Source organism: Rhinolophus hipposideros, assembly GCF_964194185.1.
Source record: "Rhinolophus hipposideros genome assembly, chromosome: X".
NCBI lineage: Eukaryota > Metazoa > Chordata > Mammalia > Chiroptera > Rhinolophidae > Rhinolophus > Rhinolophus hipposideros.
In genome coordinates, this window is record NC_138046.1 from 9,392,028 (window position 1) to 9,680,385 (window position 288,358).

Here is a 288,358-nt window from a genome sequence, read left to right on the forward strand (position 1 = left end):
CAGTTGTCGGGGGTCACATCTGCACTACGGGAGGGAGCCACGGATTGCTGTCATACTCCACTCTCCCACTGGACCCTAAGTCCACTCTAGCATTGCCCTTGCTTGCTCTCCCTTTTTCATAGCTCAGCCCCCATGGGAGGCAGACAGGCAGCCAGTGTCTTCCGTCTTCTCATGTGGGGGCAAATGACACATTTCACAGTCTCTGGGGGCTCTCAGGGCATGTTGCCTGGTGTGGAGGTTGGGACCCTTTTAGAAATCTTCTCCAGCTAGAAAAGCCTCTAGCTCTGATGCCTTTATTCCCTGGGTGGGGCTCGTCCTACCTCCTCTATTCTTCCCCTCCGGTGCCGGAGGCTGCTACTCCTTTATCACACGGGTTTGAGGGAAGAACAACAGGCTATACACCAATCGTCACTCAATCCAGAGCTCCAAGACATTGGGGAGACACTTTCATCTGAGGGGGCACCAGCCTGAGGACTCTAGTCAATAGGGCTCCCCTCTTCCCAGACCAGGTCCCTTTGGGCCACTCCCACATCTCACTCCCCAAAGTTCCCAGATTTAGAAGGTGAAAATACAGGTCACCCAGTTACACTTGAGTCTCGTGTAAACAATGATTATTTTAGTATAAGTATGCCCCACACAACATTTGGGATACACTTATATCAAAAATTATTTTCCCCCGTTTGTTTGTTTGCTTATCTGTACTTCAAACGTGAAGGGGCCATCCTGAATTTAATCCGACACCCCCACCCGGCAGGCAGCCGAGTGATTCACATACCCACTGGTATTGGCATGAAGCAGCAAGTCAGGCTCCCAGCCTGCAATGGAGAATAAAAGGACTGCGGTGTTTGTAAACAGTTTGAGCCTTCCCACCCTTCTCAGTAAATGGCTCTGCTGTCGCTCTCCACAGAAAGCTTGGGCCTGTTCATCGTGTTCTGTGCCCAGAGTCATGCCTTGAGCACAGCACTTACTGGTTTCCAGTATAATTATGGGTTTTCACATTTGATTCTCCATTGGGCTTTGAGCTTCTTGAGGGCTGGAGCTGGGGCTGATTCATCTAGGCTCTTATCTCCCACTCTCTCCCCCTGCACCAGGTGCCCAGCAGAATTCGGGACCCAGGATGGGGAGAGCTTAAAGGAAGGTATGCACGGATAAAAATGCCAATACCTCTGACGGTACCTAAAGACCAAAGGGCGGACTTGTGAAAGGTAAAGCCTGGCCTGGCCTGCTTTATCCACTAGAATGGCGGGTCCCTAACTGCTGGAATCTTATCTCTTTCACTCCCTACTCTATCCCCAGCACCTCGCTCAGTAAACACACTGGTAGCAGTGTTCCTCTTGTTTCCTGCCCACTTCCGTTAACATTTCAGAGGTGCCCGGCCCCATCTCCCATGCAGGAACGAGTTGACAATGACTGCCTGTAAGGCAGGCAGTGAGAGACAGAGCAGTCACAAGGGCTAGAGGACATCTGGAGGGAGTTTCGCTCCTGGAGGAGGCCACACACCCAGCTGAGGGAAAGGAGACCCGGCTCACTGAGGCGGGACGCCAGCAGTGACCCGTCCTGATGCAGCGGGATTAAGTGCTAAAAGACCGGCCAGGGGCGGCTGGAGACAGCGAGGAAGGCAGTGGTGCTGGGGCGGCGGCAGGCTGGCTTTTCCGGCCGCTCCGGGAGGCTACACGCCAGCGCTGCCTGCCGGAGGTCGGTTGGGCTTTGGGAGCACCGGGTTCGGCGGCTGCTCTGTCGCCAGCTGGGATCGGCAGCGAGGATGTGAGCCGCGTGGCCAATGGGGAGGCAGCGAGGTCTGTGGTCAAGGGCATAGGGGGCCGCGGAGCCTGGAGCACCGCAGGAACTGGGGAGGCCATGGGGGTGCCCAGCCCTCGGGTCCTGGGATGGGGCGTGGGGCGCTGGAGAAGCACCCTGGCCTGTCCTGCCGCCTGGACCCCTGGGCACCCACCCCAGCTGGGAGGGCCGAGCTTTCCGTTGGTCGCTGCGTGGGTGGGAGAGGGACGCGAGTGACTGCCAGGAACCCGGGTGGGACTTCCCCTCGAGCCAAGCCCGGAGAGAACAGGACACTCCCTGTGCAGCCCCGGAGGGGGAGGCGGAGGCGGGCCTGCCCGGGGAGCTCTAGGTTGCAGGCCTGCCTGCCCTCGCCCTGGGGACGGCCCCTGAAAGTCACAGCTCCAAAGCCCACCGTCATGCTGTGCCAGGGGCAGCTTCTGAGAACCCTCCTGCCCTGTTCCACATACCTGGAACCTGAAACATTGGCAGGAGAGGTACCCAAACCCTAGAGCCCCACTGTCTTTTACTATCAACACAGCAAAGGCAGGAGCAGTCCCCCACCCCAAAAATGGGATCTCATACCTAGTAGGGGCTGCAGGAATGTTTGTTGCTGAAAGAAATGACAGAATGAGGGAAGCCTGGCAATTGTTGCTGAGTCTGAGGACTGGCCCCTTGGGGTGAGTGTCTTTATGGGGGTGGGGGGCTGTGATAATTCTCCAGTGCAGTGTGCCTTTTAAAACACGGCCATTGAAAAGGAACCTGTTGTTCTCTCAGGTCAAAGAAGGATGAGCTCAAGCCAAATAATTACAGTGCCCACTTTGGGCAGACATCATAAGTCTGAACAACGTGATGAAATAAATGTCCTTTTTGTCCCAATGTCCACTCTTCCCAGCATCACTGTCCTCTAGCAGGGCTGCGGGACTCTCCACTCAGGGAGCATGCCTTGGGTCCCTAACTCCACACTTCCAGTTCTGCCAAGCCAGCTGCACGTGTGCCGTCCTTTAGGAAGCCTCCTGCCTCCTTCCACCAAAAGCAACAGACCTCTCCCCGACCCTCGATGTTCCCTGAACAATGTGTTGTGATTCCACCCCGGGCACGTCCTGTCTCCTAGAGTCTGAGAAACCTAGTTTGAAATCCTGGCACCCTCACTTCCCAGCTTATGCCTTGAGCCACTTCACCTGCATCTCTAAAATGGGATGATCTTATACTGTGGAGGCCTGATCATGGCATTGTACACCAGAAGCTAAACATTAATGAATGCCAACTATAATTTTATATATATAATGTGATGGTTCAGTGTGAGGTCGGAGGGATAGTGGATGGGGGGAGGGGGGTTCACAGTGTGAGGGATATAAATGATGAACGTCTAAGTATTACCTTGTCTTGTACACCTGAAACTAATACATTTAAAAAAAAATAAACATTGTGAATTCCCAAAAATAAATAAATAAATAAATAAAAATAAAATGGGATGATCTTAATAGCACTAACATTATTACGAACACAGTGACTCCTATAAAGAGTCTGGCACAGAAATGGTTCTCGGCAAATGGCAGTCCGGGCTTCAGCAGGGTAGGGATGTATCTTCTTCATTCTGATGCCTCATAGACAGCCCAGTGTGAATACGCATTCCAGGAAAATGTGTTGAGTGAACTGTCGCTGCACTGTCTTGCTTGGCAAGGAGTGGTTCTAAAACTGGGCAGGTCTGTGCTTGCAGGCTCCTCTTGGGGCTGGGGAAGGGAGGCAGGGGCTAGGCAGTCTGGGGGTAGTAGTTCGAAAACGACCTGCCACCAAAACCAACTGCTTTTAGAATTGGGTGCCCAGAGGGATCAACTCCCTTCAGCTGAGGGAAAGGAGACAGGGCGCACCTCTGCAGCCCAGCACCGACAGAAATCAGCGTGCTTGGCCATCAGTGCTATCCACAAGATGGCTGCTTCTGGAGGTCTGGGCCACAGAGCTGGAGCTCAGGCAGGCTTTATTCCCTGCTGCAATTTGCCTAGTGACCCAGATTTGTGCCCAGGCGCCGGTCTAACTCCCGCCTGGTTTGGCTGGAGATAGAGTTTCCAGTTTTAGCAAATAAAAACACAGGATGCCCAGTTAAATTTAAATGTCAGACAAACAACGAATAGTTCTGTAGTATAAGTATGTTCCATGCAATCTTTGGGACATACTTACACTATGCAATTATTTGTTGTTTATCTGAAAATCCCATGTAAGTGGACTCCCTGCATTTTCCCTGGCAAATCTAGCTGGAGCTTGTCCAGTTGCTGGGGATTGGAAGGGAATCAACCTTGGGGGGTGGAGTGGGAGGGAACTGCTCCCACCGAAGGCACTTTGAATCGATGTCAGAACAATGGCATGGGTTGTTCTGTTTTTCTTTGCATAGAAAAAAAGCATTCCATGTCACTCAAAAGAAAACAGAACGGTGAATTTCAGCTCTCTGCCTTGCTCTATTGATGTTGACCCGGAACATGCCTAGATTCTGAAAGGGACATTGACTGTTAGACAAGTGGCTCTTTCATTTTTCTCTGCAACACTCCTTCTAATGGTTGGTGCCCACTACCCTGGGTCCCAGTTGGAATATACTCAGGATGGGATGCGCAGCGGCCATTTGTCTCTCCAGAGGTCCCTGTTCTCCTGGGCTATTCAGATGCTCCAAGAACAAGGCTACCAAGTGGCCTGAGTCACAGACTAAGGTACAGCTATTATCATTATTTTTTAAAAAGGATAATTCAATTTTCTAAGCACCTCTGAAGTATTGGACCCTTTATGTTACACGATCTCTAATCCTCACAACTCTGAGAGGCCATGTTATTATTCCCATTTTACAGATGAGGAAATTGAGGCCCACATAGGGAAAACATTTTGCATGTGATCATACCACAAGTGAGTGGTGAGGCTGTAGACCAGACTCTATTCTCTCCAAATCCAGTACCTAAACTCTTCCCCATTATCCTCTCTGTGAAATCTTGTGCCCACCAGCTTGATCCATCCCTGTCCCAGGCCTCAGTTTCCCCATTCTAATTAAATTAGAGGGAGATAGACAGGTGATCCCTGAGATCTCTCTAGTGATTCTCTTTTCACGGAGATCACCAAAAACACGAGTTCACTCACCATTATCATGCATGTGCTTGTTGTAGACACAGAGACATCTGAGGATATTATTCTTTGCTCCAGAGTGAAAACACCGGTGAACATTCATATTGCAAAGCTTGGCCAGCAAGTAGTGGGCTGTCTGTCCCCTGTAGCATGGGCCTAGTGGCTGTATATTCACACCGAAGGTCAAGGGCTGCCAGTATTTCCTCTGCAGGCTGCTGGCCGCTGCATGGAATCCTTGGTGCCCAAGTCTGAATAGGAATGGGGCAGTAGGGTTAACTAAGTGCCAAAAAATACACATAACCTACTTGTAACTTATGAAGCATGGACCTCTGCACCTGGACTCCACACTCCCTCAGCCATCATGAGAACAAAGGACAGCACAAGTTTGAAAGACTTGCTCTGCCCTCCCCTCCGAGACCTGCTTCCGTGCACCAAGTGGCCAAGACTCTTCACAGATGCCACCAGGTACCTGCCCATCAGCAACACAGCAGTGCTGCAACTGGAAGTGGCCTGGGCAAGCTGGGGACCAGGACGTGGTGCTTTTTCTGAGTGGGGCAGCATTGTGGTTTCAGGAGCTCATAGCTTTCCCCTCTCCTTCTTTCCCTGGCTAACTCTTACCGTTATTTAAGGCCCAGCTCAGGAATCATCTCAGGTGTCCTTCACTGCCCTACATGCTCACCCAGGCAGTCGGCGCCCTCCTGTGGGTGCCCATGATACTCTGTGCCTATTACTCTCAGAGGAGTGCTGATTTTGCTGTCTCAGCATATCTCTCCCTCACTGGGCTGTGAAGATGGAGTCTTTAAGTCTTTTTCACCTTGTCATCCTGAAGTGGTCTTCTCCCAGCTCTTTACATGACAGGCTCATGACATTCAAGTCTTAACTTAAATATCACCTCAGAGAGGCCTTTATTGACTTTCCTGGCTAAACCCCATACTGGTTATTCTTTTTCAGTGTCTACGTAGCACGCATCACTGCTGAAATCAAGTCATATATTTGTTTTTCTTTTAGGTGAAATTTACATAATACAAAAGTAGCCATTTCAAAGTATACAATTCATTAACATTTAGGATATTTACAATGTTGTACAACAATCACCTCTATCTAGTTCCAAGAGATTTTCATCACCCCAAAAGGAAACGCCATACCAATTAGTAATCATTCCTAAATCTTCCCTCCCCGACCCATGGAAACCACTAATCTGCTTTCTGTCTGTATGGATTTATCTATTCTGGACATTACATATCAATGTAATCACATACTCTGTGGTCATTTGTGGCTGGCTTAATTCACTTTGCATAAGGTGTTCAAGGTTCAGCCAAGTTTTAGTATGGATCAGTACTTCATTCCTTTGTATGGCCAAATAATATTCCATTGCATGGATAGAGCACATTTTGTTTGTCTGTTCAGCAGTTGATGGGCATTTGGGTTGTTTTCACCTTTTAGCTACTGCGAAGAGTGCACCTATGGACATTGGTGCACGAGTTATTGAATGAACCTCTGTTTTCAATTATTTTAGGTCGATACTTAGGAGTGCAATTGCTGGTTGAAATGATGGCTAAGTGTTTAACTTTTGAACAAGTGCCAAACTGTTTTCCAAAGTGGTTGCACCCTTTCCCATTCCCGCCATGAGTATACAGAGGTTCCACTTTTTCCACATCCTTACCAACACTTGTTATTATTGATTATTTTGATTATAGCCATCCTTGTGGGTGTCAAGTACAAGCTGGTTGTGGTATTTGTTTTTATTTCTTCTTGTCGTTCCTTCCCGCGTGTTGGCTCCATGAGGCCAAGGGGTCATGTCTGGCCTGTTCTTTGTTATATCCAGCACCTACCTCTGGCACATGGTGGGTTCTCAACCCATGGAGGTTCAGCCAATACATGAGTGAATTTGTTCTCACTGAAACCTGGACTCAAAGCTGAGGGCCTAGCATAGAGAAGGCCCACAGTGGCTGTGCATTGCATATCCTGACCCAATGACCCTGGGAAGTGATCTGGCCTCCAGAGGAAGAGGCTCTCAGGACCACCCAAAGGGAGGGATCCTAGCCATGTGGGTTGGGGCTCAGAGTAGGTCCTGCTTCCATGGGACCTGGAGTAATGAAGCAGGAACAAGAGTGGGGCTCAGCCCATGACAAGGACACCTGCTCCAACTGGGGGATTAGAGGGAGGTGAGCAAGCAAGGCAAAGGCACCCCAGAAGCACTGGCTCACAAGCCAGGGGCTCCTCTCCTTTTAACTCCTTCTGTAGTAGCCTCTTGGGAATTTCCTTCTGGCCTGGCCTCCCCATATCATGAATGTTCCTTTGGGATTTGGAGACCAGACTCTGGGCTAATGGCCTAGGGGACTGAACCTCTTCAGGTGTAGCTCCTGGTCATTGTCCCTCAGTTGCAAAGACTCAGGTGGGGGCTCCTCCCACTGCCTGGTGGGGGAGGGAGATGGCTTGGTGGAGCTGGTGATGCTGGGGCTTCTTCTAGCCTGCCTGGCTTAACTGTCCCATGCTCTAGGATGGGGCGTGATGGAGCTTGTAGGCTGCAGATCCTGGGTACCTCAGGTCCCATACAGCCCACAGATGTCAAGCCTCTGCTTCCTGGCACAGCAACAAACACAGGCATTCCATGAGCATTTCCAAAGGCAGCCCTCCGGAAACACTTTGGTGGTTTCTCTAACAGTTAAGCATGAAAAGTTACCATGTAACCCAGCAATTTCACTCCTAGGTCTATACTCCAAAGAACTGAAAACAGATGTTCAAACAAAAACTTGTACTCAAATGTTCATAGCACCATTATCCATAATAGCCAAAAGGTGGAAACAACCCAAATGTCCATGAATGAATGGATGCATAAAATGAGATAATGTCATGCAGCAGAATATTATTCAAGTTTAAAAAGGAATAAAGTATCAAATCATTAGGTTGTACATCTGAAACTAATATAATGTTATATGTCAATTATATCAAACTTTTAAAAAGGAATAAAGTACTGATATATACTACCACATGGATGAACCTTGAAAGCATTATGCTAAGTGAAAGAAATCGGATACAAAAGTTGACATAGTGTATGATTCCATTTATAAGAAATATTTAGCATAGGCAAATACACAAAGACAGAAAGCTGGCTGCCAGGGACTGGGGGTGAGATGGGAACTAATGGCTTAATGGGCACAGGATTTCCTTTTGGGGTGATGGAAATATTTTGGAAATAGGTAGAGATGTTGGTTGCACAGCATTGTGGATAGAGCAAATGCTACTGAATTGTTCACTTTAAATTGCTAATTTTTATCTTATGTGAATGTCACCTCTTTTTTTTTTTTTTTTTTTTAGCAGCCTTCTCTACTTCATTCCCCTTTAGGCCTTAGGATTGCAAATCCTCATCAAGGTTCAGTTTCAGGCAAAGGCAAGAAAATGGTAGGCAGCTTCTAGGCAGGAATCATTGGGCATTGGCATAAGTGCCCACAGAGTACAAGGGAGGGCCCACCCACTGTCCTGTTCTGGTAACTTCCCTTGGAATTTGCACTCTTGAGAGAGGTAACCAAATCAATACCTATTGCATGTACCCTTGTGAGCCAGTGTCCAGAAAATACATGATTGGAGACACCTATGGCTTTTCACATCTGGGTAACCCCTAGGAGATTTCTGGGGCTGGCACATAGCCAAAGTGTGGAAAGGCTCACACTCGATTTGGCCATGGAAAATAGTGAAAGACAACTTCTGTTGGGAGGTGGACACAGTCACTTCAGAGAGCAATCTCTGCTCCAGATTCATAGCATGAAGAATAGTTGAGAAGCATGGTCTTGACTAGTGGGCAACTATTCAGATGAGTGGTGCTATTAAGCTAGGCTCTGTTTCTCCCTAAGGCTTTCTGAAGTGCAAAAAGAGCAATTAGGCTTTCAGGGGCCACCCTCCCTTCACAGGGAAGTTCCCAGGGCATTCAGGCAGCTGCAGACCTCAAAAGGCCACCTTCAGGCATGCCAAAGATTATCTAGGAACCAGCATCAGCTAGGAAGCGGCAAGGAAGTGTTCTCCTGTACAGATTTCAGAGGAAACATAGCCCTGCTGATACCTTGGTTTTGTATGTCTTGCTTCCAGAACTGTCAAATAGTACTTTCTCTTGTTTTAAGCCATCCCGTTTGTGGTACTTAGTTACAACAGCCATTGAAAACTAATAGACCATTGATGGATCTTGTTTAATAGGATGGAATTGGTATATTAAAACAGAAGTGGTGTTTCATCCTCCTCTAGTGTTTGTTTGTTTGTTTGTTTGTTTTGTTTTGTTTTCCCCCCACCATTTATTGAGCTAAAGAGACAAAAACTGCTTCTTAGAATTGGAGACTATGAGTCCCTCCAGACTGATTTTTTTTTTCTTCACATGAGTTTTTTAACAGATGCCAAGCTTTGAGAAACAGTGTGTGTGTGTGTGTGTGTGTGTGTGTGTGTGTGTGTGTCCCTTGGGATCATTGTCTATCACTGGTCTTACCTGGGACTGCCTGATACTGACTCAGTACTACTTACTTTCCCAGGTGCCGAATAACTGAAAAAGTTGGTTAAATGCCCATCAATCTAAAATGCTCTGAATTCCTAAGAGATTGGTGGAATGATATATTGTAATATATAGTGTCAGTTATTTCCAGACCGGTTTTTGTTTAATCTATTTGCTTGATACATTACAGCAAAGTATAAAATAAAAATAAAAATAAATCTTTCCTAATCCCCTCTCAAAAAAAAAGGGGGGGGGGGCACCTTCGTTAGAAGCCAGAGCCTAGCCAAGTCCTCAGGTCAACCCTGAACTGGAATCTCCCAATGCTGGGCTAAGCCTTCCCACCTGCTCAGGCCAACAGGGGCCCCTTCAACCCAGGTCTGCTCTGAATCTGGAACTCCACCTTGAATCCAGTTTAAAAGCACATAGGGACTAATTCAGACATGAGTTAACATAGCTTTCAATCATACCTTCTGATGCTAGAGATCTTTCTAAAGTATCTTTATTAAGTATAGGTCTCAACATGTCTAGCTAGCCCTAGCTTAAAACTCTCCTAGGCCTTCCCATTGCCTTCAGGGTCAAATGGAAGCTCCCCAGCCTGCATTTCAGAATATTCATACATCCTGGGTTCATCCCGCTGGCTCTAGCCTCATCTCCCATTACTTGCCTGACTCCCTCCCCCAACTCCTTCCTTCTACCACCTCCCCAAAGAGGAGCTTGGTAGAGCTCCAGCTAGAGCTTGCAGATCTGGAGTGGAAGAGCAGAGAGTGGGCCTTGGTGAGCCAGGCAGGCGTGAGGCTTCTGGCAGAGGCTGCCAGCCATGCAGAGATATGGCCTGGACCCTAAGACAATAGGCTTGGTGATTGAAGCCAGTGCAGGTATGCTCAAGGTCTGCCCTGAGCTGCCCTTGCTGGGCTGGGTAGAGGGCTTCTGGGTTTTACTTTGCCTCATCTTAAAGTTGGCACAGAGGCCCTGTCACACTGTTAATAATGTGACAACCTTCTGGAGCCTTCCTGACCACGGCTTCCTGGCCTTTGTCCATGGTCTCAGATTGTAATGTCCCTATACACACTTTTTACAACATAAACAATAAGGAAAGCTATTAACTCATAACAGGAAGTCCAAAGATAGGGCAGGCCCCACAATATCATCAAGCACTCAGATTTGTTTCTGCCTCTTTTTGCTGTCATCCATAGCACTCATCCAAAGGCTGCTTCCCCTGGTGGCCTTAATATGGCTGCTAATAGCAGTTCTAGCTGCTGATTTCGTGTTGGCATCCATTGGGCAAGAGAGCCTAGAGAGAAGTCTTCACGGGCTCGCTTAGTTCACAGGTTTACCACTGGGTCAGGGACTGTCATGGAAGGAAGTACCACATGAATTTTGGTTTAAACCTAGTTTCCTACTTTCACCCTGAACTGTGGAACTGTGTATCACCAGGCCCTGCCCAGTCCCTGTCCCACACCCCCAGACCGAGTCAGGCAGCCCCTTCTCAGGGCTCCCCTGGCCCCTGTGCCTTCTTTGTCATAGCACTGCTGCCACTGTGTGGTCATTGAGGTTGTTTTGACTGTCAGCTCCTGGAAAATGGGGGCATGGGGCTGTCTTGGGTGCTCTGTGGCCCTGGGGGCTGTCCTAAAAGAGCTGCTTTGTATTATTTGATGAGTCAATGAGAAAATGAGTGAATGAATGGTCGGATGGGGGCAAAACTTGAGCAGTGTGAGTGTGGGATGCAATAGGATGGAGTGGAGGTATGGGAAGGTCATTACTACAGGCAGGTTCCAGTGTGTAGAGGTTAGAGTCACGTAGGATGTGCCTATGTGTGAGCAGCTCAAAGTCTCCAGCACACTCTTCCCATCTGCAAGTCTTGAGCTGCAGCAACAGGCACCCCTGGGTGACCAGAGGCTGGCCTGCTGTGGTTCCTTTAAGCAGCTGGACCCACACCAGCTCTGACCCATCCTCCCTCCCTCCCTTTGGCCTTTCCTGGCCACTGACTTCACCCTTCCTTCATTTGCCTGTCCTTGTGTCACCCCGTGGATTTCATACACACTGGTGCCCTCTATCTCGTTACTAATAATATTCAAGGGTCATGCTAACAGTGCCTGTTCCCAGAGTGCGTTCTCAGTGCTAGGCCCTGTACTAGGGGCTTCATCAGGCTCTGGATCTCCTCCTAACCGTGTGGTGACAGAGGAATCATCGCCCCAATTCCCAGAGGTTGTGGGGGCAGACAGAGAGGGGCTGCCTGAGAGGTTGCGATTCTGCTGTGGCTGTGCCTGGAGAGAAAGAACATTAGCTGAGGCCAAGATCAGGGCTCGGGACAGTGTAAAAACAGCAGATTCCCTTCAGAACGCAAGCCCACTTTTTCTGTTGTAGCTCTTCCTACCATGTCCCAACCTGCCCTTTATCACTCCAGTCACCTCCCCATCCATGCATCCACCCATCCATTTATTCATGTGACAAATATCTATTGGGCACCTACTATGTGCAGACAACAAGCTGGACCCTGAAGAGCCCCCCCCCCCAGGTCTCTGCCCTCATGGTGCAGCTGTGACCATTCCGTGTCAGGAGAGCTGGACCAGAGAAGCATCACCCCTCACCCCTACAAAGTACCACAGGACAAATCCATTCACATCTCCCCAGGCTGTTCAACGGATGATGGAGACCCAGCCCCCACTCCCCAGCTCCCACACTTTCTGCTGGGGAGGTTTTGGAATGCGCCCTCATGCTGCTGGGAGAAGGCAAATGATGCCAGTCTCCTAACCCTTCCCTTTGCCAGGCTTTTCCCAGGGTTCTTCTGGTGCCCTCAACCATTCAGTTACAGAATGCCCACACATGCTGGGCAGTCCTGAGTCCAGGGGCCCCTCTTGGGGCCACTCTGGGTAAGCCGTTTGGGGCTCAATTCAGGCAGCCGGAGAGCCCTCCCTCCACTGTGAATCTGAAACCTGTTGGACTCAGGTACTCTGGCTGAGGGGAAGAGAACATTTGCTCTACAAAACTGCCAATGTATATGTGTCCGGCTTTCTGGGCTTTCTGTGGTTTGTCACTGTTTCAGTCCGTTTGGGGTGCTATAAAAAAGTACCACAAACTGAGGGGGGTGGGGCTCATCAACAACAGAAACGTATTTCTCACAGTTCTGGAGGCTGGAAGTCCAAGGTCAGGGTGCCATGATGATGACGTTCTGGGGAGAATCCTCTTCCGGGTTGTAACCGGCCACCTTCACATTATATGCTCACATAGCTAAGAGCAGAGAGGGGAGGCAAGCTCTCTCGTCACTCTTACAAGGGCACTAATCCCATTCATGCGGCTTCACCCTCATGTCCTTATCTAATTCTAATTACCCCACTTTCTAACACCACCACATTGGAGCCTAGGACCTCAATATATGAACTGGGGGGAGGGCACAAACGTTCAGTACATAACAACCACTTTCCCTTGCCATGGACATGGGCATCTGGAGTTGGGGGGGGGATGCCCCACCAGTGACACAGCCACACCCTCTCTTCTTCCCACAGATCGCTGAACCTGGGTGAGTTGTGCAAGACCTTGAGACCTCAGAGGGACAGGGAACACACGCAGCTCTTGCCAAGGACAGCATGGGGCCTGCTGGAAGAACTGGTGCCAGCTCTGGGAGGGGGAGTGAGCAAGGCCAGGACGGCTGGGGAAGCGGTGACCCTCTTGGCCTGCGTCCTAAGGACAGTGTGCAAGGAGGCACCTCCTGTTCCCTGGGAAAGGGAAAGCGGTGAGCACTTGTTAGTATCGAATGGCAGCCTGGTAGAACTCCAGGCCTCTCCAGCTGGGATTCCCTACAGCCTATGACCTGTCTTCCTGGAAGGTCAATTTTACTGGGGTGGGGGGGTAATAGTTACTCTAACTGGTAAGTAACATAAAGATTATTTTATTATATTTCAACACACGTGGATGTAGTATGCCTTTGAATGCAAGGTTCGTGTGACTTTTTGAGCTATAATATAAAGTATCAAAAGGGCGACAGACCATCCTCGGGGTCTGCATTTCATTCTCTTCAGCTGTTAGGGAGACCCAGTGGACAAACTTGGGAAGCAAGGGCATGTTGATGGGGAATAAAGGAGGTCTTTGGCATCAGATGGACTTGAATTTCCATCCCACTTCCTTCCATAGCTTGACCTCCCCGTTGATGAGATCGCTGGGACCTTGAGCAGGTGATTCTAACACTAGGGGAAGGTGATGCCTGCCTTAGAGACTGGTGTGAAGACAAGGGACAAAGGAAGGAAAGCAGCCCCTATCAGACCCTTGCCTGGTCCATGAACCTGACAATGACCTCCTCACATGGGCACAGATTGGAAGTGCCTACTGTTCTGGGCAGCACTGCTCTGAGAGCCTTGCCCTGGCTTCTTCTTCTGTCGCCTGGTGGGGCCATGGGCATTCCTGAACCTATGTTGTGTCTACCGTGCCAGGCACTCAGATGAGTAATTGACCCCCACAATTTTTCCCATCTTCCCACCAGCTACAGGAGACACCGGGTGCCTCTGGGGCATTGGGGAGGCGAGTAGGCAGGGCCCCGACAGCCCAGGAAGGCTCTAGCTTGGACGCTGAGTGCCAATTCACTGCTCCCAGCCTTGGAGAGGCTCCCCTCCATGGCCAACTCAGCTTGTGGTGAAGCCTTTTCTGGTCTGGCTTCTCTGTGCCCCCAAGATATCAGCCTGATACCCCACTCCACATACTTGGCCATGCTGACTCTCGGGTCTCCATGTGGGGTGGTCATCAGGTTCAGGAACCCAGGCCGCGGTCTGAACAGGGCCTGCTTTTATTCCTTTGTAACTTGTTCTCACAGCAATCTCTAAGGCAGGTGTCATCATTCCTAACTATTAGCATTACCTGCTCAAGGCCCCGACGATCTTCTCAATGGTGAGGTCCAGCTATGGAAGAGAGGGTGTGGCTGTGTCACTGTAAACAGCAAAAATGTGTTGTCTCACAGTGCTGGAGACTAGAAGTCTGAGATCAAGCTGTCAGCAGGGTTGGCTCCTTCTGAGGCCGAGAGAGAATCTGTTCCATACCTCTCCCCTCGCTTCTGGTGCTTTACTGGCCATCCTTGGTATTCGCCGTCTTATAGAAACATCCCCCTCCCTGATAGAGATCTCCAGGGATCTTCAGAGATCTTCAGACCTTCATCTTCACAGGGCCGTCTTTCCCCTCTGTGCGCGTCTCTGTCCAAATTTCCCCTGCTGATAAGGACGCCAGTAATATTGGATTTGGGACCTACCCTACTTCACTGTGACCTTGTCCTAATTTATCTAATTCCATGTACAACAACCCGATGTCCAAATAAGGTCACATTCTGAGGTATTAGGGGTTAGGACTTCAACATATGAAAATACAGGGGAGGGATACAATTCAATCCATAACAGAAGTAAAATGGAAAATGGAAATTCAAGTTCATCTGATGCCTTTTATCCCAGCATGCTGCTGTGTTCCAAATTTTGCCACCGAGTCTCCCTAACAACAGAAAAGAATGAGATGCAGCGCCTCACGTGGTGTCCAGTGCTGCAAACGGGGGCAGGGATTTCGAGTGATCACCCAGTACAGCCCTCCTGTGATGACTTTGCTCAAGGCCGCCTACTGCTGCTTCACATGCCTTGGTCTCCTGCTTCCTGTAAGCTTCCCACCCCAACCCCAGCCAAATACTGTTTTAGACAGTGGCATCAGTCCTAATCTTGGTATTCCAGCCTTTCTTCCAAAAGGGAGGCCTGAGAGCCCCCATGCAGAAAAGATTGCTGTTGGTCTACTACCCAGAGCCCCAGAGCGTCCCGAGTGGCACCCAGGTTAGGTTGCCATGGGCACCCTTACTGCACTTCATTCTCACACCCATTTCTGGCATTCTCTAGACTGGGAGAGATGTCATTCTGGCCCAGGTTTCTGGGTTTGTTGGAAGCCTCCAGAGTGCATCCTGAAGAGCAATTGCTTGGGGGACCAGGTGGAGTCCTTCCCTGGAAACATGCCTCCTTGTTTGCTGTGATCTGTGTCAGTCAGAGACTGAGGTTTCTATTACTGCCATTTCTGCACACTAACCATGCGTTTATTTTAGACTCATCCCAAGAAAGCAAGGTCCGATTTAATTCCTTTCAGCCACACTCTCACACTGCTCTAACCTACTTATATTTAACAGTTTGAACACTGAAGTATCTTAATTAGAATAATCAATTCTGTATCAAGAAACAGCCTCCCCAGGAAAACAGAATCCAGCCAAGTGCCCAGATGCTGAGCAAACAGTCCTCTCTTTCCAGCCACATTACCCTACACCTCAGGAGACCCGTGCCTGGTGGGCTTTCCAATCCCCAGGTCCTGCCACTGTGAAAAATGAAATAAGTTTTGATTGGATCCTTCTCAAAGGATTTCTGAAGGGAGGCTGCCTCTCCTGCACAGCAACTTTGGATTTTAAGTTGGTCGGTGTTTTTAGTGATCCTGTTAGTGTTAGGTGCATTTAAGGATAATCAAGAGTGTGTGAAAATAAGATGCTAATAGGCAACCCTCACTGAGCACTGACCACGCGTCAGGCACCGGGCCAGCTGCTTCCTCTGCTATGGGGTATCTCACTTGATTCTTGCAGTCACCCTCCAAAGCAGGTCTTATAATTATTATGCCCATTTTCCTGATGAGTAGACAAAGGCTCAGAGGCAGGTAAGTAGACAGAGGAGGTAAGTAGCTTTGAGATAATGTAGTTAGGAAGTGGCAGTGGCCACATTCAGACACAGGCAGTCTAGCTCCAGAGCTCCAGAATAGAATCACTCAGCTAAATTGAGTGTTGGCACTAGAAAGTACTTGACGATATGATCCAACCCCTTCATCTCTAGGTGGAGAAACTGATGCCCAGGGAGGGAAAGAAATCTGCCCGAGCTCATAGAGTAGTTGGAGACACAGGCCAGTGTGATTTCACAAGTTACCATAGTGGACGATGAGATGAGCCCCTCAGATTTAAAGGAGAGGCCATTTGCTCTCAGAGTTGTCTCTGAGTTGTTTCTAGTCTAACCATTCCTGAGACTTTTAAATCATTTCTCAAATATCCTGCTTTCTTTGAAAGGGACAGAAACCCAGAAAATTAATCCTGAAGGCCTTGCTCCATCTTCATACCTGTTCATTTATTCATTCGACCCTCCCAATATTTATTGTGCACCTAATATGTGCCAGGCACTGTTCTACATACCAGGGAAACATCAATGAACAAGATAGACACAAGCCCCCACCCTCATGGGGTGTATGGGCTAGTGTGGAGACAAGAATAAGCTGGGAAACAAAGGAAAGGCCCAAGTGAAGACCAAACGTGGTATGAAGTGGCAGAGGATAAGTAGACTGGGTGATCCGGAACGTCTTCAACAAGCTGCCCTGCAAACTGAGAAGAGTCCAGCACTGCAAGGACATCCGAGAGCGTTCCAGGCAGAGGGACCAATAGGTGCAAAGGTCCCATGTGGAGAGGAGCGTGCTGTGTTGAGGAACAGAGAGAAGGCCCATGTGGCTGGAGCATAACAAACATGGGCGGGTGGTAGATGTGAGAGAACTGAACAAGAAATGGGCCTGTGGGGCTTTGTAAGCCAGGGGAAGGGTCACTCTGACTGCTGTGGGGAAGAGACTGGTGGAGGAGGCCAGAGTAGAAGCAGAGAGACCAGTTTGGATGCTGTAGGGGGTTAAATGGTGCCTCCCCCAAATATGTCCACCTGGAACCTGTGAATGTGGCCTTATTTGGTAAAAAGATCTTTGCAGATATAATTAAGTCAAGGATCTCAAAATGACCATCCTGGATTACCTGGGTGGGCTTAAATCCAAAGACAAGGATCTTTACAAAGCAAAGAGAACAAAAGGTCATGTGAGATTGAAGTGATGGTACCACAAGTCAAAGAATACTTGGAGCCACCAGACACTGGAAGAGGCAAAGAAGGATTGTCCCCTAGAGTCTTCAGAGGGAGTGTGGCCCTGCAGATACCTTGATTTTGGACTTCTAGCCTCCAAACTGTGAAAGAATAAATTTCTGTTGCTTTAAACCACCCAGTTTGTGGGAATTTCTTATGGCAGTCCTAGGACACTCATACAGATGCTATTGCAGTAACCCAGGTAGAGATGATTGTGGTTTGGAGCAAGATGGTAGTCGTGGAGTTGGAAAGGTATGGACAAGCTTGGGATGTGTTTTGAAGGCAGAATTGATAGGACTTGCTAACTGGATTGGATATAGGGATGAGGGAAAGGGAGGAAATTCCTAGTTACAAATCTCGAATGGGCAGTCTACATGAACTGGTCATCCTAGAAGACTCCCAACAATTTTTGCTTGAGTAATTGGAGGAATAACAGTGCCATGCACCGAGATGAGGAAGATTGGGAAGGGAAGGCTTGGGAGAAGCCAGTCGACAGTGTGTTTGGCCAGGTCAGCTTTGGGATACCTGTTGGACATCCAGGCAAGGTTGAGGGGGCAGCCAGATATTTGAGTATGGAATTAGGAGAAGACCTTGACGGGGGTGTGCAGATTTAGGTAGTTGTCACTGTAAGATGATATACTTTTTTCAGTATTTTTTTATTGTGGTAAAATATACATAAAATTTACCATCTTAACCTCTTTTAAGTGCACAGTTCAGTGGCATTAAATACATTCATAATGTTGTGCTACCATTGCCAATGTCCACCTCTATAGCTCTTTCATCTTGTAAAACTGGAATTTCATCCCCATTAAACAGCAACTCCCCATCATCTCTTCCCCCAGCCCTAGACAACCATCAGTCTACTTTCTGTCTCTATGAATTTGACTACTCTAAGTACCTCATATAAGTGGAATCATGTAGTATTTGTCTTCCTGTGTCTGGCTTATTTCACTTAGCATAACATCCTCAAGATTCAAGCATGTTATATATAGCATGTGTCAGAATTTCCTTTCTTTTTAAGGCTGAATAACATTGCATCGTATGGATATACCACATTTTGCTTGTCCATTCATCTATCTGTGGACCCTTGGTTTCTTCTATATTTTGCTAATATGAATAATGCTGCTTTAAACATGTGTGTACAAACATCTCATTCCAACTTTGTTTTCAATTCTTTGGGGTATATACCCAGAAGTGGAATTGCTGGATCATAAGGTAGTTCTATGTTTAGTTTTTTTAGAAACCTCCATACTGTTTCCCACAGTGGCTGCACCCTTTTATATTCCCATCAACAATGCAGAAGGGTTCCAATTTTCCACATCATTGACAACTCTTCTTATTTTCTGCCTCTTTTTTCAAAATAGCAGCCATACTAATAAGCGTGAGGTGATATCTCATTGTAGTTTTAATTTTCATTTCCCTAGTGATCAGTGATGTTGAGCATCTTTTCACGCACCTATTGGCCATTTGAATACCTCCTTTGGAGAAATGTCTAGTAGAGTCCTTTGCCCATTTTTGAATAAGGTTGTTTGGGATTTTTTGTTGTTGCTGAGTTTTGAGAGTTGAGAAATGATACATTTTGATAGTCACAAGACTGCATGTGATTATCTAAAGGGGTGAGTGTAGATAGAAAATTGGAGAAGTCCAAGAACTGGGCCCTGGTGCATTCCAATATTTAAAGACTGAGTTGGTGAACAGCAGCCAGCAAATGGACAAATGCTGTTGACAGAACAAGGAAGATGCAGACTGAGAATTAGCCAGTAGCTTTCTGTTTTTGTTTTTCTTCAGAGATGGGTACATTTTATTATATTTACTTATTTAAGACTGCTTTTTAAACAAACAAACAAACAAACAAACAAAAACACTAGCCAGTAGTTTTGACAAGATGTAGGTCATTGGTGGCTTTTGTGAGCACTCTTGTAGTGGCATGATGGGGATGGAAACTCAACTGGAGTGAATTGTGGAGACAATGGGAATGAAGAAATGGCAGTAGCCTGTATAAATAACTCTTTCAAAAATTTTTGCTGTGAAGGGAAGTTGAAGAACTGAGGCAGTTAGCTCGAAGGAGATACGGAGGGGGTGGGGTAATAGAACGAGAATGATCCAGAGAAGGGAGAAATTCATGATGTAACAGTGAAAGGGGATAGGAGAAAAGGCCTTGCAAAGGGAAGGTGCCTTGGATGCCAGGAGGCACATGGAGAGGCACAGGGACATGTCTTCTGTGGTCACATCAGGGAAGGCAGGTAAGTGGGTAAAGATGCGAGTCCTTGGTAGGTATGGTCGCCAGAAGATGAGACAGTTTTGGTCCGATTGTTTCTACTTTCAGGTGGCAGGATGGTGAAAATGTGAAATTATTGATTAGGGAAGTAGAAAAGCACTTGTACTCGAGGAGTGCAAGACATTGCAAGACTCGAGGAGATACTGGACATTGTTGAGGGCGCACATGGTGTATATGGTTATGGTTATAAGACTGAAATAGCACCATTTCTAGGCAATGTGGTATCATGGTTAAGAGCACTGACTTTGAATGGTTGCTTCTTGGGTTGGCCTTTCCCAGCTAGGGAACCCTGACTGAATTACTTAAGTCACCCAGGATCACACAAGCAGAAAGCAACTGAGCTGTCATCAGAGCCTTGAGCCTTCCTCCTGTGCCATGTGGCCTCTGTTCACCAGAGAAAATGTAAAATATCAAGAAATAGTCAAAACACTTCTGCCATTAAGATATTGCTTGGGAAAATGTGACTTTGGGGACCCTGTAGTTTGCTGCATGCTCATTTCTGGTTATTCCAGCCTGGGTTTGAGAGACTATGGGATCCTCCCTGGGCTGCCCCTGCCAGGTTCCCAGGCTCTGCTTTTCTCCTCTCCCCAACCCTTGAGCAACTTGTCCTTGGCACCTACAAGCCCCTCTCTTGGGGCCTGGAACCCATCCCAGTCTAGCTCAGCTCTGTGCATCAAGAGTTTTGAAGAGAGGCAGGCTTTGTCAGGCTCTGTGGGATCCTTCCCTCACTTTCCCAGAACTAAGAGGGGCCAGGCCTGGGACTCTCTGATGATCAAAAACAAATTGCTCTGAGGATCTCGAAGAGACTGGCAGAGGGGCAAGGTTTTCTAGTTCCACTCCACCAGGTACCCATTAACAATGCTGGGCCTGGTGCTGGGTGCTCACTTAGAAAACATAACAAGCACTATAATTGGTGTTAAAAAGAACTTTAGAGGCAAAGATATTTTAGGCCAAAGACAAAATCTCTCTCAGAATTTTTGGGTGAAATCTTCCACTTTTAAAAAAAAAAAATGTTGGCAAAGAACTCAAGTCAGAAACACCATATCAAGTGTTCCAGGCCCTTGTCATAGTTTCCTGCCAGCAAAGCATGAGTCCCTTTGGAGAATTGGAGACGATGGCCACCATGTCTTTAAGACATTTATAGAACCCAGAAGAATCCCAGAAGGGTCCAGTTGACTTGATGGGTGAATTGAAGATCTGCTTCATTGGGGAGGATTTTTAGAGACTGCCTGGAGTCCTTTTGATGTTCTAGTGTTGCCTGTCTTCCTTTTAGTTTGTAGGAGGCCATTTTGATGGTGACAGAATTCTATTCTGCTGACATTTATGAACATGTCCCCCACACTGCAAAGTGATTGTGTGGGTACATGCTAAGGACTGTCAGATTTGCCTGCTAGGGTTAGAATAAGAGTGAAAAAACCATCAAGTCTGGCCACACCGATGGGCTTTGTTTCTGTCCCAACGGGACACCTTGGGCAAGGGCATTTACAGAATGGAGTACGTTGGCCTGCTGGGACTTGGCAAAGCCCTTGTGTTTTGTGTTCTACATGGGAAAGCCTTCAACAGGAACACTGACAACCTGGGACTATCACAATGACAGGTAGATGTTCCGTTGTAGACTGAATATTTGTGTCCCCTAAATTCACACATTGAAGGCCTAACCCTCCAATGTGACTGTGTATGGAGGTAGGGCCTCTGAAGAGGTGATGAAGGTGAAATGAGGTCATAAAGGTGGGGCCCTAATCCTATGGGGTTGGTGCTCTTATATATAAGGAGAGGGTGAGACATCAGAGTTCTCTCTCTCCACCATGTAAAGATGCAGCAAGATGGCAGCCATCCACAAGCCAAGAAAAGGACCCTCACCAGGAACAGAATCTTTTGGTACCTTGGTCTTGGACTCCCAGCTCCCAGACTGTGAGAAATAAATTCTTGTTCAAGCTACCCGTCTATGGTATTTTGTTATGGCAGCCCGAGCTAAGACGAGGGTCTTCCTCATAGCTCTCCTTTGGCTGAGCTGGTGGCCCCATCCCAATTATTCCAGTAATCCTGTCACAACAGCAGGCCTAGTGGGCTGTGGTGAAATGCCCACTGGACTTTGAAATTCCTGGCCTAGTGAAGCTATCCATTCATTTCAGGGTGTGGCAAGGCAGAGACTGTCCCCATATCAGGCTGGCAGAACTATGGTGCCCTGGACAGACAACTTGGCAGGGTATCTGCCCACTCCCTATCCAGGTACCAAGCATGTCCTGGCACGGAGGTAGCGCACCCTTGCACACTCATCCTCCATTGTGCCAGTGGATTGTGAAAAGGGAGAATGACTTCTCTGGACCCAGCTGAAGCACCACATTTTTGTTCTACAGCTTCTTTATTGATAAAGGAGGGAGTGGTGGTCACCATTCTGACTGTAACTCTTCTGCGTCTGGAACAACGCCCAAAGGTGAACATTCTGAGCAGGAGTGGACAGGTGGTGGCTCTATATGCCTGTGCCTGGGTGGAGCAGTGCATCAAAATGGTCTTTGGCTGTTCCACAGCTGTGGTGCCTAATGGCTAAGAGTGAGGGGACGGAGCGCACCCGAGGGCTCTGCCCGACTCTACTTTTATCAACTACGTGACCTTGGGCAAGCCACTCTACATCTCTGAGTGCCAGCTACCTCCTGTGTGAAAAAGACATTATAGCACCTGCTCCTGAGTGTTAGTAAGAGAAGTGAGAAAGACCACATACTTTTAAGGCTCTGAGCTCAGGGTCTGGGATATTCTAAGTGCCTAAGTGGGATTGTAAATTTACACCCATGCAACTCTTCAAAGTACATGCATATATGAAGAAAAAGGGCACTTCATCAGGTGACATATCAGCTCTACTCTTGCTCATGAGCTTCTACTCCAAGGGAGGAAGCAAGCCTTATCCTTGCTAAGCGATGGTACCACAGCCTTGGCAGGTTATACACCCCCAGCCACACCTGGAGGTGAATGCGCCCTTCCTTGCACCGTCTCTAAGATGGCATCTGAGGCAGGCCCAGATCTCCTAACCTAGCCTCCAGCTATCTCTGGGCTTCTCCTAGGCTCTCAGACAGCAGAGAGTCGTACAGCATTCTTAGCTTTCATCTTTCCTGAGCCGCCTTCTGATGTGCCTTTAGTCAGCACACAGCCCTCGCTGGACTCTAGACCCATATGTCTACTTCTCCTTTTTCTTTCCTTTCCCCACCATCCTTTTGGCCTGAAGTGGAGTGGGGTGGGGAAAGGACTGCTTTCCACGTCTTTTTCATCATATCCTAGTTTCTGCTACTCCTAGCATATAAGATAATGTGCTTGGCTCTTGATACGATAATAATGAAAATTGTATTAGACAGGGTTCTACCAGAAAAACACAACCAGTAAGGTGTGTGTGTGTGTGTGTGTGTGTGTGTGTGTGTTTATTATAAGGAATTGATTTATGCAATTATAGGGGCTGTCTAGGGAAGGCCAAAATTTTCAGGACAGGCCAGCAGGCTAGAAACTTAGCAAGAGTTAATGATTCAGCCTTGAGGGAGAATTTCGTCTTCCCCAGAGAAATCTTACTCTTTGCTCTTAAAGCCTTTCAACTGATCGAAGCCCATCCAGATGTGGAGATGTTAACCACAGCTACAAAAATACCTTCATAGCAACACCTAAATTAATGTTTGATTAAATAACTGGAGACTACAGCCTAGCCAAGGTAACACATAAAATAGACCATCATAAGAGCCAAAGGAATTTAGAAGAAAAATCTTTTCTCTGTAGATAAAACCTGGCTTTCAAGATTATTATCTGGTCTTGGACACAAAAGTCTTATTTTGGGTATCAAAAGCTGACTCTATCTTTCTTGTTATATTTCTTGTTATAGTCTTCCTGTGATTGGAATACTGTGGGTGGAATATCACCCACAAGGAAATGAGAATGAGAAAAACACGTTAATAAATTTTTAGTGTGACAATGCCCAAGGAAGGACATTTTGTCTTTACAATTACAAATCATCTCATTAGAGAATAAAAAGAAACAACTAATGAAACCAGCGAGCTCCCATTTGAAAAGAGCACATACGAGGGTGGGAGGTGGAGCTTGTCCCCAGGCATGGTAGGCACAGACCGTTGGAAAGGCGCCAGAAGTGACAAAGCTGAGAAAGAGATGAGGGGCATGGAAGACGTCAAGGACAGAGCAAGGGGCATGTTTTCAGCCCTGCTTTGCACTTGGTGACTCCAGAAGGGATGAGCCTGTTGTTTAAGGAGGCACGTCTAATAGTACCAGCTGCTAGATGTAGCAAAAACATCTCAATTCCTGATTTACTTCTCATGCAAGACCCAAGCCCATGCTGCAAAGGCCATGGCTCAAGTCACCAGGGAGAAATGGCCACCTGAAAAAAAGAATGGTGGGGCAGAGGGGGTGGGCGGCAATCCCCAACTTCCCTCAGGGATGTCTGTCTCTAGGCTCAAAGTGACCCTGGCTCATGACCTTGGGCTCCTGGAAGACTTGAGGAGGAAGTGATGTGGTTTGCCTGTGCATGGTAAAACTTGTTTGTTTTTTTTTTAAAGATTTTTTATTGGGAAAGGGGAACAGGACTTTATTGGGGAACAGTGTGTACTTTCAGGACTTTTCCAAGTCATGTTGTTATCCTTTCAATCTTAGTTGTGGAGGGCGCAGCTCAGCTCCAGGTCCAGTTGCCCTTTGCTAGTTGCAGGGGGTGCAGCCCACCATCACTTGCGGGACTTGAGAAATTGAACCGGCAACCTTGTGGTTGAGAGCCCACTGGCCCATGTGGGAATCAAACCGGCAGCCTTTGCAGTTAGGAGCATGGAGTTCTAACCGCCTGAGTCACCGGGCCGGCCCCAGAACTTGTTTTTGATCTCTGCAAATATCAAGAAGGATTTCCAAACCAAATGCTCGCTCGAGCCTCCCTGAACCCACATCACCGTCTCTTCTCTTGCAGGCCTCTGTCCCTCCAACCAGAGGCCCCCTCTGGGGCTAGGCCCTGGTCGGATGCCTTGATCCTCACAGTCCAGCCAGTACAGACTCTGCCTAGAGTCAGGGAACCACGTGCTGGGGCTCTACATTCGAATCCTCTCAAGGGGACAGGGTTAGGAGAGGAGAGCAGCCAGGTATTGGGCACTGTTCTCCAGGCTTTACATGTATCAATTTTTTTTAAATGTATTGTTGAAATATAATTTACATGGCATACACTTACACATTTAAAGTATACAATTCAGTGGTTTCTAGTGTATTCACATATATGGGCCACTATCACCACAGTCGATTTTAGAATGTATTTATCACCGTAAAAGAGAAACCCTATGCCCTTTACCTGTCACTCTTCTATCCCTCCGTGTTTTCTAGCCCCCGGCAACCACTACTTTATTCTCTGTCTCTATGAATTTGCCTATTCTGGACTTGCAAATGAATGAAATCATATAATATGCGACCTTCTGTGTCTGGTTTCTTTCACTTACATACTCTTTTCAAGGTCCGTCCAAGTTGATGCATGGATCGGAATTGAATTCCTTTTCATGGATGAATAATATTCCATTGTATGGAATGACCACGTTTTGCTCAGCTATTAATGTCGATGGACATTTGGGTTGTTTCCATCATTTGGCTGCTATGAATACTGCTGCTATGAACATCTGTGTACAAGTTTTTGTATGGGCATTTGTTTTACTTTCTCTTGGCTCTTGCCCGGGAGTGTCATGTAGTATGTAGCTCTAGGTTTAATCTTTGAGGAAGATTAGTTCTTTCCCCCCTCACGACAGCTCTGTGAGGGGGAGACACCATTATAATCTTCATTTGACAGATGTAGAAACTGGGGCACAGAGAGGCTAAGTGGTTTGCTGACCTGCCCAAGACCACACAGCCAACAAGTGGAGGAATCATGTTTTGAACCCAGGGATTCTGGCGCCGGATTTGGGCTTAACGCCTGTCCTGTGCTGCCCCTTGGCTCACAGACTGTGTCCAAGTCCCATAAGGCCCTGGGGCAGCTGGGTCTTTGCCTTTGGTCTGAGTCCACAGTTGAGAGTCCTCCCACAGCTGCCTGCAGGCCAGAGTGATCAACATGCCAAGCTTGTTCCCTTTGTCCTCAGAGGAGCTTTGCAGCCACAGCCACTCAGAAGGAGGCAGGACTCTAGGTGGGCAGGCAGACACAGTGGCCAGGGCTCTGGGAGACTCTTTGAAAGGCCCCCAAGTCTCCTCATTTGTTGCTGACTGTGGGCCACGTTACTGAGTGCGAGGAGACTTATTTATCAAATTCAAAGGCAAAACGACCCAGAGAGCAGGCCTGACGAGGTTCCATGTTCTGTGCATTGCATCATCAATGACCAGAGGATTTCAATGTACAGCGAACCAGCAGATGCTTCGGCAGCCATGGTGAGCCTCCAGATCTTCTAATGGACAAGCCCCCTCCTGTGGCCACATGGAGGCGGGGTTGAAAAGAGAAGGAGAAAAATTTGCTTTAAAAAAAATGGAGCTGACCGTGCCCATGAAGGTAGCCTGGGGGCCGGAGCCAAAGCCAGGCAGATGGGGCTGGTAAGAGTTTTGTGACACAGTCTGGGATTTGGAAAGTTGTGCGTCTAAATCAACAGCTCCGCTGTCATCTCAGCCTCGGGAAAGCCCAGCCTGAACCCCTTTCAGATGTGGGCGAGGTGACTCTGGGATAAATGAAACCTGTTGGGGGCAGAGTTCCTCCACTTTAGAAATCACAACGACATAAGCAGGAGCACACCCCTCCTTGTCCCCACTTCCGGGACAACCTCTGGTAACAGCCTTGGGTGCCTTCTTCCTGATGGGCAGACTAGGTTACTACAGGGGGGAAGAACGTCATGAAAATATAATTGTGTGTGTGTGTGTGTGTGTGTGTGTGTGCTTGTTTTCCTTACAGCACCCAATTTGAAGTAGGGGGCCTGGCATAGCTTCTTCAGGCATTCCTGCCTCAAGGGAAGTTAGAAAACAAGCAATAGGGCCTTGAAGCCCACTTTCCTTCCTACCATCTGAAAAGAGAATTGAAGCAAAGGTGCAGGGTGCTGGGCTGGGCAGAGAAGAAGGGCTTGTACTGCGATGGGTATCAGGTATATGGGGTTGGGGGTGGGACTCTTGCCGTACACTTTTTTTTTTTAAAGCAAAACTGATTATTTTCAGTAGGTTCCTTTAAACACATTTATTTAGTACTGAAAATTGAGATAATTGGTATGGAGCAGAAAAATATTTACCTTATTGCAATCATGTTTTACCTAAACAGTAGCATGTAAAACCACCAATGTCTATGTCTACATCTCTTTGCTGCAACGTGCTTTTGCTTCACACCCTTACTACTGGGTTTCGTGTTATCATCGTCTTTAGAATCTGAAGACAAACATGCGATGTACCAAAAGAATGGCCAATGACTTTAATGAACCCAATTTTGGGGCATAATTCTGCATCTTGTTGCTACCTTCCCATTCTTCCCTGTTTTCAATTCCCAGGAAGCGTCTTTGCAAGGTGCCATGGACATCCACACTTGTATTCAATTGCATCCCCACCTTATGTGCAAGAGAAGCCTTTCAATGCAAATCTCAGGCACCTCGGAGTTTCTTTTCCATGGAGAAATGCCAAGTCCTACATTCGCTGCCCTTTTGGTTGGATATTTTCCTCTTTGTCCTGCTGTTGGGAGAACTCTTCTATAGGCAGTAGAAGAACTGACAGTCAAGTCACTGAGGCCCTTAACTGGTATTCATGTGGCGGACAGGTGAGAGGGTGCTTTCCTTACTCTAAGGCTTGAAGAACGCTTTGGGAAATGATGATATTCAAATTAAAATCTCAGTTGACTCTGATAATAGAAATGCTTCGTGAGGGTTAGGCGCCAAGCAAGGGCTTTCTGTTTTATTAGTCTTTCAATCTCCAAAGTAAAGACTCAGGATCCAAGATTGGGTTGGTGGCTCCATGGAAGTCCAGTCCAAATTTGAATCATCGGGTCTGATTTGGAAGGTGATGCTCAAGGTCTTAAATTGGTATAAGCTGGTATGGAAAGGATTCCAGTTTGGGCAGTGGAACCCGGACTTCCAACAAATGGGAATTCCCACGTGCTTTTTAACAGCTTCACTGTCTTCCATTGAGGGGGTTTCACCACTCCCTATTTTGGACACTTGGGTTATTCCCAACGTTTGGTTAGGTCAAACAAATCTGTACCCAATGATTTTGTGCACACATTTCTGAAGACCCATGTGAGTTTCCTATAACAGATTCTTATCATGTCAAAATCCATGCCAGTTATCCTCAGTCTTGGAATCTGGGCCCTAGCTCCTCGAAGTGACATGCTTTGAGGTTAGGGTCCAAACAGGGATATTTTTCAAAAGTGCCACAGGTGGTTCTGATGAACAGCCAAAGCTGAAACTCTACTGGGAATTGCCAAACTGCCCCCCACACAGTTGCATGTGTTTGCTCTCCAACCAGCCTTGAAGGAGAGAAAGGGCCTGTGTGCCCATACTCCAGCTACAGCACCTGTTGTCAGTTGTTACATTTGGGGCCAATCTTGTCAAGATGACATGACAGAATGTCACTGGTGTTATTGGTATTACTTTCATTATGAGGGATGCCTTGCATTTCTTCTATTAACTGACTATTCATGTCCTTTCCTCACTTGTTCTTTATTGGGTAATTCATATTTTTCTTACTGACTTAAAAGAGCTCCATTTTTATTTTTTCACATAGTACATACAAAAGAATACATGTTTATCAAGGTAAGTAATTTAACTAAAAAGATGAAAATGGAAAAATTTACAAAGAATAATTTCAAAAATATTGAGAATACAGAGACAATTCAGTTGAGCAAAACAGGTGAACAATGGTTTGAGCAATCAGTTTCTGCAAATTGTTGCTAGAATAGGTGAGATAAGACCTATCTGTCTAGTCTTCTCACATAGCAAGTGGCTGTTGCGCTCCCTATGGTTTTGTGTTAAGCTAAACTGGCTCCTGGAAAAGAGGCTGTAGGAAAACTGAACACTATTCTTCCTCCTCCCAAATATAAATTTGGTCACTGTGACCTTTCCCTCCACCTCAAATTGCTAGATTTGTACTTTAAAAGTACTTCTGTACTTCTAAAAATTATTTTCCCCCAACATTTTATTATGAACAATTTTCAAGTAATCAGAAAAGTTTAAAGAAATATACATTGAATCATCACATATCCACCTCCTGGATTCTACCACTAACATGTTACTCTACTTCCTTTATCACATCCCTCTCTCTCTCCTCATCCCTCTATCCATCCATTAATCATTTTTTATTTTATGGTTTCAAAGTAAGTTGCAGACATGGGTACACTTCACCTCTAACTCCAGCAGATTATTAACTAGAGCTCAATATTGGTTTAAGATTTTTCTGTTTCAGATTAAATTAAGTTGCAATGAAATGTCTGGATCTTACGTGAAATATACTCTGAGTTTGGGCAATACGTACACCTGTGTAACTGTCATGCAGGGTCTCAGGTCCTGCTCCCAGCACCAGAACGCAGGACATGGCGAGGCCAAAAAGGAACACGCACGGAGCCATAGATAGGGGAGTCATACCACTATAGTCTCGCTGGCAGCTGGGTTGGAGACACAGGAAGCTAGAGTCACACAATCCACCATCCGCCGTCCACTTCTCTGCCAACCAACCCCACTTGCTAACTGCAATCTGCACTTGCTAGCTCAGCCACCATCTTCTTGCTAGCCCCCATTTTTCTGCTAGCGTAGCCACGGCAGTTATATCAGTGGCTAATGGCTAACCGGTAACAGCTGATGGCCAACTAGTCACAGTTGATGGCCATCTACTACCTGAGCCAGCACCTTTCCACATGAGGCCGAGAGCCTGGAAACTGTTCTCTGGGACTGTCCCCACAGCCAGGCAGACACCAAGGGCCAGGCAGGCACCAGGGCCAGTGTCATGCAAGGACTCAGCTCCCGCTCCCCACACAAGAACGCAGGATAGGGTGAGGCCAAAAAGGAACACGCACGGAGCCATAGATAGGGGAGTCATACCACTGTAGTCTCACTGGCGGCTGGGGTGGAGACACAGGAAGCAGGAGCCACACGATCCGCAATCCGCCGTCTGCTTCTCTGCCAACCAACCCACCCCCAACCTATCCATGGCAGTTATATTAGTGGCTAATGGCTAACTGGTAACCGCTGATGGCAATCTACTACCTGAGCCAGCACCTTTCCATGTTAGGCCGAGAGCCTGGAAACTGCTCTCTGGGACTCTGTCTCCACAGTAACCCACATTCCTATCAAGATAGAGAATTCACCATCACCACAGAAGGTTCTCTTGTGCCCCTTTTGTTTAATCTTTTCACAAATTATTTTATCAAAGATTTAGCTTTTTACCATATTTGAAAGCTTTTTTATGTTCAAAAGTTTTTATTGTGCTGCTTTATTTATTTTATTTTTCAATTACAGTTGACATTCAATATTATTTTATATTAGTTTCAGGTGAACAGCATAGTGCTCAGCTATGTATATGATTTACGAAGTGATCTCCCTGATTAGTCTAGTACCCACCTGGCACTATACATAGCTATTCCCTATGCTGCACTTTACATCCCTGTGACTATTTTGTAACTACCAGTTTGTATGTACTTCTTAATCCCTTCACCTTTTTCACACAGTCCCCCTAAACCCCCTCTCACCTGGCAACCATCAGTTTGTTCTCTGTATCTATGAGTCTGTTTCCGTTTTTTTTTTGTTCGTTCATTCTGTTCTTTAGATTCCACATGTAAGTGAGATCATATGGTATTTGTCTTTCTCAGTCTGACTTATTTCACTTAGCATAATACCTTCTAGGTCTACCTATGTTGCAAGGTTTCATTCTTTTTTTATGGCTGAATAATATTCATGTACCTCTTCTTTGTCCAGTCATCTATGGAAGGACACTTAGGTTGCACCCATATTTTGGCTACTGTAAATAATGCTGCAATGAACATATGGATGCGTATGTATTTTCAAGCTTGTGTTTGCGGTTTCTTCAGATAAACACCCAGAAGTGGAATTACTGGGTCCTTCTTTGTCTCTTGTTATAGCCTTTCTTTTAAAGTCTATTTTATCAAGTATGAATATTGCTACCCCAGCTTTTTTGGGTTTCCATTTTCATGAAATATCTTTTTCCATCCCTTTACTTTCAGTCTGTGTGTGTCTTTTGATCTAAAGTGAGTCTCTTGCAGGCAGCATATGTAAGGGTCTTCTTTTCTTATCCTTTCAGCCCTCCTGTCTTTTGATTGGAGCATTTAATCCATTTACATTGAAAGTGATTATTGATAGACGCATAGTGATTGCCATTTTGTTATTCATCCTTATGTATTTCTGCCCCTCCCATTCTTCTTCTTAGAGAAGTCCCTTTAACTTTTCTTGTAATGCTTGTTTGGTGGTGATGAATTCCTTTAGCTTTTTCTTGTCTGGAATCCTTATCTGTTCTTCGGTTCTATTATAAATGATAGACTTTATGGGTAATCTTGTTTGTAGGTCCTTGCTTTTCATCACGTTGAATATTTTGTGCCAATTCCTTCTGGCCTGCAAAGTTTCTGTTGAGAAATCAGCTGACAATCTTAGGGGAGGCTCCCTTATAATTTACTAGTTGCCTTCCTCTTGCTGCTTTTAGGATTCTCTCTTTGTCTTTAACCTTTGCCATTTTAATTATAATGTGTCTTAGTGTGGGTCTGCTTGGGTTCATCTTGTTTGGGACTCTCTGCACTTCCTGGACTTGTGTGTCTATTTCCTTTGCCAGATTAAGAAAGTGCTCCAAGAGTGTCCCTTGTGACGGTTGTGTGTGTCCTTCTGTCATAGTTGAGCCATGATTGCTATTGGCACGTCAGTGGGTGATTTTGACCCTTAGGATAACTGGCTATGAGGATTGGCCATGACAACAGCATATGAGCTGCTGTACGGGGGCTGACCCCATGAAGCAGGAATTGCCCCAATGGGCTCTGGTGCCTGCCAAGACCACCCTTCGTGTGTGCCGCTTGTGGGGCTAATAGGGTGGTGCTCTGTTGTGGTCTAAAGCCAGCCTCTGGGTGTGTTGTTTCTGGGGCCTCTTGGCAGGGGCTCCTGTGCAGGCCAAGGTCAGCCACTGCCTGTGACCAGCCCCAGGCTACTCTATGGGAGGTACAAAGTGATCTGCAGTTGGTCACTGGACCTGAAGGCATGTGGGAGAGGCCATGCTGCAAACAGAGGCTGGCTGCCACTAGTACCGGGACTGAGGCAGCTCAGCAAAAGGGCCAGGGCACCTTGGAACCTAACACCACCTGCTGACTACTCATAAGTCTCATCCACTGAAAGAGCCTTGTTGTGATTTTTCTCCCATAGGTTACTTATGTCTATTTTAGCACTTTATATAAATGTGGTCATACAGTACATATGCTTTTGTGTCTGGCTTTTTTTCAGGATAACGCATTTGAAATTTATGCACGTCGTAGCCTATATCATTAGTCCATTCCTTTTCATTGCTGAGAAGTATCACTTTGTACTGATGAATATTATTGCATTGCATGAAAATACCAGAATTGCTTTACCCATTTTCCTGTGGACAGACACCTAGGCTATGCGTAGGTTTTGGTTACTGTGAATAAAATTGCTATGAAAGTCTTGTACTTATCTTTTTGTGGACAATTAACTACTTTTATTTGTTAGCATTAGGAATATCAGCCTTTGTCTGTCATGTGCTCCAAATGTCTTTTTCTAAATTTGTCATTTATTTTTTGACTTTCTGGGTGCGTTTTCTTTATGCAAGTTTTGTGGGCAATTTCATCAGTTTTTTTTTTTTATGGCTTCTAGGTTTCATGTCATGATTGGACAAGCTTGATCTACCCTGATATTACAAAAATATCCACCCTCGTTTTCTTATAGTGCTTTCTTGTTTTTTTGTGTTTTTTTTCATATTTTGGTCTTTCAATCATTTGAATTTATCTAAGATGACACATTTATTGTTCAAATGGCAAGTTAGGTCTTTTTCAACACCATGTATTGAGTCTCCCTCACTGATTTGAAATGCCACCTTTCTCAGTGCAATTCCCATGCGTGCTTCTATTTCCTTTCCACTGATTCATCTGTCTTTTTCTGTGTCAGGGCCATGTTGTTTTAAATACAGTAGCGTCATGACACGTTTTAATATCTGGCAGTGCTAAGAACTCTGTCTTCATTTTTTTTCTCTTTTTTCCCCCCTTTCTTCAGCCTCCCCACCCCCACTCTGGTTCAAGCCGTTGTTTCTCAGTCTAGTTGTGGAGGACACAGCTCCCTGGCCCATGCTGGTGTTATGAGCCTTGTGCTACCTCCGCTGAGGCCGTAGTCGCCAGTCCAGCAGCTCATTCGGTCCAGCTGCTCACAGCAGCCCAGCTGCAGGGAGAGCTGTTGTTCATAATCTTAGCTGTAGAGGGCGCAGCTCACTGGCAGCTCACTGGCCAATGTGGGAATCGAACTGGCGACCTCGGCGTTTAGGAGCTCGGCGCTCCAACCACCTGAGCCACCGGGCTGGCCTTCTATTTTTTTAAATTAGTTTATTGGGGTGACAATTATTAGTCAAGTTACATAGGTTTCAGGTGTACGATTCTGTAATACATGATCTATATATCACATTGTGTGTTCCCAGAGTCAATTCTCCTTCATTTTTCTTTTTTAGAAATTTCCTGGCTATTTTTGTTTTGTTGTCCCACAAGATGAATCACTTTGTCATGTTCCAGAAAATCGTCTTGCTGCGATTTTTACTGTGATCACAGAGATTTTGCAGTTTAATTTGGGGTACAAATCCCATCTTTCCAGGACACAGAAGGGATGAGAAAAAGACAAACATCCAGGATGACTCCCAGGTTCTGAACTTGGAGACCAAGTGAATTTGGGGCTTTTAGGAGTGGGCAGTCGGGTGTGATGGCTGCCTGACACTGGGCAGGAGGACACGCAGGCTTGGAGGAATGATGAGGAGTTCAGTTTGGACCTTCTGAATTGGAGATGTCCGTGGGAAGTCTACAGAGAGAAATCTGGAGATAGAGGCCTTCCTTACTGGCCTCCCTCATTCATTCTGGAGTCTATCTTCCACACGAGTAGTGGAGTGACCCAAGGCAAAGACCACCTCCAGGGCCCGGCGTGCTTTGGTCCTGCCCAACTCTGCCCTCCCAATCCTGCCTCCACTCCTTTGGACCACTGGGCCCCACCCACCCACCTCTTTTCTATTTCTCCCAGCATTTGCACTCTTTGTTCCCTCTGCCTGGCACATCCTTGGCCACACACTAGAGAAGGCCATAGTAGGTGCTTCTTCAGAACCCCATGTCCACTGTGGTATCCTCTGACTTTCTAGGTTGAAGAGCAAGTGAGAGGTAGTACTTTACCCACACACCTTGGCCCTGGGGCCTCCAGCGACCTGAGCCTGCTCTAATGAAGGAGAGAAGTCCTAGGGTCTTACTTCCCTCCTTTGGGACTTCTGGCATTTCTCCTGGTGTTGGACTCAGGGTTAGGGAGGAGGTAATGGAATAAGGTGCGGAGAGAGCATCTCCCCCCTAATGATTGTGGTTCTTCTGCAACCCCCATGGAGAGGCCTTCAGGACGCTCCCTGCAAACTCCTGAGGAGGCACGGGCAAATGAATGTCTTCTACTTCACAGCCCTCTCAGGGAAGCACTTGTACAGGCTGGGGGCCTATAAGGACCTCCCATCAAGGGTGCTGTCTAAAGAAGAACGAGGGGCAATCCAACAGCCTCCAAGCTTTTGCATTCTTTTTTCAAGGAGCCTAAAGGGCTTCAAGCCAGTGTGCAACCCAGTCCAGCAGCATTCCCCTGGAGACTGAAACTTAGGGCTCTGCCCAGATGCACCGTGCTCTTCTTGATCAGGTCAAGATGCTCACATGCAGGCTCATGACCGTGTTTGTCTGCCCAGGCGAAGAAACTGGAAGATAGGGAGAGGGTGAAGGCCTAGTCAAGAGAGAGGAAGTAATGGAAAGAGCAGGAGAGGATGGCTTTCAGAGCAGGAAAGAGGGCCAGGCCACATGCCAGAGGGTAAGGAGGGTGTGAGGGGACTGTGGCATCCAGGAGCCAAGGGGCAGCGCTTTTCTGGAAGGAGGGAGAGTCCAGTGCTGCTGAAGGTGTAAGTCCACTGAGGACTGAAGAGCTTCCATGGGTTTTATGGCCAGGAGGATGTTGGTATTTTGACCAGCCTCCTTGGGGGAAGGAGAGGGGGTAGAGCCAAATCGCTTTAGGTTGAGGAATGAGTGGGAGGGGAAGGCTACAAGGAGCTAGCCTGAAGCTGGATGGGCTGTGGTGTTGAGAGGCTTTTTAACACAGCTCAGCTGAAAGCCCTGGGGAAAACCCAGCAGAGGAGAGACTCATGGTACAATGGCAGAATGGTGGGTGTTATCTCCGGGAAGGAGCAGCCTGGGACAACACAGTGGGAACAGGGGTGAGAAAGGATTGTTGGGGGGGGGCAGTGAGGCCAGGCTGGAGTCAAGTGGCAGGAAGTGCTCAGGGACCTGTCTATACTGCTGTCCACACTGGCTTAGCCTTGAGGTCACCGCATGGTTGGGGTGGGAAGTGAATACTCTGGGAATGAAAGATGAAAGCAGCTCAGTGAGCCAGGTTCAGCTTTTATTTTGGGGCTCTGAGAACCAGCATCGCTGAGTGAGGATAGCTGTCACCCCTGAATCCCTCTGGCAAGCTGAGGAAGCCCCACTGGGAGGGCTGGGCTGGGGGTCTACAGGGCACAGCTTCAGTACCCCAACTGGCTGGCTGTGAGCAACAGTCACTGGGCAGTTGGGTTCAACACAGAGCCAAGGAAGAGCACCTGGCCCAACCCCTGCTACCTTTGTGCCCACTGGAGAGAGGGGACAGGAGAGGTGGGCCCAAGTGCCTCAGTGTGGCCCTGAGGGGAATCCAGGACCTACCCATGGTCAGGAACCACTGGGTTATTGGAAGCAACACCTAGAGCCATAGTGAGGATGGCTCCTGGAAGGCTTCCTGAGGAGGCGCTGCCTGTGAGGGGCAGAGGGAACGGAGGCAAAGACCATGCTAGGGAGTGATGACTGCAGCTGAGGGCCACCCGTGGGACACATCTATTACCCAGACCTATAAGGAACGCTCTGCAGGAAGGGCTTCGGAAGGGCCCATGTGAACAGCGGGGCTGAGAGCCAGGGCGTCTGGGTAATGACTGTTTCCATGACCTTTCTGGCCCATGCGCTAGAGACCTGCTTCCACCCTTGTTAATCTTTGTCCTCAGTCACAGCCATTGAGCGGTGGGCGCAGGCATCTTCCTAGAGTGTTTTAGGCTCTGCTGGACAGGACAGGCCTGTCTCAGTACATGGGCTTCCCTTAGTGACTCAAGCGTGCCATGGTGTTGGAACATTTTGTACCTTGAGGATGAGGATCTAAACTGCCCCAGCCAGTTAGGGGAACAAATATGATGTACTCCATTGTGACCACATCTGATCCCAATGGTGCTTCAGCTGTGCTTTTACAGCACATGGCAAAGTCGTGTGTCCCAACTAGCTTCCTTGCTACCTTTGGGGATATGCGGTTCTACCTGCAGCCTGTCACCTGTGTGTCACGTCCTGACCACCTTGTAGGACAGACACAGGTCCCAGCCATCTTACTAGGGTCCCCTTGGAAATGAGGCCCAACTATAAGCCCAATTCGGATGAAGTTCTGGAAGCCATGTTCATTCTGTCAGGGGGTTGCCCTTAATGTGGGGTGATAGGAGTCCCTGTTGTTTTTGTGCAGTTTCACTTGGAAATAACCAGCAGCCAAACCGCATGCTGCAAATGCTGGGAGGAGGGGAGAGGTGAGGCAGGGCTCCAGAGGGCAGTGTGGAGCTCAGCAAGGGTGCGACAGCTTGACAAACTGGAGCAATGACCTTTCCACTGTGGTCCTGGACATGAAGCCAAGCCATGGGGACTCTTACTCACCCCCTGCACCCTTGTGGCCCCTGCACCCTGGGCCTACTAAGCTCTTCTGACTCCAGCACTCAGGATGAATTGGGTTTTGAGGGAGGAGGTGGACATCCCACCTGTCCTGGGACTACGCACCATGGGTGCCCTGTGGCTTCCCCAGGGCCTTGTTGGCTGTCTTTTGTGAAGTGAGAGTACCTCTCTCTGGCATGTAGCAAGCCTGCCACCTGCCTCAGGGTCCCCGCCCACCCTCCAGCTGCCCTATATTGGTGTCCCTTACATTGGAGGAGTTGGCGCTTTACTGAGGTCTGCTGCCCTCAGCTGAAAGAGAATGGTGGTACAGAGCGTGCCCCCAGCACAGAGTTAACCTTCGTGACCCCCCCATCCCTTCTGTTTCCTCCTCTATAAAATGAGGGGCTGGTGTCCAAATGACATGCTTCTAAGCGGTGATGTGAAAGGATTGCAGGACGCCTACACAAACTATTCACCCCTCACTGCTCAGTGTAGCCTCTTTCTAATGCACACGATGGACATCAGTAGCTGCTGAAAGAACCAAAGGCACTGGCTGCCTTAGCTGACATGGGTTTGTAGGTACTGAATACTCCCTTGAAAAATAAAAACATAGAGGCACTTTTCTTCTGGCTGTTTATTACAGAACGAAGAAAAAAAATGCACTGGCTTGAAACAGACGCCAGATTTCAAAAGTATAGGCAAAATACGAGGTGGCAATTAAAATGTGATTACACAGAGTCTGGACACTGAGAAAAGTTTACAAGACAGTGGGCGTGGGTTTTCTCTAACAGACACTGAAATATACATGATGATAATTGCAGATAGAAACCATCAAAAACAAATCAAAAATCAAGTATTAATGTGTACAGACCTTTCCCCCCCAAACCACCAGAGCCTTACATCGAAATAAATCCTGAAAGGCTTTCAACCAGGAACATCTCACCTTCACCCTGCAAGGGTGCTTGGAGAGCTACAAAGCTTGGTTTTCTGAGTTTTTCTCCTGTCTGACTGCGAGGACACTCTAGGTCCTCAAGGTGGACAGCTCAGACAGTGTTCAGGTCACACATTCCTTCTTCACCTCTCCGAAATCTACAGAACACTCAGCCTCATCGCAAATGTCCTAGACGGGGCACACGATAGCAACAGCGTCTGCTGTAATATGCTCATCAGGAAAGAGCTAGCGGGAGACTGAAAGTTTACAAAAGTGACTAAGAATCACACAAGGCGATCGGATGTTCAGTGAAAATGGAAATAAATGGCTAAGTGGTTTTCTATTTGGCATTTATCAGCTTGCACGACACCTCTTGGTCACATCCACATCTCCCATTGCATCAAAACCATAAGCGACTCAACAACACAGTCTGCGTTTTTGCAACAATGTATAATAAACAAACAATGCATAATAAACACAACTGTACTGAAACGAAAGCTGTCACTTTATTTACAAAGTCACAAAACGAAGTATAAATACTTCTGTCATTCATGTTTAGGAAAACCATTTACAAAATTTTTAAATATGTACAGGTAGCTTGAAAAATCACCAGCTTTCCATTTTGTCACAGAGAGAGACGGATGGGGGGCATGGACGGTTGCTACTCAAGGAAACAACTGTGTGGCTGTCTGGGGCCGGTTGTGAATTTGCTATGGGTTCACGCCACTCCCTAGAGTGATGTCGACGTGTGGGGTGTTACTCTGGCTATTCTGGGTGACTTGGCCAGCATTCTTGGCTGCGGCATTTTGGGCAGCAGCGTGCTGCTGTTGCAAAATGTCATCGATCAGCCTCAGGTTGCACACCCAGTCTTCATCTGAGCTCACGCCAGGGCCTTTCAAGAGCGCTTCAATGAAATCCACCTCACTGCAGTCAGGTGGTGAAATCAGATCGTTTAGTGGGGGTTGGGGCTGGGGCAAAAAGTAATAGGGTGGCAGCTCACGGGAGGTATCCATTTTGTTGAATGGATCTGGGGACTGGCTGGCAGCAATGGAAGAGGCAGTGGCGGAGGCGGCAGTAGCAGCCACATAGCTTGGCGGCGGCTCGATACCCTGTATGGGACTCATGTGGCCAAAGCTAGCTATGCCCTGCTGGAGGGACTTGGTGACATTCAGCTCAGGCACGGGACCCCGCACTGGGCTCTGTCTGAGGCTGAACCTGGGGTTGGCCAGGGCAGCACTCACCTTATGGCCAGGCCTGCCTCCTGGGGTCCCCAGATTGGGGGGCATGACTGCTTGCTGTGATGGACAGGCTGGAGCTACCAGGGGGAGTCTCATGGGCGCCTTGGCGAAGATCGAGTTGCTATCAAAATGCTGCTGGATGCTATTATTTACTTGGCTTGGGGGTGCTTCCCTCGAGACCACTGGGGTTGCAGCTACTGCTGCTGCTGCCGCCGCCCATGCAGCACCACTGACCATCGTGGGCATTCTTGGCATACAAGGCTGTCTGAGCTGGTGGGGACTCAGGGACTGGCTGCCCAGGGGGCTGGGACCGAACCCGGGCAGGCGCACTCCCGAGGGGGCGGCCTTGGGCATCTGTGTATGCCGGCAGACAGAGCCGAGGCTGCCCAGGAGATTCTGGCCAGAGCACAAGGGTATGGGAAACAGGGGACTAGAGTTGAAAATTCCTTGCCGTTTGCCTGGGGTTGGTGAGTTCATGCCCTCATGGCTTTGGTGCCTTCTAGGTGGGATCATTCCTGGACTCAGATTGTTCTGAAGGAACCCAGCTCTGGGTGGCATCATGTGCTGGTTGGATGGGGGGCTCGCCTTGGTCCGGCTACAATTGGAGGTGATTTGTTCTTGGACGGCTACAGAAAGAGAGAAGGTGGGTCAGTTCCAAAGGCATCCTCAACGCAGACTGCAGCGGCTAGCAAGGAGCTACCAGCCCAGCACCGACCTCTCACTTTTCGCCCTTAGCTCCTACCGAGCATCATCTGCTCCCCAAATCTTCTCAACTTCCCTTGTTCCTCCATCCTCAGCCTGGACCACAGTTGCTCTGGGGAGCCTTCCTAGACTCTTGGGTCTGTGCTCACAGGCCCCACCCACCAAGTGCAAATCACGTTGGTCTGAAAAAGCCAGCTCCATCTGTCTTTTCAAGTAGATTGTAAGCTCCATGAGGCCACAGTCAAGGTCTGCTTTTATATTCAGTTCTCTGTACGGAGGCCTGGCACTGCCCACCCCTTCACAGATGGAATGGTTTTCCTGGACCTTGTCTGCTTTGTTCCGACTACAGTTGAAGCATGCCTGATCTGGGCAGGTGGGACATTCAGTTGGTATTAGGCCCAAAGGAACAGGGGTTTTGCACGAGAATAGAGACGCAATGGCATGATGGTGGCATTGGCTAAAATGAAGGTGCTGACCTCCTGTTGGAAGGCAAGCAGCCTTTGCTGAACCCCAGGTGAGAGTAACCCTGGCCTAGCACAACATCATGACTGGCTGATAAGGGTTACTTAGCACACCTTTTATTTATTTATTTATTTATTTTGCTTTGTACACTTCTACCTGACTAGTCCGGAAGCTCTGTGGAGTAGGGACCATGCCTGATTTCTTGCAAACCCAGGCCAATACATGGTGATTACATTCATAGCTGCCATGGTAGGGTGGGGCCCCTCGCTGTCTATGGAGGCTCTGGGAACGCTCCACTACAGACTCATTGAGGCAGAACTTCTCCAACCCCTTTTCCATGGCCCACACCTGAGAGATGGCCCAGGAGCCCATTAGAATGGGAGGTCCCTGTGGGGAGGGCAGGATCAGAACCCTGGGGTTGTGGCAGCCCTCAGTTGATTCTGATAAAACTCCAGGGTGTGTGCCCTTCACTTATTGAGAATAACTGCTTTAAAGTGCTTGACTCAGTTTAGTCAATGTCTTGAATTAAACACTGACGTCAGTCATTAATACCTGGCCTTCAATTGGGATCCACAGTAATGGCTTATTCTGGGGTGAATTCTCACCTTACCCTCACATACATACACCCTGGTCTATCCCTTTGGGAATATTGACCTTAACTGCTTACCTTGAAATTCACTCATCTGTTGGGTGACATATGCACTCCGCTTTTCAGGGGTCACTGCCATAAGACCTGATCTCTGTTTCTCTTGCTAAACAGAAGATGAAAAAGACGTGTTAGATTACAACTACCAAGAAATAATTGCTTTGGGATCACTGTGTGGGGACCCAGGACTTGGCTTTGGTGTAGCAGAAAGCATGAGTGAACACACCAACACACACTTGCATGCATGCCTCACCCTCCCGAGCAAAACTCCACAGATATAAATAAAAGTAGGATTCAACCTGGGTTAAAAAACCAACTGCAACAGCATAGGATGGGGTGGGAGACACAGAGCTTAAACAGCGAGAGCACGTAGAAAAAGATTTAGGCATTTTGGATGTCCTTCTGCTCAGGATGGGTCAGCAGTGAGATGTGGTCACCAAAAGAGCAAATGTAACATTAGGCTGCATTAATAGAAGCAGAGTATGTAGTAGGAGGGAGGTGACAGTCCTATACTACTCTGCCTTGGCTAAATCATGTTTATAGTATTGACAAGAGTCTGGGCATGCCAGCCTCAGGGAGACCAGATGAACTGGCTGCATTCAGAGGACACTAAGTGATGGGGGGTAGGGCTCAGACTCCAAACCACACAGACAAGAATGGCTGAGCAAACAAGGGGGGCTGGGGCAGAGCCGACTCTGGGCTATGTGGTGGTAGGTGCCCAGCTTCTGTGGGCCTGTCACGGGGAAAGGGCTGACGCTTGTTCTGGGTGGTCCTGGCATGGACAGCAGGATGACCACCTGGTCACACAGATGTACTGTCCAACACCCAGAGTAACCACTCATTGCCAACTTCACTTCGTTCTTTTGACTGGCTGCAGCATGAGCAACTGGGACGAGCTTTCTGTCTCTGTCTCCAAGCTGGGTGGGCAGGAGGAGGAGCCAAACTTCAGGGCTGCCGTCCCAGCACTGAGTGTGGGAGCAGCTCAAGGGGACAGCCTGGAAAGAACTAGATGAGGGCATGTAGAAGGTGCAACTTGCCCTTCACCTGGAGACCCTCAGCCATTCAGTGCCAGGTTGTGACTGGGACCCAGGTCTGACTCCCAGTCCAGTGCTTACCTACTGCCATCTCTACCCGCTTCTCAAGAAGCCTGCTCGCTAGTGTGCCAACCACCAAGGTAGCTGCACCAGGGAACACACCCCCGAGTCCACTTTCTGAGCTGTGTCCCCCCAGACGCCAGAAGACCCTACAACATGGGCTGGCCTGCTTTTCTGCACTCAGAAGGGCTGGTGTGGGATGGCGGTGGGCGGAGCCAGCACTTGGGAGAGTGCCCAGCTCTCAGGCCCGGCGGCAGTTCCTGGCCTCAGTTCCTGCCAAGGCAGAGAGGACAAACACATGGCACTGGGCAGTTTACACTAGAAGCAATTTCACCATCCTGCCCTTAGCCTGCTTCCTGTCCGAGCGTTTGCCCCCACCCCGGGGCTGCTGGGATGTGGGCAGCGGGGGTGCTGTTTCTCAGCCAGCCCACAGAGGTGCCCTCTTCCTGCTAAAGCATCGTGTGGAGGCAACAGGACCTCCTTCATGCGTGCTCACTGTACAGAGCGCTCTGTACCCATTACCGCACATCACCTCACAACAACCTTTGAAGTAGGCAGGTTATTATCCAAGGGATACTGATTTGGACACTGAGGAGCACAGAGGCCCTATGACCTCCCCAGGCCACACCCTCAGGAAGTGGGGGAGCGCTGGATCTGCCTGAGATGCTCAGGGTGGGCAGGCATTTCTGAGGCAGCCCTTTCACTTCTGTTCTCCCCTTCCATACTTACACCAGCTCTAGGAGATCTGGGCAGAAAATCTACAGATCCCAGTTTAATGACATGACAGCTGAGGCTCAGACAGAGAGGTTACATGACTTGCCCAAGGCAACATGGCTGGGAAGTGCCGCGTCTCCTAACTGCAGGCCGACCCAGTGGCTTTTGCCTGTCCAGCCTGCTGCTTCAGGGAACCTGCTCCTGTGGCCAGGTAGGTGTACACCGACCCTAAGTCCGTCCTCACCCACTGCCCCGTTACTTTCATCAAATAATAGTTGTACAGGGCTGGGGGCAGGGGGACAGGTGGAGGCCATAGAGTACGAGCAAAGGAAATGCATCGGAAGAGCAGAAGAGCCCAACAGGAAAGAGGCAGAAAGGAAAGACATCCAAGGGCATGGGAGACAAAAGTCAGAGGGCGGAGGAATCGGCTAGTGCCTGCCAGAGAAAAGAGAGTGCTTCTCACACAGCCCAGGGTTACAGGATAAGGGGGATGTTGGCTAGTGTTCATCCAAGGAGACACCAAACCCAGTGCATCCAGAGTTGGAGGGAAAACCTGTCCAGCAGCATGGTTACACCAACTCCCAAGTCCAAAGGGCGTACGTGACGTTCAGCTTGCAGGCCCGGCCCTCCGGTGTCTGGGGGCACTGCAGTCAAGCGGGGGCTCTTCATACCGCTGAGGTAGTCCGGGGCACCACTAGCCCTCTGCTCCCAGCCTGGTCCTGTTGTCCCTGGCCCAGTGAGCCAGAACCTTCTCTCCAGGCCTCCCTAGGGGGCTGCTTCCTTTGTTTTCCATCACTGTGCTCCACAGATAAGCCCCAAGAAAACAGTGGGTGCCTTTGAAACTGACAATGATAATCATTGGAAAATGGAGACATCAGGAAATGACAAATGTTTTCAGTAACCAGGAGGAAGTTGTGGCTGAAAATTGTGGCTTAGTGAGCGACATTCATGAATGATGGCCCAGGCAACCTGTGGCTTTTCACAAGCATGTTTAGGGCTGAAGTTATATTGTGCCAGGAGACAGTGACAGGGCAACATCAGTGTGCCCTTTTCAAGCCTAGGTGTGCTTCTCTCATGTTGCTCACCATGCTGAGCCTAGGTTGGTGCCAGCAGAAAGTCTCTCAGAGAACTCGGGCAGTGGCTCTTCCCTGTCATACTTCCTCCTGGTCCCACTGGGCCAAGGGGCCACATTCATAGACAAGTCCCAGCCAGGACGGCGACCTGGGAAGTCATGGAGTTCCTTTTCTAGAAGCTTCTTGCTGATGTTCAGGAAGCTGTAAAGCCCTGGTCCATGTATGGGGGCCCATAGCAGAGCTAGTGCTTCATCCATGTGCTAGTCAGGAGAAAGAGGCAAACGGCTGGCCCAAGCTCCACTGCTGCCCACGGCAAGCTGAGGGCAGGGCCTCCCAGCAGGCCAAGCCAGGTGCTGTGTCAGCTTCGACCTTCATCCACCATAGGTGGAGGGCTCATTTAAGTCCCGTGGAATCACCTAGATGCTTCCTCTCACCACAGCAGGGGAAGAATGGTCTCAGGACTGATGCAACCATTTAATCTGGCAAAGGGGGGTGGGGATGGGGCCGAGGCCTAAGGACAGAGGATCAGCAGGACTCACACGCAGGTGCCCGCAAAGGGTTCCTGGATTCCAGCCGGATTCAGACTGAAGTTACCGGCGCCGTTATCCTCAGGAGGAGAGCACTCTGATTGGGAAGGGGACTCCCATGGACTGTCTTCTGGGGGACGCCACGGGATGAAGCCGTATGGAGTACAGCACATTGAGGCAGGGAAGGAGACGGGAGGGAAGGAGAAAAGAGAGTAGGGAGGGAAGGAGAGAGGGAGGTAGGGAGGGAAAAGACAGGGAAGGGGGAAGGAAAGGGAGGCACAGAGGAAGGAAGGGGGAGACAATAAGGAGGAGGGGGAGGAGGATGGAGAGGAGGAAGGAGAGATTTTTTTTCCATCACTAGGGAACCCACGTCCTTTCCCAGCAGATGCAGCCTGTGAGCACCCCCACACAGAGCCAGCCTGCCAAGCAGAGGAAGGCACTTAGCTCCGTATTAAGAGGTTCAAAGGTTAATGAGCTCTAGTGTCTGGGTTCGTTTATTACTCCACTAGGGAAAGCACCTTCTTTTGTAGTTTTTGGAAGCCAGATTTGGAAACACCTCACCCACCCTTCTGACTTTTCCTTTGAAATGCCAGGAAGACGGTGCTCTGAGTGGAGATCAAGAAATCCAGACCTGAATTCTGGGGCTCCCACACCCATATGGGTGGGGACACCTCAGACTTGCCACAGTCCATGGATGGAGGCAACATAGACACTACATCGGAAGCCGTTTGAGGGGGTGTGGATGCTGTTAAGTGAAAATTTTCCTCAGGTGTTCTTCAGAAACTGCAAGAACTTCGTACAGTGAAGGCAGGCGAGGTTCTTTTCCTAGTCCCTGCTGACTCTCAGAGCCTGTGACTCAGTTTCTTCAGAATGCCTCCAGAGGAGGCAGTAGCATTGGGAGTGATGAGGTGCCATCACTTCTCCTTCCTCCAAATCCCTGAGGCCAAGATCTGGCGGCTGGTGAGGGGAGGCTACTGAACACTTGCCCTATGCGTTACCTTTGCTCAACACCTTTCAGGGCCCTAGTGCAGCCAGTGAGGTTTGGGCCTCACACTCTGGGGCCCTCAAGGAACCTGTCCAAATACCCGATGGGAAGAGAGGGTTTACTTGTTAGTCAGCTGACAGACATTTCTCGTGCGTCTACCTGAGGACAGCACCGTGCATCTCTACTCTTACGGAGTTTGCAATGGAGGGGAGACTGACAAGACACAATAAGTCAATCAAAGATCATTTCAGATGGTTACACATCTTCTAAAGAAATGATGACGAGTGAAGGGATCGGGAGTGGGCAGGGTGGGGAGCACGGCAGAAACCTCGGGTCAGGACGTGGGGTCCTGAAGGTAAATCAGAACCCACCACACTGTTCTCTAAGTTGGGCAAGACCGGGAGCAGCACTGGCCTGCTAGGGTCTTTCTTTGCCCCTCTGGGCTGCTGGCACAGGAACTGGGGACCTCCCCCACCATCATGGTGCTGCCCTGGGGTCTGAACCGGTCTGAAGCTGTCAGTGGGGGCTTCATAAAATCAATGACATCGAGAGTAAATAGCAGAGAGCTCTAGGTCAGCTTTTTTACTCTCCATTTTCTGTCTTTCCACTTGACCTCTGACTGCATGAACTCTATTCTGACTCTTCCCCAGTCTCCTTGGTGGTTTCAGGGCTGCCCGCTCCAGGAAGGGCTTGGTCTCAATGCTGGAAATATCCCAGGGCGGAGGAAACAAGTATCCTTGTAGCTCCCCTTTCTTTTCCCCCTGTGGTGCCTGCATCCTCTGTTTGGCCTTCCTGAGTCACTGGCTGAACTTGCAAGATCCTGTACCCCAAAGAGCCCCCAGGTGGGCCTCACTTCCAAAGCTTAGTAGGGAAGATTTGGGGGCTGAGCACCTGCTCCACCCACCCTTCACTGCTGGGTGGAAGGCCTTGGCTTGGGTAGAGACATACAAGAAAGAGATAGGAATTTGCGAGGCAAGTTAGCTGGGATCTCGTTTTTTGACTTCCGAGGATAGGGAAGGGCTGGGTGGGACACAGAGACATCCTGAGGGGATGATGTCCCCATCTGTTTTGGCAAATTCTGTTTCCCTGGCACTGTTGTGCTCGACAAGATTTCTCAGGTTTCAGCTGAAGATCACTGTGATTCCGAGAGTACACGGAAAACGGGAAAAAGACAAAAAAAATCAATAGCCCTTAAACGGAAAGCACTGCTTGTTCTTCCAGGCCAGGGCAGGCAGATAAAGAGAACAAGGCAGTACGTACCAAAGCAGAATTTCCATTAAAGGCCTGAATCCCGGAGGCCCTTTCAGCCTGATGACCATCTTCTGATCACTATCATTTAGCAATGTTCATTTCTCCAGTCTTCTCTGCAGACAGGGCAGATGTACTGTGCGCACTGATATTTCATGTGCCAGAAAAACAACTCCACGATCAAAATGAAATTCTCCGCAAAGGCCCACTCTGGCTAGTACACACCATCTTGCTCTTGCAACCAGTTATGTGGCTCTTTAGGGCAAGTCAAGCCATTCTTTCTAGATTATGCAGGATGATCCGAACTCACAGCCATGTTGAACAGGCTTGGCTTGGATTCCTTCTGCCTGCCTTTCTCAGGCTGCCAGTCCTCCAGTGGGGAAATCCAACTGCCCACTTGTAGGGTACACGAGTCCTGGGTGGGGTGAAGGACCACCTTGGAGTGCAGAGTCCACAATGGGTTGCTGTCAGGAGAGGCAGTTCCTCAGCATCCGCGAGGTATGGAGCAGGCAGGCACTGGGGGGATTCGTGGTGCAGAAGCGCAGCCCCTGTCCCCCTCGGGCTCACAGTCTGGCCACAGGGACAGACAGGCAGGGAAGGAACTGGGTACCGAGAGGTGAACAGCAGGGAGGGAGCAACTGCACTCGGGGCAATCCACACTCATTTCCCTGGAGGTGAGGCTGAGGCACCTGGAGCACTCTGCTTGCCTGGCTGTTCTCTGTGCCAAAGACTGGTGGGGACACAGTAGAGAAATCTCTCCTAGGTATACAGAGCTTTATGGGCTGTCACCTCCTGTGTTCCACCCAACAACCCTGTGAGGCAGGCGGGAAGGCTGAGCAGGGGGCTGTGCTCCAGTTGACAGATGAGGAAAGCGAGGCTCAGGGGAAGTGACTTACCTACAGCGTCGCAGCTAGGCAGTAGTGGAGCGGGCACCTGCCTCCAGGCCTTCGGATCCCAGCCGCCCCAGGGCGCTGCCTCTGAGGTGCCGTACGAGGAGGTGACTCGGGCCAGCTCATGAGCAAAGGAGCTGCCGGGCAGGAAGGACTCACTCCCCAGGGCCTGGCAGGATGGGGGCTGCCGCCCGAGGCTGACCTGGGGGGGGCTGGCTTCCCAAAGCTTGCAGGCTTTGTCTACATGAGTCTACAACAACCGATTGAACAATCCATCAGCTGCTTGGCCACAAAATGGTTCTGAATGATATTGTCACTTCCCTGACTGCCTAGCTGGGTCGTTTGGGTGTCGTGGTTATACACACCAACTGGTCTGGGCAACAAAACCAAACAGCTTTGCAGTCTTAATCGTCTTGGGTCACAGACTCCTTTGAGAATCAGTTAAAAGCTATGGTCTCTCTCCACAGAAAAAGCATTTACAATGGTGTCTCCCCCTTCTCAGCCCACCAACATTTTACATATAATTTCAGGGGTTTTCTGGACCACTTAATACCCATCCGTGGATCTCAGTTAAGGATCCTCTGCCTTGACCGGTCACTGTCGTGTTGGAAACGGGAGTAAAGCTAGGTCAGATAGCTGGTTCATCGGCAATGACCTTGACCAAGCCCGATCCCTCCCCACTCCCCACCCCCACCCCCCACAGCAGAGCACACTGCTTTGTAGGTATGTGTGTAGACATGCTGAGGAATCTGCAAAACCAAATGGTGAGTGCAAAACCAAACAGTCAAGTGGAAATCTCACAACAGCCATGTCCTGAACTGCAGCCCTCACTACACTTCTTGCTAGGGCCCCAAGTTTTTGGGATTTGTGTGTGTGCGGGACCTCCTCTTTCCATCATGTTTCAGAAGACAGGAATTTCATCAGAACTGATCTTTGACCCAATTCTTTCAGCCAAAACAATTAAAAAACCCACACTTGATGTCCATGCCAGAGAAAGCTTCAAGACTCAAATGAGCTCCTGACATCCTCGTGAACACACCAAGTGCTTGGCAACAGTGGTGTCCAAAAGGACCAGGGGGATGTCTGCTTGACAAGAAGTTCTTTCTACTTGAGTCAGCTTCTTCACTCTCATGCTTTTAACACCTGAGCTGCAAGTGATCAGCTGTGTCTCCTACCAAACACTCCGGTAGAAAGGGAAATACTGATCCCCCAAATCTAAACTAAACAGTTGGAGTCAGTTCGATTCATTGCAATAAGCACTTACTAAGCACCTACTGTGGGCAAGTCTCTTTAGTGGATGACAGGCTGGTAAATAGTTGGATGCATTATTTGAGCAACAATAAAAAATTGCCAGCACTAATTTTTTTTATTCCTTGCTATGCACCAGGCACGAACCCAAGTGCTTTCAAGATTCAATCTCACTCAATCCTTTAAAAAGCCGTGCATGAGGCAAGAACTGTTACTGTCCTTATTTTACAGATAAGGACACTGAAGCCCGGAGAGGTTAACTGAGTTGCCCAAAGTCACACAGCTAGTTAGTAGCAGAGAGAATGCAAATGCAGGTTTACCTGGTTCCCAGGCCCATGTGTAGTTTGCCTTGGTGTGTGTGTGTGTGTGTGTGTGTGTGTCCTTACTCATTAACTTGCCATATGGAAAACAAGTTTTGAAATGTAGACTGTTAAAATATGCCATTGAGAAAAGTACAGTCTAAGTTTTACAAGAGGGCTCCAGACACATTTTTAAGAGTGAATTGTAACTACTTAAAGATGGGTCTAGGAAGAGGTTTACAGATTACACCCTCCTCAAAACAAAACAAAACGAAAAAACAACAGGAAACATTCTTAGCAAGTAAAAAAAAAAAATGCACTTGGGAAAGAAAACTTCCCTGCCATTTGACTGTGTACCAATTGTGGAGGGCCCAGTGCCCCTCCCCTTGGGATAATTCAGCACAGAGCTGAGCTCACTGGCTCCCTCCAGCTTCACTGCACCAAGTTTCAACTTGTCCTTGGGTAAAAGTCATCTTGGACATGAAAAGAAATGACACTTTCTACAATTGACAACTCTTTGTACCAGCATACCTAGCTCCTTGATTACCTTAAAAACAACTTTACAGCCACATTGGAGTTTTTAACAATCCCAATTTGCAAACATTGCTAGAGTTCTGATTCCTGGCCCATTCCATGACGACACATTCTAAAAGAGATGAATGGGGCTTATTCGTAAGCTCTTGCGCAAGAATCCTGGCTAGCTTCATGTGATTGTAGGATATCAATGATGGGTCAAGAAACAGATCCCCCCCCCCATCGGCGTTAACATACGCGTGCAGTGCTCAGTAGTTCCTCAGGCAGAAACAACTGCAGATGGCACATGGGAATTACCAGCAGCAGAAGATGCCCCCACAGTGTGGGCAGTTCTATTCACTAGCAATTGGGAATGGGCCTGGAGCCATTCATTCAAGTGGAAGAGAATGGGAGCAGGCAGTTCACAGACCAGTCCAATCCCAGTTAAAAAACAAAAGAAATAAAATAGATGAGATTCGATCTCGACTCTGATTGACTAGGAGCTTTATAGTTGATGCTTGTGCACCTCCTCCATTTTATATAATTTGGAAAAGACACTGCATATCACCCACCCTTTAAGTGTGAGGCCCAAGTTCCAAAGAAAAGGTTGTTAGGAACATTTCTACTCCTAGAGGTTTCCAAAAATAAGGTACATCTATCTCTCTCCTTGAAATCACTGAGAATCTCAGTAAAGCATGTCCGTCAGTAACTGGTGGCCATGACTAATAGCTCTTGGACTGGCTGATTCCATTCGATTCCAAATTTCATAGAATTTAGACCATGGGATGGGTAGTGTCTAACAGCGGTATCTGATTTCAGAAAGCTCACACCTACTCAGCACCCGGGACTGGGGGCTACCCATAATTAGTAGAGGGCTTGCTGGAATGAAATTGGCCCAGGGTCCCTCTGTCCCTTGACTTCCCACCTGCTTGGAAGCCAGGTTTCAATTTCCATAGTGTCATGTACTCTACCCTTCAGTCACACTGATCTTCGTAGAGCTTTCCAAACAGGCTGCCACATGTTTTCAGCCCTCTCATCTTGTGCTCCTTGGTTCACCCATCCTGCAATGCCCTTTCTCCAAGTTTGCAGTCTGGTAATCCTGCATGTCCTTCAAGATTCAGTTCCTCCACCATGGGAATTGTGTTCTCCTTCAGTCCTACTCCCGTGGCTGAACCTCTGGGTGACTGAATAGTCTTCCTGGGCCAAGTCTTCATTACCTCTGAATCCTTCTGGAGCCCAGACAGTGCCTGAGTCAGGTGAGGGGTCCAGCAAATACTTGGAAAAGTCAATCAACTTTACCCTATTATGAATTTAGCATGATGTCCCAGGCACCTGGGAGATAACAATCTGGTGATCAGTGCACTGGCCTCTTTTGGGGATGAATGTTCATGATAAACCGAACCTTGAACCTCATTTAAGTACATCTACTCATCCCTTTTCAATGCCGTTGTATTAATAAAACCCATCAATAGAACAGAGAAGGATCATAATGACATCATGAAAGTAACATTGGTTAACACATTTATTGAGCACATACTGTGTGCTGGGCACTGAACTCCGTGCACACATGCATTTGAGACTGTCTTTAATTTACAAGACAAGAAAGTGGAGATAGGCTTACCCAGGACATACAGTGGCAGGGTGGGGTAAAACCCGGATTTGATTTACAGAGTGACTAAAACCCAAGTAACTCCTGGGTTTGGAAGCTCAAAGGCTCCTTCTCTGCACATGGGGAGGAACAGTCAGCTGTCCTCATTCACACGGAAGTGGCACCACCCATATTCAAATGGGCTCTGGTGAAAGAAGCTAAGATTATGACTGACCCCCATAGATATTCAGCTGCTCTGCAAGAAATGGACACAAACTGCTCAGATTTTCTAAATTATTGACTGGATGAGAGATTGGTCCAATCTTCTCCACCATGGAGATTCAGAAGGAGGTATACATGCGTTGGCAAGGCTATAGTTACACAGTATAATTCTACTGGCTTCTGGGAGCTTAAAGATTTCTAGACGTAATCACCAAGGGGTTCCGGAAACAAATCCGGAATGCCTCTCTTTCCTTTCTCTGGTCTTTAATAACCACATAATGGAGGTGAGCAGAGAAAGCCCAGAAGAGGGAACTGGAGACTTGGTACATATGTCGGAGACTCTCAAGGCTCAAGGTCCTTCAGGGCTGACCTGACTTCAGAAGCCAGCTCCAGCTGTTCAGGTCACTAGTGAGATGAACATTTTAAGATACCAAATGTTTTCTAGATAGCCCAAAGAGGTCAAGGCAGAGCTGTGGAAGAAGCTGGATCTTTGGGCGAATTGGTGAATGTTCCTATCTGTCGAACAGAGGTGACAGGAAACGATTTTGTAAATCTGAAGTCATGCATTGGAAAAGCAGGAAAATTTAATGTGAGCCAGACTTCTTGGTCTCTTGCTTGCTATTACCCTACCTGGCCAAGTGCAAATGGGATTTCACTATATCACAACCATGTGCCTATTAATAACAAGAAAACTATACAACTCAAGTCTGAGATTTTATAGGGAATAGAATCCCAGAAGTGCTATAAGCAGCACTCTCCAACGGAACTTTCTGAGATGATGTTGAATCATCATCCTAGAAAGAACAGAATGTTCTATACCTGCACTGTCCAATGTGGTAGTCACTGGCCACCTGTGGCAATTGAGCACTTGAAATGTGCAATGCAGAAGTAAATTCTTACTTTTATTTACTTTAAATTTAAAAAGCTACATATGGCTGCTGGCTACAATACTGGAGAACACAGCTCTTTGGCACAATGGCAGGCTTTGGAGAAAGAAAGTCTGGGCTTGAATCATGGATTTGCCATTTCTTAGCTATGTAATTGTGGGGATGTAACTTAACCTTTCTGTGCCTTAACTCCCTCATCTATGAAAGGGAGGTAATGCTTGTACCTTACTCATAGAATGGTAGGGGTTATAAAGAATAATTGAATTAACACATATGCTCTCTCGGAAGGCTAATGAGTGGTAGTCTTAATTAATAATAACACCTCTGCCATATATCGAGCACTTTTACAATGCCCCAGGCACTGTCCTGTGAATTTTACATGGGTGAGCCTGGAATCGGACAGGTTGCTCTAAGGTGTGGTCTGGCCAACACAGTTCAGCAAGGCCATCATATCTCTTATCTTTTGGCAAAATAGACTAATAATGATGATAAATGATCATTTTGATAAAATTAGAAACCTTTATTGAGAATTCCTCAACGTAAGGCACTAGGCTCAGCCCTTTCTTGAGGTCATTTCAATTCTCAAAACAATCCTATGGGGAAGGTACTATTATGCTCCCATTGTAAAGATGAAGAAACTGAGGCACAAAGAGGTTAAGCAACTTGCCCAAGGTCACTACTAATGAGTGACCTTGCCAGACCCTGGACTAGAACCAAGATATTGTCTGACTTCAAAGTCCATGCCCTGAGTTTTGCTTGAACACACTGCCCAAATGAAACTTTTGCAATAGGTATAAGCAGACCAGCAGCAAGAAGATTCTGGAGGGCCGCTAGGTTCCACAGCTGTGCAATGGCTTCTGGGCTGGCTACTGTGTGACCCAGTGTTCTTTTATTTTTACAACTGTATCGTAAAATGAGGGCAACTCCAAACTGGGGGAGTTCTGTTATGATACATGTGGTATCGAGGATGGGAAGGAGACAGGGCTCACTAAAGAGATTCTGCAAAGAACTCTAGGATAGCACCAATCCTACCCATTTCCTGCATATCTTCTGTACATTTGCATTTTGTTATAGTTTCCTTGGAGCAGAGAATTCTCTATGCAAGAGCTGGAAGAGTTTGCGCTTTTCTGGATTTTTCCTCTATAAATGCATGTAATTTAACCTTAATATTTCAAAGTTTAAATGTCTAAGGCTGACTGCAATTGATGGGGACCAAAATCAAGTTCACTTATTCAATCAAGTTCTCAGACTTGGAATTTAATCACAGGGTTACACTGAATTGGGAAATTGCTACTTTGCCTAGAGAAAAAAAAAATAACCCAAGAACACAAAAAGGTAAAATCAATAATGTATAAATCAATTAAGGAAGAAATACACATCTTTTTCTGCACCATAATTCCAATGAATAAGCAAGTAGCCGATTAACTCCCTGGGGTAGAGACTGTGGCAGACCCTCCCGTAGTGCTGGGCACAGAGCAGGTCTGCAGTATACTCGGCTGTTTTCTGTGGGGCAGGTGTGCACAGTGGCCAGTGCTGAGCCTGTCGTCAGTAAAGCTGGGTTATGAGGTAGGAAGACTATGTAGTTGGTCAGGCTAGTTGGGCCACTGGGAATCATCTCAGGAGCAAGTTCAGGTCAAGAGCACTATTGTGGGGACCACCAGGGGCTAGGTCAAAGGGCAAGGACATCAAGGATCTCCAGAATCTGGAGTCTCAGTAGCTAGGAGAGACTGTGGCTCTGACAGCTTCTGGAAGGTTGCTCTTGTCTCATGATGATGATGGTGATGATGATAACAGCTACCATGTACTGAATTTGTACAACGTGCCAGGCACTGAATGAAACACTGTGTAGTTTTTATCTCCCTTAATCCCCGCAGCAACCCTGAAAGATAGGTACCATTATTATCCCCATTTTATAGGTGAGGAAAATAAGGTTCACAGAAGCAAAGAAACTTGCTCAAAGTCACATGGTAAGTAAGTGGAACCTGTGTCTGATGTACTCCAAAATCCAGGCTATTAATCACAAATACTAAAAATGCAATGTCCAAAGTCTAACCCTTATGCTTATGCATATCCTCTCCCCCTATTTCCCCCAGTGTCTCCCTGCTGGGTACAGTAAGCACTGCTGACAGGTCCTGGGGTTCCAAAGGAGCCATCCAACTAACTATCACATTCAGGCAACCAAGGAAGGGAGTGGCAGGATTTCCTCTGGAGACTTCCGGATTTAGACAACAGATTTAATGCATGCATCTAAATCAAATCCCTCCCAAGTTCCCACTAAATGTACAGTAAGGGTCTGGTTTTGTTTGTGAAGATATGATCCCGCAATGATAAGGGGACCACTCCAGGAGATAACAGCATCATAACTCGTCAAGCTCAAAAGTAGCTAGATCAGAGTCAACTGACTACCCAGCTCCAGGGAAACTGAATCATAAGGTGGCAGAGGGGAAAGTGGAAAAGCAGGTTGGTCTACATGACAGAATCTTCATCAGGCTGTCCCTGCCACTGGGAGGTGAAGTGGATAGGGGTGGCCAATATAACGGGGTAGATCCCTGGATCGCCTCCCTGACTCCACGACCTTGGGGTTCTGTCTCTCCCTCACCCTGGAAAAAATCTGGGCTGATCTTTGCTGCTGCGTTTCCTGCTCTGCATTCTACATCCTGCTGTCTGGATCAGGTGGGGAGCTCACTTCACCCCACAGAGGTGTTCTGCCTTGACCTACACAACTGGAGGCTGGAGTTCCTGAAGGCAGATTGGGAACTTGACAGCAAACACAGAGCAGCCCAATTCCTCTGGCCATACGTGTGGTGTCCAGTGCCACGGCCGTGATTCTGCCTGGCGTCTGATGGTGGTGAGCTCCATACATTCCCTTTATGGGAGGGAACATGCTTGTAGCCACCGAGTCCCCAAGAGGGGAGCCGGGGCAGCTCTTCTTTTTGAAGCCTTCATCTAATAGTGGCACTGTGACACTTTGCTGCTTATAGATACACCTAGATTGTGCTTGCCACTCAGTTCTTCAAAATGAAGCAATTGTTTCAGTTCATGAATAAGTGGTGAACCTACATACACACACACACACACACACACACACACAGAGAGAGAGAGAGAGAGAAACGCAGGAGAATGACTGTCGGAATCAAGACAGTGGTCACTTCTGGGGCGAGGGAAAGGTCTTCTTGGGGGTTGACAATGTTCTACTTCTCAACCTAATTGGTGGTGACAGTACGCTTCTCTAAACTGTGCATATAGACCTTGCACACTACTTTGTATTTGTTATATTTCACAATAAAAAGCAAATATATATATGTATGTATGTAACTGATGTCAGTAATGTGAAATATACATTGCTGCATAGAAAAATAATGAAATATTGTACCTCAACACATTAACAGTGGTTACCCCTGACTTACAGTATATACTTATGTTTTCTGTATTTTCCAAGTTTACTACAAAGAGCACATATTATTCTTATAATCAGAAAATCATTTAAAAAGACAAAGTCCCCATCTAAGATTGAAACTAATGAAGATCAACACAAGACAGATGGAATGAGCCATCTGGAAATCCACGCGGAAGATACCTGTCTAAAGAGATTGGCGGTGTGCCCGATCTAACGAGGACGAGCTCACCACTCCCGAAGAGCCTAGGGTGTACTCCTGGAGTCGGCTCCCTCCCAGAAATCAGGATGATTGTTATCTCTGGGAAGAGGAAGGACTTCAAAGATATTTCGAAAGTTCTATTTCTTCACCTGCTTCATGGGTACCTATGTGTCAGTTTTATTATATGTTTTATACACTCTTCTGTATGTATCATATGGATTTTAAAAAACAGGAATTATGTAAGCAGAAAATACTGTGCTATGTCAAAGCAACAATTCAAGTTCATATAAAATCATCATCATGTAGAGGTTAAGAAAGTCACTTTGGATAGGAAATTAGTGTGGGGTCAAGGCTGCAAGGACCTAGCCCAGCATACTCTGCATGGAATTTAGGGCTGAATTGGTGTTGGCTCTCTGAGTCTTATCAGGTATGCCACCACTTCCAAGGCTCAGGATTTGGGGCCTGCCTTCTTCCCTCAGATGTTTGTCCACAGAGACACACAAGTAGGTATTCTGGAATTCCAACTATAAATGAACCCATGCTTTCCCACTACTCCTCTCTCTCATGGCTACCTATCTGGTCATCTTCCTTCCCTACCTGTATGGGATGGGGAGGGGCATCATTCTCTAATTTCCTTTCACTGAAGGCCTCATCTTCTGCCTTCTTCTGACCCACTCTATCTCCCTGGAGCTACTCATCTCCCTACTACCCTAGCACTTTTTACAACTTGGGAAAGGTAAAATCACCTACTCAAGCCATCATTCTCAGTACATGAGGGAGAGGTCCATGGCTTGCTCAAGATTGCCAAGCAATAAATAAGCCTTGCCTTGGGAAAACCACTTTCATGATCATACTATCTCCCCTGCCAGGTAAGTGGGGAATTATTGTTTAGCGGGGACATAGTTTCAGTCTTGCAAAATAAAAAGAGTTACAGAGATGCATGGTGGTGATGGTTGTACAACAATGGGAATGTAGTTAATACCATTAAACTGCTCATTTAAGAATGCTCATGATAATAAATTTTGTGTTATGTGTATTTTACCACAATAAAAATAATTGAGGAGAAACACTATCAAGCAAGACAGAGTCTGAGAGTCAGAGTAACCTACAGAGAACATCTATCGCCATTGTCTCCTAGGGATCAGTCCCTGGGACTGGAACCCTGCAATACCATCCTCTGAGAAACACTGGTTGCTACCAACTCCCTACTTGGTAGGTGAGGACACTGAGGCTTGCAATAAGGAAGGGCCTTGGCCAACTCAGAGCAGACTAGAACTCAGCACTCCTAGTTCCCAGCCCAGGATGCCTTCTTGCAACCCCTTTATCCCAAAGGAAGCCACTTTCCCTGGTCTGAATGGCAGGAATGGAGGAGAGGAGGGTGGAAGCTAGAGTACACAGCTTTAATGAACAGCCTTTTCACATCTATATGAAAAGCCCATGGCATGAGGAAGAAAAGGAGAGAAGAGGGTGTCCCACACAGAGCTGACCTCTATCAACCTCTCCCTGAGAGTAAGTAAAAAGGATACTCCATACTTCTGAGTTGAACAGGCAGCCCAGTGCTGGAAAAGCCCTGTTCTGCGCACTGCTGAAAGCTACTACACCCCCACCATAACCCCCAGGGTTATGCCCCTGGAAATGGCCTGCAGCCTCGGTGCCTGGCTCTGGGGTGGACCTTTACAGAACGCATTTTGAAGAGATGAAAGAGGTTTTGGAGGCCCATTATGGGGGTGAAGGGGTAAAATGGGTGAAGTGGAGGGCCCCTTGATGGTGAACCAGATAGAGGAACAATAGCCAAATGTCAGGCCTCCTTCTTCTTGGCTCCAATCCAAAGACTCCTGGAGCCCTTCCAGGGAAGAGTCTCAGGCATGCCATCCCTCCAGTGCCTCAACAGCAACAGCAGTGCAATTTCAGGCAGCTGGCCATTTGGAATGCAACCTCCCTAATCTCAGCTGGGAGGACTCCTCAGAGGCCCAGCAAGGCCCTTATGAAGCACATCTGGAAGAATCTAGACTAACTGGACCCTCAGCACAGCTCCAGCTGGGATGCCCAGGTATGAGGCCAAAAAGAAAATTCTCTTTACTAAGCACTGGCCCAGATGCATCTCTCTCTCCTTGACTCTCTGAAATGTCTGCCTTCTTTCTCTTGCCCCATTAGGAAGCAAGAGTTCTCGCCGGGTTAGCCTCTCCCTGAGGTGAGGCCAGCCGGGCCCCCAGGAGCCAAGAGCTTCTCCAGGAGCCAAGAGCATCATCATTCCTCTCTTCTCCCCACTGCCCTCCAGATCCCAGCCATTCAGCTTCTGGTTTCCCCAGAGCTGCTTGCTTACTTAGGGTCCTCCAGTTTTTGCACAGATGTCCTAGTTATTAGCATATGTAAATGGCCAGACTACACTGAAGTAGGTCAACAGCCTGGGCTGGGAGAGTTGTCACACACTGGCACAGGAGAGGGGGCTCTTCTCCCAGAGAATCTGGAGGACATTTTCATCCATTTATGGGGAGAAAAAGCCCATCAACTTGGCTGGGCAGAAGATCATCTGAGAATTAATAGAACCAGGTTAACCTAGTGGCACCAATCAATGAGAGGTAAGAGAAAGTGCCAAAGGGGTGAAGACCTAGGGTCTAGGTTTAAGTCCTTCATTTGCTTGGCAGGTGGGTGGCCTCAGGCAACTCGAGTTATCTCTCTAAGCCTCAATTTCCCTATGCAGAAAGTAGGGATAACAACAGTGCCTACTGCCAAGGGCTGTTGTGAGGACAATATGAAAGGACAAGGGGAAAGTCCTCAATACAGGGCTCAGTGCAGTGCACGCATGTGTGCAAGGGATACTCCCACCTTCCATACCCACGCCTATGACTATTAAGAGCTCTGGCCTGGAAGTCAAGTGATCCAAGTTTAGCCCGGGCTTTACCATTAGCTTTATGAGCTTGAGAAAGTCCCTTGGACTTTTGTGTCTATTAAGATGATCATGCATTTTTTGGTCTTTTTTTCTGTTAATATTGTTTATGACATTGATTGATTGTCCTACACGAACCAGCCTTGCATTCCTGGGAGAAATCCCACTTGGTCATGGTGTATAATCCTTTTTATGTTACTGGATTCAGTTTGCTTGGGTCTCGTTGAGAATTTCTGCATCTCTGTTCCTAAGTGATAGTGGTCTACCTTCTCCCTTTAGGGTCTCATGGCTCCATCTGTAAAATCATGTAGTTGAACTAGACAATCTCCAAGGTCTCTTTCAGTATTCATGCTCTTTAATTTTATGACACTAAGACAACTAAAAAATAGTGATTCTTAGGCACCGGATGGACAAAACTTAGATTCTTCTTAACACAATTAAAAGGCAGAATATCCATTTTGCTTATTTCTCAAGTAACTTTAGTCTCTTCAATCTGCCCCATTTCCAAGGCCTGGTCATCTTTAGATGCTTAGCATGGAAATGAAATAAAGCCTGTCAGCGAATTCATTTTAAACTTCTTCCAAATGCACATGGTTATATTTTCCTAGACCTGGGGTCAGAGGGGAAATTGAACAAACAAGGGGAAAGGGGGAAAAACCAAGAACCCAAACATTGAGTGAATAAGCAATAAAGAAGCCCAGTCCAGCTACAAACCAATCAAACCAGCCTTGGCCTTGTCCTTCAAAGTAATCAAGCAGTTCCTTCTGATGCTTCTGTTACTGTAGCTACCTACTGTCCACCAGGGACCCGGGAAATGGCCTCCCCAGGCACAGGTACTGAAGGAAGGCTGTCCTAGCCATACTAATAGCTGCTCTGATCTCCTGCCACCGGGAGCATAATTGACTGATAGCCTCCCAGAAACCGTTCCCTTAAATCTGTTACTGCATTTGGCCCAGACCCCACTCCCAACCAATGACTGAAGATGTAAGGTGGTAACTCTTTCAATGGTAACTTTGGCTCAAGGACTCTCCATTGACTTGACTGAATCTTTCCTGGAGCTGCACTGTGATTTGAGACTCCTCGTCTTACCCAATCCTCCTGCATTGTGGCAGAGGCCAGACCACCTGCATTGTGGTTGGTCTGAGGCTCCCCCACCTTCTCTTCTTCCCTCCCCCTTTACCTTCACAGGCTTTTCCCCAATATATTTCTTACGCGTCTAACCTCGTACTGGTGGTTCTGCCTTTTGGCAGACCCAAACAGACACAAAGGAACGCTTGGCTATGTAGCTCTTCTTTCTGCCAAAAAAAAAAAAAAAGAGAAAATATACCTCTTTTCTTCACCCCTCTGCCACTCCTCACAGTGCCCCAGTGAACGACCATGGTCAATGGTGAGTAACATGTGAAGTACCCTCCTGCCTCTTCCCTTAAGCACTTGGCTCACAGCTCAGAGAGTTCATTTTGGACTGTGCTTTATTGCAGTTTCTGTAGATTTCTTGGGCTAGCTATCTTTTTCTGTTATTTTCCTTCCTCACCCCAGTCGTGAATTGGTTGTGTTAAGAAAGACAATGCAAGTCATGGGGAAACCCTGGACAAGTCTACTCTCCCAGGATACCTGGCTAACTTGGACTTTTGTCGGGGCCTCGGACTGTCTCCATCTGCCCACATCCAGCAGCCCTCAGTCAACACGGTACACTGTGCCCTACGGAGAAGGTTCTGATCTCCACCATATTGCTCTCTCCTTCATCAGGGCCTTGCAACCTAGTACATGGCTAGATTATGGGTCTGTTTTGAAGGGAGAAGAAACAGCTTTGGGAACTAAAAAGGCAAGCATAGTCTCGTCTACCACTGTACTTGGTAAAATAGACATCCTTTTGAATATGTGACCATCCAATGAGATCAGGATTGATCAGTTACATTAAACTTAAGCACAATCTTCAAAGTCAACATATGCAGGATATACTTCTAGTCAGTTGGTGGACTTTGTCTATCATAAATAATCTGCCTTCTCTAAGTAAATTATTTTCATGTTTAGTTTGGTTTGATTTAATTATAATTTTTGGTCAGAGCAGAGAGTTACAGCAATGATGATAAACTATAGAGTGTGGAAAGCTTATATCGCATTCCCAGAACTGAAGCTGCCTGCCTGCTTCATGATGCAGAATGCACGAGTCTGAAGTCAGGAGACTCAAGCTGTTGCTCAGGGCCAGTCATTTCATGACCTTGCTGAACTTCCACCACCCCAGTGAGAAAATGGGGGGGGGGCACGGTTCACCCAGATCTAGGCCCTGTCGGCTGGGGTATGCTGTGCATTGGAGAAGCCTCAGTTGCATTCACCCAAGTACCTATTTACAAACTGTATGGGTGTGGTAGAGAAGGTTGCTGGGTGCTAAACGGACGGCTGTCTGGAGAGGAGGCTCAGCTTGCCTGGTAGGTAGGGAGATACCCTGGCCCCTGAGGTACAAGGTTCCCAGAGAGAATGGCTGTGAGGCTATGAAAGAGTTGGCTGAAGTTGCCAGGAGCACTGGGGTTCTCCATCTGTGTGTTTGTTTGTTTTCTGAGGACTTCTCTGTTTTGTTCTTTTGAAGCACCCAACATCATACATTGTGGAACATTTATACCGTGTTTCCCCCAAAATAAGACCTACTCGGACCATCAGCTCTAATGTATCTTTGGGAGCAAAAATTAATATAAGACCTGGTATTATTTTAATATAAGACTGGGTCCTATATACTATCATACAAGACTGGGTCTTACATTATTTTTTGCTCCCAAAGACGCATTAGAGCTGATTGTGCAGCTAGGTCTTATTTGGGGGGAAACACGGTAGTGTAGATTATTCAGTCATTCTCCACTGTAACAAACTACTGTGGCTAGAATCTGCTCACAGTCTGCCTTTGCTGATAGTTGTGCAACACATATTTACTGAGCACCTATCATGATCCAGGCCCTGTGCTGTGATAACATTGGTGGCCAAGGGGGACATGGTCCTCACCCTTTTAGGGCTGGCACACTCATATATGGAGAAGCATTTCAACAAGAATTTGTAATACAGATTGATAAACACTATATGAGAACTCTGCAGAGTACTAGAGAACAAATAACAGGAGAGCCCAACCTAGGCTGGGAAGGGTGGTTGGTTAGAGGAGGTTTTTTTGGCCGGGGGTGGGGGCAGGAACTAAGCTTCAGGCTGTACCCTAAAGGATGAATAGATATTGGCCCGGTGTTGGGCTCTGGGCAGAAAATTGGCAAAGTTCTCCAATCAGTGTTATCTACATCACAGTCTCACCCAGTGCCACTCCCTTTCCAAGACCTGATGGGTACCCGGGTTATGGAGAGAGGATGCTTGCAAAACGAGGCCCAAGGATCAGGGTTCTCCCTGGAGAAAGGCTGTTTTCTGGAGCCACATAGTCATCTCAAAGGGTGCTATGCTACCACATGGATGCGGGCAGGGAGGATGGATGAACAATCTTCCTATTTCTGTTCCTAACTTATTAAAGCCAAGAAAGTTGTCAACTTTCCTGAAGCCCTAAGGTGTCCTTCACTTTCAGCCCTGCTTGTTGAAAATTAGATTCCAAACCAAAGCTGGAGCTCCAAGATATTTCTAGCTGTTCACATGGTAGCATTGGGTGTGTCCCATTCATGAAAACAATCTGTTGTAAGTCCATGTAGAGCAGAAGAGAGTGCTGACAAAAATCTGCATCGTAAATATCAGAATCAGAAGGGCTCTTAGGAGCCATCTACAATAGAGGGTCTCAAAGTGGGGGTCCTTGGAGCAGCAACATTCTCTTGAAATCTGTTAGAAATGCAAATTTCTGGGCCTCACCCAGGCCTATGAATCAGAAACTCTGGGGTTGGAACCCAGTAATCTGCATTTTAACAAGCCCTCCAGGGCATACTCAAGCCAAGAACCACTGGCTTAATCCAACCCTCTCATCATACAGAATAGGAGACTGAGTCCCAGAGAAGGAAGGAGCACTTGACCCCTGTCCAGCAGGATATAATCTGGATGTTGGGTCAGTGACCACTGTGAGTTGCTTTCCAGCTCCCTCTTTGCCAAATGGGAGTTGTTTTTCTCTTTCCTGTATTCCTGCTCTTTCTCTGCCAAGGTGAGCATGGTGGCCAGGGATCCCTGGAACACAACGAGCTACGCGGTGACCAAACTGAGAGGATGGCACATTATCCAGAGTTTCTAGATTGGAGCTGAACCACTTTGGGGAGGGAATGAATGGCTTTTCTGTGGGCTGAGCATTTTGGGAGGCATAAGCATGGGAAGGAGAGGGAATATGGATGTGGATGGCCAAAGAGGTTGATTATAGCAAATATAGTTGCTTAGCCAACATCTAGTCTTCCTTCTCTTGGTGCCTTCCCCAGTTTTCATTCAGGCAGCCTCGCTTGACTCATACTTCCTGTATGCTTTGGGGAAACCTGGCTCGACCTAGGGTTCTAGAGGTCGGGCACTTAGCTCAGCTAACATGAAGCAACATAGTAGGCACGTGATTAATTCAAGGTTACTACGCCCAAAGTTCCGGGGGGGATTCTGGGAAAGAAGTTGCCTTGCTCTATTGACAGCTTCTAGAATGCAACTCTCTCTCCTACTCCCCTGGCTGAGGGCAGGAGGAAGCTTGTAGCCCCTGGAGTTGCTGGCAGCTATCGTGTGCCCAGCAGGGGGAGCCAACCTTAGGATGAAACTGATGCTACCAAGGGCAGACTAGACAGCTGGAAAGAAATAGCATCTTTGGTGACTCTGTTGAGCGTTTGATTCAAACCACCCCTGAAGTCTGCCTAACCACTGGACTTCCACTTACAGGAACCAGTAAGTTCCTTTTATTGTGTAAGCCAGTGTGAATTGGTTTTTCTGCTACTTGCTACTCAATATATCTTAACTGATAAAGAATCCAACCTGGCTCCTCAGACCTCTGAGTTCATGAGAACTGCATTACACCTCTAGCCTCACTTTGGAGAACATCCTATCTCTGATGATGAAGCATGGGGCCTGCTGAACCCTGCTCAGCTTTGAGGCATGCTCCTTTATTCACAGACCAGGTCATTTAAAGAGATATCCAATACAACTGACCTGTCTATAAAGCATACTCCAGCAAACACATCTAGTGTGGATCAAATATCACCATCTTGGGCTCCTCCTTCAGATCTCAAGTGTGGTACTCAAGCTCTTAAATACTCTATTTTGCATTAGTTGAATGTGATACACATTTTAGAAGCAATAGCCCAGCTTAACAACATTAAGGATTTCTAGATCATATTCAATTCCAAAGCAAACGCGAATATGTACTTTGTGGGTTTCTGTGAAGAAAATAATTGATGATCCAAACTGCAATTCATCTATAGAAAACAGGCAGTGCTAGCTCCTAAAAGCAATTATTGGCACCAAGCTCCTGAATTTTTAAATCCCTTAAATAGTCCAAGAACATACCAGAAAGTTGAGATTTGATCTCAGAGATAATAACTGTAAACAAAAAAATTAAAATCTTGTAAGAGGTATTGCTGAGTAGGACACTGATGGCTCTAGAAACAATCATGAGGATTCATTCTCTTTCACAATCCTTAGTCCAATATTATATCAAAAACTCCACCTACCAGGAAATAGTTGGAAATAGACATCGATCAAGTGCAGGGTGACAGAGAAATACTTAGCCTTCAAGAACCTCCTCTGTGAGGGGGTAGTTCTAAACTGGAGTTTGCCTGGACAACGAGTTCAGGCAGGCAGATGAGGGATGTGGCTATCACCATTGCCAGTGAGATGGGGGGGGGGCAGGAACAAAGCAGTACTGCTGGGAACACGGGAGTGAAACTCCTGCTCTCCTCTGTGCAGAGTTGGTGCACCTGCAGCACTTTGGTTAGTCTAGTAGAGCCTTACCCACCCAGATAGGCTCACTCCAATACCCTGTGCTCAGTTCAGAAGTAAGCAACCGGGACTGAGGCAAAGAATTGGGCAGGGGAGGGAAGACTCGCTGGGAACATCACAGCTGTCTTCCAATCTCTGCAGGGCTCTGAAGTCTTGTGGAGCATATTGGACTAGAATGTTGATCAACATCAAGGTTTTGTAACTTGTCTCGAAAATGGGGCACGGTGAATAATCCTAAACCCTAAACTGGATGTCACTGTAGCTCTGACAAGTCACAAGCTGATTTCTTGCTTACAGGAGAGACTTAAGTGGAGTCCAGTAAGTGCCTGAGGCTACGCTATCATTTGGAAAGTCTTTTGCTCAAGGGATGGGTCCTCCTTTACAAGCCTGCCTTTTGCAGTGTGGGGTAAAGACTTAATGACAGAGCTCAGAAGTGTGGTCCTGCCCACCAGCTGCTGAGGGAACAGCCAGGCAGAACAGATAGCGGATGATTCTAGATCTATACGAGTTCAGCGGGAGTCAACATAGTCAAGACCATTGCCATTCTGCTTCTTTGATCTTCATCAATCTTCACCTATAGCAGTTAATAGAGCCATGAAGAAAGGCGGGAGACCTTTCTGGGGGGTGGGGGTGGGAAGGAATCGCCTTATGATGTAATTATTCATTTTCCACATGAAAAGTTAATAAAGCAAATAGGAGACCGCCAATACAGCTGTCAAAATGACAAAAACAAACAAATCAAACCCAAACCCCTGAAAGATCATTTCCACAAAGGATGTAAAAATCTGTGCTCATGAACTAGTAAAATACACATTTCAATGTTTGGTTTTTTTAAATTTTTAAACCAATGGTGGCAGCTTATTCAACTACAACCGTGTCCTTTTTAAGTTACATTTTAAGCTTGACAGGAGAAGAACATATGCTTAACAGCCTTCAAAACATGTTCACTTAATATTGTGTTAGTTTTTTTTTAAAAAGAGAAAAACTAAAAAGAAAGAACTGTGTAAGTGAATACCACTCACTGTTCTCAGGATTGACTGAAATCGATTGGTTTGTCAGGAATATTGGTGCTGTCACAGAGTGACATGAACAAATCTTAACTGGGGAAAAAAGCAATGGAATGAGTGTCCTGAATTTCTAAGCCATTTTTGCTTTTCTTATATCACGTGCTACTGTCACTGTGGTATGTAAAATGGCAGGGTGTCCTGTTTTGTCCTTCTAAAATGCATGACACCACCACAACAGAAAAACCAGTGCAAATTATCACTGGAGGTCTATAATTGGGTATTTGTCGGAGGTTCAAGAAATCACATGTAGTCAGATACCACACTTGTAGAATGGTAGCCAAGTGTTTCCTAAGTGCTGTAGAAGGATAAGAGCACCACTGGAGCAGAAAACTGTGTCACAGTCAGGGGCTGGGGGCCCTATGCACAGATGCAGAGTCTTCCCTTCAGCCCAATGTGGAAATATGAGTTCCTCGGCCTTCCAGGTCTTGATGAGTGGGAGTTTCTATCAATAATTACTCTAAAACACTCAAAAGAGTCTCAAGAACTTAATTCTGTAAAGGTTAGCAGATGCAATTCGTTTATCAGTTCATTCCTTCTTTCATTCATTCATTCATTCAGGTGTGTCAGCTTTCCAAAAGGTATTTGGGCATTGGTCAGAGGTTCTTGCTTTCCACTTTGAGGGCCAGTGTCAAGACCTTAGGAGCTGGTTCTCATTGTAGTTCAGGTCCTTCACCTTTTCTAGAATTCTACCCCAGAGCCTAGCACTTGCTCCTCAGGGACAATTTGCACAGAAAGCTAATCACAGACCGCAAGTCTTTAACATCATTGTGTTGGCTCTTGTATTAATCAGCAAACTGTGAGTCATCCTAGTATTTCCAGACTTGCAGATGTACCAGAGAACCACTGAAGCAAGTGGGGTTTCTTATCCCATTCAGAAGCAGAAATCATGTCCCTTCCTGTGTACAGTCATTTCTTTGTTCCCCCACCCACATGTTGTCATTTCTCCAAAATGTCCAGAAAAGGACAGAAATTGCATTCAATTTACCAGGAAAGTTATTTCTAAGCACTGGCTGTGCCCAGGAACCCTATCCCGAGTGTTTAACATGCACTTCACTAAGACGTCCAGAAAATCCAGCTGGGCCACACAAATGATGAGTGTACATGCAGTCAGTACGACTCCTCTCTCCAACAGAAAACAGGCAGCTCAGCTTGTTGCCGCCTTTACGTCATGCATTAATGTTATTTGAAAATAAAATACTGCTTTTGATTAGGAGAGGATGAGCAACTGTTTGAAAACTTCAGTTTTTCTTTTATGGACTGTGGTAAAATCTGCCATTGTAACCATTTTAAGCGCACAGTTCCATTACAGTGTTGTGTGGCCATCACCCCTGCTCCATCTCCAGGACTTTTCCATCTTCCCAAACTGAAACTCTGTCCCCATGAAACACTAACTCCTCATTCTCCCTCCTTCCAACCCCAGGCAGCCACCATTCTGCTTTCTGTTCCTATGAATTTGACTACTCTAGGGACCTCATGTAAGTGAAACTGTACAGTATTTCCCTTTTGTATCTGACTTATTTTACTTAGAAGAAGGAATGTCCTAAGCATAAAGGTTAAGTTCCATCCAGGTTATAGCATGTGTCAGAATGTCCTTCCTTTTTAAGGCTGCATAATATTCCGTAACATGAACACACTACATTTGGTCTGTCCATTCATCATTTGATGGGCTTTTGGGTTGTTTCCACCTTTTGGTTATTGTGAGTAATGCTGCTTTGAACATGGGTGAACAGGTATCTGTTCAAGACCCTACTTTTAATTCTCTTGGGTATATACCTAGGAGTGGAATCGCTGGATCATAAGGCAGTCCTATGTTTAATTTTTTTGAGGAACCACCATACTGTTTTCCACAGTGGCTGTACCATTTTACATTCTCACTAACAGTGCACATGGTTTTCAATTTCTTCACATCCTTGCCAACACTGGTTTATTTGTGGTTTTTTTTTGTTGTTGTTGTTGCTGTTTTTTTTTTTTTAAGTAATAGCCATCCTAATGGGTGTCAATTTTTGTTGTTGTTGAGAAAGTAGAAAGCCATATTTGAGTGCTTTGCTTGTTCCTATTTTCCAGAGCTCATTTTTGAAAATGTTGCCTAATAGAAGGAAAGGATGATGGAATTGTTCCCACTTATTCCCACTCAGGGTGGGTGGGGCCTCCCACACCTTCCAAAGCTTTGCCACATGGAACTAAACGATCATTACTCAAAGCTGCAAATGAGGAATCTACCTTCATTGATTGGCCTACTGAGTCAGCTGCTTTGAAAAATTCTCATGTGCCCCCCAGACATGGGCCTGTAAAAGAGTCTGGATCCCCACAATTACGCTCGTCATCTCTGTTCCAAAATGAAGGATGGACAAACGTGGTAGCAGGTGACAGAGAGGGAAGCCTGGTAGAACCCATGTGTTCAGCCTCAAATCCAAAGCTCCACAAAGCAAAGCACGAGTTGGAATAATTTCTGATGAAGTAGGGGTATGTATCTTTCAGGTTTCAGGGCTATACGATAATTTAGGCCAGGACTATATGATAATTTCCTGAAGTGCCCACTTCTCTTCTTCCTGTGCACCTAGCTCCAATAACAGAATCAAGGTCTGAGGGCTCTGTGTGATTCCAAGCTGCTCACGTTCTAATCTAACATGAAACTTGGTTAACATGGGGAGAAGAACCAATATATGGAAGAAATGGATCAACGTTATGCCTTTATTCCACTCTCTGTCTTAAAAGCTGCTATTCCATTGGGAGTAAGGCGGCAAGACAGGCTCTGCTAGGGCCGTTCCTGGACTGTTAGTTAGCATGGCCACAGATGAGAGCCTGGGGAAGGGATGTGATCCTTGTGGATCCTTACGTTGAGCTTTCAATAACCTCACTGCTTTTGATGGAGGAACTAACATGATATGCCCTCATCTAACAACAATAAAACAGAGAAAGTAGCATTTGTTACTATGGGCAAATGATCAAGATCAAATAAAAATCCAAACTTTTTCCATTTCTCAGGAAAAAGCAGAATGTTTTTCTTTGGGGAGTATAGGTGGGGTGATTTAACTGTAAGCAGTGTTCTACCCTCTATTGCCCCCTTCAAGCTCAGAAGTAGCCAAGCAACACACACATGGTTGCTTTATGCAGCAGGCCCAGGTCGTGGGATGTTTTTCAACCCCCCAGGGACAGAGGAGGCTAAGAGTACAAATGGACTCAGGAGAGGTTTCCATAAATCTGTGATATGGGGCCATTAATGGATTTGAGAGAGGAAATCTGGAGGTGCAGAAAGGAGGGGAGGGATGCCATCGAGCCCTCTTCACACCCATCGTTTGCCTGCCTGGATGGGTCACATCTCTGACTCACATGGCCACTTCTGCCGCCATCCACTCCTGCACTCAGTGACAATACTACCTATAGGCGTTAGGGCCACAGCTGAACGGAGCAAGTCCACTGTGACTTTCCATCCATCCTAGACAGTTTTTTCATAGTTTTCCCACTTTTCACTCGGGGTTATAATCTGGAACAGGATTACCTCTTCATGTGCTGTTCTTCATTTTGGGTTTGTACACATTCATGCAGAGTTACAGTTTAAAGGAGCACAACATAATGATTAATTTCTGCCCTCTTCTACTCTTTGAAAAAGGAAATGAGATTCCTTTCCTTGCTTTACAGTGACAAATAAGCAAGTTGTTTCAATGAACTCAGTATAAAATTAATCATACACTTTGCTTTTAAAATGTCTCATTTTGGGCACCCCAACTTCAGAAAAGTTCATTGTTTCCCTTCAGGTATGTTAAGACAAAGTGAAAAAAAACGAAACAAAAAGCTTGACAGGAAGCTTCTGAAAATGGTTACCTTTTCAGCTTTCGTAAGTCAATTATTAAGCAATTACAAAATTATATTGATTGATCTGCATTATTCAGGCATCTGTATTGGGGGGATTCTTGCATCCCCATAAATTTTGATGTCGACCTCACTGAGTGATGGATGGCGACTCCAGGGCCAAAATGTAATGCTGCCTCATCACAACACGTCATCTCAATCCTTCTTCAACTTCTGACAGAAAAAAAGGTTGACGTTTAAAAGGCTAGCATTTGATCAGCCGCTCATTTTAAATTTCTGCTTTTTGAAAAAACAACACATAGCACTGAGGTAGAGGATCATTAATGGATCTCAGAAACCAAAAGAAACTGAAAAAAAAATCTGATTCTTGGTAACATTAGTATTAAGTGCTGAGCCTGCATTTCCCCAACAGCCTATGGAGTTTCATTTCCTGACAGTTCAGAGTGGTTCACACAAAACTTGCTCTACACAGAGACACCAGTGCCTAAATTTTCAAAATGTATGTTACACTGCATCTAATTATATTTCCTCTAAAACCAGCTAAAAAAAAGTTTCCCCAAACTAAATAGCTCTTTGAGGCCCAATTCAGAAAGAAAGGAAAAACCAAGCTTGTACGTAAAATCGTGCTTAAATACAAACTAAAGATGCTTATTCAGGAAAATATTGTCATGTCTGGTAGAGAAGATCCGAGCAGGACAGGACCCATGGGCTCTTTGAAACCTGACTCGTCTGTACCCCCATCCTTCCTTAGTGCAGCCCAGAGCTTCCCCCAGAGGCCTCTGCTCTTGCATTTCAGCAGGACTAACCACTGAAATGAAATCTGTGATGCCCCTTGCCAGAATTAGTAAAAGACAAATGCACAGAAACTGTTCTCACAACATGAGGAGCAGTGTTGCTTTCCCCAAACCACTATCCTCAAAATGAGAGACGCATTAAGAGAAGGCAGAGAAGGGACTTGCAAGTCCAAGGTCCCAGGCCCGTCCTTGACAATATGTGGTGCATCTGATTCTGGAGCAGGAGGGGAGGGGTCAAGTATTTCCGCCAGACCGAGGTCACTTATTTTTAAATGTCCATGAACAATTCTGAGAATAGGAGAAGGCTCCCTGGCCACCGTAGCTCCTTACTCTCCAGTGGAAAATGGAGCTGATGTAACTCCGACAAGAAAAGGGGATTGTCTTGCTCTAACTAACCTGGTTTTAGCATTTTTGTTTTCAGTGGGAGGTCATGGTTCAAATATAAAGACTTTAATTTGTAGTGCTAATTGAGACAGCAGTAATTAAAGGTTCTGCTCTACTGAGCAGGTGAGTCCAGCCTTGGAAATCCAAACCAAAAAGAATCTTGAGTTTCTGCAAAGGTTCTTTTTGGAGGTGGGAGTGAGTAGTGAAGAGGAAGGAGAGGAGAGGTGGGAAGGCCTCCCTGGAGGTTCAGCATGGGTGTTCTGCATGCTATGGCATCCATCCAGGGCCGGGTTTGAGCAAGGCTCCAAAAAAAGTGTAGGTGAGAAACACCAACCCCTCAGTGCCAGTGACCAAGCAGAACTCATGTTTTTGGTGGCACTGGTGCCAGGCAGCTGACAAGGCTGGTCCTCACGCTCCTTCCCATTTGCTCTCTTTGCCTCTCAGTAGCAGGCCCTCTCTCCGGATCTAGAAACGGTGGTGGGCAGCCATCAGCCTGCAGCAGGAAGCAGGGTTGGGACCTAGGCGGCTGCAGGCGGAATTGGGCTGCTCCTTACCCTCCTCTCTGCCTACCTAAAGTTGTCCTAGGGTCCATTTGTTACTCAGCATCCATGCAGGATGTGCAGCCCCACATGGCTCCTGGCAACTCGCCTGCTGTCTGGGCTCATCAACCTATGTCTGCCCCTTGGCTTCTCCTCAGCCACCTAGCAAATGTTCTCCCTGACATCCGTAGGAGGGCAAGCCTCTGCCCCTACTCTCCAAGTCACCACTCACCCCGGCAGCTGAGGAAGAACTTCGGACACTGAGGCAGTCTAAACCCATTCCACTGAGTTACCGGTGTTCGGAGTTTCAGGAACTTTCTTGATATAGTAGCAGCCAACACCGATGGAGCATTATTGTGTGCCAGGCCCCATGCCAAGCACTTTTACCTCATCTCATTTAATCCTCCCAGCAACCCCATTAGATAGGCATACTGGTATCTCCATTTTACACCTGGGGAAACTGAAGCCTGAAGATGGTAAACAGCTTGCCAAATGAAAATGAGGCAGAGCCGGATTTGGAACCAAGTGATTCAAAGCCTGGACTCTCCTCTCAAGGCCGATCTTAAGTCCAGCCCCCAGGACCCATGCCCTGCCAAGGGCTAAAATCTCGGTGTCCCTTGCCCTGTGTTGGCTCCCTTCGGCCCTGGGAGTGCTGCACTTCAGAGGGCTCAGTTTGCCAGGGACAAGAAGGACCCATGGGTAGCGAGAGGGCTTCTTTAAGGCGTCTCCTCAAATGCCCATCACAGACAGGTCCAATCCCTCAAGGAGGGAAGATGTCAAGGTCTCTCGACACACCCACCATCTCCACAACTGCTGGGTGTTCACGGCTGCCTATGCTAAGGATATGGGGGTGCTTATGTTAAAGGTAGAAAGTACAGCAAACTCAGGAGGGGCCAAGTCCAGCCTTCCCCAAGGCAGGCTTGTTTCCCGTCTCCTGCCCCTCTCAAAATCTGTCCAAACAGTATCATGTGCCTCTGGTTTGTTTCTCTGCAGCTGCCCCTTTCCCTCTGTGCCTCAGCCTGCCTCAAGGATCAGATTTCAGGCTTTTTTGTTCTTATTCCAACTGGCCACCCTCCCCATCCCTCCTCCCCCCGAGGGCACTCTGGCTGCTGCTTGCTATCCCCACGCTCCCATCTCCTCGATGGACCTGTTTCTCTCTTTGAGTTCCATTCGCCAGTGGTTGATGGTAAAATTGAAATCCCAACCCCAATGTTTTGATTTTTTCCAATACTTTAAGGTATCTCCAAGTCTTCAGGGTGAAGGGGCATTAAGTTATGGAAACACAATTCATTTTGCCTCACTTTGATTAAAAACAGAGAGATGTAACCCAGCCTTAGGAGCAGCATGGGGGATCCAGTAAGGAAATTTGGGGTCACTAAAATCCAACACACCGGGACTGGGGGGGGGGGTCACAACTCCAAAAAGAGTCCCCCCTTAGTAATGCCAGGTCCACATCCCTTATCTGTAATTTCAAGTCTAAAAAGCTCTGAAAGCTTATTTTATTTTTGTAAATTCGATGCCAAAATTTATTTGGGGATGTAATTTGACCTGGACTTAGTTAAATATTCATATTTCTTTGCAAAAATAATACAAGGCTGCCCAGATACCACTGGAGGGCTGTGTGATATTTGGTATATGCACCATGTTACCTTTCTATAGTCCCAGATGCCCTGAATTTGGAAATGTATCTGAGCCCAGGGGTCTCAGACCCAAGACTGGGAGCCTGCAGCAGCCCTGACTGAGCATGTGGTGTGTGCCGGGCAGGGGTCAAAGCAATTTCAATGAGAGTCTCCTTTGTCTTCCAATACCCTAAGACATGGGGATAATTCTTTTCTCCATGTGTAACTGAGGCTCGAGGCAGTAAGTGACATTGCTTCCGGCATATGGCCCAGTCAGTGTTGGTGCCTGGACTTGAACCCCAATTCTATCTGTTTCCAGTGCCCTTGCTGAAACCACCACGCTGAACTGCTGTCCTGAGGTCAGAGGGCATTTGTCTTTTACCTGCAGTTCAAGCAAAGGATCCACTGAAACTGGATTGGTCACTTAACAGGTAAAGTAAAATTCCCCAAGATGAGAAATACAAGTCTGCAAATAAGAATGGGCTCCTACAGACGGCTGGATTTGGCACTTTTGCTTGCGAATGAGTTGGTGTCTCATCTTACATTTAGAAACTACACCTTTAAAAAACTATATCTGGGGGCGGCCGGTTAGCTCAGTTGGTCAGAGCGCGGTGCTCTTAACAACAAGGTTACTGGTTCGATCCCCACATGGGCCACTGTGAGCTGTGCCCTCCACAACTAGATTGAAACAACTAAAGTTGGAGCTGATGGGTTCGGGAAAAACACACTTAAATAAATAAATAAAAGGTGTTTTTTTGTTTTTTTTTTAAAAAAAACTAACTAGAACACAATTAAACACAAACTAGATCTGGATCAAAATGAATGCCTAGTCCTTTCACGATGACCACCATCATCCACAGAAATACAATGAGCTAGTCAATGCCACGTCGTCAGTAAGGAGTGTCAGCTGAGGCTCAGTTTGGCCATCGTACAATGTGACAAGTTCACCCGGCTGGAAGCAAGAAGCACGTCCAGCCCCCAGCACTGGGGCTGTTGCCTGTCCTTCCATGCATGACCTAGCTCTTTCCTCAAACACTCAACTCTTCTTTCTTCTTTTCTCACCCCTGGAAGACTGATCAGGGATGAGTTCTTAGGCCTTGAAGTGAGTAGGGAAAGGCTACAAGAAGGAACATCAGAGCTGTTGATGAGCCCAGCACGGAGGTCTGCTCAGTGTGTTTTGGCTAGAAGAATGCCATGGACAGAACAGGGTGCTAGGGAGAAGGGTGGAGTGAGAGTGTGAGAGAGCTCCAGAAAGAACGAAGGCACAATCCCAGCCACCCGGGTCAAGATGGCTCTGTTTCCTTTCCCATCAAGCCTGGAGTTGTCTAAGTGGTGCAGGGCGTAGAACAGGAAGGGCCCACAAGGCTAGTAGGCCCCACAGCTCCTATCAGTCTCATGGCGGGCATGGGGTCTAAAGAGAGAGCACTGTGCATATTCTGTCTTGACACAGCACCGGTTTTGAGAGCCACATCTTAGCCCCCAGAAAACACATCAGGAGGCTCAGGGCCAGGAGTTAAGAGCGACAGTGACAGCCAAACTTTGTTGGCAGGTACTTTGTTCCAGGCCCTGTTCAAAGCGCTTTAGATGTATTAATGCATTTTATCCTCAATCTATCATCATGCCCATTTTGTAGAAGAGGCAATAATGAGGAGGTTAACACAGGAACAGAAGGCTCTGGAGGCAGTGCTCCGTGCATAGGGTTACAAGTGTGGGCTCTGTAGCTAGGCTTCCTGCTCTGTCCCTGACTTACTGTGTGCCTGTGGGCAACTCCAGTGACTTCTCTGTGTCTCAATCTTCTCAGCTTTAAAGGGAATGGTAACAGCCTCTACCTCTGTGGATTAAAATGAGAAAAGGCGGCTGAAGTACTGGGTTGCATGCCTGGCCTGTGGCTCCCAGCCAGCGCTGGCTGGGAAGGCAGCTCTTGGCAGCAGTACCATTCCATTTGGGGAGTCCAGCCTCGCACCTCTGCTGGTGGAGGCAGCCTGGGCCCTTCGTAGCTGCTTGGTCTTTCTCCTGAACACTTTCTCCAACCCCACTTAGCTAATTGCTTAGGTTTGATTTTGACAACCCCAATCATTAAGAATTCTCCCTGTGAGGCAGCTGATCCAGGGCTGAGGCAACATACTCAGGCTACAAATATACCCCATTGAAGACATAAAAAACCAAAAAGGCTCATAATATTAGATGGTGACATGATTCCAGGCTGAGAATCTTGCCTGTTAGGGTAAGAGTTCCAGTGCTGATGCTGGTGCCACGAATCCATGAAAACCGATGGCAACGGGCCTATAGCAACAAAACCAAACCAAAGTACTCCTGAACTGTGGATAAGGGCCTGCCACTCATCCTAGCCACCCCCATGGGAGCTCTGCTTGCTGTATTCATCCATGAAAGGAGCAGTTCCCTGGTGGTGGATCATTCTGCTTGGTTATGCTTCATGAGACCCGGATGAACAGGACATGATCTGTACCCTCTGGGGCCTGCCATGACCATGCTCACCCAGGGCCCTCAAAAAAGAGGGCAGGCCAACAGGTGCTTCGCTTGGGCCAGGTCCCCAGCCAAGCACTTTACGGCCATCTCCTCCTTGGCTTCTTTACAGAAGAGGGAAGCAGATTGGGAGACAGAAGTAGTAAGGACAGCCAGGGAAAAGCTTCTTAGAGGGGAGGGAGCCTGAGGAGCTATAAGAGTGGGATAGGAAAGAAAAGGTGTGAAGGGAAGGGGAGGCACATGGAACAGCAGGAGTAAAGGCTGGGAATGCAGAGTAGGTCAGGAGCTGCAAGCACTTCCGGGTTATAGAAATGAAGTGTCAGGCAGGGCCCAATGGAGTCTGAGTCTAAGGAAGTAGACGGAGCCAGGTTATGTATGGACCTCTGGAAACTTCTGAGCAAGTATGAACCATGATCAGGTCTCTGTTATAGCAAAGTAATACTTTATTGGGAGACACTAGTCTAAGAGTCAACTATACGACTTCAGACAAAGAATCAAGACGGCCTGAATATGGGCAGGGATGAGAGCAATGGAAAAGAGGGACCAAGATAGACAGTATTCTGGCCGACATCAGTGATTCCTGCCTCTTGGTATTCACACCTTCAAGTAATCCCTTCCTGGTATTCACACCTTCGCGCTTGCATCTAATGAACAGAATACAGAAAAAGTAATGGGATGTCACTTTCAAGACTCGGTTATAAATAATGTGACTTCTGACTTGCTGGCACTCCCCCTGCCTCTCTTGCTGGCATATTTCTCTCTTGTTCACGCCGATAAAGCCAGCTACCATATTGTGAGATGCTCTATGAAGAGGCCCCCATGGCAACAATCTGCAAGGAACTGCTCCCTGCCAACAGCCATGGGAGTGAGCTTGGAAGCAGATCCTACTCAGCTGAGCCTTGAAATGACTGCAGCCATACGAGAGACTTGGGACCAGAAGACCCAGCTAAGCCATGCCAGGATTCTCACCCACAGAAACCATGAGGATACGAGTAGGGATCAGAACAATGAAACGTGAGAACTGTGATTGACACCACCTAGCCAGAATCAGCTGAATTTAGTGACCGATAAGACCGTAAAAAGTGTGGAAGAGAGAGAAGTCACAGTGATCTGGAGAAGAGCACAGGCTCTGGAGTGACATGGCCTGGCTCCAAGTTCCTGCTCTGGCCCTTGCTAACTGTGTGACCCTGGGCAAGTCATTTTAGCTCTCTGAGCCTCTGTTTCTTCGTGTGTAAAATGGAGATGGTAAGAGTAACTGCCTTACATGCATCTGTCCTTTCCCTTTAGGACCCGCTTCAGCATGCAGCGAGCTGTGCCAGCAAAGACAAAATTTCAGTCCTTTAGTGCAATTCCCTTCTTGCATCCTACAAAGCCTCACTGGTCCTGTGTGAGGGAACGTGTTCCATGGCCGAGTGCAGGGGAACGTAGTTCTGTGTGACTGTGACTTGTCTCCCCTGATTCCTTCCCCTGGCAGCACCTGTGGGTGCAGTTTCCCTCCTGCACAGGAACTGAAAGCATAACCTTGGCCTGTGCTTTAACCACACAGAATGAGCTGGCTGAAATACTTTTCCAGAGTGAAGCCCCGTCTCAGAGAGGGCTAGTCTGGATTTGCCTCCAAAGCCAGGTATCAATAGCACGAGACACAGTTCTTATTTCCAAAAGCAAGGAACCCAGTCAGATATAAGACTGTCTTACCTGTCTGGGCAGAGGTGGCATGGCCTCCGAGGCGACTCTTCGCTGAAAGCGCTGGGGCTGCTGCATCATCTGGTGCAGAAGGAACGAAGAACGGTCAGGCTGCTGCTGCTGCTGCAGCTGCAAGGTGGCCGTGGCAGTGGAGGACGCAGTGGCAGAAGAAGCCTGCTTGGGCATCGGCTGCTGCAGGTAGTAGAGCAGGGAAGGCTGCCTGGAGGTGGCAGGCATGGAGGGCAACTTCTGGGGGCCCGGCTCAGAAACGAAATGTGATAAGGGCTTCGTGTTGCCAAAAGTATACGGCTCTGGGGCTCCTGGGCTGGGGCTGGCTAGCCCCTGCTGCATGATAATGTTCAGGGTCTTGGGTGAGTTGGTGGCCCTGGGTTTAAAGATGACATTTGTTTGCTGCTGCTGCTGCTGCTGCTGCTGCTGCTGCTGCTGTTGTTGCTGTTGTTGCTGTTGTTGCTGTTGCTGCTGCTGCTGCTGCTGGCTTAGGGCATTACTGCTGGGTGTGAGGCTGCAGATCAGGGAGCACTGTGGCGTGAAAGACTGCTGCGGCAAGCCTGGGCTGGAGAGCTTCTCTGGGCGGTAGGGTGGGGAGGGCCCCAGGCTGCTGGTGGGCAGAGCAGACATCAGGTGGCCTTGAGGGCTTTTGATGGTCGAGGACACCAGGTTGGCAAGAATGGAGCTCTGGGGGCTGAACTGCGGCTGATGATTGAGAGATGGGCTGGGGAGCTTCTCGGGAGCATAGGACATGCTGGGCCCAAGGCCAGCATTGCTGCTGGACGCCATGCTTGAGAGTAAGGCATTGGGAGAGCCTTGGAGAGCGGTCCCCTGCAGGTTGCTGGACGACATGCAGGACACCATGAGACTCTGCGGGCTGAACGGCGGCGGCGGGTGTGGTGATGGCACTGGGCAGTAAGGTGGGGAGAGGCCTGGAGGAGGCAGGGCAGACCAACTGGGGGGAGGGCCTGGCTGCTTCGTAGCACATCCCTGCTTGCTGGCCGCCAACACCTTCAGCTGGTGGGCATGATGCCACTGAGGGCCCGGAAGTGGGGGCAAAGCCACGGGGTGCATTACCGGGACCTGGCTCTTGGACTGTGTCGTTGCAGAACTGTGTGAGACCATCTGCTTACTGGTGGAGGGAATCGAATAGCTGATCCCTGCAGAGGAGGGCGGGATTTGAAGTGACATGCCAGTGACCTGGCTGCAACCAGAAGCAAACTCCTTGCTGGAAGCAATGCTCTCCAAGTGTGGCATCTGAGCTGCAGGCTTGCGACTTGTGCCCAGGGTTGCCTGGGGGTGATCTAAGACCAGTGGTTCAACTGGCTTGCTCCCCAGTATCTTCTCAAGGTCTAGCTCATTCTGAGAAGGGTCTTGAATTTTTGTTAGCTCCTCCAGCAGATCTTGAAGTTCCTGGTCCACAGCCGGCGTGCTGTTGGTTTTGTCGTAATAAGGAGCCACGGACCCTTTCAGTCCCATTTCTGCAGTCGGTGGTACAACAAATGGTGAGCCCATTACGTTGTTGTTCATGGGATTATTTTCGAGCAGTAACGAATGGCCCGCTACACCCATAGCTGTAGGGCTAGGGTTCATTGTCAGTGGAGGAACCTGCAGCTCTGCACAGGGCATGCTGGGGTGGGCACCTGGCCCCACAGAAAGGGTGACATCTTCAAGGCAAGGTCTCTTGATTTTATTAGGGTAACCCCCATCAGCCATGTCTGGAAACTGGAAGTTGTCTCCTTCCTGTTTCCTCTTAATGGCTCCCTGTGACTGAGAGAGAGAGAGAGAGAAAGAGAGAGAGAGAGAGATTTTTTTCAAATAAAGGCTTGGCACATTAAAGCTAATGAACAGGAAACTTGCAAGATAAAACAGATATCTGTTTCAGGAGTTATAATTGTCAAAACTATACCACACAGCCTATTTTTGGAACCATAATGCTTGTTTCCTTGTTGTCATGCTTCATGTAAACTGTCTTGTTATATTTCAAATAAGGCTTTATGCCAGGCGTGTCCAAACTTTTTTCAACGTGTTTCACCAAGGGCCATATGCGGTAAAATACACAGACAGCCGGGCCACTCACTCGAGGTGAAGTACGTATTGCCTCACCTGCTTTATTTAAGTAAACTAAATATATTTTTGGAATTTGCTGCAGGCCAATTAACAATGGATCGCGGGCCGTAGTTTGGACACCCCTGTTTCGGGCCGTAGTTTGGACACCCCTGTTTTGTGCTCTCTGTCTACTAAATATAACAGAAAGTCACTCAGGATATTCTTTGCCCACTTAAAGGAGAGTTCAATAAAATTATGCAGAAGTCACCAAATCAACTGTGGTGCCAAAGAAAGGCATTTGAGAGCAAAGGTATTTTCAATTCCTACCTACCTACAGATACTTCGATTTTTTAAAAGGAAAAGTGTTAACATAGACATTGAACTTTTAGGTTGCCTCCCTGTCTTGGTTGAATGCATTAGGCTGCACTGATAAAATGGAATATAACAGAGCCTTTAGAGGAATGAAGGAGATTTGGGTGTGTTCTTTTGGGCAGCTGTCTAAAATACACTGTTTAGAGGAAACACAAGTTGCAGAACAGTCATTGGGGCATGATTCCATTTATTTTTACACACACATTGCTATGAGCATACAAAAATAACTTGGGAGAACAAGTTATATGCAACTGTTTGGAGATGTGACCTCTTGGGGAGGACTGTCAATTCCCTTTCTATTCTCTACATTTTTGTATTGCTTGTTTGTTTTCATGGGAGTGACTTATAATGCAAAAAAATACATAGAGAGAGCTACCTAAATAAGAGATTCCTCTCTACAGATGCGTCCTCAGGTTGGGGAGATATGAAACAACAGGAAAAGGCCCCAGTCTTCGTTCTGCACCCTGAGGGAACTGCCCACCATTTATAAATGCATACCTTTGGGCGCAAAGCAGTTAGTAATGCAGTATTTCCTACTCTTTCAAGCTTCAATCACCTGTGGCTGCCATGTTAGTAACTATGACCTGGAAGTAAAGGGGCAGAGTAGAGTGGAGTAGAGGAATATGGGTGGGTAAAGAGGGGCTTAGAAATTCCCTAAATGCCAATAGCCTAACAGATACTGGGGATGCCAAAAAACGTATACAAGTGGACACTTTGGTCAGCGTTGCTCAAGCAGTAGTTTGCTGTAATCAGAAGTGTCTGGACGCTGATGGGAACCACTTTGAGCACCTCTTGTCATTGCAGAAGTCAAACGTGACGTGTAGTCATCTTTTGTTATCAGTATATATTGAGCATTACAATTTTAAGTTTTCCTTTCTTAAAATGTGTCTACATTTTTTGGCACCGTCTGTGTATTTCTCCTGAAGCAGTTTTTCATGTAAGAATCCCCATTTCAGCTTTGGACGTCTTACTAGGACATCCTGTGCTGGTCCTCTGATGTCCCCTCATGTTTGGCACTCTGGCAGGGGGTGGGCGGTTACCACATGCCTAGGGAACACCTGCTAGAACAATAGTGGTCGTGACTCTCATGGCAGGTGGAATGTCAAAAGAGATCCCCCAGGGCTACACCTCTCAGGCCTTGCTGCACAATAGAATCACTTAGAAACACTCAGATTCCCAGGCTATCTCAACACAAATGAACTGCTTCAATTTCATCTGGAGTGGGGCCCAGGCATCTGAGCGTTTTCAAAGCTCTCTGGCTGACTCGAAGTGGATAGACAGATTGAGAACCACTGGCCCAGAGTATGGACGGTGGCAGTGTGGCAAAGGGCCCAGGTGCTGAGGCAGACACAATTCGGTCTTGGCCTTGCCACTGAACCTCTCTGAGTCCCAGTTTCTTCGTTGGCAAAAAGTGCATAATTTTGGTTCTCTTGTGATGTTGCTGTGACTCTTAAAGTGGAATGGGGCAGATTCTGTGGTACATAGTAGGTCCTCACAACTGGTAGCTGACATTACAAAGGGCAGATTTGGAAAGGTCTTGGATGTCCAATCTTGTCCTATTAAAGACAGGGACCCTTAAACCTAGGAAGGGGGCAGGGCTTGCCCAGAGGTGCTCAACTGGAGGGCAGATGCAGGGCTCCTCCATGACCACTCAGCTGCCTCCTGACCCACTGCCTTAATCCACCACAGTGGCAGGACACCAACTGCCTCGTCCCCATAGAAGGGGCTCCACCAGTTGGAGTGAGGGCACTTGCCTACTTGTTTGCCTTTTCTTTCGAAATGATCAGGCCACATGTTTTCCTGGCCATTCATTCAATCAATTACAGGGCAGCCCACAAACAAGCCACTGGGTCCCAAACTGAAATTTAGTCTCTTCCACATTGTCCCAAAGAGTTCAAAGAATCCAATATATTGAAAATAGCAGGCTGGCCAGTGGCTCAAGCAGTTGGAGCTCTGTGCTCCTAACGCCAAAGGCTGCTGGTTTGATTCCTACATGGGCCAGTGGGCTCTCAACCACAAGGTTGCCAGTTCAATTCCTCGAGTCCCGCAAGGGATGGTGGGCAGTGCCCCCTGCAACTAAGATTGAACACGGCACCTTGAGCTGAGCTGCCGCTGAGCTCCCGGATGGCTCAGTTGGTTGGAGCGCGTCCTCTCAACCACAAGGTTGCTGGTTCGACTCCCGCAGGGGATGGTGGGCTACGTGCCCCCTGCAACTAGCAACGGCAACTGGACCTGGAGCTGAGCTGCGCCCTCCACAACTAAGACTGAAAGGACAACAACTTGAAGCTGAATGGCACCCTCCACAACTAAGATTGAAAGGACAACAACTTGACTTGGAAAAAGTCCTGGAAGTACACACTGTTCCCCAATAAAGTCCTGTTTCCCTTCCCCAGTAAAATCTTTAAGGAAAAAAAAAAGAAATGTGTGAAATAGATCAATAAGGAATGAATGGGTGTGGATTTTACATACGATACCCTGCAGGGAGTCCATGTAGAACCAGGCAGGAGAAGGATGGGATTGGAGGATGGGAAGGGAGGGAGGGCAGGGGCTGTGAGTTGCAGCGGCCTGCAATCCCTGGCAGATTCTGTGGCCTACGGGAGTTCTCATTTTAATTGTTGGTCTGCCATTAACCTGTTGGGACTAAGGTGGCAGGAGGTGAGGGAAGCAGGGCATGACCCCTGTATGCTAAAGGTAATATTAGGAACCACTGGCAAAAGACAGGGGTTTCCAGCTCTCTGAAATGGGAGAGTGTATGTACACAACTTTTCAGGCAAAGTCAAGTGCAACGAAGCCAATGTGCCCTACTCAATTCCAATGCTGGACCCCAACCAGCTCCTCAATGACAAAGTAGAACCACAGGATGTCCGTGTGGGGTGTTCAGGGCAGTCCTACTGCTGCTGGAGCCCATTTGCTGGAGTGGGTACCACTCTGGCTGTGGCAAGTCTGCAGCTGAACTGCCGCTGATGGTCACGTCACTGAATGCTTTGGGAGCACACCTAATCAGGGGACAGGCTGGCCTTGCTGTCCCGGGGATCCAAGGGGGTGCAGGCTGAAGTGACGGTTTTAGCAGAGGGGCAAACGGGAGCCTCTTCTGAACTTCCTCTTTTCAATGGACCTAAAGGAGACTCCACTTTGTTCGAGGCCGTGCAGCTCTGCAGTTCGGAGTGGATGGGGAGAGCTGTCAACAGTTAGCCTGCAGTACCCTGGCTGATGGGCCAGAACCCCAGCCAAGCCTAAACAAGAATGGGGAAGGTGGCTGTGTTTACACAGAACTGCTCAGCCTTGCTCTAAATGCATCTGCTTTCACCAGGCACTGGTGAGGCCTGGAGATCTATTATCCAGTTAATTTTGTCCCTAGACACAGGCTCACCTCAGTGCCCCTTCTTGTGCAGTTCCATGATTTGTTACTCATCTCAATGGTGAGAAGCCAGCTGGGCTTTCCCCCATGCCCAGTGCACACTGACACCTTCGCCGGGTCACCTAGGCCAGTAGGTACTGGATTGAGTTCTGCCTGCCTGGGCTGGGTGTTGAATGACTCCCATGGCCAATCTTTTTAGATGAAATGCAGCAGATAGCTTGCTACTCCGGAAAAACCTCCCTTCTCAACTTGGCATTGGGGCAGCAGGTCCCCAATCAAGTTTCCAGACCCTTCTAAACAAAACTTCCAGCTTCACGCATGTGCCGTTTTCTACTCTCTGTGGACCCTGTGACAGCAAGTTATGGGTCCCAGCTACCAGCCAGCCCCTACTTCCTTCAGGCCACCATCCTGCACATTCATAGTGAGATGTTTTTTCTTTTTTAATTTTACAATAAGTGAATCAGTAGACGCTGGCAAGATTTCTAGACAGTACATCTCAACCTCCTCTTTTTATACAAAACAGAATGGGACACAATTTGCTTGTGGTCCCACAGCTAGTTAGGATATAATGACAACACTAGAGCCCAGCTGTACCAACCGCCAGCCTGAGTCCTCACAGGTCTTGCCTAAAGGCTTCCATTTCATAATCAGGCAGACAAAGCCACCAATGTGATCCCCACAACCTGATAAACATTCAGTAAAATGCATTTAAAAGCATGTGATGGCTTCTCAACCCCTAAATGATGAGAAAACAAAGGTAATCCTTCTGATAGGGATCAAGTTCAGCTCTGAAGTCACTATTATTTCTGGTTCTCTCTGAACAGTAACATATGGCAATTCTTCCCTTTTCTACTCTTTTAGTCCAGAATGGCAAAAAGGGCAAAACAATTTTGGAAAAGGTCTATAAGAGTACAGTCCAGACTCATACAATGGTCATAAGGAGAATAAAGAAATATATATATATATATATATATATATATATATATATATATATATATATATATATATATATATATATATTACTCTTCCCAAACACTTAAATACTTAATTTTGGACACTCTAGCTGGAGGTTTAACATGGACACCAATGAAAGGCCAGCAAAAATATGCACAGTTCTTAGTAGATAAGAATGTAGGAGACTGAAGGTATCCAGGAAAAATCAGATCATGGAGACTCATTTTCCCTCCAGAGGGCCCTGGACAAAATTGTCAAAAAGGGGGAAATCACCTATGGCTTATTAGTCTCCCCTTTCTCCCTCACTAATGCCTTCTCTAGTTGAGCTCAGGACAGTCTACTTGGCTGGTTCTTAGTCTCTCTCTCACAAGTACATCTGTACTCCATCGACAACTCTCTTCCATACTGTTTCATGTTCCCCTTATGACTTTCCAATACACTGATGTTGGCCAACTAGATTAGATTTCAAGCCCTCTGAGACAAGGGTGGTCCCCAGTAGACTTGCTCAGAAGAAATAAAGACATCATGGCGCACGGTAGAGGTAGCCCCAGAAGAGATAAGACCCAAGAGATAAGAGATAAAACCCAATTCATCAGGATTGGGTTTGCAGGAAGAGAGAAGGGATAGGAAGAAGGGGGTGGGGGGGAGAGAGAGAAAAAAAATATGCCTGGATATATGGATATATATATATTATATGAGATCAGATGAGTATCCGTGTGTATAGTAGAAATGCCTATATTTGGGCATATGTGTTATTTGCATGTTTGTTTTTCAGAAGAATATCCCCACAAACTGAAACTGACCTTTCTATAGAATAAACAGGATTTTCAGTGTTTCTAGAATTGCAAGATATGAGGCTCTGGAGAATCCAGGGTAGCTGGGAATGGCAGGAAATCCTGAATGCTGATTGGCTTTAAGAAGAGTCAGTTTGTCTCAGGAACAAATCTCTGCTAACAGGTGGTTTGGAGCAAGAATCTCGACCTACAAATAGGGGATTTCTTGGTGTCTCTGGCTTGCCTTGAGCCAGAAGACTGAATGTTCAGCACCCAATGCAGGCAGAGGGAGCACTGGAGCAGACACCAGAAAACTTGTATTTAAGTCCTAGCTCCTCCATCTGCTGTGTGGCCATGGGCAAGTCACTCCCTCTCTCCGAGCCTCAATTTATCCTTCTGTAAAATGGGTGTCAGCCTGTCCCGCGTGCTTCACATCGTCATTGAAGCATGCACATTGGGAGCAGTCATTGTTACTGATGTCTTCCTCTAGGCTCTGGGTCCCCAAGCTGCCCTATTTCCCTCCGCATGGGCCTCGGCTTGCTCTTTGACAACTAAGGACACATCCATTAGGATGGGGCATCAGGGTGGGGATGGTGGGAGGCGAATGGCCTAGTCCTGAGGGCACTGACCTGACAGCCAGCAGTGTTGCCTTTAAAATTCCACCTCCTTCTGCCCACCACCACCCACCACTCTCGGTTCCCCCACACTGTCTACAGCACTCAGCCACCCCAACGACTTGATGCTTCAACCAGCTTCAAGCAGAGCTATCTGAGTGGTAGCCCCAACAAATGCAGAAATGAGCTGCCCTGGGTGGGGGGTTTTCTAGAACTGTGTTCTCCCTTTCTGTAATGTAGACACACCATTAGAAGAATCGGCAACTCTAGATGCACATGGATTTAACGAGCTCATGATTCGTACTGTATCACCCCCTGAGAAGATGTGAAGCGTTCTGTCATTGAACAGCCTTTCTTGAGCACTAAGCTACACTCCTGGGCTGTCAGAATGCCATGCCTTTAGAGGTCTCCCACTCTTGTTAGGGCTGGTGAGGCCCAGAGCCAGGAAGAGATGTCTCCATGTATCAGCATCTCTGATACCCTGGCTGACCTCTTTTCACAGGAAGAAACCCTGAGCCAGTCACCTCCAAACATATTCACATGGAGCGTGGGAAGATGATTGTTTGGGGGAAAAGAGAAAGATAGAGTTTGTTTCAAATGGCTGAAGGGATTTGGTAAGGCTGGCCTATAGATGAAGTAGGTTCTGCCTGGGGGCTGGAATAGAGGCTGAAGGTCAAAGGCAAGGGCACTCTCCCAGTCCAGAGGACCCCGTCTGTGCAGGACACAAGTTAACAAGCACCTGTATTTCACCTGAATTGATGAGTCCAAAATCATGCAGAGAAAAAGAAAGTGGAGGCAGAGCGAAGGTTTAATGCCACAGACCAGAGGTTGGAGGTTGCCAGAGCCACTGAGCAGACCTGGATTTCTACATGTGAAGAGGGCAGAAGAGGTAGTTTGACCGGTGTAGGAATCATGCACCATATGGGGTAGCCACAGCTTTCCATCCAGAAAAATCTTTAAGACTTCTTCTTGTGACTGGGTGAACACAGCAGCAATCTCTCTCCTCGTGGCAAGGCCCCATTGGATTGCAATGGCAAGATCAGGACCAAGATGATAATCCTGACTTCCTGGGAGGCACTCCTCCCCATCCCTAAGACATCAACTTGAGTAGTTTACATGGGGCGAAGAGAAAAACAGTTGCTGATTACTCAGTAATTTCTCCGTTGTAACCAGGTACAGATTTCTGATTTATGGGAACTGAAGTTTATACAATCTGGTTTTTTTTGGGGGGAGGGGTTCATCTTTATGAAAGAGAATAAAAGGTTAAAAGGACAAAATGAGGTACCAAGCCTCGGAAGTTCTGAAGGATGAGTCTTAAAGTTTTGTAACTTTACATCTATCTGCCTATGCCCCGACAATGGGCTCAACAAAATGGCAAAAGGCTTTAGACCATGGCAGGAATTTGCTTGCATGAGAAGCCCGACAACTGTGTAGGTGGGAGAAGAATCCAGACACCTGGGCAGCCTAGTGCATTCTGGAGGTCATGCTTACAGAATAAGCACATTTTAGCTGCTGAGTGACAACTTCTGGCTATAAAATCTATTAACTGTCTGCAGAGAGACACACCCCAGTTAGGAGGTTGTAGAGCCAAGCTGTTTCAGCTCTGGTACCATAGAAGTAGAGGCTGGGAGGGGACATGGCATAAGGAGCATCAGGTCAGCTCAGAAACCCTCCCCATGGTCCAGGTCCTCTTTTTTCCCACCTTAATTGAGGTATGATTGACAAAAATGGCATATATTTAGGTTGTACAATGTGATTTTCAAAAAGTATACAATGTGATGATTTAATATTTGCACACACGTGAAACGATTTAGTTCTTTTCGTAAATTGAGGCAAAATTCACAGAGCATGAAATTAACCTCTTTTTAAGTGTACAGTTCAGTGGCATTTAGTACATTCACAATGCTGTGCAACCAAAATGAGGAGAGTGAGGCCCATTTCACAAATTTGTTATAAAGATCACATGAGCTTAGAAATGTAAAGTGAGCATACTGCCTGGCATGATATACATACCAAATAAATATTCTCTCTTTCTACTCTTGAAAACGCAAACACATTCTTGGTGGTCCTAAAATAGCCTTTAACATGGTTTACTCAGCAGCATTTGCCATTCAAGGCAGATCTGCCTTTATTCATTGGCTGCACTCCTGAACAGCTGTGTGCAAGGCTAACTTTTGTAAACCAAATCGTAATAATATGCAACAAGAATTTACCATTGAAAGAAAATCCTCAGTAAATCCTTTTATGAAGTGAAAATTCTCTCATCCAACTTATCTTTTTTTTTTTTTTAAGGTGTGCTTTGCACTTGGGAATGTTGGCCTTTCTTGTAATTAATCCTAATTTAATTTTGGCCACAAACACATGCTGATGTCCCATAGCCCCCAAAACACTTAGCAACAGGAGTAGATTACATACTGAAAATAACGACAACCTAAAAATATTTCTTTCTTTAACTGTATGTGGAAAGTGTCTGTGATTGCTTCATGGAATGTGTTACACCATCTGACAAATTTCCCCTGCATGCACGTGTGTGCATGCGTGCGTGCGTGCGTGTGTGTGGTGGTGGTGGTGGTGGTGGTGGCGATGGTGGAGGTGATGGAGGTGGTGTTGGAGAAGGTGGTGGTGATGGTGGAGGTGGTGGCAGTGGAAGAGGTGATGGTGGTAGTCATGGAGAAGACAGTGCGGTGGAGATGACAGTTGTAGTAGTGATAGTAAAGGTCTGGACGTGTGATGATGGTGATGGTGGCGGTGGTGGTAGTGCTGCTGACGATCAGGGAGTGTTCCTATAGGACATTTCCTTCTTTCTATATTTCTCTGTAAGAAGCTCCAGTGACTGGGCCAGACGAAAAAGACTCGCTCTGAATGTGTTATTAACAGAAACCTCAAAACTGTCTCCTTGCAATCACTCATAATTATCTTTTTCTCACCTGGAAATTGAAGCTGAATTGCTGGTGAAAACAGGAGATTTTTGTTTGTTAAAATGATGCCAATAAAGTAATTTCATGTCAGATTTAACTACAGGAAAGGGCAAGGCATTTATAAGTTCCTTAGCTGTCATGTGGCTTAAAAAAATAGGATGCAATTAGCTACTGTACACTTAGCTCTTTGAAGCCATATATTCAGAATGCAGATGTCGGGTGTTGGTGTTTGGGGGCTGGCTTCCTGGAGGTATATTATATTGGTTAATTCCATTGTTCTAAACTCCAAAAGCTTGACTTAGAGGAGGAAAAGACACAAGAAAATGTTCAGATTTTATAACAGTGCCACACAGGCAGCCCTAACACTAGACAACTTCAGCTCCTGCAGCTTATTCTAGAAAAAGAGGCAGCTAAAGAATGGCACTGGGCTTCTGTCTACTACAAAGATGAAGGCTTCTAACTGTACAAAGCAGGGCTGTCTAGGAGGCCCAGAACAGAAATCCCCCTAGAATGAGTATGCACCAGGGATGGAAGTGGTGAACCAGACTGAGAAGGAGTTGGAATTCTAGTGGGACAAACAATAAGAGAATAACACTAATACTAATAAAGTGCAAGCAGTATTCTTCAGAGGACTCAAGAAACAGTGATGTGACAGAGTGTCCAGGTGGCTCTTCTGAAAAAGAGACATTTAAGTGGACATCTAAATTCAGGCCAGGAGACAGACTAGGGACAGAACGCTCCAGGCAAGAGGGCAGAAGTAAGAAGGCCCTGGGGGAAAGCTCTTGGCATATTCCAGGGAAGGGAGGTGGCCAGTGGGCTTGGTGCACAGCAAGCCTGGGAAGCAACTGTGAGCTCGAAGAGGGCTTTGCTGGCCACAGGGAGGGGGTGGATTGTAGATTGTTGGCAGTAGGAAGCCACTGGGTGGAGGGTTAAGCAGAGAAATGATTGGCTCGATCTGTTCGTAAAAAGGTCTCTCTAGATGCTGATGGAAGAGGGAGAAATGGATGTTGTAGGAAAGACAAGGGTAGTTACCAAGGCAAGGACTCTGGAGAAGTGACAGGATCCAGAGCAGGGGTCAGGCCAGCTTTGGCAGAAGAAAGGAAGCAGAATCCTTGGGGAGGTATGAAGATCTGTGATTTTCCCTCAAGCATCACAAAGGGGAGTAGCCATTTATTAGGGGAAACCATGGCCTTGGAAAAAATAAACCAAAGCCCAGGGACCTAGATTAGGAGATGGCAAACTTTTTCTGTGAAGGCCCCAATAGTACATATCTTAGGCTTTGCAAGCCATGTGGCCTCTGTTGCAACTCTGTAGTGTACAATATGTTAACAACTGAATGTGGCTGTGTGCTAATAAAACTTTATTTACAAAAACAGGCAGCGAACTGGATTTAGCTCATGGGGTGGAGTTTGCCAACCCCTGATCTAGAGCACGAGCTGAGCATGTTCCCCGAGGGAAACAGTGATTTCCAAATTGCCCTCTTCACACTGTAGGGGGCCACACAGGCCGACTGTTCACAAGAGAATTGTAGGTAACATTTTTGGAATTGAAAAGCTTCAAGGTTCTGACCATCATACAAGTTAGGTGACCATTTCTAAACTGGACAAAGTATGTAATATCGCCAAGTTTCACCTTCACTCATGACAATTGTTATTATTGAGCATCTGTTGCGGTGCTCCGCAGGTTCCAGTGAAAGGTGAAACCACCACCTCCTCCAGAACGCCCACCTGCCTTGCTCGTACAGCCTTTCTATACTCTTGAACGATTCTCATGTTGTCCAGCAGATCAAAGCACACCCTCCTCCCTCAGGCCTTCAAAGATCTCTATGATAATACAGTCTCACCTTCTATCCTTTCCATTCCCAGCCCAGGTGCTCTGCTGGTCAACCGCAAGGCCAACATGTTAGGGCTATGCATTTCCCATCTTCACAGCATAGCTCTCTGAAGGCCAGGGCTGTTTCCTCCTCATCTCTATACCCCCAGAGCACCTAGCCTCATGACAGGGCTCAGCTGGCATCTGCAGATTTGAATTAACCATTGGAGCAAAAGGTTTCCTGCAAATTATCTTGTTCTTTTCCTATTTCTAGCACAAGGCCAAGAGACAACCACTTTTCTGAAACTATAATGAATTTACTAACTGGCCCAATGACCTTGGACATACCCCTTCTCCTTTGTGTGTTCTTGGCCTCTTGGGTTCAATAAGAAAGGTGGCTGGGATGATTTCTGGCCAAGAGGAACAATAGCCACTGCTTATTGAGTATTTACTATGTGCCAGGTATCGAGCTATGGGTGGAGGGGCATAAGAGCGGGAGAGATCAGGGTCATAGGAGCAGCTGTGCCAGCTGACGGCCTTAGGAAGCAACCGAATCGAGAAGCAGCTCTGGGTAGGGTGTTAGGAAAGTGACTGAACCCCACAGCATTAGAGGGAGGCAGACAAAGGCAAGTTTGTGTGGAGGGGCGGGGGGGGTGGGTAGAAGGTAGCAGGAACTGCAGCCACGCCTGGGCCTTGGGTCTGGGGCTCCAGTAGTCAGGTCCAGCAGCCTGTGGCTCCCGCTTGTCTTTCTAACTTTGGTACTTTGGAGGTTGGAGATTTGGTGAGAGGCAAGGCAGGAAATGAAGAGGAGAAGGGAAGGCAGGAAGGAAAGGGAGGAGAAGGAAAGGCAAAAGGGGAGGAGGGAGCGTTTGGACAAATTATTCTACGTTGACTGCAGAAATCAAATTCTTAGCCCAAAACTTAGAAGCACATGCTTTCCCCCACGTCAAGATCGTGGAACTCGGTACCTCAGGGGCAGCTTACAGCCCAAATATCTGTCTGCAAGCAGTCACACTGAGCTTTCCTACCGGGGATTTTCAGCAAAAGCAAGAGTCCTCAGCTGTCACAGACCAGCCCAGAGTTCTGTGAGTCTCAAGCCTGCATACCCAGGGATGCCCCCCGAGTTTGCACGCACCCTGGGGGGGGGGTGCCTGTGCCTTAGCTCAGTTGGTCTCTCCTTCAGCCCCAACCTGGAGTCCAACAGTGCCCACTCTCCTCCCTGGGGAGCTCACGCTCCAGACACCTGTCACCTTGGGCCTAATGTCAAGGAAGTTGGGGGTAGGAGCCAGGCAGGAATGCAGACAAGGCCAGCGTGGGCTCCTGGAAGTCCAGAAATAGGCAGTGCCAAGCTCCCAGAAGCCAGCACAAGCCAGCTGCCACATGAAACTCCCCCTCCCGGCATTCTCTCCTTCAAACAGACTGCAATTTTCAGGTCACCAGTTTGCTGAACTGGACTATACAGGCAGGACCCAGACGCAGAGCCCAGCGGTGTGGTGAAAGCCAAGCACTGCTCAGCCCTGGCGGAAGAGAACCGTCTGAAGGCAAGGCTTCTGCCTGGCGGCCTGCCCGGCTGGGTGTCTGGAGCAGGAAAGGACCCTTACTGCAGGAGGACAAGGAGAGAGCAAAGGGAGTGAACAGCTGCGTGCTCCATGGGGAGGATCCCCAAAATAGAAAGGCGCATACGCAGTGCAGGCCTTGACCCAGAATGCTCAGAGCTACACCATAAATCCAGCTCTCTTCAGTGCAGAGGGCCTGTTGATGAGAGTGAGATATCCTCAGGGGTCCTGTGTGTTTCTACCTGAGTTCCAAGGACACACGTTTCCCACAGCCCTTCTGAGCCAGTGCCAATCTCTCATCATTAAAACAATACAAGTAAGTGCTAACAGAAGTAACACCCTGTGTGGTTTATACCATGTTCATCTCCACATCTTGTTCATCGTTTCCAGAAACGCTGACGTGGGCCGAGAGCAGATCATTAACCCTATTTTACAGCGTGGGGACTGAAACCGAGACTCATGTAAGATCTCAGTGTCAGGGACAGCTGCCTCCCTGATGAGCTGGTTCCTGGACCACCCGGTTCCTGGAAATGCGGCCACACACATAGCTCCCCTTTCCTGGGGCCAGACCTGCACCTGCAACATGCCCACAGCCTGCATGGAGCAGGAGATACTGGGCTTCTTCCCCAGGCTTCCAAGAAGGCTGTTTAAACAACACAGCCCAGGTCCCAGCTGGCTCTCCTGACCTCCCTGTGAGGATTTTAATCAGCACGGCTTGCTGCTCACAGGCTGGACAGTGGCTGATCCTGACCAGAAGGTTCCAGGGAGCCACCAGGATGAAGAAGACCTTTCCACTCTTTCTCTGTGGTCTGTCTCTGGGACTGTGTTTTGTCCCCAAGGGTAGTGCTGGCCTTCAGAAGGCCTAACTATCTGAGCTCCTAAGCAGAGAATGGGAAGCAGCAGAAAGGGAAGAGCTTCGGAGTCAGGGAGCCTAGGTTTGCAGTCTGAATTTCCCACCTACTGACTGTGTAACACCGAGAAAGCCCAGCTCCTCTCCGAGCCTCAGTCTCCTCACTGGTGAAGTGGGAATATTAATCCCCACGTCACAGGAGTAGATGAGCTAATACATACAAACTAGCTTACACGAGCGAGCCATCGATCATCCTCTCCTCCCAGTTCTAGGGTGGGACAAGTAGAACTACAGAACAGGACAGAGTTGTTCCCAGTGGAGGAAACCTGGAAGCCATTTGCTCCTTGACTGTGAACTCTTGTAACCCAGGGTCTAGACCAGGGCTGGGCACACAGGAGAGACCCCAGAGATGGGGCCTCAAGAGGAAAGGGACTTGCTACATGTCTCAAAAAGCGCCAATTACCACCCTGGGATCAAATTTGAGGTCCCCTTATTGACTGCCATGCTCGGTGTACAAGGAAAAGCATGGGCCTCCAAACATGGTGGAAACAGACCTTATACCTAATCACATATCCAGCAGGAGGTGAACAGACCTCCTCCTGCTGCGTATTTCTAAGGTCACCAGTCTACAGAAGAGGGCCAGCTAGAAGGAGGCCAGTATTTTCATCGCCATCCAAGCTTCCACATTCCCTGTTACACTCAGGCCTCCTCTCTCCCTCTTCCGTGGCCCACTTGCATTTAGAGGTGAGAAGAAGAAGGCATGAGGAATTGGTTTTGACTATATTGTGGGTACCAAGCAGGCTGCACCCAAATGGGGACCCTTGATGTAGTTTCCCATCTTTCTGCAGGTCATTGGATTTCTCAGACCTCAGTGCCCTCATCCATCTAGAGGGAGAATGGTTAGGAAGCTCAGAAGAAATACCAGGTATGCAGACTCACTGTAACCTATAGAGTGAGCCACTTATTGTCATTCCATGATGAGACACAGAAGTGAGCAATGAGCACAGTGTCTCCTCCCTTCTCCAACTGTCTGTCTAATGCCCTCAGCACCCCCCATTTTGTCTGGCACAGTCTCGTGAACAGAATAGGTAACTGCTCAGAGCTGGGGAATCTTTACAACTGGCAATGGGGTGTCAACCGAGACAGAGACGACACGTGATGGACACACTGAATTCCAATTCCATGCAGGCTCCAGAGCACTCCCATCTGGAGAGCTAGTGCTTTAGATATTCTCGCACTAGTAATCAATAGACCCACCGATCTGGGGGAGGAATGGAGATCTTAACTTCAAAGGGAAGGACCGAACGTTCTGCCTTTTGCCTCCTGTTATAAAACTCCATACACTAACTGCAGACACTGGATGCCTTATTAACCTTGGGTGGATGCCCGAATGTTCAAAAGGTAAAATGCCTCTTTTCTCCTGATCACAAGAGTCATTAAGCAACCATGCTGCTGAATGAATAAAAATAGGCTGGAAAGTTTACTTGCATTGCTGAGATTTCTTGTGTTGACTACTCCTGCCTGATACGTGTTCAGTGCTTTGCGATTTTCAACGTACTTTAGATCTAAGAGGCAGCAGAGTGCAGTGGCGACAACAGCAGGCTCTGACCTCTGCTAATTCTTAGCTCGGTTAGTTTGGCCAAATTGCTTCATCTCTCCGAGCCTCAGTTTCCTGGAGATAGCCTCTTCATCTCAAGGTTATTCTAAGGATTACAAGAGCTAACGTCCCTCATACGCTTAGCATGCGCCTGGAGCTAGTCAATGTTCAACTAAAGGTGGCTATTCTTATTCCTGGTTCATTTGACCTTTGTCCTTGGGGAGGGCAAAGGATGGACAAAGCCCCACAGGTAGTTAGGAGCAGAATCAAGACTAGAATCTAGGTGTCCTGAACCCTGGTCTTAGGCCAAGAACAGTCGTCGCATCAGATGGACATTTTCCTGCAAGGGGCGTGCCAATTATTCACATGGAAATCCCAGGGCTGGCTACAAAAACTCTCCTTTGGGACTGACAGAATTTTATTACCAGATCTTGACTTGAAACATGTTTTTGTTGTTGTTGTTAGTTACTTAGTTAGTCTGTTTTTTGGGGAAAGGACAAGAGAAGCAGGTAAGCTGAGTGTCTGAATCAGATCTCCTTGTTGAGGATGCTTGCAGGATGGGGGAGAGTGGTGCATGGGATGTGCTTTCAAGTGTATACAATTCCCTGGGACTGGGCTGCAGGTTGTCATCCCTGGATGACAGGAAGCATCAGAGGGCGAGCAAGCAACAGAAACAGCTGAGATCAAGTTCAGGCCACACCCTGAAAGGACAAGCCCATGTCCTCTAAAGGATCTCCTGCTGCTGCTCACCTCCTGGGCCTGAAATAACTTGTTTAGACAGCACATTTCATGGTGGACTCATGGGACAATCTGCTTTTAATCTGCCCGTCTCTGTCCCTCAGTTGGCAAACACCAGGGCTGCCGAGATCCCCAGTGAGTACAGCACAGGTCCCGGTTAGCACAGGGTATCTTCCTGAGGCTGCAGGGATTGATCAGCCATGAACATTCACGGTGCTCAAACCAACAGCTGCCCTGGCTGCTGGCTGATGACAGCAGCAGCATCTGCCTTACCCAGGCTCCACGCATACGTACTATAGGGCCCAGACAAAGGAGTGGGCACCCTCACTGTCGTCCTCTTCAGAGACCATACGAGTCTTTCAAGAAGACAAATTGTGGTTTTTACTGTGAAGAGGGCTCATCTGAGTGAGTTGCTTTTGGAGCCTGAGACATATTTTTGGATCCCGTCAATGGGGGCAAACTCTGGATCTTCTAGAACAGCTTGGAGTTTCAGAAACAGGTCACTCAGAGCCAAAGACGGAGAACAAGGTGTGCACACGGAGGAGGGAGAAGGGCTGATTTTGATCAAGTCCAAGGTACAACTCTAAAGCTATGAAGGTGAATTTTTGGCAAGGCTTAAAAGGGTGTCTAAAGGCCATCTGCAAAGAAAAGCCAACCCTGGAATTGGTGGAGCGATGGCAACTGCTTCAGAGTGCGGGCACAAATGGCTACTACAAGAACCCATCGAAGTAAAACCCTTCTAGCACTGAGATCTATGCTGATCAAAACCAAAGCAGTTCTTTACTAGTCACACTTTTTTAAAGGGTATTGATGGGGCCCATGAGGAGAAGGGAAAGAGGACCCGTGCAACTATAACTCACCCACTGTTTTCTCCTAGGAATGGAAACAACTATGACATAAAGGAGAAACTGAAAGTCATGCTGAATCTGATCATGGGCTCCGGATGCATTACCACGAGGGTTTGCTTCACTGACTGAGTTGCTGACCATAAAAGAAAAGCAAGACATAAAATGGTAATTGGGATGGAGGCTAGAGACTGCCTTCTAGACGATGCCTGACGGAAGGGCTCACAATGTGCAGAACAGGCTGCTGGCCAAGTAACTGCTCCATCTCTGCCATCCCACCTGACGCCCATCCCTTTGAGAGCTGGAACTCCAGGAAACAAAGTTTTGTCAGTGTCCATATACTCAATCTGATACCACATTCTCAATACATTATTGGTGGAAGACATGAGGGAAAAAAAAAGGAAGCAAGGCTTCAACAACCTGCCACCACCCCTGTGCACGTAAGAGAATCCTAGACTAAATAGAAAGCTGACTTACTGAAAGTACATTCCCCTTGGGATTGGAGAAGCAAGCCCTCTAGTTATGTAAAATGACATTACCTCAGAGCCCTGAGCTCCCAGTTGTTTGAACAGGAAGGAAACAGACCCACAGCTCTATAAGAGCCATTTCCTCTCCGCTCTATTAATTTGGAGATTAGGTCTGTGGACCTAGTACACTGAGATAACAGCCATTGTGTTTTCTGCAACTCCTACCAACTGAACTAATCTTGGTAGACTGGTGCTGTTGCAGGCTTTTATTGTCAAATTAAACTAACCAACGGCTCTCATGGCCCCTTTGGTAATCCTGGCTCCTCGAACTACTACTGGAATCCCTAACCCTGAGTTTCAGACACATGGATAATGTCTGAGTTCCAAGGGAGGGAAGTAGAAATTTGTCACATGAGTTTTTAAAAGGACTCAAGGGCCAGGGAGTTGAATGGGAATCTCTTTCTGTGCCCTCCTCACTTGGCTTCATGTTCTCAGTGGTACTACAAAGCTGATGCAATACATCTAATGCCTGTCATTCCCAAATTCCTGGCTTCTATTAAGAGAAGAAGCAGGCTTTTCTTCCCTCTCACCCTTCCTCTCTTTCCAGTTGAAGGGGTGCAGTGCAGACATCGCTGGACTGGGAATCCAGATGAAGCCTTGCATTGTGTATACTACTCTTTCAGAAACTCCCAAAGGACAAAAATCAGCACATCTTCTATAGCTTTTCTAGGTCAGATTCCAGTTCCTTTTGGGTGGGTTCCCTGCCATCAAGTTTGCACACAGAATTTCAATAATACATCTTACATTCAGGTTTAAGATTAGAAGCATTCAACACCCCCCTCCCTCCAATAGCCCATTGTCTGACCGATTCCTGGAGCTTTCTGGGCTCCTGACGATTTCCCACCATGGCGAAATGGGGAAGCATGCTCTTGATTACAAGCCGATTTTTCCAGTCATCCATTGTTTGACCTGCAATTTTATTCTTGACTCTCCAAGGCGCCTCCCAAACGACCTAGACAAAAGGGCTTAGGGAGACAAAAAGTACACTGTCTTTCAGATTCGAAGATGAGACCATTGACCGCGTGAATCACAAACTTTACTCTGAGGACAGATTTGGGCAGAGTGGGCCACATTCCTTTTCCTGTCTCTCTCCCCACCCTACCACCCTCATTAAGCTCCTCCCTCCCCCAGTGATGAGGGGCACTTCTGTGAGGCAGTTGGAAGGGATGAGATGGCAGTCTCTAGCCACGGGGCTGAGCAAAGTTCACTGGTGAGCTGAGGGATGGGTGGAAAAAGAGCCTGATGTAACTAAAATCACATTGGGCTTAAAGACAGGGTTCTAGGTCTGGCTTTGCTTTGTGTGGTATGTAGTGAGACCTGGGTAAAGGCTCTTCTATTTCTGACACAGCTTTCTTATATGAAAACCATGGTGGTTGGGTCAGGTGATGGCTTACGGCCAGCTCCTTCAGCTCTACTAGAGTAAGCTTTATGGCCCACAGAAGGAGCAGCTCTCACTCCTGCCTGTTAGCACCTAGCCAAGTGAGCTAACAGTTCAAAACCTGACAGTCAGTGGAAGGAAGCAATGAATGTTGGAAGGGGCTCATGCAACCCCCGTGCACTCACTGGTTTATAAAAACCTAACCGAGAAGGATGTGATCACGGCTACCCCAATGTGTGCCCTCCATGACAGATGAGCAGACATGTGCAAACTCAGGTAAACCTGAGTTTTGCTTTCTTTCATTTCATTGTATTTCATGACGCAGACATGAAATAAGAACTCTACTGAGGCATTCATATATGAGGAAAACTATCCTTCCCACAACTCTCCTTGGCAGTATAGAATCAGGCTCTAACATTTCAATGTCCAGACTTCTGCCTCTGGAATAATGGAGAATTACTTTTTCCATTTTCCTACTGAGTACAACTAAAACCTCTAGACATTATATATAAAACAAACATAAGAACACCCTGGGCTTCTACTCGAGGTGATGGAGTAGATAAATGCTCCCAGATCACATCAAAATTACAACTAAACTACAGAACCACCACCATGGAGAATTGCCTGAAGTCTAGCTGAAGAGAAGTCCTATAACTAAGGATATACAGAAGTCACCTCGAGATTGGCAGAAGGGAGGGAGATGCGAAACAGGCTGGTCCCAGATCCACGTGTGGTGGTTTAAAATCTGGAAGGATATTTCAGCTGTAGAGGTAGCCCCTAAAGGGTCCCAGCCGCACATCAGACTCTCCAGCCCAGGATTCCAGTGCTGAGAAGACACGTCCCCATAAATTCTGGCTATTAAAACCAGTATAGACTGTGGCTGAGTGAGACAGAGGGCGGCTGGAATCCCAGCTATTCCTCTGAAAAGGCCTACACATGTGTGTACTAGCTGACAGACTCATTTGCTCTGAGCTCCAGTGCTGGGGCAGTAGCTTGAAAGGGACATAGGGGGAAGAACTGAATTGTCTGGCTTCAGAGTGAGGGCTGGAAGGGCAGCTTTCTCCCAGACAGAAGCATTGGCAGAAGCTACTGTTCCTCTGTTGTGCCCTCCCCCCAGGTCTGCACACACAGACAGCCACCATATCTGAGTCTCCATCAATCTACCTACACCATACTTTGCTCTGTTCTGGTGATTCCCTGAGACTTCTGCCACACCCAACTTTTGGAACCATCCAAGCCACTTCCAGTGGCTTTTCCATACAAACAGCCTGTCTTGACTCATGCTGTGGACATTCCTAAAATCTCTCAAAGGTTCACAAACCCCAAACAAGCAGCATCTGGCCTCAGTGTGCCCCATACCTCTTGCTTTTCTTTGCCAAGCCCCATGTGCAGCACTAGTGGCAGCTGACATCTGTTCAAGCTTAGCCTCTCCCAGGGACCTCCAACCCAGTACAAACGGCAACCATCTACAGATAACATTGTAGCTCATACAATATTGCTGGGCAGGACACAGGCAGCAACTGATGTTGGCCTGCACCAGAGGCCCTCCCAAGAGGCCTCAGAACCAAAACACCCAATGGCCAGCTTCACACCAAACCAGAGCACCACCTAACCACCTCCACAAATGACTCACCCAAAGGGCAAGCTTGGCAGGCACCAGAGCCCTGCTAAAGTGAATCCTGCTCCACAGGGTCAGCCCCTGCACAAAAACTTGTCCACTGTAGTCACGGCCAATCCTCACAAACAATCAGCCTGAGGGCCAATACCTCCTATTGCCATACAAACAGCCACCAAGGCTCAACTACAACAGGAGAGCAAACACAACCCACAAAAGGGACACTCCTGGAGCACTGAGCAAAGGTGACCAGGGAGAGTGTGCCCCTGGGCTCCACAAGACTCCTACTACATAAAGCCACTCTACCAAGCCCAAGAGATGTAGATGCTCTACCTAAAACATAGAAACAAACACAGGGAGGCAGCCAAAATGAGGAGACAAACATGTCCCAAATGAAAGAACAGAACAAAACTCCAGAAAAAGAACTAAACAAAATGGAGGCAAGCAATCTACCAGATGCAGAGTTCAAAACACTGGTTATAAGGATGCTCAGTGATGTCAGGGAGAACTTCAAGAAAGTGATAGGAAACATAAAAATAGAGATAGAAAACATGAAAAAGAACCAATCAGAAATGAAGAATACAATAACTGAATGAAGAGTACATTAGAGAGAATCAACCGTAGATTAGATGAAGCAGAGGCCTGAATCAAAGATTTGGAACACGGGGTAGCAGAAAATACCCAATCAGAATAGCAAAAAGAAAACAGAATCCAAAAAAACAAATGAGGATAGCTGAAGGGGCCTCTTGTAAAACATCAAGCATACAAACATTCACATCACTGGGGTACCAGAGGAGAGAGACCAAGGAATTGAAAATCTATTTGAAGAAATAATGTTGGATAACTTCCCTAACCTGGCAAAGGAAACAGACATACAAGCCCAGGAAGCACAGAGAGTCCCAAACAAGGTGAACTCAAAGTGGCCCACACCAAGACAACATCATAATTAAAATGCCAAAGGTTAAGGACAAAGAAAGAATCTTAAAAGCAGCAAGAGAAAAGCAGTTACCTACAAGGGAGCCCCCATAAGACTGGCAGCTGATTTCTCAACAGAAACTTTGCAGATCAGAAGGGATTGGCACAAAATATTCAAAGTGATGAAAAGCAAGGATTTACAACCAAGATTACTCTACCTAGCAAGGCTATCATTTAGAATTGAAGGACAGATAGGAGCTTCCCAGAAAAGAAAATGGTGAAAGAGTTCATCACCAACAAACCAGTATTATAAGAAATGTGAAAGGCACTTCTAGAAGAAGAAAAAGGAGGAGAAGAAGAAAAATACCAAAAATATGAATAATAAATTGGCAATAACTATATGTTTATCAACAATTAAATTAAATGTAAATGGTTTAAAGCTCCAATCAAAAGACATAGGGTGGCTGAATGGATAAGAAAACAAGATCCTTACAGTTGCTTCCTACAAGAGACTCATTTCAGATAGAAACACACACACACACACACACACACACACAAAGTAAAGGGATGGAAAAAGACATTTCATGAAAATAGAAACAAAAAAAGGTAGGGTAGCAATATTTATACTTGACAAAACAAAACAGACTTTAAAACAAAGCCTATAACAAGAGATAAAGAAGGACCCAGAACTTCCACTTCTAGGTATTTATGTGAAGAAACCCAAAACACTAACTTGAAAATACATATATATCCATAAGTTCATTGCAGCATTATTTACAATAGCCAAGATACGGAAGGAACATAAGTGTCCATCAATAGGTGAATGGATAACAAAGAAGTGGTACATACGTACAATAGAATATTATTCAGCCACAAAAAAGAATAAAACCTTGCCATCTGAAACAACATGGATGGACCTAGAGGGTATTGTGCTGAGTGGAGTAAGTCAGACAAAGACAAATGCCATATGATTTCACTTATATGTGGAATCTAAACAATAAAATAAATGAACAAATAAAAGAGAAACAAACTCATAGATACAGAGAACATTCTGATGGTTGCTCAATGGGAAGGGGGCTGGGGAGATGGGTGAAAAGGGAGAAGGGATTAAGAAGTACAAACTGGTAGTTACAAAATAGTCATGGGGATGTAAAGTACAGCATGCAGAATATAATGCATAATATTGTAATAACTGTGCATGGTGCAGATAGATCCTGATAGATTTATCAGGGTGATCACTTTGTAAGTTATATAAATGTGTAATCACTATGTTGTACACCTGAAGCTAATATAATATTGTATGTCATCTGTAATTTAAAAAATAAAATAATCATTTTAAAAAAGAGAAGACCCTCAAAGGCGGGGAGAAAAGAGTAGACTGCATAGGGTCCTTAGGATCTGAAGAATGACCTAGTGGTGAGTTCCCTGAGTTTTCTTTTTGCCTCATACATCCCAGATGTGAACCTGAAGAAGGCTGCAACCCCAAATGCCAATGGACTCGGACAAAAAGTCCCCAATAAAAGCCTGCTCTCTTTAGACCCAGAACCAGGAAAGTGGCAGCCTACCAAGACAGAAGACTTTTTTTTTTTTACAAGAAGTGCTCTAATTCAGCTAAGCACCACAGAAGAAAGTGTGGTTACCCCCCTCCAGTCCCAGCAGCAAAGGCTGAGGGGCCTAGACTCCACCCCCATCTGACAGTAATGATTCATCTCTCCCTCTCCCCACTAGGGTGGTGTCAGAGTAGGCCTAACAAAGAGTCAGGTCATGAGTCCACATCCCATCCCTGCCAATGTTAGTGAGATCACATGGGAGGAATTAGGCACTCCTACCTATCCCAGCCAGGGTGACATCAGTGGAAGACTAGTGAGGAGCTGTAACTATCAGTACTGTTCAGCAGTAATGAGGAGCTCAAACCTCCCTGGTGTCAATGAAGGCTAAGTAGGGAGCCTGGACTTCTAGATACACATGGCAGAAATGAGATGGTGCCCCCATTCCGGGCTGGACCATTGGTCATAGGAAGTCAGCTAAAACAGAAGATCTAATTAAGTGCTGAAGTACCAGAACTGTCAACCCAGAATCCTATACTCAGTGAAAATAGGCTTCAGGTATGGAAGGGGAATCAAGATATGCTCAGATGAAGGAAAACTAAGAGAATTGTTCAACAACAGACCTCTCCTAAAAGAATGGCTAAAAGAAGTTCTCTAAACAGAAAGCAAATTATAAAAGAATTTTAGGCATCACAAAGGAAGAAAGAATAATGGAAAGAAATATATACATATGTGTGTGTGTGTGTAAATATAATAGACTTTCCTTCTTTTTTCATGATTTCTAAATTATCTCTGATACTTGAAGTACCAATTGTAACATTGCATGCTGTTGTTCTAAATGTATATGGAAAATATGTGACATAATTACATTATAAACAGAGGAGGGTAAAGGGGTGGAAAGATAGGAAAGGTTTCTATATTTCACTGGAAATGGTATCATATTAACACCAGTAGACTGTTATAAGCTATGTATATATGATGTAATACCTAGAGAAACCACTAAGAATGCTATACTAAAAGATACACACAAAAAAAGCTATACAAGAATCATCAAATAGAATTCTGAAAAATATTCATGTAATCCACAGGAGGGCAGGAAAAAGAAAAACAAAAACAGAGAACAAACAGAAAATAAAAATAAATTGGCGGAATTAAGTACTAACTTATCAGTAAATACATTAAGTGGAAATCATCTAAATACACCAATAAAAACACAGAGACTGGCAAAGTGGATAATAAAACATGATCCAACTATATACTGTCTTCAAAATGCTCATCTCAAATATAATGATATGGGCAGGTTGAAAGTAAAAGGATGGAAAAAGATTTATCATGCAAATGTTAATTAAAAAAACAACACGTAGCAGCAGTGGTTCTAGTAATAGCAGATAAAATAAACTTCAGAACAAAGAAAGTTACTAGGGACAGAGAAGGGCATTACATAATGACAAAAGGATCAATACACCAAGAAGACATAGGAATCCTAAATGCGTATGCACCACACAACAGAGCCAGATGATATATGAAGCAAAAAAAAAAAAAAAAGAACTGAAAGGATAAATAGAAAACTTCCGTTCCCTTTTTTGGGAACATCCTCTCTCACCAATTGATAGAACAATTAAACAAAAACTTAGCAGGATATAAAAGAACTCAACAATACCATCACCTAACAAAGTCTGATTGAGATTTATAGAACACACCACCAAATAAACAGTAACAAAATACATTATTTTCAAGCACCCAAGGAATATATACCAAGACAGACATTCTAGACTACAAGTACAAAACAACCCACATTTTAAAAGAATTGAAATGATACATGGTGTTTTCTCTGACTATAATGGAATCAAATTAAGAAAGAATAACAGGAAAATCTCCAAACACTTGAAAACTAAACACACTTAAAAAAAAAAAAATCATGAGCCAGTGAGGAATTCTCAAGAGAAATTTTTAAAAAATACAAGAATAGACCTATTGGGATGATCACTTTGTAAAGTATACAAATGTGTAATCATTACATTGTACACCTGAAATTAATAAAATGTATGTCAACGATAATTGAAAAAATAAAAAAAACACTGAACTAAATGAAAATGCAATATATCAAAACTTGTGGAACATACCTAAAAGGTATGCTGAGAGGGAAATTTATAGCACTGACTGCTTCCAATGGAAATGAGGAAAAGTCGAAAATTAATACTATAAGTTTACACCTAGGAAATTCAAGAAAAAGAAGAGCAAAAGAAATTGAAAGCTAACAGAAGGAAGAGAATGTGAAAAACGGATATTTATTAAAATTATATTGAAAACAGAAAAAAAAATAGTGAAACCCAATTGGAAAAAGGAAGATCTCTGACAAAATAATAAAACTGACAAGCCTCTAGAAAGACTGACAAAGAAAAAAAAAAGACACAAATTACCAATATTGGAATGAAAACGGGCATATATTACTATTGAATATGTAGACATATAAAGGATGATAAGGGAATACTACAAACAACTCTCCACATAAATTTGCAAATTAGATGAAATGGACCAATTATTCTTAAAGTTCAAACTACCAAAATTCACCCAATATGAAATAATCTGACTACCCTTGTAATTATTAAAGAAATTAAATTCATAACTAAAAAAAGTTGCAGAAAAGGAAAACACCAAGGTCAGATGATTTCATTAGAGAATTATATCGATTGTTTAAAGAAGAATTAGCACCAATCCTACATAATCTTTTTAGAAAACAGAAGAGGAAGGAACACTTCCCAACTCACTGTATTATTCTGACAGCAAAAACAAAGGCTGTACAAAATAAGAAAACTATAGACTAATATTTCTCATGTATATAGACACAAAAATCCTTAACAAAGTTTTAGCAATGTATGAGAAGAATTATACATAATGATCAAGTTGGGTATATTCTAGGGATGTAAGGCTAGTTCAATATTTAAAAGTCAACCCACATTATCCATCATATTGACAAGCAAAAGAATAAACATGATTACCTCCAAAAACATTGAAAAAGAACAAAGTTGGAAGATTCACAATTTCCAATTGAAAAGCTTAGTACAAAGCTACAGCAATCAAAACAAGGTTGTACTGGCATAAAGACAGACATATAAGCCAATGGAATGGACTTGAAAATCCAAAAGTAAACTCATTAAGTCTACAAACAATTGATATTCAAAAAGGGTGTCAAGATGATTCAGTGGAGGAAAGAGTAATTTCTTTAAATATGGCGCTGGGACAGAAGGATAGTCACATGCAGAAGAATGAAGTTGGACGCTTACTACCTACCATTTACAAAAATCAACTGAAAATGGGTCAATGATCTGAACATAGGAGCTAAAACTAAAACATGTAGAAGAAAAACATAAGGGAAAGTCTTTAAGGCATTAGATTTGGCAATGGATTTTTAGATATGACACCAAAAGCATAAGCAACAGAAAATAGATAAAATGGACTTCATCAAAACTGAAAACTTTCATGTATCAAAGGACATTATCAAGAAAGTGAAAAGACAACCTAGAGAATGGGAGAAAACATTTGCAAATCACATGTCTGATAAGGATCTAGGATCCAAAATGTATTAAAAACTCTTACAGCTCAACAATAAGAAGATAAACAAAACAAAAAATGGGCAAAGGACTTGAAGACATTTCTCCAAAGAAGATATACTTATGGCCAACAAGCATGTGTAAAGAGGCTCAATATCATTACGCGTTAGGGAAAGGTAAATCAAAACCAGGACATACCACTTCTCACACACTGGGATGGCATAATAAAAACAAGGAAAATACCAAGTGCTGTCAAGAATGTAGAGACATTGGAACGCTTGTACATTGCTGGAGGTACATGATTACCTCCAGGAAGGTCTCAAATGAGGGAGGGAACGTTAAATGTTACAGCTGCTGTGGAAAACAGTTTGGTGATTCCTCAAAAACTTAAGTGTAGAATTACCACCTGATCTCATAATTCCACTCCTAGGTATATATCCAAAAGAATTGAAAATAGGTACTCAAATACTTCTACACAAATGTTTGTAGCAGCATTATTCATGATAACCAAAAGGTGGAAACAACCTAAATGTCCAACAATGTATAAATGGATAAACAAACTTTGGTATACCCATACTATGGGCAGTTTTAGCCATACAAAGGGGTGAAGTATAATATATGACCGAGTACAATGAACCTTGACAACATTGTGCTAAGTGAAAGAAATCAGTCGCAAAAGGTCACATATTCTGTGATAATTCCATTTATGTGAAATATCCAGTATAGGTAAATCCAGAGACACAAAGCAAATTGGTGGTTGCCAGGAATGAGGGGGTGAGGAGAATGGGGAATAGCTGCTTAATGAGTATGGAATTTTATTTGGGGGTGATCTAAATGTTTAGTAACTAGATAGAGGTGAAGGTTTAATACACTGCAAATGTAATAAATGCCACTGGATTATTATGCAAATTTCCCCTTTATAAAAAAACAGTGACTTCTTTTAAAGATATTTTCACTGCATATAGAATGCTAGGATGATAGGTTTGGCTTTTTTTCTTTCAGTACTTTAAAAATGTTGCTACAGTCATCACTTAGTTTGTTTCCAAGGAAAAATCTCCTCTCTGTAATTAATGTGTCTTGTTTCAAACATGTAGATACAGAGAATAAACTGATGGTTTCCAGAGGGGAGGGAGTGGGGGATGGACAGAAAAGGATTCAGAAGCACAACCTTCCAGTTATAAAATAAGTACAGAGATATAATGTACAGCACAGGGAATATAGTCAATAATATCATAACTATGTATGGTGATAGTTACTAGACTTATGGTGATCGCTTTGGAAGGTATGTAAATGTTGAATCACTACATGATTATAATATTGTATGTCAACCACAATTAGAAATCATTAAAAAAACAATAGGGACAATACCAAATACTGGCTACAGTGAGAGAAACTGGATCACTCATACATTGCTCATGAGGATAAAAAATAGTTCAGCCACTCTGAAAAACAGTTTGGCAGTTTCTTAAAAAAAAAAAAAAAAAAACTAAACTAAAGTAAACTAAACACATGACTAATATATGACCCAGCAATTGCACTCCTGGGTATGTATCCCAGAGGAATGAAGACTTGTGTTCATACCAACATTTGCAAATGAATGTTTATAGTAGCTTTATTCATAATAGCCCCAAACTGGAAACAACCCAGATGTCCTTCGATGAATGCATGGTTAAACAAACTGGTACATGTATATCGTGTTATACTACTCAGCAATAAAAAGATATAGCTATTGAGATATACAATGATCTGAATGAATCAATCTGCAGAAAATCATGCTGAGTGAGAAAAGCCAATCCCCAAAACTTACATACTGTGTGATTCCATTTATGTAACATTCTCGGAATGACAAAACTATAGAAATAGGCTAATTAGTGGTTAACAAGGATTAAGGAAGGGGGTGTCTGTGGAAAGGAAGTGGTTGTGCCCATAAATGGGCAACATGAGGGACACATGTGACGATGGAAATGCTCTGTACCTTGACTGTAGCCATGGTAGCTTCCTGGTTGTGATATTGTACTATATATTTGCAAGATGTTATCATTAAGGGAAGCTGGCTAAAGGGTACATGGGATCTATTTGCATTATTTCTTACAATTGCATATGAAACTACAATTATCTCAAAACAAACAGTTAATTAAAATCATGATCATATCATTTGATACAGAAAAAGCACTTCACAAAATTCAACACCCATTCATGATAAAAACTTGGAGAAAATCAGGAATAGAGGGGCCTTTTCTCAACTTGATAAAGAATATCTAAAATAAATCTACAGCTAACACCACATTTAATGATAAAAACAGAATAGTTCCCACAAAGATTGGAAACAAAGCAAGGAAGTCTGCTCGTATCAAATCAATATGCTGTACACCTTCAATTTACACAGTGTCATATGTCAAATATATCTCAATTAAAAAACCAACAAAAACAAAAACAGTACTGGATGATCTAGTTAGTCCAGTAAGGCAAGAAAATGAAATAAGAAGCATGCATATTAGAGAAAAAAATAAGTAAAACTATTTCTATTTGCAGTTGACACAACTGTCTTCATGAAAAGTCTTAATACATTTACAGAACAACTCCTAGAACTAATGAGTTCATGAAGGTCTCAAATACAAGATCAACACATAAAAATCAATTCCATTTATACCAGCAATGAACACATCGACCCTGGAATGAAAAATACAATACCATTTAACTATTGCTCAAAAAATTCTTAGGTGCACATATATCTTTATGGATAAATGTTTTCAGATTTTGGGGGTAGATACACCCAGGGGTGGGATTGTTGGGTCATATGATAATTCTATTTTTTTTAAGGAGGGTGCAGCCCACAGTGGCCCATGTGGGGATCGAACTGGCAACCCTGGTGCTATCAGCATGACACTCTCACCAATTGAGCTAACCAGCCACCTGGTAATTCTATTCGTAATTTTTTGAGGAATCTCCACACTGCCTTCCATAGTGGCTGCACCAATCTGCATTCCTACCAACAAATGTCATCCCAATAAACTTTAATACAAAAAATTCTTAGGTGAAAATCAAGCAAAACATGTACAGAACTTGTATGCTGAAAACTATACAACACTGATAAAAGAAATTAAAGCAGATCTAAATGAATGAAGGGATACTCCGTGTTCGTAGATTGGAAGACTCAACATAGTAAAATGTCAATTTTCCCCAAATTGACATATTGCTTTAACCAATTCCTATCAAAATCCCAGCAAGACTTTCTGTAGCTCTAGTCAACATTACTCTAAAATTTATATGGAAAGGCAAAGGAAGTAGAAGAGCTGAAACAATTTTGAAAAAAAAAAAAGAATGTGGAAGGAATCCATCTTCCTGGTTTCAAGAATTAGTATAGTATGACTACATTTATCAAGATTGTGTGACACTGGCAGAAAGGCAGACACATAAATAACTGGCATGGAACAGAGAATCCAGAAATAGACGCACACAAAAATGCCCAACTGATTAAAAAAAATTAATTTTCAATTACAGTTGACATTCAATATTATATTAGTTCCAGGTGTACAGCATAGAGCTTAGACATTTATGTAACTTACAAAGTGATCCGTAAGTCTAGTACCCATCTGATATTATACAGTTACTATATTATTGACTATATTCCCTAGGCTGTACTTTACATCCTGTGACTGTTTTGTAACTACCAATTTGTAGTTCTTAATCCCTTCAACTTTTTCATTCATTCCCTCAATCCCCTCCCATCTGGCAACCATCAGTTTATTCTCTGTATCTATGAGTTTGTTTCTGTTTTGGTTGTTCATTTATTTTGCTTTTTTAGATTCCACATATAAGTGAGATCATATGGTATTTGTCTTTCTCGTCTGACTTAATTTCGCGTAACATAATACCCTCTAGGTCCATCCATGTTGTTGCAAATGGTAAGGTTTTGTTCTTGTTTACGTACGAGTAATATTCCATTGTATTTGTGTACCACCTCTTCTTTATCCAATTGTCTTTTGATTGGAGCATTCAATCCATTTACATTTAAAGTAATCATTGACAGGTATGGAATTATTACCATTTTATTGTTTTCTGATTATTTTTGAAGTTCTCTGTTCCTTTCTTATTCTCTTGCTCTCTTCTCTTATCTGTTGATAACTTTCTGTAGTGGTGTGCTTAGACTCCTTTCATTTTATTTCTTGTGTATCTCTTGCAGATTTTCGGTTTGTAGTTACCATGTGCTTCATATGTACCAAGCTATGTTTATAGCAGTCTATTTTAAGTTGATGGCAACTTAAGTTCGAACTCATTCTAAAATCTACCATATTTACTCACCCTCTCCATGTTTGTTTTGTCATTATTTTCAACTTCTTTTGTATATGAGTGTTTGTGTGTATCCCTAAATTTACTGCTGTAATTACACATGGTCTTCCTACTTTTGCCTTTTAATCTTTGTACTCGCTTTAGTATTGGTTGGTCCACTGCTTTTATTCTGTGTTTGCCTTTGCCAATGAAAATTTTTTTCTTTCTGATATTTTCTTATTCATATTTTTGAATCTTCTTCTTCTTAAAGAAGTCCCTTTAACGTTTCCTGTAATACTGGATTGATGGTGATGAACTCCTTCAGCTTTTTATTTTATCTCTCCTGTTCTAAATCATAGCATTGCTGGGTAGACTAACCTTGGTTGTAGGTCCTTGCTTTTCATCCCTTTGAATATTTCATGCCAATCCCTTCTGGCCTGCAAAGTTTCTGTTGAGAAATCAGCTGACAGTCTTATGGGGGCTTCTTTGTGGGTAACTAACTGCTTTTCTCTTGCTGCTTTTAGGATTCTTTGTCTTTAACCCTTGCCATTTTAATTATAATGTATCTTGGTGTGGGCCTGTTTGGGTTCATCTTGTTTGGGACGCTCTCTGCTTCCAGGACTTATACGTCTATCTCCTTCACCAGATTAGAAAAGTTTTTAGTCATTATTTCTTTAAATAGCTTCTCAGTTCCTTGCTCTCTCTCTTCTCCTCTGGTACCTCTATGATGTAAATGTTGGTACACTTGGCGTTGTTCTACAGGCCCCTTAACCTATCCTCATTTTGGGGGATTCTTTTTTCTTTTTTGTATTCTGATTGGGTGTTTTCTGCTACCTAATCTTCCAAATCGCTGATTTGATCTTCTGCTTCATTTAATCTGCTGTTGATTACATCTAATGTATTCTTAATTTCATATTCTTCATTTCTGACTGGTTCTTTTTTATGTTTTCTATCTCCATTTTTATGTTTCCTACCTCTTTGATGAGATAGTCTATTCTTTTATAAGTTCATTGAGCATCCTTATAACCAGTGTTTGGAACTCTGCATCTGGTATATGGCTTGCCTCCACTTTTTGTTTTAGAGTTTCGTCCTGTTCTTTCATTTGGGACAATTTTTTTTTGTCTCTTCATTTTGGCTGCCTGCCTTCCTGTGTTTGTTTCCATGTATTAGGTAGGGCTGTTATGTCTCCCAGTCTTGGCAGAGAGACCTTGTATAGTAGGTGTCTTGTGGGGCTCAGTGGCAGTCTCCCTGGTCACCTGCACTGGGTGCTCCAGAAGTGTCCCTTGTGTGGGTTGTGTGTTCTCTCCTGTTGTAGTTGAACCTTGACTGATGTTGGCACATTCAGTGGGTGAGGTTGACCCTTAACCTAACTAGCTGTGAGGACTGGCTGAGACTATAGCAGACAAACTGTTGTGTGGGGTCTGACCCCACAGAGCAGGATTTGCTTTTGTGGGGATCTGGTACGTGCTGAGTCCACCCTTTGGGCGTGTTGTTTGTGGCGCTAATTGGATGGTGTTCTGGTGTAGCCTGAAGCCGGCTACCAGGTGTTGGTTCTGGGGCCTCTTGGGTTGGACTCTGGTGCAGGTCAAGGTCAGCCATTGCCTGTGTCTGGCCCAGGGCCACCTGGTAGGAGCTACAAAGTGATCTGAAGTTGGTAACTGCCTGTGCTGTCCTTGGAGGCACCTGAGAGTGGTTATGCTGTGAACTGAGGCTGGATGCCACTAGTGTAGGGCTTGGGGCCACTTAGCAATAGGTATAGGACATGCCAAGGCCAGCCACTGCTTGTTTGGGGTTTGTGGATCTTTGAGAGATTTTAGGAAAAGTATGTAGTATGGGTGGAGGATGGAATATGCCTAACTGATTTTTGACAATAGTGCAAAAGCAATTCAGTGCAGGAATGACAGCACTTCTAACACATGGTTCTGGCACAATTGAATATCTATAGGCAAAAAAATTAAACCTCAAGCTCATGCCTTACACAAAAATTAACTCAAAATAGACCATACAGTTAAATGTAAGATGCAAAAGTATACAAGTTTTAGAAAATAGTAAGAGAAATTCTTTGGGATGTAGAGTAGGGCCAAACGTTCATTCTTAGACTTGACACCAAAAGCATGACCAGTAAAAATGAAATTTTGATAAATTAGACCTTATCAAAAGTAAGATCTGTTTTGTAAATGACCCTGTGAATAGAATGAAAAATAAGCTACAGTCTGGAGAAAATATCTGCAAACCTTATATCTAATAAAGGACTAGTATTTAGAATACACAAAGAATCTCAAAACTCAAAAGTAGGAAAACAAGCTATCCAATTAGAAAATGGGCAAAAGACATGAAAGAACATTCCCTTGAAGAATTTCTATGGATGGCAAACAAGCACATACAAAGATGTTCAATATCATTAACCATTAGAGGATTGCAAACTAAAACCAGAATGAGATACAAGTACATACCTACAAGAATGGGGAAAAAAATAAAAATATTGACAACACCATAAGCTGGTGAGAATGTGGAAAAACTATATCACTCATACATTGTTGGTGAGAATGGAAAATGATATAGTCGCTCTGCAAAACGGCTTGGTAGTTTCTTCTAAAACTAAACATGCAACTATTGTATGACCCAGCAATTGCACTCTAGGACATTTATCCCAGAGAAATGAAAATTTATATTCACACAAAAACCTGTAGCAATATCAATTTCCCGGTTTGGATATTTGTACAACTCTTATATAAGTTGTAACCATCAAGGGCCTCTCTGTACCATGTTTGCAAGTTCCTGTTAATCTATAATTATTTCAAAATGAGAAGCTAACTGCCATTCAAAAAAGATTCCAATGTCCAGATCCACGGGGACACTGCTTCTTTTTCGTTGCTTCTGGGACTTGTCCCAAGTAGCACTCTTTTTTTCCAGCAATTTACAGAAGTTTGTACAGACCTTTTTATTCTTTAAAAAACAATTCTCACCCAAATCTTCCTTGAGTATTTCAAGGGTCAATTCCGAGGCCTCAGCTGTGACCTCGCTCAAATATTAGGGGCTAGAGACACCCCAATGAGGAAAAAGTGGCACATAACATACAATGCACCCAAATAAAAATGGAGAAAAGAAGACCTCATTTACCGCTGAGGCCATCAGTAATGGCCCAACATCTCTAGCCTGTATGGGGGATGGAGGCCCAGATCTCATTTCAGAGCTGGCAACACAAAACCTATCAACATCAAACAAGCTACCTATTCAGCCCTAAAGAAAAAAGGCCAAAAAAAAAATGCCACTTTGGCTTTTAAAGACTCCACTCCACTGATTTCATGCCCTGCCCCTTTGTGGCTCCCAGCAGCCAACGTAAAGGGGACAGGAGGGGGCAGTGGCCAAAACTTCCTGAACAAAGACCTGATTCTCTGGTGTGCAGTAGCAGCCTACTGGCCCACTACCACATCACGGTGCTCCTGTACCAAGTGGGCCGACGGCCTGGGAGCCCAGTCAACGTAGGGGATGGCAGTAAGTGATTCCCACCTGGAAACTGCCTTTTTTGGTCTAAGCCGGAAGGGGTCTCCCACCCTCAGTACATTAGCCTCTGGCCATGAATCTGGGCCTGGGAAACAACCCTTGGGCGGACCTTTCTGTCCATAGCAGGGGCACACAACCTTTCTACTCCAGGGCCTGCTTAGGCTCCTCTTCCCCTGGCATATCCATGAGCATATCCTGTCCAGGAAGCCTATGTCCCCCATAAAAATAAACCACTGCCTGGAAGTTTTTGTCAGCCAAGCACAATTCAAGGATGTAGGTGAAGTCCATAGCCATTTGCCACACACTTTGAATTTCAGCCTCCTAAATCCATGCAAATTCAACTTTCTATTTCCTCCTACATCTACGTTGGCTTTAGTACAGAGAGAAAATGGCCCCATCCTCAAGTAACTCAATGCCCTAGGGAGACGTGCTGCTGTGTGGCTGTGTGGCCTGTACACATGGGAAGGTGGGGGGAGCGAGGGGCATACTCATCCCTCCGGATCAGAACAGAGGCCTGTGGGCAGGCTCTCTTTCTTCCTCGGGCTCTAAGCATACACCTGAGAGCCCCTACCATCTACACCAGAAGAGGACACCTGGGTGATACCTTCTCGGCACTATCAGCGTGGGCTCTGGAGGCATCTCGTACCGCTGGGATCTTCACTGGCTCACCCCTCCCGTGCTAGTCAAGGCATCTAGGAGCTGATCTCTTGCTTCCCAGATCCATGGACTCTCAGATCTCCAATGTCCATCGCAAAAGTGCCAGCTGGGGCCAGCTCTACCTCGTTGCTACCTGACTCCGAGCATAAGAGAGGAAGGAGTAGCCAAATCAAAGGCACTTGGCAAGGAAGGAAGACGGGCATGAGGATATTGATGGAACACCCCTGAAGCCTTCAGTCCCCCGTCCCCCGGCTCTTGCCAAATTCGTCAGAGGACAAATCAGTAAGGTGCAGAGACAGCCTGGGCTTCGGCTGGAAGGCTTAAAAGGTGAGCTGCATGGAGAAGTCAAGTTGGGTGCCTACTTCTGAGCTGTACCCGACATATCTGAGTGTGTTCGTCACCCTAACTGCTTCTTCCTCTGTGTTCCCTAGATGGAGTGAGGATGAGGAGACAGGTGCCATGATGTCCCAGCCAAGTCTCTGGGTTATTGGACAGATTTCCGGTCAGGATAGAAGATATTCAATGTTAGAGCCCTCATTTTCAAGCTCGAAATTTAGCCCCCAAAGCAAAGAAAAAGCTAAAATACCTCTGGGTTTCACATGGACTTAAAGAGGAATGGGACCCATCTAGTTGGGTGGACGTCAAGTTGATGGCAAAATCATTCAAATCTATCTTCAAATATGTACACTGGTGTTATGGGTTGAATTGCAGCTCCCCCCTCCAACTCATATATTCAAGTCCTGACTTCCAGTATTTCAGAATGTGACTGTATTTGGAACTTGGGTCATTGAAGATGTAATTAGTTAAGATGAGATCATACTGGAGTAGCATGGGCCCCTAATTTAGTATGACCGATGTCCTTATAAAAAGGGTAAACTTGGCCACAGAGGCAAGCACCCAGGGGGGATGCCATTTGAAGACTGGAGTTGTGCTGCCAAAGACAAGGAACTACGAAGCACTAGAAGAAAGACCCGCAACACATCCTTCCATGCTGCCTTCAGAGGGACTGTAGCCCTACTGACGCCTTGATCTCAGACTTCTACCTTCCAGGACTGTGAGGAAATAAGTGTCTGTTGTTCAAGCCACCCAGTCTGTGCTACTTTGTTACACAGCCCTAGCAGACTGATACACTGGGGATAAAAATATTTCTACAGGGAAGGCGCCAATGCCAGTAAGGACTAGCCTGTGTGAGCTTCAGAGCTTAGTTACTCTCCTATGGTAAAGGTTCATCTCTCATTACGATGACTAAGAGCTGGACTGTTCCAAGCCCATGGTAGTCTTTGGCTCTCGGCATTTAGAGAACACCCAGTTCTGGGCTCTTAGTACTCTGCCTGCCCCACCAACCTGAAGCCAGAGTTACCTATTCCAGGTAACTCAGAACTGGAGCACCTGACACAGTGCTTTTCTCACGGCAAATTCTTTACAAATTTTGTAAATAAAACTGGTTGTGGGGTTCATATGGGAATGGAGAGGAACCAATGGGAAGGAAGCACCTCCAATGAAGATTCACATGGCTTGATGGCTGGCTGCATACAGACCAGGAGGCTAAAACCACTTCCTCCTCCAGACTTCCAGCCTGGACAGTGGGAAGAAGTGTGGGGCTGCTCACAGGCAAGAGAACATCACATGAGGAATAGAAACATCAACTTACTGTCATCAACCATGGCCACTTTGGGCTCTAATCACAGCATATCGCCCTGCTCTAAAAGGGACTGGCTGACGGTTACTAATTACTATCTGCCACCAACACTCTTAGGGCTAAACTGGGCATGAGTCAAGTAGGATGCCCTGAGGCAGCAGGAGCCAGACCTGGGAAAGGCAGGTAAGAGCCCAGGCTGGAGACAGGCAGGTCAAGGGTTAAGAAGGCCAGGCGTCTAGATGTCAGTGGAGTCAGGGCTTTGGAGCCCAACAAAGGCCAGCTTCTCAGTCCTGAGGTATAGGGCTCTGGGAAAACTCTTTAACCTTAAAGACTCAGTTTCCTCATGCATAAAATGCAAAGTTCTATACAGAAATATAACAGCTACCGTTGGGTGGCCACTATGAACCAGGCATCTACTTTAGTGATTGACATAGAGCCTTTCACTGGCTCTCTGCAGCATTCCTACAAGATACATGTAAATAACTCCCTTTGTGTTCCCATTGCCCTTGGCAGGAGGTATGTGTACTTGTCTAGCATGTGGTTCCCCCTCTAGACTATGAGCTCTCTGAGGGAAGGAAGCATGCCTTGTGTGTGTGTGCAGCTCCCTAGTGTTCAGGGCATGCAGTAGGGGAATCGCGAACCATGTACTGAGAGGATCTGCAGAGTGGCGTCAAGCTTGGGTGGAGGGCTGGACTACAAGCCTCTGAAGGAGTCCGTCAGCCTAGAGCCCTGATGACTTGGTATGTTGGAGAATATGTGTCCTTAGGAATGCATAATACATTGCTCAATATTTCTGTGCATTTCAAAGGGCTGTTCTGGCAGTACACAAGAGCTGCAAAGCACACAATTATAGCCTTGTGCTCATAAATATAGCAATACCCTAAAACACCACTTTCACTTCTTAAAAGTTGACTTGAAAAAGCCCGCAGTGATCTGGAGAAATTGGAACGCTCATGTCTTGCTGATGGGAGCGTAAAATGGTGTAGCCACTCTGGAAAAGAGTTTGGTAGTTCCTAAACAAGTTAAAAGTAGAGTAGCTATGTGATCCAGCAATTCCACTCCTGAATATATAGACAAAAGAATTGGAAACATGTCTACAAAAAAACGTGTACATGTATGTTCATAGCAGCACTATTCATAATAGCCAAGAGGTGGAAAGAACCTAAATGTCCCTCAACTGGTGAATGGATAAACAAAACATGATATATCCACACAATGGAATAGTATTCAGCCATAAAAAGGCCTGAAGTGCTGATCCATGCTACAACATGGATGAATCTTGAAATCCTTGTGCTAAGTGGAAAATGCCGGACTAAAAAGGTCACATATTGCATGATTCCATTTATAAGAAATGTCCATAACAGACAAGTCCATAGAGACGAAAGTAGATTTGTGGTTGCCTAGGGACAGAAGGGGGTGGGGGAAGAATGTGGAGTGACTACTAATAGATACAGGATTTCTTTTGAGGGTGATGGAAATGTTCTGGAATTTGTGGTGATGGTTCCATATCTTTGTGAGTACATTAAAACACAGTGAATTGTACACTTTCAAAGAATGAATTGTATGGTATGTGAATTATATACTAATTAAGCTTTTTTTTTTTATAAAGCCCAAGTTGTTATCACTTCTTAATCTAACTTGTGGTTTTAGAAAGATGTTCCTTTTACATGAAGCAACATCTTTTAAGATTTCAGAGGAAAAGAAAGTTCACCTCCTCCTTCCTGGACCCTGCCCACCACTTGGCTTTGGCCCTGAAGTCACACACACAAGCAAGGCTCTTTTCTCCTTGAAATGATTGTAAAAACAATGCTGTCCCTAGACTTATCATACAAGAATAACTGGAAATGCTGGGCAAGGGAGAAGGAAAACATTGGAAATGGTTTGATTTTGTAGCAATTTCAGCAGTTAATAGCTACAGAGTATAGAAATAGCTTGTAAACATGTGCCACTTGGGCCCAGGTGCCAGCCATAACAGCAGGCCGAAGCAAGCCAAATAAAGGTTTGCAAAGTGCTTTTAGCTGGTGGTCTACGTGAAACAGTGGACAGACCACTTCCATTTTAAACAACTCACTTAACCTCTTTGAGTCTCAGGTTCCGCCTCACCTGCAAAATGGGGCTGACCCCTTTGCTCTTTTCCCCTCACATGTACTGTGTGAGGGTCAGATGAGAACTTGAATCTGAAAGCCCCTGGGATAGAGGTGCGGGACCGGGCCACCCCTGTCTGCAATGCAAGAAATGGAGCCAGCACTCCCCTTTTTGTTCTCCCTCTCCTTTATGATCAAGCTTGCTTAGAATACTGGAATGTTAACAGGGGGAAGGAAAGTTAGAGATTATAAGGTAATCCCCTTCTTGTACAGATAGGGAAATCGAGGCAGAGACTTGTCCAAAATCACAAGGAACGATGGACAGGGAAAGCTGACGCTAGAAGTCAGGTTCACTGAACCCCAAGTCACGGCATGATTGCAGTGGGCTGGACTGAAGACAGACACTCGGTCAAGTAGTCACTCGGAAAGGCATTGGGCAGAAGAAGCCTAATAAATCCCCGAGGCAACCTCCTAGGCTGTCCGGTTCCGGTGGCACTGCCTCTCTTTAAATAAGGGTCAGCAAGTTTAAGATTGCAGCCTTCTCCCCGCCCAGGCTGACGAGCCAGTCGCTTCACCTCTCTGGGTTTCACTTTCTTTCAATATACTAAAGAGTTTGGCTTAGAAGACCCTACGTGGTTTGCCAGCTGGTGCCATTCTCCATCGGCTTTCGTCTATGGCCGTCCATTTATTATGACTCCTCAGCCAGAGTAGACAAACAGACTTCTTTTCAGGGGCTGCTGGACAGAACCTAGATCGGCTCCAGATTCCCAGTGGGGCTAGATAGAGTTTGGGGTGCTCTCTTTCCACATTATACCAAAGGCTCATGACCCCCTCCCCCGATTCTAAACAAAGCAATCTGGGGGATCAGAGCCCTGGACTATTAATTTGGACAATGCTCAAGAAGTCTTCATCATCCTCAGAGCCCAAAGTTCCATTAAAAGGAAGTGGGAGGGAACAAGGCCACGGCTGGGGGAGAAACGTGGGCACTTGTCACCAGGCATTGCAAGGAGGTGTCCCTGTAGGTCTGCACCCACTGTCCAGCCTGTGTCTCCAATTATACTGTGGTGGGTCCAACTGAGAAAACTACCTAAGAAGGTGGACTGGGGAAGGGAAGGATACTTAACAAGCAACCAAAAGGAGCAGTGAGTTAAAAGAAGAAACACAACAGCCAGTTTTCTAAAAAAATAAAGACTATTACTAATCAAGGAAAGATTTGTGAACAGTTCATGTTCTGCTTGTCTTCCTTAATGCATTCCACTCTTTAGATGGATTTCAAATAATAGGAAAAAACTCTAGTGTTGCACTTAGAGACTTCACGTGGAATTTCATTTGCTGGCAGGAAAATGTGCTTTCAGTACTTATTATGACGAAATTCTCTCCATTTTTGGAAATGCTTTGCAAATACTTTAGCTATTATTTCACAAATGAAAGAAAACAGTCAAAGCTACTACCATCAGCTTTGGAGGAAACAATCTAATTTTCAAGATACGTATGACGAGCTGACAACGATGGCTGTGGTTTCCAAAAAAACAGTGGGAAAATTGCTGGGCATTTCGGAAATGGTTCCCAGACACTTCCCTTTGAGAACACAGTCAACAAAATGCATACAAGTGGGCAGGAAAGACGAATGCAATTTACTAGGCAGCCATTCAGCTGCATGGCACGAAAAACAGGCAAGACCAATGTTGTGCAAACAGCCAGCTTTTGGTTTCTAAAAGAGCTGCAGAGGAAAACTGACACGAATACTTTTGGTAGGCTACTCTGGTTGATAGCAAGAGCAGATTTCCACAAGTCGAACTCTATGAGTCCATTTCTATTGCCGGCCCTATGCCCGATTCACCTCTTTAGCAAACACAAAGCTCCATTGCTGGATCTACCGCGAGCAACGGAAAACCTGCCGGGTCCCAAGCCGATCTTAGATGTGAGTCATTTGACCCACCGCTGCTACTACTCCATCCCATAAGCCCAAATGTTAATAACTGGAGCGAATATGACATCTTTTCTTTGTCAAATCTGTCTCCCGAGTCATAAAAAACCAAAAACATGCCATTGGCTGGAGTTTAAAAATGTGGAGGTCACATGTGCGGTGTGCTAGATTACCGGGAGAAGGAAGTTTCAGGAAAACAACCGGAGTCCTCCTTCAGGCTTATTCCATCCTACTCAGGGGCTCCAGCCAGCTCTGTTCACCTGAGCTTGACTTTATCCACTGTGTGTATTTCTTCTGGACTGGTTAATGGAAATCCAAATCAGTACCACCTCCACGACTTCAATAGTCTTTCTTGCTCCAATTCCTTCAAGGATAAATATTTACCTCCATCTTGGGATCAAACACAAACGTATATTTCTGGAGTTTAAGGATTCAAACAGCTAGAGCTTGACAGGCATATTACTACAGCACACCACAAATCCCCAGAGCTCCAGACTCTTCAATGGAGTACCATCCATTACCACTCCTCAACTGTGCACAGAGGTGATTAGGAACTCAGAAACACTCCAAGTAAACACTTCTGTGCCAAGACTTTGCAGTTCATTCATCAAATCAGCCATCCATTTATTCATCCAATCGAGCTGCCTGTCATACTGAGTCATCCTTCCTCTTTTTCCTTACACAAAGCAAGTTTGAGAGAGTTGTAGAGAAGGTATAGGAAAAGAGACAATATGTTCATTTTGTATTGCAGTGAAGTTCAGGTCCAGTCAAGTCCTCTAAGCCATATAACCTTTGTGTTTCCAAAGGTATTGTTTTAATAATGCTCACCTTTCAAAATAGTTAAGAAGCCTCTGGTAGTTTATGAAATTCATCTCATATTCATTTAAGAAATTGCTTTTCATGAGAAAGTATGTCTGCTCATTTCTCCTGGGCACTAGAAGTTAGAGGGGGTAGCCCACACATCTATAACAGCCAATAAGTTCTCTGTGTGCCATAAAAACGTCTTCCCGCTCTCAAAGTATTTGTCACTAGCCCCAGAAGCAGCAGAAGGAAACAAATTCAAGGCTTGGTATTCAGTATGCTGCTTACAGGGTTCTGCACAGGCCTTCACTAAAAAGCTCTGAAGTTGGGATCAGGAGCCCTGGGTTCAAGTTCCAGCATGGGGAGGTCACTGGCTGCACGCATGGAGTTCTGAACATCCTCATCACACTGACTTTCACAGCCTGGCCACCTCGGCTTATCTATATCGCTTGATGCCAACGGAGAAGCAGGCTCCAGCGGGCAGTCAGAGCAGCACCACACAGGTCATGGCTGGCACTGCGGCCTGAGACTGTGGTAACATTGCCAGCAGGCCACTTCACTGCTGAATCACACTGAGAGCACGGTCAATTAGGGGCCCCTAGTTTGTTTCTGAAGCCATGGTTCTCCCATTCTACACGCGGGCAAACGAGGTCCAGGACCCAAATGTAGGACCTGCCATCTGTCCCTATTCATTTCCCATGACGATCTTAAGCTTGTCCCATTCCACGCTACAGAGAATTCTCACCCTCTGGCACTCTGTCAGGGGCAAATCTGGTTGAGAGTGATTTCTCTATCTCATTCAGGTCATTGAGAAAAAGTGAAGCAGGCCAGGAGGGAGCCCTGGGATGTGCCTCTAGACTTCCCTCTCCAAGAGAAGACATTAATCCATTATCCATGGTCTTTGGATACAGTCCTTTAATTGGTTACACAATCACATAACTGGGCTGTAAATGAGGGTTTCACAACACACGCTGCCAAATGCTTTGCTGAGGTCCAAAAGCACTTGCCTGCTTTTCTTTGACCTACCTGCCCAGTGAGCTCTTCCAAGAGAAAAGGAAGCTATTCTCCTACCACTAGCTGCTCCTGATGAACCCATGACAGCTCAGAGGGGTCCCTGCTCCTTCTGCTTCTGTTTTAGACCCTTTTTTTTTTTACTGGCTTTCTTTTCTGAGCACTCACACACTTACTAGTTCTCTCACATTATGTTCTACAATTTTTCCAGGGAGCCACATCAAAAAGTATAGCTACCTAAGATAACCAGTTTAAGGAATTTTGTGGTCTGGATACTTGGAAGTATGTGCCTATCTGGGGTTTATGGTTCTTTTTTTGCAGTTCTGCATGATTCTTTAATGCTCCATGATAAAGGTTCACAGTCTTGTTAGCAAGCGCGTTCTCTCTCTCTCTCTCTCTCTCTCTCTCTCTCTCTCTCTCTCTCTCTTTCTCTCTCTCTCTGGTTGTCAATCAGGCAGCCCTCTCAATCCCTTCATCCATCAGTCTTCAAGTCTAGCAGAGCAGCAACATGACCCGATCTATTACCCACAGGTTAAAGATCAATCTCTTCTACAAAGAAGCCTGAAGCTTTTCTCCAAAGAGCCTCCTTCTGTGGGACGAGTCTCTTCACTAACCGGGGACTCCAGGGGTGTAGTGTCTCTTCTTCTCTCTTTTGGAGGCACATCCCCAGCTCTCCACCCCTGACTGATGCCTCTCAAATGCTGCCGCCTCTCCAGAAGGTATAGAGTCTTCCTCTTGGTGTGATGAGCCTTAAACTGATTGTTTCTTGGTAATGGAACAGGTTTTCTTCCCATCTGCCCTGTCTTCCGCCTCTCTTCATGTTCCTGACTGAATCTTCAGAAGAGTGTTTCTGGGTAACATGGGAAGGGAGAAGCCACACCTCCATAACAAACTCATAAATGGCCAGGTTGGGGTTATTATGAATTGCCTTGGGCTCACAGCCTTCCAGTGATAGCTGAGTGTCCATCACTGCATTTCCAAAACAGGAAACATAGGACGCTTACACAGAAGGGAAAGATCTGAGAAATACTGCGCAAGAAGTCAAGTGGGGACAACCAAGTGGTCAGTGAAAAAAACAACAACAAACATCTCAGATGATTTCTCAAGATCCCTCAGTAGGTAGGACAGATGATCTGATCACCTACAGTAACTCGAAATATAGGGACCAGCAAGTGAACATTTCAAAAATTCCAAAGGTGGGTTTGTAACACCTCACGTAGCTAAAAGAGTACTGCAATGGGAATAAAATCAACAGTATTCACTTTAATTAAAAACAAACTCACAAGGCTATTTCTGAGAGAGGGAGAGAGAATGAAAAGCAGCTGTGAAATCAAATTAGTGGGGGAAGTTGTCACAACTCCATATAGACTTGAGGCAAAGCCCGTCAGTCCGTGTGGTGACCAGTGGGTTGGGCTAAAGTAGCCAACAAGATGGACGGCTGAACCAGGGGAAGGGCTGGCCAGGGGAACACAACAAAAAGTTGCAGACTGGCAGGGAGCTGGCCAAGAAGGGGAGTCCACCCGGAGGGATGTAAGAAGGAAAAAGCCTGAGGACAGCAGGAGGCTCTGCGGGAGAGGTGGGCGGTCCTCTATCTGTGTGGAAGGCTGAGTTAGCAGGAGCCTGGAAGGGGTGTGCTGGGGTAGGGTACGATGCAAGGATGACTGGGGAGAGCTTCACATGTTGTTGCTCAGATAATGATGGAACCCTGGGGAGCCCTGGAAGCTTTCCCTCTTACACTCATGATTGTTTTGATGTGTTCTGATGTCGGGTCCAGCGTCTCAGGGTCCCCACATTATCGTCCGCAGCTAAAATTACCAAATAGACTCTGAGTACTGTTGATTTGCTGACACATGGACTTTTCTCTTGCTAATGAGAGATTGCTTCCTTCTATGAAAATCCGTATCACCACACTAAAACCATTTTTAGCTTTGAGAATATTGTGTTGGGAACGTTTAAATCCTTGATTTTTAATGGTCCTGGATGATATGGTTTTAATTACTGCACTTTGATTCCCCAAATTTGACTAAAAAGAATGTGATTTGTAAAGCAAATGGGCCAGTTAAATCAAGTGGATTCAATTCACTGGCAGCCTGCTTGCTTCTCCCATCAGTAAGTCTAGTTTCTGCTCCTGGGGCTCTGAGAGCTCCCAACAGCTGGCTTGCTGGGGACCCAAGAAAGAAGGAAATAGGCCAGAGAAAGATGTCTTGGCAGCAAAGGGTCCTGTTGGGTTGGCTTATCGGGCAATCTTGAGATCAGGGCAGTGTGGGATGTGGTGACAGCATCCCAGACACATTGGCAGACAGCCTGTGGGCAGCCTGTGGTACAACTTGTACATTTCTCCTCTTCTCATCACCGTGGCCTTGGCTACAGCTTGTCAGTCCAGCTGTGTTGAAGGCCAAATGTAACATGCATGCCAAAGGCCGAAATGTCCTTGCAGCTGGTAAGACTGCTCTAAAGCACAAGTAGTGGTGGCCACCAGCTCCCCCAGCAAGAGAACAATGCACCGTTCTTTGAAAAACCCAGTGCCCCAGCTTGGCACTTAAAGGGAGTGTGGGGGTCGGTCAGTGCTGATAATCTTGGAGGGGGGAGGGAACTGGTGTGATCAGAGCCTCACAATCATTCTGTGAAGCAAATGGGACTGGGGTTCCTATCCTAGCTTTGGCTAGGAAGGGGAATGGGGCACTGGCCAGGTCTGGCGGTATCCAGCTAACACATAGCTGCCTCGGAGTTCCTTCCAGGCTGATGGTGGTCACCCTTAGTAGGGAGAACCCAGGGCTGGATCCTGGCCTGGCTTTTGGGCCTTCCTTGAACTTGGTAGGGTCTAGACTTCAGATTCTGTGCCATCCTGAGAGGCAGTGTAGTAGCCGAGCAATTAAAGCATGGACTATGGCACACAATGGTCTGATTTTGAATCCAACTCTGCTACTGATTGGCTGTGTGGCTTTGGGGGAGTTACTCAACCTCTCTGTGCATCTGATTCCTGATGTATAAAAGAGAGATAATAGCATCTGCTCCATGTGGTTATGGTGAAGATCAAAGGCATGGTATCTGTAATGCACTCAGAACATTCGCTGATTCATAGTAAACCCCACCAAATGTTGGCTAGTTGTACTGTCTTTCTCTAGGCCCCCATTGGGTCCTGGCAAAACAGCACTTGGCCGCTGTGGCCATAGCTGCTGGGTGGAATGAAACACTGTCACGGAGCACAAAACCATTAGGTTGGTGCAAAAGTAATTGCGATTTGAAAGGTTAAAAATAATTGCAAAAACCGCAATTACTTATGCACCAACCTGATACATTGATTTTCTGTCTAGTCTCTCTGTACTAGAATATGAGCCCCATGCTGAATGCCAGTCTCTAGAAGAAAGCCTGCCACCGGGCAGGTCCATCAGCAATGAGTGAAGGGGCGGGTGCAGGAACCTCCGCCCCCTCCCCCACCACGGCGGCAGATGCCTCTGGAAAGTTCCCAACACTCAAAAATTACTAACAAGAGTGCAAACACAGTTGGGTGGCAGAGAGGAAAAGAGACCAAAGCAGGCTTCAGCCCTTCTACTGGGATAGAGTGAAGAGCTGGCACAAGAGCCTGGGGGCTGGACTTTGAGAGGCTCTGCTGCTCCCTGCCTGTTTCTGGGCTTCAGTGTCCCATCTGGATGACAAACAATGTAAGGTGGGACCCTGTTCTGTGCCCTCCAGGAAGTCCCTTTCCCATCAGGGCCAAGCACACATAGCTGCACTAGCAAAACAAGAAGGGAAGGGACACACCCAGTCCCAAGGCCTGGGCTCACTATCAAGTTCAAGGTCAGGTTCAATTTTGGAGAGCAATATCCACATACCATTTCTATATCAATTATAGGAGCCAATTTCTCTGGCTCGCTTTATAGCATGTTCACTTCCCCTTCCCCCATTCCTAACTGTGAAACATATTTTAAAAATACACTTTAGAAAACAGGTTCATTTTGACGAGAACGATTTCAAATTGCCACAGACCTAAACACACAAATAGAGACCGCTGTTTCATGTGCTTCTGAGAGGATGTATTCCGTGGAGAGGCAGCTCAGCTGGCCACTTTATCTGAAGTGCACAGATTGTGCCATAGCAGAGAAAAGGATGAGCCCAGATTAGTCAAGTGGCTCGTGTTATTTTAGATTGTTAATTTTACCACTTTTGCTTCCAGAAACCAGATCCCACCTTGGCAGCCATGGTCCCCATCCGTAACTTGTCATCTTTGGTTATTCACAATATTAATGACCAGTCTGGATGGCGAGGCTGGCTCATCTACCTGCTGCCGAGCAGGCAGCCAGAGGTATTCTCCCATCGAATGGGGTTTTAACAAGAGGCAAAGTGAGAGACGTGACTGGTGTATAGACCACAATAGTGCTGATGACCCAGCAAGAGAAGCACCAAACTGATTATACGCACATTTCATAAAAAAACGATACAATCCAAGAGAAACTGCACTGGGTGGGGAAAGTGTCAGAACAATAGCTGAGCAGGCCATCCAACATCTCAGTGGAACTCCTCAAGGCCAGAGGGACTTTTGCAGCACACCTGCCTTTTTGGAGCACCCCACAGCATCCCCACGAAAGAGCTCATCTAGTCCCTGACAGGACCGATGGGAACGCCCTTCTCTGCCACATTCCACTTCTCCATAGTTATACGTTCTCTTGTTTGCCACCCCCATTGTATCTTCTTTTTCCATCATGTGTCAGCACAGTTAACAGGTGGACAGCAGCATACAGAAGTGGCTGATACAGTTGTGGCAATCTAGCAGAGAAGCATATGAAAACAGCTCATGTAACCAAATGCCAGTGTGAGTAAACTACCACCCAGGACTGACTCCCCAGCACAGGCCCTGCAGAGTCTAGCTACTCAGCGCTTCCATTTGCAGACATAAACATCCACTTAGGAGTTCTCCCTGAAAACACCATCAAAGCCGATATTTCGACTCAATTAATGCTAACCGGGCTGCATAATCGGTCAACTCACTTTTCCGCCACGTGTCTTTGCAATACTCTCCGGGAAGAATGTACTAGAATCCTACAGATAAAACTTGACATGGAAATAAGTTACCAGTACATAGAAATATTGGATTTTAAGAAAAAAAATATTGTATTCTACAGATAAAGAGAACAGAAATTGCTTTTTCCTTATCTGAAAACAGATCCTTTTGCAGAATGGCTGAAATGGAAGTAATTATCAAGAACTGAGAAGATTAATCAAGAAAAACCTGTTCTCTTCTTGACGCAAAACTGTGTAGATGGAAGAACCAATAGACTACAAATGAAATTCACTTGCACCACAAGGAACATTTCATTTTCTCCCCCAAAACCCATCTGATGTTTCACAGTTTCCCCAGATACAGGATACAGAAAGGTTGGCCTACCACCACTGTGGGAACAGCAGCCCCCTAACCCTCTTCCAGTGCTGCGGTCATAAATGTTTAACAAGCAGCTCTCCAGGGAAAAAAGCTCTGCTTCAAAGCTCTGTTGCAGCAACTGATGATTTCTGTTGTAAATACTCTCACTGCGGCCAATTCTAAGCTACCAACATGATGTCAGAAAGTGAAAAACAATTGCTGAAAATGTAACAGTTGGCTTTCGGGGGCCAGATTCAGCACACCACTGCCCCCTCCCCTGCCTGTGTGTACCCTCTAATAATTATTAGAGCTAATCATTATGAAGGGCTAACACAGTGCCAGGATGTTTCATAAGCACTATCTCATTTAATCCTCTTGTCAACACTAGGAGGTAGATGCTATTAGTATCCAGTATCCCCGTTTGACAGAGCACAAAACTGATATTCAGAGAGGGTCAGCAACTCACCTAGTCACACAGCTCATAAGTGGGGGAGCTAGGACTGGAACCTAAGTTCTCTGGCTGGCAGTAAGAAGAAAGTAGAGTGTAAGCAAATGTTCTAAGGCCAACAGTTTGACTTAGCTGAGAAATCAGGGGGAAAAAAAACATCCCACCCAATTACATAAGTTTCAGTGTTGCCTTAGCTTGGGGTTCTTAACCTAAGGTTCATGGATAGAAATCTGCAAACTCAAATGGGGAAAAGATTACATCTCTATTTTCACTAACCTGTAACTGAAATTTAGCATTTCCTTCAATTATGGAGGCTGGCAATAAGCCACAGTAATATTTACAGAACCTGTGACTTTGTTGCCAAGAGAAATCACAGATATTTTTATGTCACATTAGTCAGAGCCGGAATCTCTAAATATCAGTACCTTGAAATTGCACTAGTTGTAAGACCTACTGCTAGATCTATATAATGTGTTAAGAAGCACTTAAATAAACATCACAAATTTGTTAATATAAGTATTTTGATAACTATTTTGATCTACCTGGTATCCTTTGTGATCCCATTGTTTTGTTGTGTGCATTTAAAAACTTTTTTTTTTTTGAGAAAGTCCCTACATTTCACCAGAAAGCTAAGGGCATCCATGGCACAGCAAGGGTTAGGAATCCTGACCTTTGAGTCATTCTCCTGCACCCAATACTGATCCTCTTCGTTTCCAGAAAGTCTGAGAACCAGCTTGGCCTCAGAGAGCTCAGAAAGTACCTGTCACAAGTGCTATAAGGACCCTCCCCTACCCGTGTCCAGGTATAATGAGCCTTCTGATGGCTGGTGGAAGAGGGTCTCCTGAGAGCCCCATGTCTGGTTTCCAGACACAGGCGTGCTGGTGTATTTGGGATGGCTGGGCCCATTCAAATGGAGGCCGTGTCCATGGCCTGTAATTGTCGCCGGGCACTCCAACATTTTTCCCCGGTGAGACAGCTTGGGATCATGAGTCAGACCCTCTTGGGAAACGGCTGAGAAGCAGCTTTCAGAGATGAAAACGAAGTGGAGACGGAGACTGAGGGAGGGGCAGGGAGAAGCTGAGTCAGACCTCGGACCCCTGTTCTAGGCTATTCTAGAAGCCCCGCTCCATGGAAAAGGGGCACTGTCCTCCCCTCTTGGCCTAAATGACTCCAGGGAGGCTCTACTTCTCTGCATGTGTCTCCCTCAGTGCAGCCCCAAACCCAGCCAATGTCTGCCACAGAGAAATTCTAGAACAAGTGTGTTACTATATTGATGGAAAAATACTAATAGGGTGGATCTTTCAGGGAACATGGGACCCACCTCCTCTTGGCTTGAGCCTCAAGGTTTCCTGTAGGCACCCAGATGAGCCCAGGGACACGAGGGAAATAAAACTGCACTTTGAGAGTCAGAGTAGTTCAGTTTGGGTGGCCCTTATTTGGGTTCATTTCTAGCCAGGCTTTGCGAGGTGATGCAGGGACGAGGGCAGTGTGCCTTCCCTTTCTGACTTGCCTGAGTGGGTTGCATCTTGCTGGGAAAGGAGGTCCTTGCATGAATCCGTTTTCTGCTTAACAGCGCTGCCATGCCCCAGCTATGTGACAGGGAGCAAGGACGTGACCCTTTCTGTGCCTAAGCGTCCTCCTTTGTAAAATGGAGGCAATAATAATAGCATCTACCCACCAGGTTCTGTGAGGGTTCAAAAGAGCCACTGAGTGTAAAGTTCTGAGGACCATGTCCAATCCAGACTTGGTGAGGACGAGATACTGTCACGGACCTTCTTAGCATATGAAGAAAGTTCGCACACATGTGTGGCTGAGAGGACAAGCCCAGTTAAGTGTTTAGACCTTTCTCTTACTCCTCATCCCATCACTTTAAACCCAAGGATAGCCCGAGGAGACTGAACTTCACTTCACCAGGGCACAAAAGACTCCATTAGGTGCAGTTAGAGTAAATTTCTAAGAAGAGAGGTATGATAAAAAATGTCTGCAACAGCCTCCCTATGGCAACTCAAAGACCAGGATGAGGCCCTGAAGCTGGGCTCAAGTTATCATCTGGAGTCAAGTACTGGAAGAACCCTCAGATACCACCTAGTCTGAGCCATATCCTGCACATGGGGAAACTGAGGCCCAGGGAGGGGAGCAGCCCGACAGCTCCGGAAGAGCCAGCGGTAGAACAGAAGTTTGCTGCCTCCAGGTCTGGCAGTCTCCCAAGAGCGACAGAGGCACAAAGGCCTCTGTCTGACAGGGGGACCTGTGGTATCACTCAACCCCCTCCCCACCTCGCCTCTCTCCAATCAGCCTTTAAAGAGATAACAGGAAAGAGAAGAAGGGCTGTACAAAACAGCAAGCACTGGAAGGGTGGAAAACAGGTAATGCCACAACTGCCCTCTCTTTCTGGCTTATTCCAAGGTGTAGGCCAAGTACATGCTGCCCCATTGCAATGGTTCCTAGACCCAGGCAATAACATGGTCACACAGGTGGGCTCCAGAGCCTAGGAGTGGGTGCCCGGAAAAACTGCCCACTCATTTTCCAGAGAGTTTCAGTTCTCCAGCAGGCAGCCAGGAGAAAGGTTCTGAATACTTGGCTGTCCCCTCCCTTCCCTCAGCCACCCGCAGTTCTCAATCTTCCTTTCAAAAGGGCCAGTTTGACTCCTGCGGATGTTCCCTTATTCCCAAACCTCTGTCCCCCACATCTAGTTTTCCCTTCACCACTTGCCACTCCTTCCAATCTTGTTTCATAACATAGAACAAAGGTTATTTCTGGACCCAGCCCAACGTCTAATTTGCTGCAGAACATGTGTGAAAAACCACGAACCTCTTCCAACCCCATAGAAAGCCATGGATTTTAAAACATCACACCAGCATGGGATGGAATATTGTACAACCACCGTGTTTTCCTGAAAATAAGACCTAAGCAGAAAATAAGCCCTAGCATGATTTTTCAGGATGACATCCCCTGAACATAAGCCCTAATGTGTCTTTTGGAGCAAACCTTAATATAAGACCCGGTCTTATTTTCGGGGAAACATGGTACTTTGAAAAACATCATTTTAGGAATGTCTTCAAAAGTTAAACAAACTCTTATAACCCAACTATTTACCCATGAGAAAGAAAGAGTATGTCTACATAAACATTTGTACACTTATGTGGACAGCAGCTGTATTTATATTCACCAAAAACTGGAGACAGCCCAAATGCCCATCAACAGGTGAATGGATAAATGAATTGCAGCACAATCCATAGAACAGAATAATTCTCAGCAATAAAAATGACACACTGATACACACAACATGACTGAATCTATCATTACGCCACATGAAAGAAGCCAGACCAAAAAAACAGAAGAGTTCCTATTCTATGATTCCATTTATACACAATTCTAGAAAACGCGAAGTACTCAGGATTGCCAGAAGACACATTAGTGGTTGCTTGGGGACAGTGGAGAGGGGCAAGAGGGAGGGATTACCAAGGGGCACAAGAAAACTTCGGGGCTTGATGGGCATATTCATTACCTTGACTATGGTGATGGCATACACGTGTCAGAACGAACCAAATTGTACTTTAAATACGTGCAATTTATTCTATGACCATTTTATCTGGACAAAGCAGCAAAATAACCCCCAGCTTCTCAGTTTCCTATTTTCGGTGATATCCTTGAGCCTCAGAGGATGGGAATATGGGCAATTCTCGACGTCTCATCCATGCTCATCACTCTGATGGGCCTGTGCTTGCTCAGCTTTCTGGATGAGGGTCTCCCATACATTTTCCTTGACATTTTCTGGAGGGCTCCCAGGAAGCCACAGCCTAGGGAGAAGCTGATTGTGAAGGAAATTGTTCTTTAAAATCACAACCATGGGGAGCGATCCTTTAACAACAATGGAGGCCTTGCCTCCTCACACTTCCCTCTTATCCTTTTTCCACCACAGGGTACAGTTGATTCACTCAGAAGTCAGATGGAAGCATGTAATGTCCTACCATATGGGCAGCCTGAGGTGGCTCTCAGGAGGGCGGGGCTCCCCGCACTTCATTCCACGTGGACAAATGGGAGCGAATGTTTGCTCACCGGGCCCTCTATGCCGCCTTCTACTTACGTAGCTAAAGGTGGAGAGACCATCCCTGCCCCCCTCAGGGCCACAGATGGGGTTACTAGTCTCCAAATTTTCAGAAATTAAATCGTAAAACATGTTTTCAAGCCTGCAATGACTTTGTTTATTGAGGTAAAAGTCTCATAACATAAAGTTAGCCATTTTAAAGCGTGAAGTTCAGTGTCATTTAGTATATTCACAATGCTGTGCCACCATAGGCTCTGTCTAGTCCCCAAACATTTTCATCACCCCAAAGAGAAACTTTGGACCTATTAGCAGTCACTCCCCATCTCCCATTCCTCATTTCCCAGCCTGGCGACCATAAATCTGCTGTATACTATACACAATAGCTAAGACATGGAAACAACCGAAATGCCCATTGGTAGATGACTGGATTAAGAAGCTGTGGTACATTTATACAATGGAGTATTACGCAGCCATAAAGAAGAAAGAAATCTTATCATTTGCAACAACATGGATGGATCTAGAGAACATTATGTTAAGTGAAATAAGTCAGAAAGAGAAAGACAAGTACCATATGATCTCACTTATATGTGGAATCTAAAGAAAAGAGTATGTGAATGAACTGATCAGAGACAGTTTTGAGGACACAAAGAAAAAACCGAGAGTTGTTAGATGGGCGGGGGTGGGGGGGGTGTTGGGGATAAGGGGAAAGGTGAAGGGATTAGGAAGCAGCTGGTAACCACAAGATGGCCTCAGGGTTTTCTGAAAATTAATTTGGGGAACTTATCCAATAATGTTGTAAAGATTTTGTTGGGTATCCGATGGACATGCGTCCTATTTGGGAGACCACCTCAGAGATAATGTGGATGCCTGACCATGGCATTGTACACCAGAAGGTAAACATTAATAAATGCCAACTATAATTTTATATATATAATGTGATGGCTCGGTGTGAGGTCGGAGGGATAATGGATGGGGGTAGGGGGGTTCACAGTGTGAGGAATATAAATGATGAACGTCTAAGTATTACCTTGTCTTGTACACCTGAAACTAATAAAATAAAAAATAAATAAATAAATAAATCTGCTGTCTGTCTCTAGGGATTTTCCTATTTGGGGCATTTCATATAAATAGGGTCATACAATATGTGATCATTTGTGGCTGGCTTCTTTTCCTTAGAAGTGTGTCTTGGAGGTTTATCCATGTTGTAGCATATATCAAGACTTCGCTCCTTTTCAAGGCTGAATAACATTCCAGGGTATGAACTACAATGACTTAATATTTTCGCCTTTTCTCTGCTTTCTAAATCAAAATCCTCTGCTAGAACACATATGAGTTGAAGTCTGTAACTGTCACAAATAAGGGATGAGGAGGGGGCTAGAGCAAAAGGAACACCCCCCCCCCCGGGAGGGCGGGGTTCTAACCTCCCCAAGGAACTTCCAGTCTGTGACCAGGAGAGAACCAACCACTTAAGCCACGGGGCACAATGAATTTGGAGCTGTCTTAGGAAACCATCTTATTTCTCTGACAAAAGCTTGTGAGAACTTCGGAGCAACGCCCAATATTTTTTTTTTTCTAATGAGGCTCCCTTCAAAAGAGCCATGGGACAAGCTGGGTCCAAAATACAAGACGAGCTCTTCCCAAGCCACCAATACAGCTACTGCCAGAGTTTATACCATGAATATCCCCTTATCATCCTCGCAACAGTCCCTGAGAGCCTGTGTAATTGTTCTTTCATACTATTTGTGTTCATTTTCTGTGGCTGCCATAACAAATTACCACAAACTGGCTGGCTTAAAACAACAGAAATTAATTGTCTCCCAGTTTTGGAAGCCGGAAGTCCCAAATCCAGGTGTTGGCAGCGTTGGTTCCTGCTGTAGACTCTGAGGGAAACTCTGTTCCATGCCTCTCTCCTAGCTTCTTATGCTATTGGCCATCCTTGGTGTTCCTTGGCTTGTAGGTACATCACTCCATCTGTCTCTGCCTTCACATGGCCTTCTCCTCCTTGTGTGTCTCTATGCCAACTTTCCCTCTTTTATAAGGACACCAGTCATATTGGATTAGAGGCCCACTTAATAACCTTATTTTAACTTGATTGCATTTGCCAAGACTATTTCCCAGTGCAGTCACATTCATAGGTTGTGCAGGGTAGGACTTCGACATATCTTTTGGGGGACACAATTCAACCCACAATACCATTCAAGTCTCCGAGCTGAGACCCTGCACAGTTGTTAATAAAGTATTTCTATCACAGATTCTAGCCCACGTCTCTGTATGGATGAAACATCAGTCAAGCCTGTCTTTAGAGTAATAGCCATCTGTTGATTCTGCCTCTCAACCATCTGTCAGGTCTATCTCCTTCCCCTGCCCTGGTTTATCCCCATCATCTTTCCCCTGGACTCCTGCCACAGCCTCCTCCCAGGAGACCACCTCTGTCTGCAGTCTCTGCTTTCCAATTTATCCTCTATCTGCAGCCAGAGCAATCTTTCCAAAACACTGATCTGACCATCTTCCCTGCTCAAAAATCTGAGTGGTGCCACACTCCCTACAGAGAAAGTTCCAGAGCATGGCCTCTGGAGTCCTGCACATTTTCCAGCCCCTCTCTGTCTTGTATTTAACCATCTGGACCCCCTACTGCTCGCAGACTCACCACCGTGAGGCCTAGGCACAGGTCCAGCTGCTTGAGTAATGGCTTCTGCTCTGTATGACCTCTTCTCCACTGCAAGTGACCTCTGAGCCATACATCCTCTCCTTTCCCTCGATGTCCATATCACTTCGTCTGGAAACATCCTTCCCCCTAAGAGTTTACTCAGGGCTGGGCACTGGGCTTGGAGCTCAGTGGGAGAAGTTGACGTCTGACACACATCACACGGTGCTGGACACCAATATACAAAGGCTTTGAGGGTCATAAAGCCTGAGCTGATGGCAAGCTCCTCCAGGGCAGAAAGCATGCCTCACCAGCATTTCATACTCAGTCCTCAGGAAATGTTTGTGGAATGAATTCTGCTGAAGAGACTGCAGAAAGACTTCCAGAAAAAGTGACATTCTGAGTGGGACCCTAGTGAGTGAATGGAATTCTGGTAAGAAGACAGAGTGGAAAATACAGAGATGGATCCAACACAGTCCCTGTGCTAAAGGAATTAACCTTCTCCAAATAATTATACTACAAAGCTGCAAACAATCAATACCTCTAGAAAACAGAAATGTCCTACGGGGGGTTCATGGAGGAGGCAGCGTTCTAGAGTTGGCTTTGTATTCATGGTCATTGATGTTCCATTTATTTATTGGCTTCAGTGTAATGGTCACTGACAGCCTTCCTGCTAACATTCCAATGCTGCCAGTTCTCTACCTCTACTGATAGAGAAGGAAAGAAGGACTACCCGCAATGAATGTTGATATAGGACTTTGGAAAACTAGTGTATTCTTGCTTCTTCTCCACCTCCTTCCCCTCTTCTTTTCCTTCTTCTCTTTCTTCTTCCAACCACCCAGAGTAGCTGGAGATGATATGGGAGAATGCTGGGGTTCAGCTCCGAAAATGCCCTGGATGTTAGGCAAAGAAGTTTGGCTTTTAGTCTGTGTACTAGAACCTGGCAGAGCCATGGCCAGAACTGTGATGGTGCTGCAGGAGAACCCCATTAGAAGTCCACAGAGATCGGAAAGAACCATTGTAGGCTGGAGCAGCAGTCTAGGCAAGGATCATAGGGTCATGGGTTCAGGTGGGTACTCAATAAGCACAGGGTGATGATTTTAGCAAGGAGGTGATGAAAGATATACGTGTGTGTGTGTGTGTGTGTGTGTGTGTGTATCCAGAAATAAAATAGACTGCCACATAAGGAAGTTTCCTGTCCCTGGAAATATATGTTCAAGCACATGCCAGAAACCACATAATGGAGACACTGAATAGAGAATTTAGGCATCAGAAGTATGGTTAGGCTACATGACTCTAATTCCATCTAACATGGAGATTTCATGATCATAACTTCTAAAATGCTAGAATATCAGGACTGAATGACCAATTAGCTGGTGAGTGGGTATAAAAAGATGAGTTGGAAATAGCTCTACAGTTTCTGGTGTTACTATTATTGGAGTGAGGGTTGAAGAGAGCAGGGAAGAAGAAAAATGGATCCTTGCAGACATTAAAATTGAAGGTGTGAGAGGGCTAGCCAGGTAAGCAGGTAGGATAAAACTGTTACAAATCTGGGTCTGGAGGTCAGGTGACAGACTGGAGATCCAGATTTGAGAGTCACTGGTTTACTTCATGACTCAATCAACCAGGGAAGGGACACACACAATAGGAAAAAACCTCTACTTACAAAAACAAACAAAACAACACCCTTAGGGAGAAAAGGAACAAGCACGTATAAAACCTCTATGAAGGAAATGCTAAAACACTCCAGAAAGACTGAAAAGTAGACCTGAACAAATGAAATGATACCCTTTGCACTAGAATAAAATGTCTTAACATCAAAAAGATATCAGTTCTCTTTTAGCTTATCAATATCAAATGCAATCCTAATAAAAAAAAATCGCCAACAGCTTTTTTTTTTTTAACACTGCTATACAAGTTGATATCGAATTTCTCATGGAAATACAAGCATACAAGAATAGGCAGGAAAACATAGGACACTTTTGGTTCTGACCAGGATGGAATAGTAGTCAGATTCCTCCCCGGTCCTCCATCTTACCACTAAAATCACCTGCACATTGCCCAACAATGTAAATACACTTAACAATACCGAATGGTTAAGATGATACATTTCACAAGTATTTTACCACAATTAGAAACTTTTCAAAAAGCAAACTGCAGAAACAAACAAAACCTGAACATAATATGACATACAATCGTAGGAAGAGGTCTAGAAGGCAGAAAGAAAAGGTGGTCAACGTAGGGACCTAGAGACTTGAGGAATAGCACAGCAGTGAATTCCCTGGGTTTCCTTATCGACTCCTATACATACTAGACAGGACGCAGCAGAAGCCTCTAACCTGGAACTGCCAGCAGGTACAATAAAAAAAAAAAAGGTTCAATTAAAAGGCTTTTCCCACTAGTCAAAGCACTGTGGGAAAGGTGGCCTAAAGGACAAAAAACTTTCCTGAAAACCCCCACACTACTCCAGCCAACATGAAGAGAAAAGCCACCGCCAGCCAGACAAAGTAGGAAGATGATATTCCACCCCCCTCCTTCACCCCATGTAAACAGATGGCCATACTCTGATTCCTCTGCCCAGAGGTGTCAAAAGTACAAGCATGCACCCATTCCCCCACCAGGGTAGTCTTGGCTCAACAAACAATTACAAATATTCTTCAAACAAATTAACAAAATACAAAATCTCAGCAAAGAAATGGAAGTTATAAAAAAGAATCAAATGGAAGTTATAGAACTAAAAAAATACAATAAAAAAATGAAATTACTCACTAAAGGGCTAATTATTATAGTGGAGATGAGAGAAGATGGAATTAATGAATTTGAGGGCATATAAACAGAATTCAGGCAATCTGAACAACAGAGAGAAAGTAAACTAAAAAAGAAGGAGGAGAAGGAGGAAAAGGAAGGTAAAGAGCAGGCCTTCAGGGACCTGTGGGACAACAACAAAAGATCCAACATTTGTATCATTGGAGGCACAGAAGAAGAGTGAGATTGAAAAATTAGTCAAAGAAATAATGGCTGAAAATTTTCAAAAATTGGCAAAACCATAAACCTAGAGACTCTAGAGTCCAAGATAATCCAAACAGGAAAAACCCAAAGAAATCCATGTCAAGACATTCATAATTAAACTTCTAAAAACTAAAATGAAAAAAAAATCTTGAGAACAATCAGACAATAATGACACATTACTTATAGAGAACTCTCACTTCCAATGACAAGGGATTTCTTTTTAGGAACCATGGAGTAGCTCCTGCAGAAGAAAGTGGCAAAACATTTCTCAAGTCCTGAAAGAAAGAACGGTCAACTCAAAATTATATATCTAGTAAAAAATACCCTTCAAGAATGAAGGGGAAATCAAGACATTCTTAGATGAAAGAAAACTGAGACACTATTGCTAATAATCCCACCATTAAAGAATCGCTAAAAGAAGTTCTCTAAGCAGAAAGGAAATAACAGAAAAAGACTTGAAACTGCATAAAGGAAAGAAGAAATTCAGAATAGATGATAAGTATAATAAACTTTTCTCTTCACGAGTTTCTTAAATCATATTTGATAGATGATACCAAAATATAACATCATCTCCTCTGATACTCAGCCTGTATAGAAGAATAGTTACACCAATTATATTTAAAAAGTAGGGAGGGTAAACAGATCGGAACGGAAGTAAGATTTCTATACTTTGTTCAAAGTGATAAACTGCAGACTGTGATAAATTACTTATGTATACAGTTATTAGAGTAACACTAACTGGTCACTAAGAAGTCTACAGTGTGATACTCAAAAACACTAAATAAATCAAAATGGAATCCTAAAATGTCTAAGTAACCCATAGGGATGCAAGGAAAGAGAAACAGAGGAACCAAAACCAGAGGAAGCAAACAGAAAACAAATGGTAAAATAGCACACTTAAGATAGAACATATCCACAATTACCGTACATTTATGCGGTATAAACACAGCAATTAAAAGATAGAGATGGGCAGAGTAGAATTTTAGAAATGCCCCAACTACAGTCTATCTAAAAGATACTCCAACTACAACAGGATAGGTAGGTTGAAAGCAAAAGGAAGGGAGAAGATACACCATGCAAACATTATTTTAAAAAAGCAGTAGTGGTTATATTAATATCAGAAAAAGACTTCAGAGCAAAGCAAATTATTGGAGATACACAGACATTACATAATAAAAGAGTCAATCTACTAGTAAGGCATAATGATCCTAAATGTGTTTGCACCAAACAGCAGAGTCTCAAAACAAATGAAGCAAAAACTGAGAGAGCTAAAAGGAGACATAGACAAATCCACGTGAGAGCTGAAGACTTCAACACCTCACTCTCAGCAATAGATACAACCATTCGTCAGAATCAACAAAGATGAAGAACTCAAAAATACTCCATCAACGAACAGGATCTAGATGACACTCCATCCAGCAATAGCAGATTACACATTCGTTTCAAGGACCCATGGAACATATAACCACGGTAGACCATATCCTTGGCCCTAAAACACACTGCAACAAATTTAAAAGAACTGAACTCACACACAGTATGTTCTTCAATCACAACGGAAGCAAACTAGAAATCAGTAACAGAAAGAAATCAGGAAAGTCTCCAAACACTTAGAAATTAAACAATACACTTTTAAATAATCCATGGGTCAAAGAGGAAGTCTCAAAGGAAATTAAAAAATGCATAGAACTGAATGAAAATGGAAATGTAACATATAAATGTGTGGGACACAGTTCATACAGTGCTAGAAGGAAATGTATACCACTAAATGCATACATTTGAAAAGAGGCAAAGTCTCAAATTACTATCTAAGCTAAACCAATCATCTAAGCTTACACCTCAAGAATGTAGGAAAAGAAAAGCAAAATATACCCAAAGCAGAAGGTAATAAAAAAGATAAGAAATCAATGAAATTGAAAACAGAAAAACAATAGAGAAAAATAATGAAACAAAAATCTGGTTCTTTGAAAAGATCAGTAAAATTGACCTCTAGCAAGAATGAAAAGAAGTAGAGAAGACATAAATTACCAATATCAGAAATGAAGCAGGGGGTATCACTTACATTCCTGGCAGACATCAAAAGGATAATAAAGGAATATTATTAAAAACTCTACACGCAATAAATTTGACAACTTAGATGAAATGAACCAATTCCTTGTAAAGCACAATCAAAATAGATTTTTTTGAATAGCCCTATCACTATTAAGGACATTGAATTCATAATTTAATCCCTCCACCCCCCAAAAAACCCACCAAACCCAGATAATTTCATTGGAAAGTTCTACCAAACATTAAACAAGAATTAAAACCAATTGCACACATCGTCTTCCAGAAAATAAAGGAGGGAATACTTTCTTAATTCATTTTATGAAGTTGGCATTACCCTAACATCAAAACCAGACAAAGACAGCACAAAAAAGAAAACTAGAGACCAAATTCCGTCATGAATAAAAATGCAAAAATCATTAACAATCTATTAGCAAACTACCAAATGTGCTAAGACATAATAATAATCTTTTCAACTAATGATACTATGTCAACTGGATATTCACATGAAAAAAAAAAGATATTGGACCACTTTTTCACTATACACAAAAATTAACTCAAAATGGATGACAGACCTAAATATAAGAACTAAAATTACCAAACTCTTGGGGAAAAAATAGCAGTAAATCTTTGTGACTTTGAATTAGGCAATAGTTTCTTGGATATGGCATCAAAAACATAAGTGGTAGAAGAAAAACTAGATAAAGTAAACTTCATCAAAATGAAAACTTGTGTGCTACAAATAATACCATCAAGAAAGTGGAAAATGACCCAGAGAATGGGAGAAAGTATTTGCAATTCATCTATTTGACAAGGGTTTAGTATCCAAAATATATAAAGAACGCTTAGGACTCAACATTAGAAAGACAAACCAATTTAAAAATGGGCAAAGTGTCCGGGTAAACATTTCACCAAAGTAGATATACAAATGGCCAATAAACACATGAAATGATGCTTACTATCATCGGTTATAATAACAAAGACAGAGAGGGGGTGACATTCAGCTGGCCATTCAAGGCCATGGATTTTTCCATCCTAGAACCATGGCCCAATTTGTCTATAAAAGGCCCCGGCGCTGTTAAACACTGCTGTGAGTTACTCGAAGTCTCCATTGGCCACATTTTGGCAGAATGCCAAGGTTGGGCTGGTTCCTCCAACCCCTGCTGAGATCCCTACAGCTATTCAGAGCTTGAAACAAATAGTCAGTGGTGCTCAAACTGGTAGCTTCAAATGGCTCACAGCTAAGGAAGGTCTGCTGGATGGTTTGGTCACCACTGATGCTGGTGAGATCACAGGCAAGCGTGGCATCATTGGCTATAATGTTCGAAGACCAATCGTTAACATCGGTTTCTTTTAGGTTTATTATTTGAATGTTCTTGGACCATGTGTGATCAGACTGGTATTTGAATAAAATGTGACAAAACTCAGTATTTTCTATATCAAACACTGCATGGAAGGTCACGTTTTCTCTTGACGTTAAGTTGGATTATCTTTTGCTTTAATGATGTTAATATAGCTCTACATGTATGTCTTTGCTTAGCCTGAAATTGGAAAGGTTGTATGTGAATATACCAACCTGGTGTATATACGTGTATTTATGAGGATAACATTTTAATTTGAAGGTTGGAAACAATATATTTTACTTCCAGAAAAGTTGGGGAAACAGCCTTGAGAAAACTAGACTTTGCTAAAGTAGGAGACATAATAATACCATGTACCAAAGTTAAATCATGTCAGTAGTACAGAGAATAAAATTTGGATGGTTTCTCTTTGCTAAAATCAGAGAAAGACTTTTTTGACAACACCACTGTCTATAAATGTTGGCATACTTGCTGGTATTCTATGAATCTTTATAACATCTTTAATGCCAGGACAGAGTGAATGAGAGCCATGACTAATTTTTAATCTAATTTTGATAAGCGTATTATTAATCTATCTGGTTTTATGATTTTTAGAACCTGTCTTTGCAAAAATAAAATACCCCATGGATATTTAAAAAGGGTTGTAACTCAGTATCACCCATGTGTCTAAAAAGCATATTATGCCCTGAAATAGATGTGATTAGCTATCAAAAAATAAAAATTAAAAAAGACAGAAAATTACAAGTGTTGGTGTGGATGCAGAGAAATTGAAATACTCATATATTGTTGGTGAGATTGTAAAATGGTGCAACTGTTTTGCAAAACATTATGGCACTTCCTCAAAATGTTAAACACAGAGTCACCATATGACCCAGAAATTTCTCTCCTAGGTATATACCTGAGAGAAATAAAAGCTATGTCTACACAATAACTTATACGTGAATGTTCATAGCAGTATCATTCATAACAGTCAAAAAGTGGTAACAACTCAAATTTCTATCAGCTAGTGAATGAATAAACAGAATGGCATCAATCCATACGATGGAATATTATTTGGCAACAAAAAGGAATGAAGTACTAATACATGCTAAAACACGGATAAAATTTAAAAATAGTATCCTAAGGAAAAGACATCAGTCACAAAAGGCTACCTATTGTATGCTCCCATTTATAGGAATGTCCAGAATAGGCAAATCCATAGAAACCAAAAACAGATTAATGGTTGCTAGGAGCTGAGAGGAGGGGAATGGGGAATGGTTGCTACGGGTATGTAGTTTCTTTTCAGGGTAACTAAAATGTTCTGAAATTAGATATTGGTGATGGTGGCACAACTCTCTGATCATACTAAAAAACACTGAATTGAACACTTTAATTTTGTGGTATGTGAATTGTATCACTAAAACTGTGTCTAAAAAACACAATACCGCTTACAATTGCTATAAAGAAAATGCAATACTTAAATATTACATCAAAGAAAATGTGCATAGGATCTGTATCCAAAAAAACTACAAAATGCTTATGAAAGAAATAAAGATCTAAATAGACAGACATACTATGTTCACTGATTAGAAGACTCGATGAGTAAATACTGCTTAGACTTGACAACAAAAGCATGGGCTGAAAATAATCTTTCTGCAAAAGAACCTGTTAAGTGGATGAAAAGACAAGCTACAGACTGGGAGAAAGTACTTTCAAAGTACACATCAGACAATGGACAAGTATGTAAAATGTATAAAGAACTCTCAAAACCCAACTTGGATTTTGTTTTGGATGGACTGTATCAATGTTTCTGTCCTAGGCATGAGAGCACTAGAGTTATGCAAAATGTTACCATTGGGGGAGACCGGGTGAGGCTACAGCTACACAGGAACTTTCTGTACCATTTCTTACAATTGCACATAAAATTACAATTTTTTATCCCCCCCGAATAGTCTAGTACCCACCTGGCACTATACATAGTTATTACCATATCATTGACTCTATTCCCTATGCTGTATTTTCCCCGTGACCATTTTGTAACTACCAATCTGTACTTCTTAATCCCTTCACCTTTTTGACCCAGCCATCCAACCCTGCTCCCATCCAGCAACCATCAGTTTGTTCTCTGTATCTATGAGTCTCTTTCTGTTTTGTTTGTTTGTGTATTTTGTTCTTTACATTCCACATATCAGTGAGATCACATGGTATTTGTCTTTCTCTATTTGACTTATTTCTCTTAGCATAATACCTTCCAGGTCCATCCATGTAGCCGTAAATGGTATTACTCGGCCATAAAAAATAACGAAATCTTACCATTTGCGACACCATGTAAATCTACAATTAAGTAAAAATAAAAAGGTTTTAAAAATCATACTGTAAGTCTTCTATGATTAAAACACTGTGGTATTGGAGGAGGAACAGATTAATCGACCAGCGGAATAAAACATACATCTAGAAATATTCTCAATTATATATAGGAATTGAATATATGATAAAGGTGACATTTTAAATTACTGGGGACAAAGTTAAAAATGGGGTTGTAATAACTGAATAGCCATATGAAATAGGCAAAGATCCATGCCATATAACCATTCACAAGAATAAACTCCAAACGGATTAAGAATCTAAATGTAAAACCTGAAACCCTACAAATACTGGAAGAAAAATGGGTGCATTCCTCTTTAACCGTGGTGTGAGGAAAGGCTTTGTCATTGTGACTCAAAATCCAGATGCAATAAAATAAAAGATTGATGTTTGACTACATAAAATACTTTTGCGTGGCAAAGAAAAACAAACATCAAAAAATGACAAACAAATCGGGAAAATTACTTGCAAGATACATTATATTTTAAAAAAACTGATAACATTGGGGGCAACTGGTTAGCTCAGTTGGCTAGAGCGCGGTGCTCTTAACACCAAGGTCGCCAGTTCCCCACATGCGGTGCTCTTAACACCAAGGTCGCCAGTTCCCCACATGGGCCACTGTGAGTTGCACCCTCCACAGCTAGATTGAAACAACTACTTGACTTGGAGCTGATGGGTCCTGGAAAAACACACTTAAAATAAATAAAAGTTAAAAAAAAACTGGTATCATTAATACAAAAACTCTTAAAATTGAGGATAAAATACAAAAAAAAAAACAGAAAAAGGGAGAAAGACATGAACAAATAATTCACACCCACCCACCAAAAATGGCTCTTTTAAAGCATATGAAAAGATGCCCACGTCACTTATAATTAGAAAAATTCTAATTAAAATTAATCAGATACCATTTACCACCTATCAGATTTACAAAAATTTAAAAGTATACTAAACACTATTGGCAAGGCTTTAGAGATAAAGACGCACATTTCTGATGGGAATGTAAATTGGTACTACCTGTCGGGAGGGGAATTTGGCCATACCTAACGAAACTATATATGTGTTTACTTTTTGACACACCAATTCCACTTCGAGGACTCTACCCCTAGGATACACGTCTAACAAACTGAAAATATATATGCATCAGGTTGTTGATTGCAGCATGGTTTGTAATGGCAAAATACTGGGAACAAGCTACATGTTCATATATGGCAGGGTGGTTGAATAATCTATGGTACATCTACATACACAAAGCCATATTATGCTGCAATAATAAAAGAGAAAGATCTCTACGAACGGATATGAAGTGATTGCTGGGATGTACTATCATGTAAAAAAGCAAAGCCCAAAAGAGTACCTATCACCCTTCATGTGAGAAAGAAAGGAATGTCGGAAAATGCACAAATATCTGCTCATTTGTGCAAAAAGAAAAGCAGGAGAACAAATGAGGTTGGTTATTTAGATAGGATGAATGGAATGAGGTGGAAAGGATAGAAGTAACGGGAGGTGTCACTTCTGTCCAGTTCTCACTTTTGGAATTATGCTATTATTTCAGAAGCTCAAAAAAGAAAGAATTAAACAAACTAACACAACAAACGAAAACAACTCATAAATACTGACAGCAGAATGGTGGTCATCAGAGGTGATGGGGGTTGGGGGAGGGTGACTTGGGTAAAGGGGGTCAAATATATGGTAATAGAAGGAAACTAGATTTGGGGTGGTGAACATGTATTAGAGTACATAGATACCGAATTATGTTGTACAGCTAAAATTCATAAAATGTTTTTAACCAATGTTACTTCAATAAATTTAATATAAATTAACAAGTATAGGAAAACAGAAACCCCAGGAATCTAAACAGGAACAAGTGAACTCAACCATATTCAAATGACCACACTGGAGCCAGGTAATTTTTAACAGTCTTTGGACAATATATCCTTAAACTAAAGACAAAATGAATTCTAAACAAATATTGCACTCTAGTTAATAGGTTTGTTTTCACAGAGTGATGGGTTAGCAATTCTGAAACTACTTTCTGTGTATCCTAGGATTCAGTAAATGGGCAAATATATTATGGATAATAGCAGAGCGATTTGTCACTGTCATAAAAGGGAGTTACAAATATTGAAAGGGGAAAGATAGAATGAACTTTGCTGTTGGATGGAATTTAGAGGTATCAGAGTAAACTCATGATAAATAGAGAAGTTGCCACAATAATAAAAATGAATAGAATAACAAAATAAAATGAAGTCTAGATGTAAGTTAATTAAATACTTAATTTCCTAGCTTTGTGGACTGAGAGGGTCTACTCGCAATGATATTCCTGTAGAAATGAGCATACATCTATCTAGTGCCCAGATCTTGGTTTGTAAATACCATTCTCCACTAAAAGACACTAGGTCTTCTTGGGAAAATGGCTGATTTTTAGGGCCGAGTCAGCAAGTGTACAAGATGAGCCTGGAGCATCTCGTTGTGCCAGAAATTAAGGCCATCCTCAGAGAATGATTAGGGACACGTCAAATAGACATAAAAGGCAGCATAACGTGTCTCCCACTGGCCAAACCTGGGAGAATTTGAGCATCACAATAAATAATGAGTAAAGAATTATAACTCATTGAACAAAATAATTATCTATGAGTTGACCTGATATAAATAAATATATAATAAATGAGGGAGGAAGGAAAACTCTCTTACATTAGAAAGCCAAATAATAAGGATAGAATGGATGACAGAATTAGAAAGTCATTGTTTGGCAACAAGCATAATAAACTTGCCTCAGACAAGGACCATCAATGGATGTTAAACTCGTGAGTGGAAGTCTGCAGAGTAACGGGACATGAACATATCTTCAAAATACATTCCCATAAGATAATTACAAAGGGGAAAATATTAATAGTAAGCTGACAGTGGAGAAATCTGGCAGACACCACGTTAACCATCCAGCAATAATGAGATAAATCAACATCACGTACCTCACGATATGACACACTGAGAAGGGCACAGCATCACTTCTGTGGTATTCCTGCCAAAAGTGCAGAACCTGAATCTAATCATGAGGAAACGCCAGACAAACATAAAATGAAGGGCACTCTACAAAATAACTGGCCTGTACTCTTCACAAATACCAATGCTACAAAACACAAAGACAGAGTGAAGAATTGTTCCAGATTAAAGGAGACTAAAGGAACATAATAACCAAATGCAACATACGATCCTGGAGTTTTATTTTCCTATAAAGGACATTTTTGGGACAATCAGCAAAATCTGAATAAGGCTGAAGATCTTTAGATCTGATTGGTAACAATGTGATCAATATCCTAAACTTATGCAACAGAATGTCTTTGTTTTTAGAACATATACATCCAACTATTTAGGGATAAAGGAGCACGATGGCTGCAATTTATTCTCATGCAATTCAGAAAAAGCTGGAGAGAGAGAGAGAGAGAGAGAGAGAGAGAGAGAGAGAGAGAGAGAGAGAGAGAGAGAGAGAGAGAGAGAGAGAGAGAGAGAGTGGATAAAACAAAGAAACTGTGGTAAGATATTAACATTTGGGGAATTGAGTAAACAGTACTCAGAAATTATTTGTATTATTCTTCCAACTTTTCTTGAAGTCTGAATTTAAGTCAAACTAAACATTTAAATAAAGCTTAAAAGTGATCAATTAACCCCCCAGGGAGAAGATGCAGGGGCAAAGAACACAGACTTGAGGGCCAACCCTTAGAAAACGTTCTCAGCTGATGCATGGGTTTCCAAGAGGCACCAAGACAGGAGTCTCTAGGCACCTACAGGTATTCAGGGAACTGCTGTTTTCATACGTTTCAAGTCAAAACTGGAGCCTTCCTTCTGACAAAAGATCTGCTGCCAATGCTCCTCCAAAACTCTGCTCAGTGTGGCAGCCACCAGCTGGACCACTGAACTTCCTCCAGATGCCCATTCAGAACCCAGCCCGCAAGGCAGAAAAACTGAGAACTGGAGGACATCGTTCAGGTAAAGCCACTGTGGAGAGTGGATGGATGGGGGGATAGGCAGGTATATGTAGATACACGAAGAGTTAAGATGTAAAAGGTTACCAAATACTCACAGTGAAAGAACTTATGCAGATTAATGATGATTAACAACATCCATTATTGTCAATAATTTCAGGCCAGTCAGCAAAGAAGGCACCCTATAAAGTAGTTTATCAGGGACCTGCTAAAATAGGAACGTTTAACTTAGAGAGTAGTTAGGCGCTGTCCAATATGGTAGTCATGAGGTACATGTGGCTAGTCTGAATTGAGATGTGCTGTGAGTATAAACTACACACTGGAATGTGAAGATTTAGTATGATAAAAAGAATGTGCCCCATCACAGTAAATTTTAAGTCGATTGCATGTTGAAATACTATTTTAGATTTTGATAGATTGGGCTAAATAAAATGTATTACATTAATTTCACTTGCTTCTTTTTCAATGTGGCTACTAGAAAATTTAAAATAATATGTGTGGCTTGCATCTTTGGCTTGCATTATATTTCTATTGGACAGCACTGGCCTGGTTGATAAATGGTTTTGCAAGTTTTTGCTCAAATCTCACCTTTCAACAAGGTCCTCGCTGGCCATCCTATTTAAAAGTGCACTCTTCCCTGGCACTCTTCAACTCCCTTCTGTGATTTATTTTGCTTCAAGACACTCATCACCTCGGACATACTGTATTTTTTACTTATTAATCTTGTCTATCGTTGGTCTCCCGCACTAGGTACCTTCCATGAGACTGTTTCGTCTGTTTCATTCATTCTTGTATCATCAACCTCACACATTATTAATTTGTGTAAGTTCTTTACATTGGGTATTTAGTAGTCTTTTACATCTTAACTTTCATGTATCTGTCTATCCTTCCTTCCATTCATCCCATCCATCCATCCATCCTTCCTGCAACACTGTCTGGCATATAGTAGACATATAAAACATCTTTGTAGAATCAGTTTTTCAAAATGACTTTTGACACGTTCCTAAAATGACCAGCACCCAAGTTCTAATTTTGGATTACTTTGGGATCCAGTTTCATACTGACCTGTCCAAGTGGGAGGGGAGAGGCAGCCCAATGGGCTCCACCACTGGCAAGGGTCCACAGTAGAAAGAAAGGTCTTGGGTACTGCCTTCCTTTCCCACCTCCCTTTTTGTAGATTTCAAGCCAAGTGTCTTAACAAATCTGAGTAAGAGGAAGGGAATAGATACATTTTTTTCCCCAAAGGGCAGCCAGACATCAGGAACTATGTGGGCAGAGAAGTATCTACACTTAATAGTGCTAGTATGTTTCTCTTTTCTTGGACTTGATGTCTACCTACCTCTTTCAGTGCAGACAATCACTGAATTTTACTTCTAGAAAGGATCTAAAGCTCATATACTCCACTGGTCAAATCAGCCTCCAAATATAACAATCCAACCCCTTATTTCCTTTTCAATAAGAAGGAAATCTCAGAGAGCGCTCTACGCCTCTAGGCCAGCCCCTTCATTGTCATGATGGGAACCATGGGGGACCCAGAGAGGGGAAGAGACTTGCCCAAGGTCACACAGTGAGGTAGCAGAGATGGGCCTGGCACCCAGGCTAACTCCTCGCCACACAGTGGTCCCCCGCCACACACCAGGCCTGAGGAGGGGCTGGCTGGGCACAGATAACAGGTGATTGGGTTGGAGCTGAAAGAAACTGTCCTTCGGTGGCCAGATGGCTCAGTTGGTTAGAGTGCGAGCTCTGGACAACAGGGTTGCCGGTTCGATTCCCACATGGGCCAGTGAGCTGTGCCCTCCACAAGTTCATTGAAGACAATGAGCTGCCACTGAGCCACCGGAGGGGCAGCTGAATGGCTCAGTTGGTTAGAGCATGAGCTCTCAACAACAAGGTTGCTGGTTCCATTCCCACATGGGATGGTGGGCTGGGTCCCCTGCAACTAAGATTGAAAACGGCGACTGGACTTGCAGCTGAGCTGTGCCCTCCACAACTAGATTGAAAGACAACAACTTGGAGCTGATGGGCCCTGGAGAAACACACTGTTCCCAAATATTCCCCAATAAAATTTATTTAAAAAGAAGAAAGAAAAAAACTGTCCAGAACTGGTGGCTTTGTGGAGAGGAGCCAGGCAGATTTTGTAAGTACCCCATGAACTAGTCGTGGTCAACATATGTATGTGATTTAAAAACAAACAAGCGAACATGCCAAGTACTGTGGGTGCAAACAGTTGAGAGACTAAAAGCTTCTTTTAGACAAGACAAACTGTTACTCATTAAAAAAATAAGGGCGGGGTGGCTTAGGGTATTTTTATATATATATAATGAAAATTAGCATATGTGAAGTTAAGCCTAAAGCAGCCCATATGTTTAAACTAAAATATTTCCAGGGGTGGCCGGTTAGCTCAGTTGGTTAGAGCGTGGTGCTAATAACACCAAGGTTGCCAGTTTGATCACTGCAAGGGCCAGCGTGAGCTGTGCCCTCCCTTAAAAAAATAAATAAATAATAGTAATTCCAAATAACAAGCTCCCCAAGGACCACACCCCATTATTTTTTAAAAATCTGCTTTATTTTACATTAGGCATTGGTACAAGACCAACAAAATTAAATACTTACTTTAGCTGAGAACAACTCTTGGCTGTTGGGGGCAGGGGAAGGGGGAAAATTCCTTTTCGATAAGCTGCTACTTGATAGCTAGAAATCAGAATCTCACAGCCTAATATTCTGCTGACTACAGACCCAAGAGCTGGACGTCTGGATGCTTCTTCTGTAAGGGTGTGTGATCTATGGGTAGGGAGATAGCCCACAGCGGGCTGAGAGTGTGAATGTCTGAGTGCTGGACTAGCTCACCTCCTAGCAGTTATAGGGGGCGTCCAGTCCCAGCATCCTCGTGTGTAAAAACCAGGATCTCTAAGGAAACGTCCACTTTCCCATTCTTCGGTCCTACGTAAATACATAACTCTTTTTGTCTTTACTCCAACTTCTAGAACTGTCCTCATTTATATAACAGTCACAGGCCTCACCTACCAAAATAAAATGAAACCCTCAAGGTTTCATGTCTCTCTGGTCATTTCAAGAACAAAATTATAATTTAGGTAACTTAAGAGTGTAATTTGCAACTCAGAATGTCAGAGCTAGAGGCACGCTCAGATGCCCCTAGTCAACTCCTTCACTGTACAGATGGGGAAACTGAGGCTCACAGCCAGACCCAGAGCACACATTGGCTGTCCCCCAGCTGGCCGTTCTTCCCAGTATTGCCCTAGGGATCCCTCCCAGACAGTGACTCTTCCAAAAGGCGAGCGCCAACTGTCACAGTTCCCCATTTACAGACCAGTATAGTTTCAGATAATTATGTGAGGATGCCTAAAATTGCTGGGTGGCATCTACTTTCAAGCGATTTGCAGGATTCCTCCCTCTCTAGATGAATAATGAAGCTTAAGACCCAGACACTCTAGCAAAGGATGGGTATTGGCGCCACTCTGCATAATGACCCAGTGCTGAACGCTCATTTTCAACATGATCTCCAGTTAACCAGCCCTGGCAAATCTGGCTGGTTTAACAAAAGAAAGAAAGGAGGGGACCCTTCAATCTGTTTGCAAGCTAGTTCAAAGCAAAACAGCTCTCTTCTCTTTCTAAAGGAGAGGGAAAGCCTAAGCTCCTAACAACAAATTCTCTTCCAAAAAGTTCCTAACTTGGGGTGGAGAGAGGGAGGGAATAACCAGCTCTACATAAGTATGGCTGCCTCGACTCTTAAACTGCATACAAACAGGCTCAGCATGACCCAGGATCGTCCTCTGAGGGTTCAAAGGGCTTTCCAAACCAGCTATTTATTCTCTCAAACTGACTTTGAGAACCTGAGCATTCATTAGGGCCAGGTGAATCTGAAGACGGGGTTGTGTTATTAAAAGAGGTGAAAAGATACTATTGCCAGGAGCCAGAGAGCCTGGAGGGAAGGCAGATCCGACAACGACCAAGAACATGGCTTCACGCTCATCTATGTTCTCGCACGGCCAGCTCCTGACTTGTCATTTGACCTTGGGCAAGCCTGGCCCCCTCTCGGGCCTCAGTTTCCCAATCTGTAATTTAGCAGCCCTCTTGGCTTTGCCATGAGAAGTCTTTCCACATTGCCAGGGTCGGACGTGGGCGGTGGAGGAGGGCTATTTGAATTGAGTCCAGCAGGCCTCTTTCTTCCCAGGCTGACATCCCCCCCCCCCCACCAAAGTGCCTGCAGAGCCCTCTTGAGGCTTTTCTCCAAAAAGAACTGCTTCTCTCCCTCAGGACAGGGCCCTGGCCAGAGCCCGGGGAAGGTCCACCAACCAGTTTTCACAAGGAGCTGGCTGGACCTTTCCACCGATGTGGGGGAGATTCAAGGATCCACTTTTACCTTCCGTATGCCAAGCCTGACAGTACTGGAATGTGGAAAACCAAATCATTTGCCTTGTCAGACCACATTTGCTAACGTCCGTGGCCAGCTGACATGAAACCTCCTCCAGGGCACTGGGCCAGGTATACACATGCTGGCTCCACTCGGGAGCCGCCGAGGACTGGGCAAGCCGGACCCCTAACCAGGCAGGGCCTCCAGAACTGCCGAGATCCCAGACACACTGCATGCCCGTGGAGGTCCCTCCCGATCTAGAGACTCTTTTATGCTAGCTTGCTTGGGTGTAACTTACACAATGTCAAAGGAAGGGACAAAAGGACTTTTCATGTCAAAAGAAACCTGCTTTGCTTTTGTTCAATTTCACAGGCAAAAAGGGAAGGCAAAAGGAGGAGTGACCAGTGGCACCACAGAGAGCAACCCAAGAGTGTGCCTTATGTATGCCAGACCGTCTCTCCAACACCAGCTCATCTGAATCTCCCCTGGTGCCGTTAAGCTGGGTAGGACTGGCATTCTCATAGTGCCATCTGACAACTGGGGACACTGCAGCTCGGGTAGGTTCAGGGACTTGCCTAAAATCCCACAGCTAGTCAATATCCTGTGCCGAAAGCACCGCTCATGTTCCTTCACCACGTCATGGTGCTTCTATGCCCATGTGGTGACCAGGCATGACCACGCAAGCTGGCACAGCTAGATATCGAGGCATTCTTAACCTGTCTCAAAGGGTCCCCAAGGGAACCATGAATAGGCTTCTAGAGGGTCTCTGAGCCCCTGAAATTGGATGCAACATTGCATATACTTGTTGGGGGGGTCTAAGGAGAAGACTCCCAATTTTCATCAGGCTCTCAAAGAAGTTCGTGACCCACAAAAGGCAAAGAGCCGTCCCTACTTCCGTGAGACAGGAATCATTTTTTATGATTCGGGGCTCAGGATACCAGGTACCATCCACTTCTCTGGGAGCGAGTTCAGGACAGCCTTAGCACCCAGGGGCTGCTCCTAGCCATTGTCCAATCTCATGAACAGAACCAGCTTTCTGCCAGGCATGGTATGACTTGGGGGCGCCAAGAAGGCCTCCCTAACCCTTGCGCACCTCCTGCCTATGCCCTAAAAGGGGATGCTCTCCAAGGCATGGTAACCCTTACATCCCATAATTCAAGTTAGAGGTTCCAGATTCTCCCGAGGAAAGGAGTCACACTAAGACACGGAGGGCTGAGCATTTTGCCTTTCCAGGGAAGGGGAAGGTCTAAGATTCAGGAAGGGCGAGGTCGGGGGAATGAACCTGAACTTGGTTTGCGCAGGATTTGGCAAAGTCCCAACCCAAAGGCATGATTGCAAATGTCAGACAGCCTGTCCCCATCCATATGGGGAACAAGGGCTTCGGATCTAGCCCTTTCTATCTGGGTACGACCTTTCAGAAGGGATATGCTGAGGATAAGAGAGACGATGTCAGCTTCTAGTTCTCAAATCCAGGGGCAAAATGTACTTTAAAAGACAAAGTGTACTCTAAAAGCCTACAAAGTGCCTCTCCTTCCTGGGAGGAAATGAAGAGCCCTGATCATGCTTCTTTGCTACTGAGGTAGGGGTCCGTGTGTGAGTGTAAAGTCTGGCTCCCCACAACTGCCCAGGCAAGGAGATGAAGCCCATCAACTGGCTAAACTGGTCATCACCCTCATCCCACAAGTTTACTTTCATGGACTTCATAATAGGAACCAAACCATGCTGCCAAGTATTCCCACCCAGGGTCTGAGAAGCCAGACTTTCCAGCCACCCCAGAGTGGGGAATGGGCCTGCGGCTCCCTCATCCACTGCTGCTGTTTGGGGAGGTGAGGATCAAAAGATATTGGTAGGGCTGCCAAGGGGCCTCCCCTGGAAGAGTAGGGGGGGGCAGGGAGGAGGAGGAGGGAGAGAAGCCTACTTGGAGAATCTCTGGCAGTTTAATCTTACAATTTCATCGTCGCCAGGCTCTGAACAGGTTTTGCCTTGGGAACAGGCCCTTGGGAGGCTCTGATTTGGTAATGGCCTCAGCTCTGCTGTGGGAGGAGACCTCACCACCTGCCCTGTTAGTGTGTAGGAAGGGCTCCCTGGCTGCCCCACTACGCAGGCCATTAATCACGCTCTGAAGGCAACACACGATGTCCAGTGGGATTAGTGCAGTGACACTCCTCCACATCATCACGACTCATTTTGAGGGCTGTGGCTACGACTAACACAATAATGCTCTGTACCCCATCGCTGGGGAATCACTAGAAACAACCAGATTGTTCACTTTAATTCAAGTGTCAGCACAATTATTTTAACACCAAGTGTGTCAGATTTGACTCCATATCCCCCAAATTAATTTCAGAGTGGCAGCGAAATGAAATAGCATACTTCTTTGAGCTTTTGTTACAACATGTTCGTGCAGCAAACTGCGAAGAAAATGTAGTAATTAGAGGTTAAATTAATCCTTGACAGACAAGTGGCTTAGAAACGCTATGCCCTCCTCCCCAAAGCTAGCATAATGCATGCCAGTCTTTCAGAATTAGACATGCAAAGCATGTGACATTGGCAACTGCCCCAAAACTACTGTCCCACTTAAAATTCCGAGGTCGACACTGGAACTTCCCCAGGCAGATATTAACACTGAGATAACATTAAGAATAAAACCCAAACAACCCGCAACCACCAACAGAGCCCACCCAGTTCAGCCCTCCAGGGGGCTGGCTGCCCAACTCTCCATCAGCAACTTGAAAACAAAACAAGACCAGACATTCCTTTCTGAGGTACCAATGCCTGAGCCCCAGACTGATCCTTAACTTATAACCTTCAATGACCTTCAGCTAGTTCTAGACTTGGAGTTCTGATTCCAATGCACCCCTCTACTGTCCCAACAATGCTAAGCAAAGCACACACTGACACGGGCGGATTATATTAGCACCAGTTAACAATGGTCCTTCTCTGCGTGCCACATTCCTCTCACCATATTTGCTCTTCCTCAGCATGAGTGCAAAATGGGCGTTTGGGACCTAAGTACTTGACTGGCAGTGGGAGACCAGGTTTCTATCTACTTTGGGCTCCCTCCACTGTGTCTCCTCACGCAAGTTGGGCCATCTCTCTGGGCTTAACTTTCCTCTTCTGTAAAATCATAGGGATTTACTCTTTCAGCTCAAAAACTTTCCAGCTTTCAGCATCTGAGTCTGTAGGGGAGTTGGGGCAGTTCCGTCAACTATGTGCAGGACCGTGGTCCACTGGCTAACGGTGCCCCCAAAAGGAAGGCAGAGCTGGATCCTGCATTCCTTCCTCCCTCTCCACCTTCTGTGTCATCGAGCTCTTAAGGAAGCCAGGGGTGGCGGGTTCAGGTTCAAATGTTGAACAAAATACAGACATACTATTCACTGGGCAAGAGCAGTGCTCAAGACGATTGGACCAAGGACTTGAGATTGCCCAAAGCATTCCAAAAAACTCAGTTTTTATCCTGCCTTTGATTCTCGAAAGCCCACACGTCCCCTCCAAAGACGCCATTCACCATTTCGGGCTCTGAGGCCTCCAGTGGTCTCTTCTAGAACCAGCAGAATGTGTCCTGATGGCCTAGTGTCCAGGTGCTCCCACAGGCAGAGGAAATGGGGTCAACACAATGACCAGCTGGCCAGGCCCCCTTCTAGCATGATCAAATCATGATTGGCCCCATCCTCCTCTGGGCCTCGTGAAATCGTTCTCAGCCTTAAGAAAACAGCATTTCCCCAAGTCCACTAGGCAGAGCGAGCAGCTGGGTACACTGGGAGGGGAAGGTGGCTGGGTCCCTACCCCTCCAGAAAGTGGAGACACTTTGAAACTAGGTCTCGGGCTGTGCAGAAAGGGGTGCTGGCGACCCTAGGGCTGGAAGGCAACCAGGGCAGGACTGGGTTGCAACGTGTAGGCTTCTCCTCCAGGGTCAGGAAGAGTCCACCGTCACATAGGCCAGGGAGGAAGGGGGAGTCTGAAGCTGGGGTTCCATGAAGATCTGGGGGAATCCCTCTGGATGAGGACAATTCTCCGAGACTGTGCAAAGGGCCTTTTCCTTACGGTGCTCCTTGGCCCTGTATCTGGAAACATTTACTCCTGGAGTCTGCTGCCCACAGCCAGCAAGGCCCCTCACTATGCCTCACGTAGGGGGATCTTTTGTGACATATCTGTTTTGGAAATTATAAGAGGTCAGATTTTAGGAGGGGACTTGAAGCATGAAGGAAATCAGGAAGGCTCTCTGAATGGGGAGAAAAAGTAAAGCAACGGGGTATGGGAGGGGAGGAACCTAATTCTTTTGCTTCCATCCCCTTTCCTTGCCAAAAACGCTTTTGGGGCTTCAGCCCCAGGGTGGTCATTTGGGAGCGGGACCCCCCAGGACTCTGCTGTTCAGCCCACCACTCCCCGCAACACCTGACTAACTGCTAACCGGCGCCATGGGCCCACTCTTCCTTTCTAAATGACGACAGCAGAGATGACAAAACCAGTAGTAAGCACTGCAATAAAACCCATCGGGTTCATGCAGATTTATGAAGTTTCCCTCTTCAAAGTCCAGAAGATATTTAAGGACTCAGTGTCTGACAAATCAGACTGCTTCCAGCTGAGCTTTGCGAGGCTTTGCTCCTGCCATACAGTTGACTGGTGCTGCCTAGGTTACTCCTTGGTGGTGTTGTGAGAGGTGTATGATGGGAATTGGTTTATTGTGCTGATCCATAGTAACCGACTCCTGTTCCCCCATCATTTATCTCCCTCCCCAGCCACATCTGGGTTGGTCTATTCACACTCTCAGCATTCTATCTGCTCCAACAAACACTCAGCCTTTTCTGCTTGGATAAGGAGATTTTTTAGTTACATCCATTATATGTGTATCAACATTTATGGCAGCAAGATAATTGCCAAAGAGCTCGGAGGATAAAAGGTCCTTCTTCATAATGTCCACCCCTCCCCCAATCCGTTTAAAAAAAATCAATATTAACATCAAGCAGGACAGTGGCAGATTCTTTCATGGCTGCTGCATCCTCAAACTTAGAAATGTGATTTTTAAAAAAGACCCAGCTGGACTAGGAAGAAAAGATTCGACAGTGAGTTCGGAGCCCATACTCCAGTGGGGCACGTGTGTGTAGAGGGAAAGCCTTCTTGTCCTTGAAACCTTTGCTAAATAACTACAAAACAGCAAATCTGCTCTATATTAGATGAGTCCTTTGGAAACATGCCAGTCTAATTTCAAAGAGTTTAGATCCAGTTATCTGTAAACTAACCCAACGAATAGGAGGCCTGTCGTTAACAGGCCCTGCGGTCACTGGATTAGGGGGATTGCACAAGAAGGCCTCTAAGTTGCTTCTCAGCCTCCACCATCCATGATTCTGGGTTAGCAGTTCTCACTGGCAGAAGATACAGAAGGAACATTTCCCATTTGTATATTATTTTGCTTGGGCTTCTGCCAGTTTTTACTCCTTTTTCCCACTGCCCCTCAAAATCTCAGCCTCATTTATATATATGTACACACACACACACACACACACACACACATACACACAGCTGTTTTCCTCAATGGTGTTTCACTTTCCCAGAAAATGACTGTTTCATTCACAAGGCACAGTGCGTTAGAGCTACAAGGAACTCTCGACTCCAAGGTCATGGAGGGGAGACAGAAGAACAAGGGGTTAGGATGGACTTGCTCAAGATTCACTCTACTAATTAGTAGGGAGAGTGTTCTAGTACACAATTTTTTCAGCTTCTAGGGTAATTATCTCTCCAACACACCGCTGCAGAAAGAAAAAAAAATCAGAATCTTAAGAAAAAGAAAAAAGGTTTGCCGCATATGGGAAGCCCCTGTAAAGAAAGAGAGTAGTCCAACTACGATCTGAAAGAACCATTTGTGGAAGATCAGGCGCTGCCCATCCCATAAGCCTAAGCGGTGCTTGAGTTTCCTAGGGATGCTCTACTAACACAGGTGCATTTTAAGCCTTTAGGTGATCAGCTTAAAAGGGGGAGAAATGGTATTAACTGTGCTGGCCAAGCTTGAAAAATTCCCTTTCCTTAGTGAAAAGAAGCGACAACCTTAAGATGCAGAGAATGTATAGCCCCCACCCCCACCCCAGCAATAGGCTACTTCCTGGTTGAGTTGAGAATTCAATGACGTTCCTGTTTCAACCCACACATCTGTGTCACTATCGGCGTCAGTAGCAGGAAAACAGACGAAGTCACCCTTTGCTAATGATTTCCTAACATGGAATTTCCTTCTATCTCCTCGAGCCTTTCTTCTTCCAATGCCAAACTGGTTTTTTCCCCCTCTCAAACACACTGTACTGAAGGAAAACTGAAAATGGTCACAACCGGAAGAGGATGATTTTTAAGGAGATCTTATAAGGAAGAACTGCAGCTCCTTGTGATATATTTAAGTGGGGGGAGGACTGCTAGTTTTTCCAAAGCCAGTACAAGCAAAACAGAGATTTCCTCCCTGGCATCTGGGAATTGGTCAGTCCCTCTCTCTTTCCCTTTTCCTGTCTCTCTTCCCAAGTTCCACTTTGAGCAACATTCTGACACCAGAGGAAACACACACATGTGGGGAGAGGCTAAGGCAGCCCCCAGCGCAAGGGACAGGCGCTGCAGAGAACCACCAAAGCACAAAGCAATATAGGAGCCCATCAAATTTCTCCTCTGGAGAATATCCTATTTAATATGCAAACTGGTCATCAAGAGAAAAGAGGGCTGTTACTTTAAGGGGAAGAAGCTGATTAGCTGCTCCGGCTGGCAGCAAACAGCTGGTCTGTCCGGCAGGTTCAAGGCCATTTCAGCTTCTCTCTTATGGAGGCACCATATGTTCCATCTCGCACATCAGCAGCTTTATTTTCCAATGATCTTGCTCCAGACGGGAAGCACAAAGGGGGGAGGAGAAGGTAGAGCTCGTGGTTTACTCTTTGAGCACTTTCTTGTGGTTTTAGATGCAGTTGGGATGTGTGTGTTTGGTGGGGGGAGGGATGTTAACGCTTCGCATTCTATTCTAAAGACCAGAGAACACATGTTCGACCAACACTTACGAATAATCTCCGGGGAGGGGAAGGGAATGGGATAGGGGAAAGATATGCGGAAAGGCACAAATAATATGTCGCCAAGAGATGGAAGAGGGGGCGGAGGCGGTGAGAGAGCAGGAGGAATCTCACTTTGCTCCGGAGACCCACCAGTGGCGTTTGGGCCCCGCCCACTTCTCCTCATTTGTCAATTTTTCTATTGTCAGCATTGCCTTTCCAAACAAACTTTACGAGGAGAGAAACGGGGCGCTTTGGGGGACCGGGGCGGGGCAGGCCTCCAGGCTGGTGAAAGGTTACTTCTCACTTTATGTATAACATTCCCGGGTCCCGCAAGTTTGGAGGGGAGGACAGGTGTACGGGATAGGGGCCAACTAAATCCTGGCCACTCCCAAGTGCCCGGAGGCGCCGGGTCTGTGCAGAGGCGGCAGGCTGACGCACGATCAGAAGGTGCGTCCTCGTCCCCACTCCCTGCCCAGGCTGCATGAACCTCAGAGGTGGCGGTACAACTCCCTCCCTGCTTCCAAACAATGCCCCCCTCCACCCCCGAGGAGCTCTGGAGCCTGTGGGAAAGGGGTTGGCGGCAGGAGCGCGCAGGAAGGAGTGAAGAGTGTAACCGCGGGGTGGCCAGAGCCTCAGAGTCGCCAATGTCTTCTCTGCCTTGTCTCACATGGGCGGGCACCACAGCCACCCAGAGCCCAGGCGGCAAGGGGCAGGGGCTGCAAAGCGAAACCTAGGAGAGGGCGCCCCCTCTGCCCGCGCCCAGTGAGTGCAGCGGCGAGCCGTGTCTGCCCAGCCAGCAGAGCGCTCCTGGTCCTTGGCCTCTGCCCCCGCCCGCCCAGCCGTCCGGGCTGCCGGGGCCCAGGGTGTCCACCGCCCACAGACTGGGCACGCGGTGGGCGCCAGGAGCCAGGGGCTCCTACGCCTTCTGGGACTCCTGTGCAGGGTCTTCGAAACACAGCCCCCTCCCCCACTGCCTACATATGCCCTCCTGTCCCAAGCCGCTGGAAGCCACTGGGAGGCAGCCGCCCCCACCCTCTGCCTCTGCGTCCCTTTCCCCTTCCCTCTCTCCAGCCTCCTGGGAAACAAAGGGGCTTTTTAGAAAGCGGATTGTTGGTCGCAGTGGCGGCAGTGGGTGGGAGGGAGGAGGATCTATAAAGACAAGAGGTGGGGTGGGGGAAGAAGCTGCGCGGCCTCTGGGAGCCCTGAGCGGCGGGCGGTGGCCGCTGGGAAGCCCCCATGGGTGCGTAGCTTACCCCGCCCGGCCCGTGGGTACCCGGGCGGCGGCCCGTGCCTGCCAAGGACAGTGCTGCTCGCTGGCTCACCAAAGCCCGGGAACAAAATCGCCCGGGCCTCGGGGCCGGGGCCGGTGGGGGCAGCGCGATTCCCGCGGGGATCTCCCCTGGGAGAGCCGGGCCTTCTTCCAATCTAACTCTTTCGAAATTGCTCGGGCTCGGGAAGACTTTGCGTCTTTGTTCCAGCGTGGCTGCCCGCCTGTCGTATGCTCGTCTCGCTCGCCCTCACAAGGTCCCGGAGCCAGCCTAGGTTGGCTACCCGCAAACGGCCAATTCGCCGTTGAGAAGTCGCCCCGGGGATTCTTTCTGCTGCCAAAAACAACGTCAAGCTACCTCAGCAAGTGGGGTCCCTTCTCCCAACGTGCCCCAGCCGTCCTGTGCTCCCTCCTGGGCACGCACGCCCACAATGGGGGTGCCCTGCGCAGCCGCACCCAGCTGCAGGAGTGCAGGGGGGAAGCCCCGGCCCAAGGTGCGCCCGTATGCTCAGTTTCCGACGACTTCAGGGCACTTTTCTGGCAGGCTAATCCTATTAGTGTATGCTCAGTCCGCATTTCATCATGGATCAAAATCAGACGGTATGGCCAGCTTTCCAAGCGGCTTCGGACACGCTGCATCGGGATGGAGCCTGGCCGAGCCAACTGGCCCAGAAAAGTATTTGGCGGCGCTCCGGGGGGCTTCCCGCCCGCCCTTGCCGGCGCCGGGCTCTGCCGGCTCCGAGGCCTGGGAGCTCGGAGCGCGGGGGCGCCGGGAGCTCGGGCAGGAGCCCAGTCGGGGCTGCCTCGAGCCGCCAGCTCTGCTCGGAGCTGCTCTCCAGGGGAGGACTTGGCAGGGGAGCCAACGCGAGGCAGCCGCCTCGGCGCGCGCACACTCCACACTCCCTCGCGGCGGCGGCGGCGGCAGCGGCGGCGGCGGCAAACCCGGTTGGGTGAGGGGGGGAATCCTGCGCCCGGCGCCCACTACCGACTGGCCCAGGCTCAGGAAGCTGGCAGTCGAAGGCAGTGTAGCCGGGGGCATCCGGGCTGCAAGCGGCCCAGGGGCACAGGGACAGAGTGGGAGCCTCCCGGTCGCCCGACTCAGCCAGGAACCCCGCGTGGCTCGAGCCCCTCTGACTTCCCTCTCTAGTACTTGACTATCCCTGCCCGATTCCAGACGCCCAGTGGGCTCAGGGGAGCAGGAAGAGGCCACAGTCACTGGCAAAGCGAGTTGCGCTCAGCCCTGCCGGGCTTATTCGAGAGGGGGGCGGCCGCGCGCTGCGCCAGGTGGGCCGTGTGCTTGGAGCAAACTTTGGGGTCCCCCAGCTATCAGCACCCCTGGGCCCCGGCTCCTCCGCGATGGGTATCACAAACGGGGCCACCAGTGCCCCCCGAAGCCCCCCAGCAGTTGGACCTCCCGCGCCTGCCTCTGCCTTACCGTGCTGCGGAGCTCCCGCGGCGGCGGCGGCGGCGGCGGCGGGGGCAGTGCCCCAGGGGCGGGCAGCCGCCGGCGCGGGCAGCCTGGCCTCAGGCGCCCGCCGAGTGGCCTGGCCCGGTTGCAGATCACCCCCCTGGCTAGCGGCCGGTGCCCCCGCGGCACCCCCCACCCCCCCGCCGCCGGCCGCTTCAGCTCGTGGCCAAGTTCATGCCGGCGGCGCTGCAGCGGCGGCCTCAATCTGCTCGCTCCATTCCCACCGCCCGGCTCCGCGCCGTGCGCCCGGAAGGTGGAGTTTCGGGGGTTTAAGTTACTGATAGGCATTTCTCACTGCTGTGTCACTCGGGGAGGAGGAGACACGCACGCCGCACACTCACACACCCTCACACTCGCGGCGACGAGCGGCTCCGGCCTTAAAGGGGAAGCCGCGCTGCCCCGCCCGCGACCCCGGGGGCTCTGAGCCCCGAAATGCTGAGTTTCCAGGCCCGGATGGGGCCAGGGGCAGAGGAAGTCCGGCCGCCTCCCAAGGGGCCTCCCAGGCCATTCGGCCACTTTTTAGAAGGGAAAGCGGCCGCAGGCAGGCTTTGCTGTGGTCGCCTCATTTCTCCAGTGCACTCGAACCCAAGCAGCTGGGGAGGAGCGGGAGATGAGGAAGGGTCAAGGGGGGCACTTACCTCTGTGTATCCGAACGCAGCGGGAGGCGCTCGGTGTCCTCGGCGGCAGGTGGCCCGCCTAGACGGTGAGCTGATGGGGAGAGGGGACAGCGGGGTGACCCAGCGCCCCCGGGCACGAGCGGATAGGGCTCGCCGGAGGGCCACAGGCGCAGCCCCGCGCGCTTGGGAAACCCGCAGGCGGCAGGTAGCCTTCCTGAGAGTGGGCAGAGCGAGCGGATGAGCTATGCGCGCCCCTGACGGACCGGGGGCCAACCGGGAGCGCGGGAGAGCCAACACTCACCACAGACAGGCGAGACTGCGCGCGAGTGACGGGGACCGAGAGAGAGAGGCACCGACAGACAGAGACCGAGGGAAAATGACGGTGATAGAGTGGAAGAGAGACACCAAGGAAGAGAGAGAGGGAGATGGCAGATCCCTGGAGGGCTCCGTTGCGTCACAGGGACCAGAGCCTCGTCGTAAAGTAGCCTACTCGATACCCCTATCCCGTCCCATTCTCAGCAGGGGCTGGCCCAAGAGCTAGCCACCGGGAGGGTGCTCACCTTCAGTCGGGGGCGCTGGATGGGTAGCGCCTGTCCCACTGCCGACGAGTCCGCTCGCTGGCTGCCGCTGGACAGCCCAGCCGACCTGCTATGACAGCAGTAGGGACCAGGGCTCTCAGGTGGCGGCTACTGAACTGCACCCGCCACCGTGCTGCCTAACCTCCCCCGTCCCCTCCTCCTCCCCCTCCCCGCCCTCTCCCGCTTTTTCTGCCCCTCCTCTCCTCCTACGCCCGCCACTACCCCCCGCCCCCGCCGTCTCCGCGGGGACGCTGTCTGTGCTGCCCCCGGGTGTGCTCCGCCAGGAGCCCAGGCGCGCCAGCCAGTCTCCCGCCCTCCCGGCTAGGAGCGGCGAAGCCCCTGCCCTAGCCCAGCTGCACCGGCTCGCTCTCAGCCCCGGGTTATCCCAGAGCGGACACCTGCGGCTTCTGCAGGCACACGGCTTGCCAGTGAACTGCCGCGCGGACCAGAGAGCTCCGTGTGCAATCCACCTGGCTCCCGGGCCGCCAGCTCCCCTCCCCCACCCAGGGGCTGGCCTGCGCCCCTTCTCAGGGGTCCATGCCTGGGCTGCTTTTGCTAACCTGGACTTCGCTGAGCTCAGCCCGCGGGCCGACGCCGCGTCCAGTCCGACAGTAGCAGCACTTGGTGGGCGAAGCCCCAGAGCCCGCTCACGGCTCCTGCCAGCACCTCTGAGGAGCGACCTGTCACCACCACATCTGGTCGCACTCGGCCGAGCCTCGGGCTGGGATTGAAGGGGTGGGCCCGCCGCCCATTGGGCCCCTCCTTCCCTCCACGCCCACGCCACGAGCCCGCGGACAGCGCAGGCCCTCTGAAAACCTAGCGCTGTCCCCTCATAGACTGAGTAGGCACCACGGAGCGAGGCGCTGGCCTCAGGTTTCCCGAAGTTCCCCAGCTGACGGACAACGGCCTGGGCCAACTGCGGTGCACAGGTGTCAGACTCCTGCCCAGCACCCGGGTACCAGGGCGAGCAGGGCCCCTGGGGGCGCGGTGGGCGTGCATAGCTCTCAGCTGGGAAGCAATCTACCTTGGTTGGGCCCAGCTGGGGCTGCTCTGCAGCGGGCCTGCAACCAGCGGCCAGGGAAGGTTATTTCTTTCTGGTGACATCGCAATCCTCACCTTCACTCCGGATAAGGCCTCAGTGGAGTCCTGGGTGGAGTTGTGGCCCCTGGCCCTTTGGGGTCCTGTAGGCAGGGGTAGTCATCCTAGAGCCACCATGAACCCGTAGAGTTAGAGATAGCTCTTGAGTATCTTGAAGGGATCCTATTGAACAAAGCAGTTGGAACCTGAGACGACTGTGTCTGTCACAGAGCATTGCAGCGTGTTTTTAAATTTTGATCCCCCCAAAGTGCACTGGTCAAGGAATTGGAACACAGGGTTCTGTTCCCAGACATGTCCACTCCACCCTCATGTCGCTACCCCTCTGCTTCCCCAGTGGTGTGGGTGATGCCCACTCCGCCCAATGTCCTGGGAGTCTGTGACATCACAGCTGCACCTGTGTCAGATGGCCAACTGCCTACCCGGCATCACCACCCAGGTGGACACTAGACATCTCAAATTCCACATGGCCGGAGAAGAGCTCCTGGTCACCCCCCAAACCTGCTTCTCCCATAGTCAGCAACCTCAGTTTATGGCAGCTTCATCCTTCCATTTGCCCAGGCCAAATGCCCTGGACTCTTCCTTGATTCTTCTCTTTCACTCACACCCCACATCCTCCTCTATAGGTTAGACGCCAAGAGAGCCGTGATCTGTGCCCACAGCTGTATTCCCAGCTCCTAGTACGGCGTCTGGCATGAAGTGTCTGCTCAGTGAATGTTCGTAGGATTCTGTTTTCCTGGAATTTTCTGGAAACTTTGGGGACCACAGGATTGTAAACACACACTGGGAAAGGGGCCCATAGTTTTCATTAATTTCATTGAAGTTTAACGAGGTTCATGACCTGAACAAAAGTTAAGAAGGATGGAGGTCAGGTGAAGAGCTTTCTGTTTGTGCCTTGAAACCAGCCTAGAGTCATGTCACCAAGGGGCACTTTGGCATAGATGTATTTGGTTCTTTCAGTGACTGTTGGAAACAGAGGTTCCCTTGAGGTTTTCACCTTGGGTACCCCCAAGATTAATGGAGAAATGGGAGAGGAGGCCAAAAACGGGTAGGGTGAGGGCTTTCTCCACACTGAGTGGACTGGCTGTGAGACCCTTTTGTCACCCCAAATGCAGACCAAATCTTGATCTAACAGCACATCTCTCTCCATTTTCTGAGGCCTACCATGTGCTTTATCTGCATGAGCCCATATACCCTATGAAGTGTAAGCCTCTGTCATCTCCACATTCTGCAGGAGGAAATGGGAGGCTCGGAGAGGTGAAAGGATGTGCCCGGGGTCACACAGCTTGAGAGTGGCAGAGCAGTAAGCAATTGGGCTTGAAAGCTTGGGCTGTCCATATCTGCCCTGCGGCCATTCAAGTTTAGCGTGCATGGTCATGTTGGGGAGAGGAATCCCACTGGAGTCTCAGGGGGCTACCGGGCTCCTAGGGAACTCTCCTGGCTCTGTTACTGGAAGGCTGCCAAGCAAAGGACTGGGCTTGGGATATGGGGTGGTCCAGGGACACCATGCCAAGGCCCATGTAGGCCTGCCTTTGGTTTGACCCAAACCTGGAGCTAGAAAACAATCAGCCATCATCGTCATATTCTTGTGAACGTATATTGAGTTTTCCCAAGTTCACATATCAAGTACTGGGGGCTTACCAGGCAGCCTCTGGAATTCTGTGCGTGGCCTGCACAGGTCGGGCCCAGGGAGAACAGACACGCTGACTGCAGATAAGAAGCACATGTTCAGTTACTCTGTTCGTGGTGACTCCCTTGCTCCAGAGCCTCCTATGGCTCCCCGCTTCTGACAGCACTCAATCTGAACTCCGCAGCCTGACATTCAAGGCCCTCTATAGGCAGGCCCTAGCCTCCATCAGCTTCATCTCCTGGTGCTGTCACACATGCCTTCGGGGCTTCGGCTGGCTGGGCTGTTGACTGGACAATTCCCAATTCTTCCCACCTCCCCACCTTTGCTCATGCATTTTCCCCACCTAGAATGCCTGCTGAGGGCTAGTCTTAAAAGCCTCCTGTTCTGTGAAGCCTGGCCTGAGTCCCATGGCAGCATGGGTGCCCGCCCTCCTTGGCCATCCACAGCCCTGTCTGTACCTCCGACTCTGCGGGCCTTCGCCCTCAGTGCTTCCTATTTCACTGTTTTACCAGACACGTTCAGGATTCTCCCAGAGCCTCCCTGATGAACTCATGGCTGACCTATGACTGGGTCATGGGGGTTCGGGTCTTCTCCGGATGGCAGAATGTGGATGCAGAGGGAGGAAATGGGGTGATGGATGTGGCAGGACTCAGCATGGGGCCTGGATTCCCCCACCTCTGCTTATGTGCAGAGTCTGTTGGCTGTGCCTAACTGGAGGCCACCTGCTCTCCCTGCCTCTCTCCTGGCTCCCAGCAGTCACACCCCACTCATGCAGAGCCCTCCGCCAACCAACCTCAGCCCAGTCTCTGAGCTCTAGGCTCCTGAGGCATTCACTCAGGACTTGTTGACTCCTCCTCTGCTTGCATTCCCAACCCCAGTGGTGATCTGCGTTCTCTGACCACAGCACACTGCAGGCCACAACTGATAGGAACCAGGACAGATAAATGCCCGTGGGAGGCCCAAGGGGGTGACTGCCCCATGCAGAGAAAGTACAACTTAATCGGGGAGACTAGAGGTCCAGGTATACATATATCCAGGTTCTGCAGCCTCCTAGCTGTATTAACCTCCTGAGTCTTGGATGTCATAGTGGCACCTGCCTTACTGGGGTGTAGTTAGAGCTGCAGCCCCCTATGCATGGGACCACCCGTGGCAGGGTGCCTGGCATAGGTTGTTAGTCCTCAGAGAAGAGGCTCCTGTTAGGATTGCTATGGTAAATACCCCCAAAGACAGGAGGCAGATGTTGAATCTAACTAGATGAAACGCACAGGATGAAAGCTCAGGTTCCCTGCACATGTCCAAACACCTTATGATATTGGGCAAACTGTGAGCATTCTGATATCTCTGGCAAAAGGTGAGTCTCTGCCAGGTGAGGAGCCTGATTGGGGCACTTGAGGGGGACACATGGCATTTTGTACTGGTAGAGTGGAGGAGAGGCACTGGGAAATGAGTCAGACCGTTCCCCTTCATCGTGTTCTTAAACAAACAATTTTCATTTTCTCGGAGACATTAGGGGTGGTATTTTTGAGAATCACATGGGAACGAATGGGAAACTGTTAAAATATTGATTGTCATTTCCTGACGACTTCACCAACTTAAAAAAAAAAAGGAACCTTTAAGAAGAAAAACCCTCATTAGCAAGCGAGCAGTTAATTAAGAGGCTGCAGAATGGCTGCATCAATTTCACCATGCAACCAGCAAACTGTGGCTACGAGTCAATTTTCCCCCACAACTCCTGGCTTACCATGAGCGCCACTTCCAGAATGCATAGGCAATTCCATCAAAGCATAGATAAGGATGAGAAATGGTTATCTAAACAGAGATGGAGCAATGATTTAGGGAATTTACATAAATCCAGATGGCTGCCAGTTTTCCTCTTGTACCATATATACAACTGAAAGACATTGTCAAAGCTTTTATATAGAAAAAAGTATGCAGATGCCTTGCTAATTATTACTCTCCATGCAATGACATTTTTTTTCCAATAGCACAGGCACGACTCAGGCCCCACACAGGACGAGGCCCCTTCCATTGTTCTAGGACACTTCAGGCCATTTGCAATTTTGTGATCACACACACACACATGCACACGGACACTCAAGCCTGTGGCTGTCCTAGCAAGCAGCAAGGCTAGTGCTGCACCACTAAGGCCACAGCCACTCCGAAGGTTAATATGACCTAACACCAGGGAGCCACCTGAGGCCCAGTCTAGTCCAGGCACAATGTCCATCTGGAGAAAAACCAGACGGTGTGTTCCCACTGGTCTGGGTTGGGAAAACACAGTCATAGTAACAGTAAAAGCAGCTAAAGCTTGGGGCACACCTACTATGTGGCAGGCTCTATGCTTCACATCCATGAACTCAAGGAAGCCTCATAAAAACAAATTTCAGAACTAAACAAACAGGCTCAGAGAGGTTCAGCAACTTGTCTGAGATCACACAGCTACTCACTGGTAAAACCAAGATTTGAATGCCCTAGGCGTTCTGGGGCTCAGCAAACTCAACAGAATCCCATGAAGACAAGCTTACCAGGGAGGAGGGAGGTAACACACACTTCCCGTGTTTTTAGCTCTGTGCCTGGCACTTTGCTAGCCGGCTGGCTTGGCTGGCTGGCTTTCACCAGCTCGTAAGAAACAACAGCTACATTTTCAGCCATTTTGTGAAGCTGTTGATGACTCTTTGATAGCTTGGAATTGGCCCTGGTGGGAGTATCTACACCACAGAAATAGGCAAATGCTGCAAATCAGGTCTGGTTGGTAAACATTTACCAACATACCATTGTATGCAGGTGTGACAGCCTCACTGCCTGGCCCCACCACTTACTGTGTGGCCTGGGACAAGTTTCCTAGTCTGCAAAATGGAACTGACAATAGTGTGAGTGTTAAATATAATCTATGTAAAGCACCCAGCGCAGTATAAGTGATCAGCTAGTGTTGGAATTTTTACATCATCATCAGCAGCAGCAGCAGCAGCAGCCTTCTGCTTCCATCTAGACTACAACATGTCCTAACAGTCTCCTTGCCTCCAGTCTTGCCCCCTCCAGTGCATCTTCCCCCCAGCTCCTAGGGTAAATTTCTAGAATATAGATCTTACCTCATTCCTCCCCTTCTTAAAATATTTCCATGGCTCCCTATTATCCTGGGGGAAAGGTCCCTGCTCCAAAGTACCAAAATCTCTTCCTCTGCTTGGGTTGCTGTAACAAAGTACCACAGACTGGGGGGCTTAGACAACAGAAATGTACTAGCCCCCAGGGAGGCCGGAAGTCTGAAATCAAAACGTCAGTAAGGATGGTTCCTTCTGAGGGCTGAGGGAAGGATCTGTCCCAGGCCTCTCGCCTTAGCTGGTAGATGGCTGTCTCTCCCTGTATCTTTGCACGTTGTCTTCCTTCAATGCATGCCTCTGTGACCAAATTTCCTCCTTTTTACAAGGACACCAGTGATATTAGATTAGGGTCCCACCCAACCTCAATATCACCTCACCTTAATTAATTACATTTACAATTACCCTAGTTCCACATTCTGAGGCACTGAGGGTTAGAACTTCAACACATGAATTTTTGTGGGGCACAATTCAACCCATCAGAGTCTGCCCTCTGGCCCCCAAAAGTTCACGCATCTTTCTCACATGCAAAATACACCCAACCTCCCATCCCAATATCCCCCAAAGCCTTAACCCATTCCAGCAACAATTCTCAGTCCCAAAATCTCATCCAAATGTCATCTAAATCAGGTATGGGTGAGACTCAGGGTACCGTCCATCCTGGGCCAAAATTCCTTTCTAATTGTGAACCTGTGAAACCAAGTAACAAGTTTTCTGCTTCCAAAATGTAATGATGGGTGTAGTGATTATTTTTATGCATCAACTTGACTGGGCTAAGGACTGCCAAGAGAGCTGGTAAATCCTTATTTCTGGGTGTGTCTGCAAGGGTGTTTGTGGAAGAGATTAACATTTGAATCAGTAGGCTGAGGAAAGAGATCCATCCTCAACCAATCCACCGAGGCCCCGAATGGAACAGAAAGGCAAAGGAAAGATAGATTCCCTCTCTCTTCTTGAGCTGGGATATCCATCTTTTCCTGCCCTTGGCCCTCAGAGCTCCTGGTTCTCAAACCTTCATACTCCGGGACTTAGACCAGTGTCCTCCTGATTCTCAGGTCTTTGGACTCAGACTAAATTACATCACTGGCTTTCCTGATTTTCCAGCTTACAGACGGCAGGTTGTGGGACTTCTCAGCCTCCATAACCACATGAGCCAAACCTATCATAAATCTATCATCTATTTATCATCTATCTATCTATCTATTATCACCAATCTATCAATCAATCATCTATCAATCAATCATCTATCTATCTATCTATCTATCTATCTATCTATCTATCTATCTATCTATCTATCTATCATCTATCTATGTATTCCATTGGTCCTGTTTCTCTCCAGAACCGTGACTAATACAGAAGGATAGGCATATGAGAGACATTCCCATTCCAGAAGGGAGAAATCAGAAGGAAAAAGGGGATTGTGAGTCCCAAGAAAGTCTGAAACCTAGCAAGGGAAATTCCATTTGATTTTAAAGCTTGAGAATGATTCTCTGGCTCAGGGGTGTGTCCTCCGCTTTTGCCCCTCAACCTTCACAAAGACAGCTCCTGTGGTGGACGCAGCAAACAACCGATTATTCCCCAACACATTGTCTTTCACCAGTCCATGCAGTGCATATGGCATTCCCTCTGGGCTTTCCCCGCTCACTTGGGGCACTCCTCTGCAGCCAGCATGCCTCACCTGAAGCTTTAGTTCGCTGCTGTGCGGCCCTCGGTAACAGCCCTTCTTCCTGAGGCCAGGAGAAGGAGCTGCTTTTACAGCAAGCGCTTCCGACATCTGAGCTCACTCTCCTGCGTCTTCTCCACTCTGGCCTGCAACTGCAGACCCACTGTCTCCCACTAGGCTAGGTGCTGCTTGATTCTGGGCACCAGGTCTCCTTTATCCTGTCTTCACAGCACAGGCTCCAGCACACAGCTGCTGTGCAACATATAAATGCCTGTGTGCCCGAGTGATTGACTGAGCCAGGGAGACTTTTCTGAACACCTAAGACGCACAGAGCACTGGACTTGGGTTGTACAGCGTTGCGGGTGTGGAGGTGGGGGGAACAAGGACAAACTGTCTAACACTCATCATTAGAGACAACAGATATACCACACTTGAGAGCTGGAGGGGCGCTTAGCAGCAGGTACTGGCACCTGACACAGAGTAACTCATCGGACCCTCCCACTGCCCCTGTGAGAGATTACACAATGAAGTGGAAATGCAAGCAGCCAAGAGCCAACTTAATTTCAACCCAGGCTTTTCCACTTACCAGCTGTGTGACTTTGGGCAACTTGCTTACCCTCTCTGTGCCCGTGCTTCCTCATCTGTAAAATGGGGCTAATGAGGGTAGCTACCTCACAGGGGTGGAGTAAGGTTTCAGTGACTTAATATCTGTCAGATATTAGCTGTCATTCAGGTGTAGCCAACTTCCATGTGCTGTAAATACTTGCTGAGGGCAAAGCCTGCTCATCTTTCCAGTGACAGGGCCCCTCCAGCTCTTAAGTGTGGTACATCTGTCCTGTCCATGAAATGACTTTAGTGCACCATCAGGCAGCATGGACAAATAAAGGTGTATATGTGCGGAGGGGGCAGGCCCCTAAAGAGCCAGTGACGCAGGGTGTCTGGCGGTGGCAGCGCCTTCAAATGAGAAGAGGTGCGGCCTGGGAGGCAAAACCCTGGGTTCTTGGCTCAGTCCTGCAGCTGGTCCAGCCTGGGCCTGGGGCCAGCTCCTTTCTCTCTGTGGGCTTCAGGTTCTGGCTATCCCAGAGGATTGGGCCTCCCATCTGTGGCATGTTCCATAAAGGCCTCCACCTGCACTGGAGGCTGAGACACCAGTCCTGGGCTGCAGGTGGCTTCCAGTTGTGTTGGAGCTGTGGTTATGGCTTCCCCATCCTGCCTTGTGCACAGCATGTCTGCCAGCAAGGAAGCCCTGCTGCCTGGAGGAATGAGGATAGATGCCCCCTGGCGCAATTTGAGTAACCCAATGAAAGGGCAAGGAAGTGGCTTGCTCTTCTTGCCTGTGAGCTGGGACTTTTGTCTCCCCAACGCTTTCTCCTGAGCACAGAGACGAGTACAGCCAGAAGATGCTCTGCTACCCAAGTGCATTCTCTCTGAGTGCCTCATCACTCCCCCCACCGCCTCCGGACCTCACATGCAGACCAGTCTTCTTGCTCCTGAGATGCTACCTGAGGCACTGCCAAGATGGCACTGTAAGGTACTGGGCATTTGCCAAGAGGAAGACAGTGTGTGCTTTACATGGGACTGAAATGTCCCTGCTGTTCAGAGAAAGGAGATTCAGAGAAGACAAAGTCGGTGCCTTTTGCAGAAGCCAAATTTCCATCACATTGCAGACTGGTGTCACGTTGCATGAGCGGCAAAACAAACGGCTTTAGTAATCAAATCCCCTGGACCTAGTGGCATATGCCTGGCTGGTTAGAAGGGCCATGGTGCCCTGCTTTAGAGCTATGGCATTCTAAACAAGCTAGATATGGTGCCGCTCTGACCCTTGCAGCGGGTATCTCAAAGCTTGCCCCAGGTGGCCATGCATGGCTTGACTTCCTCCCCGCTGTGGCCTGTCCCTAGCCCTGTCTCACAGAAATCCTCCTTCCCAGGATGCAGCATTGTCCCTCCAGCATCCTGGCCCTGTCTGTAAAGCCAAAGTCACACACTGGCTCCTCGTTCCTGAAGAGCAAATGTGGCAGTGTGCCACCTCACAGGCACTTCCCCACTATGCCACTCCGTAGGCTCAGTGAGGCTGGGGGAATCAGAACAGAAGCCTTGAGAAGCTTCTGCAGCCCTAAGATACTGCGGCCATGAGGGACCATATTTCTCTATAGTAGAATGAACAGCAAGCAGAACATTTCCTGCCCCAGACATGGGCCAGAACTAGCTATCCCCTGCCAAACTCCATGCCAACTCCTCTTGCTCTCTCCTCAGGGCTTGTACCTGCTAATGAAATGGCCATTTTGCCAGTGTAACATTACTTAGTGATTTATTAGTGATTATTGATTTTCAATTGTGGTTTCCTGGGACTGTGGCATGGAGCAAATCGAAGCCATCCTGCCCATGGATCTCCGTCCATTTGCTTGAGGCCATGGGCTCAGATGCAAGGAGTTCATCCATCGCTGAAAGCACTGAGAGAGGCAGTTCGTGCTGCTTCTTGTGGCTTGGTTTCCACTCACTGTCTCCTGAAGAACCCTCCATCTCACTTCCTCTAGAGGTCCAGTTCCAGATGGGAGCTGACATCTGTAGATTTAAGGGGCTGCTATTATGATGTTTTTTCATGGCCCTGGATCCTGTTCCCACCTCCCAGGACCCACTCTGCCCTCTCGGTCCCCAGAGGCCTCCCTCCTTTACTCCCTGTTAAAGGATTCCTACTTCTCCCAAATGGTCCATTGTCCCTCAGCTTGGAAAATGGTGGTCTCCATCTCTTGGCAGGAAGGGAGCCGAAGCCTCTGGGCTAGTAGTCTGTATTGTCTTGAGACCTTGATCCTTCCCACCACTAGGCTCCTTAAACCTGGAATCCTAAGCCAGGTGGTCCAACTACTTTCCTCAACCCTGTTTGTGACTCCCAGCTCCAGTGTTCAGCCTGAGAAGGAACAGGCACTCACTCTCTCCCAAGCATCTTCTGAGCAGCTTGCTCCAGCACCACCACACTAGTCATGGAAGAAAGATCTATTGGGAAAAAAAAGAGGGCTACCAACACCTCTTATATACCATATCCAATTCACTTAGCGTCACCTGTGTCTTATTCCAGCCACCTTTGAAGCAACCACTTTTTTCTGTGTGAGGTCCAACAAACTTCATGCAGGTACAGCTTGACAGCACCTTACCTCAGGCTTACATCACATGCCTCTATTCTGGGGAGCCTTCTCTTTTGACACTGTAGCATGGAATGCCAGGGGGACTTTTTTCGGTGTGCACACAAGCCAGGGAGCTAAGTTCCCATGAAGGGAAACTTTAGCCAATGGGGAAAGGAGACAGGGGATAACTGCTCCCCTTTCCTCCCCCTACAGTTCTGATACATATTTCATTTGGCTTCTCGTAAGGTTATATGGACTCAAGCAGCCAGCGACACATCAAGATGCAAAGCCTTGCTTTGGTTCTTCCTCTTTTCCTATTTTGCCCAACCCCATTTCTGACTCGTGCTCTCTGGAATAACATTTCCCAATAAAGATATTGTATATAAGCATTTGTCTTATGCTCTGCGTTCTGGGGATCCAGATACTTTGTACTAGGAAGGGTCTTAGAAATTCTGACGATGAGATTTTGGAGCTGGATCTCTTACCAGTCAGATAATAATATTGACTCCATTTCTGGTGGGAAAACGGCTGGTGATAACCCCGGACTGTCACTTGTGAAGTATATGGTTATGTGGTAGTTGAAGCATTCACATAGCATGGGTACAATGGTAACCATAAGGATTTGGAGGTTGTCTAGTTTTCATCACCTTGAGAAACATGCAATAAAGAAAATTGCAAGCTTTGGTCAGCCAACCATCAATTGAAAACACCCTGTGAAACTAGGGGAGAACTGGATGGAAATCAGACCCAACATCAAATTGTAAGAAGGGAGTGTTGCAAATGAGATTGTATACAGCCTCAATAGTTTTCTTTTTTCTTTTTTAGTTTTTATTTTTATTTTAAATTTATTGGGGTGAAAATTGTTAGTGAAATTACATAGAATTCAGGTGTACAATTCTGTATTACATCATCTATAAATCCCATTGTGTGTTCACCACCCAGAGTCAGTTCTCCTTCCATCACCATATATTGGATCCCCCTTACCCTCATCTCCCTCCCCCCACCCCCCTTACCCTCTGGTAACCACTAAACTATTGTCTGTGTCTATGAGTTTTTGTTTCTCATTTGTTTGTCTTGTTCTTTTGTTGTTTTTGGTTTATATACCACATATCAGTGAAATCATAGGGTTCTCTGCTTTTTCTACCTGACTTATTTCGCTTAGCATCATACTCTCAAGATCCATCCATGTTGTCACAAATGTTCCCATACCATCTTTTCTTAACGCCGAATACTATTCCATTGTGTATATATACCACCACTTCTTTATCCATTCATCTATCGAAGGACATTTTGGTTGTTTCCATGTCTTGGCCACCGTAAACAAAGCTGCAATGGACATTGGAGCACACGTGTCTTTATGTATAAATGTTTTCAGATTTTTGGGGCAGATACCCAGGAGAGGGATTGCTGGGTCATACGGTAATTCTATTCGTAATTTTTTGAGGAACCTCCACACTGCCTTCCATAAGGGCTGCACCAGTCTGCATTCCCACCAACAGTGTATGAGGGTTCCTTTTTCTCCACAGCCTCTCCAACACTTGTTACTATTCGTCTAGTTGATGATAGCCATTCTGACTGGGGTGAGGTGATATCTCATTGTGGTTTTTATTTACATTTCTCTGATAATTAGTGTTGTTGAGTATTTTTTCATATGTCTATTTGCCATTTGTATGTCCTTTTTGGAGAAATGTCTCTTCAGGTCCTCTGCCCATTTTTCAATTGTGTTGTTTGTTTCTTTTGTTGTTGAGTTTCATGAGTTCCTTGTATATTTTGGATATTAGCTCCTTATCAGAGGCACTGTTTGCAAAAATCTTCTCCCATTCAGTTGGTTACCTCTTTATTTTGTCGATGGTTTCTTTTGCTGTGCAGAAACTTTTAAGTTCCATATAGTCCCATTCGTTTATTTTAGCTTTTACTTCCATTGCCTTTGGAGTCAAATTCATAAAATGCTCTTTGAACCCAAGGTCCATAAGTTTATTACCTATGTTTTCTTCTATGCAGTTTATTGTCTCAGGTCTTATGCTTAAGTCTTTGATTCATTTTGAATTAATTTTGGTACATGGTGACAGACAGCACTCCAGTTTCATTCTTTTGCATGTGGATATCCAATTCTCCCAGCACCATATATTGAAGAGGCTGTCTTTCCTCCATTGTATGTTTTTAGCTTTGTCAAAAATTGTCTGTCCATATTTATGTGGTTTTATTTCTGGGTTTTCAATTCTATTCCATTGGTCTATGTGTCTGTTTTTCTGCCAATACCATGCTGTTTTGATTACTGTAGCCCTGCAGTACAAGCTAAAGTGAGGGAGTGTGATACCTCAGTATTGTTCTTTTTTCTTAAGATTGCTTTGGCTATTTGGGGTCTTTTATGGTTCCAAACAAATCTGATGATTTTTTGTTCTATTTCTTTAAAAAATGCCATTGGGATTTTGATGGGGATTGCATTAAATCTGTATATTGCTTTGGGTAATATGGCCATTTTAACTATGTTGATTCTTCCAATCCGTGAGCATGGTATGTCTTTCCATTTCTTTGTGTCTTCTTCAATTTATTTAAAAAATGTGTTATAGTTTTCAGCATATAGGTCCTTCACATCCTTGGTTAAGTTTATTCCTAAGTATTTTATTCTTTTTGCTGCAATTGCAAAAGGAATTGTTTTTTGTATTTCTTTTTCTGAGATTTCATTGTTAGTATATAGGAATGCAATGGACTTTTGTATGTTGATTTTGTAGCCGGCAACTTTACTGTATTCATTGATTGTTTCTAATAGCTTTTTGGTGGAGTCCTTAGGGTTTTCTATATATAGCATCATGTCATCTGCAAAGAGTGATAATTTAACTTCTTCATTCCCAATTTGGATGCCTTTTATTTCTTTCTCGTGCCTGATTGCTCTGGCAAGGACTTCCAACACTATGTTGAAAGGCAGAGGTGATAGGGGACAGCCCTGTCAAGTTCCTGAACGTAGAGCAAAGGGCTTCAGTTTTTCACCATTACTTATGAGATTAGCTGAGGGTTTGTCATATATGGCCTTTATTATGTTAAGGTATTTTCATTCTATACCTATTTTATTAAGTGTTTTCATCATAAATGGATGTTGTATGTTGTCAAATGCTTTTTGTGCATCAATTGATACAATCATATGATTTTTGTTCTTTATTTCGTTTATGTGATGTATCACATTGATGGATTTGTGGATGTTGAACCATCCTTGTGCCTCGGGGATGAACCCCACTTGGTCGTGATGAATAATCTTTTTAATGCATTGTTGTATTCGATTTGCTAGAATTTTGTTTAGGATTTTTGCATCTGTATTCATTAGAGATATTGGTCTGTAGTTTTCTTTTTTTGTGTTGTCCTTACCAGGTTTTGGTATCAGGGTAATGTTGGACACATAAAATGAGTTAGGGAGTACTGTCTCTTCTTCAATTTTTTGGAAGAGTTTGAGCAGGATTGGTATTAGATCCTCTTTAAAGGTTTGGTACAATTCACTCGTGAAGCCATCTGGTCCCGGACTTTTGCTTTTGGGAAGGTTTCGGATGACTGATTCAATTTCGTTACTGGTGATCGGTCTGTTTAGATTTTCCAGTTCTTCATGGTTTAGCCTTGGAAGGCTATATGTTTCTAAGAACTTGTACATTTCTTCTAGGTTATTGAATTTGGTGGCATATAGTCCTTCGTAGTATTCTTGCATGATCCTTTGTATTTCTGTGGTGTCCGTGGTAACTTCCCCTTTTTCATTTCTGAATTTGTTAATTAGTGTCTTCTCTCTTCTTATCTTAGTGAGTCTAGTCAAGGGTTTGTCGATTTTGTTAATCTTTTCAAAGAACCAGCTCTTTGTCACATTAATTTTTTTGTATTGTCTTTTTGTTCTCTATTTCAGTTAGTTCTGCTCTGATTTTTGTTATTTCCTGTCTTCTGCTGACCTTGGGTTTCACTTGTTCTTCTTTTTCTAGTTCTTTAAGGTGTAACATGAGGTTATTTATTTGGGATTTTTCTTGTTTCTTGAGATAGGCCTGTAATGATATAAATTTCCCTCTTAAAACTGCTTTCGCTGCATCCCCAAAATTTTGGTAGGATGTATTTTCATTGTCATTTGTTTCTATGTATCTTTTGATCTCTCCTCTAATTTCTTCTTTGACCCAGTCGTTCTTTAAAAGTATGTTGTTTAATCTCCATGTATTTGTGTTTTTTCCTGCTTTCTTTTTGCAGTTGACATCCAATTTCAAAGCCTTGTGATCACAGAATATGCTTGGTATGATTTCAATGTTCTTAAATTTGCTGAGGCTGATTTTATGTCCCAATATATGGTCTATGCTTGAGAATGTTCCATGTACACTAGAAAAATATCTATAGTCTGATGTTTTAGGATGAAGTGCTCAATATATGTCAATGATGTCCATTTCATCTAATGTGTCATTTAGGGCTGCTATTTCGTTATTTATTCTCTGTTTGGATAATCTACCCAGAGCCGTCAATGATGTATTTAAGTCCTCTAATATAATTGTGTTTTGGTCAATTTCTCCCTTTGGTTCTGTTAGTAGTTGCTTGGTATATTTTGGTGCTCCCTGATTGGGGGCATAAATATTGATGACTGTTATGTTTTCTTGTTGTATAGTCCCCTTTACCATGATGAAATGTCCATCTTTGTCTCTTGTTATCTTTTTCACCCCGAAGTCTGTTTCATCTGATATCATTATGGCTACACCTGATTTTCTCTGGGTACCGTTTGCTTAGAGTGTCAATTTCCACCCTTTCACTTTGAGTCTATGCTTCTCCGTGTAGCGGAGATGTGTCTCTTGGAGACAGCATAAGGTTAAGTTTAATTTTTTGATCCAATCTGCTACTCTGTGCCTTTTTGTTGGTGAGTTCAGTCCATTTACATTTAGGGTGATTATTGATACATGAGGATTTCCTGTCATTCTATCTTTAGTTTTCTGGTAAGGCTGTGTCTCCATTGTTTCTTTGCCCTTTTGTTGTTGTCTATTATTTCTGTGTGGTGGTATTCTACAATGTTTCCCTCTGTTTCTTCTTTTATTACAGTATATATTTCAGTTCTGGATTTTTTTGAGTGGTTACCCTTAATTTTATGTAAAAGAAAGTTTGATATTTAGAGTATTCCATTTTTTTCAGCACCCTTACGTTTTCCATTCCCATATTTCGGTTCAGGCCTTTACTCTCCCCCTTTTTATGTTTTCGTTGCCACAAATTGTCCCTGTTGATGGTGGTCGAATAGCCTCCTTTAGTATTTCTTGTAGTGCAGGTCGTGTATTAGAAAATTCCCTCAGCTTCTGTTTTTCTGGAAAGGTCTTTATTCCTCCTTCATATCTAAAGGACATCTTTGCTGGATATATTATTCACTCATAATTTCTCTCTTTCAATAGTTGGAATATTTGGTTCCATGCCTGGGTTGTAGAGTTTCTGCTGAATAATCTGATGATAATCTAATAGGCTTTCCTTTGTAGGTTGCCGTCTTCTTTTCCCTGGCTACCTTGAGGATTCTTTCTTTGTCGTTGATTTTAGACAGCTTCAATACAATGTGCCTTGGAGAAGGCCTGTTGGGATTGAGGTAATTAGGTGTTCTATTTGCTTCTTGGATTCGAGGATCCAGTTCTTTCCACAAGTTTGGAAAGTTCTCATCAATTTGTTTGAATATATTCTCTGTTCCCTTCTCTTTTTCTTCTCCTCCTGGTATGCCCATTATTCTTATATTGCTCTTTCTGATAGAGTCAGAAAGTTCTTGTAGAGTTCTTTCATTTCTTTTAAGTCTCAAGTCTCTTTCTTCTTCCATCTGTGTCATTTCCAGGTTTCTATCTTCAATGTCACTGATTCTTTCCTCCATCTGGTCAACTCAACTACCTGAGCTGGTTATTTCATTCTTAATTTCTTCTACTGAGTTCTTAATCTCCAGAAATTCTATTTGGTTCTTTTTTAAAATGTCAATCTCTTTTGTAAAATGCTCATGTTGTTCTTTGATTGTGTTTCTGAGTTCATTAAACTGCCTGTCTGTGTTTTCTTGCATCTCCTTGAGTTTTTTCAGAACTGCAATTTTGAATTCTCTGTCATTTAAGTCACATATTTCCATATCTTTAAGTTCCTTTTCTGGAGACTTTTCACTTTCTTTGAGCTGTCTTGTTGCCTTGGTTATTCGTGGCAATTGCTGATTTATTATTTCTCTTCCTAGACATGTACAGGAGTGGCTTCTGCAACAGGTTGATAGGAAGAGGTCTTTCTTTTGTTTTCCAGTACTTGTTGATAGAATGTTTTATTTTCTCTCCGACCGCAGAATTTTTTTTTTCTCTCTCACACGGTAGTGCTGTTTTCTCTGCACTATTCCAGCTTCTCACACAACAGGGGGATTCCCTGGGAGATGGGCTTCTCCTCTGTTAATAGTTCACCTGGGTCACAGGGCGCAGTGTTCGTGTGGGTATGCGGAGAGCTTTTGAAGTTCCAAAGCTCTTCCTGCACCAGATTCAGAGCCCATATATTTCAGCAGGTCTGTTTACGCCTTCGGTGATACGCCCAGATAGGTGGGGTCAAGGGCAGGGTGAGTTGTGAGAGGTGGCCCAGAGCAATGGCGGCGACCACCACCACAGCCGATCTTGCTTCCACAGCTCCCTCCCCTTTTGCCGGAACTAGTTGGGCTGGGAATCTGTGTCTGTGGTCCACAGTTCTCAGAACAGCAAATTTTCTGTTCTTTTGATCTGACACTGCTACTGTTCCGCTTCTAGCACTGGGTAGGTGGGGGCGGGGCAAGCTCTGGGAGTGTAGGGAGGGGGCAGCTAGTCTCAGTGCCTAAGGCTTCTGTTCTCTGCTCAGCAATGAGGGCTGAAACCACTGTTTTCAGCCTTCTTCCCTCAGTCTTTTCTCCGAGGTCTCTGCTGTGAGCGTTGGGTTCAGCCGTGTTATACGCTGCCCCCTCAGCTCTGTGAGCCATAAGTGGAGCCCTAGCAGTCCGAGTTCTTCCCTCTCCCGCAGCTGCAGTAGTTCCGGGATGCAGCGTGCTTGGAGCACTGAGCTAGGTCTGCGTCCTGTGCCTGCTCGGCTCTGTCTCCCCACTTGTCCCTTCTCTCCTCCCCCGCTCACATAATTCGCCCACGTTTAGGTCAATTCAGTAGTGGGCCTCTTCGTCTTGCTTGTCTGCTGTGCAGGGAGTCCTTTGTGGAGTTATTGTTGTTCGATTAGTTGTAAATTCCAGGGGAGCTTTACAGAGGCTCGCCTCACACTGCCATTTTGATTCTCTCTTTTTTTTTTTTTTAAGGAGGGCACAGCTCACAGTGGCCCATGCGAGGATCGAACCAGCAACCTTGGTACTTCCAGCACCACACTGTAACCAACTGAGCTAACTGGCCACCCCAGCCTCAATAGTTTCTTATGTCAGGGTCCTGATGCGACAATGGTGAGAACTTGAGAACTGGACTGGGACTATTTGGGTGGATAAGCCTGAGAATCTGGGACCCCAATATTCTCCAGAACCCTCCACACTGGCAGCCTCTTTCCTTTTGCCAGAGGAGAGCGGCTTGACTCTGTGTGGTGACGCTGAAGTGAACTCACCTGATGCAGGTGAATTGCAAGTTGGTACTCTTCCTTAAGACCCACCTCTAGTACCTTTCATTGCCTCCAGGCTGATAACCAGGGTCATATCTCAGTATAGTCCAAGCTTGAGAGGACAATTCTTGTTCTTAAAGAAAATAGCTTACATGCCAAAGGAATTGCAAAAACTGGCTAATATACACAAGTAGCAGTTGTTAGAACAGTTATGGGAGTTGAATGTTGAAGGTGTTGGATCCAGGGAGTAGACAGAGGAGAATTTATTGACACAGTGGCACTCACTTGTGCCCAGGGATTCGAAGTTTAGACAAAGACATTAGAAATGGGTCCTAACACTCTGCTGGGATGGCTCTTTGAAACTTGGATATGACAAAAGCCTACAATAATTAAGATGGAGCTGCTGTAACTTTGTTGGTATAGTATCAAGGGAGAAATCATAATATTCAGAGAAGTTTTGGAGTAGATTTACTAGGTGATACCAGAGAACCTACCATTTGACTGTGTTCCTTGGGTGGGCCAAAGAACACTCCCTTCCCCAAGGCAATAGGTAAGAGGGGCACTAGCATGTTTGAGAAGCTTGGTAGGTAACTGTTCTCTCTAGGTTGAGTTTTAAAATATGAGGTACGACTATGAAACTGGGTTCCCTAGTATCAGTGAAGATGATGAGACTCTAGAATGGGAGGAGCCAGGTGTCAACTTAGCCATTATTGTAATGGGAAGCAAAGTCAGAGTAGCAACAGGGGCACCATACCTGCTGGGATCTGTGTGATAACCAGCAGACCTTTGTGTTCCTAGGGCAGATAGATGGAGAAAAGACTAGGGTGTCACTTAATTCGTATAATTTAAAAAACAAATGTAAAGCTTATGAGCAGAAGGCAGGTGTCAGCCAGCACAATGAAAAACACAGTTCCTTACTCAGTTTCCATATCTAAGTTACTTTCCAAATCCAGAGCCGAGATTGAAAGGGCTGTTTGTTGAAGAATTCTATAGTGCCACCACAATTACACATGATGAATATTCTCCCAGTCTTATACTTTCCAATGTCTGTTGGATACAGGGCCTGAGTTTACACTAGTATCAGGAAACGCAAAATGCCATCATGTCATTCTTGTTAGAGTGGATACTTACTGAAGTAAGGTGATAAATGGAGTTCTAGCCCAATTGTCTAATGGGTCCGTGGACCCACCCTGTAGTCATTTCCCTGGCCTCCAAGTATATAATTGGGGTAGATATTTTTAGCAAGTAAAAGAACCCTCACATTGGTACCCCAACTTGTGGAATAAGAACATTTTGATAGGAAGAATCAAGTAGAAAGCACTGAAACCGTCTGCCCCCTCAGCCAAGATAGTAAATCAGAAGCAAGCCTAGGAGAAGTCGCAAAAATTAGTTCCACTATCAAAGACCGCAAAGATAGTGGTCAGATCCTTGTTTGATTCAGCTGTATGGCTCCAGCAAAAAAGAAAAAAAAAGATGGATTGTGGCAGATAATGGTACACCTCTTACGGCAAACCTAACCAGGCGGTTGTTCCAGCTGTGGCTGAACTGCTGGGTGTGCTATCTTTACTAAAGCAGACCAGAAGAGCCTTTGGCATTTGATGTGTGGCTATTAGTCTGGAGAATGCATTATTTTAATTACCATCAAGAAGTGGGATTAAATGCAATTTGCCTTTACATGAGAAGGCCAGCAGCACATATTCACTATTTTACCCCAGGAGTAGGCTCTCTGCTCGCTACTCTGTCACAATGCAGTCTATAGGGACCTTGATCTTCTTGACATTTCCCAGAATATCACATCAGTCCATCATATGGATGAAATTGCTGACATCATGCTAATGGGACCTGGTGGGCATCAGATGATAAGTATCTCGGATGTTCTTGTAAAACACAGCAAATAAGAGTGTGGGAGATAGACCCCAAAGAAGATGCATGGGCCTGCTATGTCAGTGAAATTTGTAGGGGCCTAATGATCTAAAACATGCTATGACATCTCCTCTATGAAAAATGACAAATTATTTTACCTTGAATCGCCTACCACTAAGAAAGAGACACAATGCTTGGTGGGTCTTTTAAGGTTTTGGAGATAGCATAGAATGCAGTTGGGAATTTTGCTCCAAGATATTTATTGACTTGTTCAGAGGTTGCCAGTTTCAAGCGGGGTTTAGAACAAGAGAGGGCTGTGCTGCAGGCCCACGCTGAAGTACAAGCTACTCTACCTCTTGAGCCTAATGACTCATGAGGTTCAATGGCACTAGGGGTATCTGTGGTAGACAAGTATGCTGTGTGGAGTCTTTGGCAAACTCTAATAGCAGAGTCGCAGTGCAGACTCCTCAGGTTTGGGAGCAAGGATATGCCTTCTGTGCCAGAGGTTTGTTCTCCTTTTATAAAACAGCTCTCTGCACCCACACATGCGCATTTGTATTTGGGGGTGTTAACACCCCATGAGACAACTGCTTCTCTTTTTCTTCAAGCATGGGTAATCTTGAGATGCATTTTGCAGGGCTTCTTAGATGGTACCATAAATTCAAGCAGTCGGTTGCCTTTCACATTGGCCAACTTGATAAACACATTCTTGTATTGACTTCCCTTTCTTCTCTGCATTGCTCCCCTTGTCCCTCACTTCTGCTCCCTGGGGTCACTCTCTCCCCCAAAGCACTCACACATAAGCCTTTGCCTCCAGTTTGACTTTTGGGGGAGTGCAGGCTAAGAAAGTAGGTACACACCTGCCCTCACTGAGTCTTAAGACTGGCTGGAGAGACAAACACAGGACATTCATACACCTGGTGTAATGCACCCTGTACAGAGGCTGTGCCCAATGCAGTAGGAGTGTGGGAGATCATAGGAGTCTTGATTCATCTGGGGCGGGGGATTCGGAAGGCTTCCCTCAATTTTGAAGCATGAGCAGATAGTTTGTCAGGAGAAAGGGGTGTGTACCAGCGTTTTTGTGGGTGTTTTTGCAGGGTTTTACATTCATCAAATGTTTCAGCCTTATAAGTAGGAGCGGTTGTGGAGATGTAGGGGAGGTTGAGGTAGTCATAGCGGAGCACTCTTTCTAGAAGGAGGACACAGAGAAGATGGGACAAGATGGGGTCCAGGACCGAGGATGTGCCACCATGCACAGGGGAAGGAGCAGCCATTTTTCTTCTGAGATTGAATAGAAAGAAGGAAGAGAGGGAGGTTTACAGTGATTTTTTTTAATTATTAATTTTATTGGGGTGACATTGGTTAGTAAAGTTATATAGGTTTCGGGTGTATAATTCCGTAATGCATCCTCTATATATCACATAGTGTGTTCACCACCCAGAGTCAGTTCTCCTTCCATCACCATATACTTGACCCCCTTTACCTCCAGTGCCCTCCCCCTTACCCTCTGGTAACCACTAAACTACTGTCTGTGTCTATGAGTTTTTGTTCCTTCATTTGTCTGTCTTGTTCCTTTTTTGCTTTTAGTTTTATATCCCACGTATCAGTGAAATCATATGGTTCTCGACTTTTTGTCTGACTTATTTTGCTTAGCATGATAATCTCAAGATCCATCCATGTTGTTGCAGATAGTAGTATTTCATCTCTTCTTATAGCTGAGTAATATTCCACTGTGTATATATACTACATCTTCTTTATCCTTATCTATTGAAGGACACTTCAGTTGTTTCCATGCAGTGATTTTGGAGTGGCAAGGATGATGGAAGCCTCAAGTTGGACGACTTTTGTCTTCTCTGTAAAGCCTGAGCTGAGCCTGCTGCTGGCAGAGGTGGGTGGGGCCAGGGCTGGAGGAGGCTAGTGGTGAAGACTCAGGACAGCTGCTGTGGGGAATTCCAGAGGGATTGAGTTGAGGACGGAGGGCGCCTGCCTTACCTGCCTGCCAGGCCAGAGGGCATTTTGCATAGAGGAGGGCCCCAGGATGTTTGTTGAGTGTAGAGTGGCTTTGCCATTTGTGGCCTGAGTTGCCATGAGTTCACGATTACCCTCCACTTGACCCATACTTGGTTCTCCTTCTTATTGCCACCCCCACTCTCAAATGCATCCCCCTGTCCCACCACCTAGCCTTCGCCTGAGTTGTCCCTTGTGCAAGGAACAACTGGCCTTAGATCCCCGCCCCTCCACAAGCCACAACCCACATTCTTCAAATCGCAGCTCAAAGCCCCACCTCTAAGGAGCTATCTTTGTGATTAAATAGTGACCATTCTCAAACCTCTCATAGAAGCCCAATACCATCCCTCTTGTCCAATGCACTCCTACAATTCCTGTTGCTTTCGGAATTCAGCCAGGGCCAGGAGACAACAAGTGCCTATCTCAGGGCCCTCGTTGGAGGGCCAGCTCCAAAGGCAGGGGCTGAGTCTCCTGGCCCCCCGCACGGCACACCTAGAGAGTAAGAAGTCTCCAGACTTCTTGGGAGGTCAAAGAGTGTCAGAGGTGAGCCCCCATCAGGAGCCCAAAGCCATTCTAGGGGTTCTTAAGCCAAGTCCAGACACCCCTAAAAGGGCTTCACCTCATTCACGAGTCCCTTGGATTTTGATGCAGATATTGTGAGCACATACGTGTACACATATGTGGGCTTCTGTGTGTTTTTTTTGAGAAGTTCCATAACTTTTCTCAGGTCTTTAAAAAGATCTATAACCTTCTAATTAGCAGCCCAGAACCACTGCTCTAAATGTTCTTGGTGGACACAGCCTGCCGTGGGCCTGGGCCCTGCACAACTCATCTGTGGTCAGAGTGTCAAATCCACACAGTCAAAGGGGTACTGCTCTCAAGTCCCTGGGCCACTGGCAAGGGTACTGTGGCCACAGGTATTTGCACTCAGCCAGAATCCCATCTGTGAGTCAAAACAATCCCCAGAATCCCAATGAATGCATGACAATTAACAGAGAGCCAACCAGGTTTATGAGTCTTGTGGAAATTGAAAAAAATAATCCCCCTAACCTGTTGAAGCTGAAAGGCCATCTAAAGGCCACTGAGTCCAATATTTCCAGAAATGTGTTCTGTGGAGCATGAGTTTTACCAGATGTGAACAGAATAGCTATTCTGAGAAAAAAGGATTCTGAGATCAAAGATCTTTGGAAAAGATCGGTTTAAACAACGTTAAATGATTCTCTTTCCAGGAGAATTTCTAGAGTCCTCATTAGATCATGGAGGCTTTGAATTTTCAGAACGGCGACAGAGTGTTTCCCAACTATATTTAAAATACTATGAAATTCCTTTGCAGAGTATCTGGCAGAATAACAGTCTTCTGTTGACCAGGTTTGCTTCGGAAATCATTTCCTGAGCTTGGGGAAGTTCCATTCATCCCCACTTAATTGAAGAACTCTGCTGAGCACATGAGCTTCCTTGAAGATGAGTGGAGGGTGGGGGCAAACGTGAGTACTCAGACACTGTACCCTCTATCAGTCCCCACCCCCGCCCTGGCCCAAGCTGCCAGATGTCTATTCTACAATCCCGCATGTAGTGCTTACTTGTGTCCCAGATGCCACCCCAAATACTTTAGTTACTCATTGTATCAGACAGGGTTCTCCAGAGAAACTGAGCCAGTAGGATATAAATATATAAGGACTATATTAAGGAATTGGCTCATGCGATTGTGCGGGCTGGCAAGTCCAAAATATACATGACAGGCCAGAAGGCTGGAAACTCAGGCTGGAATTGATGCTGCAGTCTCAAGGCAGAATTTCTTCTGTCTCAGGGAAAGCACACTTTTGCTATTAGGGCATTTCAACTGATTAGGGCAGATGGCTAGCCAGTCACAAAGGCAGGATCTTAACACAGGTAGCCTAACTTCAGGTGGTGCTCTTACCACTATGGCAGGCCACCTCGCAGAGCAGCCTGCTGACCAAAAGTCACAGGTCTCAGGATAAGCAGCCCAAGGCCATCCACAGTCTCAGGCTGGAGTGCTGTTACCCTCCCCCCCCAAGAATTTTCACTGACAGGAGACACTGCTACAAAGGCAGCAGAAGCTTCGCACCTGTCTGGGCCAGGCCTGCAGGGCTTTAGTTGCCTGTGCGCTTGTTGGGAAGTATCTCCGGATGTGTGTTCTCAGGCCCACAGGGGTAGCGGGAGACGTATACTTGCTGCCTCGTTGGTTGTGAAGTTTCCATGTACCTGTGCTTCCAGCACTGCTTGCGAATCATCCCAAAGTTTAAAACTCCAGGATTTTGTCCCACTACGACCTCAAGCCAGGACCATGGACCACGGATTTCCCAGATGAGGCAGGGGCTCAGAGCTGATGAGGGGCTGTCCCTTGCGTCAGGCTTAGCCCCTCTCCGGCATCAGTGATCATTTGTATGAAGAGAGGGGAAGACTAGAATGATCCTTAGTGTGCTGTCCATCTTAAAATTGGTCTGCAAGAGCAGAGGTTGAAGCTACTTCCTTCTCTTTCCCAGGTGCTTATAGAGGCAATCCCGAAGGGTGTATTGAGGACTCTTTCTGGAGGTGGGTCTCAGGAACTGGCTAGAGACTGCTAATAGCTAAGCTTTGCTTGTTTGCACTCTTGTATAAAACAAACAAAACCCCAAAGTAGGGCAAACCATTCTAGGAGCAAGGGATGGCAGTGTTGAGACAAATAAAACTTGGAAGGAATCAGGAACTTTAGGAGATACAACCACTAAGATTCCTCCCTCCATCCATCCTTTTCTCCCTCCTTCCTTCCTTTCTCCCTCCTACTTTGCTCTCTCCTTCTCTCCCTCCCATCCTCCCTCCCTTCCTTGCTGTCTGTCATCTGACCTCAGGCACAGGTCAGCTGGAACAGCTGAACAAGGACAGCAGGCATGTCCTTGGAGCGACTGGGGAGGGGGATGAACAACAGCATTCTTCCCCTTCCTCCCCCTCACATTTAACACACACTCCCCCATTATTCCAAAAGAAAAATGCCAGGATTGCAAGGCGCAGTACAAATGTGTGTTGACCTTGGGGCCCAGATCTATAGTAGCAGCTTGTCCTCAAAGCAGATGACTAAAGATGGGTGTGTTGCAGGCTTCAGTCTCTCTTTCCTTCTGCGCCCCAGGGTGGCTGATCCTTGGACCTCAACTCTTATCGTAGGAAATGCAGGTGACACTCTGGAAGGCAGCCCTGAACAACACCAAGTTTAGGAGGAAGAGCTGGCACTCCCAGAAGTCACCCTCTACTGGGCTGTCTCAGGAAGAAGAGCCTAGAAGCCTATGTGTTTGCTCCTGCCTTAGACCCACTGGGCTTCCATAAGACAGCTCCCTGGGGTATGCACAGTGCCTTACAGATTACCAAGCATATTCCTGCCCGTTTTATTCATCTGTTCATTCTTACGCCCACTATATACTCATATTTACCATGTGCTGGTCGCATGTCAGCATTGGAGGTGGAGTGGTGACCAAGATCGACCTCATCCTGACCTCCTGGTGCTTGCCACCTCGCAGGGAAGATAAACAAGGAACAAACAATTCCAAGAAAGCTAAATTTTTCAAGGACTATGGGAGTCTACTGCAGCTCCTAAAGAGGGCAGGGAGCACCATGCTTGAGGCTGTGTGGTTAGAACAAGGCAGAGTGAGAACATTTGATACCAGGTGTCCTACCTCCCTGCTCAGGGCTTTCTCTACCTCTCCTCACTGGCCACCCCTTATTTCTTCCGCCCACCCCCAGCTGCTGCCAATTGGATTGTCATTCATATAATAAGTTTGGCCAATGACAAGGTCCTACTCTAGCTACCTCTTGCCAAAACAGGTGACAAAACTACGATCTTTGTCATAGTGAAGAGAAGGCCAGGCTATGGCAACCAGGACAAGCTTATTGCCCTTCCTTGGCCAGTCTCATCCCCGGAGCTTCTGATACCTGGGAGTGGGACAGGGTTAAAGGAACTTGAAGGGAGGCCTGTTGGGCTGGGGCTGTGGGGAAGGAGTAGTGGTCTGCCTCGGTGGTGGTGTGGGAAACCCCTGTGTTTAGCGTGCTTAGGATGTAGAGGGAAACAACCAACTTTGGGGCCCTCTTATATGCAATAAGACTGCATTTTACAAGCAAGGGAGCTGAGGCTTCAAATGAGTAGGAATGTGACTTGCCCAGTGTCATTTGGCCAGTAAGTGATGGAGCTGGGAGCAGACTCCACTTCCTCATTCTGTGTCACTTGCATCATGCCGTACTGCTTTGGAGGGTTTTGGAGGGAACAGGGCGTGACGCTGACTGCCCTAGCATAAAGGACTCTGGAGGGCGTCAAAGAGTGTGAAAAAGGAGCAGGAAAGCAAGGCTGGCTGGGTGGCAGGGTGGCCTTACAGCCCTGGATTAGGTGGCTCCATACGAGGGACTGCTCACAGGGTCCTCCAGGGTGTGTGCTCTCTTCACTTGCTTCACCCTTGCTGCACACTCACCTTAGATGTTTTAGAATGGCAGTCAAATCTCCCCAAGAGCTGGCCTCATTGCCCCACAATCTCTACCCCCGTCCAGCTCTGTGCCACTTGCCTGATTGTCCAAAGTCACCCTGACAAGTACCCTCTGTGGAAAGTCTGGTTGGCAGTCCTACATAAAATCTGGAGGCACAAAGTGGAAGACACATGACCAAGGTCACCCGGTCTCCCAGCCACGTTCTTGTTCCTTCTCTGCTCTGCATTGAGGGTCCGTGCATGCCTTTAAGCAGAGTGGGGGCTTGGCTCTCACCAGCTGAACCATGTTCCCCAGAACTTCACAGAAGAATCTGGAACTCTGTGACAGCCCTCTCACACTAAAGCAGCAGTTTCCCTTGCTGCCACATGGATCCCATTCTCCCTGCAGTTCGGCCTACTGTCCCCTGTGTACCCCCAGAGTGGGAAGCCCAGTCCCTCAGCCCTATGACTAGACACATCAGCCTCCTTTCCTCCTTGGGACAGGTTAACAGGCATTCCCCAGACCCCTGGCACTCAGGCCTACCTTTGCTCTGATCAACCTGATGCTTTCAGGCCAGGAGGCCAGCCTTCCTGGAAATGACAGCCCATGGTCATTACCCAGAAAATCTCAGCAGCTCTGTCATGAAGTGTCTGGCCCATTCCAGGGCTAAATTTGGCGGGGGAGGAATCTGAGGAATTCTTTAAGCTCTCAGATTCCTCCTCTTTATTTTGGGGTCTAGGAAAGAAGGGGCGGAAACTATGAAACTGTATCCCTAGCCCCAACTCTAGTGCTGAGGGCAGAAGGAGGGCTGGTGAGCCTGTGCCGGGAGCCCAGGGGAGTGACAGTCCCCTCTCCCACCCTCAACCTCTCCTTTGTCACCATAGCCGCCAAGTTTCTGGTTCAGCCAAACCCCTCTGGATCACTGGAGCCCTGAGCCCTGTGCCTGGGGCCTCGGGTGCCTCTGCTGCCCTAGTGGGAGGGGGCGTCCTGGGGTCCCCAGCTGCCTGCCCCTAGTGGGTCCCAGGGGCCCCAGCCAGGCTGGCCTCTTCCTGTCCCCGTGCCTCCATCCTCAGGCTCATCCTGTGGAGGCCTCAGCCTCTAAGGCCTGTCCTTGGCCCGGGGTTCCCCCCACCCCCGCCTTCCCTGGAAGGTCAGGTGACAGCTCGGTGGGGAGGAGAGGCCTGGACTGCAGCTGTGTCTCTGCACTGTGTTCTCGCCATGTTGGGAACGCAGCTGAGCTGTCTGTGTGCTGGGCTGGGCTGGGATTCTGCCAGTAGAGCGACTGGTTACATCAGAAGCCCCTTGCACACCTTCGCCAGGCTGGGACCCGCCTGTGGGCCAACGACCAGTGTGGCCTGCTCTCTGCAGAGAGGGCCAGCAGCGGGGGCGGGCGGGGGGGGGGGCTGGGAAAGCCACGGGCCTGCAAATGGCACTGCCCTTTCACGTGTGGGGAGCTGCCCCTCTGACAGCCCGGGAAGCAAACAGAGATGAAAGGAGGGAAGGCAGGGAGGGAAAAAGAGAGGGAGGGGCTGCCCATGGCTTCCCTGGGCACCCGTGGTAAATGCCCCGTCAGCCAGCACCAGGGCCAACACAGGGCCAGGGCGACTGCTTCTGAGATGCGTCCTGTGTCCTCGGGAACCAGGTGCTTAGTGGATGCCGCCTTTGGCAGGTGTCCAGCTCACCAGGGCAGGCCATGTGTCCCCAAGGAGAAAACTTCACGGAGGCCCGAGTGTTCGACCTGTTAATCCCGGTGAATTTGGAGGGGCTGCCAGGTCCTCCAGAGCCCATGGGTGTCTGGGGGAGTGGGCCCTGCTGAGAGTCCTGGCTGAGGACGCTGGGATCCCGGGCCGACCCTGACTTGCATGTGACCTTGGGCACAGCCCTGGGCCCTGTGGGCCTGGTCTCCCCTCCCCGTCTGTCAGCAGCTTGGGCCTGGGCCCGGCTGACCTAAAGGGCCCTGCCTGTCCCTCCCACAGGCTTCCTGGGACCGACTCAGGGCTGCAGGTGCGCCAGGCCACCCTGGGTCAGCTCTGCTGCACAGGGACCAGCCGTGGGCCCCTCTGTCCCCTCATCCCCAGTCGCGTCCCAGCTCCAGGGACAGTGTGCTCCCTGTACTCTGCAGAGCCGCCCGTTCCACGGTGGACGGTACTGATCCTGGGACTCCTCACAGGGCAAGCAGAGTTCTGACGGGAATAATAACTGGAAGCCACAGATGCACATGGAGCAGCAGAGACGAAAGGTGCTCGCACTCCCCCTGGCTGGGGCTGACCTTCACCTGGTTTGCCGTGACCCAAGGAGCCACCCATCCAGCTAGATGGGGAGCGGTACGCTTTACATGCTTGTCCTGATCCCAGGGCCTAAGGTAAGGGAGGCCTATTTGCACCAAGAGGCTGTCACCAGGCAGCAGGGGCTGGCTTGAGGAACACTTGCTATCCTGGGCTGTCGCAGGGTGAGGAAAGCTGTCTCAGCTCTCGGAACGAAGGAAAAAGCCCAAGTGCATGTCAGATCCTAAAGGAACCCCAGAACCACTGAACCCCATGCAAAACCTGGACACTGCTCACTAAATTAGAGCAGGAGAGGCAGGATGGGGCAGGTGGGAGGGTGGGGAAGGGTACCTTCAGCGTCTTCCAAGGAATTACACTTCTAGAAATGAGTATAAGTTACAATCAATTTCCAGATAATACATGCCTTGAAAGACAGATTGGTGGCTTACATGTTCATCGTACCCAAACTTTAATTAAACCCTTTAAAAGGAAAACCTGCCTGGCATTCTTCTGCTAATTGACCCAACCTGGTGAAAGAAGGCCCTGTCTGCAACTGCAGTGATTGTATGTTAATAAAATTTATTTCTGCGGTCTTGCCCAGCTCCCTATTATGTATTCAAGAAGTGTGTGGGCTCGGAGCCAGCCATCACAAAGCACAAAGTAATCAAACCTCCAAAGACTCCTTCCCCACACTCTGCCCCTACCTTGCCATTTCTGGTCGGGTTCTGGCTCGGCTGGACTCCCTGTGTGACCAGTTCAGATGGGACCATCTGGGGGTGCTTCTCCTGACCTGCAGTGGAGAATCGGAAGTCCCTGTGTCCTCTGAAATTGGCTGTTTGAAAGTTCCCAGGAATGCGGCTGGTGATGGGGAGGGGTGTAACTGGCAGCACAGGCAGCATGGTATGCAGCTCATTCTACATGGTCCCATTCAGAGGACTCAGGGCTTATGGCCAGCGGAGCTCCGTAGGCTCATCGCCTTCGTGGCTGCCGTGCCCTGTGCTGTCGCAGCGTTTCCAGAACATCAGACCTGGCTGCCCTGTCTATTTGGAATCCACATTCCCGGCAGGAAAGGAAGCAGCTGGAGCCCTTGCTCCCTGGCAGCAGGGCAAGTCTGTGGCATGGCCTTTCTTGTGTCACACAGGGCAGGCGTTAAGCCTGGATTTGAGGCCCAGCTCTGTCACTGCCCTGCTGAGACTCTAGTAAAGTCCTGTCCACCTGGGTCATGGTGTTCCCATCAATCCAGAGGGGCAGCAGTCTTTGGACCTGTGATCGCTCCAATGTTTATGGAACTACAGGCTTCCTGGCCAGGGTGGGAGGATATAGAGGGTACCCACCCTCAACCCCAGCACGGATTGCCTCCATGTTCTGTGCTGCCAGTGGGTTGGGCTGGCTTGATGGAGAGAGAGAACACAACCACAGCACGATGTTTCCTGACCAGCCCAGTTTCTTATGGCTCTGTTTCATCAGGGGTTGGTACCCAGTGGGAGGGCATGGCCAGCGAACTGTGTCCCCGTGAGCATGTGTCCCCCTGGACATGGCCCCCTGGCTCTTCATGGGACAATAGTAGTTATGCTCTCAGTCTCTCAACAAATAGGTGCTTAGCATGACAAAGTGAACTGGCGTCAGACTCTGCCTTGGTAGCTGTGGAGGCAGAAATGTCTAAACTAGCACTTGGCAAGTGCTATAAGAACAGTGTATGCAAAGCACCATGGGAACTCAGGCAGGAGAGTGACTCAGCCTTTCGGGGTACAAGCTGCCAGACTAGCAAGGCTTCCTGGGGAGGGGGCATGGAACTGTGCTTGAAAGGAAAAATAGGCATTTACCAGGAGAAGCAGAGAGAATGACGAGCATGGAAATCTAGAGGGGGCAGTGGTACCAGCAGCCTGACGCAGGCGCTAACCCTCTGGCACACACACATGCACACATGTATGCACACATGTGGGCACACAGGCACACCTGCACACATGGGCACTGCTATGCATTGAATATGTGTGTCACCTCCCCAAATCCATATGTTCAAGCCCTATTCCTCAATGTGACGGCATTAGAAGATGAGACCTTTTGGAGGTGATTTGGTTTAGATGAGGTTGTGAGAGTGGGGTCCTCATGATGGGATTAGGACCCTTATAAGAAGAGGAAGAGACACCAGAGTGTACTCTCTCTACCCTCTAAGGACACAGTGAAGACGCGTTCTGTATGCCAGGAACCAAATCTGCTGGCACCTTGCTCTTAGACTTCCGGCCTCCAGAACTGGGAGACATAAATGTGTCCTTGAAGCCCCCAGTCAGTGGTATTTTGTTATAGGAGCCTGAGCTGACTGACACAGGCACACACGCAGACACATATACACCTGTGCACACATGCATGCACATAGACACTCATGTGCACACACATGATTACAACTTACAGATGGGCGTGCATACACGTGCACCTGCACACCCAGAGAAATGTTTCCATGTCCACCCACAGACACATGGGTCCAAATCTAGAGCGTGCACAAGGGCACATCCACACACAAACGCACATGCCCACAGATGACTGCACGCAGCATGTGCACATTGACCCCTCTCCCCTTTCCACAGTAGCCCAGACCTCTTGGCTGTTGGGCATATCGTCAAAAGGCTGTACTCTGTGAATGGAAGCCAAGTCAGAAACAGACCCTCAGTGTCCCATTCATTCAATGCACTGAGACTCTGAGCGGCTCTTTCAGAAAAGCATGGAAAATCCTGTCCCCGGTCTCAGAGATGGGACAGCCAGTCCAACAGGGATGGATCGAAATTCATTCTTTCATCTCAGCTTGCACTCCCCCACCCCACTTCCACCTGCCCTGGAGTGCCGGAAAAGGGGCACATGGTGAGGGCAGAGGAGGCAGCAACTGCATTTATGGGGTGAAGGGTGGAAAGGCAGCCTCGAGTCTGGCCCATGGGAGAGGCATGTGGCCTCTGTGAGTGTGTGCGCATGTGCGTGTGAGAACGGTATATACGAGTATGTATGTGTGTGACTGTGTGTGCGTATATACAAGTATGGTTATGTGTGAGGGTGCAGGCGTGTGTCTATGTGTGTGAACTGTAGGCAGCAGCCCTTGCTTAGCCCCTTGGAAATGCTGAGCCACTGCTACCTGCCACTGGGGTCCACTGTAACGTGCGCATGACAGAACGATTGTGAGCAGGCCAGGGGAGTGATGAAGATGTCCTGGGGCCTCAGAGTCTATCACAGGGGCTGGAGGCTTGGGCAGGGTCGGCATGGGTACCCCCTACCATCTCCTCTGAGGTGCAGGTCTGGAGATTGCCAAGGGGTCTTAGATATTGCCTTGAGAAGGCCTTGCCCCTCTGGAAAAGGGGCCCCCTCTACCTCCTAGCAGTTCCAAGCCTCTAGTACTGGAAGAAAGGGTAACAAAAGAGAAGGAGCAGAGCCACTGGCCTTCCTGCTGTTGTCCTGACTTTAGCCCTGTGACACCCAATTCAGACTTCTGACCTCCAAAAGAGTAAGAGCACACACGCATGTTGTTTGAAGCCACCAAACGGATATAGAAAGGAGTTCACTCTTAAGCCCTCATCATGGGCTAGGTAGGCCCTGTGCTCCAGGAATCTTGCCCACTGCCTCATTTGATGCACGGAATGGTCCCTGTGGGTGTGGGAAGCTCCTACTATAATGCCCATTTTACAGATGGGGCTCATGGAGGAACAGCTTGCCTGTATGCACCCAGCAGAGATGTGGTAGCACAAGGACTGGTCCCGGGCCTACTGAGCTCTAGGCCATCTACTCTTCAACTGCTGCCGGGGGCAAGGAAGCACCAAGATTAGAGACTAGATTCACAAGTACTTATTCCAGCACCGGAGACGGAAGGGGCTGTTCTGGATCAGGTTTGGCTCGCTTTCTATCACTGACTTCCCCAGAGGCCTGGGGCCGGGCCTCAGGGTCCTCTGGTCACCTCTGGCCCCAGCAGTGATGCCCTTGCAGTACCCAGGCCTGGGCGTTGATTCCAAGCTTTGGTGAGGACGCCTCCTGGAGCTGTGAGCTCACAAACTGTGAGGCAGCCCTGCTGAGGCCAAAGGGCCTCTTCCTGCCTCATCATGTCCCTTGAAACCAAGGGAGTCTCAACCATCTGTGCTCCGAGGCCGTGGCAGACTGAACACTGAGCCTCAGACACGGACATGGCCTTTGCCAAACGTCACTCAATTGGGTCAGTGTCAGATCAGGTAGAGCCTGAGGCTTCTGATTGCCAGTAGCTCACTCCTTCTGGCGGCTGAGACCAAGAGCCCTGATTTATGGACCAAAGAGACCTAATTCAATAGCAGGCGTAGGCAATGCCCAGTTCGCCCATTGGCATGGTGGCCTATGTGGCAAAGTGAATTTCTTCACGGGCCCTCGCAAGACCTGTTTGAATAATGACTGTCCAGACTGTGACAAGGGAAGTGGCTCTCATGCTGCCCATGCCATCTTCACCTTTGCCTGCTATCCCATGGGGAAAACAGCCAGAGCAGAGATACGCATGCTTCCATGTCACCAAACATGACCCTCCTACATGTGTGTCCTGCCCGTTCCTCTTGCTGCAGGGACCCTCTTTTGGGGTAATGTCAGAGATGGACTCATAGCACCATTTGGGACAGCACCACAAGAATCTGGGAGCCCCTTTTCTGGGATCTGGCTCATTGGGGACCCCATAGGCTCTCCCGCAGATTCTCCTGCAGATTCTAACTCCCTTGCCTTGTGGAAAGTAGTTCCATTTTACCTCCCGTCCAGGGTCCTACTCCATCCTCAGGAGCCTCTGAGCACGGACCGACTAGCGGACCCCAGAAGGTCAGCGTGGGCCGTCCTGCTCCCAGGGAGAACTCACTGGAGTATTGGAGGACAGACAGAGGAGCTAAGGTTCTCCCCCCCACCCACCCAGGAGAACATGTACCACAAGAATCATGAGTTAGAGCCTCAAGGCCTTCGACCATCACCCAAAATTCTGAGAGGCAGATCTTATTACCTCATTTCACAAATGAAGGAAATTAGATGGAGACAGGATAAGCAGCTTGCCCACTGTTGCCAGTTCAAAGGAGCTGACCAGAGATGTGAACCCACAGGGAGTGTATTAAGACGAGTGCTAAGCCATATGCTGGACAGGTCACGAGTTTCCAGGGTCCAACTTTCTTTGAACCACATGTTGGGGTTTCAAGTTGACTTACATGATCATTGGGAAGCCCCCCATCTTCACTTCTGATTGATCATCAATGTATTAATGGTCTGTAAATACAGCCTTAAATGTACCTGGAAGCTATTTAGTTACTGCAATTTTTTTTGTCATTCTAATACAGTGGTTCTCAAAGTGTGGTTCAAAAACCAGCAGTACTACCATGTTTCCTCGAAAATAAGACCGGGTCTCATATTCATTTTGGCTCCAAAAGACGCATTAGGGCTTATGTTCAGGGGATGTCATCCTGAAAAGTCAGGCTAGGGCTTATTTTCCAGTTAGGTCTTATTTTCGGGGAAACACGGTAGTATCACCTAGAGCTTCTTTGAAATGCAAATTCTTGGGCCTCCCAACTCCTCCCAGACCCACTGAAACAGAGACTCCGGGAGTAGGGCCCAGCCAAGACTGGCTGCATAATTTGTGGTGCTCAGTACAAAATGTAAAGACAGGGTCCCTTCTTCAAAAATTCTTAAGAATTTCAGGACAGCATCAGCAGAGCATTCAATCAATCCTGGGCCCCCCCTCTGAACATGGGGCCCTATGTAACTGCACACCTATGAAGTTGGCCTTGGCTGATGGAAGCATCACCCCATCTCTGCCCCCATGCTCGTATTGAGTTCTCCTGTATGTGTGTCTGTCTCTAAAGATCTCTTTTGTATAAGGATACCAGTCATATTGGATTAGGGGCCCACCCCACTCCAGCATGCCCTCATCTTAACTAATTAAATTTGTAACAACCCTATTTCTAATTACGTCACATTCCCAGGTACTGGGGATTAGGACTTTAACGTGTCTTTTAAGGGACTGAAATTCAATCTGTAACAATGGGGTGATAGCCCACACAGGAGGCCCTACCTGGGCTCTGTACCTCTATGGAATAAATGGGAACCAGGAAAGGACCCTCTTTCAAACCACAGCCCCAGAAGCACTTGGGAGGGTATAGGTAGAAAGAGCTATGGGTCCCGTATAGAAGTGGATATGGGGTGGAGTTTGTCCCAAACCACCCTGCCCTAAGCCAGGATCCTAAGGTCACAAAGCCAGCATAGCTGCCCTCCAATGCACAACCCCCCAGCAAGATCAGAGGAACCCCAGATTCGAGCCAATTTGGCTCCATCCCTCATCTTTCAGAGAGGAAGCTGGGGCCCAAAGAGGGCAAAGGGCTGCCTTTTACAGAGAGCAGAACAAGGGAGTGGGCATTAGTCCTGGGACCAGGTACTCGGGACCCCCATGCCCATGGCATGGCTCACTATCTCCTTCCTTTTCCTCTTTAGAAGAGCCTCTCAGAGCCAAGAGGCCCCACAGAGGCCCCTACAGGAGACAGACTCACTCAAGACCACCTAGCAAGTCAGTGATGGGGACAGGAATGGAATCAAGGTCTCTTGACTCCTAGTTCCATGTTTTTTTCAACCTCTCCTGCATGTGGTGTCTGCCCCTGTGTCCCCGTCTCATTCTATGGATACCATGTTAATAGGAGTGTCACCCAAAAATGTCCTGACTCTCATACATTTGAGAAATGTTAAGTTATTAAGGTCCTTTTCTGTGCAGTGTGCACTGGGATTCTCCAAGACGAGAACTGCATATGCAGAGTTTGCCAGCTGCTTTGACCTCAGAAGTCCTTCATCTGTGAACCCATGGACTTTTCTCCAGACCCTCTGGATGAACCTCTGAAGGCCATGGGAGCTTCAAGGTCTCTCTGCAGGGCAGCAAACAGAACAGTGTGGGCCTCAGAAGGATCCAGCTAAAGCAACGTGTGGGGTGAATTGCGGGGGGGACGGGGGGTGCGGGGGGGGAGTAGAGATTTTCAGGCCCTGGCCTGCCTTCTGTGGACTCGGAAACTGAAGCCATCTCTGCCCTCCGTAGAATTAGTCAAACCTCAACTTGACAGCACCCCTTAAATAAAGCTCTAATGTCTTCTGTGCTAAGGTTTCATAGACACATTTCCCTCTCTACATAATCGTCTAGTCTTCTTTTCTGTTCTTACCGATATTCACCCTAGCACTTGATAGCATCTTGCACCCTTCAGCCTGTAGCCAAGAAAAATTGGCCAATTACTTGTGCCAATGTCCATCCTCATGACAGAGCTCAGTGTCTCCAGGGGGAGCCTGAGACATTCCACCAGTAAAGGAAGGGGATCTGGACGGGAGCTGGAAGTGTCCTGTCCCATGGGAGGGCTGTGGTGGCCTCCCCATCAGCTCCTTGGGGAGGAGCTGGGTGCCTTGCTCCATACCTATGGCCTGCTCCACATGGCCAGGGTTGGCATGAGCTGTGGCATGGCTGACCTTTGGTGTTGTACCCTTTGCAAAGAGGGGCTGATATCAGGACAAGGGAAGGGTCTCTCTAGCGATTCATGACAGCGCTTCACCCTGAGGTTCAACTTCAAGGATTTCAGTATAAATCACATAAACACATGGAGATAAAATGTCCCTTCTGATATCACTTGTTTCCCAAGCTGAGGGAGTGTGTTTGGCAAAGGACTTTTACTGGAGCTCAAACTTGGCAAACCCAGAATGATGTGGGCGATGAGCCCTAACCTCCCAAAGCAGAAAAACACAAGTCAGGAATCTAGACAAGGGGCGGAGCTTAGCATACGAGAAAGCTGATGGCTCAGCTCTGGGCTCACAGGAGATGGAATGAAGCATTCTGAGGCATCGCAGCTTGGAGCCAGCACACACGGACGGGTCCATGTGCCCGTGTGTCTCATTATTTTTCTATAGGAGCCTCTGAGGGTGGTGTGTCTGCCCTTTAACAGAGAACAGATGGAGGCAAGAGAGGTGAAGGGTTTGGTCCAAAGCCACACAACTAATTCCCAGCAGAGCCACACCAGGCTCCTAGAAACACTGCTCATCAGAGGCAGAGGAGGCTCCGATTTGGCACCCTTGGCTGCTAAAAGTTGGGGATGGAGTCAGCAGGGACTGCAGTCACCACCCACTAGCCCCGGCTCTGCTCCCCACTCCACACCCAAGGAAAAAACTGAAAGCCAAGTGGGCAGGAAACCCCTGCTATCAGCATTCAGGTCGCCTGTCATCAAAGGAAGTGTGTTCTCTGCCCTCACTTCAGGGGAATTTCGGAGCCTGAAGCAAGTTGGTTAGTGCAGGAAGTTCCTGTTCTCTGCTGGGTCGGGCTGGGTATTGCTGATTCGGGGGTCGGGGGAGGATGGGCAGGTCCACCTGACCTCCCAGTGCATGATGAAAGGTATGTTCTGAATTTGGCAGAATATCCTGTTTTATTTATGAAGCACCAACCCAAAATAGAATGAGAGCTCTTACATGTGGACATCCTGGCAAGCTTGGGAAGTAAGAAACGAAAATACCTCAGCCACAACATTTTCTATCTCCATTTCAGGCGGGAGAGTTCTGTCATCGTCACTTAGTCATACTATTAAGTATACAAATTGCCAGGTTGATAACAGGGTGGAGGAGGGCGGGGGAGGACTTGCTTGGGTGAGAGAGAGCTCTACCTCCCAGCTCCTCAGGAATTGGGTGCCTAGCAGCAGCCGCGGCCGCTCCAGGGCTGAGGAACAGGAAGCCGACAGACAAGAGATGCCAACTCCCCATTTCAGCCAACCCGACAATGGCTGGAAACAGGAAGCCCTGCCTAGATCCCCAAGATGATCACTTCAGACCCAAGTTTGAGGAGATTGATGACCAGGGAAGTGGTTTTCCTGAAGCCCATTGGAGGAGCCGTCTCCAGGTCTGCCCTGGAAGGGAGCTGGGCTTCAGGCTTGGGAAGCCCCCATGGCTCCTGAGATGGCTTAGGAGCAAATCCCACGAGAGGCCCTCCCTGGAGGGAGGCTGGGGTCAGGTCTGCCCCTTCCAAGGGGCTTACCCCATGTCACCATCACTGGCAGCCTGAATCTGGCTTCTGAGCCAGAATCCTGCTTGTGGTGAAGAATTAGTCAGGATGACAACACTCAGAGCCTCTGACCCTAGAGAAAGATGGCATTCATTATGCTGTACTACCCGGACTCGATTTAGTTGTTGAGCTGAAAATTAAGAGAAAGAGAAAGAAAGAGACAGAGAAAGAAAGACAGAGGAAGAGACAGAAAGCTATTCTACTGCGAAAATACAAAACTCTGAGGGCAGAGCGGTAAGGAAAAAAGCTTCCCAGAGCCTGTATGGCTATTCAGAGGGCATTGGTGAAGCCATCCCTGACCACACTGAGGGCAGTCCAGTGCTCAGGAGAGGACACCAGATTGGCATCAGCAGCCTGAATACCTGTCCCTGCTCTGTCACTTGTGAGCTCTGTACCTGCAGGCTAGTCACGACCTCTCTCTGAGCCTTAGTGCTCTTAACTCAAAAATGGGGACAATGAGCATTCTCACCCCCTCGGACTGTTGTAAGGTTCAAACTATCGAATGGTGGTGAAAATGCTTTGAAAAGCACTGAGGGTGGAGAGGAGAGTACAGCACGGCACAATGTGTGCAACACAGGGGGTCCACAGATACATGCCTTTTGAGCCCACCACACACACCGCCCCATATCTTACCCCTCCTTTGCCTAAGGAAATCTTCCCTTTCAGGTCTCAGCCTAAAAGTTGGATCCTTGGGGGGAATCCTTTCCTGACCTTCAGGCTGGGCCAAACCTTTGTTTCCCACTACTTCTCAGGCAGAGTGGTTATCTCTATTGTATGAATATGTCCCTCCCTAGAGATTAAACTATACAGCCATGGGCTCTTCCTTCTGTGCTACTGAATGCCCAGCATCGAATCAGGGGTCTGCCGCAGAGTTCGTGCAGTGAATGCTGAATAAACACAAGAAAAGCTCCGCTAGCCTCAGTGAGCCTCAACTTCCCTGAATTGCATTTTCTTTGTCTGCTAAGTGAGAATAATGATGTTGATGGTTCTTATAGTAATGAGGACAGCTCATTTGGAGCCTCTTGTGTGGGTGATCTCACGTAGTCCTTGCAACAATACTGTTTTTACCCTCACCTTACAAATTGGGAAACTGATGCCTAGCAAAATTAGGTAAATCTGGTCTCAGTCACGTAGCCTGTGAGGGACAGATCCAGTAATTGAACTCAGATCGACCTTACACTAGATGCGTGGTCCAGTACATACCATCACATTGCCAGTGGTGGCACACGAATGTGCTCAGAACACTTTCCGGAGTCTTACAGAAAGTAGTCGAGGGAATGTAGGGTATGGTAGAGGTCGTGGTGGTGATGGTGGTGGTGGTGGTGACGATGGAGGTGGAAGCACAGATGGGAGAGAAAAGTGGCGGCAGCAGTGGTGATAGGGGTGACGGTGGAGATGATAGAGGTGACGGTGGTGGTGATGGAGACAGAAGTAGAGATGGAGTTGGCAGTGGTAGAGGAGGTGGAGGTGATGGAGATGATGGTGGCAGTGGTGGAAGTGAAAGTAGAGATGGTGATACAAGAGAAAGTAGTGGAGTTCGTGATGATGGTAAGGGGCTCTTGCTCAGTCTGAGTCATCTCTGTACTTCAGGACCCTTGATCAGATGGCTCAGGTTACTTGCGGGAGAAAGCAGGAGGGAGGGAAAGGTTAGTGATAGGAAAGGAGAGAGAGCGGGAGAATCGGTTTCGAGCAACACTTCATGTATCTTGGGTAGGATGGGGTGGCATTTGGCGCCGGTGATCACCCTGAGCTGGAAGACACATGCTCACCTGAGGGTTCAGGCTCCACTATGGTTCTCATCTGCAACTGGCCTGCTTCTCATGAAAGTCCATCCTGGACAGACAAAGCTAATGGGAGTGTCACCACAGAAGTTCTCATGCTGTGCTAGCTGTGGTCCTTCAAGAAGCAGAGGCCAACGTAGGACTGTTATGCTAGGATTTCATTAGTGGAAACACCTGTGAGAAAAAATGGGGAGGGGGCCGGAGAAGTCTGAAGAGCTGTCAGACCACAGTGTAATCTGACCCTGAGTGAAGGAGAGAGGAAAGAAGGGTTACACGGAAACATTAAGACTGTCACGCAGTCTCAGGAAGGCTTGCCAAGGGTATCGGGGAGCCCCCAAGCAAGAGTTGAGCACCTGAGGAGACCCATGTTTCTCAGAAGCAGGTCTAAATTAGCATCCTTACTAGTCCAGTCATTGGCTGGGAACAGCCCGGGGCCTCAGCACAAACACAGTGATGGATTTCAAAGGACAGAGTCAGGGCCCCAGGTCAGAAATGCCCTTGCAGTGGGGTATTGTGGGGTGCATTCTCATGGCTGCCAAACTCTCTCTTGGTTGCTCACCTCTCTCCCCTAGCTTTCAGGTGGCTCTGGCCTAGCAAAGCCTTGATGTGACAATTCACCTTCTGGGCCGACTGAAAAACTTCAGCTTTTAGCCTGCTTTCTGGCCCATTGCTCACAGATTCTCCAAAGCAGAGGCTGTGCTTCATTCTTTGCAAAACCAGCTCCGGTGAGTGACTTGTTTGGGAGTTTGCTTTCTGTTATAGCACAAAACGGAGGTGCAAACTAGCCCAGCTCCACAGAAATGTCTTTTTAATGCACTATTAGAGATCCTCCTTTAAAAGAATCCTCTAGCAAAGGCTTTCCACTTTCTTACAAGGGCAAGGACAGACCACCACCTTCTCGTTGATATCAATCCAAGTTCCCACTCGTTCTGTCTTGTTATTGGTATGATGGGCACCTCTAATACTTTTCTCTAATCGAGCTCCTTTTCACATCTTTAGACATATGCTGGTACCTGCCTTTTTTGGATCATTTCCAGAGCACTCAGAGGGAGGATGAGAGAGAGAGAAAGAGAGAGAGAGAGAGAGAGAGAGAGAGAGAGAGAGAGAGAGAGAGAGAGAGAGAGAGACAGAGAGAGAGAGAGAGAGAGACAGACAGAGACAGAGAGAGAGAGAGAGAGACAGAGAGAGAGAGAGAGACAGAGAGAGAGAGAGAGAGAGAGAGAGAGAGAGAGAGACAGAGCGCCTGTGTGAGAGGTGAGTCTCATGTGAGCTGGTAAGAGCCTGTCTTAGTGTGAAAAAGAATGTGGTGTCAGAGAGAAGGGGAAAGAGAAAATGTGTTTGGTTGTGGTGGGGAGAGCAGATGGGGAAAACAATTGAGTTGTTGTTCATACTCCCCCAGAGGGAAGCTACACTCTCAGGAGAAGAGGAAGGAAAAAGAAAATGCAGGAAGATACAGGAGGGACATAGCTCAGGCTAGGACTGAGCCCCTGCGTTTCCTTTGTGATGGACGGCTGGTTAGGCGAGTGCATTTGTGGTTAGCAAGCTTGGGCCCAAAAGCAGGCACCCATCATTACCAGAAGAACCACTGTCCTAAGGCCTCAGCTTACAAACCTCACATATGCTTTGCCTTTTATGCTGGGGCCTGCCAAGTACAGAAGACCCCTTGGGAACCCTTCCCATAATGACAGTGACTCACCTAAGTCCCTCAGAAGTCCTTCAGGCTGGTCACAATGGGTGATTTCATCTTTGTCCTCTACTTTCTTATCTCTGTGATTCTCCTCACACTACTTCTCCAACTTGGAATGTCCTCCCTAGCCCTCTCCGCCCCATCCATCCTTCCATATGGCAAATCAAATGCCACCTCTTCCATGAAGTCCTCCTAAATTCCCCCAAGGGTAATGAATCACTCCCTTCTCTACTCTCTGGGAGCAATTTGCTTTTATCTAATAAATTCTTCATTGATCTGTCGTATGCATTCATTTTTCTTTGATTATCCAAGCATGCTTATGGAGACAATTCATGCAAAAACAGAAAAGCATCAACAAAGAAGCCAAAGGGGGAGACCACCCACAATTCCCTATCCCAGAAACAACTGCTGTTAAGATTTTCCCATATTTCTCTCCAGTTGTGTGTCCATACATTGTTTCCTTGCTGTGTTTGGATCCTGCTTATTTTCATTCACTATTTGTTTGGTTACCCCAAAGCAGAGCCTGAGACAGCACTTGGGTGAAGGTAGTTTATTTGGGAAGTGAGATGGCCAATTTTATGTGTCAACTTGACTGGGCCACAGTGCCCAGATGTTTGGTCAAACAGTATCCTGGATGTTTCTGTTAGAGTGCCTTTGTGCATGAGATTCACATTTAAGTCACTGGACATTAAGTAAAAGAATACTCTGCAATGTAGGTGGGCCTTATCCCAGAGGTTGAAGGCCTGAATAGAACAAAGACTGACCTCGCCAGAGCTAGACTGCATGCTGCCAGCAGACTGCCTTTCGACATGAATTGCAACATCAGCTCTTCCTTCCCTGGGTCTTCAGACTGACAGCCCACCCTGAAGATTTTGGACTTGCCGGCCTCCAAAACTTTATGAGCCAATTCCTTAAAATAACCCTCTCTATATTTATATGTACAACTCCTATTGGTTCTGTTTCTCTGGAGAACACAGACCAATACAGGAGGCTATCTCAAAAAGCAGGGGTGAGGGGGCAGGGAGCATGAGACAAGAAAGGAAGGAAGGTCAGTGTCAGAAAGTATTATGAGGGGCTTGCTGTGGGCAAGAATGTCTTGATTCCATCAAGGCTTTCCGGGAAACGCCTAAAAGCTTCCCATAGGTGCTTGCCCACCTGAAGGGTGAGAGGTTGAAGTATTTACCCTTTGGCTCCTGGAGCCATTCACAACACTATACTTCTGGATCATGCTTGCAGGCTGGCTGGGGGATGCCCACTGCTTTGAGAAAGGCTCTGGAGTTCAAAACAGGAAGACATGAAACCCAAGCTCCAGCCAGAGGAGAAAACTGTCAGAGCTCCCACGGAAGTGTCCACTGCACTGTGGTTGAAACCAGAGGGGACGTGATATGAGGCATCAGATGTGTCTACCATTGTAGCCTATGTATTGCCCCACATCATTAAAAATGCTTTTAAATCATTTCTTTTCATGGATATACAATGCAGATGGCTGCCTCCTCCCTGTGTCCTCAAACGGTCTTTTCTGTGTGTGTGTGTATGCCCCTGGTGTCTGTCCCTTTTCTGTCTCATAAGGTTAACAGTCAAATTGGATGAGGGCTTACCCTCAGGGTCTCCTTTTAACTGAATCACCACTGTAAAGACATTATCTCCAAATACACTCACATTGTGAGATACTGGGGGTTAGGACTTCAACATACAATTTTGGAGGGAGGACACAATTCAGCTTATTAAACCACTGAACACAAATTGTTGTATATTAGATCACTTCTCCGTCAGACTTCAACTAGAGCCAGTTGTTTCTTTCTTGTTTTTTTTTTTTTGTTGTTGTTGTTTGTTTGTTTCTGAGTCTGTTTCTCCCACTGGATTGTAATCCACCTGAAGGCAGGACCCAGTGTGTGATTTAACCTGGTCTCTTCAGGCCCCAGCAATGAGCTGATGTTGTTTATCTTTATGGACATTAGCAATGTTACCACTGCCTGCCACTGATGTTGATTGAGCAATTGCCCCATGAAAGACTCTTCATGGACTTTCTTTTTAACTAAAAAAAGGAAACTTTATCGACTCATCATTAATTGGCAGCCTGTTGGTATGGATAGCACGTTTGCTCCTCTACCCTCCTCCATTTTTAACACTTATCTTAACTATTTCCTCTAAATACATTCAGAACATCAGAGAGGGTTGTCATTTTTGCTACAACTATCAACATAATTCAGAAAACTATAGAGGAGGAATGTCTGATGTATTTACCTAAGTTTTTACTCTTTCTCTTGTCCTTTTGTCCTTCCAAGATTCCTTCTTTTATTATTTCCTTTCTATTTAGAGAATGTACTTTAGCCATTATCTTAAGGCAGGTCTGCTGGTGACAAATTCTTTTAGTTTTCCATCAGAAAGATATTTATTCTGGATTTAAATTTCTGAATTAACAGTTCTTGAAAAATGTTGTGTCACTTCTTTCTAGCCTCCATGGTTTCTAATGAGAAATCCGCTCATTCAAATTGTGTTTCCCCTATACGTATCATTCTCCCTCACTCCATTCAAGATTTTTCCTTTGTCTTTATTTTTCAGGACTGTGATGTGTCTTGGTATGTATTTCTTTGAATTTGTCCTGTTTGGGGTTCACTCAGCTTATTGAATCTGTAGGTTTATGTCTTCTGACAAATTTCGAAATTTTTCAGTTATTATTTCTTTGAATAATTCTTCAGACTCACACTCTTTTTTCTCTCCTCCTGGGAATTTAATGACATGAATCTTTAATGATCTTTCATTATAATGATCTTTCTTTATAGTCGCACAGGTCCCTGAGGTTCTGTTTATATTTTTTTCCAATTTTCTCTATTGTTCAGATTGAATAAATTCTGTTGTTCTATCTTCAAGTTCTCTGATAATTCCTGTCATCTGCAATCTACTATAGAGTCCATCCAGAAAGATGTGTATTTCAATTATTGCATTTTTCAGATCTAAATTTTCATTGAGTTCTTTTGTATCTTTTAAGCCTGTGCTAAGATTTTTATATTTTTGTTTTAAGCATGTTTGATAAATTCAATCACCTTAGATGATAAGGTGTAAAAATTAGTATTTCATATCTTATACTATGAAATGTACATTTCTGATATTTGTTTTATGCAATATAAAGCTTAGATCAAAAACTTGTACATCCTGGATCCCCACAGTTCATTCAGAAAATACCTCCAAGTTATGACTCTTGCAGCAGGTTTACCAGATTACACATACTGAAGTGTTCTAGCTCCCTCTATTTCAAGTAGCAAAGAAATGAGGCTCAAAATCTCTGTAGGCTGTAGCTGAAAATGCAAAGCTTTAGAAAACAGTAAAACGTGTTTTGAAATAAGATATAAATTGAAACAAGATCCTTAAGTGTTTATCTGTGTTAGGCTGATAAGTACTAGGACTTTAAAACAATTTTATTAAATCTGAATATTTCCTCAAAGGTGATAAAGAACATAATTTGCCTATAAACATATGCTTTTGGAGAGAAATCAATCTTGATGTTTAAAACTTTTTCAACATTGCTGACTTTAGTTTTGTTTGCTTTTGAATGATATTCATTTAATATTCAACTGAATATGAATATCTGTCCTCACTACTTATAATGACATGACTTACTTTTGAAATAGAAACTTTTTAAGGCGCTAGAAAGAGAAGTTACTGAAGCTATTTAAATGTGTCTTTCAATGCCATCAGAAATCCTGAGGTACAGAAAATATCTTGTACCTTTAAGATTTCAGAGTAAACTGATCTTCTGAAATTTTAATGCCATTTAAAAAACCAAAGAGTCACATAGAAGACCGCTACAATAAAGCACTATTTCTGAGTTGTGGATGTGATCCCACAGTCTGACAGTCAGCAGTGCTCATCAGAGTAAGCAACTTTCCACCTCTTCTTAGGCACACTAAGTTTTCCCCTTTAGAAAATAATCTAACCTGGTCTTTAACATATTCATTAAGTAGTACGAATATTTTAAGGTCTTTCTCCCTTAGAGGAAAAAAAATGATGACTCACTAAAGAATAATAAGAAATATATTTTAGTTTTAGACATTAGACTTCCTGGAATTGGCCCAACCGTATAAAACGTTAAGAATTATGTGAAAGTGTGGAATCATCACACCATGAAAACATGGTTACAAAATCAAACATCACTATGTTGAACCCTTTTCTAGCTTTAAGTCAAAACTGGAAATCATGAGACTTCTATAACATTAATTTTAAAAAAAAACAGAAGTGAAAGGTGCTATTTTTCAAAAAGTACATTTTTTCCCAACTACACATCAACATGGAATGATTTCAGTTCTCCTGTACTAAAAGCTAGACTTTGTAAAAGCTAGTATTATAAGAATTGATATAATGATATTAATCATTTGTGGCTTTAGTTTCAGCTGTATCCCTAATTAGTCTTCAAATTCCTTTTCCCTGCTGGACCTTTTGGTTTTGCAAAACTTTGCTTATGTACATGCTGCTCAGGGTGTACTTCTTCATAAAGGAATTCTATAGTCAATTCATTTCCATTGTCTGTCTCAGTCTTCTAATGACATCAATTTGTAGTTGTCTTTCTGTGATTTCTAGTACAGGGCTCTTGGAGCTAGAATGCAGCATCCGTTCTCTTACGCTGCGTGTCTCTTATCCAGCCAGGCATTGAATAAATAAAAACTATGGACTCCAAATAGTCCACTTCACGGGAATGTTTACACAGAAAGTAATGGTAATGTGCTGAATCCTTGGGAATCCTCTTTGGCAAATCTTTTGGTTCTGTATTGTTGTGTTGGTCAAAATTACGATTTCATTTGTTATATCTATGTCCAATTGCACTTAGTTGAGCTGTCTGTTATTCAACTTTTCCAAAGCCTGAAAAGCTTCTTGAGAAATAGGAAATGCTACTCCTTGCAGTGTTTGATGCTTAGTGTCCACACACCCAAATAAGTTTGTACCTCATTAATTTTAATCTGTTGTAATTCTTCCTCAGCTGCAGTCAACGGGGCAGGAGAAGATTGTGACAGCAAATATATTTTACATCCATGTAATAATACATCTTCCTTTACTGTTCCATATACTTCATCTTTAATGTGGCCACTTCCAAACTCCTTTTTCAGAGTCATTCTTGTGCTACATCCAACATTTTTTGATGAACATGAGAATGATCTGGAGATCACACAATGAATATCCATTCATATCCCTGGGCATTCTGAGACTACAACCTGAATAATATATAGCACAGCTGTTTGTCCTCCAACAGGGGGAAAACAAAGGAATCATAATCCCTATCCCTGGAATCTGAAGACTAACTACACGATCCAATCACAAGTTCCTCATTTTCAATAGATGTTTTCAGAAGTCTGTATTTTCCATTTCTTGCTCTGGAAAAGATATCTTTAACATCTTCACTTCTTATTTAAAAAGGAAAAGCTGGGCTAATGTCAGGAAATGGTAAAAGGCACTGCCCCCTTCACCCAGGCCTCCTCGGAAACCAATTTCCTTCGCTCCTGGGAATTTCAGATCCAGATCCATCTGCAATGTGGTTGGAAGCCAGGCCGGGGTGGGGAGGGATGCAGGCTGGGAGGGATGAAGGCCGGGAGGGATGCAGGCCGGGAGCGCCCAGGACACAAAAGCACAGAGAAGTGCAGAGGCCAGGCTCACCCCGTGAGACTGACTCCCTGTGCTTCCTGCCAGTACTCTGGCCCTCCCAGGCCCACAGCCCTCCCTGCTCCCCACTGGCCTCCCGGGAGCCCATTCCCCTCCTGCCTCACTGGGCGCTATTACCTTGTATGCTGGTCTAGTGGGCTGTTCCATACTTTCTTGATAGCCAACTAAACTGACAGGACATAGCAAGAGGACTTCAGCTTGTCACCAGGAAGCTGAGAAGAGAGGTGGTGAAGAACTAGTGGACTTGCTGACAGAGAATGGGCCCAGTGTGCGCCGCAGGTGTGGAGTTTCAAGGCAGGGGAGGTTTTTCTCAGACATGGTGGTTTCTGGTGCCAATTTGGAGTAGGCAATGGCTCTGCTTCCCCATACTCTCTCAGGGGAGGCAATGGTAACCTCTCTCATGCCCACCTTTGTGGACAATGTGGCACCTATTGCCTATCTACATTTCTCAGCAGAGGGTTCTGCTTCACAAGCTGGAAGGACATGGACAGGCAGTCCAAGAGAGCATCAAGTTGAGAGCCAAGCCAAAGTGCTACAGGGATTTCCAAAGACCGGATGTGTGGCAGCGTTCCTGGCCCCTTCTCTTGCTTCTTGGGCACTTGTGGGCATGGTGAGAAATGGGCAGGGCTCACCTATAACACTCACTGCTGCTTTAAGTTCTTGGAGGCACTTGCCCATGTCTTATCTCATTAGAAACTCAACTTCTGTTACTCTTAGTAGCTCCAATTTACAGGTGAGGACACGGGTCCAGAGAGGTGAAGCCACTTGTTAAAAGTTCATAGTTCCAGAGGCGGCCGGATGGCTCAGTTGGTTAGAGCGCGAGCTCTTAACAACAAGGTTGCCGGTTCAATTCCCACATGGGATGGTGGGCTGCACCCCCTGCAACTAAGATTGAAAACGGCAACTGGAGTTGGAGCTGAGCTGCGCCCTCCACAACTAGACTGAAGGACAATGACTTGGAGCTGATGGGCCCTGGAGAAACACACTGTTCCCCAATACAATTTTAAAAAAATAATAATTTTTTTTAAAAAAAGTTTATAGTTCCTAAATGCTTATGCATATGGCTCCCCTGTTGGGTGGGGGTTACTCTACCTGATTCAGCTGAGTCACCAGCAGCATCTAGGTCAGTGCCTGGCACAGAGGTGAGGGAGAATTTTCTTTCTGCTTCCCTCCTATCCTGACTCAGTTGTGGATGGGGTCAGGTGGGGGCTGGCACCTACTAGGCAGTCCCAAATCTCACTTGTGTCCAGGAAGCCGGGCTTGAGGTGTGGGTAGAAGGCAAATATAAGGGAGTAGTCCACTATAACCAGTTCTGCTGACCTTGGGACTTGTGGCGTCCCATTGTAGAGGGACCAGAGGATGGATGGTCCAAGGCTTGGTATAAGCTAAAGAGGGCACAGTGGCATAGCAGGAGATCCATGGGCAATGGTGGGGGGTGCGGCTCTTTTGCTGCCTTCTCCCTAGTGTTTAGGAAATGTTTCCTGATGGGGGGCCCTTAGCAGCACCCCTGCTTCAGACCGCTCCCAATGCCCTTTAAGCGGGACCAAGCTGGTGACATCATGCTAATTACGTCTTCAATTACAGGGTAGAGCAGACATATCTCATAGTACATCTTTTTGGACCAAGCCAAGCTTATATATTTGCTACTCAATAGAAATATTTCTATCGGATAAGATTCATAATAAACTGCTGCTTGGTCTGAGCGGGCAGCTGCTGAGGAGACTGGAGGAAGAGGATTCATCTGGCTTCTCCACAACGAGGAACTTGGTAGCATCTAATAATCCCAGCAACTTGTGCATGGCCTCTGTCTCTCTGTTTCTCTGTCTCTCTTTCTCTGTCTCTGTCTCTGTCTGTCTCTGTCTCTCTCTCTGTCTCTCTCTCTCTCTCTCTCTCTCTCTCTCTCTCTCTCTCTCTCTCTCTCACACACACACACAGTAATTCTCTGATGTTTTTCTCTGTGTCCAGGCAGGAGGGCAGCTATTTTGAAGCATTGTAGAATGGATGTGTAATGACAGGGTTCCTGGTGGCTTTCGTATGGTGAGTGCTTCAGGGCTGAGGTAAGAGGCTACCTTCATCAAGTGGCCATTGAGGCTTGTCTTGTGTGGGGCACGTTCTGACAGGATTCTTCCCTCTGACCAAAGCCTACTAGCCAGGCCTGAAGCCTCAGGGAAGACAGAGTCCTTGTTCTCTCCTCGTAGTCCAGGGGTCAGGGCTCTAGAAACAGGGCTTGGAAGGTGCTATGCTTGGAGGGCTGGCCAAGCCTGCAGGGCAGCATGGGAGACAATCCTCACAGCCTGCTTCCCCTGAGGCTCCGGGCCTGCCACCTGACCGGTTGGGGTAAACCGACCAGACTGTAGGTTCAGGGAGCCCCTCCCTCTGGGAGCCTGTGTGGTGAAAAACCAGGGGTGGGGTGGGGGGAGCTGGCTCTGTGATGGCAGCACGACTCTAGTGACCCAAGTTTGCGTCACTTCCATGTCTACTGTTTGTCTTTCCAATGAAGCCTCACTATCTCCTGGGAGGGGCCTCCCCAGAAACACTATATGTGACTGAAGTTCAGAACTGTTCCTTTCTGAACCCTCAGATATTTGAAGGTTTGGTGGCAAGGTGTCCTTAGAAAGAAGAAAGCCTTTTACTTATGAATCAAGTCAACTTTAGGTTTCTTAAGTCTCCTCAACGAACAATGAGCATTTCCATCTACCCAGACCTGGGGAGGCTGGAGAGTTTGCAATTCTCGATTGGACTTTGCATATGTAACCCCTTGGCCTGTTACATTCTGTTAATGTTCAGTTAAGTCACCATTCGCTGAGCACATACCACATGCCAGAGTCTGCATATAAATACAGGCTGTTCGTGAACCTTTACAACCAACCTGCCAGGGTGTATTAGTTTCCTATAACAGATTATCATAAACTGGGAGGTTTAAAACAACAGAAATTTATTCTCTCACAGTCTGGAGACCAGAAGTCCAAAATCAGTATCATTGAGCTAAATCAAGGTGTCAGCAGGGTTACGTTCCCCCCAGAAGCTCCAGAGGAGAAATCTGTTCCTTGCCCCTTCCAGCTTCTGGTGGCTCCAGGCATTCCCTGGCTTGTGGTCACACCACCTTGTCTTCGATGTGTGTCAAATCTCCCTTGTGGTCACATTTATGGCCCATCTGGATAATCCAGGATCATCTCTCTATCTCAAGATCTTGAAATTAATTGCATTTTGGGGCCACATACAGGAACACTCACAGGTTCTGAGGGATTGGGCCTGATGTCTTCAGTCAACATTTCCCCACCTGCCGCACAGGGCCTATTGTTGCCAGTTCTCCAGGAATGAGGTGGGGAATGGCTTCCGGGAAGAGGCATGATGGAGTTATGAGCATTTGGGCATTGCTGGGGTGGAGGGGGCAGGTCAGGACAGGGGTGCAGGGAGAGGGTGCCCTGCTCTGGAATGAGGATCTGCATCAGATTCCTCCCTGTGCTTTCCACAAAACAGTCCTGCCCAGGGTCCAACCTAGAACCAGGGTTCAGACAGGCTTAAAGGGAGGCATGGAATGGAGAGTAGACAGAAGAATGGGTGGATAAACCAAAAGACGGGAAGATAGATGGACAAATGGAGAACCAGTGGGACCCACCAACCAGCCTTGAGCCCTTCATCCTGTCTGTTTGCATTTCTCCCTGGAGAATGTTCTCTCCCTAAGCCAAGGTCACACTTTCCCTCCATTTGGTGTTTCTCATTTGCTTTGCTTCTTGATTCGGATTCAGAGCTGCAACGCCTTTGGAAGTACAATCAACAGGCTCTTGAGCTCCACTCACCAGCCCGGTGACGACGAAGCTCAGATGTCAGCTGGGTGACCACCTTCCTCTCTCTGCACAGCCCTGGGACCAGCGTCATGGGCACTCCTATCCCGTCCCCAGCAAGGCCTCTGTGCCTTTTCCTCCAGAGAAGGCTGGACACCTGGCGGGGAGGCCTCGCAGAGTCTCTCTTGAATTCTGCTCCAGCATGGCTACTATCCTGGCTGGAACTGAATTCAGGCTTTTCTTCCCCCAGAGAGCATGTCCCGGTCTCCACGGAGCCCTCACCACTTCTATTGAAATCCAAGCTCAATAACAACACTGTTATTGGAAGAAAATCATCCTCTCTTTCTCAGATACTCGTTCTATTTAGACTCCTCCTCAACTTGGTCAAATGAGCAGCGGTAAGTTGTCACTCCCGATAGCACAATCCACCTTCTGAAGCGATCTCTGGGTTTTGAGAGCCTGAAGCTCCCAACAGCCTCATCGTTCAGCCACACATAGGTAATCACTGCACACCAGGTACGTGCCTTGTATCTGAGCCTGAGCCCCTGTGCGACTCTGGAAGGCAGAGCACATTTCTGAAGCAACCTCTCTACGAGTCTGTGCCTTATTTTTAAGCTGTGTCTACAGAGAATAGCAATCCTGGGTGTTAGATGTAGTAGAAAGAACATGGGTTCTAGAGTGACACAGATAGGCACTTGGCTTTCAGCTACCTCCTGCTAGCTGTGTGACTTAGGCAAGGCATATAACTTCTCTGAGCCTCCATATTCCTCGTCTGAAAATGTGAGTGTAATGGTCCCTACCTTATAGGCTTATTGTGAAAACTGAATGAGTTCATGAGTATTGTGAAATGTAGGGCCCTCCTCTGTGGGAGGTGACGTGGACATGGCTAGAACTTGAATTCCAGTTCTTCCAAATGAGGGGGCAGCGAGCTCCCCATGGCTGGGCCCACCAGGGAGAACTTTGTAGCTGGCTGTGGAAGGCAAGTCCCATCATGGTGTGAGTGTGCATGGCAGGGGTCTTGAAGGGCGGGACCATCGTATTCACAATGTGGGACTGGGTCAGGGGGCAGATGGGCCGCTTGGAGGGATGAGAGGGAAAAGGGCCCAAAGGCACTTCCTTTCCATACAGGGTGGACTGTGGAGACTGTAGCCAGGGCCCACTTATTTCCTCCTCAGAACTCAGAAGCCCTCCAAGACCCCATAGGCATTGCATTCGTCAGGGTTCTATGGAGGAACAACCACTAGGAGATTGTCTATCATCTCTCTCTCTCTCTCTCTCTCATCTATCTATCTATCTATCTATCTATCTATCTATCTATCTATCTATCTATCTATCTATCTATCTATATATCTATCTATCATCTATCTACCTAGCTATGCCTCTTAAGAAATTAGCTCATGGGAGGGCTGGCAAGTCTGAATTTGTAGGGCAGGCCAGCAGGCTAGACACTCAGGAAAGAGTTGATGTTGCAGTGTTGGGGCTAAGTAATGGAAACTTGGGCAGGGTTTCTATACTACAGTCTGGAGGTCGAATTCCTTTCTCTTCATGACATCTGTGTTTGCTCTTAAGGCCGTCAACTGATTGGATGAGGCCCACCCACATTATGGAGGGACATCTGCTTTCCTCAAAGTCAATTCATTTCAATGTAAATGACAGCTACAAAATACCTTCACAAGAGCATCTAGACTGGCGTTTGACCAAACATCTGGGCAGCCTGGCTTGGCCAAATTGACATATTATTAACCCTCACAGACACCTTGACGTTGTCCACTCTGTAACATCCCCAGCTGCCCTCAACTTTTGGTGAGAGCCAGCTTTCTGATTGTAGAAGCACATCCCAGGAGCCTGGGTGCTGTTCTTCAGATGTGAGATTGTGATAGCATCTTTCGTGGCCTTCAAGTCGCATTATCACAAGGTGAGCAGGAGCTGGAGGCTGAATTCCTGTTCACACTTTAAACTCCATCTTCCTGAGCACACTCTCCCTAAATAGTGGGAGGTGGGCACAGGGAAGCAGACAAGGAAATTGGGTTCTCGGGGTCTCCAAATTTCCCCCATTTTTGCCCCTTAATCTGGTAGGCACTTTCCAATGTCTCAGTCTCCTTCTCTGATAACACATGTCAGATTCACCCATTCCCTTTGATGCAGCTTGCTACTTCAGACTCTCAGTCTTTTAGCTACATGATGTGGCAATGGCTTGGCTTCAAACTGTGTCAGCCTTACGTCCCAGACCTAGGATGTGAAGGGTTCCTTGCAAGGCAAGAAGCCAACCGACGTCCAGAACCTCAGCGTTTTCAAAACTTTCTCTGCAGGTCACTGCCCCCTACCCAGCCTACACACATACGCACAGCCTTGCCAAATGCTATGAAGAATGTTTTGAGGTCTTCAGAGTCTTTGGACTTGGATTCTGTGACAGGTGCAGCTGGGTTCCAGCTGAAGAGTACGCTCTGGTGGGTGAGGGCTGAACTGGGCCATGGGGGATATTTGTGCGAATATATCAGGACATGGTTAACTGTTGGATATAAACAGGTGTTTTTGTAAGGACTTTTGACAGTTGACAACAGGTGAATCCTGTGAAAACATTTGAGTCGACATGGGAAGGATGTAGAAATAACCGAGAAACGCCCAAATGGTGGTATGGCAGGCCACAAAATGTCCCCCAAAAGATACCTAAGTCGTGTTATGATCCTGTGAGTGTTACCTTATATGGCATAAGAGGACTTTGTAGACCGGATGGAAGAATCATGAGACGAGAGATTACCCTGGATTATCCCAGTGGTCCCTAAATGCAGTCACAAAGGTCCTTAAAAGAGGGAGGTAGGGAAGTTGCCACAGACACACAGAGCAGAAGGCAAAATGAAAATGGTGGTAGGGATTGGAAGTAGCACCAGCAGCCACCAGAAGCTCCTCTAGAGCCTCTAGAGGGAGTTTGACCTTGCTGACATGTGACCTTGTCCATTACTGATTTTGGACTTCTGGCTTCTAGAACTGTGAGAAAATCGATTTCTGTTGCTTTAAGCCCTCCAGTTAATGATATTTTGTTACCGTAGCTGCAGGAAATGAACACAGGTGTGCCCTTCTCTGGCAAAAGGAGGGAAAATGATGTGGAAAGGGGCTGGAAAAATCATCTGGATCAAGGCTGCTTAATGATGGGGAAACTGAGGCCCAGAGAGGGTAAGGGTCTCAGCGAGGGTCCACAGTGAGGTGCTGGCCAGCTGAGACCAACTCTAGTCTCCTGAGCTGGGTGGGGTGCAACTTGTCCATGACTTCTTCCCAAGGGATTTGGCTTTCTACCTTCTCTGCTTTTTATCCTTCCCTCTCCCCAGGAACCTCCCTCTGACTGTGGCTTACCCACCATCAGTCTCTTTATAGCCTTGGTCTCTGGTCCAGGCCTCCAGCTTCCCGTGGGCAGGACCCCTCCCTCACTCAGTCTCGAGACTCTGCCTGACTCCAGGCTGCCCAACTCCCTGTACCAGCACTCCTTGCCGCACCCCCAGACAATTTGTCTTCGAGTAGCTGTTGCTTTCTCACAGGCAATCGCTCATTTGCCACAAGGACACACTTAAATAACATCGGCATTAACCCCAAATACACAAAAGATGGCTCTGGTCTGCAGCTTCAAGGGGTGTGCTCTCCTTTTCCAGCCAGTGCTGGGGCCAGCCCCCCGCCATGTTTTTGGCTGTAATCTTTCTAGTACAGCTCAGTCCAAATACCAAGAGAGCAGACTACAGGCTGGCTGGCTGGCTGGCACTCTCTCTGACCCCCCTATGCAGTGGCATAGCAGCCTTCCTGGCTCACACACAGCCTGCTACGTAGTGGGTGTTCAGCAGACTGACCACTGGAGACTCCGGGTTGGTTCCTGGCTGCACGTGGCTTCACCTACGTCCTGAGCTGACTACCTGCTCCGCAGGACGGCCCCACAGCCACCATCATGCCAGCATTGTGCCAGCCAGCCTTTCTACATGTATCCTCAGAAAGATATGGAAACGGTACCACCGCTCATTTAAAAATACATGCCTACGAGAGATGCTAACTATCAAGGACCCTGTCCTTCTGGATTTTAACAAGTAAATCTCTAGAAAAACGAAGCCTAGACTCTGAATAAATAAGGTGACCATCCTCTTGTTCTCATGTGCAAACGATTCTCACCAATCTACTCTGAAATCTTCAGCTGAGACTTCTTAATATTTCAGAGACACACTGTCACCTGCTGCCCAGTGTCCCGGAGAAGACATCTGTCGGGAGACCCAGTCATTCACTGCTCCAGAGAGGCGGCGTTGTCTCCTGAGGTGTTGCTTTTTACTTTTGAAAGCACTAAAGTTTGATTAAACCCCATGCTCAACTTGACCTTGAAAATGGTTCTAGAGATGACAGAAACTTTCACCTTTTGGTAGCTCTGTTGGCATCAAGTGCTTCTTTGTGGGGAGTGTCAATCAGCTTCTGGGTATTTCCACAGCACTTCTCACCCCTGAGATATAACCCTGGGCCCTCAGACCCTCCAGAGAGCCGAGGGCATCACTCTTAATGCCCACCTCAGATGCTACAGGCTCGTGTCCCTTTCCCCTCTGGGGCCTGTTCCCCAAAAACATTGTTGTTTGTCCCCAGGCCTCTTATAGCATGGGACCCAGAGCAAACTGAGCCATCAAGAGACAGATGGTCACAGGACTCCCACCTCTTTCATTCTGGGGCCTCTACCTCTATTAATACAGAGGAGGTCAAAAAAATGTATACATGTTTTAAGAAAGGAAAACTGTATTAACATCGTAATACTCAACATGTACTGATAACAAAAGATGAATACAAGTCACATTTGACTTCTGCAATTACAAGAGGTACTCAAAGTGGTTACCATCAGCATCCAGAAACTTCTGATGACGGCGAGCTACGGCTTGAGGAACGCTGACCAAAGTGTCCACTTGTATACAGTTTTTTGGCACCCCTGGTATATACCATGGCTTATCTAGCTGCCACCAAGGCCCTCCTCCGAAGGCCCACTTCCACTGCCAGATTCTGGGGCACTTGGCTTAGGGCCTCTCAATTTAGAGGATCTCATACTTCTCCTTATGATTTTGTTCTGTTTGGCCCAGACCCCTTGGGGCCTCTGTGGCTGGGCGTTGGATACATTGGTTGTCCTTCTCACCTCGGCCTCACCCATATTTGACATTCATATTTTCTCTCTCCTCCTCCAGAGTGAGGTTCCACTCCCCTAACCAATTATGGGAATCCTGAACCCAAAATGCATACCTGCATAGTGAGAACTCTGAAAGGAAGCAGTGTTTCCCCACCCCAAGGGAATGGATATATTACAGTAAAGTTGCCTGCAATGGGCATCTCTGCAGAGCAATATTTATTCTTTCATTGATTGCCATGTATTTTTTCCATAGGAAAAAAAGAGATTTTCTATATGTCTGAGCTAAAAAGCCTTTTGGTTAGGATTGGGTTAATGGGGGTCTTGTCCCAGGGGATCTCGTTCTAGAACCAGGGCCAGATTTGTGCCCCCTTGGCATGAACTTCCCATCTTTTGTTAGTTTCCTGTGGCTCCTGTAACCAAGTATCACAAACGGCGTGGCATAGAACAACAGAAAGGCATTCTCTCACAGTTCTAGAGGCCAGAAATCTGAAACCAAGGTGTCAGCAGGATCACCACTTCCTACTAGAGGCTTTAGAGGAGAATGCTTCCTGCCTCTTCCAGCTTCTGGTGGCCCCAGACAATTATTGGCTTGTGGCCTCATCATTCCAGTCTCTGCCTCCCTCTTCGGGTGGCTGTCTTCCCTCTTGTGTCTGTTTCATAAGGATATGTGTGATTACATTTAGGGCCTTCCCAGATAACCCAGGATAAACTCTTCCTCTCAAAATCCTTAACTAAATCGTGTTTCTTGCCATATGACACAATATTTACATGTTCTGCTGATGAGTACATGGACATATTTTAGGGGCTACCATTCAACCCACTACACATCGCTAGGATCCCCCATTAGCTCAGCTTCTGGCCACCATCCTGGGAAGGCCGCGATTCCACTTTCCATGTTCACAGCTTCCAGAAGGGACCCACCAGCTCCCCACAGCACATGAAGCTATGCAACACTTCGGGTATAGATGGCATTAGAACTTGGCCTACAAGAGGTTGTCTCCGGTAGGACTCCCTGTCTTATTATGTAAACAAGAAAGAAAGATTCTGTGGTCCTTTCTTCCTCCCTTTCCAAACCAGCTACTCTGAAGCCCCACTCGTACTCTACCCCCACCCTGGGAGCAGTGGAAGACCCTCCTGTCATGTTTCCTGGCCCCTCCCCACCACCAGCAGACTAAGGAACATGTAGCCTATTTCTTTGCTTTAAAAGTCTCCACAATTCTTTATACATTATGGATATCCTAGAAAGAGATCGGAGCTGTCCAGCATATGAAACTACTTAAAACCTGGAGGACTGGCCTCTCCAATCAAATAGCATTGTTTGGCAAGGCCTTGTGGGTGGACCAGTTGGCCATTGGCTCTGCCTGTGGCCACTCAGGACAACCAGTGAGGAAGCACTGGATAAAGTATGAAGTACAGAATCCTTGAAGGGGAACGGAAGGCTCTGTGAGGGCTAGCCCTGTCTGCCTCTGCTAATCATCTGATTTTCCTTGATTCATCGACATCCCCATCTCCCACACGGGCCAGACTGGCAGTTCAAAGTCTTTTAGACAATGCTGTGCTCACCCCACCTCTGAGCCTTTGTTGTCCTCTCACGTGGGATGCCATCTGCTTTGCTAAGTTAAATCTTTTCCCAGTCTTTCAGGGAGCTACCTTGTCCAGGAAGCCTTTCCTGATGTTTTAGAACCTGTTTTAATTCATTTTGACTAAAAAATTACCTCTGCATGATTAGTTATCATGGTGTGTGTGTGTGTGTGTGTTGATTGTTCTACAGGTTTGGAGGGTAGAGACCAAGCCTTGCTCGTCACTGCTTGACCCCCAGCTTGGGGGTCTGAATTGCAGCAGGTATTCAATAAGTGTTGGCAAAATGGACTTGACTGAGCGATAGAGTGACCTTTCTCAAATCTAATCATGCCCAAATTAGATGCTGTAGCTCTCTTGGAATGAGGATGAGGCTTGGGGTCAGGCCCTGCCTGGTTCCCAGCCCCTACTTCCTTTCTCTCCTACATCGATGGTTTCAAAGGAGGGCCAGGTGGAGTTGGGCTATAAAGGAAGAGTTGCATCTTCAAACGCATGTCATTGTGAGCAGAGGGACGAGCTTTAGCAAAGGCCCAGAGGCATGATGGAACCAAAGTGCCCACTGAGCCTTGGGTGGTTGAGGGTGGCTGCCTGTGGGCTGAGGGTGGAAGCAGCAGGAGAGGAGGCTGCAGAAGCAAGTTGAGCCTTGCTGAGCACCATTAAGAGCTCCTGAGGCAAAGGGGAGCCGTGGAAGTGTTATAAGCAGGGGCATGCCAGGGTCAGGCTCAAGGGTATATACACAGTGACAGCAGTTGCAGGATGGGAAGTATATTGGAAGGAGTAAGTGTGGGAACAGGAAACGAGTAGGAAGCTGTGGCCATTGTCTGAGCAAACAGTGGTGAAGACTTGACTAGGAGCCAAGGGGTCAGCTGAGGGTCTTCAGACTGTCACACGTGTTCCAAGACATTGCTGCTCCAGAGCTATTGTATTGTGAGCTCAGGAGCTGACAAGCTGGAGCTCATTCTCATGAAATGTCCCCTTTAAGAGAGCATGGGGGCTCGGGGCTCCATATTACACCTGGGTTAGCACTTTGCTTAAAGACCTTGCTTCTCCAGGATTTCGAAGTTTTACATGAAGTGTGGTTTGAAGGGGCCTGACTCACAACACTTTGCTTTGGCTGCAAGCATCCTTTGAAAACAAACTCCATAAAATCATTTCTAAAGTCTACAGGTTTATCTACATTAAAGTCTGCACAAAAAAGTATCTCTAACCTTTTTTAATAAGAAAGCACTGATTTTCAAAAAAGAAAACTGGGCAACAATTCCTTCACAAGATGGCCCTGTTTCCTTTGAGAGTTTAAAAAACCCAAGCCCCGTGAGGGATATAAATGATAAAGGTCTAACTATTACATTGTTTTGTACACCTGAAACTAAAACAAAACAAAAAACACAAATCCCCAGCCCCAAACCCAGCATCTGCTTTGGACTCCATCTGGTCAGAACAAGGCAACCAGTCCTGCCTGGGCACGAGCACAACATTCCCCCCGACAGTTGCAGCCAGTGGTCAGAGGATGGGTACCCAGTATACCCTGTACTGCCTGACAGCCAGTCTGTGCCGGGCCAGGGCCTAAAGGTTCAGAAAGTTTTGTACCCCTCCAGGTCATCATTTGGGAGAATTTCCGAACTAGGACGGGCGTTGGAGATGATCGAGGCCATGTCCCTCCCCGTGGCACATGCAGGCCCAGAGAAGGTGTGGCCGTAACCACAGGTATGGGATCAGCCAATGACAGAACGTGACCTAGAAGCCAGCCTCTTCCTCCCAACCCCAGGGCTTGCTCTCTATCCTTGCTAGCCCCTGTCTCTCATTCCCCGAGAAGCATATCTGCTTGCGATGGAGGTCCTGATGGATGCCCCGTCCTCCAGAAGACTTTCTACAACAGTCAAGATCCAAAGCAAACAGCCCATGTCTGCCTCAGCGCAAGCCCTGCCTGGCTATGACGGCTGGACGTAAACGCTCCATCTGGGGCTGGGACTAGGGTGAAGTGCCTGAGGTGTACAGGGTGCAAAACTTCTTGAGGCATCTACTCTTGGGTGCTGCCCCTGCATGTGTACAGCCCTGAGGTGAGGCCCTCCTTAGATGCCTCATGTCCTCACCCTTGTTTCTATCACAGACCCAAGTTCCAGTGGCTTCCAGGTTGATCTTGAGGGTTCCTCCATCAGACCTGGGGCCTCCTGCTCCCACAGTTACCTCTGGGGGCCTGGGTTGCCCTCCCAAGGGCAAAGCATTGAGAGGTGACAAAACACATTGACACCAAGGATCTCATGGAGTCCTACAGCCATCTTTTAATGGTGGCAAGGCAGAGAATCTTAGTTACTTGCCCAGATCAGGCAGCCGAGGGGAAGCAACCTGTCCAAGGCCACACAGCCTACAGGTGCAGAACCGTGAATTAAACCCAACTTTCAATGTACCCTCTTTCTTCATCCTCTATGCCTCTCCTCCCCACATCTGCTGTTTGCCCACCTGTCCACAGCCACCAGGCAAAGCCCCTTGAGCTTGAGGCCTAAATTCAGATAGACTTAGGCCACTGTTCTTCCTACCCTGTAGGACCCACATCAGCACGAGATATTTTTAGACAAACAAAAAAGGTTATAAGGCTGAAATAATTGTCCTCATTTTGAATCACAAAGTCTTTTCAGATAATCTTGTGTGGCCCCAAGGAGGCTCCTGCCTGCTTCTGCCGATCGGGATGGAACGAGCCCAGGTAATTGCCTCTTCTGTGTAAAGACCAATTTGTCCAGGGAAATGAGCACAGTTGATGTAATCAATTAAAACACTAAAAGCAGTGCAGAATCTACAGGAAATGGAAAAGAAATTGGAGCTCTCTGCCTCGCCTCACTTTCCCCATGCCTGAGTCCTGCCTGAGCAGCTGACAGTTTCTTTCCTCTTTGGGCCTGACTCCAATTTGTCTGAAAGAGGTTGAGCTGAGAGTGTTCCTGCAGGCACGGAGCCCCAGCTCCCCAGCCAGCCCAGTCTCCTTTGCCAGGCCTTCCCAGGGCACAGGGCAAGGGCTCCTCTGGGCAAGGACTCTCAAGGAATGTGGGGCATCTCCGGTGCTTGGCCCTGTGCTGGGCATGGGCTCACACGGGGTGGTGGTGTATGAGCCACAGACCCACCATGCCTCTTCCCAGCTGAGCTCTCAGGGCAGGAGTGGGTGCTTGTGAGGAGCTGGGGACCAGAATCCAAGAGGAGTGCTGCTGGGAAGCCATGCCACCAGTGAAACCTATGGAGTCTGGGCTAGCTCTTGAGCTCTGTCTGGCCTTTGGGTTTCTATTTGCCAGCCCTATGCTCTCTTGGGCTGCATCCCTGGCTCCTGGGGCAGTAGGAGGCTTGGGTGACTTCGCTGATCAGCATGCTAATGCCCCCTGGTGTGGGGCTGACTCACTGGCTTGTACTTTTGTGTTTCTGGCCTGGTGCCTACAGCCTTGACACAGTCCAGGCTGCCTGGTTCCTGAGGTCCATGCCCATTGGAGCCCACTGTATGTGGGGAGGCAGGTGCATACAGAACACTGTAGGAAGCGAAGCCCCAGACTGCCCAGTTGAACGGGCTCAGCACTCCTCTCTGCATTTGTCTTCAAGGAGGTCCGGGAAGTGGGGAGGAGGAGAGGACAGAGAATTTGAGAAGATGAAGCTCTCCCTCTCACTTCTAGCCCTGACCCCCAGCTAGGAGCCCTTTCTCATCCTTGTAAGGTGGGCCCTTGCTCATGTATCAGAAGTGGAGCAACAAATGCCCACCAGGCAGCAATACCACCTGGGATTCAGGGGGCAGAATTTTTGTTTCACAGGGAACTCACCACACCACACACACCCCCACCAGGGAATTGCTGGTGATTCTCTTGGGGCCACAAACTGAGGTGGAGAAGTCTTGGCCATACTCCTGACAGGAATAGCATCCAGAGATTGACAAGCTTGACCAGGGGACAGATGGACCCATCACTCTGTTAGGAGTGCAGGGACCTTAAAGCCATCTGAGAGTTGGGGCTTTTCATCTAGGAGGCCAAGGTTTTTAAACATGGTGTGTATACCCAATTTACTTCATTGCTTCTTGAGGGCATGGAGCCAGTCTGATTCCTGGCTGGGGTCTCAGAAAGTCTATCCCGTCACTCATTCTCCCCCACCCACATTTAGGGGTTCAGGGCCCATGATGGTAAGAAGGCTGAGATGGTAAGAAGGTCCCACTCCCATTTGACCTCAGCAGTGATCTGGCTCTGGTGTGGCTCACCAGGAAGGAGTGTGGGGCAGACAGACTGGTTGGCAGACATCTGCAGCCCCCACTTTGGAGGCATTTCTGTCTGCTGACAGGAGCAGGTCCTCTCAATGACTAAGACCTTTAGATTCTAGGACAAGGCTGGTACATGGGTTTCTACTTGTGTTCCAACATTGACAGACTGAAGTGGCTGAGTCCAGGCTCAGTGAGATGCACATGAACACCGTGATTGATTAGCAATCTCTGCCAGGCCATCAGAAAGGGGATGATGGCGTGTGTTTAGGGGTCTTGCCATTCCCGGTCAAGAGGGGTCACAGGGATGTGCAGCGCATGTCAAGTAGGGTGATGACACATGCTATGCTTAAAAATCTCATTGGCTTCAACATCCACAAATCAATGAACATGATACACCACATTAACAAAATGAAAAATAAAATCATATGGTCACATCAATAGATACAGAAAAAGCATTTGCCAAAATCCAACCCCCTTTATGATAAAAACCCTTAAGAAAGTGGGACTAGAGGGATCATATCTCAACATAATAAAGGCCATATATGACAAACCCACAGCTAACATCATACTCGATGGGGAAAAGCTAAAACCATTCCCCTTAAGATCAGGAACAAGGCAAGGTTGCCCACTTTCTCCACTTCTATTCAACATAGTGCTGGAAGTTCTAGCCACAGCAATCGGACAAGAAAAAGAAGTAAAAGGCATCCAAATCGATAAGGAGGAAGTAAAACTGTCGTTATATGCAGATGACATGATACTACATATAAAGAACCCCTAAGATTCCACCAAGAAACTATTAGAACTGATAAATGAATTTAGTAAAGTAGCAGAATACAAAATTAATATTCAGAAATCAGTTGCATTTGTATATACCAATAATAAAATATCAGAAGGAGAAATTAAGAAAACAGTCCCATTTACAATTGCTTCATAAACAATAAAATACATAGGAATAAATTTAACCAAGGAAGTAAAAAACTTGTACTCAGAAAATTATAAGACACTGAAGAGACAAATTAAGGGCAATACAAATAAATAGAAACAACATGCTCATGGATAGGAAGAATTAATATAGTTAAAATGTCCATACTACCTAAGGCAATATACAGATTCATCACAATCCCTATCAAATCACCAATGACATTTTCCAGAAGTAGAATATATAATCCTAAAATGTATATAGAACCCATAAAAGACCCCGAATAGCATGGCAATCTCAAGAAATAGAAACAAAGTGGGAGGTATCATGCTACTTGACATCAACTCATACTACAAGGCCATAGTAATCAAAACAGCATGGTATCGGCATAAAAACAGACACAAAGATCAGTGGAACAGAATAGAGAGCCTAGAAATAAATCCATACCTATATGGTCATTTCATCTATGACAATGGAAGCAAGAATTTACACTGGGGTAAAGACAATCTATTCCATAAAAGGTGCCGGGAAAACTGGACAGATACATGCAAAAAAATGAATCTGGACCACTTCCTTATACCATACACGAGAATAAATTCAAAATGGATTAAAGACTTAAATGTAAAATCCAAAACCATAAAACTCCTAGAAGAAAATATAGGAAGTAAATTTGCAGACATTATTCTTAGTGATATTTTTACTGATGTATCCCCTTGGGCAAGGGGAGCAAAAGAAAAAATAAACATATGAGATTACATTAAACTAAAAAGTTTTTTCACTGCAAAAGAAAGCATCAATGAAACAAACAGGAATCCTACTGAATGGGAAAGATATTTGCCAATGATACATCTGAAAAGGGGTTAATTTTCAAAATTTACTTTAGAAACTCATACAACTCAACACCAAAAAAACCAAACAACCCAATTAAAAAATGGGCAGAGGATATGAAGAGACATTTCTCTAAAGAGGACATACAGATTACCAACAGACATATGAAAATATGCTCAAAAATCACTAAGCATTAAAGAAACACAAATAAAAAACACAATTAGATACCACTTCACTCCTGTCAGAATGGCTATCATCATTAAATCAGCAAACAACAAGTGCTGACAAGGATGTGGAGAAAAGGGAATCCTCGTGCACTGTTGGTGGGATTGCAGATTGGTGCAGCCACAATGGGAAACAGTGTGGAGGTATCTCAAAAAACTGGAAATGGAACTACCTTATGACCAGCAATTCCACTCTTGGGCATCTATCCAGAGAAATCCAAACCACTAATTGAAAAAAATATATGCACTCCTATGTTTATTGCAGCACTAGTCACAATAGCCAAGACATGGAAACATGAAATGCCCATTGGTAGATGATTGGATAAAGAAACTGGTACATTTATACAATGGAGTATTACTCGGCCATAAAGAAGAATGAAATCTTACCATTTGCAACAACATGGATGGATCTAGAGAATATTATGCTAAGTGAAATAAGTCAGACTGAGAAAGACAAATACCATATGATCTCACTTATATGTGGAATCTAAAGAACAGAATGAATGAGCAAACTAAACAGAAATAGACTCAGAGATATAGAGAAAAAACTGCTGGTTGCTAGATGGGAGGGGGGTAGGGATGGGGGAGAAGGTAAAGGGATAAGAAAGTACAAATTAGTAATCACAATACTGCCACAGGGATATGAAAAGCAGTTTGTTGAATATAATCAATAATGTTGTAAAGATTTTGTAGGGTGTCAGATGGGTCCTTGTCTAACTAGGGAGACCACTTCAGGGAAGATGTAGATGCCTGATCACTGCATTGTACACCTAAAGCTGAAGCTTAATAATATTTAATGTCAACTATAATTATGTATATATACCTATATATTTGATTGTATATATTTGAATACATATATTTGAATATATATATTTGATTATGTATATATATTTGAATATATATAGTCACATATATATATTTGAATATATGTATTATGTATATATATTTGAATATATATATATATATAGTCACAGGATGTGGAGTACAGCATAGGGAATAGTCATTGGAATTTTAACAGCCATATACGATGTCAGAGGGGTAGTAGATTGGGGGAGGAGGGTTATCACTTTGTGAGGGGTGTAACTGTCTAAATAGTACATCATTTTGTACACCTGAAACTAATAATAATAATAAAAATCTCATTGGCTTTCTGCAGCCAGGTCACCTTGATCCCCACTACCATTCCCAAGTGATATTCTTTCTGTGCTGGAGGCAAGTGGGAGACAGGAGTTCACTGGCAATCTCCACTTCCAAAAATGCCATATAGGTCTGTGCTTTCATCACTATGGTAGCAGGGGCTCTGGGCTCTAAAGGTACAGTGACCCAGGCAAGAGGGCTGGCATTTTTCTCCAGGGAAGAAGACTGAGTTACCAGAATAAGATGCCTCTTCCTGTATTCCCTTGTGGCCTCTGTCTTCCATAGCAACTGAGTCAAATTTATTTCTTTATTTCTTGAATCAATATCCCTTGAGACAGACCACTGTTCTTCCTGATTGAAAGCCTCTAAGTGATTGCCACTCCTGGGCCCTAGCAAATTCTGCTGTGATCAGTCAGGTTGGTGGCCTAGAAGGTCCAAAGTCCCTGGACATCTTTAACTGACCAGTCTGGCTTGAATGTGTTGCATTTGACCAAGAGAGGATGTTCATGATGGGCCTGGAAGGGGGGAGTGCCCTGTGGGAACAGGAGCAGTTGTTGTAACCAAAAGGTAGACATTTTTCCCTTTCTAACCAAACGGTTGTCCTCAAGAGTCTCTTGAGGATTACTGGTTAAACACCATGAATAGAACATCGACATTTACCTCTGCTCCTTCTTCAAATCCCAGATAGATGACAGTAAAGAAATAAAGAAAAGAAAAATAACAGGGAATCCAAGATGGCAGAGTAGATAAACACTGCGCTTGCTTCCTTCCGTGACCACATTAGAATTACAACTAAATTGTAGAACAATCAACCTGGAAAACCATCTGAAGTCTGGCTGAACAGAAGTCCTGGAACTAAGGCTATAAAGAAGCCACGTTGAGACTGGTAGGAGGGGCAGAGACTGGCTAACCCCAAACCTCCGTGTGGCGGTTGAGAACGGGAAGGGACATCTCGGCCCTGGAGGATCCTCCTAGAGGAGTGAAGGACTCCAGCCCCATACCTGCCACCCCAGCCCAGAGTTCTGGTGCCAGGAAGAGGAGCCCTCACAACATCTGCTGTAAAAAACAGTGGGGATTCTGACAACCAGGTGGGACAGAAAGTGGTGGGAAATCCAGGAGTCCTCTTAAATGGCCCGCACACAGATGCTCTAATTCTCAGGCACTCACCTTGGGCTCCAGCAGAGGGACAGTAACTCAGAAGTTGTTGGAGACATATGGGGGCAGACTGAGTTGTGTGACTTCGGGAGGAGGGCTGGAGGACAGTCAGCATTTTCCCTGTGGGTGGATCTTCTCTGGTGCAGCCAGAAGGCAGCTGCCATCTTTCCTGGGTTGAGCCCACCCCGCTACGCTTACGACCAAATCTGAATCTGATTGGTCTGGTGAGCTCTGGAGCTCCGCCCTGCTGACTGAGCTAGGACTCTGCCCCACATTAACTCTCCCAACACCAGAGGCAATTATCTCCAAGAGCAGCCAGCCCCACCCGCATTGCACTCTTACTGTCAGAGTCCAGGGCTCCAGGTAGGCGGTGACTGGCCTCAGTATGCTCTGAGAGTTTTGCTGAGTAGCTCCAGGCTCAGCACTGGAACCAAACTAGAGCCTACATTAACCTTTTGACCACAATTCTTCCCACTCTAGTGACTCCCTGAGACTCTGCCTCACCCAACTCCCATACTGCATGAAGCTTTATCAGTGGCTGAACCTCAAGGGAACTGGCTGGTGGCAGAAGGCCTTGGAGTGTCCTGGCATTTTACGGAGCTTTCCCAGGCCTGGTACTGCTAACAGACATGGACTCTTCCACGCACCTCCAGGGTTAGCTCAGGCAACAACCAACCATGGATCACTGTAGCTCTTCCCAGGTAGTCCCCAGCTGGTCACAGGCAGTGGGTGACCTGGGCCTGCACGGGAGCCCCTCTCAAGAGGCCCCAGGACCAATATACTTAGAGGTTGGCTTCAGACCACAGCCACCTCCCAGCAGGCCGTGTGCCAGGAGCCGTACGGATTGGCTTTTTACACTCAGCATAATTCTGGAAATCCATCAAGTTTTTGAGTCTCAATAGTGTGTTCTTTTTTATTACTGAATAGTTCCATGGGGTGGATGTACCACAGTTTTTATCCATTCACCCACTGACCAGCTGTGTGAATCACTTAGTGCTTCAGTGTCCTATTCTGTGGATCACAATAATAGTGCTTATCTCACAGGATTGTTGCGAGGATTAAATGAGTCGATATTTGAAAAGGTTTTAGAAAAGTTCTGTGCACACACTAAGTGCTATATAGTGTTGGTTAAGTAATATATAAATAAATGAGTTGGGGATTTCACCTTGGATTTGTAGAAGCAGCAAAAAACTTCTTGCAACGCAATATATCGATGACGTAGTATAGAATTGTACACTTGCAACCTATATCATTTTACTAACCAATGTCACCCTGACACATTCAATTAAAAAAAAAAGTAAAGCAGAAAAAAAAAATACCTGCTTTCCTGGGCAGCAGACAGATCACCCAAGATTGGTCTGAAAATCAGAAAGTTGTATAAACACTTTTGGAGGAACTGTGATTTCTATTTAGGGCAAATGGAGAGACACTTATAAACAGTCCCTGGTTTTTAGCCTTCCTTTGGTTTAGAAGCAGGAGCATTATTGTTCGCTCTTTTCCTGTCTCCTTCTTATGCCCTCTTCATTCTCTTGTGCCTAAAGCTATTCCTAACAGTGCAGCATTCCAAGTTCTCTGCTACTAGGGGCTGACATTTCAAGCCCTAGTCAAAAACATCAACCTTGCTTGTATCAGGCATTACCAAATGCCCAAAGCAAATGCTTCCTTCAATGAAAGCAGGATGAACTCATTGCTGAGCTATGCTGCTGCTCAGCCTTTGGGGCCCAAGTTCTTTGATAAGAGCTCCAGGTCTTATCAAGATACTGGAGGTGAAAATCTTGGCTAACTTGGATTCGTGGTGTGAAGCGAAATGCAAGACTTGTTCAATGTAACACCTGCAAATTCCAAACCAATGTGACAATGAGCAAATCCCCAGGGAAGTCCAAGCAGCCCAGGTGGTCCCAGGAGGCTGACACTTAAAACCACTCCTGCCAAACAAGGACCAGGGGGTCAGCTTGTATGTAGAGAGCCCTACTCACTGCTCCTGTCCCAGCACCCCCACTCTCTTCAGTTTGGAATTTAAACTGAGAATCGGCAAATCGAATCGACAGGAAAAACTGGGGCCAAACCTGGGCCAAAAGGGTTTGTAGCGCAAATTACATTTCTCTGCTAATTGTAATCTGTTAATTACATTTGAAAAAGAGATAGAAAAAGGAGATGCTCCCCACACCCCACATTCCAAGGAAACCCAATGCTCTGTGCGTGCACTGGCTCAGCGAGGCATACACAATTTCAAGACGCGAAAGCACACATTGAAACACATCGCTATATTTAGAGATAATGGAGTTTTTCTTTCTTAAGGCTTGGTATAAACTTTGATTACATAGCATTTCTTTAATTTGTTGCTATTCAAGAAAACCCTGGGAACACCAGGACTTGCGATGCCTAGCTTTTTTCATTTGCATATTTTAATTTCCCTGGCTACAGCTCCACATCTACCTGGGCTGTCCTTGTGGGAAGGAAGAGAACACTTTTCAAGATAAATAATACCTTTTTTGGTGTGGGGGGTACTGGTTGAATTTAATAATTCAAAGCATTGGAGAAAGCATGTGGGTCTTGATGAGCTTAGGGATCCAGGCCATGCCCAGCTGAAGAACGGGGAACATGTTGACAGACACCCCTCCACCCCCCCTCCAAGAGTCTTCAACTATTCCCACTTGTAGAGTTTCTAATGGTGAGCAGGTCATCAAAGAGGCTTCAGCTGACCAGACCTGGAAGGATAGGAAAACCCTGGAAACCACCTCATTCTCCCTCCATGGGGCATAGGTGGGACCACGGAGTCAGAGACAAGCCAGAACCCAGAGCTCCTGGCTGCTAATCCTTAAAATCTTCCCACTGGACTGAACCATGCTGCTTCTATCCCTGGCAAAGAACTGGAGCCTTGGATCCATGCTGCAGCTCGGGAATAACTATTCTTGGTTTCCTACTTCAGGGTGTGAAACAAACAAAAGAAATCTAAAATCCACACAACCAGGAAATCAAGACAGTCTTAATTCCATCTCCATGTAATGCTGTGTATCAGTATGGAAAACTTATGGGACGAGCTTTAGCCTTTTCTAGAATACGTTCTCTATAGAAACACAGGAATATTTGATACGATGATTGTTTTAGCTATCTGTTTACAGAGGAGAGCCTAGTTTGCATTTAATTGGATTCCTAAGAATTCTGGAAAGTCAGATTGACTACCTAGAGTCTTATTTCCTTAAGGGTCTCTAGGTCTCCTGAGAGAAATCTCCAGACTGGCATTTTGGGTTCCTGTTACACTGGTATTTAGGAGTTTTGAGAATATGCTGACGGTTGGGAGAATTAGGTAGAAATGCTCCCTCAGCTAAGAGAGGCCCGAGGGAACTCTAAATGCCTGATCTTGGAAGCTGGTAAGGAATCCCAAGATGATGTCACAGAGATGATCTCTGTTCCAAACCCTAGGGTTCTCATTCCAGGTTTATTCACCCGACCAATATTTACTGAGCACTGCTTCACGTGCCAGGCTCTATGTCAGGTAGTGGGGTCCAAAGGTAGCCAAGACACCTGTTGACCCTGCCTCATGGGGCTGACAGCTTAGTAGGGGAGACTGATACATTAACAAACAATTGTAATAAACCAAAAGAACCAGGCTTCCTTACAGGGGGGTGGCTGTCACCACAAAGAGACGAAACTCCCAAAGACTGACTCTGGAGCCAAGAAAATCGTTTACATAATTATGAACCAAATTTAAATACATGAAAAAGCAGTCCCTAAAAGTCAAAAGAAAAATGAAAAACAAAAATCAAAAACAACATGAAATTGAGTAGAGGAAGTATTTCGAGTGACTTTTAAAACACAGTAATTTGAGCATTCCTAATTGGATCTATCCTGGGGGGAAAAAAACTGCAAAAATTTCTTAAACTGTTTTCAGAAATCATACTGTTATTGTTGGTGGTAGTGTTAGTTTTGTTATTCTGGGACTTTTGTGGATGTGTTGTGGGATAAATCAACTGAGTGTGCTGGTTTCACTGGATGGAAGAGGTTAAATAAGAATCCATAACTTATTTTATCTTAAAAAATATTTCCTACCTGTCTCTGAAAAGACCTGGAAACAAATGGCAAACCCACTGGCAATGATACCTCTAGCACCCAGAACTTGATTTCGAAATACCATTTGCCACTAAAAGGAGCCAGAGGTCCTTGGAGAAATAGCAAGGAAGCTGTCAAGGACTACCAAGGTCATGGCAAAAGAACCCAGGAACCAATCTGTATAAGCTCCCCACTGGCCGACGATGGGACAATTTGAGCCTCAACGAGGAGCACATCAAATCTATGTAAATCTATGAGATCCTACTGATGCCAAAGGTTTTAAAAAGGCATTGGTCCCATTGGTTCTCATCTTTGGAGGATACTAGGAAATCAACTCCTTATTTTGAAAACTGGTAAATAAAGGGAGAGAATGAAACATTTGTCCTGCCTTTCCTATGTAAACTATACTTCCGGATAACCAAAGAGTTGGTGAAGGAAGGTCTTTTTATGGAAGTATTCCAGCTAATAAATGAAGAAGGAAGGGGAGAAGTAGAATATCAGCACTTGACCACCTCCAATGAAGTGATGAACACTGATACAATCCACTGGTCTTATTCCTATTTCTGCACTTTTGCCTGTAATCATTTGTGAGTGCATGTGTGTGTTTAGTTCTATACAACTCAAATTTATCACATGTATAGGTTGGTGTTTCCACCACCACCACAGTCAGGATACCAAACAATTCTGTCACAAGGCTTCCTCATATCAGCACTCACTCTCCCCCCCCACTGTCCTTAACTTCTGGCCACCACCAATCTGTCTTCCACTTCCAAAATGTTGTCATTTCAAAAATGTCATATAAATGGATCCATCCAGTATGTAACCTCCAGACACTGAACTTTTTACTCAGCACAATTCTCCAGCGATGCATCCAAATTGTGGGTGTGAATGGTTTGTTTCTTTTTGTGGCTGAGTAGTATTCCATGCTGCGGATGGATGTACCACAGCTTGTTTAACCATTCCCATCAAAGGCTATCTAGTCTGATTCCAGTTTGGGCTATTACACATAAAGCTGTTATGACCATTCATGAGCACACACTTTCATTCCTGCAGGATAAATGCTCAGGAGTGCAACTGTTCATCAGTATGGTACGTGCATATGTAAACTACCTATGGTCTCTAAAAAGTCTTTATCAGTTAAGAGCTGCATACCGAATCTAGATGGCCTCCCAGTCTAGTGCTCTTTCCCCGTCTGTTGCCTCTCAGCCCACAGCAGCCAAACAGAATATCTGTAAGTCTGCCTGAAGCTTAAAGGGGCGGGGGGAGGGGGAGGTCCTTTGCCACAACAACTCACAGGAAACTGCCTGTGCCATCTAGCATATCAACTGGCTTTGCAAGCACCCGGCCCAGATGTGTCAGGCCTATGGACACAGACCCCCTTTATAAGGCTTGCTCAATGGCTGTCTGTGAGACCAGGGTTGCCCAGCCACCTCCTGGCCAGGGGCATGCTGGGTAACTGCCAAGCCAATGACAGCGTTCACACTCTCCGGCCTTTGCTCCCCCTTCGTGTTGACTGGAAAGTCTCCATCTTCCATAACGTAAGTGGGGACACTGCAAGCACAGTTGCTGGCTGGCAGGACTTGGGCCACTCTTCATTGTATGCAAGCTGTAGGCATTGAGTACTTATTCCACAAACATTTCCTGAGAAGTAAGTAGGTGCCCAGGAGCTCACCAGTTCGGTGCAGGGCTGAGGGAAGCCGGGGAATCCATAAGCACAGTTTGATTGGCTGGGGACACTCAGGGAAGGTACAAACCCAGGCCAGATGTTGGGGGAGGGGAGAGGAGCTGGCAGGGTTCGAGTATGTACAGAGCATAGTGGGGTGGGGAAAGCAATTTGGGAAAAGGGGACAGCGCAGGTAAAGGCGTGGAGGGCTACACTGTGGCAGAAGGAGCAGCTGCTTTTGCTGAGAGTGGAGAGGAGGTGTGTGAGAAGGGGAGTAGTGGTAGACGGAGGGAGGTAGGCTGGAGCCTCAGGGAGAAAGACCTGCAAGCCCGGGTGAAGGGCTCTTGAGAGAGAAGTGAAGTGGCATTTTGGAGCAAAAGCGGGGTGGGGGGAACAATATCACCAGAGTAATCAAACAGTGGGATTATTTTGTACTCTGACCATCCTTCATGAAAACACTTTGATAACATCTGTTATCACTGTGCATTTCCAGACAAGCAATTTGAAAGCCTGCCATGATTAATGGGCCCAACCAAGTTGTGGGGCACAGACTCTGAGGCAACTTGTGAAAGCGGACATTTCATATGAGGTTGTGCCCACATCTCAGAGCACGCCAAGCCTTCGTGCTACTGAGCTCCTCACTCACAGAAACAGGGACCATGCCATCCTGGGCAGTGCCTGTAGTTGGGGTCTCTGTTGGACATACCATTCAAGGGCCTGGGGAATGGCCTGGAGTCAGTGCACAAAGCCAAATGGTACACACTTAACGCCTAAGGTGGTTTTTGTGTGGCGGTGGCAGTTGGCCCAGCCATCCAATCTCTTTCATACTAGAACAAAGGAAACAAGTACCACGTTACAATAAATCCGTTCACCTTTAGGTAGCTCATTTCCCTGAGTATTTATTATGGGCCAGGCCCTGAGCCAAGCACTTTAATATCAGTCAGGATCCTCCCCCAAATCCTGTGGTGTAGGTCCTATTATTAGCCCCATTTTACAGAGCAGGGAACCGAGGCTCAGAGAAATGGTGTAACTTGCTAGTAAAAAGTCAAGACAGGCTTCAAACCCAGGACTGGCTATGTTCAAAGTGCATGTTCTGCCCACTGTAGCACACCTAGGGGCTTACTTTTTTCTTTTTAACTTTGAAATAATTATAGAGTCACAGGAAGTTACAAAGATACTGCAGAGAAGTCCTGTGTACCCTTTGCCCAGTTTCCCCTAATTACTATGTTTCTTGCAACTAGAGTACAATAACAAAAGCAGGAAATTGATATTGGTACAACTTGTGTATATTTCTGTGTCATTGCCTCAGAAGTATGTGTAGACTCCAGTAACCACCACTGCAATCCAGATAGAAAACTATTTCATTCTACAAAGATCTTCCTTGTGCTACCCCTTTCGATACACCTCTCTGTCTCTCTGTCTCTCTGTCTGTCTGTCTCTCTCTCTCTCTCTCTCTCTCTCTCTCTCTCTTTCTCTCTCTCTCTCTCTATGCCATCATCACTAACCCCTGGCAACTACTAATCTGTTTTCCATCTCCATACTTTTCCATACTTTTTTTTTTTTAAAGAGGGCGCAGTTCACACTGGCCCATGCAGTGATTGAACCAGCAACCTTGGTGTTATTAGCACCGTGCTCTAACCAACTGAACTAACCAGCCACCCCTCCATAATTTTTTCATTTTGAGAATGTTATGTAAATAGATTTTTTTTCACTCAGTGCCCTTGAGATTCCCCCAAGTTGTTGCATGTATCATCAATTCATTTCTGGTTATTGCTGAGTAGTTTTCTATGGTGTGGAAGGGACACGGTTTGTTTAACCCTACACCCACTGAAAGATAGCTGGGTTGTTTTCAGTTTGGAGCCATTACAAGTAAAGTTGCTATGAATATCCGTGTATAGATTTGGGTGAGAGAGAGAGAGAGAAACAGAGAGAGAGAGAGAGAGAGAGAGAGAGAGAGAGAGAGAGAGAGAGAGAGAGAGAGAGAGAGAGAAATAAGCTTCCTTTTATCTGGATAAATGCTCCCAAAGACCAATTGCTGTGTTATGTAGTAGTTACATGTTTAGTTTTATAAGAAACTGCCAAACTGTTTTCCAGAGGGGCTGTAGTGTTTTGCATTCTCACCAATAATGTATGAGTGGTACAGTTTTTCCACATCCTTTCCAGCATTTGATGTTGTCACTTTTTTTTTTATTTTAGCCTTTCTGATAGGTGTATAATGATATCTTATGGTGGTTTGAACTTGCATTCCCTGATGAATAATGATACTGAGCATCTCTTCATGTGCTTATTTACCATCCATGGATCATCTTCTGTGAAATATCTTTTCATGTCTTTTGACTATTTTCTAATGGGAGTGGGCTTTTTTTTTTTTTTACTGTTTGTATTTGATAGATTTTTTTTTATATCCAAGACACAAGTCGTTCGTTAAATATGTGGTTTATGAATATTTTCTCCCAGTTTGTAACTTGTCTTTCATCCACTTAACAGGTTCTTTCACAAATGAAGTATTTAGTTTTGGTGCAATTCAATTAATCCTTTTTTCTTTTCTTTTTTTTACAAGTTCTTGGTCTATTAGTCTTCCCATGAAAAATCTGCTCACTCACCACAAACAAAGTCACTGACGAATCTTCACTCCTGTCGTCCAATCTCCACCTGTCTCTTTGCCAGCACCAACATTGGCCTTTGCAGCCCCACTAACTTTCTTCGTTCCGTTCTTGCGTTCCTTTCGCTGTTTCCTTGAGGTCTTTTTCTTCTCATACAGGCCATGTCTTGCGAGTCTACGTCTGAGTTCATTTTTCTTTGCATAATCCAAGGAATCATAATCATGCCAAAGCCAGTTGTCTTGCCACCACCGAAGTGAGTTCTTAATCCAAATACGAAGATGACATCTGGTGTGGTCTTGTGCATTTTGGCTAGTTTTTTCTGAATTTCTGTCTTACGTACTGTTGCCTTCCCAGGGTGAAGGAAGTTGATGACCATCTGTTTCTGTTGAAGTGGTCTATTGGTCATGAACTTCCTGGTCCAGATAGTTACTGTGTGGTTCATGATGGTGGCGAGGAATTAATCTTTTTTTCTTGTATTGATTGTGGATTGGGTATCAAGGCTAAGAACTGTTCATTAAGCCCTGGGTCCCAATGATTTCCTACTATGTTCTCTTCTGAAAGTTTTATAGTTATATGCTTTACGTTTAAGTCCACTTTGAGTTCATTTTTATATAAGGTGTGGAGATTAAGTCTAGATTTCTTTTCTTTCTTTTTTCTTGCTTTCATTCATTCTTCTTTCTTTCTTCTTCTTCTTCTTTTTTTTTTTTTTTTTTTTGCCTATGGATGTCCAGTTGCTCCAGCACAAATTTTTTTAAAAGACTATCCCTCCTCTGTTGAAGTGCTTCTGCAACTTTGTAAAAAATATGTTGGTTATATTTGTGTGGGTCTATTTCTGAGTTCCCTGTCTTTTCTCATTCATCTGTGTCTGTCCCTCTGTCCAAACCACACTGTCCTGGTTATTGCGCTTATAGAAAAGGTCTTACTATTGAACACAGTAATTCCTCCTACTTTATTTTCCTTTTCCTTTTTCAAAATTCAAAATTCTAGTTCCTTTGTTTTTCCATATAAATTTAAGGATAATATTGCCTATATTTTTTTTAAAAAAAAGTCCTGCTGGGATTTTTGATAAGAATAGCATTTTACCTGTGTATCAATTTGGGGAGCACTGACATCTTTACTATGTGGAGTCTTTTAATCTCCAAACATGGTATGTCTCTTCATTGATTTAGACAATCTTTGATTTCTGTAATCAGCATTATGTAGCTTTCAGCATAAAAGTACCGTACTTGTGCTGTTAGATTTATAGAAGTATTTCTTTGTTTTTTTGGAGTGATTGTAAATGGTATTGTGTTTTTAATTATAGTTTCCTCATCATAAAAAATAGAATTGATTTTGTGTGTGTTGATATTGTATCCTGCAACATTGCTGAACTCACTCATTACTCATTCTGTAGTTGCCTTGGGATTTTTTTTTTTTTTTTTTACATAGACAATCATGCCATCTGCAAATAGGGACAGTTTTATTTCTTCCTAATCTTGGAACATATTCATTCTTTCACCACTAAGTGTGATGTTAGCTGTAGGTTTTTTGTAGATGCTCTTTATGAAACTGAGGAAGTTCCCCCTCTGTATTAGTCTGCTTGGGCAGCCATAACAGAATACCACAGACTGGGTGGCTTAAACAATAGACAGTTATTTTCTCACAGTCCTGGAGGCTAGAAGTCCAAGATCAAGGTGCCAGCATAGTTGGTGTCTGGTGAGGTCTCTCAAACTTGGCTTGTAGATACCACCTACTTGCTGTGTCCTCAGATGGACTTTCTTCTGTGCACATGCCATGTAGAGAGACAGAGGGAGAGAGGGAAGGAAGGAAGGAGAGAGAGAGAGAGAGAGAGAGAGAGAGAGAGAGAGAGAGAGAGAGTCAGTCATCTCTGGTGTCTATCTTTTTATAAGGACATCAGTCCTATTGGATAAGAACCCTGCCCTTATGACCTCATTTAGCCTTAATTATCTCCTTAGAGGCCCTCTCTCCGAATACAGTGACATTGGGGGTTAGGGCTTCAACATATGAATTTTAGGGGGACACAATTTAGTCCACAACACCCTTTATTCCTAAATTACTGAGAGTTTTTTAAAAATCATGAATGGTTGTTGGATTTTGCCACATGCTTTTATGCATTGATTAATGTGATTTTTCTCGTTTAGCCTGTTGGTATAATGGATTACATTCATTGCAAATATTGAACCAGCTTTGCATACTTGGAATAAACCCCACTTAGTCATAGTTTCTAAATGTTTTTATATATTACTGAATTCTAATTCATACACACACACACACACACACACACACACACACACACACGGAGCCAAAAAAATGTATACACATTTTAAGAAAGGAAAACTGTATTAAAATTGTAATACTCAATATGTACCGATAACAAAACATGAATACGATTGACTTCTGCAATGACAAGAGGTGTTCAGAGTGGTTACCATCAACATCCAGATACTTCTGATTATGGTGCACTACAGCTTGAGCAACGCTGACCAAGGTGTCCACTTGTATACATTTTTTGGCATCCTTGGTGTATGTTTGTATATATATTTATATATGCATTAAAATGTATGTATTTTATATTTATATATACATTAAAATTTATTGGGGTGACAGTGGTCAACAAAACTACATAGGTTCCAAGTATACAATTCTGTTATACATCATCTATACATCATATTGTGTGCTCACCACCCAGAATCAGTTCTCCTTCTATCACCATATATATCACCCTCTTTACCCTGTTCTACCATCCTCCCTCCCCCCTTACCCTCTTTGTATCTACAATCATTAAGAATATTGATATGTAGTTTTCTTTTTTGTCCTGTCTGTGGCTTTGTACCAAGATAAGACTGGCCTCATAAAATGAGATTGGAGTTTCTCTCCACTTTTACTTTTCAGGAAGAGACTGTAAAATTGGTGTTAATTCTTTAAACCTTTGGTAGAAGATGCCAATTAAATCATTTGGGTCTCGAGATTTATTTCTCAGGACTGTTTTTAAACTATGGATTCGATTTCTTTAATGGGCATATGGCTATTCATATTATCTTTTTCGTAGGGAACTTTTGGTAGTTTGGCTTTTCAAAGACTTGGTCCAATATATCTAAGTTGTCAAATTTATGTGTGTAGAGTTGTTCATAGTATTCCCTTACCATTCTTTTGATGACTGTGGCACCTGTAGTGATATCCATTTCATTCCAGATATTGGTAAATTGTGTCTTCTCTTTTTCTCTGTCAGTATTGCTAGGTATTCGTCAACCTTAGTGTTCTTTTCAGAAAACTAGTTTTTTGTTTCATTGATTTTGTCTTGTTTTCTGTTTTCAATTTCATTGATTGTTGTTATTTCTCCCTTCTGCTGGTTTTGGGTTTATTTTGCTCTTTGTTTTTAGGTTCTTCAAGTAGGAACTTAGACTACTTATTTGAGACGATTCCTTTTCTCTAATGTATGCATTTAGTGCTATAAATTTCCTTCTGAGCACTGCGATAGCTGTGTCTCACAAATTTTGATACGTTGTATTTTGATTTCTACTTTGATACCATTGTGGTCACAGAACACACTCTGTATATTATCAATTATTTTAAATTTGTTTAGGTTTGTCTTATAACCCAGAGGACAATTTACCTTGGAGAATATTATAGACACTTGAAAAGAACGCATATTCTGCTGTTGTTGGGTGAGTGTTGTATAACTGTCAAGCAGATCCTGCTGAACGATGGTGTTGTTGAGTTCTTCTACATCCTTGCTGATTTTCCCTCTAGTTTTTCTGTTGATTATTGAGAGAGAGCTGTTGAAATCTCCAACTATAATTGTAGATTTGTCTATTTTTCTTCTCAAGTCTACCAGTGTTTGCTTCACATATTCTGCAGGGCAGTTGCTTGGTTTGTACACATTTAGGGATGCAATGTCTTTTTGGTGGATTGACCTTTTTAATATTATATAATGTTCCTTTCTGTCTCTGGTAATTTCTTTGCTCTGAAGTCTGCTTTATCTGATATTAACATAGTCACTCCTGCTATCTTTTGATAAATGTTTGCATGATATTGTTTTTCCATCTTTTCATTTTCTACCTGCCCATATTGTTATATTCAAATGAGTTTCTTGTAGACACATACAGTTGGGCCATGTTTTTCAATCCATTTCGTCAAGATCTGTCTTTTTAGAATTCCATTTTGATTTAATCATAGTGATTTTGAGAGTACCTATTTGTATAGTTTTCTTAGTGGTTGTATTGTGGTCTACTGGTATCAAAACTTTACCAGGTTAAGTAAAATGTAGAAAACTTACCTCCATTTATGTCTCTTTGCCTTCCCTCACTTTATAGTATAATTGTCTTAAATATTTTCTCTACATGTGTTTAGAATCCCATCAGATAATGTCATAACTTTTGCTTCAATCATCTAACATAATTTTTAAAATTGAAGAGGAGAGAACAGTGCATTATTTTCACTTACATGGCTATCCTTTCTGCTGTTCTTCATTCCTGTTGTTTGAGGTTTTCTTATTGCATCATTTATAAAGGAAGATTAGAGAACTTCCTTTAAGCCATTTTTTAAGGTAAGTGTGCTGGTGATATATTCTCTTGGTTTTCTTTCAACTGAGAATTTGTTCATTTCACTTTCATTCCTTAAGGTTATTTTCTCTGAGTAAGGAATTCTGGGTTGACAGTACTTTTCTTTTAGCACTTGAAAAGTGTTGTGCCAACCCCTTCTTGCCTCCATGATTTCTGGAGAAAGACATTGTACCTTGCTATGGACTGAATGTTTGTGTGCCTCCACCCCAATTCATATGCTGAAATCCTAATCCCCAATGAGACAGTATTTGGAGGTGGGGCCTTTGGGAGGTAATGATGTCATGATGTTGTAACCTTCATAAATAAGATTAGTGCTTTTATAAGAAGAGACGTGAGGTAGATGATCTCTTTACCACGGGAAAACACAACAAGAAGACAGCTATATGCAAAACCAGCAAGTGGGCTCTCACCAAAACCCAACCATGCTGGTAGCCTGATCTCAGACTTCCCAGACTCTAGAACTATGAGAAATAAATTTCTGTTATTTATGCCACCCAGTCTGTGGTATTCTGTTATAGCAGCCTGAGCAGACTAAGACATACTTTTATAGGTAATGATTCATTTATCTTTAGTTATTTTTAAGATTCTTTTTTTTTTCTTTAGTTTTCTGAAGTTTGACTGTGATGTGTTGGCATGGATTTCTTGAGTTCATCCCGCTTGGTTTTGCCCAGCTCCTTGAATCTGAAGGTTTATGTCTTTACCAAATTTGGGATTTTTTTCATCCATTGTTTCTTCCAATACTTTCAGTTCCACTCTCTTTTTCTCCCTCTCCTTCTGAGACTTTGATGATATTAATGTTAGATCTTTTTATAGCCCCCCCATGTTCCTGAGGCTCTGTTCATTTTTTTCAATCTATCATCCAATCTATTTCTTTTGTTCAGATTAGGTCGTTTCTATTGTTCTATTGTCAAATTTACTGATCTCTTGCCTCTGTCCCCTCCATTCTTCTGGTGAGCTCATCTACTGAGATTTTCATTTCAGTTATTGTATTTTGCAATTCTAAACATTTAAGTTTGTTCTTTGGTCTTCTACTTCTTTACTGAGACTTCCTACTTTTTCATTTGTTTCAAGAATATTCATAATTGCTCATTGATGCATTTTTACTATGGCTGCTCTAAAATCTTCGTCAGATAATTCCAACCCCTCTGTCATCTAAGTATTGACCTCTGTTTATTATCTTTTCTCATTCAAGTTGTAATTTTTCTGGTCCTCAGTATGACAAGTGATGTTTTCATGTATCCCAGACATTACGAGTGTGTCATTCTGAGAGATTTTGGATCCTATGTAATCTTTGTTTCTGGAGGCAGTGACGCTTGGAGGCATTGCATGTAGATCCAGGTGGTGGTGATGCTCTACTCTGCATTGGGCCCTGACAGTGCCAAAAGTAGACTGCCAAATTTCACCACCTTGCATTGGCGTGTGGCCATTAGGTGGGAGTGGAAGTTCATTTTCCTGCTGGACACCACTGACACTACTATGTTTGGGACCGTGGAGTACCAACTAGCACCACTGTTCACTCTTGTTCCACCTCTTTGCTATAGGGATGGAACCGGAAATTCTGCTCCCCACTTGATGTTGCTGACACTGCAGAGAGGGAGCTGTTTTTCCTTTCTTGTGTGGCTGCAGTAGGACACGTCACATCAAACATGTTTCTGTTTTGCTAGGTCATCTTTTTCCCAGGTGTTTGGCTAGAGGGAGAAGACTTTTTCTTGGGTTGTTTAGTCTGTGTCTGTTGAGAGTTTCAGGTTAAGGGTATCTACTGCACCCTTTCATGGATATATGGGAGGCAATAAGGAAACCCAGGGAACTCACCACCAGGTTATTCTTCAAGTCCCAAGGTCCCTAGAGAGTCTTCTTTCTCTCTTCCACCTTTTGCAGTTTTTCCATGTTTGTTTGTTTGTTTGTTTTGTTACATCCAGGGTTCATTCATTGTTACAGATACTAGGACCTAGGAGGAATAGGGCTATTCCTTCTTGGCCAGACCTGAGGTCCCTTTACTTTATTAAAGAAATAACAATAATAAGAACAACAACCCCATATTAAATGGTTGCTATAGACAAAATGCTCTGTCTTCTAAAAACTATCTGTATATCATCTCATTCCATCAATACAACGATGCTGTGAAGTAGATATTGGCATCCCCATTTGTCAGATGAGAAAACTGAGTCTCAGGGTTGAAATGACTTGCCTCAGGTCACACAGTTAGTAGGTGACCCAGGGCTATCTGGCTCCAGACCCCTATCATTAACCTCGATGATGAAAGTCTTCTCAGATCTAAGAACTAGCAAACTGAAATGGGACCAGAGAGAAATGTGAGATTAACAATTCCTTAGGACGGAGCAGCAGTCAGCAAAGGGAATGGACACAGAGATTTATTGACCACTGTATTAATCAGTTTACATGCCATGCCATCAGGGAAAGCTTTCTAGAGGACTTGGCATTGCACTAGGCCTTAAAAGAAAAGTGGAATTCACATAGGTAGAGAAAGAAGTGAAAGAAATTATAGGTAGATGGAACACCACGAGCCAAGTCAGACAGGCTGGAAAGTACAAGGAGAACTTGGGGAATGGAGACAACCCTGGGGCAGCTGGAACACGGGGACATGTAGTTGGAGAAGTGAGCAGGGTCAAGTTACAGAAGACCTTTATTGCAAGGCATAGATGCTTGAGTTGAGTACACCTGGATGAAGGGAAGTAAGGACAATATGTCCTGGTTAGATTCAAGGTCAAGATGGTCCTTGCCTTTCTTCTTGCCTGTGGCTTCTGAGAAGTGCAATTTTGTTTAAACTGAAGGATTCAGCTCCTGAATACATAATGTTACAACTCTAACTAGATCTGATAATTTCAGATTAGTGAAAGAAAGAGCCCAAACATTGGGAAAGGTGTGATTCCTGGAGAGAGGAATGGGAAAAAGGACTGCAAAGCTGGCTAGGAAGATGGATATCCAGGTTACTGAACTCAGAGCCCAAGAATGAGCCAGTCTCCGTACCACCTGAGCCCCAATCCTTCACACGCTGTCATTCCAAGAGAGAAGGAGAAGGGGCCTCCAAAGAACCCCAATTCCCTGTCCCAGCCAAAGGCTTCTCTTTAATCCAGAAAGAGTGAATCAGCTGCTCTCACCTCTACCTAGAATCTTTTACCTCTCTGGCTATGAGGCATATCTTCTCTTACAGAAAGAATGGAGGTATGAGAGCTTGATGTGTTTGGCTGGGAAGTATCCACAGAGCCCAGCCTAGTGTGTGTAGCAGGGGCTCAAAAGACATTCCTTGAGTGACCGATCAGCTAATTGCCCCTCAAACTGGCAGTACGCAATCCTATGTGCAACATACTTCTCCATTCTTTGATTCTACCCCACAGCCTGCCAGACAGGTTTCTAGTTCCACTCCACAGATGAGAAAGCCAAAGCTGCTCAGCAGGAAAAGGCTGAACTGGATGCTGCTGAGCCTCTGACTTTTGGCTTATGTGTCCACCCAATAGGACCTCCTGCCCATTTCTAACTGTCTCTGCACTGGGTACTTGGCCTTGCCTGCCCACAAAGTCCCCAGTCTCTGCTCTCCTCCCCTCAAACCTCTTTGGGCGAGGTAATCAGTTTCCACTGGTGCCTTCCTTGGTGAAGTTACATCCTCTGGGCTTTTCCGTCCCCAGAACCCCTGCTGCCCCGAGCTGCTTGGTGCCATACTTGCTGGTCTCTTGGGTAATTACTGCATTTGGTCCACGAGGGGACCTCATCTTCAGCTCGTTACTGTTCCTCAGCATTAGGGTGTTCTTCATGCTGAGGTTTCAGAAGGTCTGCCAAGTCTGCAAACAGCCCCTGGCACCCATCCTGTGGTCACAAGTGGCCAGCTGTGGTGTAGTAGAGCAAGCCCTGTTTGGGGTACCAGAGAGACCTGGCTGTGAATCACAGCCTGGCATCTTACTCTGGGTCCGTGGTGAATCCCTGTGACCTGTCCCTCTGAGTGTAGTTCTTAGAAAGGACCACAAACCTCAAGGCATCTATGTCCCTCCTGCTCTGAACCCCACACCTCCCTGAAGCCACTAGGTTGAGGGAGCAGCTGATGGAAGAAGCAGCTGTGGCCAGTAGGGCCTTCTTCCACCACCACCATCCCCAGAAATCTGCTGAGAGAGGGGATATGTGTCTGGTTAATGGGACATGCCAGTGTGTGCTCGAAGCACTGTGAAGTAATTTTACTCAAAGGCTTAGGCAGCAGCATGCATCCCACCCACCCATTTCCCACTTCACATCCTCAGGGCAAAAGCACGAGACCTGTGACACTCCTAGAGGGCTTGGTAGGGGTAGGCAGGGGTAGAAAGGACAGGAGAAAGGGGCTGCTGCTCAAGAGCCTTGCTGGGAAGCAGAGCAAAGTGAGAAGGGGGGGTGCAGGACGGACTATGGAACCTCAGAGATGAGGCCCACTGAGGCCGCAGACCTGGAGGGCAAGGTGAGTCCTACTGCAGCCCCTCACCATCCCCAGCAGAGCCTCAACAGACTCCCTCTGTAAGAAGAGTCATCTGATCCGGCAGTTAAACAGGAAGAGAATTCATCATTCTAAAAGAACAGCAGAAATTTCCTGAAGGAGCAGAAATGAAATCTGGAAGGGAAAAGATTTTAGCAGATCTGATATGGGCTTTTTAATCTGCTAGCTGATATCTCTAAACTAATTTCCAAACAAAGAGAACAAAGAGCCAGCTGGGCCTCTGGGGACACACATATTTTCTAACTGAAAAGTGCATCAGGTTGGATGAGAGTAAACACATCCACACCCACAGCGTGATTTTCCCAGAGCAAGGCACAAGAGGCGCAAGCTGGTGGGGGTGGCAGTGAGGGGGTCGGGGACAACGAGGGAGGCCATTGTCGGTCATGGGTGTACCCTGCTCTTTGCCTTAAGGAACTGGCTATTGTCTAAATACTTTCTTCCCTGCTTTTCTGGATTCACGCATGCAGGCACCCCGACGAGGAGGGGCTGACATCTAGTGGCAGGGCAAAGCGAGTCAGAGACCTGGCTAGGGTGCCTGATGACCTAGAAGTGAACCCTGGCTCTGCCATCCCTTCTCCTGTCCTGACTGGCTGGGTGACTTGGAGATGGCCCTTGACCTGTGCTTGGAACTCTGCTCAGCCCATCTCCTGGGCCTTTGGTGAGGAACAGAAGGACCGGGGCCAGTGACGTATCAGGGAGCTGAAAGGGCTGTGCCACTGGGATACAGGAGTCTCACACCTATTCAACCAACAGAAGAGCCACGGGACGTGCAGCATCTCTGAGGGTCCACTCCAACACCTCTTCCAGATTGTCCTGCACATGGCAGCCAAGGTGTGTCCCACATGGAGTCCTGACCATGTGACCGCTCCAAACCCTACCATGCCTTCCCCCTGTCCTCAGGCTAAATTCCAAGTACCTTAGAATGGCCTGCAAGACCCTGCAGGATCTGGCCCTTCAACAGCTTGGCACTCAGGGTCCACCACTACCTGTCCCCCAGCCGCCCTAGTCGTCTGCCTCCACACTTGCTTCAGGATTCTTCTCATGTTTCCCACCACAGCACTGGGGTGATCTGTTCCTGTGGCTGTGTCCCCCATTAGACTATGAAGTCTGATAGCAGTGAGTGGCTTCCTTTGCCTAAACCCCTCTTTGCCTGGCACAGAGATGAAGTAGGTAATCAAAACAGCTTTGTGGAATGGATCTCAGAGACCGTGCTTCCACATGATTGTTTCCCACATTGAGTGACACAGGAAAAGAGCCCATTACAGCCCATGTCACCAAGGGGCTGCTGTTTACATCACCTCTCCCACCCAATGGACTCAGGACCTCATTGAGACCTATGAAATTCTGACCCCGGGAGCCTGGACGCCCTGGGCTCCACAGTGAGTGTCCCGTGTAAGAGTCCTGCTATCATGGCCTGCAAGATGGAGCCAACCCAGAAGCACCATGAGTGAAGCCTGGTGAACATCCAGTTACTGCCCACCCTGGGTGGTGTGCTGAGCACTGCTGCCACTTCTGCCAGCCTTCCCTTTCCTCCCTGGCTTTGGTCAGCATTAAGTAGTGAAAAGCAGGTCCTTCTCCCAAGAAGGCTGGCATCTCGGGGACACCATGGGACCACCCTGAGAGAAGTCTTTTCTGTTGCCTAGAGCACAAGCCCCTTGATGGCTGAGCCCATGGTACCCTCTTAGCCTATGGGACCTAGCCAGTGCTGACCGTTTCAAATGCACACTGACTCCCATCATTGCAACGAATTGCTACAAGTTGCCAACTCAAAGGAAAGAAGATGCATTTGTCAAGGGGAAATAATTATCCTATTTGAGGGTACCACACAAAGACAGCCATATTGCAACACATTTGACCTCGAGCCAAAAGGCCGGGGAGCCTGCCAAGCCCAGCCCTGGCAGAACCCTGCCCCTCCAGCTCTGCTTGAATACTGAGCCCTAGGCTTGGTTACAAATTGCTCTTGGTTACAAATTACCTTATTGAATGTCTTCTGAATTTGCTTTGAAACTCTTGATTAGTGTTCCACTGAGTATATTAACTGTAAATACCCAGGTTTTATAAAAATGCCTTTCTTTCTGAATTTGGAGCCATTAGGAAAAAATATGTCCTTCTGAAGATAAAAATATGCTTCTTTTTTTCTGATGATGAAAACTCTGGAGTTCCACATGGTTTTTGTTTATTTGTTTGTTTCTGTTGTTTTCTTTTTTGCTCTAGTTGCCAGTAAGCTCCTGGCTAAATTTTATGTTTAGTCCCCAAATTAGATTAATCCTTGGAAGTTTCAGATTTGTTTCTTCCCTTTTCCCCTAATTCTTTTTTGTTTTCCTCAGTGTTCCTACTTTATTAAATAGGACAAGGCTCACCCTACTCCCTCAATTGTTTATACCAGGATAGGGATATATAAATAATACTTTCAGAAAAGTCTTTCTGGAAAAATAATCATAACTCAGCTATGTGCTCAGAGAGTAGGATTCCAGGGGGCTCTCTTAGAAGAGGTGGCTGACTGACTGAGCCCCTGTGCAGGCCTGAAGCATTGGCAAAAGGCCAAGATTCTCCCTCTTCCTTGCCACAATACAGCTGGGGAAACTGAGCCCAAGAGAAGAGAGAAGACTTGCCCAAGGTCATGGCCCAAGGTGATGTCAGAATTGAAACGAATCTCTTCTGACTCAGTTACCGCTCTATCTCACCACAGCCCTCTTGCCCTCCAATTTTACAAATGGGGAAACTGAGGTCCAGAAAGAGCAAGTAGCTGATGATAACTTCCCTTGACCAGAGAATTCCTGGGACCACAAAAGACGTTCAACTTCTTGCTCTAACCCCATCATGGCACTGAAGTGTGTATAGTAAGGAGTGCGTGTGTGTGGAGGGGGACACGTGTTCTATTCCGTAGTCAACTGTGCACCAGTCTTCTTGTGTAGGTTGGGACATGGCTTAAGCTACAAAATAGCCAAATCCGTGGCACAGTCAAGTGTTTATAGCGGCCAGACACAAGCAGGGGATTCTGGGAAATCATCCACAGCAGATTTAGGGCCTTTAGCTTCAACCACTTGGGAGAGGCTGCCTGAGTCAGCCCTCCAGCCTGGCTTGGTGCTGAATAGGAGGCATTCCAGATTGCCCTTCCATGCGCTTCTGACTCCAGACCATCCTGTGCTTATCTAATCAGCTTCCCATGTGCCCCTAACAGTGGCACCCTGAGCAGTACAGCCAGCTGTTCCAACACCCATCCATCCCAGTGTTAGGTGACAGGCTTCAGCAATGTAGTCTAAACACATCCCAGGGTTCTAGACTGGGGCTCTGGCAAGTGGAACTGATCCCCTCCCCCCATCGTCCTTGTCCTAATACTTGCTGGAGAGTATTTATAGCTGCTGGAGGAGCCCAAGCAGAGGGAAAGATACCACCAAAACTGGGAGTGGACTCTGCCACTGGAAAATGAAGAGTCTGTAATTTACTCCATTATAATTCAAGAAATAAAATATATTTCCGGTGATTAGCTAGGTCTATTTATAGACTATGAGGCCTGAACTGTGATATTTATAGAATGTCATCGCATTTAGCAGTAATAGCACAATTACATGTTTATGAAGTAATGGTTTTACATTTTTTCCTAGAATTCTCTGACATTTAGATCTGGAAATTTTACATTTTAACAAGCAAGAACAGCAGCTATTTATTTAAGGGTGAACAGCAGAAACTGTCTGTAACTCCTTTCACTCCAAGAGCCTGCAAAACCCCCAGTTCTTTTTGCTTTTACATATGAAATAAGATGATGTACAGTGAATAATATACCTATTTTTGTGGAGCTCTGATTTTTTCTTTTCTTTTTTTTTTTTTAAATCCTTTTTAAATGGTGTCATTCATTGCTTGGGATTCTTACATCCCTGAATCTTCCTCCTTGGAATTTGGTGTTCACATGGTTCTCCTTTTCCATAATGATCTAAGCCAGTCTAAAAGTCCAGGACAGATGTATTCACTATCCAAACTAATACAGTGGAAGTGAAACGAGACCCCATGCACTGAAAAGAGTCCCCCTTTGTGCTAACTCATCATTTAAGTCTTGGTGTGGCAAGTGGAGGAAGTAGAAATTCTTTCTGGGTTATTGATCTCAGCAGTAAACCAGTGTCACCAGCTGGGTGTCCCTGGGGCAGGTGCTAGAAACACTTCATAAGGCCCAGGCCTGAGCGCTGACCCCCAAATCCCTTTACCATCTAATTCCAAGATGGACGTTCTTCACACACAGCTACCAAACCATAACTTACAGCCCCTGGCAGTGGGCACAGCCTGAAGTGCTAGCAAATGAGTCTGCAGTGACATGGGGTGAGTGATGCGCTAGCAGCATTTGTCATTTCTCACGGCATAAATATCCTCATCATGGCTGATTTCAAAATACCAACGTGATGTCAACTCTCAGCTGGCTCCAGAATTTTTGAAAGTTGCACGGTCATCTTTGAGAAGCAGTCTAGAACCGCTCTAGCACACCACTGCCTGGGCTCAGTGATCAAATGGGAACTGCAGCAGGCTGAGAGGCAGGAGTTCTGGGTCCAGGACCAGTTCCATGGACCTGGATTCATTACATCATCCTTGTGAACTTACATTCCCTGCCCTGAGCCTCAATTTCCCCAGCGATCAAATGGTGAAAATAGTCCTTGGCCTGCCTGCCTGCCTTGAAGGCTTTGGGACGTTAAAAGCCAATAGCCAGGGGAGTACATAGAAAACATGGGTGCTCCACAAATGAGAGAGGCGGCTTCCCTTCTGGGTCACTGGAGGGGTCCTCTGACCCTGGGACTGAATGCTGCCAACACCTGCCACAGGCAGGCCTGTCACGTTGTGGTACCTCATTATTTGGTCCCCAGGTGAGAGCTGATGCAGATGCTACAGGTTGCCGTCTACCCTACCATCTGCCCTAAGCACTGGGTGTTGGCTATGAGCATTTCTTCCAAGAGTTCCCACAGGCGCCCACAGTTCACAATGTCCCCTGAAACCTGTTCCTCCTCCCGTGCTCCTCGCCTCAGTAAATGGCCCCTCCTTTGTCACTCAAGTTGGAAACCTGGAAGTCAAACCTTGAATTTTCCCTCGCCCTCATTTTCCACAGCCAACCAGTCACCAACTGTGGTCTATCCTCATCTTCCATGTCTGGGAGCTGTTTCTTCCTTCACAGGCCCAGGGCCACTACCTCTCTGGCCTACGGTAAACTCCTGACTGGTTCCCTGCCTATGGTCTCTCCCCCTCCAATCCATCCTCTACATTTCATGACATGACCTTTCTAAATTGAATATATAATCATCTTACTCTCTGGCCTGAAACTCTTCTGGGGCTCCCTGCTGCTTTCACTCTCCCCGAGCAGTTTCATCCAATCCCATGATTTTAGTTAACATTCTTTTGCTCATTGATTCCCTCCACAGGTGTATCTCCAGCCCCGAGCTTCAGAGTCTGCAGAACCAACTGTCACCTAGATATCTTCCCTGGATGCTCTACAGGTTCTTCAAGCCAACTTGCTTCATCTTGCTTCCCCAGTGCTTCCCATGTCAGCATGTGGTCCCCTCACACCACCAGCCCCCCATGTGGCTCAACTCAGAAAGTTGAGTCACTGTTGACTCCTCTCCCTCCCTCGTCTGGTACTTCCCATTCTACATCCTAGAAATGTCCAGAATACACCCACTTCTCTCCATCTCACTGCTGCTGCCCTGGTCCAAGCCATCATCTTTGCCTGGCTTATCCCAAATCCCCTCGCATTCTATCCTCTTTGTAACAGCTCATGTGCTCTTAAAACACAGATCTCATGCTACTTTTGCTTTAAAAAAAATGTTCAAGAGTATTCCATTACCTACATGATAAAGTAATTTGCATACGTTATTTCCATTCTTTATAACAACCCAGGAAAGCAGCTATTATTCCAGGAACCTGATGCTCAGAGAGGAAACGAAGTGAGTGAGGAGCCAAGTCAGCTCTACTTGACTTTAAAGCCCTAGCTCCTTTTCCTTACCACGTGAGATGGGACAGTGGGCATGTGAGGTTTGCAAAACCAGTGAAGTCCTCCCTACACTGCAATCAATCCACATCAGCCCCCAGGCGCCCTGCCATGCAATAAACAAAGAGAAGAACTGGGCCTTAGATGGGGGCTCCCTAAGAGCACTCCTAGCTTGGACGATCACAAACTCTGAGACTTGGGAGGCCATTCGCCTGCCTATCTGTCCTTGTTGAGGCCCGTTTTCAGATCTGCTAATGCCGAGGCATCAACTATTCATAAGGAAACACGAGTGTGTGTCCCAGAAGGTGCACAGTCAAAGAGGTAAGTTCTCTCACCGTCAGTGCCTTGTTCATGAAATGGGAAGATGATATCCTGCCTTATTCACTCCCTGCATTGTTGGACTGGTCTAGGGAAAACTGGACATGAACGTGCTTTGCACACCATGAAGTGTTTTATGGGTTTATTAGGCAGAACCCTCTTATTTGCCTGTTAGTGTCAAGCACAGAAGAAATAGTTCCTTCCAGCCCGAAAACGGGAGAGTCAGATGTGGTGCAAGTCCCTGGCGGTGTGGTCATGTTGTCCCTTTTCATTTGACATTTATCAGCTGAGACAGGCCATGGGCCTGGGGGGCTAATTCTCTAGTGGCTTCCTGCCTGGGGCCTCAAACCATGAGCTCAGAGAGGGGCTACTTCTCTGATGCCCACTCCAGGGGAACAGTGGGTACTTCTGGCCCTACCATCTGACTGCTCCCAGGCAGACATCCCTCTGGAGCTCAAGATGGAAATCAGACAGACTTGAGTTCTCATCCCAGCTCTGCCTTTTACCAGCTGCACCACCTGGACTAGTTAACCGCTCAGAGCCTCAGCCTCATCCGTAAAATAGACTTAATAATTACTTTGGCACAGGGTGAGTTTTTGCTTCAGATTAAATAAGGAACAGTTTCAACACACAATGACCGGGCACCTACTCTGCTAGCCAGGGAGCGGGTAACAAAAATCATTAGCACTGCCTGCGTGCCAGCTGCTTTATGCACCTTCACCTGTGCGAGGACGGAGGCAGTGCTGTTGTCCCATGTTATATACAGAAAAGGAAGCCGAAGCTCCAGGATGTGGGGTGACTTGTCCAAAGTCATACAGCAAGTAAGGGGCAGAGCGGGACCACAGCCTCCACACCACAAAGCCTGTCTCTGCTTCTTTGCCGCCACACATGGCTGGAGGAGGCACCAGCTGGCCGCAGGACCACAGCATGGCCACCCAGCCAGCTTAGGGAGGAAGGGGGCATGGGCAACTCCTCTATGACAAACCCAGCTGTGGTCCAATGGACCGAGCTATGTGATCCTTCTCAACACCCTTCAGGACCGTGGGCAAAGGGACAGAGATCTCAGGGTGGCTCCTGGCCACCTCCTCTCATGGCCCCCACATTTAGGGCCCCCATTGTGAGCACCTTAGTCATAGCTTAAAAGACTGTCCACTCTTCCCCAGACTCCTCCTGGCTGCTGCCTGACAGAGCCGATGTCCAACTCTATGTTAATGATTAACACGCAGTGGTGGGTTTGCAGAGTTGCCGAGAGTCCTGTGTCCAAGAATGAACTGCATTGCTAAATCAGCGAAGACAGTTGCCAAGGTAACCCCCATGTAATCTATTTAACCGGCTCCCCAAACACCAATCAAGGTCAGATAACGCACTCGAGCACCATATGAACACACTCAGACGGCATCAAGCTTTGTAGCAAGACAGCAGGGAAGGAAGAAACCTCATTAGGTAAAAGGAAAAAAAGCACCCTAAATTTCATTTTGAAAAGTGTTAATTGGGAATGCAGTAGGCTCGGGTGGGGGCCAAGTCCACCACTTGGGGCATGTCCTGGCCGCAGAGGAAGTCGTTGGGAGCCATTTGTTAAGAGCTGCCACAGTCTTCCCACTTAGGATCAAAACAAAAGGCATGGCTGGACTAAATTATTCATTTCGTTGAGCGTTTTATTAATGCAAAGCCTTATATTTACATTTGAGCCTCACAGGATGAGTTGTATTCCTTTCAGGGGTCCCCTTATCTGCCCAGCCCATTGAACCACTAGTCCCTTCCTCAGGACTTCTAATAGTTCATTTAAATTTCTTTAAAGGCTTTGAGGGGACCTTGAAATTACCTTTCCTCTTACCTCACCCCATCAGCTTCCCCAGAGAATGTCCAAGGGAAAAAGCCCACTTTGTGGACTTGTATAAAGCCATTTCATTTCCTCCAGCTCCTACAAAAAAGGTCCTGGGCAGGTGGTGAGGAGAGATAGGTGAGGCATTCAGTGTGTGGGGGGGTAGGCTCCCCTGTCTTCAGAGGAGGTTCCCAACAGCAGTTGGTACAGTTGTGTTACCCATCCCTGTCCTGGGCTGGTACTGGGCCAGAAAGAACAAAAGTGCTTGGCCTCAAAGAGTAAGCCTGAATCAAATCCCCAGTGCTCCTGTCCCCTCACCTTTGGGCTGACTGAGACCCTCTTCAGAGTCACTGGCCTGTGACACCCCTGGGGTGCCTGCCAAACTCACTCATCTTCCAGTCTACTTCCCAATCTTCACCCAACCCATCATGGTGACTTGGTCTCCCACAATCCCATCATGACACTGAACCCACCGTAGGATCTCTGGAAATGTTACTGAGTGAAATGGTCCACTTCCTTACAGACCTGTCCTGACACCTGGTTTCCTGCTCCCTGGCCCTCAGTGTGTCTCCCCACTTCCAGCCCATCCATCCCTGCAGGAGACAGAGCCATCTGAACCACTAGCCATGGGAGCAATTGATGGGCAGGACCTTGAAATATGTTCGCTCAAGAAGAGAAGCATTTTGCTTTTTGCACACAAATTTCCAGCCCAGCCTTTGTCCAATTTGTGTCTTGAACCTTCTTTTCCAAACATGATTAATTTGAGGAACTCTATGTGGGGGCTCTGAGAGCTAAGAGAACTCTCAACACTGATGGTTTCATCAGAAAATTAGCAGCTCGTGTCTAGATTTAGGCTCACCAAGCAGAATGCTTGTATCACACACAGTCCATGATAAAAAGTCTTCCGAGATGAACTGACATACCCCACGGTGGAAAAGTTGTGCTTTATGAAAACACGAGCTGTAACTCTGGGACATTTGAGCCCCCACTTCCCCATCTGTCTTGAATATAGGAAAAGGGGCCATAAAACACAGGACAGACCCACGGACGGCATACTCCTTTAGTTTAGGAATTGTCAGCAAATGCTTCAGAAAACCCATCAATTGTGGACGTGGGTGTGGGCATCTGGATGTTGTGAAGAAAAGGGGCAAGTATACAAGAAAGGAGGGGGAGGTTTTGCAACTCCACAAATATGTGTACATTCAAGGTTCTGGGCAAAGAGTTTTAGAGGGGGCTGCTCTTCAACAGAGGCGGCTATAATCAGATATTTCAGATTTGGCCAATGGGCTACTGTCAAAGTCCATTTGCAAGTTGTGTGATGGCTGTGATGTATTTAACATGAACTGACCTGGGAACCATTGTTCTCATTCTTTTAGCCTCAGCATCAGTCCACCAGGTTGCTTAGCACTAAAGACTTTTGTGAAGACAGATGCACATGGAAGCCTTCTTGTCTTCCCAAATTGCTCTCTGACTGACAGGCAGGCCACTCTCCTAGAAGCTTCCAGATCAAGGGCTAAAAGGGTGCGTTCTGGTGGAGTGGCTTCCAGGACAGGGAGAATCACAGCATCTCTCTTCCAGTAAGGCTCCCAGAGGAAGTCTCACCTTAGTCACTGCTGCCTGGTTAGGGAGAGAGGGGAGAGGGCCCCCTACCTCTGAGCTCAATGTCCTTCTAAGGACCCCTCTTCTTTCCTTCCTCCTCATCCAGGGCCAAGTTTGCAAGGTGACTGAGGGGCAGGGGAAGAGGGTGAGCCCTGGGATAGGCTGACACCCTATTTCCTACTCTTCCCTTGTCTGTGTCTGCCCCTCTTTCCTCCACCGTTGGACTTCTTAAATCAAAGAGCCCCACTTAGGCAACAACTCAAATGTCCATGGACAGAGGAACAGATAAACAAAATGTGGTGTATCTATACAATAGAATATTATTGAGCCTTAAACAGGAAGGAAATTCTGACATATGTTACAACATGGATGAACGTGGAGGACATTATGCTAAGTGAAATAAGCCAGACAAAAAAGAACAAATACTGTATAATTCCACTTATACGAGGTCCCTACAATAGTCAAATTCATAGGAACAGAAAGTAGAACGGTGGTTACAAGGGGTTGGGAGCAGGGGTGGGGGGAGGGAAATTGGTTGTTTAACGGGAACAGAGTTTCCCCTTGGGAAGATGAAAGGAGTTCTGGAGACGGATGGTGGTGAGGGCTACACAACTATGTGAATGCACTTAATGCCACTGAACTGGACGGACACTTCAAAATGGTTAAAATGGTGAATTTGATGTTATATGTATTTTACCACAATAAAACATTTTAAAGAAAGAGCCCCACTCGATTTTACTCGAAATCAAGAACGAGGGACAGGCAAAGTAAATCATACTTAGGTCAATCTTGCATCACACTCACTTCAGTTGGGGACACATTTTTTCTGAAAGTACTTGGAGCAGGGCCAAAAGGACACTTGGATGGTGTGAGAGGTTGTGATGCTTCGGGAGCTGGGGGAAACGGTGAGTGCTCATATGAGAGCTGTACAAGTGGGCTCCTCATCACAGACTGGGGATCAAAACAAACAACACAGAGGCTGGGCTGGGCCCTCAGCCCACCCTCCCCCTCCAGGGCAGGGGAGACAGGAGGGAATGGAGGCATGCCAGATAGGGATTACTGAAATCCGAGCTGGACGGGCCCTACACACCATCAAGGTAGGTCCGTCTCTGACCAGATGGGAAAGTGGAGACCCTGCCCACGATCACAGAGTCCACGGAGGAGTCTGGACTGGTACCCCAGTCTATAGCATGCAGCTGTAGCCTTGCGTGGGTAGAGTGCCCTTCCTTAGGCATTTGGGCCATTGGAACAGAGTGTAGCTAGAAAAGAGGGCAGAAACTGGCTCAGAGGGTACCATTTTGAGGTATGTGCAACCAAGTTCTTTGAAACAGAAACTCCCTTCGCCAAAGCCAGACACACCCTTTTTCCTCATTAAAAGGGGTCCAGAGGCAGGCTGGTATGGGTGAAAAAGCAAGAGGAGTATTCACTTTTACAGATGAACCAACTGAGGATCAGTGAGGGGAGGCGATTGCCCAAGGTCATAGCTAGTAAATGACAGAGAAGGGACTGGAACCCCTTAAATCAAGTGCACTGGTTTACTGCCCACTGTGGTACCCTTCCCCCAACCCAGTCATCTGGACCATTTATTAAGTACTAGTCATTCGCCAGGCACTGGGGAAGTGGGTGCTGAGATGACTGGTTTTACACAAGAGGATGTGGTGGCTCACAGAAGTTAAGTGACTTGCCCAAGGCACACAACCATAAAGTTGGACACTAAAATCCCAACCCCAGATTGTTTAACTCCAGAATCCAGAATATTGATTCTTAACCATAAAGTTAGGCATCCTCTATAAACTTCATGAGAGACGTTATTTCCCTAAGTACTGGGCCTCCTCGACAATGGAGAATTAAGGTCCAGTCCTAAATGTTATCCCTGCCCCCACCTGCAGCTTATCATAGAGATCAAGGTCAAAGAGGCCTTAGAAAGCAAGTTTTGGAAGGTGGAAAGAACAGCGACCAAAGGGCACAGATCCCAGATCTCACCAAGGTTAACACCTAACATGCATCTCTTTGACAGGCAGTGAGGAGTTGCAAATGATTTTTTTAAATTTTATTGTATTTTTAAAAATTGAGATATGATTCATATACCATAAAATTCACCCTTTGAAAATGTATAATTTTAAATATATTCTCCCCTCCCTCCACCTCTGAAAACCACTAATCTGCTTTATGTCTCTATGGATTTGCCTATTGTTGGCATTTCATATAAATGGAGTCATACAATATGCAGCCTTTCCTGACTGGCTTCTTTCACTTAATGTATTTAAGATTCATCCATCTTGTAGCATGTATCAGTACTTCATTTTTTGCATGGCTGATTAATATTCTATAATATGAATATACCACATTTCATTTATACATTCATGCATTGATGGACATTTTAGTTGTTTCCACTTTTTTCTCTTATGAAGAATGCTGCTATGAACATTTGTGTACAACTTATTGCATGGACATAGGTTTTCAGTTCTTTTGGGTAGATACCTAAGAGTGTAATTGCTGGGTCATATGGTCACCCTACGTTTACATTTTTGGAATAACTGCCAGACTATTTTCCAACGTGACTACACCATTTTATATTCTCACTAGCAATATATACAGGTTCCAATTTCGCCACATCCTCACACCACTTATTTTCCTTTTCTTAAAAATATAGCCATCCTAGTGGGTGTAAAGTGTTCTCTCACTGTGGTTTTGATTTGCATTTGCATTTCCCTAATGATTAGTGATGCTGAGTATCTTTTCATGTGCTCATTGTGCACGTGCATATCTTCTTTGGAGAAATGTCTATTCAGATCTTTTGCCTGTTTTTAATTGGGTTATTTGTATGTTTATTGTTGAGTTCTTCATACATTCTGGATACAATTCCCCTGTGACATATATGGCTTACAAATATTTTCCCCCACTAAGTACCTTTGGTTCATATAGTTTGGGAACATCAGAGGTGGGAAGAGGATCCTGTGGGATCACTTGGTCTCTTTACCCCCCTGTACCTGAATGTCCCTTCAAGGATACACCGACTGCTGTCATGGCAACTGGGTGGAAGCAGGACATAGACTGATGGCAAAGGCAATTTGCTTTTAAAAAACATTTTTAGTCAAAAGTAACCTCTCCCCAGTCTGCTATGGAAAATAGATTAAAATAAAACAAAGCAACCATCCAGAGATAACCACCTCCAACTAACAAACAACCCACCAAATCTGCAACACTCAAAGGAGCAATTCCATTCCTCACCCAGGGCATGAATCACCTCGTTCATCTCCTCAGTTTGGAAAGTCTTACCCCCGAAACATTACAAATGAGATTTAAATTTAAATTAAATCTCATCCCAAACACACGTGTTCAGTCACAGCAAAGCCTCAACAAACTAGCTTCGTCCACTTAAACAGAGTGTTGGCTCCAGCTGGGGAGCTCCTTCCCACGGGCTGAGTATTAGCGAACTGCCTCACCAACACAGGTGGCACTTGGCAGGGCAACTTGGTTGCTTGTTAGGAGAATGGCCAGGCTGTGACAGGGCCTGCTTGAAGATAGAAGCACCTTCATTGAAAACGAGTTGCCAAACAAGACCCTGAGTTGAGAAACCACAATGTGACACTGATGATAACAGGAAGATCCCATCCGACTGTGCCCAAATCCCAGACTCTGGTCAATGTAAAGGGTAACTAGCAAATAGTACTAGATATTGCAAGAATGATCACATTTCTCCCAGTCTTGTGCTGTAATCTGTAAAGCACCTGGAGTACCTGGGAAATACCTGTCCACCTCACTCACTGCTGCTTGCCTTTAGCCAGATCTCCCTGGCTAATGATAAGATTGGAAAGCCAGTGTCCACATCAGCCAGGAACTTGGGCCTTTTGCTACCACGGACCCTACAATGGCCTGGGTCTGCCCCTGGAGTGTGCACCGTATGTATTTGTGCTTCAAAGGGTGTAGAGACACACTAAAGCAGATTGTCATGCAGAGTGTCACATGGGGTCTCTGGTCCTGCTCCCCACACAAGAACGCAGGATGTGGTAAGGCCAAAAAGGAACACCCACGGAGCCATAGATAGGGGAGTCATACCACTATATTCTCGCTGGTGGCTGGGTTGGAGACACAGAAGCAAACATCCGCCAGTACCCCAACAAGGAGTCTTCTTACACCACAGTCTCTCTGGCGGCCGAGCGAGACCCAGGAAGTAGGATCCACATGATCCACAATCTGCCATCCACTTTTCTGCCTGCCAACTAGCCAACCAACCAACGTAGCCACGGCAGTTATATCAGTGGCTAATTGGCCAATTGGTTACAGCTGACGGCCATCTACTACCCGAGCCAGCACCTTTCCATGTGAGGCCGAGAGCCTGGAAACTGCTCTCTGGGGTTCTGTCCCCACACAGATGTTTTGCCAAAGATGCCCCATAGATCCTCCATCTGGAGCCATACCTTTGCCACGGAAACAGAACATTTGCTGGTTTGGTTTTGAGGTGTCACGTAGGGGCCTTGCTGAACCTGTGCCATGCCACATGGCCAGAATGGATCAGGAGTGAAAGGGACAGAGCAAATTCAGCCCCACCCCTGAGAGAACAAGGATTGCTTCCTCATGAGTCTCTCCCAGAGGGAAAAGCAACAAAAACACAAGAAACGTGAAAAATGAGAGTTAAGCTGTTACTGAGGCTGGCTGCCTTCTGCATTTAGATCAAATTCTTGCCAATAAGGAGATCACAGCACTGTTATCGGTGAAGAAAAAAAACAAAACACCGTCATTTCAACCACTGAGCAACAGGTTTGGAAGAACCATTTTCAAAATTCCTTTGCAGTAAACCAAAAGCATATTTCACTGTTGATACCCCTGTGGTTTGGGTCCTATTCTATGGGCATAATGATCTAGTGACACTATAAACTTAGCTCAGAAAGAGCTCAAGTCCCAGAAAGAAAGCACTGAAACAGGGCTAGCAGTGCCTGGGCCCATCTTCAAGAGCTTGTGTTTACTGGTTTCTCTTGATTAGTAGGAGGCTATGGACAACTACTTCTCCTCCCTTGAGAAAACAGGCTGGACGTCAGGAGTGCCTCATGAAGGGAGTAGCCCCACCAATGAGACCCCATCTCAGCTGTTTCCCAATTGATAGATACCGCACTGAGCATCTCACTCAGCTTGGCTATTCCTCGCTCAAGCCAAATCCATCCCCCTTGGCCGCAGAGTATGGGGAGGCCAACAAGCACTTCACAGCTCTCCTTCAAATGTGTGCAAAGCATTTGGATATGGAGGGGTTACAGTTAAACTCTCTTTATAATCCCACCTTGGGAAAATCAGTGTGATGAGAAACAGTGTAGTCCTCCAAATTTTGCTTTTACCACAATTTCCATGTTTGACCAAGTATTGCCTATCTTTTTCCTGGTCCCAGGCCCCTTTTAGTACTGCCCATGGACTGAGTTGCTGCCCTTTGTCCTTGCTCAGAGTTATTTCCAGGTCCCCAAGAAGAGAGAGAGCTCCCACCATCTGAGGCTTCAGCACCTTGTTCTGTGATTTCCTCAGAGCCACCTCCCAAGCCTCCTCTTGGACTTACAGGAGAGTAATGTCCTTCCCTTTTCTGGCGTAGCTGCTCAAGTTGACACCATAGCCACTCTGACGATGGAGTGAGCCTGCCGTCCTTGAGCTAGGGAAGACTCCCTGAACTAAGAATACCCATGCTCTGAGAGCCACCACTGTATGTTCAATTGTGTCCCCCATTTGTCCCAAAAAGATCTGTTGGAGTTGTAACCTTCAGATACTTCAGAATGTGACCACATTTGGAGATAGGATCCTTATAGAGGTGATCAAGTTAAAATGAGGTCATTAGGGTAGATCCTATGCCACTATGACTGGTGTCCTTATAAGAAGAGGATATTAGGACACAGAGACGTAGAGAGAAGACCACATGAATAAACAGGTAAAAGACAGCCATCTGTAAACCAGGGAGAGAGGCCTGGAACAGATCCTTCATTCATAGGCCATAGGAGGAACCAACCATGATGACACCTTGATCTGGGACTTCCAGCCTCCAGAACTGGGAGACAATCATTTCTGTTCTCTTAAGCCTCCCAGCTTGTGGGCCTTTGTTATGGCAGCCTTAGCAAACCAATATGGCAGCCTTGGCAAACCACCTATATTGACAGCCAGACAATGGGTATTAAACATTCAAAGGAATTTTCTGGAATAAATGTCAAAGTGCCTCTCAAATACATTATACGGTAAAAATCTAATTCTTCTCCTGTATTCTCTTTTTGAAAAGGCATCTGAAACAATTTGTTGGTTTTTATGTAAAAGAGAAATAAGGAAAAATGAGACAAGTGTACCCATCAAGGCATACGGCAAGGGGACGTCCAAGATGGCAGAGTATATAAACACTGTGCGTGCTTCATTCTATGAACACATTAAAATTACAACTAAATTATAGAACAATCAGCCTGGAGAACCATCTGAAGTCTGGCTGAACAGAAGTCTTATAACTAAGTATATAAAGAATAAGCCATACCGAGACTGGTAGGAGGGGCAGAGATGCAGAACTGGATAACCCCAAACCTCCGTGTGGTGGATGAGAACCAGAAGGGACATCTCAGCCATGTAGGTTCCCTTTAGAGTAGTGAGGGAATCCAGCCCCACACTAACCTCCCCAGTCCAGAGTTCTGGTGCCAATGAGAAGAGTCCCCACAACATCTGGCTGTGAAAAACAGTGGGGATTCAGACCATCCAGGTGGGATGGATGGCAGCGGGAAACCCAGGTGTCCTCTTAAATTGCCCGCACGCAGACTCTCTCATTCACAGCCACTCACCTTGGTCTCCAGAGGAGGGACAGAAATTCGGAGGGTGTCAGAGACATACGGGAGAGGTGGGGGGTGGGGGAAGACTGAGTTGTGTGACTTCAGGAGGAGGGTTAAAGGCATTTTCCCTGTGAGTGGTCTTCTCTGGTGCAGCCAGAAGTCAGGTGCCATCTTTCCTGTGCTGAGCTCGACCCCCTACGCTTACAGACAAATCTGAATCTGATTGGTCTGGGGAGTTCTGGAGCTCCGCCCTGCTGATTCAGCTGGGACTCTGCTCCACCTAACTCCCCCAATGCCAGAGAGACTTTCTCCAAGAGTGGCCAGCCCCACCCACATCGTACGCTTACTGTCAGAGTCCATGGGCTCCAGGCAGGTGGCGACTGGCCTGGGTGTGCTCTGAGAGTTCTGCTGAGTAGCTCCAGGCTCAGCACTGGCACCAAACCAGAGTCTACATTAACCTGGTGACCACAATTCTTCCCACTCTAGTGACTCCCTGAGACTCTGCCTCACCCAACTCTCATAACGCTGAGGGCTTTATCAGTGGCTGAACCTTAAGGAAGCTGGCAGGTGAGAGCAGGCCTTGGGGTTTCCTGGCGTTTTGAAGAGCTACCCCAGGCCCAGTACTAGTGGCAGCTGTCTTTGGTTCGCAGTGTGGCCTCTCCCACGTGCCTCCAACTTTAGCACAGGCAGTAAACAACTGCAAATAGCTTTGTAGCTCCTATCAGGTAGTACCCAGTCAGTCACAGGTAGTGGGTGACCTTGGTCTGCACTGGAGCCCCTCCCAAGAGGCCCCAGTACCAATATACTTGGAGGCTGGCTTCAGATCACAGCAGAGCACTATCCAATTAAGCCCCAAATCAGCACACACAAAGGACAGTCTCAACAGGCATGAAAGCCCACTGGGGCGAATCCCACTATGTATAAGCTGTGGACGTGGCAAAACAACACAGTCAATCAACCTAAGGGCCAATCCCCACCCACTGACATGCCAATAGCAATCATGGCTCAACTATAACAGGAGGGCACATACAACCCACATAAGGACATTCTTGGAGCATCCGACTCAGGTGACCAGGGAGACTGTGCCAGGGCCCCACAGGGCACCTACTACATAAGACCATCCAGCCAAGACTGGGAGACATAGCAGATCTACCTAATACATAGAAACATAGAGGCAGCCAAAATGAGTAAACAAAGAAATATGTCCCAAATGAAAAGAACAGGAAAAAATTCCAAAACAAGAACTAAATGAAATGGAAATAAGCAACCTATCAGAGACAGAATTCAAAACAATGTTTATAAAGATGCTCAAGGAACTTAGTGAGAACTTCAACAAGAGGATAGTAAGCATTAAGAAGGACATGGAAACAGACAGAAAAAGCAGAGAACCCTATGATTTCACTGATATGTGGTGTATAAACCAAAAAGAACAAGACAAACAAATGAGAAACAAAAACTCATAGACACAGACAATAATTTAGTGGTTACCAGAGGGTAAGGGGGTGGGGGGTGGGTGATGAGGGTAAAGGGGATCAAATATATGGTGATGGAAGGAGAACTGACTCTGGGTGGTGAACACACAATGGGATTTATAGACGATGTAATACAGAATTGTACACCTGAAATCTATGTAAATTTACTAACAATTGTCACCCCAATAAAATTAATTAAAAAAAAAAAAAAAAGAAGGACATGGAAACCATAAAAAAAGAACCAATCAGAACTGAAGAATACAGTAACTGAAATGAAGAATGCACTAGAAGGAATCACCAGCAGACTAGATGAAGCATAGGACTGAATCAGTGATTTGGAAGACAAGGTAGTTTAAAACACCCAATCAGAACAGCAAAAAGAAAAGAAGAATCCACAAAAAATGAGGATAGTTTAAGAGACCTCTGGGACAACACCAATCGTAACAACATTCACATCATAGGGGTGCCAGAAGGAGAGGAGAGAAAGCAAGGGATTGAGAACCTATTTGAAGAAATAATGACTGAAAACTTTCCTAACCTGGTGAAGGAAATAGACCTACAAGTCCAGGTAGCACAGAGAGTCCTAAACAAGATGAACCCAAACAAGCCCACACCAAGATACATTATAATTAAAATGGCAAAGGTTAAAGACAAAGAGAGAATCCTAAAAGCAGCAAGAGAAAGACAAGTAGTAACTTATAAGGGAGATCCCATAAGACTGTCAGCTGATTTCTCAGCAGAAATTTTGCAGGCCAGAAGGGATTGGCACAAAATATTCAATGTGATGAAAAGAAAGGACTTACAACCAAGGGTAGTCTACCCACTAAGGCTATCATTTAGAAACAAAGAACTGATAAAGAGCTTCCCAGACAAGAGAAAGCTAAAGGAATTCATCAAATCAGTATTACAAGAAATCTTAGAGGGACTTCCTTAAGATGGAAAAAAAAAAGAGAGGTCAAAATTATGAATAATGAAATGGTAATAGCTACATATCTATCAACAATTACTTTCAATGCAAATGGATTAAATGCTCTAATCAAAAGCTATAGGAGGGCTGAAAGGATAAGAATAAAACTCTTACATATGCTGCCTATAAGAGATTCGCTTCAGATTGAAAGACACACACAGACAGAAAGTAAAGGGATAGAAAAAGTTATTTCATGAAAATGGAAACAAACAAACAAACAAAATCTGGGGTAGCAATACTTATACCAGAAAAAATAGACTTTAAAACAACAAGAGACAAAGAAGGACCCAGTAATGTCCCTTCTGGTTATTTATCTGAAGAAACCCAAAACGCTACTTCGAGGGGACCTGTGCATTCATATGTTCATTGCAGCATTGTTTACAATGGCCAAGATGTGGAGGCAGCCTGGGTGTCTGTCGATGGAGGAATGGATGAAGAGGTGGTATGTATATACAGTGGAATATTGCTCAGCCATGAAAGGGAATGGGTTCTTGCTATCTGCAGCGGCATGGATGGACATGGAAGGTACAGTGCTGAGTGGAGTGTCAGACAGAAAAAGACAGGTGCAATGTGATCTCACTTATAAGTGGAATCTAAAGAACAAAATAAACAAAACATCAACAAACTCATAGATACAGAAAACATTTTGATGGTTGCCAGATGGGAGTGGGGTTGGGGGTGTGGGTGAAGAAAGGGGAAGAGATTAAGAAGTACGAATTGGTTGTTATGGTCATTGGGATGTAGGGTATAGCATGAGGAATAGAGTGAATAATCTTGTAATAAGTATGTATGGTGAGATGGGTACTAGATTTGTTGGGGTGATAGATGGGAAGGGATTGGAGGGCTGGGTGAGAAAGGTGAAGGGATTAAGAAATACAAATTGGTAGTTACAAAATAGTCATAGAAATGTAAAGTATAGCATATAGAATATAGTTAATAATGTTGCAACAACTATGTATAGTGCCAGGTGGGTACTAGACTAGTCAGGGGAATCACCTCTTAAATTATACAAATGTCTAACCACTATGCTGTACACTTGAAACTAACATAAAATAATACTGAAAGTCAATTGCAATTGAAAAATTTTAAAAAGAGAGGAATAAGAGGTTCACATTTCCAGGTATAAAACAGAAAGTCTTGGGGATGTAATGTACAGCATGGGGAATATAGTCAATAATATTGTGATAGCATGGTACAGTGTCAGATGGTTGCTGGACTTATGCTGATCACTTCTTTAGGTTGATAAATGTTGAATAGCTATGGTGTTCCCCTGAAACTAATATAATACTGTATGTTAGCTATATTTTTCATTAAAAAATCTTTTTTAAAAAGGCGCATGACAAGCTGGACTGAAAGCCAAGGCAGGCAAGGAATGGGAGCACAGCCCCTTTCGGGGGCCACACCTGACACTAAGGGAAACGAGCACAGGAATCCAGAGAATAGAACAGAAGCTAGTGGCAGCAGCTCAGCCGTCCGAGTCAGAGCCATACTGGGCAACGCCAGCCTTCTCAGATGGCTGCCGGGGCTGCCTGGGTCTTTGTGGTCTTAGTGGGTCTGCAAGATGCCCACAAAAGCCCCATGTCGGTCCTCGGTTTGTGGACGGGAGCCAGTTAGGCACCCAGTGGAGCAGGATGGTCTCAAGTTTGAGGAGTCAGGCTGTACATCTGAGCTATGTCAGGGTTCCTGGACAGCCCCCTTAAATGAGCCAATAGCCCAGGATGACCTACCACGCCAAGCAAAAGCGTGCCCTCTTGGTACAAGGATGGCAGAAGGCCTATCCTGATGGATTCCAGAAGGTCAGGCCCCAAATACAGTTGCTTTACCTCAAGTGAGAGTTATAGCAAGCAATAACAATGACCAAAGCTAGGTGTGACTATGCTTTATAGCACTCTTAATCTGAATCTGTTGCTCAGCCTTCCAGGAGCCCTGAGGGTGGTTACTATCTGTTCCCCGACTTGCCTGACATCGTACCATATGTGACAGAATTACAAGTCAAACTCAGTCCTCTTCATGGTGCTCAGGCCATTTTCCAGTCCCATTTTCCCCACAAGCCCAGGAAAATGGAGGATGTTGCTGAGAGGGTGGAAAAAAGCTAGGACAAACAAATCAAAACAAAACTTAAAAACCCAATCCCGTGGACATTGCACAAAGACGGCTACGGGAGAAATGTTTGACTTGGAATCCGAAATGTTTTTCCAAGCTACAAAATGGAAAAGACCAAGAGTTGGGGGCTCAGATGGGCACGTTGACTACATTTCAAAGAGTGACACCATGGTTTAGGAATGGCTGAACTCTTCCTCCTCTTGACTTCCCTTGGTAGGCACAGATGAGGGGAAGCAGCATACCATTTCCAGCCAATTGCTGGGACAGCAAGTACCAAGGCTGGCTGTGCAGCCCTGAGCCTTCCCCAGAGCAGCCCCCGGGACCCAAGCTCCAAGGTTGCACTAAATGATGAAACAACAGGGCCAAGTGGCCAGTGAAGCTGTGGGATGGTAACACACCATCCATGAAGTCCCCTGATTCTGTCCAGTGGGGCCCCACTTGATGGCAGAAGTAGAACAACATAAACGATAAAGAGAAAGCAGAGAAGAAAGAAACCCATGGCCAGGCTTTTTGGATTAGGCATGCAGTGGCGGAGAAGGCCAGCACGTCCATCTTGCCTGCAGATTGGAGGGCTGCAGCAGAGGACGGTGCGTTAGAAAACAGCAGGAGTGGCAGCTGCCAGCCCACAAGGACAGAAGGTGCAACGGCAAAGCTGGCTGTGTGCATGAGCATGTGTGCCTGTGTATGTGTGGAGGGACATGTGTGGGTCTGTGTGTTCATGTACATACGTGCATCTGTGCATGTCTACAAGTACACAGGTGTAAGAGCGTGTGTACATATGAGCATGTGCACGCATATGTGTGAATGCATGAATGCCTGCACATGTGAGTGTGTGTGTGTGTGCGTGTGTGCGTGTGTGTGTGTATTATTACATATTCCGACAACGAAGGCTTCCCCGGGGTTCCCTTTTTCCAATGTTATATCCTCCCTCCTTTCCCTCATGAAGCCAATAGTTTCTGCCTGAGCTGGCTCAGCACCCCTGGACCAAGGAAGATAATGGAAGGTGGTGGGCAGCCCTGAGGAGGGTAGAGAAAGTGAGGTGGGCTCTGTGGGCAACATGGGAGGCAGGGTTCAAGCCAGGGATGGGAGTGATCTGAAGTCCATGGACCCAGCAGCAATTCACCTTGAGCCTGGCTTCGGAAGTTTCCACCAAACAGGTTGGATCTGTCTCCCAAGTTCAGTCCAGAGGGCCAGGAGAGGGAAGGGAGCAAGCCACGTTCACACTTGTGCCTATACTGTTCCAGGAGACCTCGCACACCCCACCACACCCCCATGGACCAAGCTGTCATGTACATCGTAAAGAAACAACCTTCCATAACGGCCCAGAAGTTGCTGGGTCATGAGAAGGAGCCAGGTCTCCAGCCAAGGGACTGTAGTGAAATGCTGGAGTGTTCAGTGCAGCATGTGATGAATTAAAGGGACTCACAATGAAACAAAATCTGACTATATGCACAGGCAGAAGCTGAATTAACAAAAACATGTCGTAAAATGTAAATGGAGGAAAAAAAGATCCCTGAGCCTCAGCAATTATTCAACCAAATGGTCCAGGAAGAGGAGAGGGCAACACTGCCTGTAGCTAAGTAGTGTTATTATATTCTGATTTCACAGATGAGGAAACAGAGGCACAAAGAAGGGAATTAACCAGTGTCACCCTCCCACCCCGACTCCCCAGGAGTTACACGCAGAGTGGAGACTGGAACCAAGGACTTCTGACTTCTATACCAAGGCTCTTTTTTCTATCACTGTTTCAGGACCACCAAACACTTCTGAACAAAATTGCAATAGCAAATAGAGAGGCTATTCTGAAAGCTGATAGGGACCATCCAGCTTCACTCGCAGTTTGTTATGATCTAATTAGATCCCTTCCCTAGAGGGTGAGATGGGGACCGGTCATGGGCCTAGTGGCCCTGTGGGGTGCATGGTGACAGGCAGTGCTCAGTTGGGCCAGCCCTATTAGTGGCTGTGGTCAAGGCACCCGCGGACCCACTTCTGCTGCGGTTAACATAGGGAAGTAGGGAGGTGTGGCCAGATTGGCTGGCCGGAAATGGGTCAGGGAGGACCCTCTGTAGCAGGTTTGGCTTTTGTCCCATACACAGTGGGACACAATGGAAGGGAAGTAACACAGGCAGTTGTGGGCTCAAGAAGCCTTGCTCTCTGAGTGTCAGTCTGGACTTAGGGAGACCAGGGAGGAGGCTGGAGCAGTGGAAGAGACAAGAGATAAATGGGGAGTTGGCCACAAGGGTTGTAGGGAGAATCCAGGCTCCAACCTCCACAAGAAACCCTTTGCCCACAAAGCCAAATGCCACCTCAAAGATAATGATCATACTGCTTTATCACTGGGTTTTCCAGCTATTTACATACAACAGCCCCCCCCCCCACAGGTCAAATGTCAAAAACACAACAAACTCAATTGTGTTGAAAAGTCACTTTAACAGGTCTAATTACTAAGACTGAGTCATGTGAGCGCATAAACAAATCTTTCTTGTCAAAGTTCATATTGAAAGTGGGGAAAATGGATTATAGAATCAAGTACACTAATAATTTGTGATAAAAGTGAACTGGCATCTTAAAATGCTTAACCATAGAGCTGGGAGGACTATGGGTGGAGCTGGGCCCCTTGTTAACTCTCTAGTCCTGACTTCCTGTTGAACTTTGTGGTAACTTTTGGGAGAGGGATACAAATAAAGGGGGAAGCCATGTTGGTCTAGCCCTTTTTTTTTTTTTCCACTTGAGCGGCTGGTTGGGACACTGGCCGGTGAGTGTGCATATACACACTCCTTGGTGGCTTTGTTTCTTTTTTCCTTTTCCCAAATAAACCGTTCTTTCTTTTTTTTTAAAGATTTTTTTTTTTGGGGGAAAGGGAAACAGGACTTTATTGGGGAACAGTGTGTACTTCCAGGACTTTTTTCCAAGTCAAGTTGTTGTCCTTTCAGTCTTAGTTGTGAAGGGTGCCGTTCAGCTTCAAGTTGTTGTCCTTTCAGTCTTAGTTGTGGAGGGCGCAGCTCAGCTCCAGGTCCAGTTGTCGTTGTTAGTTGTTGCAGGGGGCGCAGCCCATCATCCCTTGTGGGAGTCGAACCGGCAATCTTGTGGTGCTCCAACCAACTGAGCCACTTGGGAGCTCAGCGGCAGCTCAAGGTGCCGTGTTCAATCTTAGTTGCAGGGGGCGGAGCCCACCATCCCTTGCGGGACTCAAGAAATCGAACTGGCAACCTTGTGGTTGAGAGCCCACTGGCCCATGTGGGAGTCGAACCGGCAGCCTTCAGAGTTAGGAGCATGGAGCTCTAACTGCCTGAGCCACCGGGCCGGCCCCAAATAAACCATTCTTTGTGTGGATTTTCTGAAGAGTTATTTTTTGCCAGTCGAATTTGAAAGGTATTCTTGTTTCCTTCAGAAAATTCTAGCACTACTCTCATACACATGTGGCCCCTCACCACCCAAAACTGTCTCCCCAATGGAACACACCAGAAATATGAGTGGCTCCCAGGGTGGCATCACTCTGGCTGCCAGCCATGAGGTATCCATGCAAATCAGTTCCACAACTTTCAATAATGGAACATGGGAAATCTTGGGGGACTTTAGGGAGAAACATCCAAAGGAGAGTATGGACTCCTTAGACAGAAGAAGGCACTCTAGCTCTTGACTATGCTTATTAGTTTCCTACACGTTTTCTTAATTCCTTTGACATTTTAAGTAAGAAGGAAAAAGCAAAAGGAAATTGCAGTATCCATATCTCCTTTTGCCACATTTAAGACAAAAATCAGCTGGGCCCTTCTGCATCACCTTTGAGTTCTTTCTTCTACAGCAGCCATTTCTCTCCTCTTTCCAATGCTCCCAATGCCCCTCTCACCCAGGACACTGGGCTGCTTCTCTGGGCCTTCCACATTGTCTCAAAGGCCCATCTTTGGTTCTCCTGGTTGGCCATGGTGTCTGGGCATGCATAGTGGTCCCCACTGACTGCTGCTTGCCCCACTTTGTGCTGGTTTGGGTTCCACCTTGATATCTCCGCCTGTCCCTTCCTGGGAGCACGCCTCCCTTCCTGGGAGCACCCCTCAGCCTTCTTACCTTGTTTCTGGGACACTTGTGGACACCCCAAGGGAAGGCTTGGTTGCAGTACAATTTGGGTTAAAAGTCAGGAAGTTCCCAGAGTCACCACCCTACTTCACCTCCCCATCCAGCCCAGGGTGAGATGGGGTACCCATTGTCACCATTTAGCCAAGGAAACTAAAGATCACTAATTTGCTATGTGAAGCAAGTTAGGGCAGGCAAAAAGGGCAGCAATTACGCTTTGTATAAGTGATTTCACTGACCTTTCAAAAAGAGGCAACTATTTGGCATCTCATCAGTTCATGAGGTTCAGACCTTCAGCCTCAAGGCTTCTAGCCCCGTCAGCTCAGTGTTCACACTGCAGGGACGTCAGAGGCGTTGTGTAAAACGCCATCGCACAGGAAAAGCACACTTTGATTTATTATCAGCAGTCACCATTGAACTGCAAACCAATGCATCTGACATGTAGAGTCAACCCGTTATTGGAAGCAATCCCAAATAAAGAAGTGGGAGATCCTCGTCTCCAAATTCAATGCACATCCATAAGTTAACATTGGTCACTTTAGAGTAGTTTCCTCTTGATTAAGTCAAGGATGGCAAAGAAGTGCTTTGCCCTGCTTGGAGAAATCCCCTTTCGTCCACACTGTGGACCTTCTGGGATGAGACACAAGGCAGTAGGAGTGGCCTCTGGCTGCTGAATTCCTGCACAAACACACTCATCATCCCACAGTTGGAAGGAAGAAGCTCCGTGGAAGTATGATGTGTCAGACACTTCAAAAACTGGCCACTTGCTCAGTGGCGTTGGACTATGAGCAGACCAGGACCCCAAGCCAGCGGTCCCCAGTAGCGTCACTGAGTTATTTATCCTGTGTGCCCTGCTCCCTGCCTATAAATCAAATGTCAGGGTTTTTTTATCCTCACCAATCCACGTCAAGTCCCATAAAAGAAACATTTACAACACAAATCAAATGAGTGGCTGGAAAACCAGATTGCCCCAAAACCCGACAAAAAGAAGAGAACTTGATTTTAGTCAAGGTTTTGCCTCAGCAGAGAGGAAGCTCCATGGAGGCGGGGGATGAGGCGGTGGGAGGGGGGAGAGTAGGAGATGGAATGGGGGTGGGGGAGTTCCCATAGAAGGCCTTGGCCTTCACACTGCAGCCCCCAGTTCTCCTTGTGCGTTCTGAAAGAAAAATAATTTTCCCTCTACCCTTCTAGATTCTTGGCCAAGACCCCCCAGTAGTAAAAGACAGATTAACAGGAGAAAAACAAACATAAATTTATTAACAAAAATACCTCCGTATACATGGGAGTGACCCAAAAAAACTCAGTAAGGGCTCCAAGCCATCACCTTAAATACCATCTGCAGCTAAAGACAAAAGAAGGCATTGGGGGTGGGGGGTCAGTTATGGGAGGTGACCAGGAAAACCACAGTAAACAAAGGTATGACTATTATGCAGATTTAGGTCCTGCGGTTCTGCCTCAATAAGAGTTTCTAGGGAGAGAATGACATCTTTACAAATGGAGATTTCCCTTATAAATGTAAATGGCTCTTACAAAAGGGCAGCTTCTACTGAGTTTTCACAGCTTCTCCTAAGACTGCTGTTTCTTAAAAATAACCAGCCTAAAATAATCTTCATGCCAAAGAGGCATATTTTGGGGTGACAAATTCTGTTCCCCTTCAATGTCCCGCACCCTCCTAGTCTTTGGAGCCCGGACATCCCTGGGGAAAAGAGTCCTTCCACAGGCAGTCCTGCTGTCCCAGACTATCCTGGCCTTACATTAGAGACCCCCCCAAACCAGGCCTTACTTCAGAGACCCCCCCCCAAACTGGCCAGGCTTCACCATAGACCCAGTGAGTGACAGTGGGATGGGGCAAGCTGGATGGGTGGGCAAGTTTGTTTCTAGATGTAGAGATTCAAGTCATAGCAACACTCAGACAAATGTGCTGGCTTGCAGAGGGCACCGAGAGCCCTCTCCTTGACATAGCTGGATCTAGTTTCTAATCTTAAAGAACCCAAGAAGTAATCCAAAACAAATTCATCATGGACAGAGCTGGGGCTGAGAATATTCTGAAATTGAGAGCAGCTTGCTCAAAGTCACACTACTGAGAGGAGGAGAAGGCCGACTTACACCAATTTTCTTCCTCCCAAGGATATGGTGTTTCCTGCTCTGCTCAGTGTGTGATCCTGTGACACTTGGCTCCAAACTGGCCCTCGAAGTCCAGGCCGTCACATATCTTCATTCTTCAGCGGGAGAGGAAAGGCACAGGGTGACTTGGCTTCTTATCCGAGGAGGCAACTGAAAGGCCAGTTCTGATGACCAGTAAGTGGGGAGCGGTCACTAGGCTCCCTGAGCCGCTTCCACCCACCTCACTGCACTCCCCTCCTTAGGCATTGCCAAGTTTTTTTGCCTATTTGATTGGCACTTGCTAGGTTCTCCCAGGGCTCTGGCTGCCCCCAGGGAATTGGAAGGAAGTAGTGCAAGTAGAGAGGCAGAACTTACCACATGCCCCCAGCGGCAGCCCATTAGCATGTGTGCGACTTTGGTTAGGAGTCCGGATCCCTGGCCTTCTGCTTCCTTCTGGTCATCCATTTCTCCTCTGATTGAAGCACTGCTTTGGACTTAGCCAAGCATAGATTGAAATCCCAGTCCCCCATTTCCGAGCTGTGTGACTTAGGGTTGCGGGACTGAATCTCCCTGAGCCTCAGTTCCTTTATGGGGAAAGTGGGCTTAATACCCCTGTCAGGTAGAATGGCTTTGAGGCTCTGGAAGAATGCACGTGAAAGGATGGAAGGATGGTAAAGCTCTCTTAGTGCATCTTACGGCATCCTGACTGGTGTGTCCTATGCCCGCAGCTGTGTGTGTGCATGTGTGCGTGTGTGTATGTGTGTGTGGCTTCCCGGGGGAGTCCCTTCAGCTGAATGAGAAGGAAGGGTGTGATGGAGGTAAGAGCTGCAGAGGTCACTGGGCCGGGAGTGGGCTGGAGAGCAGGAGGAAGACTGGGAATGGCCTCCTGCAACTTTGACCTTGTCAGAGCTTTGCTTCTTGATCTTTGAGGCCCACTCCATTGGAGATTTTGCATGCCTTTGCACTGGGGAATCCAGTGAGAAGTAAAGCAAACCTAGACTCTTCCTTCCCAGCACTTCTAGGCTCAGGGTTTCTAGGCTGTGGCTGCCACACACCATGCTGGGATTTGGGGGACTCCCTGCCAACCTGAAAGCCATCAGGTCAGCAGCGGTGCCTTCCCTCAGTGGGTGCCCCATGCCTTGTATCCAGCACGTGCTTTACACAAGTCTCTACAAGAGGCAAAGCACCGGGCCCTCCATTTTATAAGGCAGATGGCTGAGGAAAGGTTGTTATCAGCCACCGAGGCTTTCTCTTGGCAATGTAAGGGCTGGGCTCATAGATGGAAAACATGGAAAGCATCCAGGTGAAAAGCTAGTAGAGTAGTAGGTGGGGAGTAGACAGCAGTATGGAGTGCCAGCAGGGCAGTGGTGGGGCCAGGGTGAGTGGGGGAGCAAGGTATTCTGAGTTTTTCAGGGTGGGATTGGAACACAGGACAGTTTTGCCATAAGCCCCTACAAAATGCAAGTTATTCTTGCTCTTTGGACTCACTGATTTTGAAGCCAGCTTTCCTATTTGTTTGCAGGGATATTTCTACCACAGCCTGACTTATCCCCTTTCCAGAATGCTTTGCTAACACTCTCCCTCCAGCAACTTAAATAACAGCAGGAACTTCCCACTACCTAGCTCACTGCCTTCCCTCTTGGCCTGGCCTGACTTACCCCTGGGGTCCCTTGGAACAGCAAGCCATTAGTCCCAGGAAGGCCTCATAGAGGAGCAGGGCAGACCTCAGAGCCTGGGGGACTAAACTGGGGCTGCACCCCCAGATCACAAGGCAATTTCCTGGGCCCAACACTGCACTCACAAGTAAGGCTGAAACGTGTTTTTCCCTAGAAATCCAACTACTCAGAGAGAAGGTAACGAGTATCCATTCAAAGGCATCTCTTGCTCATGTCCCCTCCACGCAGAGGCCGGTGGGAAGAACTGGCCTCTCACTTGGTTCCACGTTGTGTTGGGAGATTGGGTCAAGGGGGCAAATGCCCAGGTCTTTCACACACTCAGGCAAGAGTTCAGCCCACCCCTCCCCAAGGCCACATTCCTCTTGTGGTCATTTGCACCCCTTCGGCAGCCCCATCTCCTCTGTGGCTTAGTCCTGTGCCTTTGAAGCAGCTAATGTGACTTTTCCTTGGTTGTGTTAATGTCCTGCATGTTTATGGCCTGGGGATCAAGGGCAAGGCCAGAACAACAGCTACAAATAATAGAATGGGCTGGGGGGAGGGGAAGGTGAAAGGATATTTGAGCCACTTTGGAGTGCTCTGCATTCAGTCATCAGCCACTCTGTCTGGCAAGTGTCATTAACAGGCTTCCCCAGTGGGGTATCTGAAGCTCAGGAACGTCAGCATCTTGCTTCAGTGTCTTGTCCACAATCGCAGAGCTAGTAAGTGGCCAGGGGCTGGAGTCTAACCCAGAACCTTCACTTCAAAAAGCCATGTTCCTTCCACTGCTCTACCCTATATCCCTGGGGTGGGGGACGGTAATTCAAATCCTCCCCATAAAACCTCCCCTGGGACTCAGCACCTATTTACCTCACTCAATCCCAGTGCACTGAGCACCTGACTGAGCAATATTAGACCAGGATTTGTTCATTGTCATCTTCCTGCACTAGAATATGAGCCCCATGACAACAGGGATTTTTGCCATTTTCAATTTCTATTGTCTAGAACTGCTGCCCCCTCTGATAGCAGCTAGTCACATGTGGCTACTTAAATATAAATTAATTAAATTCAATTAAGTTAAATATTTAGTTCCTCAGTTGTACTAGCCACACTTCAAGTGCTCCAGAGCCACGTGGTGGCTACCCGACAGGACAGTGCAGATATAGGATGTGTCCATCATCCCAGAAGGTTCTATGAGACAGCACCGTTCTAGAAGAATGCTTGGTGCATAGTAGGCACTCAATGGATCTCTTCTGAATGTGGACCGAGTAAAAAACAATTTGAAGGATATGGCTTTGACAAACAGTAACTGGGGGAAGCATGATTCCAGGCCAAAGGAATAGCATACCAAAAGTTTTATTGATTTCTACTTCTGACAATGGTGGACTAGGTAATTCGGATCCTTCTTCTCAATGAAAACAGCTAGAAAAAGTTGGATCAAGGGTAACTATATAGGCAAATCTAAATAAACACAGGCTTTATAAAAAATGCTATTTATGGGGGATTTAAAGTGCATATAGAATTAAAATGTACTAATACAATCGCATATAAGTTGAAAGGGGGAAGCAGAATTAAAGTATTTTAAGGTCTTTGCATTGCATGGGAAGAGAGTAAAGGTACAAATTAACATTAGACTTTGTTAAGTCAAGGATGAATCTTATAAATCAAGGATGAATGCTATACTCTCTAGAGCAGCCGTTCTCCCTAGTAGTCTGAGGACACCCATGGTCTCCAAGAACCTTTCAGCGTCTGAGAGATTAAAACTATTTCCATAATAATACTAAGCTGTTAGCTGCCTTTTCCACTCTCATAAGCATACAATGGAGTTTTCCAGCATGGACCCCTAAAAGATTTTCCAGCATGGACCCCTAAAAGGTACCCCAGCCCAAGAGAGCTCACAACAGATTGAATGCAGGAGCACATATGAGAATCCAGCTTTCTTCTATTAAGCCAGAAATTAAGGAGCTTTACAAAAATGTAAAACCATACCACTCTTCTCGTTACATTTTTGTTTAGAATAATATAGTAATTTTTCATGAAACAAATGTTATTTGTGTTGACATGTAATTGTGTGTTAGGGTTCTCCACAGAAACAGAACCAATAGGAGAGAGAAAGATGGGGGTGTATTGATTGATTTACTACTGTGTTTCCCCCAAAATAAGACCGGGTCTTATGTTAATTTTTGCTCCAAAAGACGCATTAGGGCTTATGTTCAGGGGATGTCACCCTGAAAAATCATGCTAGGGCTTATTTTCCGGTTAGGGCTTATTTTTGGGGAAACGCGGTATGAGAGGCTCACATGATTATGGAGACTGACAAGTCCCAAGATTTGCAGGGTGCTTTGGCAAGCTGGGGACTCAGATGTAGTTCCAGTTTGAGTCTGAAGGCTTGAGGACCAGGACAATGGGTGGCTCCAGTCCAAAGGCCGGAAGGCTCCAACTTCACAAGTTATGCTTTTTAAATGACATTAGTAAGAGAAACAAAGACAAGTTACAAGCTGGGAGAAAATATGTGCAAATCATTTATCTGATAGGGGATTTGTATCTAAGGAATATAAAACAGTCCTACAAGTCCTTTTTCTCTTTCTTGCCTTCTTTTAGATGATTTTTTATTATTCCATTCTCTCTCTTCTCCACACTTGTCAATTGGTGCTTATATCTATATCTATCTATGTCTATCTATATCTATATTTATAGCTATGTTTTTTTTTCACTAGTGGTTATCAAGGCTTCAGTTCAAGTTTGGAGGCAGGAGAAAGCCAGAGTCCTAGTTCAAAGGCAGTCAAGCAGGAAGAAAACTTTTACTCTAGACATCTTTTTGTTCTATTCAGGCCTTCACTGGATTGGATAATCCCCACTCACAAGGTGAAGAGCACCCTGCTTTACTCAGTCCATCAATTTAAATGTTAATCTCATCCAAAATCACCCTCACAGAAACACCCAGAATAATGATTGACCAAATGTCTGGGCACTCAATGGCCCAATCAAGTTGACATAAACTTTAGCCATCACAGATGGATTATTTTTTTTATTTTTAAATGAATTGATAAATGTTTTAAAATGATCCGAGTTTTAATTTCTGACATATTAAATATCAAGATATAATGTTCATACGAATGTAAAGGGGATACAGAGGCCAAAATATTTGAGAATCTTTTGCACTATTATTGGGATGAAGGGAGATCATTCCCAAACCCTGACCTTTGGCTTCTTCCCATCCATCTCAGTCCTAGAGGCACAACATGATTCCCTGTGAGCACGAGGCTCTTTCCTACCACTCCTGATGACAGCACAGGAGGAAGAATGAGAAGTGTGGGGGAAACAGCATGGACCCTAAAAGACACTCCCCAAGGTACCCCAGCCCAAGAGAGGTCTACTTGCTAATGGATTATGATTGTTTCTACCAAAACAATCACCTTCATCTCCTCTCTCTCTCTCTCTTTCTCTCTCTCTCCACACACACACACACACACACACACACACACACGCAGAAGCCAGAGCCACATGGAGCATTTCAATCAAGTACATACAGTTTAGAGGTTGACGTTTCCAAGTGGAGGTAGCAATGTGCTCATTTGCAAAGGTGCAGTGGGGCCACAAGTTTGTCAGCAACCTGGTAAATAATTGTACCAAATGCAACATGGGCAAAAAGTAAGCATTGAAAAATGGCTGCCTCCCTCCAGCCTTCTGAGCAATGTAAGGGGATTCTAAAGTGTCATTGGGAAAAGGGAAATGCTGCTGAGGTATAAACTTTGGAGACGGACTTCAAAATGGAGCTAGCTCTTTAGGAGGTTCCAGGTTATACAGTATGATTGAGGCAGAGGGTACCTGGGCATTCAGTTACTTGGGAGATGGAAGAGGCATCAGGGGCCCCATGCCTGGGCACATATGAGCCATGCTGTAGACTTAGAAGTATTTGCTTCTTGGGGCTTCGTGCTTACTTTCTCAACATCGTAATTTCCTTTACAAACAATAAAAAGTCCTTATATCTGCACAGATATCAGTGGTTTGCAAAACACTTCTCCGGCCCTCCTTGCATCTGGCCCTCCCAACAATGGAAGGTGGATGGCCCACCTCTTACTCACATCCCCCCTCTATGGATTAGGAAACTGGCACAGCCAGGTCTTGCAACTGGAGAGAGGCCCCAGAGTCGGAACTTGCGCCCAGGGCTGCCCTCTTTTCTTAGCCCCCGTGGTACTTGTCCCCTAGCCAGTGACACTTAAAGGACTCTACCTAGAGGCAAAGGCCATTGTCCCTCTGTTAGAGAGAAAGCCAGTGGTGGCTCTAATCACTTAGCTCCTGTTCACACTAAACTGTGATCAACATGCGTGAGCTGAGCTTCTCTCTGCTTTTCCATGGACAAAAGGGTTAGCAGAAGAGAGAGACCTGAAGTCTGTGTCTCTGACTCTCCCTGTGTGTCTGCTCCCCGGTCTGGACTGACAGGCATGCAGCCCGGATCTTCTCTACCTCACTGAGGAAGCAAGCAAGCCCCGCACTGCAGCCCTGCCCAGGCCCTGGTTGACCCCAGGGAACCTCCATTCCCAGTGAGCGCGTTCAGTTTAGCAGCCAGACCCTTTCTGGATTATAAGTGAGAAAACAAATAACAACTGAAATGTGGCCTACGAAGGCTTAGCAACCACACGCACAGGCGGCTGGGGACCCAGCAGGCCTCATGCCAGCCGCCATACCCTGCAGAGAAGATGCATCTGAGGGACTTGGGACAGGCGGAGAGGGATTAAGGTGGCTGAGGGGCGACGCAGGGGGCCACCGGATGCTTTTATGAGGAGTTTAAAGTCCAGCTTAGCTACAGCTTAGGGAGCAGCTCCCCTGTCAACCTTCTCTGGCCACCTGTGCCCCCCACCTCCATGCACGCACCCACAAAGGCATGCCCTCACCGATACACATGCTCTTGTACAAGGTGACATACACGCAAACCCGTGCCCCCAGACGCAGCCCTGTTCACACACTCCCACACGCACACTCACATGCTCCAGCTCTGTTCCCTCACAACCTGGGCTCCCCTCTGTTGGAGCCCATAGTCCAGTGGCCTAGAAATGCCCATTCCTAGCACAAGTGTCCTAATTCCCTTTGAAGAAGGCCCAGGGAGGGAGGGTCTCGCACATCTCCCAGGCTTCGGCTGCCACTCATGCAGCCCTCCCTCTCTGCGACTTGCCCCAACACTTGCCCGGCAGCCTCTGCTCTCCATCCACAGGCTCCTTAGGGGAGGCCTGCCTCGCACTAGGGTTCCAGGCCTCCGGGGAAGGTCTTCCCTGGTGGGACATGGCTCCCAGCCCGGACTGAGCAGTTTGCTTCCTTCTGCCGCTGCTGCCTCACCCCAGGAGGGGCCGCGTGAGCTCCTGTTCATAGCAGAAACTCGACAAGTGCTATGTGCCCCCCAAAAGAGGTTGGAGTCCTAACTCCCAGTACCTGTGGAAGTGACCTCGTTTGGAAATGGGGTCTTTACAAAGGTTAAGCTGAGGTGTTTAGGATGGGCCCCAACCAGGATGACCCATGTCCTTATCAAAGGGGGAAATGTGGACACAGACAGACAGACACAGATACGGGCAGAACAGCAGCCACACGTCACGGAACAGCTGAGGCTGCCAGAAGCTTGGAGAGAGGCCTGGAGCGCATGCTCCCTCACAGCCCTGACAATGACCCAGCTCTGCTGGTACTTTGACTTCAGACTTCTCCATAAACCAATATGAAAATTTGGACATGCAGGTACATCTTCCACACACACATACATCTATTTGTTGTGCGTATTTTTGTGCATGTATATGTGTAGGTGTATATGTTTGTGTGTCTGTTTATTTTGGAGTGTATCAATATGTGTGTGTGAATATGTGTACATGTTGTACACAGATTATCCCTGTGTATATGTGTGCTTGTTTTATGTGTATGTATGTGACTTTACGTGTGTGTTCATGTGTAGGCATGGATGGATGTGTATACATGTGCATACGAGTATGAGTGTGAGGGGCGTGTGGGTATGTACGAACATGCAGATGTGTTTGTATCTGGGTGGATTTTCAGGGGTATAGTTGTGTGGAGGAGATGCAGCTATGTGTCTGTGTCTGAGTAGGGTGTGGATGGGTATATGAATGTGTGTCTACTTCACGTGTATCTGGAGTGTAGGCATGGAATACACATTGTGTGTGTTGGAGGCAGTATGCACGTGTGTGCATGTATACTCATATACCTGACTGTATCTGCACAGGTGTAGATGTTTATAAAGGTATATAGAGGTATGATATGTATGTCTGTGTGTAGCTATATGTCTGTAACTGGGTGTATCTGTACAAGTGTGGGTGTGGGGAGGGCATGAGGGTGTGTGTGGAGGTGTGCCTGTATCCAGATGTATCTGCACAGGTACGTGTATGTATATTTGACCGGGTGTATGAAAGTTATGTATTTTAGTGCATGTATGTGCACGTGTGTTGGGCGTGCAGATGAATGTGTAGGTATGTGTCTGTATCTGGGTGTATCTGCACAGGGGTATGGAGTGCGTGTGTATATGCGTGTGTGTGTTGAGAGTGCAAATGGGTGTGAAGATGTGTATCTGTACCCAGGTGTATCTGCACGGGTGCAGATGGGAGGGAAATCCATCTGTGTGTGTGGGGGGGTGGAAGGGGTGTGTCTGTTTGGCAGTTGTATACGGATGGTGTCTGCCAGGGCGCTTGCATCTCAGCCCTCTGGGCCACTCATTCCCCCTCTTTCTTCTTACTAGGCTTCCACACATATAAAATGGAAACAGCAACAGTTCCTATCTCACATGAAATTGACTTCCCCAACATCAGATGTGTCCTGCGAGACCAAAGTCACAAGGCTCAAGAAGAGCCCTGCCTCGGACTCACCAAAGTTAAGACTCTGACCTCTTACAGTCTGCTTAGAAGATGCTGTAGGCAAAGGCAGGGAGAGGCTTCAGGCCAGCCCCCCCCCCCCCCCCCCCCCGCTCTGGGTACCCAGCCCCCCATCTCCCTTTAGCCAGATCTGTCCAAGGCACCACAATGGCGTTTATCCCATCAGGACAACGACAGCTCCTCAGCCATCAACTTCTGCACTTAAGCATGTCGGATGAGGTTGAGAAAAGAAACACCGAATTTAATAAAGCCCAGGAACTGGGAGAGCTCTCCAATCCAAATCAATCCTCGATGTGTTTTTAATTAAGTTATAGCCCTTGTGATTAAAGAGTGTGAATTTCATTACTGTGACCATTTATCAAAGAGCGTACCTGCTGAACCTCTCCAGTAGACAGGAAAGAAGGCTTTTTATTTTCAACACCAAGTGCCCTGCTTCTATCTTGACTGACTCATCACAGAGAATTGTCTCCCCTCTCAAGCTGCCACCCACTCAGTAATAACAAAACCATGGCTACCCCCACATCGCCCATCAATAGGCCAAGGCCTCAGGGGTCAGGATGCATGGAGCAGGGAGCCTAAGTACTCTCAAATGTGGGGGCTGGCCTTGAAACGTTGGGGTGCTTCAAATGTTGCCCTGGCCACAGCTCAGGTCACTGCTTCTGCCAGTTTCCAGACATCTGTGTGTTTTTTATGTTTTTCAAGATCATTTCACTAAAGTATTATATTCAGAAATGTGCCCAGATCACATGTATAGGAATGCTTTATATTTTCTAGATAGTTTTCTCGGCTATATATGCTGGACATATATCTATCTCAAAAACTATCTAGAATATATACTATATAAAGAATTTCTATAAACCAGTATGAAAAAGACAGACGCTTCAACAAAAAAATTTGCCAAAGGACCTAAATATATATACATACATATGGCAAATATCTCTTCCCCTCTCTGAGGATGGCCTTTTCCCACTCTTCATTTTGGATGCAATTTTAATTTTAATGTATTATATTTTATATATCTAATTTATTATATTTTTAATAAGTTTAGTGCATTTAGTATCCCACTAAAGCTATCTTTGTCTAAAGTCCTGAAGACGTTCTCTTGTGTTCCACTAAAATATTTACTTTTTTACCTTTTACACTTCACCTAGAATTGGTTTGGGTGTATGACATGAGGTAGGAGTCACAGTGTGTTTTTTTCCACATGATATTCAATTGACCCATAATAATTTATTGAAGACACAATCATTTTCATAAACCAGGTAACAGTATATGTATGGGTCTATTTCTGGCTTTTTTATTCTGTTACATTTTCAAATTGACTTGACTATCCTTGCATCCTTATCACATTGTCTTATTTATTATAGCATGCTTGATGCCTGGCAGTGTAAAATACATAAACAAATAAATAAAGGCTGCCTGGATTTTTACTGCGATTGTGTCGAATCTGTGGACTAATGTGAAGAAAACAGATATATTTACAGTATTTACTCTACCAACCTATTAATAATGGCATATCTTTCCTTTTACTTAGATTGTCTTAATTTCTCTTGATAATGTTGGCTTGTTTTCAGTGTAGAAGTTTTACACATCTTTCATTTATTTCTAGGATTAGTTCTAGGTATTCGATGATTTTGTAAATGGTATCTTTTCTAATTTCATTTTCTACTTTTTTGTTGCTGATATGTAAAAATATAACTGATTCTTATAGATTGGCTTGTAACCTGCTACTTTATGAATCTAATAGTTTGTCTGTAGATTCCACTGGGTTTATTATGTATCCAATTATGTAGTTTGTGAATAGAGACTGATTTATTTTCTACTGAACTGGATTACACCTCTGGTACAATATAGAACAGAAAAGTGGTGATAGTGGGCAACTTTTTCTCATTTCCAAACTATGGGGAAATTTTTAATATTTTATGGTTGATTATGATGGTTGCTATACTGTGTTTCCCCCAAAATAAGACCGGTCTTATATTAATTTTTGCTCCAAAAGATGCATTAGGGTTTATGTTCAGGGGATGTCATCCTGAAAAATCATGCTAGGGCTTATTTTCCGGTTAGGTCTTATCTTCCGGGAAACACGGTAGCTTTTTGTAGCTTCCTTTCAGGTTAGAAAATTCCCTTTTATTCCTAGCTTGTGAAGAGATTTTTGTTTGTGTGTGTTTGTTTTATCATGGATGGCTGTTGAATATTGTCAAATTCTCTTCTATTTAAATAATTGTATGATTTTCTCCTTTTCCTCTGTTAATATGATTGATGGATTTTTCTACCCACTCATGCCTGGAATAAACCTCAGTTGGTTGTTGAATTAGGTTTTGTTTTGTTTTTTGTACCCCAGAAGCAGGCACTAGATGAAGAATTGGAATACAAGGAGTTGATTCCTGAAAACACGAGAAGGAATATGAATGTGAAGTGTTTTCTCTCTCTCTCTCTCTCTCCACACACACACAATTGGGCAATAAATTTACATGAATATATATATTATCCATAAGCATGTATGTGAATGAAATTTGAATGGAGATATAGCTATATGTATATATTATACATGTGTATATAAATAAATACATCAATACATACTGTATGTATATATGTACTGGATTTAATTGACTAATATTTTGTTTAGGATTTGTGAAACTATGTTCAAGAGAGAAATTGGTTTATAATGTTCCTTCCTTGTAATATCCTGTCAGGTTTTGGAATCAAGGGTATCCTCCTTTTTTCTTTTCTCTGCAAGAGCTTACAAGTATGTAAGGTTAGTGTTATTTCTTCCTTAAATGTTTGGAGGGACTCTCAAGTGAATTCATCTGTGTCTGGGGGTTCTTTGTGGGATGGCTTTTAACTAATATCTAATTTCTTTAATAGATATTGGACTACTCAAAATTTCTGTTTCTTCTTCTGTCAGCTTTGGAAGTTGTATCTATTTCGTTTTTTAAATATAAGAAAAATAAACCTCTAAGCACATGAGAACACCAACCTTGGGATATCATGTCAGATAAATGACCTTGGCAGAGATGTAGCCAGTTTCTGTGCTTTGTCCACAGATGCAAAAGGTTAAGTATATTTATGATAGGAATGGACTTGTCAAGTCAGAGCATAAAACGACCTGGAGACAAATGCTAATGCATTGACTCTAAAGCATTTCTGTGTTATCAACAGCCCTCCATAATTATGTAAATTGGCAATAAATGATTGGCATTCACAAATGTGCCTTGGAGCACATATGGATAATTAGCAGAGCACTGAGAAAGCCAGTTGTAGAAGGCAATTGTGACAAATCCACAAAAATAATGATTCTCGATTAATAGTTAATGATACATGTCAGGGGTAGTAGAGAAATTGGGCCACTCCTCCTCCAGAGTGTGTTCTCCTTTCTCCCTTCAGCCAGTCCTCCCTGCAATGTGGAGCTCAACCTGACCCACCATGAAGACTAGGAAATGGAAAACTCCAGGCCAGAATGCCACAGAAGTCTATTACAAAGCAAGATTCACCAGCTCCCTTCTCTATTTGCAAATGGGCTGGAAGAATACCAGCAAGAAGGCTCCTATGTGAAGCCTGTTTAAAAGCCACGATGTTTAATGAGTATGCAGCTGGGGTTTCATTACTAACACAAACCATCAGTAGTACCCAAGTCACAGGCGGTCCCTCCCCTCTCATCTTTTGGGAACAATTCATAGAGAAAGAGCATGTCAATTTTACAGCTCCGACAGTCTGATGTTTAGAAGAACGCAAGGCATCAGTGCTATTAAAATCAAATGAGGTTTGATTGAAGGGCCCACAGAGCACGGAGACAGCCCTTTTTAAACAATCTGTGCACACAGGTTACATGGTGGTGGCATGGAAATTGATGAAAGAACAAAGGCGTTTAAGAGAATTACCTGGTGTGTACAGATTTCAGACAGTCTCGCGCCATGAGATACTGTGTGTAGGTGGATGTGTTTAATACACTTCCATTCCTAGAATGCAGGAGCAATTCAGAGCAGTGAGGTAAGATGTAGCTGAAACCTCTTGTGGATGGATGGAGCTGGGGAGAGGGCTGAGGCGGGGGCACTCAGCCTTTTCAAGAGTCTGCTGACTTTAATGAGCCCTGGCCAATTTTAATGCTTTTTGTTGGCTCAGGGAGAGTCTTTTGGGGGCAAAAGTCCCCAGTACAACAGTGATTAACAGGGGAGTTTGAAGCCTAGATCCAGGTTATGTTGGACCACTGGCTTGTTGCATGTCCAGTGAGATTCTCACTCACGTCACAATTCTTCAAGGTGGTAGGTAGGTAAAAATCCCCTTGTAGGTAAAGAGCTCTGGAGGTGCAAGCTCTGGAGGTAGCTGGGGAAAGTATGGCACTTTTGGTTCTTTAGGCCTTTGCCCCTGAGCCTAGTCACTGAAGCTTTTGACAAAAAATAGTCTGAAAATCGAGACTTGGGTCATAAGAAGACCTGGATTGAAGTCCTGTTTCTCTCCATAAATCCAATAAATCACTGGGTGACCTGGGGCAACTTCTGCCCCACATAGTGTCCCCAAATGCCCAATGGGAGGGTTCCCTGATTTCTAGGACAGCAATTCTCAAGCTTTTGGGTCTCAGGATCCCTTTACACTCTTAACAATTATCAAGGACCCAAAGAACTCTTGGCTCTATCTATTGATATTTACAGTTTTAGGAATTTAAACTGAGAAAACTATTTATTCATTCATATTAAAATAACAGTAATAAACCCATTACATGGTAACATAAACAACTATATTTTCCCAAACACAAATGATCAGTGAGAAGACTGACATTGTTTTTACATTTTTGCAAATCTCTCTAATGTCAGCCTTAATAGAAGACAGCTGGATTCTTCTATCTGCTTCTGCATTCAATCTGTAGTAATGTCACATGTTGTGTTGTCTCCAGCAAAAAAATCACTGTGCAATTGTGAGAGAAAAGAAAGTAGAAAAGACAAATGTATCTTGGTATTACTGTGAGAAGAGTTTTGATCTTGTGGGTCCCAGAAAGGTTCTCAGAGACCCTTATGGGCTTTGGACCACACTGTGTGAAGCACTGCTCTAGAATCACCGGAATTGTGTCCCCACGTTACTCTGTTACTGAACACTGCAATCCGCACTCGAGATCAAGTCCTAGACCAGGTATCCTGCTCCCCAAAAGCTGGCTATATATTGATGCTTGAGCTTTTCCCGGGAGGGGGCAGCTTCCCCACCCCCAAATCCTGAAAGAAGTGAATAGTTTTATTTCCAGAATCTTTACCTTGCATTGGGGTTGGGCCACAGAAATGACTTGGTCCACCTACCAACTCAGGGTCTGTCACTAGTGTCAACTTGCCTTACACATTTCACAGAGGAAGAAAACAACCAATAGAAACCAGCAAACAAATACAGAAAAGGTATATTCAGTTTCCTGTCTGAGGAAGGGAATGCCTAATGCAGACATCAACGTCATGTGGAATGGGCCTTAGAAATGGCAAGGCTGCTCTAGAGTGGGTTGCATTCCGAACGCCTGCGTAAGGAAAGTAAGCTGATAATGCTTCAGCCAAAACTGCTGTGTGGCCCCAGGCTGTCTTGCGGAATAATAGCCAGGTCCTGTCCACACCGACATTTCTCCCAGCTCCCCTGTTCTCTGTGGATCCCGTCTCCACACTGGCATGATGAGGGGGAGGGAAGGCCATAATCAGAGAGGGCCTTTGTGTTCCCAGTTTCTCACAAGCTTAGCTGAAGCCTCTCCCCACCAAAGGTAGTAACAGATGTGACTTTACTGGGTTTGGGTAGAGAGACAATCGGTTCCCTTTGAAAGCTTGCTGGTAATCTCCATGGTCTCTGCCAAGCCCCGGGAGCCAGCTGTGGTCGTGCACGGAGGTGGCTTTGCCAATCTTTCCATTCGGAGCTTTGCTGTCCCTTGCCTACCACCTTTTAGCTTATGCACAAAACCTGTGAGCTGGCCCCAGGCAGGCTGGCCAGCTGAGGACGACGATAGGGCCTGATTCATCAAAATGACTGTGGATAGCAACTGGCAGAGGGCCAGAATGGCACCAACGCCAAGGCTGCTGGCCACGATCTTATGGTATCTTGCAGAGGAAGAAGTAAAGGATGGTTGCACGGGCAGCGAAGGGGTGACAAGCACAGAATGCTGTAATGGCTGCGCAGAGAACAGTGACTGTGCCATTTCCTGTGCCACTGTGCTGAGGGCCTCATATTCATGACCCTCTGTACATATACGTGAATCTCCCTGGAACCACTACACAGCAGAGCAGGTAGGGAAATTTGGGCCAATGGAGATGATCTCTGGCTAGTGCCTGAAATCCAAGCCCAAATGGCTGCCACTCACCCAGGGACCTTGTACTCTCCACTGTCATTCATTGGGACAGGGTGGGAGGAGCTAGTCAGCTTAGGGGCAAGTTCAGCTTGGAAAGCATTTATCAAGACATGCCGGAGAAGGCAATGGAGGCAGAGTCCCTGGGCCATGGGTGACTGAACTGAGGGGACTGGAGCTCCATGGGAAGGGCAACAAGAAGCAGCCTCAGAGCTGGCAGGCTTCACGCAACAGCTTACAAAATGCCATGACATTCATAGTCTCCCTGGAACCTCCCATGAAGCTCACGAGGTCAGCAGGGCAGAATCCTCATCCCATTGGTAAAATGAGGAAACAGGGTCAGAGAAGTGCACTGACTTAGTTGCCCAAAGACCTGTAGGTGGGGTGGGAGGCTGAATACTGGCCGTGAAAGGTATCCACGTCCTAGTCCCTGGAACCTGTGACTGTTACACGGCAAAAGGGACTTTGCAGATGTGATTAATTAATACCTTGATAAGGAGGGATGGTTCCGGGTTTTCTGATGGGCCCTAAATGCCATCACAAGGGCCTTATAAGAGGGAGAAAAAGTAGAGAAGAAGGCAGTGTGATGGCGGAAGGAGAGATTGGAGTGATCACTTTGAAGATGGAGGAGGAAGCCACAAGCCAAGGAATGTAGGCACCATTAGAAGCTGGAAAGCGCAAGGATATGGATTCTCCCCTCAGAGCCTCCAACAGTAACCAGCCATCCTGACCCTTTAACTTCACTCAAGCGAAAGTGGTTTGTGCTCTCCGGAACTATAAGACAGTAAATTTACACTGTTTTAAGCCACTAAATTGGTGGTCAATTGTTACAGCAACCTCAGGAAACCCATACTGGTGGCTAGTAGCAAAGCTGGGACAGAAGGCAGCCTTCTCATCACCCAGACAGGGATAGAAGCCCCCGTCTACTCTTGACAAAGTCTCCCCAGGGCCTGCATGCATGTGGGGGGAGGATGGGAAGACTTCAGAAGAGATGATGATGATTCAGGAGCAGGAAGCTGCCGGGAGCCACCAGCTCGAAGTCCCTTGCTTGAGGCTCGTCACTTGATTTATCCGAACGCTTCAAGGAAGGGACTAGAAGCATAGAGGCCAAGGCCTGTCCTTGGCCCGAAGGGCTGGGACAGTTAGTCCATTGCTGACTGATGACAATCTTGCTGACTGAGACTGCACCAGTGACTTCTGGATTCTGTCACCGCCTCCCTCACTGACTCCTAGTTGCACCTGCTGACCTCAGGTGGCCTCTGTCTGACTCCAGGTTCCTGCGGCACTGAGGTAAGGACAGTCCAGGAGGGCAGTTTGACACAGCACTCACCCTCCAGTGGGGGTTAAAACCAGCCATTCTCCTAGAAGAAAGGAGACCTTTGGGACTTTCAGGGGATTCTTCCTTCCAGTGTGACCTCCAGAGCAGGCCAGAATGGGAAGGAGTGAGTTCGATATTCTTCCCAAGTCCCTCCCCATCTCCCTTCCTCGGAGCCTCTCTCTTTACTAGCTCTTGCTCTGTTGCCTTTTCCCCAGCTTCATTTTAAGTGCCTCAAACTTCCGAGCTCTGAGAACAACTCTTTGGTCGATTGCAAAACTTTTAAAAACCACTTTGGGGGCCAGCCCGGTGGCTCAGGCGTTTAGAGCTCCATGCTCCTAACTCTGAAGGCTGCCGGTTCGATTCCCACATGGGCCAGTGGGCTCTCAACCACAAGGTTGCTGGTTCAACTCCTCGAGTCCCGCAAGGGATGGTGGTCAGCACCCCCTTGCAACTAAGATTGAACACGGCACCTTGAGCTGAGCTGCCACTGAGCTCCCAGATGGCTCAGTTGGTTGGAACACATCCTCTCAACCACAAGGTTGCCGGGTTCGACTCCCGCAGGGATGGTGGGCTGTGCCCCCTGCAACTAGCAACGGCAACTGGACCTGGAGCTGAGCTGCACCCTCCACAATAAGATTGAAAGGACAACAACTTGACTTGAAAAAAAAGTCCTGGAAGTACACACTGTTCCCCAATAAAGTCCTGTTCCCCTTCCCCAATAAAATCTTTAAAAAACAACCTCTTAAAAAAATCTTAAAAAAAAACCCTACTTTGAATCCTTAAGGTGTCTACAAGACAGGGGGTGGGCAGAAACTGCTTCTCAATTTGAGCAATGGCAGGAGTTGGGGAGACACATTTTGGGACCTTTGGCCACCAGCACCACAAAGTTACATGGGGGCTGCTCTCACCTCATCCCTCAACTTCCACCAGCCCCTCGAGAAACCCTAGCAAGTTCCAGAGCTTGGGCCAATTCGAAAAATCCATGAAAGTTCCAATTTCAAGGCTCTATCTCGAACAGGCACTTCCAAGTCATTTCCTTAAGCTTCCACTATATTCCAAACTAAGATTC

General features: G+C 46.2%; 1 protein-coding gene and 2 pseudogenes across 6 annotated transcripts; all 3 read right to left on the reverse strand.

The window, feature by feature from the left end:
• Nucleotides 1-36,247: 36,247 nt before the first annotated feature.
• MAMLD1 (mastermind like domain containing 1) lies at nucleotides 36,248-159,673 on the reverse strand. Of its 4 annotated transcripts, none has more exons than XM_081043866.1 (6): nucleotides 159,547-159,673; nucleotides 96,135-96,294; nucleotides 76,370-78,130; nucleotides 46,882-47,125; nucleotides 40,366-40,450; nucleotides 36,248-39,160 (listed from the first exon to the last, which is right to left on the reverse strand). In XM_081043866.1, the coding sequence occupies exons 2-5, from the start codon at nucleotides 96,228-96,230 to the stop codon at nucleotides 40,410-40,412; spliced, it is 2,142 nt and encodes a 713-aa protein (XP_080899992.1). In that variant the 5' UTR covers nucleotides 96,231-96,294; nucleotides 159,547-159,673; the 3' UTR covers nucleotides 36,248-39,160; nucleotides 40,366-40,409. The 4 variants fall into 4 exon arrangements, with proteins under 4 accessions (XP_080899992.1, XP_080899991.1, XP_080899990.1 ...); XM_081043865.1 differs by having other exon boundaries at nucleotides 76,370-78,136; XM_081043864.1 differs by lacking the exon at nucleotides 46,882-47,125.
• Nucleotides 159,674-206,390: 46,717 nt separating this feature from the next.
• LOC308494512 (twinfilin-1-like) lies at nucleotides 206,391-211,522 on the reverse strand (annotated as a pseudogene). The gene is made up of 3 exons: nucleotides 211,444-211,522; nucleotides 210,924-210,976; nucleotides 206,391-207,227 (listed from the first exon to the last, which is right to left on the reverse strand). The product of its transcript is annotated as a twinfilin-1-like (transcript).
• Nucleotides 211,523-234,940: 23,418 nt separating this feature from the next.
• Nucleotides 234,941-235,371, reverse strand: LOC308494513 (small ribosomal subunit protein eS24-like; annotated as a pseudogene). The gene has a single exon. The product of its transcript is annotated as a small ribosomal subunit protein eS24-like (transcript).
• Between the last annotated feature and the right edge of the window lie 52,987 nt (nucleotides 235,372-288,358).

Bases quoted from the DNA above. Each gene is read 5' to 3' on its own strand.
- MAMLD1 (XM_081043863.1), bottom strand. From the start codon at position 96,230: ATGGATGACTGGAAAAATCGGCTTGTAATCAAGAGCATGCTTCCCCAT. The intron at 40,451-76,369 runs GTAAGACAGTCT...TCTTCTGTTTAG, and splicing joins TGCCACCTCTGCCCAGACAG to CAAGAGAAACAGAGATCAGG. The intron at 39,161-40,365 runs GTAAGCAGTTAA...CTCTTTCTGTAG, and splicing joins ACAGATGAGTGAATTTCAAG to CCGTCCAAGAACAAATCACC.